The sequence below is a fragment of the Salmo salar genome, chromosome ssa10 (assembly GCF_905237065.1).
Source record: "Salmo salar chromosome ssa10, Ssal_v3.1, whole genome shotgun sequence".
Taxonomy (NCBI): domain Eukaryota; kingdom Metazoa; phylum Chordata; class Actinopteri; order Salmoniformes; family Salmonidae; genus Salmo; species Salmo salar.
Genome location: NC_059451.1, coordinates 106,201,616 through 106,480,452, shown reverse-complemented (window position 1 = coordinate 106,480,452; position 278,837 = coordinate 106,201,616). Strand labels below are relative to the sequence as shown.

At 42.6% G+C, this 278,837-nt stretch overlaps 1 protein-coding gene across 1 annotated transcript; it reads right to left on the bottom strand.

The window, feature by feature from the left end:
* Positions 1–80,124: 80,124 nt before the first annotated feature.
* Positions 80,125–272,868, bottom strand: LOC106561381 (protein O-mannosyl-transferase TMTC2). Its single transcript, XM_014125269.2, has 12 exons — positions 272,430–272,868; positions 184,638–185,217; positions 129,037–129,883; positions 126,642–126,756; positions 125,901–125,986; positions 124,538–124,722; positions 123,785–123,863; positions 121,038–121,159; positions 111,995–112,076; positions 110,256–110,370; positions 106,022–106,085; positions 80,125–83,401 (listed from the first exon to the last, which is right to left on the bottom strand). Exons 1-12 carry the CDS (start codon positions 272,510–272,512, stop codon positions 83,222–83,224), a joined length of 2,538 nt encoding a protein of 845 aa, XP_013980744.2. The 5' UTR covers positions 272,513–272,868; the 3' UTR covers positions 80,125–83,221.
* Between the last annotated feature and the right edge of the window lie 5,969 nt (positions 272,869–278,837).

Below are 278,837 nucleotides of genomic sequence, written 5' to 3'. Positions count from 1 at the left end.
AGTGAGAGTGACCTTGAAGCACTATTATGGGCTGTGAAGCCTCAGTCTAAGACTATTACTTTGTATATGATCACATCTCCTGCTGGGATCTGGGACTTGGGCCTGTGGCCTGAATAGCTTGCCAAGGAGGAAATCCCCTTTGAAATGGCCACACGGAGCATTATCACGTCGAAGCTGGATGATATGGTCAGTTCAGCCGTTATGCACGCACACGTCAGCACACACAAAGACATGCACACTATAACGAAATGGCAATTATGCACACAGTGATTTGCATTGATGCAATATTGTCAGTAATCAATATTCTAAAAGGCTGTCACTGAAATTATATTAAAATGGTTACATCTTTCAGTCATTTACTTCACATGACTTTTCCCAGCTAGCACATAACGTTCTGAGAACCATATGTTTCTTAGAGCTTGGTGAGAGTGTGGCTGTCCTATGGTTATTTTGCATACAACCTTCCCACAACTTTTTATATTCTCTTTCTCTTTTGTCCCACCCCACACACATGCGGAGACCTCACCTGGCTTAACTGGTGCCTCCAGAGATGAAACCTCTCTCATCGTTACTCAACGCCTAGGTTTACCTCCACTGTACTCACATCCTACCATACCATTGTCTGTACATTGTGCCCTGAATATATTCTACCACGCCCAGAAATCTGCTCCTTTTATTCTCTGTCCCCAACGCACTAGATGACCAGTTCTTCTAGCTTTAGCTGTACCCTTACCCTACTCCTCCTCTGTTCCTTTGGTGATGTGGAGGTTAACCCAGGCCCTGTAGCCCCCAGTTCCACTCCTATTACCCAGGTGCTGTCATTAATTGACTTCTGTAACTGTAAAAGCCTTGGTTTCATGCATGTTAACATCAGAAGCCTCCTCCCTGAGATTGCTGATTGCTGCTCACTGCTTTAGCACACTCCGCCAACCCTGATGTCCTAGCCGTGTCTGAATCCTGGCTTAGGAAGGCCACCAAAAAATTTGAAATTTCCATCCCCAACTACAACATTTTCTGGCAAGATAGAACTGCCAAAGGGGGTGGAGTTAGCCTGCAGAGAGTTATAGACCCTCCTCAGCCCCCAGCTGTGCCCTGGACACCATATGTGAATTAATTGCCCCCCATCTATCTTCTGAGTTTGTACTGTTAGGTGACCTAAACTGGGATATGCTTAACACCCCGGCTGTCCTACAATCTAAGCTAGATGCCCTCAATCTCACACAAATTATCAAGGAACCTACCAGGTACGACCCTAAAACTGTAAACACGGGCACCCTCATAGATATCATCCTGACCAACCTGCCCTCTAAATTCACCTCTGCTGTCTTCAACCAGGATCTCAGCAATCACTGCTTCATTGCCTGCATCCGCAATGGGTCCGCGGTCAAACGACCATCCCTCATCACTGTCAAACCCTCCCTAAAACACTTCAGCGAGCAGGCCTTTCTAATCGACCTGGCCCGGGTATCCTGGAAGGATGTTGACCTCATTCCGTCAGCAGAGGATGCCTGGTTATTCTTTAAAAGTGCTTTCCTCACCATCTTAAATAAGCATGCCCCATTAAAAAAATGTAGAATTAAGAACAGATATAGCCCTTGGTTCACTCCAGACTTGACTACCCTTGACCAGCACAAAAACATCCTGTGGCGTACTGCATTAGTATCGAATAGCCCCCGCGATATGCAACTTTTCAGGGAAGTCAGGAACCAATGTACACAGTCAGTTAGGAAAGCAAAGGCTAGCTTTTTCAAACAGAAACTTGCATCCTGTAGCACAAACTCCAAAAGGTTCTGGGACGCTGTAAAGTCCATGGAGAATAAGAGCACCTCCTCCCAGCTGCCCACTGCACTGAGGCTAGGAAACACAGTAACCACCGATAAATCTACGATAATCGAATTTCAATAAGCATTTTTCTACGGCTGGCCATTTTTTCCACCTGGCTACCCCAACCCCGGTCAACAGCTCTGCACCCCCCACAGGAACTTGCCAAAGCCTCCCCCATTTCTCTTTCACCCAAATCCAGATAGCTGATGTTCTGAAAGAGCTGCAAAATCTGGACCCGTACAAAGCAGCTGGGCAAGACAATCTGGACCCTCTCTTCCTAAAATAATCCACGGCAATTGTTGCAACCCCTATTACTAACCTGTTCAGCCTCTCGTATCATCTGAGATCCCCAAAGATTGGAAAGCTGCAGCGGTCATCCCCCTCTTCAAAGGGGGAGACACTAAATCTATCCTACCCTGCCTTTCTAAAGTCTTCGAAAGCCAAGTTAACGAACAGATCACCGACCACTTCGAATCCCACTGTACCTTCTCCGCTATGCAATTCGGTTTCCGAGCTGGTCACGGGTGCACCTCAGCCACGCTCAAGGTCCTAAAGAATATCATAACCGCCATTGATAAATGACAGTACTGTGCAGCCGTCTTCATTGACCTGGCTAAGGCTTTCGACTCTGTCAATCACCGTATTCTTATCGGCAAACTCAACAGCCTTGGTTTCTCTAATGACAGCCTCGCCTGGTTCACTAACTACTTCTCAGATAGAGTTCAGTGTGTCAAATCGGAGGGCCTGTTGTCTGGACCACTAGGAGTCTCTATGGGGTGCCACAGGGTTCAATTCTCGGGCCGACTCTTTTCTCTGTATAAATCAATGATGTCGCTCTTGCTGTGGGTGATTCTTTGATCCACATCTACGCAGATGACACCATTCTGTATGCATCTGGCCCTTCTTTGGACACTGTGTTAACAAACCTCCAGACGAGCTTCAATGCCATACAACACTCCTTCCGTGGCCTCCAACTGCACTTAAATGCTAGTAAAACTAAATGCATGCTCTTCAACCGATCGCTGCCCGCACCTGCCCACCTGACTAGCATCACTACTCTGGACAGTTCTTACTTAGAATATGTGGTCAACTATAAATACCTAGGTGTCTGGCTAGACTGTAAACTCTCCTTCCAGACTCCTATTAAGCATCTCCAATCCAAAATTAAATCTAGAACCGGCTTCCTATCTCGCAACAAAGCGTCCTTCACTCATGCTGCCAAACATACCCTCGTAAAACTGACTATCCTACCGATCCTTGACTTCGGCGATGTCATTTACAAAATAGCCTCCAACACTCTACTCAGACTGCATCCAATTTGCTATCACAGTGCCACCAAACCCCCATACACTACCCACCACTGTGACCCGTATGCTCTCGTTGGCTGGCCCTCGCTTCATATTCGTCACCAAACCCACTGGCTCCAGGTCATCTATAAGCCTTTGCTAGGTAAAGCCCCGCCTTATCTCAGCTCACTGGTCCCCATAGCAGCACCCATCCATAGCATGGGCTCCAGCAGGTATATTTCACTGGTCATCCTCAAAGCCAACTCGTCCTTTGGCCGCCTTTCCTTCCAGTTCTCCGCTGCCAATGACTGGAGCGGATTGCAAAAATCACTGAAGCTGGAGACTCATATCTCCCTCTCTAATTTTAAGCATCAGCTGTGAGAGCAGCTTACCGATCATTGCACCTGTACACAGCCCATCTGTAAATAGCCCACCCAACTACCTCATCCCCATATTGTTATTTATATTTTTGCTTACTTGCACCCCAGTATCTCTACTTGTACATTCATCTTCTGCACATCTATCACTCCAGTGTTAAATTGCTGAATTGTAATAATTTCGCCACAATGGCCTATTTATTGCCTTACCTCCCTATTCTTACTACATTTGCACACACTGTATATAGATTTTTCTATTGTGTTATTGACTGTACGTTTGTTTATCCCATGTGTAACTCTGTGTTTGTGTCGCACTGCTTTGCTTTATCTTGGTCAGGTCGCAGTTGTAAATGAGAACTTGTTCTCAACTGGCCTACTTGGTGAAATATATATTTATTTTAAAGTGTGTTTAGGTGTTTTGGCTGTGCCCACTCATTGGCCACATCTGATCTTAACGAGTGTTTGTTTCCTTTGATGGAGTCTGTTTGAATAGACTAAAGGTAACAGCTTTGTAAGAGTTAAAAAACATGGCATGTTAGCTCCATCCTGGTGGCGTAGTGGACTAATTCCATGGATAGAGAACAGAAGATTATAAGTTAGAATCTCACTGATGCTGTGTCACAATAAAAAGAGATATGTGTTTGCATGATTAATGCCTAAATAAATGATTTCCCATGTGTTTTATCTGTGCTTGTAGATTGAAAAATGTGATCTCAAAACAAGTTAGCAGTGTTACTTAAAGTTTTATTGAAACATTCAGTGAAAGTTTTAAGGAATTTATTTAAAAACCTGAAATTACCTATAATTTCCATTCTCAGAGCGTTAATAAAACTTCCCAAGAAAACGTAAGGAACTAGAGTAACATGCCCTCAGAACCTCCCTGCAACCTAAAAATAAACTTTCCCAGAACAGCTGAAATGTTTACTTATGTTCTCAGAATGTAAAAAAAAAGTTACATTTTACCGGTTAGGAAACGTATGGCTTCGTTCGTAGAACCAATGTGAAGCTGAAAACATATGTTCCCACAACTTCCAAGGAACCAAATGTGCTAGCTGAGAAGACCCCAAATGTAAAATGATTTCAAGCTCTAAAATTGGGAAATGCATGTGAAAGGATTGTTTTCACAGCTGTGCACTTGGCGCCAAAGCTTTAGGCTGGAGTATGTGTCAGGCAAACACAGTTCAAGAGAGGGATAGACTTTATAAGGATGCTGTAAGCAGCGATGGATGAATGGTGTGTGGAGCAGGTTGACCTGTTGATTTGCCAACATGAGAGGGGAGGTTGGGAGGAGATGGATAGGGTTGCTTGTCGCACTGTCATCGATTCGTAGCCTCGTAGTCATCTTAGTTTATATAAATAAATAAAGCATCTGTAATGAAATCATAGTCCAGTGCTAAATACAAGGATTGCTCTTTGGCTGTAATGCAGTTTGAGTAAGTCTAATGTCCCCATAAGAGGAGAGGAATTCCCTATGGTGGAACCCAGAGGTTGAGGGAAGTATTTCAAGCAAAACTTCAAAGCACATATTATTTGAGACACTGCATTGATGAAGAAATGAAATGAAATATGCTTGTTTCTCTTATGTCCTCTGATCTCCACCATCACTTTAGTGTTGTAATCTCACCTGATCTTCAACTTTCAGCCTTAAAAGAAACAGAGACATCTCCTAGGTTCACACAGTCCAGCCACTAGTTCAGGCTGAGGGCTTTATGTTTAAATTATGCTAAATAAGTCTAGACAAATGATGTAACATACTATAAGTCCAGACATTCATATATTATGGAATTCCCCATTACAATAGCCACTTGTAAGAATAGCAGTAAACATAACCTCTAATACTGTGTCCTGTATAAATATATATTGATAATACTGTAGCCTGATTAATGAAATAACACATGACATTTGTTGTTATTCCCAGCAAGCCTTGGAAACAAAAACACTCAAGTTTGAGTGAGAGCACAGTAAGTCTAGTAGATGTGCTACCCTTTCAAACAAGAAGGTGAATGAAAACATCTTCCACTGAGTCCACTGAGTCTTTTATTATAGGCTCAGCCGATGGCTGCTCGTGCCAGCACTGGCTGATTAAATGCTGACAAACTGATTTGGTAACAGGCAACTCACACCAAGGCTCAAGAGTTTCGGGAAAGAGACTTGTATCATACCAGGGATTATTCTGAAGTCACATGCAATAGTGGGTAAATCAAAACAACTTTTCTTTGTTTGGAAATATTGAGCTACTCACTGCCCTGTGGTCTGATCTCACCACTGGCACCACTGCCTGCCTGACCGACTCACTGCTTCACAGACTTTAGGAGATGATTGTTAGAGTAACTAAGCAGGCAGGTCCCTCCCTTTGCCGTGCACTTCAACAGACCCCTTCAAAACGAGCATCCATACTGTTCCATGGTAACAGAGCTTCTGGGAACAGAGGGTCAATTAATTGTCCTAATTTAGCTTTTGCAGGTCATTAGATCTCTTTAATAATGAACTAGCAAGTCAAAGTACCCAGTCTTTTATCAGCAGACTATTATTAAATGACTTTAGGAAAATTGAGAACTTTTAAATGTAAAATCAATTGTATTTAGTGATTACTCTGACATTACAAGGACACACAACATGTTGTGTTGCCTGGCCCTGGTGAAAAACAAGGACATGAGCAATAGCATATGCTTAAATATAGGGTCTTGACTGTTCTTGTATTTCAGTTACAATGAATTGACTGTCTAAGGTTTACTGGAAGACGTGGGTCAAGGTGCATTCTTCCCTGCTGACTCAATGGGAAAGGCATCCAACACAGTAAATCACACCAGCTCCAATGTGTAGCTAGCCCAACGAACAGTGGTTCAGACAAATGATGTACAGGCATTAACACACATTCTGTATTTCATCTCTCTGCTGCCACTAAACCAAATCAAGATATCTATACTTTTACAGTGAAATGCAATGTAATCCAAATTATTCTATAAAGAAAAATGGGTCACACTATTTGGATAATCCATCTGTAGATGTTTTACAGATGGTCATACTCTCAACAAACTATTTGTTGATAAGCAACTGCTTGCTAAGGTTACGGTTAGGGTTAGGGTAAGGTTTAGAATAAGGGCTAGGGTAAGGGTTAAGGTTAGGGTTAGGATAAGGGTTATGGGCTAGGGATAGGGTTAGGGTTAGTAGATAGTTCGTTGAAATGTTACTGATAGTCTATAGAGCATCTACAAAATGCTAGACTCTCATATACTGTTGGCTGGCTATGTAGTGATTTAAGACATTGTTTGGGTAAATCGATTAACATTCTGTGGGGAACATTTCCTTTTCAAGTTATTTACATAAACATCAGCAGCTCAGAGAGCGGGGCTTTCAGTGTGGTATTGAAAGGTGATCTGGGAGTCCAGCTGTATGGTCTCCAGGGCTGCCATCCCTCTCTCTCAGCCTTCATATGATGAGTACTGTGGATACACATTACAGAAAACACTCTGGCCAATCATTTATCTCATAAATCTACACACGCTGGAACACCAGCCACATTGCTCAAGTTCACCGGCTCAGCCTTTCTGAGGCAAACTTTCACTTTTATTTGTGTTTTGACTCTTTATGGTTCAAAGGGCCAGGGGAAGTTTCTTCCCGGTTTGATTAATGAAGAAGACCAAATGAGCCAAAGAAAACACTCAAATCAGTACATTAGTCACAGAGGGATATGTGTCTGTCTGTGGTGCACTGTGTGTGTGTGTGTGTGTGTGTGTGTGTGTGTGTGTGTGTGTGTGTGTGTGTGTGTGTGTGTGTGTGTGTGTGTGTGTGTGTGTGTGTGTGTGTGTACAGTATGAACACGTGCGAGTTAAGTCGATTAAGTATGTGTGTCAGTTTGTAAGTGTGTGAGCATGCACCCTACAGTACATGTACAACATACACCGAAAGACGTACAGAAGTACGTGCACAACCCTTCAAATTAGTAGATTTGATTATTTCAGCCACATGTATACATTTGAACACACAGCCATGCAATCTCCATAGACAAACATTGGCCTTACTGAAGAGCTCAGTGACTTTCAACGTGGCACAAGCATAGGATGCCACCTTCCAACAAGTCAGTTTGTCAAATTTCTGCAATGCTAGAGCTGGCCGGTCAACTGTAAATGCTGTTATTGTGAAGTAGAAACGTCGAGGAGCAACAACGGCTCAGACAGGAAGTGGTAGGCCACATAAGCTCACAGAATGGGACCGGCGAGTGCTGAAGCGCGTAGCGTGTAAAAATCATCTGTTCTCGGTTGCAACACTCATTACCAAGTTCCAAACTGCCTCTGGAAGCAACGTTAGCACAATAACTATTCGTCGGGAGCTTCATGAAATGGGTTTCCATGGCCAAGGAGCCTCACACAAGCCTAAGATCATCATGTGCAATGCCAAGTCTCGGCTGGAGGGGTGTAAAGCTCACCGCCATTGGACTCTGGTGCAGTGGAAACGCGTTCTCTGGAGTGATGAATCACAATTCTGGGTTTGGCGGATGCCAGGAGAACGCTACCTGCCCCAATGCATGGTGGCAACTGTAAAGTTTTTTGGAGGAGGAATAATGGTCTGGGGCTTTTACAGTGACATTCTAGACGATTCTGTGCTTCCAACTTTGTGGCAACAGTTTGGGGAAGGCCCTTTCCTGTTTCAGCATGACTGTCACGACTTCCGCCGAAGTCGGTTCCTCTCCTTGTTCGGGCGGCGTCGGCGGTCGACGTCACCGGTCTTCTAGCCATCGCCGATCCACTTTTCATTTTCCATTGGTTTTGTCTTTGTTTCCCACACACCTGGTTTTCATTTCCCAATTACTGGTCATGTATTTAACCCTCTGTTTCCCCCATGTCTTTGTGTGTGATTGTTTATTGTTCAGGTCGGTACGTTTCCGTCTGGTTTTTTCCAGGTGCTGTTTTCACCTGTGTTTTGTGGCAACCATTATTGTTCGCACATTGGTATGTTTACTGTGTGCTATATCTTAAGTAAAGTGCATTGTTCACTCATCTCTGCTCTCCTGCGCCTTACTTCATGCACCAGCTACACCCACCGTCTGACAGAATCACACAATCAAGAAACGTCATGGAGTCAGCAGGAGCAGGTACCCCTGTTATTGGGGTCGAGGAGCGCGTCCAGGAGCAAGCGGTGATGCTCCATCATCTCGGCGCCGCCATGGACCGCGTCCTACAGACTATGGATTGCTGGGAGAGAAAGGGAGGTCCTCCAGCGCCTCCGCCAGCTCAACCAAGGTCTCCACTACTCGCCCCTCTTTCACCCAGTCCCAGTGGGATTCGTCTTGCCCTCCCTAGGGAGTATGATGGGACGGCTGCACAATGTCAGGGTTTCCTATTACAGCTGGAGCTCTACCTAGCAACCGTCCACCCGGCGCCTTTGGACCGAGAGAGGGTGTCCGCCCTCGTCTCATGCCTCTCAGGGAGAGCCCTGGAGTGGGCCAACGTCGTGTGGGGGAGGGAGATGTGGCACTTGCCCACTTCGAAGATTTCACTCGCTGCTTCCGGGCAGTCTTCGACCACCTGCCTAAGGGTAGAGTGGCGGGTGAACGTCTCGTACATCTGAGGCAGGGGACGAGGAGCCCCCAGGAGTTTGCTCTGGACTTCCGGACCCTGGCCGCTGGCGTGGGATGGAACGACAGGGCCCTGATCGACCATTATCATTGCAGTTTGCGCGAGGATGTCCGTCGGGAGTTGGCCTGCTGGGACACCACCCTCACTTTCAACCAGCTGGCTACCCGCGGACGTCCAGATCGGGGTCTGGCGGTTCCATCCCCCAGCACCACAGCTCCGATGCCCATGGAGCTGGGAGGTGCTGTGCTTAGGGAGACTGGGGAGGTTCCTCTGGGAGTCGTGGCAGCAGGCAGGGCACTCTCGCGTCACCCCAGGTGAGCCAGCACCATGCTCACCCAGAGCTCTCTGTTGCCCACATGTTTTTGAACATTACTTTTCCTGAGTTTTCCCCGCATTCCCAGCATAAGGCGTTCGTCGATTCAGGCGCAGCTGGGAATTTCATTGACCGATCATTTGCCCATAAATTAGGGATCCCCATTGTTCCTGTGGATATGCCCTTCCCAGTTCACGCCCTAGACAGTCGACCATTAGGCTCCGGGTTGATTAGGGAGGTCACCGCACCCCTGGGCATGGTGACGCAGGAGGGTCATAAGGAGAGAATCAGTCTCTTCCTTATTGATTCTCCTGTGTTTCCCGTGGTGCTAGGCCTACGCTGGGTAGTCTGTCATGATCCCACTGTTTCGTGGCAACGGAGAGCTCTCACGGGGTGGTCACGAGAGTGCTCGGGGAGGTGTTTAGGGGTTTCCGTTGGTGCTACTACGGTGGAAAGTCCAGACCAGGTCTCCACCGTGCGCATTCCCCCTGAATATGCCGATTTGGCAATTACCACCCCATCGACAGGGGGATTGTGCGATAAATCTCCTGGTAGACGCCACACTTTCCAGGAGTCACATGTATCCCCTGTCACAAGCGGAGATGAGCTATGGAGACACATGTCTCTGAATCCCTGCATCAGGGGTACATTCAGTCTTCCACTTCACCCGCCTCCTCGGGTTTCTTTTTTGTGAAGAAGAAGGAGGGAGGTCTGCGCCGGTGTATTGACTATCGAGGTCTAAATCAAATCATGGTGAGGTACAGTTACCCGCTACCTCTCATTGCCACGGCGATTGAGTCAATGCACGGGGCGTGCTTCTTCACGAAACTAGATATCAGGAGCGCGCACAACCTGGTGTGTATCCGGGAGGGAGACGAGTGGAAGACGGCGTTCAGTACCACCTCAGGGCATTATGAGTACCTCGTCATGCCGTACGGGTTGATGAATGCTGCATCAGTTTTCCAAGCCTTTGTAGACGAGATTTTCAGGGACCTGCACGGGCAGGGTGTAGTGGTGTATATTGATGACATTCTGATATACTCCGCTACACGCGCTGAGCAGGTGTCCCTGGTGTGCAGGGTGCTTGGACGATTGTTGGAGCATGACCTGTACGTCAAGGCTGAGAAATGCCTGTTCTTCCAGCAGACCGTCTCCTTCCTAGGGTACCGCATTTCCACCTCAGGGGTGGAGATGGAGAGTGACCGCATTTCAGCCGTGAGTAATTGGCTCTCTCCCACCACAGTAAAGGAGGTTCAGTGGTTTTTAGGGTTTGCCAATTACTACCGGAGGTTTATTCGGGGTTTTGGCCAGGTAGCGGCTCCAATTACCTCACTGCTGAAGGGGGGGTCCTGTACGTTTGCAGTGGTCGGCTGAGGCGGACAGGGCTTTTGGTCACCTAAGGGCTCTGTTTACCTCGGCTCCCGTGCTGGCCCATCCGGATCCTTCTTTGGCGTTCATAGTGGAGGTGGATGCGTCCGAGGCTGGGATAGGAGCCGTGCGCTCTAAGCGCTCGGGCACGCCACCGAAGCTCCGCCCCTGTGCTTTCTTCTCAAAGAAACTCAGCCCGGCAGAGTGGAACTGTGATGTGGGGGACTGGGAGTTGTTGGCTGTGGTGAAAGCCTTGACGGCGTGGAGACATTGGCTTGAGGGGGCTAAACACCCTTTTCTCATCTGGACTGACCACCGCAACCTGGAGTACATCCGGGCAGCGAGGAGACTGAATCCTCCTCCAGTGTCCAGCTGGGTATATGTACGTTCCGTCTGCTGTCCGTGACCGGCTGATCTATTGGGTCCACACGTAAGCCTCCTCTGGTCATCCTGGTATCGGTTGGACGGTGCGCTGTCTTAGTGGGAAGTACTGGTGGCCCACTTTGGCTAAGGACGTGAGGGTTTATGTTTCCTCCTGCTCGGTGTGCGCCCAGTGCAAGGCTCCTAGGCACCTGCCCAGAGGTAAGTTACAACCCTTACCCATTCCACAACGGCCGTGGTCGCACCTGTTGGTGGATTTCCTGACCGATCTTCCTCCCTCACAGGGTAACACCACAATCCTGGTCGTTGTGGATCGTTTTTCTAAGTCCTGACGTCTCCTCCCTTTGCCCGGTCTCCCTACGGCCCTACAGACTGCAGAGGCCTTGTTAACCTGTTAGGGCTAGGGGGCAATATTTACACGGCCGGATAAAAACCGTACCCGATTTAATCTGGTTATTACTACTGCCCAGAAACTAGAATATGCATATAATTGGCTTTGGATAGAAAACACCCTAAAGTTTCTAAAACTGTTTGAATGGTGTCTGTGAGTATAACAGAACTCATATGGCAGGCAAAAACCTGAGAAGATTCTGTACAGGAAGTGCCCTCTCTGACCATTCCTTGGGCTTCTTGACTCTTTTTATTGAAAACTTAGGATCTTTGCTGTAACGTGACACTTCCTACGGCTCCCATAGGCTCTCAGAACCCGGGAAAAAGCTGAATGATGTCGAGGCAGCCCCTGGCTAAAAAACATTAGCGCCTTTGGTAAGTGGTCTATCAGAGGACAATGAGACTGAGGCGTGTGCACGAGGCGACCCCATGTTTTTATTTTCTCTCTCTTTGTACTAAAACACAGATTCCCGGTCTGAATATTATCGCTTTTTTACGAGAAAAATGGCATAAAAATTGATTTTAAACAGCGGTTGACATGCTTCGAAGTACGGTAATGGAATATTTAGAATTTTTTTGTGACGAAACGCGTCGGGCGCGTCACCCTTCTTTACACTTCGGATAGTGTCTTGAACGCACGAACAAAACAGAGGATATTTGAACATAACTATGGATTATTTTGAACCAAACCAACATTTGTTATTGAAGTAGAAGTCCTGGGAGTGCATTCTGACGAAGAACAGCAAAGGTAATAACATTTTTCTTATAGTAAATCTGACTTTGGTGAGTGCCAAACTTGGTGGGTGTCTAAATAGCTAGCCCTGTGATGCCGGGCTATCTACTTAGAATATTGCAAAATGTGCTTTCACCGAAAAGCTATTTTAAAATCGGACATAGCGAGTGCATAGAGGAGTTCTGTATCTATAATTCTTAAAATAATTGTTATGTTTTTTGTGAATGTTTATCGTGAGTAATTTAATAAATTCACCGGAAGTTTGCGGGGGGTATGCTAGTTCTGAACGTCACATGCTAATGTAAAAAGCTGGTTTTTGATATAAATATGAACTTGATTGAACAAAACATGCATGTATTGTATAACATAATGTCCTAGGTGTGTCATCTGATGAAGATCATCAAAGGTTAGTGCTGCATTTAGCTGTGGTTTGGGTTTATGTGACATTATATGCTAGCTTGAAAAATGGGTGTCTGATTATTTCTGGCTGGGTACTCTGCTGACATAATCTAATGTTTTTCTTTCGTTGTAAAGCCTTTTTGAAATCGGACAGTGTGGTTAGATTAACGAGAGTCTTGTCTTTAAAATGGTGTAAAATAGTCATATGTTTGAGAAATTGAAGTAATAGCATTTCTAAGGTATTTGAATAACGCGCCACAGGATTCCACTGGCTGTTGCGTAGGTGGGACGATTTCGTCCCACTGACCCTAGAGAGGTTAAAGGTTGAGACCGAGTCTGCATCTCTCACATGGGTAGGCAGACTATTCCATAAAAATTGAGCTCTATAGGAGAAAGCCCTGCCTCCAGCTGTTTGCTTAGAAATTCTAGGGACAATTATGTGACCGTAGCGTACGTGTAGGTATGTACGGCAGGACCAAATCGGAAAGATAGGTAGGAGCAAGCCCATCTAATGCTTTGTAGGTTAGCAGTAAAACCTTGAAATCAGCCCTTGCCTTAACAGGAAGCCAGTGTAGGGAGGCTAACACTGGAGTAATATGATCACATTTTTTGGTTCTAGTCAGGATTCCAGCAGCCGTATTTAGCACTAACTGAAGTTTATTTAGTGCTTTATCCGGGTAGCCGGAAAGTAGAGCATTGCAGTAGTCCAACCTAGAAGTAACAAAAGCATGGATTAATTTTTCTGCATCATTTGTAGACAGAAAGTTTCTGATTTTTGCAATGTTACGTAGATGGAAAAAAGCTGCCCTTGAAACAGTCTTGATATGTTCTTCAAAAGAGAGATCAGGGTCCAGAGTAACGCCGAGGTCCTTCACAGTCTTATTTGAGACGACTGTAGAACCATCAAGATTAATTGTCAGATTTAACAGAAGATCTCTTTGTTTCTTGGGACCTAGAACAAGCATCTCTGTTTTGTCCGAGTTTAAAAGTAGAAAGTTTGCAGCCATCCACTTCCTTATGTCTGAAACACAGGCTTCTAGCGAGGGAAATTTTTGGGCTTCACCATGTTTCATTGAAATGTACAGCTGTGTGTCATCCGCATAGCAGTGAAATTTAACATTATGTTTTCGAATGACATCCCCGAAGAGGTAAAATATATAGTGAAAACAATAGTAGTCCTAAAACGGAACCTTGAGGAACACCGAAATTTACAGTTGATTTGTCAGAGGACAAACCATTCACAGAGACACTGATATCTTTCCGATAGATAAGATCTAAACCAGGCCAGAACTTGTCCATGTAGACCAATTTGGGTTTCCAACCTCTTCAAAAGAATGTGGTGATCGATGGTATCAAAAGCAGCACTAAGATCTAGGAGCACGAGGACAGATGCAGAGCCTCAGTCTGACATCATTAAAAGGTCATTTACCACCTTCACAAGTGCAGTCTCAGTGCTATGATGGGGTCTAAAACCAGACTGAAGCGTTTCGTATACATTGTTTGTCTTCAGGAAGGCCGTAAGTTGCTGCGCAACAGCTTTTTCAAAACATTTTGAGAGGAATGGAAGATTAGATATAGGCCGATAGTTTTTATATTTTCTGGGTCAAGGTTTGGCTTTTTCAAGAGAGACTTTATTACTGCCACTTTTAGTGAGTTTGGTACACATCCGGTGGATAGAGAGCCATTTATTGTGTTCAACATAGGAGGGCCAAGCACAGGAAGCAGCTCTTTCAGTAGTTTAGTTGGAATAGGGTCCAGTATGCAGCTTGAAGGTTTAGAGGCCATGATTATTTTCATCATGTCAAGAGATATAGTACTAAAACACTTTAGTGTCTCCCTTGATCCTAGGTCCTGGCAGAGTTGTGCAGACTCAGGACAACGGAGCTTTGGAGGAATACGCAGATCTCACTCTGGAGATGATTTTGGTCTATGTCACAGACCCTATGACATCAAGGAAGTCTTCCATGCAGCAGAAACAAGAATATCCACCACATGACAGAGATCCCCAGATTACAGTTCTGTGCTGCGAAGAAGATGCTTTATAGAAAAATAAATTCCTTCTAATTCATGGTTTGTCAATGAGAATTATGTGTTGGGAGTGGGTGTATGAAATTATCATAAAGGCTTTCTGAAAATAGCTTATGCAATACAAAAAAGTACCATTTAGAGCTGTGTGGATTTTCATTGCACCCATTGGGCCTGAGCAGGGTAGCATTTATAACTCTGTCTTCCAGATCACAGCGATAGTAGAGGACATTTTGCCAAACACCTCTGAAAATCCACAGCAGTCCAAACAGACCCCAGTTGGATTGGTTTATACAGTATGCCCCTGCCCTGGTTGAGTTGGCAGGCAATAAGCAGTATACATCATTCAGGGAAAGATATTCTTCATAAAACATTATTACAATACCTTGGAAATCTAATTCCAAGTAGCAAGTCAATAATAATAAAAAAACACCTTCAGATTAATTGCTTGTCAGGGATGAGATGCGTATTGTTTAAAATGGAAATATTCATGGGTTCCAAAATGTGCTAAGATTTGCGCCTTGTTCCAAGTTAAACAAACAGGACACATATTTCACTCTCTCCCTCCTCCCAGTGTGCTAATGTATCATCTATACATTTCTAGAGTACACAGGCTATGTCACCAACTGTATATCATTGGCCAGTGTCTTGGAAGCTGACAATCCAAATGCAAGGTTACAAATCAGGCAAAATCAATGTCATTCAGTCTGAAAATACATGTTTGTTTTCTTTGGGGGGAGTGGACTAAATTATGAAATTCCAGTTGATTTGCCATCGCAGAACTTTAGTATCAGGAAGATGGTCCTGTTTGACGTTTTGCTTGCAAGTGATTTATTTTACAACCACTACACCAAGAAGATAAAACAGCCATTGTGAAATATTTGATTTTGGTTTGTATTGGCTGCATGGAGCTCCGAATGTTGATCATAAGATGTTTTGCAAATCCAGTGTAATTTTAGACCTTTCCACATAACCATAGCCACATGTTTAATAACAATTGCAAGTTGTTCTTCTTTTCTCTACATAAGGGAATTTTGAAGATCCAACAAAGCCAATAGAGGTTTTAGCTGCAAAGCAAAATGTAACACTCTTATTATTGTGTGGCTCTTAAAATATTTGGGGTTAGAGGTCAGGCTTGTCTTGACATTGATATTGTTGCAGAAACTATTACAACTGTTGAATATCTAAAATATGTATGTTGTAACCACCAAACAATATGGGCTAGGATAATATCACTGTTCAATTTGATATAGGTTGAGACCAACTAGAATAATAGTTGAAGTAAATCAGTTTGATTGTAATCCCGTCACCCAGAACCAAATTAGCTACTCTGCTAAAGTCTGAGTAGTTTGAGTGGATCTTTTGACTTATATGCTAAAATGTACCCCTTACCAAAGTTTTTTTTTTTATTGCCCTTTTTATAGATCTTTAGTTTACAGATATTATACTTCATAGTTAAAGTGAAACCTTGAAAGTCATCCTCTAAAAAATATGCAGTTCTGTGTCCTCTGGCTGACATTCAACAGCATGCAGTCTTTCCTCTCAATCTGTTGAAATGTTATCAACCCGGCAGGTATAAACAATGTTATTAAATTATAAGCTCCTTCCATCTGTTGTGAACCTCTCTGTATTGTGTCTCTCATGCTGGGCTCAGCTCAGTGCACCTCCATGCTGTCTCCACTATCGTCCTCCCTGAGCAGGAGAGAGAAGTGTCGCTGAGAGCGCATTATTCTTATTATACAAAGTGTTCTCTCTCCAGACTGTGCCATTCACACACACGCACACACACACACCAAATTTTATCCAACTTTTGAATGGCTTTAATGGATCTTTTAACTAGAGGCGAAAAGCATTTAAATTCACAAACCAATTAAATGTTTCCAAGAAATGTGCATTTATAATGACTCTGTACCACAGGCTGCATCTTTTAGTGTTATGGTTAGTAGTACGCTGCAGGCTTTGTACATATAGTACTGTAGTGTCTTAAATTAGTAGAACATTGCTACAATGTTGTTCCTCCCCTTACAGAAAAACCACGATTTCACCAGTGGAAAATCACATGATTTCACATGAAAGTTCCCATGTGTAGTTTCATGTTATAACATGTTGCTTTACTTCACATAAGATCATGTGATCACATGAAAACATGTGTTTTTGGAACACTTCAGATGTGTTCACATGAAATTCCTGTGTCTTTTCCATAAGGGTCAACTTGGGTGCCTATACAAAACATTAAAGTCTTAATAAATGATGCATATGTATGTCGAATGGTAATCTGTTGGACACACTGTGCGGTAATAATTGATGTTGCAATATGGCAGCTAAGAAGCATGGACTGTGCTCAGCATTCATGGTGTAGTGTGATACATATCTTGCCAGTAATATGCACAACTCTGTGTGTTGAACCATGTGTACTGTACAAATGACATTCATCTTGGATGAGGCACATCAATGCAGTATTAAGGACAGATACATACAATGACGTGAGCAATTTACAGCGTTAGTTCCAGAGACACAGAATGTAAATCATACATGATGAAACCCCCCAACATTCCTCAGACTATGAGCCCAGGTGTCCAGTGGCAATCCAATGAAGATGAGCACCACACGTCACAGTCTTATTGAATGTTATGGCTAGCCTACTACAGCACTGGGCATCAAACAGACCTGACAAATCTTAGCTCTGGGGCAGTCCAGGAATGCATGGCTTCTCTCCATTGCATTTCATTCTAATGCTTTGTTATGAATTAAAGGAACAGTTTTTAACTCTCAGATTCTCATTTTGACTTTTAGATTAATAAACATACATTAATAAACAAAATTCTAAAAAGAAGTTGTGTAACCAGAAAGGATGATAAGAATATAATGGAAATTCACACTGACAAATGTGTATTTTTTTTCTCCCCCAATGTGTAGTCAGCTACTGCTGTGCATTGTCTACAGACCTGAAATTCATGCCAGTTTATAGTGCAAAAACTCTATTTGTTTTCCAAGTGTTTATGTGGAATGGAAAAAGTGCACTCAGAGTTGTCAGATAGTGAACTTCTGGTTGAAGAGAGCTCCCATATGGGATGTTTCATTCTGCTTTAAGTGGAGGTGGTTGATCTCTGAAAATTACAGAGGACAGAGAAAATACCAGCTAATTTCAATCCAAGCCATATGCAGACAAGAGAAAGCCGGCATAAATGGTACATTTATAGCTTTTAAATGACTGTGTAGTATGGTTCCATAGATGAGGTGGGTTTGGCAGATGATGCTGAGAGATGATGCTGAGGAGAGGGGCATTCAAGTCAGTGCTGTGCCTCATGAACAAATTACAGTACACCGCACAGTTGTATACTGCACAAATCTACATTACATGTACACAGTAATGCACAATCAGGGATGATATACATTACCCTAAGCCAAATGTTGAGAAAGTCTTGACATGCCAACAACATGAGATACATGTACAATAGGATTTTCTAATCATTTTAAAAGCAGTCAGCACATCCTTATTGAATCAATCGGTTAGGGGACTAAAGAATGATACATTTGTAATTCCAATGTGCTGACTTCTATATGAATATTCCAAACTCAATGTGAAAGTGGCCTCTCCGAAGAGATTTGACTTTAAGAGTCATATGACAGCATGGGACTGCTATTTGGGTAAGATGCTAGCCTTAGGCCCTAGAGCATTTGGATTTGCCAGACCACATGTGTTTACTAGCCCTATAATGTATGCAGTGAATACTGTATAAAAAAGGGAGTGCCAAGTCTTTGGCATACTGCAAACTGCTTTATTTGGTAGATTATAACTGCAGGGTGGATGACATTTCAAAAGTACCTAGCCACAATGATTTTGAACATTTTTATGTAAAAACAAAGAGAAACTCTGCTGAAGACGTACCATTATTGCAGTTATTTTGCTTTCATTTATTTGTACAATGGAGTCCATAATAATCCCTAATCAACCAATCAACTAGCTTGCATTCTAAAAATGCATTTTTCCCATTAATTAATGACTGGTAAAAGGTTAAACTGGACTCAGATACCCAGACTTTCTCCTTTGTTGGAACCAGAGAATGTTTTCTAAATAAGATACAGCAACTTTATAGCCATTAGTATTTAGACTGAGAGCGCTGTTTGTATTGGCTAGGGGCATTTGTTCCCAAACACCAATGAGCAACAGAATAATTCAAAGGAAAAGGGGTGAAGGTAATGATATATTCCAGAGATACCACTTCCTTCTAATTCCAGCAGTTGAAAACAGTGAATCTTGTTGTCTGAGGCTGGTTTTAAAGCAAGTGTCTCGGCTCCATTTTGGCACTGTATCCAGCTTCCTTCCTCTCTTTGACCCTAGAGGTCAAGACAGAATAATGAGTGTGTATTCTAGAATTTCTCACTGTTGCCCACCGCTCGGCTTGCGCCCCTCGTGTGCTATATACAGAATACCAGCTTCTCAAAGTAACTCTGCTGCTGTTGATTCATTGTGACCTCAGTGAGATTTTCTCTCACTCTATTCAGTTTCCCAATAGCAGAAAGCTGATGTGCTGATGTTGAAAATCTGTTTCTGACAGTGACTTATAGCAAGGGGAAACAGGAACGGCTCCTACACACAGACATCCCCATGATTAGGATCAAAACAAACAGGCAAACTTGCATTCAGCAGCCATATATCAATGTCTCTGCATTAACACATATCAAAATAATATTTGATATCTTGCGGTGGATGGCCTATACCCCAAGCCTGTTAGCAGATCTACCATCTGCCTCATAAGATTTTAATTATACTTTTTTTGTGGTCTCCCAGCGCAATGGGAAACCACAATACCTTTAGGTAACAAAGACTGGTAAACCGCATTAGCGTCTCCCAGAAAATAAAATCCCTTTGAAAGCCTTAATGTGGACAGTAATGGGATGAAATCGTCTTAGTGTTTACTGTTGTATACATTAGCTGTCTCCAGGTCTTGGTTATTGTTTTCCAGCGAGCCATTTTTGATTTACTAGAGGATTCACTTTTAATTTAGAAGAGGACCACCAGGCTATAACTGCGAAAACTATCCACTAAGGGTATGTGGGTAATAATTACAATTTACAACTTCTCTGTCCACAAGAATGTCCATGAAAGTATTTTTCTTTTTTTATATCCCTTTTGTTTTTAACGAAACTATACACACCAATTTGTGTGGAAGATATAGAGGAGACATAGTGGTACAGTACTAGTGGTCTAGTACTGCAAAAAGTGGCGTTGAAAGTATGTATGGTTAAGAAGTCTCCATACCTAAAAACAGTATTAAAACATTCAGAACACAATCATACACTCTTAGAAAAAAAGGGCTATCTAGAACCAAAAAGGGTTCTTCGGCTGTCCCTATTAGAGAACCCTTTGAAGAACCCTTTTTGGTTCCAGGGAGAACCCTATTGGGTTGCATGTAGAACCCTTTCCCCAGAGGGTAATCCATGGAACCCAAAATAGTTCTACCTGTAACCAAAAAGGGTTCTCCTACGGGGATAGCCAAAGAACCCTTTTGGAAGCCCTTTCTCTAAGAGTGTAGAGGGATGGAAACTGGAAGACTGTTGTCTTCCATAACGCTTCGTGCATAGCTCTGGAATGTATCCATCCTACCGTGCTGAGGATCCTTATGGCAAAAAATACTCCATCAATGGGCAACCCTTCTTCAGCAGACCCACGCTCCTAGAGTCTTTATTGGCAGTATATAAAAGTGCTGGCTAAAAGCTTGACAAATATCAGGCAGCAAACTCAGGTTTGGGCAGGCTGCAGAGTGGAGCTATGGCCTGCTGTTTGGCTGAACGGCTGCAGCGGGCACTGTAAATTATAGATCAGAGAGAGCTTTATCTTGCTGTTGATGATGTGGAAGTGGAGTAGGGGCCTGAGAGTGTCTCTCAGTGAGCAGAGGAGGGGTTGCCGAACAAAAGATCAAAGGGCAAGTAGGTACATGTTGAGATGTGAAATGGGATAAGCCACTGCTGGAGTAGACATTTTGGGATTATAATGTAAGAGAGCCTACAGGAAAATAATTAGAGCTTGTGTATTCTTTTTCATATGGAGTGTGATCAATTGATGCTCAGAGCATTGTATTTCACAATTAGACACATCTGAGGTTGAACGACAGAAAAGTTGAATAAATGATACTGTAATTGACTAAATATTAGCTGCTTTTATCCTTAGTGTAATGCCCTGGCCATAGAGAGGGTTTTTTTGTTCTTTATTTTGGTTAGGCCAGGGTGTTACATTGGGTGGGCGTTCTATGTTCGTTTTCTAGGTTTTTTGTATTTCTTTGTTTTGGGCCGTGTGTGGCTCCCAATCAGGCACAGCTGAAGTTCGTTGTTGCTGATTGGGAGTCACACATAAGGAGCATGTTTTTCCTTTGGGTTTTGTGGGTAATTGTTTCTGTTTAGAGTTTTGCACCTGACAGGACTGTTTGGCTGTCGGTTTTCTTGTTTTGTTTTGTATAGTGTTCTTTCTGTTATTAAATTCAATGATGAACACTAACTCCGCTGCGCCTTGGTCTACTCTCTCTCCCGACAGCCGTTACACTTAGTTATGACTTCAAGTGGTCAACAAATCTAATAAGAGGTCTGTCTGCGCTTTGCATGTCATCAAACAGCCTGACTGGCCAGCAACACCAAGCATCCTGGTAATGTGACTGGCCAGCAACACCAAGCATCCTGGTAATGTGACTGTCCAGCAACACTAAGCATCCTGGTAACGTGACTGGCCAGCAACACCAAGCATCCTGGTAATGTGACTGGCCAGCAATACCAAGCATCCTGATAACGTGACTGGCCAGCAACACCAAGCATCCTGGTAATGTGACTGGCCAGCAACACCAAGCATCCTGATAATGTGACTGGCCAGCAACACCAAGCATCCTGGTAATGTGACTGGCCAGCAATACCAAGCATCCTGGTAATGTGACTGGCCAGCCATACCAAGCATCCTGGTAATGTGACTGGCCAGCAACACCAAGCATCCTGGTAATGTGACTGTCCAGCAACACCAAGCATCCTGGTAATGTGACTGGCCAGCAACACCAAGCATCCTGGTAATGTGACTGTCCAGCAACACCAAGCATCCTGGTAATGTGACTGGCCAGCAACACCAAGCATCCTGGTAATGTGACTGGCCAGCCATACCAAGCATCCTGGTAATGTGACTGGCCAGCAACACCAAGCATCCTGATAATGGGAAGAAAATGAGGAAGTCGTGAAAGGAAATATCCTCTCCCGATGTCCTGTCCCCTATTCCAACCTCAACACCAGGCCACTGAGGCTCTACACTGAGAAGCAGGAAGTTGGAGAGAGAAAACCAGAGAACCACATCTCCACGCCAAGGCAGTGGGTAAGAGTTATCTGCCCAGGTGGTGTCCATGTTCCCAGGCCCAGAGACCAGAGACTGACAGCCTTGTTTAAGACATCTAGGGAAAATTAAAGGGTCTGAAGAACCTGAGGGCACAATGTATAACTCGAAAACAAGCGGGACAAACAAGTGGGACAAACACATTGTGCTCCACATATGGAAAGTCATTAGGCAAATCTTCCTTTGGGAGAGAAAGGCTGGGAAACATTTAAAGGGGTGACATGTCCTTTCTGGAGTGGGTAGGCCACAATTCACAGCACTTTAAGGACTCATTGTTTCATATAACTCCCTGTTTTATCCCCTTGAATACCTTGTCATCACTTCATTCTATTTAGAATTCCTACTCCTTTTTCTCAAATACGTTTGGCTGTCTAAAATACATGCTTGGGTAGTGAGGCTCTCTCAAATACATGTTTTGATAAACATGAAACTTGAAATATATATGCGGGGTAAACAGACAGTCTGAGGCTTTTCTTCTCATCTCTCACAGTTCAATTCTTAAAAAAAAAAAGTATTTCACCTTTATTTAACCAGGTAGGCCAGTTGAGAACAAGTTCTCATTTACAACTGCGACCTGGCCAAGATAAAGCAAAGCAGTGCGATGAGGTATGGGATGAGGTAGTTGGGTGGGCTATTTACAGATGGGCTGTGTACAGATGCAGTGATATGTTCATTCTATTTAGAATTCTACTGCTTTTTTCTCAAATACGTTTGGCTGTCTAAAATATATGCTTGGGTAGTGAGGCTCAATCAGTAGCAATGTGTTGCATTTTATACTGTAAGAATGAATGAGGTTGTAGAGACACTTCAGAACTATGGCAACTTGACTAAAGTCAAGTAAAACAATTTACACAAATGTAATTTGCTTGACATTAGAAAAACAATACTGCTGAATCAGTCACTTAGATATTTTCCAACAATACAAACATATCTGCTATTTCACACCGAATAGACCCTAATTCTAGAACATCATTCTATATTTGCCTTCTCCCTGGCTAACTTTGACAGTGTTCCCCTCTTTTCCACCACAGTATGCAAGAACATGGCAGAGGAGGTTTTCTTTTTAGCATACCGCTCACTTTCTTCAGTTGAAAACCACAGATATTTCCATTTTGCCAGGAGGCCACCTATTTTAGTTTGAATTTACATATTTGTTTTGGAGAACCTAGGATTTGTCACGTTTTATTTCCTAATTTAAATCGTTTGAGATTGTGTGTGCATTAACATGACAGTGTACTGATTTACTGTGAAGAAGTGTAATTTAGACTTCTTCATGGCAGCCAAATGAAGGAGACTATGGTTGAGTGGGTTTTATATAATTGAAAACACACATTTCAGTTGCGTTCTTGTGGCTGAGACAGGGCTTGTTTTCAAGAGTTTTGTCTCTGTATTTTTGTCCAGCTGCATGACAGACCTGAACTACTATCCAAAATAAGATTTAGCGTCTTCTGTTCTCACCCCATGAGCTCCTTTAAGATAGTCCTTACCACATCAGCACAGGGGAATATCTAAAACATTAGCTAGATTCTGAGAAATTGTTTTTAAGGGCTGTTGAGAGTCCCTTTTTGTGTTTGGTCCAAGCATTTTCACTGAAACATATTTTGATTTGAGTTACAACTGTACTTGAGGGCCCAGTGGGACTGTGGTTGATTGAGAAACACCCATCAAAGGCCATTTAAAAAGTGAACAAAGCATTAGCAAACACAAGTGAACTAAAGTGTCCATCTTACACAGGTAGCTATTATGGATATTTGTGCAAATATAATGACATTTAAAACAACTGAATGCCAATTACTCACGGTTGGGAGTTTTTGTCCAGTGTTTGTTTATTTTCTTATCAACATTTGTCTTTACTTGTCACTAGTCTATCAGTAACCTTATTTTTGATGATAGATTATTTTAATGTTCTTAGATAAATTATTACACGCTAACCCAAGGGGCCCTGTTAACCAGAGGGTAATAATCCCTTTTGACTGGACACTATTTATGACAGGGGAAACCAAAGAGTGAGGCAGGGAGTTCATGTGCCTCACTTGTGTTATAAAAGAGATATGAAAGGCATTTATCTTCATCTATTGAATTTATGTTCCAAATCCAATCAAATAATAGTATGTCTAGGCTACTTCTTTATCTTGGTACTGTGTTGACTGTCTGGGTTGTGGGTGGCATTTTGGAATGCATGTTCGTCTTCTGAAAGACATTTGCACTGCACAAAGTAGCCTACAGTGTACACTCTACCTTTCATACTGCACGAAGTAGCCTACAGTGTACACTACCTTTCATACTGCACGAAGTAGCCTACAGTGTACACTCTACCTTTCACACTGCACGAAGTAGCCTACAGTGTACACTCTACCTTTCACACTGCACAAAGTAGCCTACAGTGTACACTCTACCTTTCACACTGCACAAAGTAGCCTACTGTGTACACTCTACCTTTCACACTGCACGAAGTAGCCTACAGTGTACACTCTACCTTTCACACTGCACAAAGTAGCCTACAGTGTACACTCTACCTTTCACACTGCACAAAGTAGCCTACTGTGTACACTCTACCTTTCACACTGCACGAAGTAGCCTACAGTGTACACTCTACCTTTCACACTGCACAAAGTAGCCTACTGTGTACACTCTACCTTTCACACTGCACAAAGTAGCCTACAGTGTACACTCTACCTTTCACACTGCACAAAGTAGCCTACAGTGTACACTCTACCTTTCACACTGCACAAAGTAGCCATCAGTGTACACTCTACCTTTCACACTGCACAAAGTAGCCTACAGTGTACACTCTACCTTTCACACTGCACAAAGTAGCCTACTGTGTACACTCTAACTTTCACACTGCACGAAGTAGCCTACAGTGTACACTCTACCTTTCACACTGCACGAAGTAGCCAAGACATACTATTATTTGATTGGATTTGGAACATGAATTCAATAGATGAAGATAAATGCCTTTCATATCTCTTTTATAACACAAGTGAGGCACATGAACTCCCTGCCTCACTCTTTGGTTTCCCCTGTCATAAATAGTGTCCAGTCAAAAGGGATTATTACCCTCTGGTTAACGGGGACCCTTGCAGAATTATTCCGGCCCACTTTCATGTTGCCGAATAGGTTTGAAAGGTAGAGTGTACACTGTAGGCTACTTTGTGCAGTGTGAAAGGTAGAGTGTACACTGTAGGCTACTTTGTGCAGTGTGAAAGGTAGAGTGTACACTGTAGGCTACTTCGTGCAGTGTGAAAGGTAGAGTGCAATGACAGAGAGACTCATGAAGGGTTATAGAAAGCAAATTTCTTTCAGAAGACGAACATGCATTCCAAAATGCCACCCACAACCCAGACAGTCAACACAGAACCAAGATAAAGCTTTGTTATTACATTGTACTCTGCTATCCGTTATAATTTTCTGAACAAGTCACTTTATGAAAATGAATATAGAGCATGTCTAACCCATATATTATCTGGGAGGACAAGCTTGTGATCAGGACCAGGTGCTAGGAGCTTAGGGTCAGCCTCACTGAATCATGAGTCAATAAAGTAGAGGTGGAGGTGGAAGAAGAGGAGGAGGCCTTAGATGGTGAAACCTCTCTACTCTAATTGTGGCTACAACTATACTAGGCATCTGATGGTATGTGAAATGGACTCATGTTACTTTTTCTTCAGAATCAGATTTAGATTTATTAGTGGCAGTCCATACTTATTGTGTGCATGACAAGGTAGCCAACACTGAGGGTAACGGTATGATGCATCTGTTCAGCAGAACCTAGGATTAGGCCTTTGGATCCGGCCCATAGTGTTTTCCCAAACAACGCATTGACTGGCTGTTCTTAATGTGATACAATCCCTGTCTCAATGAGCATGACGTTGTATGACGAGGCAAGGCCATGTGGAGAATTCAGATAAACCCACAGGATCATATGAACCATGCATTATAACTGCCTTGAGTTTAGGCCTAGACATTTTAGGCCTAGACTTTTTTTTCAAGAATGAGGTCGGAAAGAAACTCACAAACAATATGTGAGTGTTACCAAATAAAAAAACAATATTTCTTCCTATATTGATTGATTGGAAAACATTACTTCACTTATGCACTGAGTTAAACATCACTTCAGTTATATGTGAGAAGCGGCTCCTAAATTCAATATAGGTTTCCGACTCAGATAAAATTACTATTCGCCCATGAACTGTAAACACAGCGTGACCCATGCCAGTGTTTAAGATATTTTGCCCTTTAGTTTCACTGTAAGAGACATATACCGCTTGTTTTCACTCCTGCTACATGCTTTATTGTTAGTGACCTCCTAGCACATAAATATACAGGCAGAAACTCTCTTTCAGAGTAAGAGCAGTGTTTTAGTGAGAGGAGAGAGCTACCGTTAACCTTCAGAAAAAAAATAGGACGTTTTTTTCTTCCTTCATTTGACTTTTATAGAGTCATAAAGTCTTAAAGCCCCCATGCAGTCTTTTTAAATCATCACTGTATGTCTAATACAGTATATCACTGTGTGTTTATTTCATGAAAATAAATCCAAATATATTTTGTAACCTTTCTTTCCCCCTGAGCCTCCTTTTGCCATTGAAATGCTCAGTCTGATTGTGTGGGCATTGATACAAATGTAAATATATTTATATAGACAGCCCTGATTGCCGATCATAGTTTGTTGATAGTATGACCATAGTTTGTTGATAGTATGACCATAGTTTGTTGATAGTATGACCATCTGTAGAGCATCTAGTAGGAGGATACATATGCAAATAAAATATGACTGGTCATTGGTCAGTATAATCAGATCAAATGTTGAATCATGATCTGAGCCAAATACTCCATCCCACCTGAACAGGCTGAAATTCCAGGCTTATTATTTTGTATTTACATAAAAAGGGCATTATCATAATTTTCACAATTTCAGTTTTATTTCAACCTCATAGTTTGGAAATATCATAAACAATAAAACAGGAAAATCACTGTCTTTTTAAGTTATGAGTTCAAATCTATTCGGCAACATGAATGTGGGCCGGAATAATTCTGCAATGAAAAGTGGGGCAAGCAAAGTAATGAAAGAAAGATGTCATGACCTTACAGATGTCAACACTGTCCCAGGTTATTTACTGACTCGGGCCCCTTTGAACTGCACAACTGTTTTTTTTTGTGCTGTCTCTGCTGTAAGTCAGATGTATGCCTATAGTCTATTTTGCATGATTAATTCTTTGTACTGCACCAACAGCAGTAGAATAGTACTGTACAGTAGAAAGATAAGTGTTCCTAATTAATGAGATTATAATTGAGTTTGCTGATATAACTTCTCATTATAGGCTAGGTTTTCTTCCGTCTTTGTACCTACCTCTTCAAATAGCCTATTTAATTGTGTGATTCCAAGGGAACAAGTAAAAAAAAGGAAGAACATTTGAATAACACAGTTTGATTAAAGGATACTCCCAAGGTATGAAAACGTTTGACAAAAGTTTACGAGGTGAAATCCTGAGGTGTGTGTGTGTTTGAGTGTATGTGAACACTTTCTCAATTTAACCCTTTTGTATCAATCATTATTAGAGATGGTGGTGACTGACACTGCATTTCTACGAAGTACCAACAGAGGGGCCTATTTTTTAGATTATAATCTGCACCATTCCCCCCCAAATAGTCCATTTATTTTTAAATCTCTGCTTCATGACTGTACATTTGCCTATACGGTCTGCAATCTGCTTTGAGACACGGCAGAGGCCGGATCATTCTGGTGATTGTGATAGGGAGTTCGATGGTGAGGCATATATCTGTACCCGGCATATATCTGTACCCAGGATATCACCAGGTTGCTTCCCGAGGCTGTGAGTCAGTCACCGGGGGCTGATACTGTCATGGTTCATGAGGGGTCAAAGTTCAGGATATCACCATGTTGCTTCCCGAGGCTGTGAGTCAGTCACCGGGGGCTGATACTGTCATGGTTCATGAGGGGTCAAAGTTCAGGATATCACCATGTTGATTCCCGAGGCTGTGAGTCAGTCACCGGGGGCTGATACTGTCATGGTTCATGTGGGGTCAAAGTTCAGGATATCACCATGTTGCTTCCCGAGGATGTGAGTCAGTCACCGGGGGCTGATACTGTCATGGTTCATGTGGGGTCAAAGTTCAGGATATCACCATGTTGCTTCCCGAGGCTGTGAGTCAGTCACTGAGGGCTGATACTGTCATGGTTCATGAGGGGTCAAATTACATTATGAAGGGCAGCTCAGAACAGCTGAAGATGGATTTTAAAGAACTGATTGGGGCTCTACTTGACACCAACAAATGCCCCATAATAGCTGCCCCTCTGCTCTCCCTAAATCGTGGCATTGAACGGTTCAGCAGACTTTTAGCCCTCCATAACTGGCTACGAGACTATTGCAGCTCTGTGGGTATAACATTTATTTACAATTTTGATACATTCTGGAAACAAAGCTTGTATTATAAGGAGGATGGGATCCACCCAAATCATTTGGGTTCCTGGATCCTTTCACAGCATTATAAGGCAGTGTTGAGACAATGACTTATCAATGACTCAAGTCCAGCTCAGTTAATCTCTACCATTGTGTCGCTGAGTTGTCATAATGCTTCAGCACATGTACATTATACCAGGGGCGTTGGTAGACGCAATGTAAGTAACCAATTTATGTCCCTCTTACTTAAGAATTTGTTCTTAACTGACTTGCCTAGTTAAATAAAGGTTAAATAAATCAAATTAAATAAATACTGCCCTGAATGCCCCTGCTGATCCTACAGCTATTGTATGCAGTAATCATATGACTATGAACCAGAGTAATACTGTTAGTACTGACGTGGTGTGCCCTGGTAGGACGTCCACTGTGTGCAGCTCAACCTGCACTAATAAAAATAACCTGAGCATGTCTAACTCTGATAAGCTTCCCAGTAAAGCAAGAAAAACAATCAAGCATCCCAAAAGTGTTTAAAATAGCCCACGTTAACATATGTAGCTTAAGAAACAATATTCATGAAATCAATAATTTGCTAGTAACAGACGACATTCCTATTCTGACAATCTCTGAAACTCACTTAGATAATACATTTGATGATACAGTGGTAACAATACATGGTTATAAGATCTACAGAAAGACAGAAATGCCAAAGGTGGAGGTGTGGCTGTTTATATTTAGAACAACATTCCTGTAAAACTTAGCGAGGATCTTATGTTAAATACTGTTGAAGTAATATGGCTACAGGTTCATCTGCCTCACCTAATGCCCATTCTGGTGGGAAGCTGCTATAAGACCACCATGTGCTAACAGTATCTGGATAACGTGTGAAATGCTTGATAACGTACACTACTGTTCAAAAGTTTGGGGTCACTTAGAAATATCCTTGTTTTTGAAAGAAAAACACATTTTTTGTCCATTAAAATAACATCAAAATTATCAGAAATACAGTGTAGACATTGTTAATGCTGTAAATGCCTATTGTAGCTGGGAATGGTAGATTTTTTATGGAATATATACATAGGCTAAAAATGGCCAGAAACAAAGACCTTTCTTCTGAAACTCATCAGTCTATTCTTGTTCTGAGAAATGAAGGCTATTCCATGCGAGAAATTGCCAAGAAACTGAAGATCTCGTACAACGCTGTGTACTACTCCTTTCACAGAACAGTACAAACTGTCTCTAACCAGAATAGAAAGAGGAGTGGGAGGCCCCGGTGCACAACTGAGCAAGAGGACAAGGACATTAGAGTGTCTAGTTGAGGAACAGACGCCTCAAAAGTCCTCAACTGGCAGCTTCATTAAATAGTACCCGCAAAACACCAGTCTCAACATCAACAGTGAAGAGGCAACTCCAGGATGCTGGCCTTCTAGGCCATATTCTTATTCCATCCCTTTAGATTTGTGTTTATTAGATTACTTGTTAGATATTACTGCACTGTCGGAACTAGAAGCACAAGCATTTCGCTACACTCGCATTAACATCTGCTAACCATGTGTATGTGACCAATAACATTTGATACGATTTGATTTGATTTGGTATGGAAGCTGTATAATGGTTTTCATGTACAGTATCTGCTGCATTGGCTGTGTAATGAATGTGTAACGTCAAGACTAAATGAAAGTGATTTGATGGAGTCTGGAAGGTCCAGCAGCTTTATAATCAGTGCGCCCGTATGAGATCTATAGTGTAGAGAGCATGTTCTGTGGTTGTACTGGGAAGATAAATGTTGGGGGGGACTTCCTGTGGTCCTTACCTTTTTAATTGAGACAGCTGGTTTAGATCATTCATGAGAAAGACAGACTTCTCCAGTTATTCGTATATTAGAATAGAGACCACCACCACCACCAAATACAGTTCCATTTCCATTATGAGAGAGAGGCCTGTGCTGTACTGTAAGTACGGTACTGGTTTACTTGAACTACATGGCAGCCACAGCATTTCTCCATTAGTTCCAAATGTATTCATGAGAGTGATTCAGGGAGCATCCAGTTCAGATGTTTGTGGCATGGACTACGTTAGCTCTGGGAGAGTGTTGTTCACTATTTATAGAATGAAAAAGCAAATGATCTTTAAAGTCCATGATCAAACCAATATAATGTACTGTAGTCTCTACTCAGTCAGCATTAGACAATGGCCGGGTCATGTCGTTCCCCTGTCCCCCCAGGTTTGGTCTGTTTTTATCCCTGCCATGTTAATGTGGCAATAAGGGGCCAGATTCATGTGAGTTGGCATGGTGGGCCCACAGCTGCAGAGAGGAGTGGCCACCGAGGAGCAATTACTGGGCAGAGAGCCTCAGAAGCAGTTTCCCATCAGGCCATGCAGCGCAGACATAAAACAGTTCCATTAGGGGGCTTGTGGAAGTGAAGATTCATGTGACGTTCAACTCAATGAGTAATTGGTCTGCTTCTTCCACTTTTTCCTTGTCATGTTTCTTTTTCTTCTCTATTTCCCAGGGAGAAACTCCAGAGAATATCCCTTGGACCTGTGCTCCAGAAAGAGCTGGTGATAGCCCTCTTTGAAAAATAAGCAGAGCACAGCAAAGTAAGTTCGAATGACTAATGAGCCAGACATGATGACAATGCAGGTGGTTTGGTTCACCTATTTCCAACCAACCATTTATTCCTTTCATTCAATTCACTCACTGTGCTCTCCATCCACCACCCCCGACATCTCTGTCCAGCATCTTTCCGACCAACATCCTTCCTTCTCCGATGCAGAGCTGACCGCACTGACCGTGCCAGTCATGCAAGAATGCCCTGTGCTTTGGTTATTGTCCCAGCTGGTATTTATTTCCTCAGTCTGGACTCTGCCAGCCTCACATCCCAAAAACCCATTGGCTCTTGGATGAGTGTCATATGGTCTTCAGTCTTTGGCAGTCTAATCCACTTATGCCACCTACCGGTGTGAGGGCAAAGGTCAAGGACAACCAGTTTATTTTAATGTTCTTTTTAATTCCGCCACAGGTTCAGATGAGTTGCCTCAGGTTGGAATTGCAATAAATGAATTAAAGACACATTTAGAGATATTTAAACATGGCCACACAGCCAGGGGATTATATCAAAATATGGTACAACGTCTAGGCTTTATTTGACTGTCTAATGTTACTCCTCACGGGACAGGTTGTCTTTGCTCGTTGTTGTCTTAGCTCTCCTAATCAACACCTGTGATTGCTTTATGCCTCTCTCTAATGTCAATATGCCTTGTATACTGTTGTTTAGGGTAGCTCTCATTGTTTTATATTACTGCGGAGCTCCTAGTGCCTCAGATAGCTCCTTTGTCCCACCCCCCATACATGCGGAGACCGCACCTAGTTTAACAGGTGCCTCCAGAGGTAACCTCTCTCATCGTCACTCAGTGCCTGGGTTTCCTCCACTGTACTCACACCCTACCATACTCTTGTCTGTACATTATGCCCTGAATCTATCCTACCACACCCAGAAATCTGCTCCTTTTATTCTCTGTTCCCAATGCACCAGATGACCAGATCTTATAGCCTTTAGACGTACCCTCATCCTACTCCTCTGTTCCTCTGGTGATGTAGAGGTTAACCCAGGCCCTGTGTGTCCCCAGGCGCTCTCATTTGTTGACTTCCATAACCATAAAAGCCTTGGGTTCATGCATGTTAACATCAGAAGCCTCCTCCATAAGTTTGCTTTATTCACTGCTTTAGCACACTCCGCCAACTCTGATGCCCTAGCCGTGTCTGAATCCTGGCTAAGGAAGGCCACCAAAACGTCTGAAATTTCCATCCCCAATTACAACATTTTCCGTCAAGATAGAACTGCTAAATGGGGTGGAGTTGCAATCGACTGTAGAGATAGCCTGCAGAGTTCTGTCATGCTATCCAGGTCTATGCCCAAACAGTTTGAGCTTCTACTTTTAAAAATCCATCTCACCAGAAACAAGTCCCTCACTGTTGCCGCTTGTTATAGACCCCCCTCAGCTCCCTGATGTGCCCTGGACACCATATGTGAATTGATTGCCCCCCATCTATCATCAGAGTTCGTACTGTTAGGTGACCTAAACTGGGATATGCTTAACACCCCAGCCGTCCTACAATCTAAGCTAGGTGCCCTCAGTCTCACACAAATGATCAAGGAACCTACCAGGTACAACCCCAAATCCGTAATCATGGGCACCCTCATAGATATCATCCTGACCAACCTGCCCTCTAAATACACCTCTGCTGTTTTCAACCAAGATCTCAGCAATCACTGCCTCATTGCCTGCATCCATTATGGGTCCGAGGTCAAACGACCACCCCTCATCACTGTCAAACGCTGCCTAAAACACTTCTGCGAGCAGGCCTTTCTAATCGACCTGGCCCGGGTATCCTGGAAGGATATTGACCTCATCCCATCAGTAGAGGATGCCTGGTTATTCTTTAAAGGTGGTTCCTCACCATCTTAAATAAGCATGCCCCTTTCAAAAAATGTAGAACTAAGAACAGATATAGCCCTTGGTTAACTCCAGACCTGACTACCCTTGACGAGCACAAAAACATCCTGTGGCGTACTGCACTAGCGTCGAATAGTCCCCGCGATATGCAACTTTTCAGGGAAGTCAGGAACCAATATACACAGTCAGTTAGGAAAGCAAAGGCTAGCTTTTTCAAACAGAAATTTGCGTCCAGCGGCACTAATTCCAAAAAGTTTTGGGACACTGTAAAGTCCATGGAGAATAAGAGCACCTGCTCCCAGCTGCCCACTGCACCGAGGCTAGGAAACACTGTCACCATAATCGATAATCGAGAATTACACGATAATCGAGAATTTCAATAAGCATTTCTCTACGGCTGGCCATGCTTTCCACCTGGCTACCCCAACCCCGGCCAACAGCTCTGCACCCCCCACAGCAACTGGCCCAAGCCCCCCCCTGTTTCTCCTTCACCCAAATCCCAACAGCTGATGTTCTGAAAGAGCTGCAAAATCTGGATCCCTACAAATCAGCTGGGCTAGACAAACTGGACCCTCTCTTCCTAAAATGATCCGCCCCATTGTTGCAACCCCTATTACTAGTCTGTTCAACCTCTCTTTCGTATTGTCTGAGATTTCTAAAGATTGGGAAAGCGGCCGCGGTCATCCCCTCTTCAAAGGGGGAGACACTCTAGACCCAAACTGTAACGGACCTATATCCATCCTGCCCTGCCTTTCTAAAGTCTTCAAAGCCAAGTGAATAAACAGATCACCGACCATTTCGAATCCCACCGTACCTTCTCCGCTATGCAATCCGGTTTCCAAGCTGGTCACGGGTGCACTTCAGCCACGCTCAAGGTCCTAAACGATATCATATCATAACCGCCATCGATAAAAGACAGTACTGTGCAGCCATCTTCATCGACCTGGAAAAGGCTTTCCACTCTGTCAATCACCGTATTCTTATCGGCAGACTCAACAGCCTTGGTTTCTCTAATGACAGCCTAGCCTGGTTCACTAACTACTTCTCAGATAGAGTTCAGTGTGTCAAATCGGAGGGCCTGTTGTCCGGGCCTCTAGCAGTCTCTATGGGGGTGCCACAGGGTTCTATTCTCGGACCGACTGTTTTCTCTGTTTATATCAATGATGTCGCGCTTGCCGCGGGGGATTCTTTGATCCACATCTACGCAGATGACACCATTCTGTATACATCTGGCCCTTCTTTGGACACTGTGTTAACAAACCTCCAAACGAGCTTCAATGCCATACAACACTCCTTCCGTGGCCTCCAACTGCCCTTAAATGCAAGTAAAACGAAATGCATGCTCTTCAACCGGTTCTGACTTAGAATATGTGGACAACTACAAATACTTAGGTGTCTGGCTAGACTGTAAACTCTCCTTCCAGACTCATATTAAGCATCTCCAATCCAAAATTAAATCTAGAATCGGCTTCCTATTTCGCAACAAAGCCTCCTTTACTCATGCTGCCAAACATACCCTCGTAAACTGACTATCCTACCGATCCTCGACTTCGGTGATGTCATTTACAAAATAGCCGCCAACACTCTACTCAGCAAATTGGATGTAGTCTATCACAGTGCCATCCATTTTGTCACCAAAGCCCCATATACTACCCACCACTGTGACCTGTATGCTCTCGTTGGCTGGTCCTCACAACATATTCATCGCCAAACCCACTGGCTCCAGGTCATCTTTAAGTATTTGCTAGGTAAAGCTCCGCCTTATCTCAGCTCACAGCTCACTGGTCACCCACCCGTAGCACGCGCTCCAGCAGGTATATTTCACTGGTCATCCCCAAAGCCAACACCTCTTTGGCCGCCTTTCCTTCCAGTTCTCTGCTGCCAATGACTAGAACGAATTGCAAAAATCACTGAAGTTGGAGACTTATATCTCCCTCACTAACTTTCAGCATCAGCTGTCAGAGCACTTTTCCGATCGCTGCAGCTGTACGCAGCCCATCTGTAAATAGCCCATCCAACCAACTACCTACCTCATCCCACATTTGATTTAGTTTTTTTCTGCTCTTTTGCACACCAGTATTTCTACTTGCACATCCTCAGCTGCACATATTTCAGTCCAGTGTTAATTGCTAAATTGTAATTACTTCGCCACTATGGCCTATTTATTGCCTTACCTCCTTACTTCATTTGCACACACTCTATACAGATTTTCTATTGTGTTATTGACTGTACGTTTGTTTATCCCATGTGTAACTCTGTGTTGTTGTTTTTGTCGCACTGCTTTGCTTTATCTTGGCCAGGTCGCAGTTGTAAATGAGAACTTGTTCTCAGCTGGCCTACCTGGTTAAATAAAATAAAAAATAAAAATATATGATACACTAACCACAGAACCCTGGGTGTTGTGGGTGTTGAAAATCTCATGAATCATCTAACCGGTGCAGTCATTGTGTGTCGTACGACGGAGCCTGCGGTGAGGATGGCATTTGGGTGACAAGGAGCGGCCAAGAAGTCAACTGGTGACCCCATGAGAAGGAGAAGAGGGAAGACAGGCAGAGACAGGTTTAACCCTTTGTGCCCTTGTGGATGTTTTACAGCCGTCGGCTCAGTGTGTATCTGCTGAAACCCAGAACCCAGGGCATGGCAGTATGGGAGAGTCTGCTGCGGGCGGCCATATTGAGACAGATGGTGATGATTCTGTTAACATCTGTGTCAGGCTACCCCTGCTGTAAAATAGATTTCCCTCCCAGCTCTGAGGGATGGCATTGTCTACAGAATCATTATGATGCAACACAATCACACTGTGCCTGGGAATGCCATTAGAAGCGCCTGAGGGAGACCTTTTATAAGGACATAAAGAGTGGAAAGCTGTACTGTACAGGTGTGTGTGGGGCCTTCAGCACTTTTTAGCCACCTCAGGTTTTTAAACTTATAGCAGTACTTTGTATTATCGGGAGCAACCACAAGGCACCCTCAGAGGGGCGACAGAAACCAGAACTTTGCGGTTTTCAGAGATACCGTATTTTCAACCTAGCTTACTTTTCCCCTGAAAACTAGATGTGGGGAGCCACTCAGGCTTTTCTTTTACGCCTGCTACTTTAGGTTAACCACAAGGTGCAAATTCTAAAAAGAGGACCCTAGCCCTTCCTTATGGATGCAGTCCAAAGAGACGACAATATGTATCTCTTTAAAGTAACCTCCACTGAAGTCTTAATCCAAAACCACATACAGTTGAAGTCTGAAGTTTACATACACCTTAGCCAAATACATTTTAATTCACAATTCCTGACATTTAATCCTTGGAAAAATTCCCTGTCTTAGGTCAGTTAGGATCGCCACTTTATTTTAAGAATGTGAAATGTCAGAATAATAGTAGAGAGAATGATTTATTTCAGCCTTTATTTCTTTCATCACATTCCCAGTGGGTCATAAGTTCACAAACACTCAATTAGTATTTGGTAGCATTGCCTTCAAATTGTTTAACTTGGGTCAAACATTTCAGGTAGGCTTCCACAAGCTTCCCACAATAAGTTGGGTGAATTTTGTCCCATTCCTCCTGACAGAGCTGGTGTAACTGAGTCAGGTTTGTAGGCCTCCTTGCTCGCACACACTTTTTCAGTTCTGCCCACACATTTTCTATAGGATTGAGGTTAGGGCTTTGTGATGGCCACTCCAATACCTTGACTTTGTTGTACTTAAGCCATTTTGCCACAACTTTGGAAGTATGCTTGGGGTCATTGTCCATTTGGAAGACCCATTTGCGACCAAGCTTTAACTTCCTGACTGATGTCATGAGATGTTGCTTCAATATATCCACATAATTTTCCTCCCTCATGATGCCATCTGTTTTGTGAATTGCACCAGTCCCTCCTGCAGCAAAGCACCCCCACAACATGATGCTGCCACCCCCGTGCTTCACGGTTGGGATGGTGTTCTTCGGCTTGCAAGCCTCCCCCTTTCTCCTCCAAACATAACGATGGTCATTATGGCCAAACAGTTATATTTTTGTTTCATCAGACCAGAGGACATTTCTCTAAAAAGTATGATCTTTGTCCCCATGTGCAGTTGCAAACCGTAGTCTGGATTTTTATGGCGGTTTTGGAGCAGTGGCTTCTTACTTGCTGAGTGGCCTTTCAGGTTATGTCGATATAGGACTCATTTTTACTGTGTATATTGATTATTTTGCATCCACAGGTATACCTCCAATTTACACAAATTATGTCAATTAGCCCATCAGAAGCCTCTAAAGCCATGACATCATTTTCTGAAATTTTCCAAGCTGTTTAAAGGCACAGTCAACTTAGTGTATGTAAACTTCTGACCCACTGGAATTGTGATACAGTGTTTGATAAGTGAAATAATCTGTCTGTAAACAATTGTTGAAAAATTACTTGTGTCATGCACAAAGTAGATGTCCTAACCGACTTGCCAAAACTATAGTTTGATAACAAGAAATTGGTGGAGTGGTTGAAAAATGTGTTTAATGACTCCAACATAAGTGTATGTAAACCTCCGACTTCAATTGTAATTAGTAGCTGGACTGGGCGTGGTCTGACACAAGCTGTAATGTTACACAAATGGGGCTTTAAAAGCTGAGGACCCATATTCCACAAAGGTTTGCCTTTCATTTTTCAAATGAATGCTGCGTTCAGCAGGACCTACATGGGCAGAGTCGAACCCCCTGTTCCCACACTCCCTTTATCCCTCTCTTCACCTCTCTCTGCTCGGGAAACTAAGGCTCTTTTGTGCGTGTGCAGGAAAAGCATGCAACACGTCAGCCTCAGTTCAGACTTGTTCCACAAACAACCTCAAACCTTCTCTCCTCATTTACTTGACCTTTACTTCCCTTCTTGCCTGAAATTAACAACAGAGAGGTGAGATGGTGTTTGCGCCCTGTCCTAATCGGATGGTGGAAAGGTATTTTTGCCAGCTGTCCTCTGACACGCCGCACACCACCCACACAGTCCTACTGTAAGCAGAGTGTTATGGGTAACCCAAAACAATATAGCTGCAAGTACATTACTCCTCAGACACTTTACTGCCCTTTCTCATCCTTAACGTCCCATGAACATTTGTTGTGGGAGAGGATCTGAGGAATGGTGAGACCTGATTCTTGATTAAGAACCATTTCAGGTACTGCAGTGTATGATAAACAAATGACAGCTGACTCACATACCCAGATTAAGCTCTAAAGATGAACAGACAGACATTCTGTCTTCACAGACCAGTTATAACACACTTTTTGTGTCTACTGGTTTTATCTGATACAATACGTGACTTTGAAAAATTTACTTCTGAATTCAGTAGAGGAAGTGAAACCAGGATCTAACCTGAAACACTATCTTGTTGCCCATTTCCTTTATGAATATAGTTGATTTTTGTCATTGTAAATTTTTTTTTTTTAAATGAACAATTACATGTACTTTATTTCCTATGCAGTGTTCTATATTTAGTTTGCACTTCACATGGAAACAAATGTTGTTTGCATTAGGGTGTTTCCCCCTGACCACTTAGTTTATGGTTAATCCTCTGGTTAGTTCCTGAGCCTGATGACATGATGGCTGAAACCTCTGTTCTCCCTGGGACCCTGAGGAAAACCTCATCACAGGATCATAACACAGTAATCATCCTTTCTTTTTGGTTCAGTGTGGTTTAATGTGAAGCCAAAACAGACCCACCAGATTTCCCTACAATAGCCTGAGAATTTAATTGGAGTTGACCTCTGTCTCATCTGTCAATCAAAGAACCACAACTGGAAAAATAAGCCTTGTGTCACGGCTATCGTCGGTAGAAATGGACCAAAACGCAGCAGGCATGCGGTTGTTCATTTTGAACATTTAATTAAATCAAAACGACCACAAAAACAACAAACAAGAAAACGAACGATCTACTGACAGTCTGCAAGGCACAAGGCTAACACAGAACAATCTCCCACACCTAACAAACACACCCTAATATATGGGACTCTCAATCAAAGGCAGATAGACAACACCTGCCTTCAACTGAGAGTCCCAACCCCAATTAACCAAACATAGAAACAGACATACTAGACTAAACATAGAATACATGAAAACCAAACAGTGCCCAAAAACCCCGGAATACTTAAATCAAATGCCCCTTCAACAAACACACCACCCCGAACCACATAAAACGAATACCCTCTGCCACATCCTGACCAAACTACAATACCAATTAACCTTATACTGGCCAGGACGTGACACCTTGTGTCAAAGGAATATTTTCTCCAAAAAGGACTCTGATCTGAAAGACTGTTAGTCTCTACCCCTGAAATACAAATGAAGTGGTCAATTTTAAGTTAAAAGATGTACCTGGAAAAAAATATTATTACAGTATATTACCAAGGAAATAGAAACAAGTGTGACTATATTGTTATATGTCTAAAAAGAGATATGGATTACAGTACATAGTGTATTCCACCAGTTAAAGTCTTGAACATGCAGTGAAGACAGGTTTTAATTATTACGGTCTATTACGGACTACAAAGGGAAACCCAGATGCGAGCTGCCCAGTGACGCGAGACTACCAGACGAGCTAAATGCCTTTTATGCTTGCTTCGAGGCAAGCAACACTGACGCATGCATGAGAGCACCAGCTGTTCTGGATGACTGTGTGATAATGCTCTTGGTAACCGATGTGAGCAAGAACTTTAAACAGGTCAACATTCACAAAGCCGCGGGGCCAGACGGATTACCAGGACGTGTACTCAAAGCATGCGCAGACCAACTGGCAAGTGTCTTCACTGACATTTTCAACCTCTCCCTGACCGAGTCTGTAATACCTACATGTTTCAAGCAGACCACCATAGTCCATGTGCCCAAGGAAGCGAAGGTAACCTGCCTAAATGATTACAGCCCCGTAGCACTCACGTCGGTAGCTATGAAGTGCTTTGAAAGGCTGGTCATGGCTCACATCAACAGCATCATTCCAGATACCCTAGAGCCACTCCAATTCCCATACCGCCCCAAAAGATCCACAGATGATGAAATCGCAATCGCACTCCACACTGCCCTTTCCCACCTGGACAAAAGGAACACCTAAGTGAGAATGCTGTTCATTGACTACAGCTCAGAGTTCAACACCATAGTGCCCACAAAGCTCATCACTAAGCTAAGGGGACTAAACACCTCCCTCTGCAACTGGATCTAGGACTTCCTGATGGGTCGCTCCAAGGTGGTAAGGGTAGGCAACAACACGTCTGCCATGCTGATCCTCAACACTGGGGCTCCTCAGGGGTGTGTACTTAGTCCCCTCCTGGCCTCCCAAACACGAATACAACACCATCCTTAAGTTTGCTGACGACACAACAGTGGTAGGCCTGATCACTGACAACGATGAGACAGCCTATAGTGAGGATGTCAGAGAACTTGCAGTGTGTTGCCAGGGCAGCAACCTCTCCCTCAATGTGAGCAAGACAAACGAGCTGATTGTGGACTACAGGAAAAGGCGTGCCGAACAGGCCCCCATTAACATCGACGGGGCTGTAGTGGAGTGGGTCGAGAGTTTCAAGTTCTTTGGTTGCCACATCAGCAATGAACTATCATGGTCCAAACACACCAAGACAGTCGTGAAGAGGGCACAACAAAACCTTTTCCCCCTCAGGAGACTGAAAAGATTTGGCATGGGTCCCCGATCCTCAAAAAGTTCTACAGCTGCACCATCAAGAGCATCCTGACTGGTTTCATCACTGCCTGGTATGGCAACTGCTCAGCATCTGACCGTAAGGCGCTACAGTAGGTAGTGCGTAAGGCCCAGTACATCACTGGTGCCAAGCTCCTGCCATCCATGACCTACAGTTGAAGTCGGAAGTTTACATACACATAGATTGGAGTCATTAAAACTCGTTTTTCAACCACTCCACAAATTTCTTGTTAACTATAGTTTTGGCAAGTCGGTTAGAACTTAATTTTTCCAACAATTGTTTACAGACAGATTATTTCATTTACATTTACATCATTTTCACTTATAATTCACTGTATCACAATTCCAGTGGGTCAGAAGTTTGCATACACTTAGTTGACTGTGCCTTTAAACAGCTTGAAAAATTCCAGAAGATGAAGTCATTGCTTTAGAAGCTTCTGATAGGCTTATTGTAATCATTTGAGTCAATTGGAGGTGTACCTGTGGATGTATTTCAAGCCCTACCTTCATACTCAGTGCCTCTTTGCTTGACATCATGGGAAAATCAAAAGAAATCAGCCAAGACCTCAGAAAAAAATTGTAGATCTCCACAAGTCTGGTTCATCCGTGGGAGCAATTTCCAAACGGCTGAAGGTACCACGTTCATCTGTACAAACAATAGTACTGTCACGACTTCCGCCGAAGTCGGCTCCTCTCCTTGTTCGGGCAGTGTTCGGCGATCGACTTCACCGGCTTTCTAGCCATCGCCGCTCCATTTCTCATATGTCCATTTGTTTTGTCTTGTTCCATACACACCTGGTTTTCATTCCATAATCACACTGCATGTATTTAGTCCTCTGTTCCTCTACATGTCTTTGTGTGTAATTGTTTCGTGTTACGTGGTTATCGTTACGCGCCTGACTGGGTTTTCATGTTTCCGTGTTTTTTGCACACGGTGTGTTTATTATGTATTACAGTGTCTTGTATTGAACATTTATCGCGCCTTACACTTTTGCCTTGTGGGCTGGAGGTTTTCAAGAAGCTGCATTCTTCTGTTATTTTCTCTACTGCCATAATAAAATGTGCGCTTGTTCAATACTCCCTGCTCTCCTGCACCTGACTTCTCCACCCTGACAAATACGGAAGTATAAACGCCATGGGACCACCGAGCCGCTCAAGAAGGAGACGCGTTCTGTCTCCTAGAGATGAACGTACTTTGGTGCGAAAAGTGCAAATCAGTCCCAGAACAACAGCAAAGGACCTTGTGAAGATGCTGGAGGAAACAGGTGCAAGAGAATCCATATCCACAGTAAAACGAGTCCTATATCGACATAACCTTAAAGGCCGCTCAGCAAGGAAGAAGCCACTGCTCCAAAACCGCCATAAAATATCCAGACTACGGTTTGCAACTGCACATGGGGACAAAGATCATACTTTTTGGAGAAATGTCCTCTGGTCTGATGAAACAAAAATAGAACTGTTTGGCCATAATGACCATTGCTATGTTTGGAGGAGAAAGGGCGAGGCTTGCAAGCCGAAGAACACCATCCCAACCGTGAAGCACAGGGGTGGCAGCATCATGTTGTGGGGGTGTTTTGCTGCAGGAGGGACTGGTGCACTTCACAAAACAGATGGCATCATGAGGGAGGAAAATGATCTGGATATATTGAAGGAAAATCTCATGACATCAGTCAGGAAGTTAAAGCTTGGTCGCAAATGGGTCTTCCAAACGGACAATGACCCCAAGCATATTTCCAAAGTTGTGGCAAAATGGCTTAAGGACAACAAAGTCAAGGTATTGGAGTGGCCATCACAAAGCCCTAACCTCAATCCTATAGAAAATGTGTGGGCAGAACTGAAAAAGCTTGTGCGAGCAAGGAGGCCTACAAACCTGACTCAGTTACACCAGCTCTGTCAGGAGGAATGGGCCAAAATTCACCCAACTTATTGTGGGAAGCTTGTGGAAGGCTACCCGAAACGTTTGACCCAAGTTAAACAATTTAAAGGAAATGCTACCTAATACTAATTGAGTGTATGTAAACTTCTGACCCACTGGGAATGTGATGAAAGAAATAAAGGCTGAAATAAATAATTCTCTCTACTATTATTCTGACATTTCACATTCTTAAAATAAAGTGTTGATCCTAACTGACCTAAGACAGGGAATCTTTACAAGGATTAAATGTCAGGAATTGTGAAAAACTGAGTTAAAATGTAGTTGGCTAAGGTGTATGTAAACCTCCGACTTCAACTGTATACAATAGGCGGTGTCAGAGGAAAGCCCATAAAATTGTCAGAGACTCCAGTCACACAAATCATAGATGGTTTTCTCTGCTACCGCATGGGAAGCGATACCGGAGCGCCAAGTCTAGGACCAAAAGGCTCCTTAACAGATTCTACCACCAAGCCATAAGACTGCAGAACAATTACTCAAATGGCTGCCGGCCTATTTACATTAACACCTGTACCCCCGCACACTGACTCGGTACTGGTACCCCCTGTATATAGCTTCGTTATTGTCATTTTGCTACTATTTATTATTTTTAACTTTAGATTTTTTGGTAACTATTTTCTTAACTCTTCTTGAACTGCGTTGTTGGTTAAGAGCTTGTAAGTAAGCATTTCACGGTAAGGTCTACACTTATTCTATTTGGTGCATGTGACAAATACAGTTTGATTTGATTTGGTTTAATGACAAGGTAATGATTTCATGAGAAGAAGAATTCTAGTAGGAGAGTGTCCAGAGCCCTGTCTCTTCCCTCAACTGTAATTGCCATTTAATCAGAGGAACCTATGATTAGTAAACAAAGTGAAATCCTTCTTGACTACAGTTAAAATACAAATACTTGGTTGGAGCATTGTATACATTGCATAATTTCAGTAGCAGGGAAATGTTGATGATTGTGCACCAGCTCGCGAATAAGGAATTGGACTGATTTGGACCACGCAGCCAGCGTTTCCAGCAAGCCCCAGGAGGGCAACATCTGTACACAGGAGACAATGTTGTTTTTGCTTCCAAATATACTGCATATGTGTCACGCCCTGACCATAGAGAGCCCTCAGGGTTCTCTATGGTGTAATAGGTCAGAGCGTGACTAGGGGGGTTTTCTAGTTATTATAGTTCTATGTTGGTGTATGAGTATGGTTCCCAATTGGAGGCAGCTGAATATCGTTGCCTCTAATTGGGGATCATACTTAGTGTGTCCCTTTTCCACCTGCATTGTGGGATATTGTTTGTGTGAGTGCTTATGTGTGCTACGTATTGCACGTTCGTTAATTCTTTGTTGGTTTGAAGTTTCACTGTAATAAATATGTGGAACTCTACTCACGCTGCGCCTTGGTCAAATTATTTAAACGGCGATCGTGACAATATGTTGAGGAGGGCATAACAATAACAACTTGTAGTGTTATCAAACAACTGGTTAACCCTGCCTCAGTAAAAGGGCAATAACCAACTGAGAAAAGGGCATTCCAGCGTTTATTGCATTCTAACTTCCTTTTTTGTAACATTAAAGCTTAAAGAGTTCTGGAGGTCTTAGCTGTAACATTTTTGAATGAAAGTCGGTACGCACTAAATGTTCCTATTTTGTTTGTAGCTGAGAATCAACATGCTTTTTTGTGGTGTTTCTTATGATGCACTTCATGCTGTTGGGTAGATGTGCCGTAAAAACAATCTCCATTGAGTTTAGTTGGAGGTGACCCGTTTGGTGTCCTGTCTAGAGGAGGTACCATAGGACCATGCTGAGAGGAAATCCCTGCGTGAGGGAAATTAGCTCATGTTATGTCCAGGTTTTCCGACTCTAATGGATACAACAGGCAGGCTGTTCTTCACACACCAAGTGTAGGAATGACTGTTAGCTTCTTGATTTAGTCACTAGATAGGCCTACCTCATATTGGGCACATCCAAGGAACAAAAATGAAGAAACAACCACCATCAATGTCTAAGAGGAAAAATGTAATAAATTGAGAGCATTGAGAGAATTCAATTAATCAGAATTTGAGCACATAATATCCCTATCTACATGTTTAATGGCGTATTGTCAGGTCATTACATGCAACTAGTCTAATCATTGTATTATAATGGATTTAACTGTAACCTGTCTAATCGTACCAGTTCATTGCTTAATTTTACAATGTCCTCATCGGACTTTCTCATGAGCTGTTTCCTCTCCATGGTCTTAGATGTAAAGTCCATGATGGCCATAATCCATGCAGGATACAGATGGACATGTGTGTGTGAAGGTCTAGAGGCTTTTGTTGCTTTATTGCAAAATCAAACTAGTATAAAGAGTTTTTCCTGATGACTGACCACATGTACAGACCAGAACAACTCTGGGTCTGTAGTCTTAACCCAAGTAGAGCTCAGAGTTTTTCCTGATCAGGTCACATGATCTGGAAAATCTACTAGCACTAGGCCTACACATTTCTCCTAAAATCTTCTTTGAAGAAACAGCCAATTCATTTTTAGGAGCTCACTGGGGTGTTATTCTCACATGTGGTAATGAGTGTGCGATCAACCAATGTCAGAGATATTAATTGAAAAATAATGAACCATGGTGAGGCTAACATAAATCAAGAGAGTATCCCTATAAAAGTATTCCATGTGTGGAAACTGAATCTAAGACATATAATATAATCTGGTGGAATTTGGATAAATCGTCTGTGTGCTGTTACATTTTCCACTCTGATGGATAATGCTCTAGAGATCAGTGCTGTACTGTTATTCTTTGAGGGTTCAGGGACACCTTGCAAGAGCTGAAGGCTAATTCAGAATATACAGTATTTGGGCCACTCAGTTAATTTGATAAAAATATAATCTACAGACAAATCATGGAATCTTTTGAAAACCACTGCTATTGCATTATATTCATTTGATCACCCTTTTGAATGTGAGCTTTCCTGCAATGCAAAACATGTAAAACTTGTAGTGTATTTGAGGTTTAAAAAGGCTTCTAAAGTGTGCAATTTCCAATTAGAAATTTCAGACTTGAGTTTCCACTTACAAAAAATGTATCAACCCCAACATAAAATGTCCATAAACTACAGTATAATCCACATAATTCATATTTCCTGTTGGTGCAGGATTATTTTCCTGCTGTACCAAACCAGCTCAATATAAGATCTTACAGTAGGCCTACATCTGTATGTAGTTTCATCATTTTTTTTTAGGCAAATAAGCTTAGAGGAGCAGTATTCTATCTAACGTATCCTACATTGCTAAAGCATTCAATACAAAAGTGAAAAAAAGCATACGATGCTAACACAGGCAATGTGAGTGTTCCATTGGCACAGCGCTTGGTTATTTAGTAAATCCAGAAGAAAATCCTTCTCCAACTCCTGCTTACATCACTGTCTCCATGGCTGAGACTAGTGATGAGAAGAGGAGTCTCAGAGTCTTGGCTGGCTGGGAGTGCTGCTTTCTCTCTGTAGTCATCTGGCCAGTGACTGACAAGACTAAACATTGAGCCAGGCCTTTTATTGTCTCAGACAGAAGTCTCCGGAACCATCGGCAGAATTTCCCCCCAGTTCACAACCCTCACACATACAGGCGGGATTGTCTACTAGTAGTTAGTATTCATTTCTTCCACCGGCAGACTGTCACGCTCTGGGTAGCCATTGTAGGTCCTCTTTAGGGTTGTTCCTAGTACATGCCTTTAGATGCACAGCTCACTGTCATTGATTGTCAGAGAGGTGGACTGGGTTGTGGCAACGTGCCAGCCAGAGATGTATAATGAACGATATATGGCTTGTCAGTATCCAATGGTAATCTTTTACAGCAATGACATTTCCAGCTATATGTTTGTTCTCACAAAAATAATCAATTCCATGAGAGACATGTACAGTAGGTTGCACAGCACAGTACAGGATGTACAGTAAGTATATTTGATCATGCTTTTCAAGATTCAAGTTTAAAATGTGTGATTATCGTTAGCTGTACCTGAGGACATTAAAGCAATATCATTACTCAAATATTTTTTCCCCTGGAACCCCTGTCTAAGATATAAAGTAAAGTTTTAAACATTGGGAATAATGTAATTACAGAGGCACACAGGTGTAACGCTGCCAGTAACTGCTGCTCCTATTTGAATTAAAACCAAACCACCCCAGAGTATTATACAGCTTTTACGTTTCAGACTTGAAATAGCAAAGCTGTATAGCGGGATGGGACTATTCCAACTGACCTGTCTGAAGTCTGGATCTCAGTTTCATCACATCAGTGTTGAATAAATATAAAAAGTCTTTGTTCTGCTGGATCCAAGCAATATTCATTGACAAACAGCATCTTTCGAAGAACAGGCTTGGAGAGGCCAGACATGATTCATTATTCATGTGTTGATACGTGTTAGACTGCATTTCATTTCTTAACTGGGCGCATTAAAACATTGTACTGGATATGTGTAGGGTCAAATCTGGTCTGCTGATATTCATTTTTAACCTTTCAACAAAGGGCATTGACATTGGATCCTTCACATGAATAGGGGATGAAGAATATCCTTGTAATCTATTACTGAACATCTCAAAACACATGCCAAAACACACTGATAATAGTCGGTATGCTACTACAGAACAGAACAGGTTTAGATTTTCCTGATTTCACAAGCGTAACCATAGATAAATACAGACCTGCTGAGTCAATAGATTCTGTAGCTGGTGGTTTCAGGTGGTATTAAAAAATAGCCTGTTAGAATTGGCATGGAGCATGGTGAATTAAGAACAGAGCGTGACAGAGTGAATGAAGAAATACAAGCACTGCACGGTTCTGAATGGAAACCATGCATTGTGTTAGAGAAATAGTCAAGCCTCTATTAAAAGATAGTGGCAAAGCCAACAAAAATACATCCGTCTTCCTTGGTTTTACAGTGCGGCCACTGTTGTGGCAACTGTAGGAGTGAGTATGCAAGCGCAATTAGGTCCTCCATTCATTAAATAGTTATTTGTCACCATGGATTAAAATTATGTTTATATTATGCCATTTTAGCAGTACACCAGATTTATTGTAGCCTACTGTATAGTCAAGAAAATACAGTTTTGGTCTGCTCAATTTGAATACAAATGAATACCCAACTGAGTGTGTCCAAACTGGTCCAAACCACTGTAACATGACTGACAAGATAATGAAACTGCACAAATTGCCCAACGTCCTGCAAAGCAGCCAGTACAATGTAGTGTGTGAATACAAGGTCTTACGTGGCTCCGTTGTTACGACTGTGGTGTTGACTACACAAAGGTTGTGGGTTCAAGTCCTGTAAGGATCACATGCTAAACATGAATGCACTCACTGAGCTGTAAGTTGCTTTGGATAGCAGTGTATGCTGTTTGACAGACTTATGGGACCTGAATGACATACATCAGCATGTACAGGTTTGTGTCAGCTCCACATGTGACATTCTGCAGATCTACAGCATAGTGTACTCAAGATATCTTAGTAGTGGCCCATATGGAGTCTATTCTTTCAGCATTAGACTTACTGTAAGTAATTAAACATACAGGTTAGGGAAAGTTGACTGATGAAAATGTTAATTGTGTCGGTTCCCAGACAACTTGTTTTCAAATAACTTTTGCTGCCCTGAGATTCTCCTCTGCTCCTCCAGCTTTGTATTATCCCCCTCAGGCCCAGATGTATGGATGAATGCTCGATCCGAGGTCAAATTGGCCATTCTTTCACTTGTACACATTCCTCAATGGGACTGATACTTTGGAGGAGTGGATGCAAGCAAGCAGCCCAACAATATGATTAGCATAATTCCGTCATTAATTGGGAATTCCTTTCACTTTGAAAAATAGCTGCTGGTATGGGATGCGGCCTCTCTTCATGAGAACGGCAGCCACCCATAGCACTTCAGAGCTGGCCAAAGACGTGCACCGTCTCATTAAGGGACTCCTACAGGCCTGCTGCTCTGAATGAGGAGATTGCTGACCGCTGTGTGAATGACTGGCTCTGCTTTTTACCAGAGTGGGGCCATTCAGGTGAAGATTCCCAAGACTCAGAGCTGCATAATACTGGTCAGGTGTTTTAACCACTTTGACACTTGGGTCGATTATATCTTCATGAGTAGCAACCAAACTTCAGTTCAAGAGCTGTCCACAACAACTGTAGTGTGTTCCCATATCAAAAGTGTTCTGACAAATTAACACGTGTATCAGATTTACACTTGTACCCAAAATATCATTTTTGTAAAAGTACAGAAAAAGAGAAACTGAGTGCTGATGCTCTCTTGTTTTGGACACTGTATGTGCATGTCTTATTCCCATAAAGTGGAATCCTGGTAAGATCATTGAGCATTCCAATTAATGGAGAATTCTGAAAATAAAATGACAGCGAGATGAATGAGTGTGTAATCAGCGGAGTAGGACTGGTTCTGATTTAGCCCAGGAATAAGGGAGACCAGAGCGTCTCTGAGGATTTATATTTTGGACCAAAGAGTCCTATTGAGGATGAATGAGTCATCAAGGCCTGGGTTGACTGCTTCCACAAAAAACATAGGGTATCCTCATTTCATGAATGCCTGCTTAAGAAACTTCAGTTTTTACTTTAATTAAACTTAACATTTTACTGCTAAATAGTACTGTGCTCTCGATTCTTGTGGTCTTTTCATTTAATCTTTCAAGGTTTTCGTGAAGAGAATGATGCTCTTCTCTCTTGACATGTATTTGTGAAATTCTTTGTTATCTACATCAGTACAGGCACATCTATATAGTTTAGAGAGAATATCTGTGAACAGTAATAATGGTTATGTGTATTGAGATAACGGTTATGTGTATTGAGCTGAAGGCAACAGCATTGTCAAATATATGAGTCATTCTCACCATGGCAAGTTCAAGTTTCTACTGTTGTGACATGGGGCGGTAGAAAAGCACTGAGACGAGGGGAAATCAAAGAGTGAGTGGCTAATTATCATCATCGTTTGGCTAGTCAACAGTCCAAAGCTAAAATGGATGATCACTCCCAGATGAAAACATGCCACCAGTATTCATTTGGCTGCATGTTAAATAGTAGTCTTTAATGGAGTTGTAACTAGTCATTTGTTTTTTCACAGCTTGGCTTAAATCATGATTTTATGGAAATATAATATCGTAACATACGGTATAATTTTGTCGATGGAGCAACTCCCCCTCAAAGTGCATTCACCCAAATCAAGAAGGATACAATTCAAGACATTCAGCTCAGGAGCAGAATTGTATGAGCGCCTGAGGTGAAAAAAGTACAGTGATTCAAGGAAAATAAATAGCATTCTCAAGTGAATTTATTTTTATATTTCACCTTTATTTAACCAGGTAGGCCAGTTGAGAACAAGTTCTCATTTACAACTGTGACCTGGCCAAGATAAAGCAAAGCAGTGCGACAAAAAGAACAACACAGAGTTACACATAAACAAATGTACAGTGAAGTTGAAAACATTTGAGAATACTTTCAATAACCATGTTGCTTTTACATTCAGCTAGTGTTATTTGAGAGAAGGATGACAGCAAATAAAGTATGTCAAACAGTAACAACACATGTGCTCCAAGTTTGAGTGGCAAACATTGGAATCAACCACAAACCATACTATTAGAAGCCAAAGAAAATATTATCTTGTATTCCAACACTCATTTGTTAAATGACTCCGATTCAGAATGATTGAGGTTTATCTATTTATTTCTGGCATTCTGATTTATTATGTGGATTATATTTCCTGTGCAGATTCTGCTATACAATTTAGATTTTTTCAAAGACAAATATGTGACAACCATATTTTTTATTTTTTATTAACATTTCATGATTTATTATGAGAAAGCTAACATTTTGAGCCTCTTGTATTATATGGGATTGATATCAGTTACAGAAATATCCAAAATATTTAACAGAACCACATTCACTGACCAAAAATGACCCACTGACAAAAATGTTAGAATGCACTATAGGCCTACTGATAGTGCTGAAAGCTTAGTGTTCATAAGGTGGGGAACAGTTTCATAACAGGACATGCCCTCATACATGGTTTGCAAGTATTGAATAACACAACTTAACCTCTATGGGCTAGCGTCCCACCTACTCAACAGCCAGTGTAATCCCGTGGCACGATATTCAAATACCTCAAAAATGCAAAAACTTCAATTTTTCAAACATATGACTATTTTACACCATTTTAAAGACAAGACTCTCGTTAATCTAACCACACTGTCCGATTTCAAAAAGGCTTTACAACGAAAGCAAAACATTAGATTATGTCAGCAGAGTACCCAGCCAGAAATAATCAGACACCCATTTTTCAAGCTAGCATATAATGTCACATAAACCCAAACCACAGCTAAATGCAGCACTAACCTTTGATGATCTTCATCAGATGACAACCCTAGGACATTATGTTATACAATACATGCATGTTTTGTTCAATCAAGTTCATATTTATATAAAAACCAGCTTTTTACATTAGCATGTGACTAGCATGTGACTAGCATTCCGACCGAACACTGCCGGTGAATTTACTAAATTACTCACGATAAACGTTCACAAAAAACATAACAATTATTTTAAGAATTATAGATACAGAACTCCTCTATGCACTCGATATGTCCGATTTTAAAATAGCTTTTCGGTGAAAGCACATTTTGCAATATTCTAAGTAGATAGCCCGGCATCACAGGGCTAGCTATTTAGACACCCAGCAAGTTTAGCACTCACCAAAGTCAGATTTACTATAAGAAAAATGTTATTACCTTTGGTGTTCTTCGTCAGAATGCACTCCCAGGACTTCTACTTCAATAACAAATGTTGGTTTGGTCCCAAATAATCCATTGTTATATCCAAATAGCGGCGTTTTGTTCGTGCGTTCAAGACACTATCCGAAAGGGTAAAGAAGGGTGACGAGCATGGCGCATTTCGTGACAAAAAAATTGTAAATATTCCATTACCGTACATCGAAGCATGTCAACCGCTGTTTAAAATCAATTTTTATGCCATTTTTCTCGTAAAAAAGCGATAATATTCCGACCGGGAAAGCGTGTATACGTACAAAGAGAGAGAAAATAAAAACATCTCGTGCCCTCGCGCACGAGCCTGAGTCTCAGAGTACTCTGACCATCCACTATCCAAACGCGATAATGTGTTTCAGCCTGGGGCTGCCTCGATATCATTCAGCTTTTTCCCGGGCTCTGAGAGCCTATGGGAGCCGTAGGAAGTGTCACGTTACAGCAAAGATCCTCGGTCTTCAATAAAAAGAGCCAGGATGAACAACAACTTGTCAGACAGGCCACTTCCTGTTCAGAATCTTCTCGGGTTTTTGCCTGCCATATGAGTTCTGTTATACTCACAGACACCATTCAAACAGTTTTAGAAACTTTAGGGTGTTTTCTATCCAAAGTCAATAATTATATGCATATTCTAGTTACTGGGCAGGAGTAGTAACCAGATTAAATCGGGTAAGTTTTTTATCCGGCCGTGTCAATACTGCCCCCTAGCCCTAACAGGTTAACTTGGTGGCACTCAATGGGTCAAATTTGAAAGCAGTTTAGCAGAGAAAAGCATAATTTAAAGTATTTCTATTGGAATACGACATGCCATCTTCATAAAGCTTATATTTAAACAGTTTGGGGCCGAGAGATAAATTCGATTCTCTTGCTAAAACATTTCACCCTGACTGCACAGCAACATTGACTTCTGAACAATCTCACACAACAGAACCAGAAAAGTATCTGCTTTAAGTGCACAACACTATTTATAATGAACTAAGTCACCAGGGAATATTCTTTTAAAAGTTACGGAAAACCAAAAACTAAAAGCTCTTGGTTGTGCTTATGTTGGACTGCAGACTCTCTGATGAATGACATGTGAATTATGATATGTAAACCACCCAGGTGTAGACTAACAAACGTGTCTCTAAATTCTCCTGTACTAAAATGGTATGTTTTTGACCTTTGCTGAACTTTGAGATCTTATTGAGCAATCATTCATTTTTGTCATCATTGTGAGTGACGTCTTTGTTTTGATCCAAGTAGTCAGGTACAATATAGTGCTCTCAGAGGAAGAACATTGTTCATTGACTGTATTAACTTCCAAAACATCAGCTCCTTAGATGGAGTTATATTATTATAGTTGGATGGTCTTCCTGGTCTTTCTCTCATTTCGCTTGTTATCGCTAAATAAATTGTTGGACGTTGTGACAGTGTGGCTTGTTGTTTTTCTTTTGCGTGTTAAAACTATCTGCCAAGTCCCTTTTCTATAAATGAAAGTGATGATATGTCAGGGCCACTTGGGAAACGTTACTTTGTGCAGCGTCAATTACCTCACCACAGCAAACTGGGATAGCAGGGCCAATGGCCACATCTAGAAACGTTTATATTGGAGAGAATGTGGCCAACAACTTTGATAGTTTCGAGGATTCATTTTTTTATTTTGCAGTAATTTTACAGTGATTTGTCATTTAACAGGGAGGGTAATAATTTTAAAAGACAATAAAATAAGCTACATTCAAAACTTCCGTAATAAGTAGGGTCAAGTACAAGTGTGACCTGAGCAGTACAATGTGTGTGACACTAGTTATGGCACAGTTATAACCTACTTTAACTCTTGTTGGCCTACAGAAAATGACTAGAAGTTAAATAACGGCCATCAGACTAGAACATTCCAGTCTAGTTCAGATGTACCCAACTTAATGTTAATGTCACTTTTTGACCATGGCTAAGGTCCAAGCTATTTACTGCAATGAATAAGTGGCAGACACATCTAAATGTTTGGATTGGCTGTGATTATGTGGGAGCCTGGGGACTGGGGTCTCCATTGTGGACTCTCCAGATTAGTCTGACTACAGCCAGTCATTATTTGCAGTCACAGTCCCCTCTCCAGTCCATTCCATTCTAGCCAGCTCATATCCTCATCAGCTGCTTCTCTTCTAGAGGACAAGAGTTCAATATGGGATTATAAATCTTATCAATAGGGCAAAGAGCTTTTCCTGCATGAGCTTGTGACCTGGCCAGGAAAAAAAGAAAAACTAGGCCTCGGGAGTTTTTGCTTGTCAGGTTGATCCAAGCCCTAATAATGAACACTACTTGTTCACCAATGTGCTTTTAGTTCTACCCTTGTGTGTAGTTCTACCCTTGTGTGTATTAAAGGGATGGTATACATTACCCATCCCAAATACAATTACATGTTGGTGTTTGTGTGGTCTTGATATGAGTTTGACTTGAACTAATGTTTCAGATTCGTTCAACATATATAATAAAACATAACACATGCCTCCGAATGTATTTTTTCTTCAGGTGTACACTTCCAAACCAAAGTCTTGGCAAGTTTTTATTTTATTTATTTATTTCACCTTTATTTAACCAGGTAGGCAAGTTGAGAACAAGTTCTCATTTACAATTGCGACCTGGCCAAGATAAAGCAAGCAGTTTGACACATACAACAACACAGAGTTACACATGGAGTAAAACAAACATACAGTCAATAATATAGTAGAAAAATAAGTCTATATACAAAGTGAGCAAATGAGGTGAGATAAGGGAGGTAAAGGCAAAAAAGGCCATGGTGGTGAAGTAAATACAATATAGCAAGTAAAACACTGGAATGGTAGATTTGCAGTGGAAGAAAGTGCAAAGTAGAAATAGAAATAATGGGGTGCAAAGGAGCAAAAATAAATAAATAAATACAGTAGGGGAAGTGGTAGTTGTTTGGGCTAAATTATAGATGGGCTATGTGCAGTAATCTATAAGCTGCTCTGACAGCTGGTGCTTAAAGCTAGTGAGGGATATAAGTGTTTCCAGTTTTAGAGATTTTTGTAGTTCGTTCCAATCATTGGCAGCAGAGAACTGGAAGGAGAGGCAGCCGAAGGAGGAATTGGCTTTGGGGGTGACCAGTGAAATATACCTGCTGGAGCGTGTGCTACAGGTGTATGCTGCTATGGTGACCAGCGAGCTGAGATAAGGGGGAACTTTACCTAGCAGGGTCTTGTAGATGACCTGGAGCCAGTGGGTTTGGCGACGAGTATGAAGCGAGGGCCAGCCAACGAGAGCGTACAGGTCACAGTGGTGGGTAGTATATGGAGCCTTGGTGACCAAACGGATGGCACTGTGATAGACTGCATCCAATTTATTGAGTAAGGTATTGGAGGCTATTTTGTAAATGACATCGCCGAAGTCGAGGATTGGTGGGATGGTCAGTTTTACGAGGGTATGTTTGGCAGCATGAGTGAAAGATGCTTTGTTGCGAAATAGGAAGCCAATTCTAGATTTAACTTTGGATTGGAGATGTTTGATGTGAGTCTGGAAGGAGAGTTTACAGTCTAACCAGACACCTAGGTATTTGTAGTTGTCCACATATTCTAAGTCAGAACCGTCCAGAGTAGTGATGCTGGACGGGCGGGCAGGTGCAGGCAGCGATTGGTTGAAGAGCATGCATTTAGTTTTACTTGTATTTAAGAGCAGTTGGAGCCCACGGAAGGAGAGTTGTATGGCATTGAAGCTCGTCTGGAGGGTAGTTAACACAGTGTCCAAAGACGGGCCAGAAGTATACAGAATGGTGTCGTCTGCGTTGAGGTGGATCAGAGACTCACCAGCAGCAAGAGCGACATCATTGATGTATACAGAGAAAAGAGTCGGCCCAAGAACTGAACCCTGTGGCACCCCCATAGAGACTGCCAGAGGCCCGGACAACAGGCCTTCCGATTTGACACGCTGAACTCTATCGGAGAAGTAGTTGGTAAACCAGGCGAGGCAATCATTTGAGAAACCAAGGCTATTGAGACTGCCGATGAGGATGTGGTGATTGACAGAGTCAAAAGCCTTGGCCAGGTCAATGAATACGGCAGCACAGTATTGTTTCTTATTGATGGCGGTTAAGATATCGTTTAGGACCTTGAGCGTGGCTGAGGTGCACCCATGACCAGCTCTGAAACCAGATTGCATAGCGGAGAAGGTGCGGTGGGATTCGAAATGGTCGGTAATCTGTTTGTTGACTTGGCTTTCGAAGACTTTAGAAATCATGGAATAAAAAGATCCATCACATCCACTCAGATGGCCAGTGCTGTCTCACAGCAATACCATGGCTTGATGGATGTCTGTTCCTATGCCAGGAGACTCCTTTCAGCTATTTCTTGTTTATAAGAACTGGAGCTTCCATACCACTCAGGGCCTTTAAAGTGATAAGCTGCATTTATTTCCTGAACTCTGGGCTTGTTCTGGACATCTGTTAAACCTGATGGTTAAACCAGAACCTTTGTCTGTGTCTCCACTTCCCCCCCGCCTCCAGATTTTTTTCCGAAAAAATGATGACTTGTGAAAGGAGTTATCTGGGGGGAGAAGATGGGAGAAGATGATGATAAAAACACAGATGCATCGTGTTCTCACTTGTTTTGAGATGATGTCAGTCAGTCCGATGAGGAACTAAAAGACACCGCTTGGCCTCTGGCTGTGAGAACACGCATTATGTTTGATTAATGTATTATATAGCAAGCCAGGAAATAGATCCCACATTGGATATGTGACTGACTCTTAAGGCTATAATATTCTACTTATTTGTCAGAAAATGGATCACAAAATTTCCCAAGGTGAAGTAACAGTTCATCTCACAAACATCCCAAACTAACACAAAACATTTGGTTCTTGGGAAAAGTGAGAAAAAACTGTCAAGATTTCATTGTGATGTGGAGTGATGTTTTTGAAAGCTCTGTTCCCTGTCTTTTAATATATGATTAGGCATTTGTCGAGGTAGGTAATGGCTGAACAAGATTTTTGAATTTGCTCTTATTTCTGTTTACTCTTATTTTTGTTTAATTTGCTCTTATTTCTGTTTGCTTGCCTTCGTGTTTGTGCTTGTATGGATTCAAAGGAAAGGCTTTTCAGAGGCCCTCTTCATATTTATAACATGGAACACATATAAACCCAACAGGGTGTACCTATTACATGAGGAGGAGAGGAGCAATCACATATAAACAGGGCTCTAGCCTTTTGGGGGAGCGAGATTTGGTTGGGGGGCCCCCACCTTGTGGAAAAATCTTTTAGAGGCTCCCCTCTTGACGGTGGAGTGAAACATTTAAGTTTAAGTTCATTTCCTACAATTCTACACATTTTCCATGGGGTGTAGAGAACATTTTGCAGTTTTAAAGGCCCAGTGCAGTCAATGTGATTTTCCTGTGTTTTATATAGGTGCAGAGCGTTCAATTTGCCTGCTGGGAAGCAAAACCATTGATAACTGCATGCAGTTTTCAAGGGATTGTTAAATAAATGTTTTAACTATTTGGTTTCAATATCATCACCTCTTGAAGAGCATAGTCAGAACTACAAAATGTCATATTATTTCACATTTAGCTCTATCATAGGAGTTATACAGCTAGTAACTGCATGATTTTCATGATCACTAAACATCAACTACTATGCTTATTTTTCTTTCTCTCAATAGTAAGTTAAGACCCCGACTGAGTTCCTGAGAGACTGCTTATGTCGCTTATGCCTAGAACCATCCCTGCATATAAACCCAACAGAGTGTACCCATCATATGAGGATGAGAAGAGCAGTCTTTAAACCACCCAGGCAATATTGACCTCCCTGATCTGGGCTCAGATCACTCCTCCATCTGGGTCAATGTTTAAAGTGCCTCTGCAACCCATAAACAAAACCCACGCTTGTGTTTCATTCTTATAAACATGCATTTCAGAATTCAACCCATGACCAAAATAATCTATGTAATTGACTGTAAGTATGATGTATATTTCAGTGTGATTAGATGAAATGATTACATTTTGAAAATCTATTATCACGTGCGCACACACACAAACACACACACACAAAATCAATCTGCCCAGGCTTAGAGTCTGACATGAAACAAACCCGTGCTTGATCAGCCATCCAAAACAAAGCCTTCAGATGTTCCCGAGCAAAGTTTCCAAAACGTCCTTGTTAGATCATCTCATTTTGATTGGTTTATTTGTCGTCCAGACCTCAGCCACATCTGGTGGTGAGGCTGTGGTTGGTTGGTTGGGGCAGATGGATGCGATTCACATGCTCAGTGTATGTCCTTCGCCTCTCCTTTCCTTTCCTCTCCTCTCCCTGCCCCTCCTCTCCTCTAATCTCCTCCAGGACCCATATTTCACATATGCCAAGCAAGAAGGCAGCTATATCTCTGATTGTTAATGTTTACCCTGGTGATTTACAGTATCATTTATTCAGGATCATTTACAGTATCATTTATTCAGGATAATGTTTAGTATAAAGGAAGGCATTGGAATTGGATAGGGATCAGTTCATACATGTACAAGGGCCAAATTAGCGGAGGTCACTGTTCATTCCAATGATTTTGAAAGTCAACACATATCCGAACCAGATTTAGGGATCCTACCTCAGCTCTTTCTATCTGCTATTCACATGGCTCCTTTCTTGTCAGTCATAAATAACATAGGTGCCTCCACATGTGTTCTCCAGCTCATGGGCCTAATAGGAAGTATATCCGCTATGGTACATAGATGTTCATTCTAAGGGTAATTTGCTGTTGATGTTGTATTAGCTAACTCAAGTGTTTTAGCTAACTGACCCAACAATGATTTACGATCTTTGGGGACATGCAGGAAGTGCGGGGCGTACATAATTAGGAGGAGCATTTTTCCTCACTGATACTCACTGGACATTCTTTCTTAGGTCAGAGGTCAAGCAACTGGTATAGCGCTTAAATCCTCACAAATTACTACAAGTTTGATCTACAATACCGGTGTGGACAAACACACCCTGCGAGTCAATTGAAATATGGGAATTATGGTGGAATGGCTAAAACTGTAGGGGATGTTCATGTTTAGAGTATGTGAGCATGTGGGGCATGACTGTGACTGGTGAATCGGTCTCTCACATGCATTGTTTAGGTAGAACCTGAGTAATTGGCTGTGGTTATGCACATGTGCACAGACAAAGGGGGAGAATGAAAGCCTTTGATCCAAACAGACCAGGCCAGTCTTGCTTCTGCTGCACCTCCATACTTTTCTCTGTGTTTCTTTCATCCAGGTGTGGATGTAAAGGTCAAAGCCATGGTCTGTGTAAATGGCACGTTCTACCTGGGTTCATTAAAAAACACTCTTTAATACGCTCAGTGCAATGACTAAGAACATGCTTTTTCACCTGCATAAATATCTAAATGTATCACCTTGTAAAATTCTCAGCAAATGTTTACAATGCCATTAGCTAAATTGCAATTTGATGGTTGTTGTTATTTGAAGGTTACTAAGAATGGTCAAATGAAAGACGACTATGTATCCTTGACTTTCTCAATTCGCTGTCTAAGTTAAATAATACAGTCTACAAAGGACATGACATACAAAAAAATATGAAACAGAGCCACATGCCCAGCACACCATCCCTGTGGCTGATATACTGATATACTATCCAGAAATCCTGTGGTAGTACTGTATGTTGACAGAAAACATGAAAAGAACCACCTCAGGAGCAGGCAGCCAATATTAAAACAGTGTGCCTCCTTTGTGATGTCCGGCGATTGCAGTGGGCAGAGTCAAGTGGATCCTGCTGAGATGGCTAAACAAGAGTTATGTTTATCACCAACAGAGCTCACGGCTCGGGATGAATTTATTTGTGTTCTGATTCAATTTTCAACATAAAAGACTGTTTTTGTATGTATTCTCTAGAAGCAGCTGCTTGATGAGAATAGAACTGCTAGCCTATATCTGAAGGCGAAATGCAGCTGTTTCAAAAGGAGATGAAATGTAACTAATGAAATGATCGCTGTTATACCTTCTCAGAAGAGGATCTTAAATCAACTATTTTAGGTTTAAAAATGTACAATTCATATAAAGACTCTGCAGAAGAGAGAGGCTCTCCTAACAATATTATACTGTATTTCAGTCACAACTTACTATGACTCCTTATATTATCATTGATCAATTCAAAGATAACATTGCTATCGTGATGTGATCAGTTAAGTCAAGATGTGTTTGGCCTCTTGTGTGCTCTGTTCCCCTATGGAACATGCACTTTTTCTGTTTATTTTGCATATCTACAGGAAATCCCCTTCCATGTCTAACCGGTAATGATTTGGTGCACTACTCCCATGGGATCCCTGACACTGAACGCCTCAATCCCTTTATTTTAGATTGAATCACCTGACCGTTCATTTAACCTTACCAATTACCTGTTGTTTCACATTAAGTTAAGAATGTCCACATAATCTGTACTGTTTAGGATTTTATACTTATTCCAGAGTAGACATTTTATCATACATTGTGTTATAACAAATATTTTCAGTAGGCATTAACAAGGGAAACATTTTCTTTAAAGTAACTTTGCTGTGCTTTATACTGGATTGTATCATTACCTATTTGAGTCCTAACCAAATATTTGGACCAGTTTTATCTCAGGCGGCTCTAGTGTCATTTCATTGCAAAACTCTGGCTCTACCGCCTTCCCCTACATGTCAATCATCATTATGTTCCTGAAAAGCATTTATAAGTAGTCCCACAGTATCACTCTGTTTAAGGTAGGTTGCCCTGGATATTAAAGGGCAACCACAATACTGAATTAAACATTTTGTTCAAGCTTATCCAAAAGTTAATGTGACCAATAGGACTGCATGGAATGCTTAGATTTTTTGATCTGGAGAAATAATGTTTATCTGCTGTAATACATTCAGCACCTCAAGTATGAAAATAGCACCAGTGTAGCCTATTCCAGAGGCAGGGGAGAAGTGGAGGGATACTGTGCATTTCAATTTCAATCTCAATACTATTGGTAAAATGTCAAGCCTCGGGAAGTCGGAGTAAGCGTTTAGACAGAAGACCTGGAGCATCAGGTAAGCACATTTCTTAGAGTTACAGACAACCACATATCCACCCCAATTTGTTATATTTTTTATAGGTGCTTGATGTGTGGGGTGTGCCCAGAAGTCTCTGGGGTGTGGAAAGAGTCAAAGGTTATTCCACTACCTATGGATAAAACAATCTGCCCTCACTGGTCCTAATAGTCGTCCTATAAGCTGTGTTAAGTAAATTATTGGAAAAAATTGTATCTGTACAAATCCAATATTATTTATTATGTAATGGTTTGATAACGGGTTTCCAGCATGCATACAGAGAAGGGCATTCCACAAGTAATGCAAATGACAGATGATTAGCTAAAGAGTATGAATGACAGGAAGTTAGTGGGTGCAGTGTTGTTAGACTTTAGTGCTGGTTTTGATGTAGTTTATCATGAACTGTTGCTAGGTAAACTCAAATGTTATGGTTTTATGTCTGCTATGGCTGTTATGGTTTTATGTCTATCCTGGATGGAAATCTATCTTACCAGTAGAAGGCAAAAAGTTTTCTATAATGGTAGTTTTTCGGACAGTAAAGATCTACGCTGTGGTGTTCCTCAAGGCAGTTGCCTAGGTCCACTTCTCTACCTTTATTTAATGCTTTACCCTCAGTAATGAACAAAGCAAGAGTGGTTATGTATGCTGATGACTCTGCAATGTATAGCGCTGCATCAGCATGTAATGATCTGTCACATTCGTCGTAGGAAGGAGACCAAAGCGCAGCGTGGGTATCGTTCCACATCTTTTATTTTAATGTGAAACTTTGCAAAACAAACAATAAACTACAAACAAAACACAAACCGTGACGAAAGAGGCGCAACATGCACTTACTCAAAATAATCTCCCACAAACACAGGTGGGAAAAACAACTACTTAAATATGATCCCCAATTAGAGACAACGATGACCAGCTGCATCTAATTGGGAATCATACAAAAAACCCAACATAGAAAAACTAGAAACTAGAGCACAACATAGAAAAAATAAACTAGATAAACCCCCCCAGTCACGCCCTGACCTACTCTACCATAAAAAATAAGCGCACTCAATGGTCAGGATGTGACATGATCTAACAGGTGTACTGAGCAGATAACTACGAATGGTGTCAGTGGTTAATATGAACACATTTGTGTTGAATATTTCTAAAACAAAATGGTCCAAGATACAGTATATGCTTGCCGGAGACCCCCAATTAAATTTGTTGATGAATGGGATGCCTGTAGAACAAGTTTAAAATACCAAACTACTTGGCATCACGTTGGACGCAGCTCTATCCTGGTCTGAACATATTGATAATAAAATGGGTAAGGGCATTGCTGTAACAAGAAAATGTCCTGAGTATTTAACATTCAGCACTCTGAATCAGGTGATTCAATCTCTGTTTTTTTCCCAGCTAGGGTATTGTCCAGTCATATGGTCATCTGCAGCAAAAAAATACCAACTCACTTAAAGCAGAGCTGCCAGATTAGCTCTTCATTGCTTTATCTGAATGAATGTCAACCAAATGCATGAGAATCTCTCATGAATTCCCTTTAAACACAAATTGCTATCCAGTCTTTACATTTTCCTAGCGGTTAAAGTGTTGGGCCAGTCACCGAAAAGTTTCTGGTTTGAATACCCGAGCGGTCAAGGGGAAAAATCTGTCGATGTGTCCTTGAGCAAGGCACTTAATCCTAATTTGCTCCAGGGGCGCTGTACTACTATGGCTGTAGTGGCGATTCCCTATAAAAAGCCACTAGCACAGGAGAGAGACGTCCGTAACTTGTCCACAAGAATCAGCTTTCCAAATGTTACTCTTTTGGAGTGAAGTTTCCATTTATTGCCCATATAAAATATAAATAGCTCCAATACACATAGTCCTATACAAAAGGTGTAGAGAGATGCATTCTATAAGCTGTATCTGTGATACGCTAAGAACTGTATACCCTCTCCTCTCACCTGTGCTAACCTTTCCTGGTCACCTACATACCTATATACAATACATGTGACCATTGACCCATGACCCCAAAATATAGAGACCTCTAGTGTACAGAAAAAATTTAAATAACCCTTGACAGACAACAAATACACAACATAGAAACAAGCCAAAACGACTCCTAAAATAGCTGACCCTGTAAAACAACACATTTCAGAACACCTATCCAGTGTTTTTTTTTCTTCATATATTTTTTATATATTTTTCAAGAAACCATAGTATTTCTCAGACCAATAAAATAACATCTAATGCAGTCATATTATGACGTTATGGCGTCAGCTAATGGGGATCCTAGTAAAATGTCATTGAATTAAACAATTCAGATACAAACTGCATCATTAAGGCATTATACTTACGATGCAATTCAAACCTCAATGAACTCCATGTGTCCAGTTATTAAAAGGATAAAAAGTCTGGAACGAGTGCAGAGAAGGGGTCCTTAAACTAATTAAGAGTGTCACCCTTATGACACGGTAGCAGAGGAATGATTCACATCATACAAAAAGCATTAAAAAGTCCATTAAGCATTCGCAACAAGAAGCTGGTGATGTTCACTTTTAGAAAAAATGGTTCCAAAAGGGTTCTTTGTGTGTCCCCATAGGAGAACCCTTTTTGGTTCCAGGTAGAACCGTTTTGGGATCCATGTAGAACCCTCTCTGGAAAGGGTTTTACAAAACAGGTTCTTCAATGGGTACTCCTATGTGGACAGCCGAAGAACCCTTTTAGTTTCTAGATCGCACCTTTTTTCTAAGTGTATATAGAACACATTAAGGGAGGGCCTCCTGAGTGGCGCAGTGGTATAAGGCTGTGTCACTAGAGATTCTGGGTTCAAGTCCAGGCTCTGTTGCAGCCGGCCGCAAAAGGGAGACCCGTGGGGTGGTGCACAATTGGCCCAGCATCGTCCGGGTTAGAGAGGGTTTGGCCGGCAGGGATATCCTTGTCCCATCACGCACTAGCGACTCCTGTGGCGGGCCGGGCGCAGTACACGGTGTCACGTCCTGACCATAGAAAGATGTTATTTTCTATGGTAGAGTAGGTCAGGGCGTGACAGGTTTTTTTCTAGTTTAGATTTTCTATGTTATGTTCTAGTTTTTGTATTTCTATGTTGGTTTTTGTTTGGGATGATCTCCAATTAGAGGCAGCTGGTCATCGTTGTCTCTAATTGGAGATCATACTCAAGTAGGTGTTTTTCTCACCTGGGTTTGTGGGAGATAGATTTTGAGTTAGTGTATGTTTCACCTCTGCGTCACGGTTTGTTGTTTTTGTTCTTTAGTTTATGTGTATGTATTGCATAGTTTCACAGTGAAAATAAAATATGGAACGACACACACGCTGCACTTTGGTCTGCTCCTTCTTACAACAACCGTGACAGAATCTCCCATCACCAAAGGACCAAGCAGCGTGGTCAGGAGAGATGGACCTGGGAAGACATCTTGGACGGAAAGGGATCCTGGACGTGGGAGGAGATCCAGGCTGGATGGCATTGCCTCCCATGGGAACAGGTGGAGGCAGCGATAGCGGAGCGGCAACGAGACGAGGAACTAGCACGGCAACGACGGAAGCACGAGAGGCAGTCCCCAAACATTTTTGGGGCGGGGCACATGGGGAGATTGGCAGAGTCAGGTTGGAGACCTGAGCCAACTCTTCGTGCTTACCGTGGGGAGCGAGTAACGAAGCAAGCACCGTGTTATGCGGTGATGCGCACTGTGTCACCAGTGCGCATTCACAGCCCGGTGCGATCTGAACCCGCGGCCCGCATTTGTCGAGCTAGGTTGAGCATCCAGCCAGGACGGGTTGCGCCAGCTCTACGTTCGAGACCTCCAGTGCGCCTCCACGGCCCAGTATATCCTGTGCCTGCCCCACGTACCCGGCCTCCAGTGAGTCTATCCAGCCTGGTACGGCCTGTGCCTGCTCCTCGCACTTGCCCTGAGGTGCGTATCACAAGTCTGGCACCACCTGTGCCAAGCCCCACGCATCAGGCCTCCAGTGTGCCTGCCCAGTTCGGGGTTTCCTGTTCCTGCTCCCCGCACTCGCCCTGAGGTGCGTGTTACCAGTCTGGCGCCACCTGTGCCAGCCCCACGCATCAGGCCTCCAGTGCACCTACCCAGTCCGGGGTGTTCTGTTCCTGCTCCCCGCACTCACCCTGAGGTGCGTGTTACCAGTCTGGCGACACCTGTGCCAGCCCCACGCATCAGGCCTCCAGTGAGCATTCCCAGTCCAGAGCTTCCGGCGACAGTTCCCAGTGCAGAGCTTCCGGCGACAGTTCCCAGTCCAGAGCTTCCGGCGACAGTTCCCAGTCCGGAGCTTCCGGCGACAGTTCCCAGTCCAGAGCTTCCGGCAACAGTTCCCAGTCCAGAGCTTCAGGCGACAGTTCCCAGTCCGGAGCTTCCGGCGACAGCTCCCAGTCCGGAGCTTCCGGCAACAGTTCCCAGTCCAGAGCTTCCGGTGACGATCTACAGCCCGGAACCTCCAGAGACGGCCCGCAGCCCGGAGCCTCCAGCGGCGGCCCGCAGCCCGGAGCCTCCAGCGGCGGCCCGCAGTACAGAACCTCCGGCGACGATCCAGGGTCAGGTGACACAAAAGCAGAGGGATCAATGGGCTGAGCAGGGGTTACGCCCCAAACCGGAGCTGCCTCCTCTGCTGGAGGATCCGCGGGATGAGAAGGTTATGCGTACTGCACCAGAGCCACCATAGACATTAGTTACCCACCCTAGCCTCCCTTTTTTGGGTTGAGGGGGGTTGTTTAGGTGCGGTCGGAGTCTGCACCTTTGTGGGGATACTGTCATGTCCTGACCATAGAAAGATGTTATTTTCTATGGTAGAGTAGGTCAGTGCATGACAGGTTTTTTTTTCTAGTTTAGATTTTCTATGTTATGTTCTAGTTTTTGTATTTCTGTTGGTTTTTGTTTGGGATGATCTCCAATTAGAGGCAGCTGGCCATCGTTGCCTCTAATTGGATATCATACTCAAGTAGGTGTTTTCCCACCTGGGTTTGTGGGAGATAGATTTTGAGTTAGTGTATGTTTCACCTCTGCGTCACGGTTTGGGGCATAGATGGGCGACACCTGGAGGGGGGTCACAAAGACAGGTGAAACAGATCAGGGTGTGACAGTGTGGCAGGCTTCTGGGTTTAGTGGGCATTGTGTCAAGAAGCAGTGCAGCTTGGTTGGGTTGTGTTTCGGAGGTCCGTACGGGAGTTGCAGCGATGAGACAAGACTGTAACTACCAATTGGATACCATGAAAAAGGGGTAAAAATAAAATTGTAATTAAAATAACAAATAAGAACACATTAAGGGCTGGTCACTCATGTTGGTTAAAATGTATTTAAACCCTGTAAAGCACTCTGGGTTTCTCAAGCTAATCAAGAAATATGGCCGGTTTTACACTGACAGCTTAATGGCTGGGTTAGTAAGGAGTTAACCCACTGCCAGTCCACATTCAGCACCACAATGTCATTTTATACAGCGAGTACACTGAATATTATATTGGAAAATATATAAACATAATATGATTGCTTCCAGATCTGCTCTTTGTTCTTTCTCTAGAAAATGGAATGATACACTAAACCCGTTTAAATGACTACTGATAAATGGAAAACACTTAGGCTACCTCTGGGTTTACATAGAGTAGTACGTTACCTAGTGGCATGGCTGAGATATATGGCCATGCATTTTATTTATGGGACAAAATGCACTTAATGGGTGTCCATTAAAAGGCTGGTTACTTCCAATAATAAATTAAATCAACACCTAGTTTTGAGAGCTGAATATTAACATATTGTATAACATGACTGTTGATACCAGCTGTATCTTGTGTGTATTTCAGGAAAAACATTTGAATAAACCAATGATATGGTTCAGCCCTCTACATAAATTGAACATGACAAACCATGGCATGTTTTTGGTGGAAAGGTGGAAAGGCGTTTAAAGCCATGTCCACCTCGGTATACAATGTTGTCAATAAAACAGTTATTTTCCTTTTCAGTCTGCAGCGCTTTTCCCTCTAACTAGTAGCTTTTCAATCACACCAGTCTCGTTTTGCAGTAGTAGAGTTGTTACCGTACAGGCTTCTTGATAGAGAGCAGTATTAGTAGGCTATACGGTATGCATCCAAAATGGCACCCTTTTCCCACAGGGCTCTGGTCAAAAGTAGTGCACTGTATAATGTTTGGTACATTTAGCCATATTATGAGGAAGCTTCTCAACTCCTTTTTGTAGGAATGTGCTGCTGATATCAAAGCTTGAGACAACCATCTGCTCCAAAGGGATTGATTACAATCAGGAGTGTGTGGAAACTTTCAGGATTGTTTAAAATAGAAATTACTTGGAAACACCGCCTCAGTCCTTTAGCTGAAGAAAATGTTTTGAGGAAAGACACATTTGCATGATTTGTGCAAGGACTGCACAAGTTTGTTAATATTGCTGTTTGACTTTTATGTTTTTTCAACATTTAGAAAAAATTGCAATACTTGCCAGAAAATTAAACACAGCTCAATAATTAGCTTTAACAGTTCAGAATCTATTAATGCTACATCACTGTCACATAACAAACCCGTTTCAAGTTTTATTAGTGGTATGTACAAGATACACATGGTATACACCGCCCAACGAGGTGCTTACATGCAGATTCCTTCCCGACAATGCAACAACATCAAGAAATAATAAAAGATAAGAATATGAACATAAAGTAAATGGCTCAGTAGGAACCGGCAAGACCCTCAGCCTCCTCAGCAATCTTAATGTCTTGGCTTTAGTTTTGAAGACCAAATGGTTTGCATATGCTCCTATATCAATAGAAATGCAACCCCAAGCCTTTCAAATATGAGCTGTTGCTAACTGAAGCAAAGTTGAGATGATTATAGTAGTAGATAAAAGAGCATAGTTGATTCCACTTTCAATGGGTCATTTCCCACAGGGTGAGTCACAGTAAAGGTTATGAAGCGTATCATTTCTTGGAAAGTAAGTTAAGTCACGTCACACACACTCTTCATCACAATTATTTATATATATCAGCAGAAGCGGATTCTCTGACATCCTAAATATGAGAAAAAACACACTGTTTATATCAATCCAGAACAGACACTGGTCCATTTCCAAACCACAACTCTAAGAGTTTTCCATTGGAATTCATATCAGAAGTGTCAAGGGCCTCCGAAACCCTGGCGCTCGACATTCTGAAGCCTATTTGCAAATTACCTCCTTCACCAGAGAGGAGGATAGAATAACAGTCTGCTCTCCATTCAAGGAGTACCTGGGACAGCTACTGCACAGGGCAGACGTGGGGAGAGGTGGGGAGCCAAGGAGTTTCAAAGCTGGGTAACAGAATCCTCACTGATATAAGGCCTGTTGCACCTCTTCCCACCCACCCAACCGCTGGTGTTCCATTTCTCTATTTGTGTTTTTCTATCCTGGTGTCCAGAGTTATTAGCAAAACTTTGGGCTCTCTCCTGACACACGGGTGTAATAAAGCAGACGTTAGTGGATTTGCGCACGGTGTCCATGTTCCAGATTTATATGATGGATGAGAGCAGTGTCTGGCTGCGTCAGGTCGTCTGTTCTAATAGGTCTCTAAGGAGCACAATCAGCCATTCCCTCTGCGCTCCAGATAAATAACGAGTGGGAGGATTCTGCTCCGGGGGTCCAGCAGGGACCAGGAAGGAAACCAGCGGCACGGCACCCTGAGAAAATGTCAATAATAGCATTTTTCTTTCAGACGGATAATGATCCTAATGTGGAGTGAAGGCAGAAAGCAGGAGTTGCACACTACTAAAATATGTCCATATTTCCCAAATCATGGCCTATCTGTCCATTTGTGTGAATTCACAACGTTTCTAAATCCATGATGAAGGGTAGCATAAGGTGTGCTGGCTCCCGGTCGAACCGCATGCATGAGTCCTAGACAGTTTCTCTTGCTTTGTGAGCCGTGAGTTTAGCTCCACTGTAATGTTTATGTTCACTGGACGCTGTTCCCTTTTTGAAGTGTTAAGCATTACACTGACAAGACCTCTTAATAAAAATCTACTTAGGGCACGGAAATGTACTGTTTTGGAACAGATGGACAGTGCTGGCTGGGTCTGATTGTGATAGATACACAGCCTTATGGTTTGAATAAATACACTATGAACATTTGGAACATAGAACTTTTTGGGACTATTAAGTCAAAATGGCTACAGAGGTGTACTCTTAAATCTCTAACCGGTACAGCCAGAACAGGACTGGCCACCCCTTGGAGCCTGGCCTCACTCTAGGTTTCTTCCTAGGTTCCTGCTTTCTAGGGACTTTTTCCTAGCCACTATGTTTCTGCCTCTGCATTGCTTGCTCTTTGGAGGTCTTGAGAACTGCTGATGTAAAAAGAGCTTTATAAAATAAATTAGAGTTGATTTGATACAGCCTTAAATCTCAATTAAATACTAAGGCATTTCCCTTAACCGACGTTTGAAAACTAAAAGGCCAGTGCAGCCGACAATAATGCCAACTTCCACAGGTTATAATTCCTAAGAAGCTGCATTAATGAAATCAATCATTAAAATCAACAATATCTGGGATGAAGAAATGTAGATGGGAACTGAGCTGGTGAAACACAGAGAGCAGATAATTACCATATTAAAAAGTTAGGGCACTAATTCCACTAAGTAAACTGACAGAGAGAAAACAAAAATAGAATAAAATATCTATTCAATTGCGCTATATTAACTTGTCCCTGTATCTCACAGTAGCAACAGGAAATGTAAATTATTATGTGGATCAGAATGAATGGTCAATTTTATAGGGGATGATACATTTCTCATTAGGGCAAATCAAGTTTGACATTTGAAAGGAGAAATTACAAACTTTAGAAGCTTTTTTAAACCTTGAATACACTACAATTTGCATTTCCTACTGTGCAGGGAAATTGTCTGCGACAACAGAGTGATCAAATTAAGATAGCATATCTGTCGGAATTGTAATAGGTACAGAGTGTTGCCAAGCTGCTTTCTAGTTCTGATGTTTGAGCTTGGAGCAAGGGAGAAAAAAACTATTCTAGGTTGCCAGGCAGTATCTAGTGTTACATTGGAATGTGAAAATGTAGCTCTATCCTGAACAAAATATGGTATTGTTTTTCTCTCAACAATCCTGAGGAAAAGAGAGGGCCATTGGATTTACCAACAGAAATGGTGCTGTGAATAACAGTGCTTTGTAGTGCTTTTTGTGAAACTGATGTGATGTATCACACTCAAACTGTATTTAGGAAGTCAGAAGATCAACAGGAGGCACATAGAACTGTGCAATTATATCACATAAACAGTAAATCATTCTCTATTCTAACTTATATTGGGGGATATCGTTTTGATTCTCTTAGCACATTTTGCCATACAATTTAGGCTAATTGCTATCTGTAACGGGTAGTTTTGAATTTGCTATGCACGCTTGGTGCTGATTTTGGCAAGAACAAATGTGGATTATGTATGCGATAAAGATCAACACCCACGTGCATCTCTATGGGTATAAAACATTACTCAGGGTGATGATGCGAACAAGACAAATGTTTTATTAGAATGTTTTATTTTTGACAGTCATGCCGCTATGAAAATGTACATTAATGATCTGGCTATTGGGAAGAATAAATATAGCTTGGACTACATTTTCTCTAATGCAGCTCTCCATATCATTTTCTATGTAGTGTTCATGCTCTATTTCTGTCATCACAGACATGCTCCATAGCCACAGATGTTCTTCCCTAATCAACCTGTAAGTAGGAGTGGATAGAAGCCCACTGACCACAGTCACCCCTGCCCTGAGAGAGGGACTGACACGTGGGAAACCTGCCCAGATTTAGCCCAGATGCTTAATAGCCCATTATTATTGTGTATGGAGCATCTGTCTCCTGCTGGGCAAAAAACTATTGCTGTCCCATGGATAGCTCCCCACCTCCCATATTCCATGCTCCATATTCCCTCATCTTGAATGGAACTCCAGCTGTCTAGGAATCTGGAGGAGTGCCTCTCGTTTTGACATACCCTGCTGGATCCTTCACATCCATCTCCCTCCGTGGAACTAATCAATCCTGACCCCGCACTCTGGCCACACCTGCTGCACTCACAGTATACACTAATGCATAGAATGCATAGACAGACTCAACACAGGCTGGGAACACTATGGGAATGGCTGCCCATGGCGCCAGATTGGTGAGGAGTGAGGACTGGAAGAAGACAAACTGTGTCCTGTCCTCCCCGAGAGAGAAAAAGGGTCATTTCCTGAGCGAAGGACTTGGTCACTCGGACGCTGCCAAATGATAGGGAGTTTACGAGGCCCATGGGTCTTGGCTTGTAACAGTGCTCTGTAAATCCTCGAAAGCTGCTATTTTGACACGACACGGTTCTGGGTTCTATCACTGGCTCCTCATTTCACACGCGCTGTTTGCCATGGCAGGCTGGGCCCGGGGCACTGGGAGAATAAAGCATTAGAGGTGATCTGAGGCCAGGCCAAGCTCCACAGAGGTTACCCTGAGGTTAACTGTAGTGGTAGAGTGTAACGTGTTTGTTGATTTATGTTAAAAACTCTCTCTCAGGGCCCTCCTGTGTGGCGCAGCAGTCTAAGGCACTGCATCGCAATATTGCAGTGTCACTACAGCCTGGGGTTCGATCCCAAGCTGTGTTATTATTGGGTGGCACACAACTAGCCCACTAGCCCAGCGTTGTCCGGATTAGGGGAGGGTTGGGCTCGGGGGGGGGGCTTTACTTTGCTCTATCCACTCCTTGAGGCGGGCCAGGCGCCTGCAGGCTGACTTCGGATGTCAGTTGAACAGTGTTTCCTCTGACACATTGGTGCTTTCAGGTTAAGCGAGTGGGTGTTAAGAAGAGCGGTTTGGTGGGTCATGATTCGGAGGAATCATGACACGACCTTCGCCTCTCCTGAGCCCTTTAGGGAGTTGCAGCGATGAAACAAGATCATATTCATGAAACTGGGGCGAAAAATTACAATAAAAACTCTCTCTCAGTATGATCTCTTTTCTCAATCAGGATATCGACTGTGTAAGTTAAATGGGTTCTGTTGATAATGACCTTCCTTTTTATTTACCAAATATAGAAAATGGAAATAGAACATGTTTGAATAGGTTTCACTGTTTTCAATGTAGCAGTGAGTGTTCCAAGGTAAGAATGGAACACACCAGGGTTGATACAAGAAGACAATGCCATGAGGAAATGCAGAGGAAACTTTTCACCAAGGATAATGGAGGACCACCCAATGTAATTACATTCCCTGGGCAGAATCAGTGACTGACACACACACACACACGCGCACACACACACACCTCATTACTTTTATCACACAGTCACATCAGTGGGGTATTATATTACACCGCCACTTGTCTACATGTTGAAACATAGATGAATTACTGAAAGCATAACCATGTGCCATGTTGATAAATGCATTGTCATTTGAGTGGGCTCTACCTCTCCTACATAAAGGAGTCATGAGTAGGGAGGGGGAGAAATGTGTTTACTCTTTATCGGGGTCTAAAGCAGTGTTTTGTTAAAGGAGTTATGAAGTGATAAAAGGATGCTGGCAGAGGAGATGAGTGAAATATTTTTCCATGATAACAGTGTCAGTTGTGTTTGCTTTATGTATTAGAAATGTAACATATCAGAAATAACATATCAGAAATTGATGGCTTTTATTGGAATTACGAAGCACATTTCCTCTGCAACAATGATTAATAACTAAGATTGCCTTGGTTTAACCGCAGGATCAAAAATCCCCAATCCCTATTTTTCTACAGCTTAGTGTTGACATATCTCTCAACGTTTCAGATGAATATATAGTGCCTTCGAAAAGTATTCAGACCCCTTGACTTTTTCCACATTTTGTTATGTTACAGCCTTATTCTAAAATTGATTAAATGATTTGTGTTCCTCAGAAAAACAGAAAGTTAGGATTGCGTTTTGTAATGAGAAAACAAGTTATGATGAAATAAACATGTGTAGCACAACAATGTGCGCTATAGATGTGGAGTATTCATTTGAGCCAGTTTGCTACATCAGGAAAATGATCCTGCACCAACAGGAGATGTGGATTATAATTCATGGACATTTTTGTAGGGTTTGATGCATTCTATTAACCTATTAACTGCCCAGACTGGTATAACGAAGGTGTTCAATCTGATAATATCCCTGGTTATATCCCTGGTTCCTAAATTAGACAGGAAAAAACAAACATTCAATATTTCCTTAATAATCCTCCTTTATTCAGGAGTTTGGCCTTGTACAGTGACTATTGTTCAAATGTGTGACTAACCGGGATATACTTTCACATTTATTCATAGAAGACTAAGTTCAGAATGAAGGTCAGTCATATAACAAAGTCTGTAAATGCATCTCAGCAGGTGACAAAACAGCAGGAATACAATTATTTTGTTTGATTCACTGTCACTCACACATGTTGGGCCTCCTGTTGTGAACTAATGAGACAATGTTTGTTAACACGGTGCCACAAAGACAAGCAAGCTGTTTATCTATGCAGGATTCAGGTTCAGACCTAGGCCTACTATAGGCTATGTAGGCTAATGCTCTGGCTTTAAAAAGACAAGCAAGCTGTTTATCTATGCAGGATTCAGGTTCAGACCTAGGCCTACTATAGGCTATGTAGGCTAATGCTCTGGCTTTTAAATGCAAGCCAATTTGCCATCTAAACCTCTGGGTTTATAATGAGCGAACAGTAGTGGTCAGGTCAAAAAGCTCCCCAGTAATGCTCAAGTACATAGTTGTGTTCCCCTGCTCAGCAAGAAGTCTAAACCAAGACTTAAACCCAGGCCTCAATAATGCCTGATAAGAAAGAGCCATGTAGCAACATGTCCCCGTGGTTTAAGTCTTGGTTTACATTTCTTTACTTATTATTTTGTTTTCTGTCCAGTTTATGTTCCGTTCTGTTCATCGTACTGTTTATTGTTTTCTATATTTATATTGCAATTAAGTTTGCTACAGCTTACTTCTCTACTTCACTGAGGTTGAAAATATTTTGGCAGAGAAAGGGGCCGAGAAAGGAAGGCCCGGAAAATTGTTAAAGACTATAGCCACCCAAGCCATAGACTGTTCTCTCTGCTTCTACACGGCACAAGGTACCGGAGCAACAAGTCTGACACCAACAGGCTCCTAAACAGCTTCTATCACTAAGCCATAAGACTGCTAAATAGCTAATGAAATGGCTACACAGACTTTGTATTGACCCTTTTATTTTTGCACTGACTCTATGCATACTCACAGGACTCTACACACTAACTCACACGCACACTGACACTCCAACACACACACACACACACACACACACACACACACATACACACACACACACACACACACACACACACACACACACACACACACACACACACACACACACACACACACATACACACACTTAATTTGCTCACACACACATAACTTTTTAGGGTATAGGGGGCAGTATTTTCGATTTCGGATGAAAAGCGTGCCCAGAGTAAACTGCCTAATACTCGGGCCCAGAGTCAAATATTTGCATATTATTAGTAGATTTGGATAGAAAACACTCTGAAGTTTCTAAAACAGTTTGAATGATGTCTGTGAGTATAACAGAACTCATATGGCAGGCAAAAACCTGATAAAAAATCCAACCAGGAAGTGTGGAAATCTGAGAATTGTAGCTCTTCTTTTGAATCCCTATCGAAACTACAGTGTCTGTGGGGTCACGTTGCACTTCCTAAGGCTTCCATTGGCTGTCAACAGCCTTCAGAAAGTTTTTCCATCATTCTCCTGTTACTGGGCAGAGAATAGTAGCTCAGTCAATGAGTGGACTGCCTGAGGACAAAGGGCTTGGTGATGCGTGAGCCCGAAAGCGCACCCCTCCTTCTTTTTCTTCTTGAATGAATACGCTATTGTCCGGTTGGAATATTATCAACATTTTATGTTAAAAATACCCTAAGGATTGATTGTAAACAACGTTTGACATGTTTCTACGATCGGTAATGGAACATTTTGACTTTTCGTCTCTGGTACTGCGCTCGCACGTTATGCCTTTGGATAGTGATCTGAACGCACGAACAAAACGGAGGTATTTGGACATAAATATGGAGTATTTCGAACAAAACAAACATTTCTTGTGGAAGTAGGAGTCCTCGGAGTGCATTCTGACAAAGATCAGCAAAGGTAAGAGAATATTTATAATACTAATTCAGAGTTTTGTTGATGCCAGAACTTGGCGGGTAGCTGTATAGCTTGCTTTGATGGCTGAGCTATGTACTCAGAATATTGAACAATGTGCTTTCTCCGTAAAGTTATTTTGAAATCTTACAAAGCGGTTGCGTCAAGGAGTATTGTATCTATAATTCTTTCAATAACTGTTGTAAATTTTATCAACGTTTATGATGAGTATGTTTGTAAATTGATGTGCACATTCACCGGAGGTTTTGGTGGGAATACATTTTCTGAACATCATGCGCCAATGTAAAATGCTGTTTTTCGATATAAATATGAACTTTATCGAGCAAAACATACATGTATTGTATAACATGAAGTCCTATGACTGTCATCTGATGAAGATCATCAAAGGTTAGTGAATATTTTAGCTGTACTTTTGGTTTTTATGATTTATGTCCTTGCTTGGAAAATGGCTATGTGGATTTTCTTGTGAAGTTTATGTCCTAACATAATCTAATTTTATGCTTTCGCCGTAAAGCCTTTTTGAAATCGGACAATGTGGTTAGATTAATGAGAGTCTTATCTTTAAAATGGTGTAAAATAGCTGATTGTTTGAGAAAATGAAATTATGAGATTTTTGCTGTTTTGTATTTCGCTCCATGGTATTTCACTGGCTGTTGAATAGTGTGGGACGGTCACGTCCCACCTAGCCCAGAGAAGATAACATGCACCCACATTCATAGTGACTCTGCACACACACTCACATACAATCTTCATATACGCTGCTGCTACTCTGTTTATCATATAACCTGATGCCTAGTCACTTTACCCCTATACATATCGACCCCTACTACTCGAGTATCCCTGCACATGGTAAAAATGGTATTGGCACTGACCCTGGAACTGACCCCGTATATAGCTTACTTACTTTCTGGTGTGTTTTTGTTCTACTTTACTTTATTTTATAGTACTACTGATATTGATTACTGCACTGTTGAAAAAGCAAGAAAGCCATTTCACTATACTTGTGCACATGACAATAAAACTTGAAACTTAAATGCCTCAACTTGAGCATTGCACCGTTACCATCTTACTGCCTCATCACGGAAACCTCCACCACTAAGAGTGCTACTTCACAATGGACAAGATATCTCTCTCATCGCTCTCATTGTTTTATCTGTAAAGACAAGATACCTCTCTCATCTCTCTCGTTGTTGTATCTGTAAAGGCAAGATACCTCTCTCATCTCTCTTGTTGTTGTATCTGTAAAGACAAGATACCTTTCATCTTTCTTGTTGTTGTATCTGTAAAGACAAGATACCACTCGCATCTCTCTCGCTGTTGTATCTGTAAAGACAAGATACCTCTCTCATCGCTCTCGTTGTTGTATCTGTAAAGACCTGTGGTGTCACTTTTAGTTTCTGATCGTTTCTATAGCAACGGGCCGCCCAAGTTCACTCCCGAGTAGTCTAAGGCACTACATCTCAGTCCTAGAGGCGTCACTACAGACCCTGGTTCGATTCCAGGCTGTATCACAACCGGTCGTGATTGGGAGTCTCATAGGGCAGAGCACAATTGGCCCAGCGTCGTCTGGGGTAGGCCGTCATTGTAAATAAGAATTTGTTCTTAACTGACTTGCCTAGTTAAATAAAGGTTAAATAAAAAAATAAAAATCATACAATATAGCATGTCAGAGATGATTCTGCAGGCCCTACTACGGAAAGACTTAATCGTCCTCTACTCTCAGCTAAGATGCTTTATTTGACATAAGGGAAGTATTTAGGCAGATGGTGGCCTGTGAAATTCAAAAGTAGACTACATTTAGCTATAGGTACATTTGCCGCAGTGTTTGGTATTGATCCACAGATTCATGTGACTTCAGTAAAGACTATCTTCACAAGCATTTAGGACAATAACTACTATTTATGGAATGGATTAATTGTTCAAAACGCATGGTTTTCTCTGTTGGTTTCCCTGTACTGAGTTAGTTCTGAGTCAGTCTATGGTTGCAAAAACCAGGATTTCAGGAAAACCAGGAAATGTATTAAAAGTTCATGGTATTTTGCAACCCTAGCTCAGACACTGTCTACAAAGCAGAGGAAGAGAGGGCCTACCATCATTCCAGCATCTTTGATCCCCAGGGCCTGAAAATGTTTTATCAACTGATAATGTACCTCTGCTACCTGTGGAACAGAGAGCATTGAGAGGAGTATTTCCACAGAAATGCAAAAAGAAATGCAATTTCCTGAAGCTAAAAAAGACCCTTCAATAATATGAAGCAGTGTCTTGGAGAGGTAGATACCTTATTGTTGAGTCAAGCATTTCGTGCCTAATCCTCGTTCTAATGCTTCTTCTGTTAAGCAATAACAATGGCTATTGGGTCCAGAGGGAAAGACTTCCATGCGTCACGCACAGCGACCCGTTCTAAAGACGCCGCATGTTCGCTCCGAGCGGCTGGCCCATGCCGCTCAGATCAAAGCCCCGATAGGTCACCGGCGCATTCCGCAAAATATTTGCTTGATAACAGCTGGCAGATTTGCCATATAACAACATAATAAGAAAAAGACCCTCATAAGGAAATGGTAAGCCCCTCTCTTCCTCGGACTCCTCTGGATGCAAAAGGCAATATCGTAACGTGATGAAGTAGGTCATGAAAATGGAAGACAGATGTGATGTATTTCCTTGGGTGCTGGACACAGGGAATCCATGACTTAATGCTTAATGCCCTGATGAAAATGTGCATTTATTGATAGAGAAGCAGGATATCAGATCGCATGAGATGTGCTCCTCAGAGATGGAAAGTTTTTTAGTGAGTTCAGACCTTTTTCATTATAACGTTTAAAGCGTCGTCGTGGTCATTTTACATGGCTAGAATACAAGGTTCTCAATATGCTCTGTCATGTAGGTGTGCATACAAAAGCTCCCATATGGCAGCAGCGAACAATACATTTATTATGAAAAATGGCCAAGCGCATCACTGCTCTCCTAGTAAGTGACTATACTTACTATTATTGGCTATTATTGACCATAACATCTTTATGGCATTACTGGATGTAATCTGTTATCATCTGTCCTCAACTTGTAATGCCTTGCTAATAATGCCTGATGGAGTATTAGTGGTATATAAATACCTGTAATACTGATAGGTATATAGCTAGGCAAATGAAGAAATATTATGATGTGGAGATATTGTGCGTGAACACCCTTTACATGTGTGTCTGTTTCTCTCATTTCAGAACTATTACCTCACTTTTTGGCAGCGAGGAGACGGATTAACGTTTTAATTAATTTGCAGACGTGAGTGGAGCAAATGGAGAAAGCATTAGCCACAATAGAAAATAGTGACAAATAAAAATGTGTTTAAACTGGCATTCGCAACATAGGCTTCCACTCTAATGGCAGTCACCACACATGTACAGAACGTATTTTAACTGCTTGTGCATTTATAGAATGGTGTCCAAGTCAACCATATCATATGGTTAGCATCTGAAAGGGATTGGAATGTCCACAGCCTTGCTTTATGACATGTTTGATCACGATTTGTCATGATAAGAGCACACCTGCATTTGGAGAATAGAGTTCCAAAATGGAACAGACAATGACAATGGCCTTTGCACATGACATTTTGAATGAATAAGGAATAAGGAACCCTGGTCACCATGGGGTGTTCACATCATGCAGTGGCCATCAGGCTCACACACGAGAAACATCACAAGACTGATCCCATGTCTGGAGGGTTACTGGGTAGGACTTCTGCTTGTCAGCGGGGTCTGAGGTATGGGGTGGGGAAGGAGGGGGCGAGACAGGCAGGCCACATGTAGACACTGTGTTACCCACCCTTCCCTTCCATATGGGAATGTTTACTTCCCCTTTGTGTTGTACAAAGATGAAAGCAGGAGATCAGTTTGAGCTGATTATATGACACATTTTAGCAAATTTGCGGGGAAACTTCAAATGCCTTGTAAAACCTTTTTCCATAGCCTGTAAGACCACCCCATTATGTCTGATACCCTTTGTAAATAGGAGGTAAATATGCCTTATGCCTACGGACTGTATACGGTGCCTTCGGAAAGTATTCAGACCCCTTGACTTTTTCCACATTTTGTTACATTACAGCCTTATTCTAAAATGGATTAAATAAATAAAAATGCTCAGCAATCTACACACAATACCCCATAATGACAAAGTGAAAACAGTTTTTTAGAAATGTTTGCAAATTTATTACAAATAAAAACAGATACCTTATTTACATAAGTATTCAGACCCTTTGCTATGAGACTCGGAATTGAGGTGCATCCTGTTACCATTGATCATCCTTGAGATGTTTCGACAACTTGATTGAGATGTTTCTAAAACTTGATTTACTAACCTGTGGTAAATTAAATTGATTGGACATGATTTGGTAAGGCACCCACCTGTCTATATAAGGTCCCACAGTTGACAGTGCAAAAACCAAGCCATGAGGTTGAAGGAATTGTCCGTAGAGCTCAGAGACAGGATTGTGTCAAGGCACAGATCTGGGGAAGGGTATCAAAAAATAGCTGCAGCATTGAAGGTCCCCAAGAACACAGTGGGCACCATCATTCTTAAATGGAAGAAGTTTGGAACCACCAAGACTCTTCCTAGAGCTGGCCGCCCGGCCAAACTGAGCAATCCGGGGAGAAGGGCCTTGTTCAGGGAGGTGACCAAGAACCAGGCCTTTATGGTAGAGTGGCCAGATGAAAGACACTCTTCAGTAAAAGGCACATGACAGCCCGCTTGGAGTTTGCCAAAAGGCACTTAAAGACTCCCAGACCATGAGAAACAAGATTCTCTGGTCTGATGAAACCAAGATTCAACTCTTTGGCCTGAATGCTAAGTGCCACATCCGGAGGAAACCTGGGACCATCTCCACGGTGAAGCATGGTGGTGGCAGCATCATGCTGTGGGGATGTTTTTCAGCGGCAGGGACTGGGACACTTGTCAGGATCAAGGCAAAGATGAACGAAGCAAAGTACAAAGAGATCCTTGATGAAAACCTGCTCCAGAGCGCTCAGAACCTCAGAATGGGGTGAAGGTTCACCTTCCAACAGGACAACGACCCTGTTGCACACAGCCAAGACAACGCAGGAGTGCCTTCGGGACAAGTCTCAATGTGCTTGAGTGGCCCAGCCAGAGCCTGGACTTCAACCCGATCGAACATCTCTGGAGAGATCTGAAAATAGCTGTGCAGCGACGCTCCCCATCCAACCCGGCAGAGCTTGAGAGGATCAGCAGAGAATAATGGGAGAAACTCCCCAAATACAGGTCTGCCAAGCTTGTAGCGTCATCCCCAAGAAGACTCGAGGCTGTAATCACTGCCAAAGGTGCTTCAACAAAGTAGTGAGTAAAGGGTCTGAATACTTATGTAAATGTGATATTTTCAGGTTTTTATAATTAATACATTTGCAAACATTTGTAAAAACTTATTTTTGCTTTGTCATTATGGGGTATTGTGTCCAGATTGATGTGGGGAAAAAACAATTTAATCAATTTTATAATAAGGTTGTAACGTAACAAAACGTGGATTTTGTTTTTTCCGAATACACTGTATATCAGTATATAGAAGGACGTCATGGGAATATTGTTTTTGAGGCTAAGTGTGACATGCTAAAGTACTGTAAATGTAAAATGAACTCTCCAAAACTGTCCCCCTAAAATACTCAGACAGACAATGAAAGCAGAACACCATTACTTTATTGTGGAAAAAAGCAACATTGGGAAAGTTTATTCTGGCGCATCGTTTAAGGAAAGGCTACAAATCTTGATCATTTATACAAATACAACAACTTTCAAAAAATAAAACTTTCATTTAGTAAACTCTCCGAGTGCTCCGTGAGTATGATTCAGCAATACAACCCACCGCTTGAAATCCCTGAGCAGAGAGACAGAATGGAACACTTATTTCCATCTTCATCCATACTATACTTTGTTCATAAACAATTTATACACAAGAGAAATTAGCACAACTTGTGATGGGGGGTTGTGGGAGTGGGGTGGAAGGTGTGAAGGTAGAATAGTTAATTGTGATAACCTAGTTCAACATTTCACTATACCAGACAGATAGACATGGTGACCATAGCTATATACAACACAGTGTTGTACAGTGTTGTGCTGTATGGTCAAGACCATCACAATCGTCAGCACTGTAACAACCAGTAAGACCATCCAGCTCCAGCCAGACACATTGCCATGCTGTGATTCCAATACTGACAGACAGACATGAGAATAGAGGTTACGTACAGAGTGGAACAGGGCTCATACATTTTTTTTGTTCAAGAAAGAACAAGGCAACTATCAGACTACTAACTTCATAAAGCACTGGATATGACATCGGATGGATGGGGTGACTGCAGAGAAGTGGACAGCAAAAGAAATGGCAATATTTTAATATTTTTGACTTTTTGGTAGCCATTGAATTTATTGTCTATGATGAACTTATTTTTTTTTAAATCAACAGCAATATCTTAGCATAATCAAGATACACCTGTCAGAAAATGGGGTTAGGAATCAAATAGCTGTATAATACTTTTTTTCAGTCATAATGCAAGGTAAAGTCTTCCAGACAAACGTGTACAGGTATATCACATTTCTTGAAGGGAAATGGATCAATATTTATCTTATGAACTTCCTTCAACATACATTTAAAAAGATAACACAGTACCAGCTGGTTTATATGCCAAGATAACACAAAGAAATAACTTACAAATATTAAACCGCCCGGTGGCTGTGGGCTTCTTTACAATAAACATAAATGTCATAGCGGGATCATCTCCAAAATACTTTTTCTTCCTTCCAAATGTAAGATACAGTTGATAAACGGTGGTAAATGTTTTAATGACAAGCACCAAGTAGATGTTAATTACACATAATTTATACAAAATGGACGTTTAAGACCGAGAAGAGTGAGAGAACATTATGTTTTGATACTATGGAAAATACTTCATATCTTACAGATACTGAACCTGCTGGGCACTGACCTTCCCTCGCAAGTCAGACTATTGTCTCCATTATAATGTATGTGGCTTTTTACTGTATATATTAAACTTCATGTATACATACAAATAAAATAACATTTACGTTTTCAAAGCAATATTACATAAAAAGATTCCCTCAGACAGACTATGGCTGTGCATTGTTATGTAAAGGAGTGCATCGATTAGACAGCTATTTTGGTTAGGAGATTTCAGTCATCAGTAATGGCATCCAACTGTCCTCTAATCATGTCTGAACACAGGTCATCAGCACACATCAGTAAGAATCACCAAGGAACGGGAAGTCCTCAGTTCTCTGGTAATGTCCAAACCTCCAACTAGCATGCTAACTTATAGGGGCTAATGTTAGTACCATGGGAAGTTAGTTGGCCATTTCCTTTCATAACACATTACTTTTCTCTAAGACAAATATCCAAGGACACATGAGTTTCCTACACAGGAGCCATGTGATGTCTCTCTATGAAACAACAAGCTTAGTGAAGGAATGTGAAATTCTCTGCTACATTTACATGGAATAGTTTCACACCTTCAATTAGAAAGGTATAATAGAGTTTCCAAATAATGACAGACATTTCCTTCAATTCAAAGTCATTTCACCTTTCCCTCTGACAAATGTATTGGCATTTTATTTCACAACTACCACTGTCTTTTTTGGCAACAATATTCTATGGATCCATATCTTTAAGGGTGGGAAATACTCTGAGCTCTCCATGACTGTAACATGAGGGCAGGTGTCCCATTTATAAGGTATCACATTGTTTTATCTTGTGGAAGTGTTTTTTATATCAGTGGGTTCCCTTTTTATCATTCAATGATGCTCAACAATCTGCTACATATCGTTTGCAGGCATGGTGCTCTAGGTCTCAATATCCAACAACATGTCAAATCAGTGAAATCTCATAGGCAATCAGAATCAATAATGAATCAACCCTGACCTCCACTAGTTGCCTATTGGGCAAAAACTGGTTGAGTCAAGGTTGTTTTCATGTCATTTCCACCCCCAAATTCTATGTGATGACGTTGAATCAACGTGGAAAACAGATTGGATTTGAAAATAGTTAACGTAAGGCAATTGTCTTATTTTCACTCAACTTTTTACCTAAATCCAATAACATGGTGATTTTGTTGTTGTTGATTTCACGTTGAATTCATCTTAGTTGACAACTCAACCAAATGTAAATAAAATCTAAACTAGACTAGTTAAACTGATGTCTGTACCCAGTGGGTGTGTTGAATTTGAGAACAAACCATAACTGATAAAGCTGTAAACTCCAATACCATGCCACGAGTTTCACTGATATGCACAGAAGCCAATGAACTGACTTCAGACGAAAAACGTAATTAGACGGTGAGTAAAAGTAACTTCTACTCCACTGCTCCTGATTCAGAGGGCAGCGCCTTGGGAAGTTTTTTTTCCTGTCACTCACACACACTTTTAATCTTGCACTGTCCCAGGACAAACGTCCTAAAATACTTTTTAAGCATCTATAACTAATTCAAAACCTAATTAACCACAAAATATCAAGTTTGTACCTATGGCCCACTTCAAGTTAAGTGCTCTGGTCAAGAATCACAGATCCTGGGAGAGCACCCATTTTGGACAAAGTTCCAGAAAGTCATCATCCAAATGTAGCGCTCCTCACAACAGACAGTCACTAGGAGCGTTTTGCTGTCCTCCCCCTTCCTCACCTTCCCAGTCTCTCCTCCCCCTCTCCTCTGAGGGTGCAGCAGGCCACTTCTTCCCCAGGCCTGCTGCACAGATGGCTGGCTGGAGAGCTAACTCACAGCCCCATGGTCCTGAGGCCCTGTTTCTCCATGATGTTCCACAGCTTGCGCAGGTTGGACTGGGTGATGGTGTCGTCTGGCTTCAGCTGCAGAGCTCGCAGGTAGTTGGACTCCGCCTCCTGCAGCTTCCCGTTGAGATGGAGAATGGCCCCTAGGTTCATCAGGGCTGCTGGGTACTGGAACACAAGAGCAGGACAGTTCAGTGCAGTCATTCTCAGAATCACATCTCACAGAAGGCAACACTGCTTATCTTTGGTTCTTTGTAGCACCATTTCTTCTAGCAGTATAGAAATGTTCAAATGTCACTCTGAATGGTCTCTTCAGTAATAGCAGACACTGTAACAGTCAGAGATGGATATGAAGGGGAGTGAGTATGTGGTTGGGAGTGGAGTAGAGTGCTGAGAGCACAGTCAGGCCTATTGAGGCAGTAACAGAATTGGCAGGAGAGTAACATTCTCCTACAGTACAGAACCCCCAGAGCTGTTAGCTTATTAAAACACTTTATTAACCTCCTACTAACAGCCTCTGTTTTGACTGTGGAATTAATTGCATAGATCATATTGAATGTTATAACATCCCAAGGCTGACAGCCATAAAAAGATGTTTGGATATAAATAATGCAAGTTATGTCATATCTACTTAGTTTATGAATCTAGACTTTGTCGGAGCCATTTTTTAATAAGGATAAGCACTTCTCGAAAGAGACGGCATGACAGTCCACTAACAAGTCATGAGAAAATATTGATAGGACAACGATTAAAGTTGTCACGCCCTAACCATAGAGAGCCCTCTGGGTTCTCTATGGTGTATAGGTCAGAGCGTGACTAGGGGGGTTTATAGCGTTTGTATTTCTATGTTGGTGGTTTGTATGGTTCCCAATTAGAGGCAGCTGGTAATCGTTGCCTCTAATTGGGGATCATATTTAGGTAGCCCTTTTTCCCACCTGTGTTTGTGGGATATTGTTTTGTGTGAGTGCATTCAGCACCACGTAGTTCAAGTTCGTTGTATGTTTATTGTTTAAGTTTTCACTGCAAATAAAGATGTGGAACTCAACACATGCGTCCATTATCACGACCGTGACAAAAGTTTAAATAAAGTAGCAGAACAGTTTTAATCAAATAGAAATTGGTGGGGTTGTTTGACTAGAATGGAGCCATTTTATTGCCTGAAACCAAGCTCTACCTCAATACAGAATACTCAAACCTCTATCGTACAGGCCTACTCAACATGCTTTCAGTTGACCTATTACAATAATGTCTGATTGCCAAAACAGAGGACAAATGTCATGATACTGTAGGTTAATTCAGTCAGCCAATAGGATTAAGTAGTCATTTTTCAGACCTTAAACTAAATCTGTCTCAGTTAACAGGACCAATCTCCAAAGTTCCACAGCATACTGTGACAGTAGTGATATGCTGTTGGACCAGCCATCTAGACCGCCCAGGCCATAGTGCCCTCCTCAGGGGCTTGGTGTCAGGACTTCTCCATGTCCCTCTGTTTGGGGCTCCACATCTGAACCCAGCTCTTTGAAGTGGGACACATGGATTAATGTCTTTTAATGCATTTTCCTGCTGATGCCATGAGGTAAAATACCAGAGTCAGTTCAAGGGATGTGTCACCAGGGATCGTAGGAGAGTAGTGTTCAGATCCCAATCTAAATCAAAACAATCCAGAGAGACGTGAGACCAAGGAAGTGTCTCACGTCTCATATTCATTTGGAACATAATTATTTGTACTTGTGTAGTTACGCTACTGTTACAGAGTAATAACATATGGCTTTATATTATGGTTGATTAATTACTGTTTTGAATGTAAAGTTCACTTGAGAGCATGTCATGAGAGAGATCAAACTAATTCTAACTAAATAATGACACATACTGGGTGAGTTGCTGAACTGCACATGCATTGATTATTTTCTGATAGTTTTTTCTGATATGCTATTTGTCAAATGTAATCTGTCTCAATAAAAATACCAATAACCGTTTGTAAAGTCATAGAATATAATTCTGCTGTTTTTGTGATTTATAAGTAATTATCACACATAGGTATTTGCCTCATGAAACACCATGTGTTTATGTCATCATGGTTTGACATTTTCACAAATTTCACCAAAAATGTATAAAAGCCTTAATTTCTTCCCCTCGGACCATAAACCACTGTGGAGTAATGCTGCTGCCAGTACTGTAGCATGGCAGGGGAAAAGTGTCTATGAACAGACCCCACTGTGCACATTAGTATAAACAACAGCGTCTTGGTGATATATTAAAAGTTGACATGAAGAACTTAAATCTCTGGACTCAATTCATGTCCTTAAAACAAAAATATTTTTCACCTTGCATGTTGTAATTGATGAAACAACATCAACTGTGTGGAACTAATAGAAACTGGACTAGTAATTCCAAATCATGTTGTGTGCTAGCTAATAATAGATACAGGTACTGTAACCGCCAAAATAAAGGAAACACCCAACAGAAAATGTCCTAATAGGGTGTTGGGCCACAACGAGACACCAGAACAGCTTCAATGTGCCTTGGTATAGATTCTACACGTGTCTGGAATGTGTCACCATTCTTCCACGAGAAATTCCATCATTTGGTGTTTTGTTGATGCTGTCTCAGTTGCTGCTCCAAAATTTCCCAATTGGGTTGAGATCTGGTGACTGAGTCACACACACACACACACGCACACGCGCACGCGCACACACACACACACACACACACACACACACACACACACACACACACACACACACACACACACACACACACACACACACACTTTATTTTCATGACGTCGTCGCTGCTCACGTTGCTCCCTTTGTGCACTGAGTGCTAGTGTGCATGTGATGTTGGTCTGTATAAACCGGATTGCAACCTGGATATAGACCGTCCATGAATCAACGTATGCGAATGAGAGTTGATGTAAAGAATATTTACTGGTCTGTGGTGTGTAATGAGGAGCAACCAGACACTGCAGTTGACATATTTATGAAACTGACTGTAAAATAAATTTACTGTAAAAACTATTAAATCTATTAAAGCACCTTAAATGACATATTGGGAAAAAAGGCAAACTCAACTCCCTCATTCATTGAATCAGATGGCTCATTCATCACAACACTGACTGATATTGACAACTACTTTAATAATTTTTTCATTGGCAAGATTAGCAAACTTAGGCATGACATGCCAGCAACAACCGCTGACATTACACATCCAAGCATTGTAATTTTGAATACCATAATCTCGAATTCACAGTGTGGAAGAGGTGAATAAATTACTCTTGTCTATCAACAATGACAAGTCACCTGGGTCTGACAACTTAGATGGAAAATAACTGAGGACGATAGCAGATGATATTGCCACTCCTATTTGCCATCTCTTCAATCTAAGCTTGCAAAAAAGTGTGTGCCCTCAGGCCTGGAAGGAAGCAAAAGTCATTCCGCTACTCAAGAATAGTAAAGCACCTTTTACTGGCTTAAATAGCCAACCAATCAGCCTGTTACCAACCCTTAGTAAACTTTTGGAGAAAAAAATTGTTTGACCGGATACAATGTTATTTTACAGTAAATAAAAGCACATTTTATAGGGAAGGGGATTCAACATGCATGGCACTCAGACAAATGACCGATGATTGGCTGAGAGAAATTGATAATAAAAAGATTGTGGGAGCTGTTTTGTTAGACTCCAGTGCAGCTTTGACATTATCAACCATAGTATGCTGCTGGAAAAATGTATATGTTATGGCTTTACTGCTATATTGTGGATTGAGAGTTACCTTTCTAACAGAACACAGAGGGTTTCTTTAATGGTAGCCTCTCCAACATAATCCAGGCAGAATCAGGCATTCCACAGGGCAGGATGGTGGCAAAATTACTGTTATAACGTTTATCCAGTGTATCTATGCATTTAACTAAAGTCACAATGTACTAATGTGACTTGCTCCCTCTGCTAGAACACTCCCCTTTGTCTAAGTGACTGACTCATGGTTCTGGACTTAAGGCCAAATTTAGCAGTAGACTGGAGTAAGCTGTGAGAGACGTGCAAGACAAATGGTTTCTGTTCCTTTTAGAAACAGTGTCGAGACAATGAGCATTTAGAAATGGCGTGACATTTATCAACATGACCTCACCACAGGCCAACCGTAGCTTCTCATAGTCCTTTGGCTGTACATTGGGGTCACCAACCAGTGCTTCCTCACGGCTGTTGTTCTGTCTGGTATTCACACCACCCAAAGGGGGTTGTACTTTTATAATAAAAGCTGAGACCCAACTCTATTTCGTTGGGCTCTTAACTCTGCACCTTTTGAGAGATTGTCAACCGCTCCAGAATTGCAATTCTTTAAAAAAGGTTGTTGTTTGAAAAATCTACAGTCTCTCTTCTTTTCTGGTTAGAATTTCCACGACAGTAGCTGTCTAGGCCCCTTACTTTTTTCAATCTTTACTAATGACCTGCGTCACTCAACATATACATATGTTGTGTATATACACATATACACATTATACACATCAGCTACTACAGCGAGTGAAATCACTGCAACACTTAACAAAGAGCTGTAGTCAGCTTCAAAACGAGTGGCAATAAATAAGTTAGTCTGAAATATTTAAAAAACTAAAAGAATTGTATTTGGGACAAATCATCCACTAAACCCTAAACCTCAACTAAATCTTGTAATAAAAAAAATAGTGAGAAGTCTGTCCATAATAAAGTGCTGCTCTACCTTCTTAACAGCACTATCAACTAGGCAGGTCCTACAAGCTCTAGGTTGGTCGCACCAGGGCTACTGTTCAGTCGTGTGGTCAGGTGCCACAAAAAGGGACTTAGGAAATTGAAATTGGCTTAGAACAGGGCAGCACGGCTGGCCCTTGGATATACACAGAGAGGTAATATTAATAATATGCATGTCAATCTCTCCTGGCTCAAAGTGGAGGAGTGATTGACTTCATCACTACTTGTGTTTATGAGAGGTATTGACATGTTGAGCTGTCTGTCTAAACTACTGGCACACAGCTCGGACACTCATGCATACCCCACAAGAGATGGCACAAGAGGTCTCTTCACAGTCCCCATGTCCAGAACAGACTATGGGAGGCGCACAGTACTACATAGAGCCATGACTACATGGAACTCTATTCCACATCAAGTAACTGATGCAAGAAGTAAAATTAGATTGAAAAAAATAAACCCAGATAAAAAAAAACACCTTATGGAAGAGCGGGGACTGTGAAGCAACACAAACAGGCACAGAGACATGCATACACACGATAACATACGTACTATACACATACATACACATTGACTTTGAACTGTACCTTTGTGGTAGTGGTGGAGTAAGGGCCTGATGGCACACAGTGTGCTGTGAAATCTGTTATGAATGTATTGTAATGTTTTTTAAATGAATAATAAATACAGAACACAAATAGAAAAACAGATAACCTTGAAAACAACGGTCAGACATCTTGGACACAGTCTCCAGTTCTTATTTAACCTCAGTGTTTAAACCCCCTATGCTCCTTTGAGAGCCCTCTTTCAAAGTCACCGAGTGCACATCTTCTAACCATGGTAGCCAAAATAATAGGCAACTGGGCATTTGTTTTTATACATGGCCCTAAGCATGAGAAGAAGGCAGACGATTTACATGATATTTGCGTTGTTTGAAACTTTTTTGGAAACTTATTTTGTACATAATGTTGCCGCTACTGTCTCTTATGACCGAAAATAACTTCTGGACATCAGGACTGCGATTACTCACCACGGACTAGCACAATCCTTTTTTTTCTTTAGCGAGTCTGACGATATACTGCTTTCTTGGGAAAAGGCCCAGATCCCCGTGATTTGCATGAAGAGGAGGAGGAGAAATAGGGGCCGGAGGGTGGGCTGCATCTGAGAATTCGTAGGCGATCGAATAAACCCCCACTTCCTTCCATTCTGCTAGCTGTCGTGTCTTTGGGGGTACCATTAAACTGAAGATATGTTTATCAATTAGCTCCCTGTAATTATTATCACGCGATTAAACTGATTAATCGTTTAATAGTAATTAACTAGGAGATCGGGGGACCAAGGAGAATATTCAGATTACAAAGCTATAATTTTCCTAATATAACTTTCCTGTACTATAATATTATATTCTATTTTAGTATAGGCCGATTATCTTCTGGTTTAAATGGTGTATTTTACCTTTAGTCCAGTCTCATTCCAAACGTCGTAAATTGTTGTGTCTGCACGAACCCAGTCTTTACTAAAATCATCCATACATCAATTGTCTTAAAATCATTTATTTACTACACTAAGTAATTAACAGAAAACATATAAACAGTAATTATCGTCACAAAGGATTGGTATAGTAATGTGCGCTAATGGCTAACAGGCATGGCTGGTCTGTTAGACAATGGGTCATAAACGGCCAGCTGAGAAGTTACACAGAGTTCATTAATATTAACAATTGACAATTGAAGGCTCACTCATTCGGGAACAATTGCAATCAATATATATTTACGCTCAGTGTGTCGTTCTGATTCTTGCTGGAGAGTTCGGTTTTGTTGGGGAGTTTTCTCTGCGTTCTCTCTCTCTCTCTCTCTCTCTCTCTCTCTCTCGGTTAGAATGGATGTTTCGTTGGTCTTCGCGTTCGATGATATAATTTACTTAGCTGCAGACTAATAATTAATATCAAAGACTTGTTCTTATTCTGTCGGTATCAATAGTCTAAAAGTTAACCACATGGTATGGTTCACTTTCAGTAGAGGAATTGGATGTTAAAACCTATTGGCCATGGAGTGGGGGCCTGGTCTGGGGAAATGTAAATCAGGGGGTGTTTTATAGCGCCCATAGAACAGGCTTGTCAAATGACGCCTGGTCCTGTATGTGTCCCTGGGGGGCGGGCCGATGACTGAGCTAGACTTGGTTACAGAAATACAATTCTATCACATTAACATCAGTACAATAGCATCTCAATGTATTATAAAAGCTTCATCCTTATTTATACATTCTATACACCCATTATGATGCAAGTCTCAAGCTGAGTCTATTATATAAACTGTTTTATGGTAATATGGCTATATTGTCTCTTCTGAGTATCACAAAATTGTACCAAGCGGATCAGTTCGTAGCTGGATTCTTCACCAATCTTCCATACCTTCTCCAGAACACACATGTCGCTATGTGTCGAATTTCCTTTGTCTCTCTATGGGCCATGTGGCCAGAGACTCTACTGGAATTTTAGAGTTTTTACAACCCTTTACACACAGGGCCTGGGTTGGGGGGGAAGGTAGGTTGGGTGGTGGTGCAAAAGGGAGGGGGTCAACTGTCCTCCCTGTACCAAAAGAGGCCAACGTCATGACATAGCAAACATGCAATCTTTGGACAATAAAATAGATGACCTACGCGGAAGATTAAACAAACCCCCACTTCCTTCCATTCTGCTAGCAAACTTGCAATCTTTGGACAATAAAATAGATGACCTACGCAGAAGATTAAACTACCAACGGGACATTCAAAACTGTAATATCTTATGCTTCAAGGAGTCATGGCTGAACAACGACACTATCAACATACAGCTGGCTGGTTATACGCTGTACCGGCAGGATAACAGCCTTCCCCGTAGCTCAGTTGGTAGAGCATGGTGTTTGCAACGCCAGGGTTGTGGGTTCGATTCCCACGGGGGGCCAAGTACGAAAAAAATGTATGAAATGAAAAAAATGAAATGTATGCATTCACTACTGTAAGTCGCTCTGGATAAGAGCGTCTGCTAAATGACTAAAATGTAAAAATGTAAATGTAAATAGAACAGCGGCGTCTGGTAAGACAAGGGCCGGCCGACTATGTAGTTTTGTAAATAACAGCTGTTGCACGATATCTAAGGAAGTCTCAAGCTATTGCTCTCGCCTGAGGTAGAGTATCTCATGATAAACTGTAGACCACACTACCTACCTAGAGAGTTTTCATCTGTATTTTTCGTAGCTGTTTACATACCACCACACTAAGCACTAAAACAGCATTGAATGAGCTGTATTCCGCCATAAGCAAACAAGAAAACGCTCACTCAGAGGAGGCGCTCCTAGTAGCCGGGGACTTTAATGCAGGGAAAATTTTTATCCGTTTTACCAAATTTCTATCAGCATGTTAAATGAGTAAACTGGACCACCTTTACACCACACACAGAGATGCATAAAAAGCTCTCCCTCGCCCTTATTTTGGTAAATCTGACCATAATTATATCCTCCTGATTCCTGCTTACAAGCAAACATTAAAGCAGGAAGCACCAGTGGCTAGATCAATAAAAAAGTGGTCAGATGAAGCAGATGTTAAGCTACAGGACTGTTTTGCGAGCACAGACTGGAATATGTACCGGGATTCCTTCGATGGCATTGAGGAGTACACCACATTAGTCACTGGCTTCATCAATAAGTGCATCGCTGATGTCGTCACCACAGTGACCGTACGAACATACCCCAACCAGAAGCCATGGATTACAGGCAACATCCACACTGAGCTAAAGGCTAGAGCTGCCGCTTTCAAGGAGCGGGACACTGACCCGGAAGCTTATAAGAAATCCTGCTATGCCCTCCGGTGAACCATCAAACAGGCAAAGCATCAATACAAGACAAAGATCGAATCGTACAACACCGGCTCTGACGCTCTTCGGATGTGGCAAGGCTTGCAAACTATTACAGACTACAAAGGGAAGCACAGCCGAGAGCTGCCCAGTGACACAAGCCTACCAGACGAGCTAAACTACTTCTATGCTCGCTTCGAGGCAAATAACACCGAAACATGCATGAGAACACCAGCTGTCCTGGAAGACTGTGTGATCACGCTCTCCTCAGGCGATGTGAGTAAGTCCTTTAAACAGGTCAACATTCAGAAGGCCGCAGGGCCAGATGGATTACCAGGACGTGTACTGCGAGCATACGCTGAACAACTGGCAAGTGTCTTCATTGACATTTCCAACCTCTCCCTGTCTGAGTCTGTAATACCAACATTTTAAGCAGACCACCATAGTGCCTGTGCCCAAGAACACTAAGGTAACCTGCCTAAACGACTCCCGACAAGTAGCACTCATGTCTGTAGCCATGAAGTGTTTCGAAAGGCTGGTCATGGCTCACATCAATACCATTATCCCAGAAACCCTAGACCTACTCCAATTTGCATATCGCCCCAAAAGATCCACAGATGATGCAATCTCGATTGCACCTCCCTCTGCAACTGGATCCTGGACATCCTGACGGGCTGCCCCCAGGTGGTAAGGGTAGGTAACAACACATCTGCCATGCTGATCCTCAACACAGGGGCCCCTTAGGGGTGCGTGCTCAGTCCCCTCCTGTACTCCCTGTTCACTCATGGCTCCACGGCCAGGCACGACTCCGACACTATCATTAAGTTCACCGATGACACAACAGTAGGCCTGATCACCGACAACGACGAGAGCCTATAGGGAGGAGGTCAGAGACCTGGTCATGTGGTGCCAGGTCAACAACCTCTCCCTCAACATGATCAAGACAAAGGAGATGATTGTGGACTACAGGAAAAAGAGGACCAAGCATGCCCCCATTCTCATCGACGAGGCTGCAGTGGAGCAGGTTGAGAGCTTCAAGTTTCTTGGTGTCCACATCACCAATAAACTAACATGGACCAAGCACCCCAAGACAGTCGTGAAGAGGGCACGACAAAACCTATTTCCCATCAGGAGACTGAAAAGATTTGGCATGTGTCCTCAGATCCTCAAAAGGTTCTAAAGCTGCACCATCGAGAGCATCCTGACTGGTTGCATCACTGCCTGGTATGGCAACTGCTCAGCCTCCGTCCGCAAGGCACTACAGAGGGTAGTGCGAACCGTCCAGTACATCACTGGGGCCAAGCTTCCTGCCATCCAGGACCTCTATTCAAGGCGGTGTCAGAGGAAGGCCCTAAAAATTGTCAAAGACTCCGGCCACCCTAGTCATAGACTGTTCTCTCTGCTACCGCACGGCAAGCGCCTAGTCTAGGTCCAAGAGTCTTCTAAACAGCTTCTACCCCCAAGCTATAAGACTCCTGAACACCTAATCAAATGGCCACCCAGACTATTTGCAATGCCCCCCAGTACATCACATTTACACCGCTGCTACTCTCTGCTGTTATCATCAATGCATAGTCACTTTAATAACTCTACCTACAGTGGTTCCTCCTTTAAAAGTTGTGTCATACTGCAGCACACCTTGCGGGCTGCTGCAGCATTCTATGGCACATTATTTAATTGTCAGACATTTTTACGTTAATGGAAGTTAGTGCTAGTTTGACCACCAGAGGGCATCTTTGAGAAGCATTTGATAGTCTCCCATATTGGCATTACTAGAGAATTTAAAACCTTTTTTTGTAATAACATAGCACATGGGATTGATGAAGAAATTTGGCTTAATTATTTTGATTAATATTATGGTGTTTCTATTCTGAGAAAAACAAAAAACAAAACCCTCAGGGTTTCTGTTAGGATGGAATGGAAAATATTGCGCTGTACAACGTGACGGTCGGGGGTAGGCTACAGCATAAGACGATTGGAGGATTGTAAATTAATATCTAAGGGGCATAACATTTTCCCATCCTAATTGTAGTGTAACCAATACTCATTTCGCCTATGGTAGGCCTACAGTATATATAAATGTAAAAAAATTAAATGACGTGGCAATAATTACATTTAGAGGATTGGAGGACTCTAAATTAATATGTAAGTGGCATTTTCCGTTAGTGTCTGTGAAAATATCTAAGGGGCTTCTATATAATTCTAAATTAATTTATAATAATAATAATCGCTTTGTTTAAAAAGTAACGATATTTTGGAGATTTCGTTTTCCATTAACCTAGCGTGAGCGAGAAAAAGGCAATTCTTGAACATGGGGTGAGACATTCTCACTAATTTCTAAATAAAGCCAGTTTGTTATTTAGAATGATTTATTTGTGGAGAAATCTAATTTGCTTATATTGCTTATATTCCGTCAACAAATATATTTTAAGAATATCATGGAATATAACCGAACATTTTCATTTCTCCATGCTTGTCTCAGAGCAGCGTGAAACGGTTCTGAAATAGACGCCCACAGCGGGAAGGCATAAAAAAAAACGACAGTGAGCGAAATATAGCCCTGCTAATAGCCATAATGACGCTGTACAACGTGACCATGTGTGTTTGAAAGTGTCACGACTTCCACCAGGGGAGTCGGCGAGGTATGTTCCATGGGCAGAGATGGCCCAGAACTCGCTCCGCCACTCCTCAACGAACATTTCGCCTTTTCAGTGCGTGTTGGGGTACCAGCCGGTCCTGGTACCATGGCATCAGAGCCAGACCGAGGCTCCTGTGTTGGAGGATTGGGTACAGCGCTCGTGGGAGACCTGGGAGGCCATCCAGGAGCACCTCAACCGGGCCGAGGCCCGGCAGAAGACGAGCGCTGACCGCCACCGCATTGAGGCCCCAGTATTCACGCCTGGGGATCGGGTCTGGCTCTCGACCCGAAACCTGCCCGTCCGCCTGCCCTGCCGAAAGCTGGGTCCACGGTTTGTGGGGCCATTTAAAGTCCTGAGGAGGATAAACGAGGTGTGTTTAAGGTTACAGCTCCCCCGTTATTACCGTATTAACCCCTCGTTTCATGTGTCTCTCCTCAGGCCGGTGGTGGCTGGTCCGCTTCAAGAAGCTGAGGTACGGGAGGTCCCTCCGCCCCCCCCCTGGACATCAAGGGGGCCCCGGCGTACACGGTACGATCCATTCTGGATTCCAGGTGTCGGGTGAGGGGCCTGCAGTACCTCATGGATTGGGAGGGGTACGGTCCGGAGAAGAGATGCTGGGTGCCGGTGGGGGACGTCTTGGATCCTTCTCTGCTGAGTGAGTTTCACCGCCTCCATCCGGATCGCCCTGCACCTCGTCCTGCGGGTCATCCTCGAGGCCGGCGTCGGCACGCTGCGGGAGCCGCACGTCGGGGGGGGGTACTGTCATGACTTCCACCGAAGGTGACTCCTCTCCCTGTTTGGGCGGTGCTCAACGGTCGTCGTCACCGGCCTACTAGCTGCCACCGATCCCATTTTCCTTTTTCGTTTAGTACTGTCTGGTTTTACACACCTGTGTCTTGTTGTTGTACTGATTTCGGTTGGTTTATATTTCCCCGCTGCAGGTTAGGCTGTGTGCGGGATTGCTACTGATTTGTACTGTAAAGGGGTGCGTGCCTGCACCACGGGTTTTGTTTACCGTGAGACATTTTTGCTCGATTAGTTAACGGAGTCCAGGTTTCTCCTCTGTGTGTACTCAATCCATTCCCTGTGGGTGGATACTACATTTTGTGCAGTTTCCCTTTGTGGTTGTGCTGTTCCTTTGGGACCGCCTGTAATAAACATTTGTTTTCCTGGAACCGGTCTGCTCTCCTGCTCCTGATTCCACACACCCCCCCTCCGGCTAGAGGCACTGTTACAGAAAGAGTATTTTCCAGTAAGCAACAATTTGTTTGCCTTCATTAGACAACTTTGTTCCAATATTATTTTAGTTTGAACGTGCAGACTGGCACTAAGAACAGAACATCGGGAACGTTTCCCTAGTCAGCTCCATTATTAGTTACATTATTTTAGTTTGAACGTGCAGACTGGCACTAAGAACAGAACATCGGTGTCACGTCCTGACCAGCAGAGGGTGTTGTTGTGTAGTTTTGGTCAGGACGTGGCAGAGTATGTCTGTGTATGTGTGTTCTGGGTGTTGTATTTCTATGTGGGTCTGTGTGGCTCCCGATCAGGGACAGCTGGTTATCGTTGTTCCTGATTGGGAGTCATATAATTAGGAGTATGTTTGTCACTTGGGGTTGTGGGTGGTTGTGCTAACACTGCTAGTTTTTGGTATGTACGTAGCCTGTTAGCATGTTGTTGTTTTTTTGTTTATTGTTTTTCCCCGTAGATACTTTGCTCTTATATATTAAAAAGATGAGTATCTACATTTCACCTGCTGCAGTTTGGTCTCTTCAACACGGCTGTAATTATGACAATCGGGAACGTTTCCCTAGTCAGCTCCATTATTAGTTACATTATTTTAGTTTGAACGTGCAGACTGGCACTAAGAACAGAACATCGGGACCGTTTCCCTTGTCAGCTCCATTATTAGTGCAATGTTCCTTAAATATTTTGGAGATTTTCAAATAATGTAAAATAAGCGAGAAAAAGGCCATTCTTGAACATGGGGTGAGATATTGTTACAAATTTGTAAATAAAGCCAGTTTGTTATTTATAATTATTTATTTCTGTTTTTAGAGGGAGAAAACCCCAAAACGTAGTCATCTCATGGGTTTCCCCGTGAAGGCCAGCACAGGTATTGAACCAGCATCTGTAGCAACACAGCTTACACAGCTATGCAGTGCTTTAGAGCGTAGTGCCACTCAGGCGCTGTACAATGTGACCAGTCGGGATTGGCCTACAGTACTACAGTAAGAGCAAAATAATCCTAACAAAATCAAATAATAAAAACCTTAGTGTAACAACAGTTTTAGTAAGTAATTGTAATAAGGGTCATCTAAAGGAGACCAAAATGTGGCGTGTGAAGTGTTCATATTACTTTTAATGAAAACATTTAGCAAAATAACAAAACGACCAACAACAGTCCCGTCAGGTACAAACAACGAAACGGAAAACAACCACCGACAAAACCCCATGAAAAACAGGCTGCCTAAGTATGAATTCCAATCAGAGACAACGAAAAACACCTGCCTCTGATTGGAAACCATACCCGGCACCAACATAGAAAATACAACATAGACAACCCACATAGAAAACAGAAAACCCCAAATACATAGACAAAAACACCCCCCTGTCACGCCCTGACCAATCTACTATGGAAAATTGACCTCATACTAAGGTCAGAACGTGACAGTAATACTGAAGTCGTGCACAATTATCAGTTTCTATTTAGGTTTATGTCGCCCATTCTTTGTCAGTTAGAGACACAGTAGGACCCAAAAGCATAATCAGTGCTCTAACTCCCCCTTGCACTGGCCTGGAGCAATGAAGAGGTGACACAGGCTACCGTACAAAACCAAAAATGACCTCTAAGGCCCGTGGCGTAAGCTCGCAACTATTAAAAAGGAGGCTCCACTGTACATGTACATATTACCTCAACTAACCGGTGCACCCGCACATTGACACTGCACCGGTACCCCCCTGTATATAGTCTCGATATTGTTATTTTACTGCTGCTCTTTAATTACTTGTTACTTTTATTTCTTATTCTTATCCATATTTTTTAAAACTGCATTGTTGGTTAGGGGCTTGTAAGTAAGCATTTCACTGTAAGGTCTACACCTGTTGAATTCGGCCCATGTGACTAATACAATTTGATTTGATGGGATAATTAATGCTTAATTAACTCAGGAACCACACCTGTGTGGAAGCACCTGCTTTGAATACTTAGTATCCCTCATTTACTCAAGTGTTTCCTTTATTTTGGCAGTTACCTGTATGTCTGACCACTTAACCCTTGGCCCTAGAAGCGTTACTCTGAAGGTATACAACCTAAAATACTGCTTATGTCATGGTGACAGTGAACTACACTTAAGGCATTTTTGGTCATCTAGTCATGAATGAGGTCCTGGAGTTCTGGACATAAAACCACAGACCCTCTCCCATTGTCTGGCCATTTGTCTTGCTTTGTCCACAGTAATCTGAGCTGTGTTACCTGCAGTAGAAGTCATGTTCAGCTGTGCTTTGCTCTGCTCTGGGCTGTTCTGCTCCGGTCACAGACACTCATCATCTCTGTTTTTCCAGTGTCAAGGTTAGATGAGTGATGCTCCATGCATGAGCATTTCGATGGGAACAATATGTCCAATATCGCCTCTTCTCTCATAGGGGGAATTAAATTGATAAATAAATCAAACTTGCCTGTGGAATAATCTCATTGTCCCTTAGAGAGCCCCGCGTATCCCTTAACAGATGTAAGAAAACACATTGGCTACAGTGACCGGGGCCAAAGTAAAGGCTGGCCTGACCAGGAATTCCCACTCACGCTTTCTCCAATGTGTTAAAGCATTTAATTGCCAGAAAAAAGAATCATTTGTGATTTCATCTTAGAAGTGCTTCGGTAACCACAGACTGCGGGACTGGTACTTTTCTAGCTAAAGCAATATCCTCTAGCAGAAGAAGTAAAAACATTTCTATACGTTTAAATCACATGAGAAGCCAGATTTCATGGTTAAACGGTCATGGTACTTTTTTTACTGGCTTAAGTAATAAATTACCCTGTATTTGACCCTGCAATTGATGGGTCAAAGCGCAGGATAAGATTTTAGGAACCAATTAGCAGGATGGAGCTTTTTAAACTAGAACCCAGAAAATGATAACCATAACTGACCACAGTGGAATGTAACTCCTTTAAAAAGAAAGCACATAGATGGGCTCCTGAGTGGCGCAGCGGCCTAAGGCACTGCATCTGTTGCAATCTACTGCAGAGATAGCCTGCAGAGTTCTGTCCTACTATCCAGGTCTGTACCCAAACAATTTTAACTTCTACTTTTAAAAATCCATCTCTCTAAAAACAAGTCTCTCACCGTTGCCGCCTGCTATAGACCACCCTCGGCCCCCAGCTGTGCTCTGGACACCATATGTGAACTGATTGCCCCCCATCTATCTTCAGAGCTCGTGCTACTACGTGACCTAAACTGGGACATGCTTAACACCCCAGCCATCCTACAATCCAAGCTCGACGCCCTCAATCTCACACAAATTATTAATGAACCCACCAGGTACCACCCCAAAGCCGTAAACACTGGCACCCTCATAGATATCATCCTAACCAATTTGCCCTCTAAATACACCTCTGCTGTTTTCAACCAAGATCTCAGCGATCACTGCCTCATTGCCTGCATCCGTAATGGGCCTACGGTCAAACGACCTCCACTCATCACTGTCAAACGCTCCCTGAAACATTTCAGCGAGCAAGCCTTTCTAATCGACCTGGCCCTGGTATCCTGGAAGGATATTGACCTCATCCCGTCAGTAAATGCCTTCCTCACCATCTTAAATAAGCACGCCCAATTCAAGAAATGTAGAACCAGGAACAGATATAGACCTTGGTTCTCCCCAGACCTGACTGCCCTTAACCAACACAAAAACATCCTATGGCGTTCTGCATTAGCATCAAACAGCCCCTGTGATATTCAACTTTTCAGGGAAGTTAGAAACCAATATACACAGGCAGTTAGAAAAGCTAAGGCTAGCTTTTTCAAGCAGAAATTTGCTTCCTGCAACACAAATTCAAAAAAGTTCTGGGACATTGTAAAGTCCATGGAGAATAAGAACACCTCCTCCCAACTGCCCACTGCACTGAGGATAGGAAACTCTGTCACCACCGATAAACCCACTATAATTGAGAATTTCAATAAGCATTTCTCTACTGCAGTCAACAGCACTGCACCCCCCACAGCTACTCGCCCAAGCCTTCCCCATTTCTCCTTCTCCCAAATCCATTCAGCTGATGTTCTGAAAGAGCTGCAAAATCTGGACCCCTACAAATCAGCCGGGCTAGACAATCTGGACCCTTTCTTTCTAAAATTATCTGCCGAAATTATTGCAACCCCTATTACCAGCCTGTTCAACCTCTCTTTCGTGTCGTCTGAGATTCCCATAGATTGGAAAGCAGCTGCTGTCATCCCCCTCTTCAAAGGAGGGGACACTCTTGACCCAAATTGCTATAGACCTATATCCATCCTACCCTGCCTTTCTAAGGTCTTCGAAAGCCAAGTCAACAAACAGATTACCGACCATTTCGAATCCCACCGCACCTTCTCCGCTATGCAATCTGGTTTCAGAGCTGGTCATGGGTGCACCTCAGCCACGCTCAAGGTCCGAAACGATATCGTAACCGCCATCGATAAGAAACAATACTGTGCTGACGTTTTCATTGACCTGGCCAAAGCTTTCGACTCTGTCAATCACCACATCCTCATCGGCAGACTCAATAGCCTTGGTTTCTCAAATGATTGCATCGCCTGGTTCACCAACTACTTCTCTGATAGAGTTCAGTGTGTCAAATCGGAGGGCCTGTTGTCCGGATCTCTGGCAGTCTCTATGGGGGTGCCACAGGGTTCAATTCTTGGGCCAACTCTTTTCTCTGTATACATCAATGATGTCGCTCTTGCTGCTGGTGAGTCTCTGATCCACCTCTACGCAGATGACACCATTCTGTATACTTCTGGCCCTTCTTTGGACACTGTGTTAACAACCCTCCAGACGAGCTTCAATGCCATACAACTCTCCTTCCGTGGCCTCCAACTGCTCCTAAATACAAGTAAAACTAAATGCATGCTCTTCAACCGATCGCTGCCTGCACCTGCCCGCCTGTCCTGCATCACTACTCTGGATGGTTCTGACTTAGAATATGTGGACAACTACAAATACCTAGGTGTCTGGTTAGACTGTAAACTCTCCTTCCAGACTCACATCAAACATCTCCAATCCAAAGTTAAATCTAGAATTGGCTTCCTATTTGCAACAAAGCATCCTTCACTCATGCTGCCAAACATACCCTCATAAAACTGACCATCCTACCGATCCTGGACTTTGGCGATGTCATTTACAAAATAGCCTCCAATACCCTACTCAACAAACGGGATGCAGTCTATTACAGTGCCATCCGTTTTGTCACCAAAGCCCCATATACTACCCACCACTGCGACCTGTACGCTCTAGTTGGCTGGCCTTCGTTTCATACTCGTCGCCAAACCCACTGGCTCCAGGTCATCTACAAGACCCTGCTAGGTAAAATACCTCCTTATCTCCGCTCACTGGTCACCATAGCAGCACCCACCTGTAGCACACGCTCCATCAGGTATATCTCTCTGGTCACCCCCAAAGCCAATTCCTCCTTCGGCCATCTCTCTTTCCAGTTCTCTGCTGCCAATGACTGGAACGAACTAATAAAAATCTCTGAAACTGGAAACACTTATCTCCCTCACTGGCTATAAGCACCAGCTATCAGAGCAGCTCACAGATCACTGCACCTGTACATAGCCCATCTATAATTTAGCCCAAACAACTACCTCTTCCCCTACTGTATTTATTTATTTTATTTTGCTCCTTTGCACCCCATTATCTCTATTTCTACTTTGCACTTTGTTCTACTACAAATCTACCATTCCAGTGTTTTACTTGCTATATTGTATTTACTTTGCCACCATGGACTTTTTTGCCTTTACCTCCCTTATCTCACCTCATTTGCTCACATTGTACATAGACTTATACATAGACTTTTCTACTGTATTATTGACTGTATGTTTGTTTTACTCCATGTGTAACTCTGTGTTGTTGTATGTTGTCGAACTGATTTGCTTTATCTTGGCCAGGTCGCAATTGTAAATTAGAACTTGTTCTCAACTAGCCTACCTGGTTAAATAAAGGTGAAATAAAATAAAAATAAAAAAATAAAAGAAAAAAATCTAGATGCAAGAGGTGTCACTAGAGTCCCTGGTTTGAATCCAGGTTGTATCACATCTGGCTGTGATTGGGAGTCCCATAAGGCAGCGAACATTTGGCCCAGCGTCGTCAATTCCATCAATACTGTCAAAACTATTTATTAAAAAAAATATATACATTTGAATATTTGTAGCTACTTTTTAAGTTAATACCTGCAGTCAACTTGTGCAATACTTTAGGAGATTAAACGTATCATAGCTCCCCAGAACAATTGAGCCAGTCACGTGTTTGTTTGTAAATAGGACAACGGGAGAATGCTGGAGCTGCTGAGTCCATTGCGTTCTATATCTATCGACAAGTCTCATAAGCTGATGAAGTTACACTTGTATGCAATTCACTATTCAATGTTTTCCATCAGATATATTATAATGGCTTTCTGCCAGAAGTCAAAGAGCTCTGGATGAGTTATCTGTACAGTTGCCATTTTTTCCCCTGTGCTTCCGACTAGCATTTTTTTCTCCTCTGTTCTTCTCCCTTCTACTCCATGTACATATGCTGCTCTTCTTTCAGAGAAGCATGCATCACAACTTTGTCCATTTGCACAATTTCTCTCATTCACTTTCGCTTGTAAATGTCTACACTCACTGAAAATGACATTCGGTAGCTACTAGCTATGCTTGTATATGTATAACTTTATGAGCTGGATTTGCCTGGTCTTTGTAATGAGTTTTGTTCTTTTTTGCTCATTAGCATTTAGCTAACAGCGTTTATGTGATTTCGCTATTAGTTTGTTCAAATTTGGTTAGCATTCTGGTAATAGAGGCCTGATGGGCTTTTCTTGTGTTTTTAGCGACCCCTTGTGTGATATGCCGGTAATACCGTGAATCCTGGGATGAGTGACGACCGGTATGACGATATGAAAATCTGGATAACGCCAAAGCCTAGTTGGTTGTCTGATTTGCAACTCTGTACTTCACCATAATATTTGGGTGTGTGGTGCATGTGTGTGTGACAGAGAGAGAGAATGAAAGAGTGAGAGCAAGAACGAGAGAGCGCGAGAGGGAGAGAGAAGGGGGTGCGACAGTGTGTAAACGTGTTTTAGGGATTGATTTAATCAAACTGTCTTGAGGAAGACTAATTGAAACCAGCTGTCTGGGAAGAAAGAATCAGGGGAAGTAAAAGCTGAGACCCCTGGAGGAGAACACCTCTGGCTCCTTGGACTGAACACAACGAAATACCATCACAGGCTAGGCCTTTATATCCTCAGCCACTTGCACATGAAAGATAATGGTGTGCAAGGACTCCTGGGTAGGGATTCTACTGCTCTTCGTTTTCTTCCTGCTTTTCCTTTTAGTCCTTCTCCAGTCGAACTTCAAAAGATCCCCGCCCCAGCGACCCTCCACCCCCCTACACCAAACCTTTCCTCTGGCATGTAGTTGTAATGGAAGCATCACCAGATGTGGAGTATATTAGCCGTACCTCAGAAGAAACAGCTGCTTAAAGCCATGGGAGTATGATGAGGAGGGAGCAATGACTGGCCATAAACCTACTTTATGCCACTGTAAATAGAAAGCATAGGGACCATATCTAATTGGCCTGGCAAACATAAAGACTACAGATGCTGTAATTTTATGGTGACCAAAGCAGGCCTCTGATAGGTTGGTCCCTGGACAGAAGGAGAAGGGGAGGGTTGAGGCACCAAAGCCCTTGAGTTAAGCCAATCGTCCAGTCCTAAGTAAAGTCAACGGACAAGTGGACTTTATATAATATGAAAATGCCAGTGCTTGAAAGTCAAGCTAAGTCAACCAATCACAAATGAAGATAGACAGGAACATTGTCCGAGAGAACAAAGGGTAATACCGGGGAAAATGGATGAACATCCTCAATCATTACCTAGCCTCCACTGTAAGCAAGCCAAATGGCAAGGGAGGCATCCCAACAATGTGACTGCATTGGGCTGAAACAGCCTCTGTTTTTGGACTTGGATGCATCAAATGCATGTTTACATATTTGTGGATGCCAAGAGACTAAAATGTAAATATTATAATGATGATCTGTTGCTGAAATAGACAAGTACATAGGAAAGCCAATCATCTTGCTGCTCCGAGGGCAAATGTATAGCCAGAGCCATGTATAGCTCATTATCAATAAAATGTCACAATACGGGTGCAGATCGTTCAATTTGGCTGCTGGGGGGCAAGGAAACCCCCACCTCGACTAAAACCATTGACAACTACGTACCGTTTTCAAGGGATTGTTAAATAAATGTTATGACTATTTGGTTTTAATATCATAATATCTGGAAGAGCATTCCACATTTAGCTCTATCATCAGAGTTATACAGCAAGTAACTGCATGCTTTTCATGATCACTAAACATCAATTGATCATGTAATTTCAGATACGTGAGGGTAGCCTATCCATGTAGCGAAGCAACATGTGTCATTTAGCTTGCTTCATTAGAGATTAGGCTTTTAGAAAGAGCTTGACATCGGCAAGTCCTCGTCGTGGTAAAGTTGTCAGTCGGACTAATGTCATTACCACTAGATGGCAAGCAAATCAAATAATATTTTAGCCATATAGCCATCTAGTTTATCCCCTGAAAGTTAGCTTGTTAACTAGCCATATTGACATGATCTGTTATTAGCTAGATAGCCCCCCAGCAGGCAAAACACTGTGATGTTTTATTGATAACAACCTATTTAGACAGTTGGGCCAATGTTGTTTCTGCATGATGAACCATTTACATGACACTACAACATTCTATGGCAGCCATGTTAGCTCCCCATTAACATTACATGGGGAATATTTAAACAATGCTATGTAACTGAATGTATAGAATCAGAACAATATTCTAAAATGTGGCCTAACTCTCTAAATATATTGCTCTGATCTCAGCCAATGTTCTGACCTTATTGTGGTTCTCACACTTCAAGCATCACAAAGAAGAAGTATTCTAACTTTAGATAGTATTTTCACCAGTAAGGTTGGATAGCTTGCATCACTTCAACACCAACTACATTATGCTCTTTCCTTTTTCCAGTTTGCTGTGGTAGGACATCATTGTGAAGACGAATTAGTTCTTAATTGACATGCCTGGTTAAATAAAGGTTAAAATAAATGCAAAATAAATAGAATAACTGTGTTACATACAACAATCACAGTGTCTTCACAGCGGGGACTGTCTGGGGGTCTATACTATTAGTAGCACTGAGTTATTGAAATGAGTTTCACACTTTACCTTCCCCTCTTTGGTGTACGGTCTCTATCAATGCATTTAGTTGAACTATGACAATAATGAGGATTGTGCTGCTCTAAGAGGGTGGGAGTTTGAGACTCATAAATACAAGATAGTCCATTGAAGCCAGACAGATATTTGAATGCATTCAAACAAATATTCAAAGTTTTTACTCACTACCATTACATAAACATAGTGGGTAAACCGTGTAAATTGTGTATTTTGTACGTTTGTATCTACAGGAAACATTTCCGTTGGCTGAATCAAACATCAATGTCGGTTGACACTATCCAGACACACTTTGATTGTTCCTTGACAAGTGAATTCTTTCAATCAGGAACTAACATTAAGACCACAGAAGCCAAACATTCTTTCTCCCACTGCAGTTCAAACAAGTCAAATCTGTGTTGTCAAACAATAGCCTACTCAACTATTTGGGTCTATTAATTATCCAGTCACCAAAGCCCTGTGACTAAGTGTTATTATCATTATTCCTTTCAATCTGACCACCCTAAAATGGCCCTGGCCCCTCCTTTGAAGTCCCTGATTGATGCTGCACACACAAACCTTACAGCTCAGGACAACTTAACCCATGTCTTTCTGTCTTTCTCGAAACTCCGATGACTCTTTTGACAATAAAGGCCATTATGAGGAAACAGGCAAGACAGTGATTGGCCAGAGTGCCACCCAGCCAGTAATTGTCCAGAGAGCCACATAGCCAGTGATTGGCCAAAGAGCCACATAGCCAGTGATTGCCCAGAGAGCCACATAGCCAGTGATTGTCCAGAGAGCCACATAGCCAGTGATTGCCCAGAGAGCCACATAGCCAGTGATTGCCCAGAGAGTCATTTAGCCAGTGATTGTCCAGAGAGCCACCCAGCCAGTGATTGGCCAAAGAGCCACCGGCCAGAGAGCCACCCAGCCAGTGATTGGCCAGAGAGCCACCCAGCCAGTGATTGCCCAGAGAGTCATTTAGCCAGTGATTGTCCAGAGAGCCACCCAGCCAGTGATTGGCCAAAGAGCCACCGGCCAGAGAGCCACCCAGCCAGTGATTGGCCAGAGAGCCACCCAGCCAGTGATTGGCCAGAGAGCCACCCAGCCAGTGATTCAGACAGTGTCCATCATGTTGAGTAATAAAGGGTGATTAAAGGTTGATATACTCACGTTGGGTCTTATGCTGGCTGCCCGTCCGTAATACTTCTCAGCTGCATCATTGAGACTGGCTTGTCTGCAAAGGAAAGCAAAAAAAAGACAATCATCACTTATTTCTTCGAACTTCAGAGGGTTCAGAGGAGACCCTGACCTCTGTCTGTTTACTGCTGCTCCGGGGTCAGTGAGGACAGGCTGAGGAGAGAATGTCGTGTCGAAATTAGAGGAGTCAATGAATCAGGCAGTTTGTTTCCAGGCCTTTCAGCAGACAGCCCCCCATGTTGAGTGGTTGTTTTCATTATATACGGGGTTGTGACCTTTGTGTCATGAGCTTTGACCTGTGTGTCATTAAAATAGGCATCTCATCATCCACTGCCTTAGTAAGAACAAACATAACTTCAAAGGCTAGTCCCCTGTCTTCTGTGTAAAAATATCTGTTGTTTTTGGTACTGAAGGTCAGTGGGATTGGGAGGATTTGAAGCCTAGGAAGAAGATCGTCACAAAATTCCATGTCAAATAATTTGCACGTTTAAAGTATTTCTTACAACAAAATTGGCCACATACGATTATCATATCTAATCAAATTGTAAAGGACGCCACAAATACAACAAATCATACAATGAAAGACAGTGAAAAACACATTTTAAGGTAAAGGCACCTCTAGACAGATGGTCCTCCTGCGAATCCCAGAAGACTACAAATATTTAAAGTCTGTAGACGCTCCAATGAAAACTCCAGTCAAAACAAGAATGTCTTCCATATGCTCATCTCCGTGTACAATACACCATGCCAGTACGCTTAGATTACCATCGTACCTGACTGTGTGACTCTTTCCCTTTGGCCAAGAGCTTTTCCGTTTATTCATATTCCTATAAACCAGGAATCATTTTTACAACCTGCAGCTGCATTTCACTGATGGTAGCAATTGTCTCATTGCAAACAGTTTAACTTTGACACAGTCAAGGACGGAGTCAAGGACGGCTGGCTCCGGAGCCCTGAGTCGTAATGATGAAAGCGAGACCATCTGAACTGAACTGGGCTTCCATTAAGCCTGTCTGATCTTATTATGGTACCCTCCTCCATATGGCAGCGATATACAGACATTTTCATATTCCACAACTAGCATGACAACACCATACCTGAGTAATCTCTAAACCCAGAACGAAATCTCATAGGATGTCAATAGAGCTAATACCTGAGCTACATGTCATACCGTAGAGCATAAGTGCTGTCCTATTCCTGTTGAACTGTCATCACAATATGACATGATTGAGGCAAGAGAAGCAGTTTTGGTAAATGTGCTATCTTAATCTTATGTCAGTCTGCATTATTAGCATACAGCATGTGATTCTAATAATAGCAAAAACAGTTTTATCCGACAATGACATTTAAATCACCCCAATTGCAGCTGTAGGGCTTTCCCCTCATGAAATGTTAATTCTGCCAAATCAGTCAATCACATTTCAGATGCTAAAACAGTTTGTACGTCATAAGGTTAGAGAACGGGTCATTGTGTATTCTTAGGACGGTTAAACTAAACTAAATATACATACAAAAACAAATGACTCCAAGAAATGACACTTGATACCCTTGTGGCTCGTTTCAAAACAAACAGACCATTAAGCTCCATATGTGACCAACATTGCCGTTAAGCCACAGTGGTAATGGCTGGTCACAGACATGGGGAGTGGATGCTTTCCCTGTGAGCTAACACCAGTGGTGGGGTGAATGAGTCTCTATGGTGTGAACTGATATGATATATGTTTTGGACAGACACGACATGATCAAACTCAAGAAGAATGACTGATGTATAGGATCACAGTTTTGTCTTCTGCATCTGTCATACTGTATCTGCAGCACTAATGAGGGTGGAGAATCACTGAGACTCATTGAGAATCATTACTCAGTGCAGACAGCACTGCCTCACTCAAATAATTATTGATACACTTTAGTTCAAGGCCTTTGTGTAGGAGGTGTGGGAACTGGTGTGTGTCCTCACAATGAAACCTCAAACACCCTGTCTTTATTCAACTCCAGGAAGCAGAGCCCAAACTAAAACCTCTATTAAGCAGCAAGAATGATCATTTGTAAAGTTGAATAAACAAATGCCTCACACTAAATGACCATCATACAAGCAGTATTACTTCTTTGCTCAACAATAACTATTTGCATAACTTCAATGAACTGTTTAATCAATAGCCTTTAAAAAGTAACTTAAATAGTGCCCCATACCAAAAATCCAGAAAATATTCAGTTACAAAAAATGTACAGTAATGACAAAGATGGGTTTGTTGTCTAACTGTGACCGTAACCATGTGTTGCGATAACGGCAAATCATATTCAGAATTGAATATTGTCTCAAGAATGAATCTAATTCTATTTCATTTTCAGGTCTATAAACACATCATTATCAGACTGGAGAACTGCCACACCATTGTCACCAGACAAACAAGATCTTTAATGTGAGTGGCAAAGGATTGCCTGTGGATAGTGGGTTGTGAAAGCTCAACAAGCACAATGGGAGAAAACAACCTAAACTTCTGCCTTCGGTTAGACCCGTCCTCTGAGATACAGCTGTTGGGAAGAGAGGGGAGAGAGGAGAACTAGAAGAGCCCGGAGAGGATGAGACGGAGGGAATATAAGGATAATGAGTGAACAAAAATAAATAACTCCCTGGATGAAACGATGTTGGACCATATTTTACATCAGCAACACGACCGCTGAGCCTTCTGCCCTTGAGCCTTGATAGTCGGTCCTCTAAATGTGCTTTATTAACCCGGTGCAGACGCACAGACACACAAATCACACGGCTGACACTACACATTACTTCATTTAAAAAATACTGATGACTTAATTAACTAATTGTTTCAGCAACAACCGTCAGTGTACGATCTGTGTACTAACAACATCTAGCCCATCTGTCTCGTGCAACAAGACACACGTTACTCAATTGTTCCTTGTTCCTTCTGTCAAACAGGTCTGGGTTTCCAGAACAGTGATGTGACACCACATAGCCTGGCTTGCAGAGGGATTTGAGCACTTAAAGGGCAGCATTAGCACATTCCCCTGGGAGTTAGCACTCAGCCAACCTTCCTCTCCCTTTCCTTTGCCTCGCCTCGCCTCGTCTGCTGGCTGCTGCCACTGATCTGTAAACCCGGACGAAGGTTTGGAATAACGTGCTGATTGTTTAAAGAAGGCCGGGGGAAATGGATAGCGAGGAAGTAAACTTGTCAAAGACCAAGAGCCCCAGAGAGCAATAAGAGAAGTTTGCACATCTTAAAGTCGACTCCTCCCCACCCTTTCCCTCCCCTATTCAGATTCACTAGTATCCCCCACCAACCGAGGGCCTTCCACATCTTGGTTCCAAGACAAACACATAAAGAACATGAGTTCCAGAGGAGAGAGACCCCATGCCAGCGTGGCAGTGGGGAGCCCTCAATGAGTCCAGCCTGAGACCCTCTTTAACAGCCAGGGGTCCTGACCCTGGAAGAGGCTCTGTAAAGCATGGACGGCTGGGATGCTGCTGGTGCACATCCCCCTGGATCATAGTGCTGTGCAGTGGGACACCTTGTGAAAACCAGCTGGATAAAGACATTATACACAGCTGCATGACATGGCCTCTTTCTGTCTTTGGTCAAGAAAGTGAACCCGAAGCACAATGATTCAAGACATCGCATTAACTGTTTTAGTAGTCGAAATTTCCCACAGCCAGCAGTAGTAATCCTCACACAGAAAACCCCTGATTAACCATGGTAAGTCTTAACAAGGGAAATCTCCAAACTAGGAAATATAATATTGTTGGCTCTAGTAATCCTCTCTCAGTCTGTGTGGCATATTCTTAATTGGCATGTTCCTCTATTTACAAATTTGCACTTGTGCCTTGAAACACAGCACCTTGCAGCTTCCAGGAGAGCTGTGAGACAGACGCCATGCTGCTGAACTTTGCTCTGGTTGAAACTGGCTCCGCATGAATAAGACAGAAACAGCAGAGGGAGCGCAGAGGCAGGCACGTAGCCGCGCGCCGCACTAAGACAAGACGGCAGCTCCCTGGCTACCGCTTGCTGCAGTAGAGAAGGGGATTACAGCAGCTGGCCAAGTAAATCACACTGGCAGAGGAAAGCTGTAAGCCCTGGAATAAAGCATATAGACAGTAGATGCTCTCCCTCCTTCCCCCAGCCCTTGTCCCCTCCCTCCTCCAGCCCTTGTCCCCTCTCTCCCTCTCAGTGTGTCTGTCCCATACAACACTCACCTGAGCATGTGGGCTGCGCTGAAGACCACATCAAACTCCCCGCTGTCCAGACGAGCTGCCTTCTCCGCCATCTCAGCCGCTTCCAGCAGACGAGACTCCTCCAACAAAAACTGACCTGGGAGCAGCCAGAGGGGGAAAGGAAAGGGAAGGAGAGAGAACAGGAACACCATGTTAAAACGCGGTGTGTAGATGTACTCCTAGAGAGGGATGAATAGTGGCTGGGAATATTGCCTTTGGCCAGGGGAGATAGGCAAGCCTCTGTCAGCCCTAAGAGTGATTTGCTGAAACACAAGATACGAGTGGAGCGTACCATCACTCTTTGGCCATCACTCAGGCCCATTTGTCCAATTAGTAGGGTTGTGATAGGAATGTTTCTCTTACATGTGCGTTAGGCCTGGCTGGAGATCTGAGTTCTGTACGTCTGAGGTGCAGCTGAAATGTAGAGCAGGGCGTTTGTAGACCTCCCTAATGACGCTAGAGTGTGGACCCCTGAAGGAGTCACGAACTGGGAGGAATTAATAGTCTGTTGATTTTGGTGGACTCCACTACTGTACCATGCTTCCAAACCACTGGGTGAAACCAAGTATATTTTCCTAAATAGCTGTGAATGTAGACCTTGCTACAGGCCTTATGTGAAGGAAAGACTGATTCGCCCCTGACTGATTACCAATGTATTGCAGAGCACCTACAGCTTAGAAACACTGCAATGGCAGGGGATAGATTTCAATATGTCAACTCTTATTTTATTGGAGTGGTTAAGAATATGTAAGAGCAATTCCTTCAAATATCAAGATATGAAAAAAATGATTTCAATTTACGAATGATCGATCATAATGTATGTAACCACAAATTCTTCTACTGGCACTCCCTCTCAAACGCACATTTCAAAGAGGAAACTTGAAGTGACTTAGTATCAAATAAAATAAAATGTGATTTGTCACATGCTTGATTAAGGTAGAAATGTACATATAGGTAGGGATAAAGTGACTAACCAACGGGATAGATGATAAACAGTAGCAACAGCATATGTGATATTTAAATTTTTAATTTTACCTTTATTTAACTAGGCAAGTCAGTTAAGAACAAATTCTTATTTTCAAAGACGGCCTAGGAACAGTGGGTTAACTGCCTTGTTCAGGGGCAGAACGACATATTTTTACCTTGTCAGCTCGGGGATTCCAACTTGCAACCTTTCGGTTACTAGCCCAACGTCAATGCAGAAATTCCGGTTAGCTATTGGTTAACTATTTATCTAACTATTTAGCAGTCTTAGAAGCTGTTCAGGGTCCTGTTGGTTCCAGACTTGGTGCATCGGTACTGCTTGCTGTGCAGTAGCAGAGAGAACAGTCTATGACTTGGGTGGCTGGAGTCTGACAATTTTTAAGGCCTTCCTCTGACACCGCCTGGTATAGAGGTCCTGGTTGACAGGGGGTTTGGCCCCAGTAACGTACTGAGCCGTGTGCACTACCCTCTGTAGCGCCTTGTGGTCGGATGCCAAGCAGCTGCCATGCCCAGTGGTGATGCAGCCAGTCAAGATGCTCTCAAAGCTGCAGCTGTAGAACTTTTTGAGGATCTGAGGGCCCACGCCAAATCTTTTCAGCCTCCTGAGGGGGAAGAGGCATTGTCGTGCCCTTTTCACGACTGTGTTGATGTGTGTTGACCATGATAATTCCTTAATTTATAACCTTAATATAATGTTGGTGAATCAAAAGAAACTGACCCAGAATGGCAGTACATACCGTAATGCATATAGCAATTTCCTTTAGTGGGGTCTAGTTGGATGGCCTTCAGAAAGAACCTCTCTGCTTCAGTCTTCTGACCCTACGAAGGGAGAGGAATTAAATAAATTGTCAGTATTTGTTGCCATTGAGATGCTTTTCATTTTATTATAATACATAATGATTTTGCTATGCCACAAACTTAATGTAACATTAAATCTTAATATGACACCTTGTGTAAAAAAGATTTACCCTCAAAGTACACAATGTCATGCTTGGCACAGCTGACTGCCTGGTCTGAGCATTTAATAATAACACACTTATATCTGTACAAATATATCTGTACACAGAGGCTGTGACTAATCCACTGCAGCTGAACGAGAGAGAGAGACAAACAGACACACAAAGAGAGAGAGAGAAACAAGAGGAAGAGAGAGAAATGTGTGCACACACAGAGATGGAGAGAGGGTGTGTAGAGTCGTTCTGGGTTACGTCACACAAGGAGTGACAGACAGGGTGACTGTAGCCTGATGAGGGGCAGCAGCAGCAGTGACAGATTGGGGCCCAGTGGAGCCCAGAGGAGCCAGTGCCCCGGGGGCCTCAGAGAGCAGGATCAGATTACAACTAACACACAAAGGCTCCAGCCAACACAGCCAACACTGCCTCTCTCTGTCTCACACACACACACAACGCTGGTCTTATCTGTGTATCAGCTGCACTCTGATGGAGATGAAGATCACAATAGAGGTTCAACTAATCAATTAAAGCCTATAGAAACCTACATATATGAAATGCCACAGCATTTCACATTATGAACAAAAAGAGGCAAGAGCTCCCTTAATATTACATAAGCCAGTAACCAGAATAAATTATGTTTACGAAATACATTATATAGAATGAACACAAATCATTAATTTTAATTGCAAAGGCTTTGAACAAAAAGCCTCTATCCAAACACTGAAATCAGATTTGGAGGATTGGGTGCCTCATACATTTTTCACCGGGTTTACCTTCAATAACTCAAAAAGTACTCAACATTTCCAAGTGTAAATATTTGAGTGTATTCTCCATTGATGAGATGGAAAATTGAATTATATGTTTAATGCAGCTCAAGGCGCTCAAATTCACAAATAGTACAAAGCGCTCAGCTGAGGAGCAGCTGGAATAGTCATAACATCAGCATATTTCTATTTATTGAAGTTCAAACAAAAAGCCTGTCAGGAAACCACATTATGACAATGTAATGCACTGGCTCTCATTGTTTGTGTGGATTTGAATCATGTAGTAGATACAGGTAACTGCCAAAATAAAGGAAATACCAACATAAAGTGTCTTAATAGGGCATTGGGCCACGAGTCAGAACAGCTTCAATGCACCTTGGCATAGATTCTACAAGTGTCTGGAAATCTATTGAAGGGATATGACACCATTCTACCGCAAGAAATTCCATAATTCTGTGTTTTGTTTGGTGGTGAAAAAAAACGCTCTCAGACACTGCTCCAGAATCTCCCATAAGTAGTCAATTGGGTTTAGATCTGGTGACTGAGAGGACTATATAGTTTTCATGCTCATCAAACCATTCAGTGACCTCTTGTGTTCTGTGGATTGGGGCATTGTCATTCTATGGGGACATAGCCATGGTAACCAAAATAATGGCCTGCCCAGAATTTTCGTACATAAGCCTAAGTATAATGGAATGTTAATTGCTTAATTACCTCAGGTACCACACCTGTGTGGAAGCACCTGTTTCAATACACTTTGTTTCCCTCATTTACTCAGGTGTTTCCATTATTTTGGCAGTTACCTGTACTTTGCAGATTTGACTGAGAAGTGAGGGAACTCTCTTTACCGGAGAAAAGTTGTCAAGAAATCTTTGCAGAATGTGAAAATAATATTTCCCATGAGCCCCTGTTGATGTTCTCATCTTTTGAATCCAATTTTGGCATTATCAGGCTTAGAGGAATTCTATTCCTGAGTGGCTTGTTCAATGATATCCAGTTTCATGTCTAGACTGCTAACGAACATCATCATTTCAACATTAGAGCTCATTAGCTTTCCCCCTCACAACTGTCAGGTATCCAGATCAAAACATTATTTAGTGTGTGGGGGAAAAGTGGCGGTTTGTATGCATCCTAGTAGGTTCTTAAACTGGCTGTGCAGCACATCGGCCCACAGCAACAGCAGCAGAGAGAGATTCTTATTAACTATGTGTGATCGATGCTGATAGATGGCCTGACAGCCTGCAGTGTTTGAATGGACTGGAATCGATGGAAAAAACAGCTCTGTCTGTCTGTCTGTCTGTCTGTCTGTCTGTCTGTCTGTCTGTCTGTCTGTCTGTCTGTCTGTCTGTCTGTCTGTCTGTCTGTCTGTCTGTCTGTCTGTCTGTCTGTCTGTCTGTCTGTCTGTCTGTCTGTCTGTCTGTCTGTCTGTCTCCCATCACCCATATCCACTTCCTATTCAATATCAACTCATTATGGAGGTGAAATCTCCGGTTTTCACACATACTGCGCTTATTGTTAGTGTTGACCCCCTAATCTCCCATGACATCAGACGTGGAACAGATGTGTACTTCCACTCTGGCAGCCATCAAGGTGATTATGAATGGAGCCTGCATCTGATTTGGCCCGGAAATGACTTGTGAATGACTGAGTTCAATAACACCCACCACCATGGTACACATCTCCACCCTCAGCTACACCCCTCCCTGCAGGGGGTCCCGGATGTGGTGCACAGGGGTCAGCCCAGCAGGAAAACGACACCAATCTCCACCGCCAAACCCTGTCCCCCAATGCGCGCAACCCCTCCCCCAACCGACAATCCCCTGCCAGGATCTGAACTTAGGACCCTTGACAGGAAGGCTGTTTCCTCACATTGGGGGTAAAGGGTATGGGAGTGGAGGAGGGGGTCACTTCCCTGGTGTGGTATTTGATCAAGACTAAACTCAGTCGTCAGTGAAGAGAGTAGAGGTAGTGGTATGGTGGAAGGCCGGAGGTCACGATGGGGCTGATGGAGGTAGGTGAGGTGAACATCTTCAAGGTAGCTCTTACAAACTTACACACCTGGGCCCTCATAGATACAAATGTGTGCTAGAACTGGTTGAGCCACTGCATTTTACACTACGCTCTGTTCTTTGAAAACCATCTCAAGACTATTGAGTCTGTAAGTCTGACAGCTCTCTCCTCTCCTCATCCCTGAGGTTGCATCATTTACACCCAGAGGAGAAAGAAGGCCCGGGTAAACCATTGTTGATCTCTGCCTGAGATTTGTATTGGTATTTATTATGGATCCCCGTAAGCTGCTGTCAAGGCAGCAGCTCCTCTTCCTGGGGTCCAGCAAAATTAAGGCAGTTTATACAATTTTAAAATCATTACAATACATTCACAGATTTCACAACACACTGTGTGCCCTCAGGCCCCTACTCCACCACTACCACATATCTACAATACAACATCCATGTGTATGTGTGTGTATAGTGCATATGTTATCGTGTGTGTGTATGCATGTGTCTGTGCCTATGTTTGTGTTGCTTCACAGTTCCCGCTGTTCCATAAGGTGTATTTTTATCTATTTTTTTAATCTAATTTTACTGCTTGCATCAGTTTCTAGATGTGGAATAGAGTTCCATGTAGTCATGGCTCTATGTAGTACTGTGCGCCTCCCATAGTCTGTTCTGGACTTGGGGACTGTGAAGAGACCTCTTGTGACATGTCTCGTGGGGTATGCATGGGTGACCGAGCTGTGCGACAGTAGTTCAAACAGACAGCTTGGTGCATTCAACATGTCAATACCTCTCATAAATACAAGTGGTGATGAAGTCAATCTCTCCCCCACTTTGAGCCAGGAAAGATTGACATGCATATTATTAATGTTAGCTCTCTGTGTATATCCAAGGCAGCACTTCTGAGCCAATTGCAATTCTCCTAAGTCCCTTTTTGTGGCACCTGACCACACGACTGAACAGTAGTCCAGGTGCGACAAAACAAGGGCCTGTAAAACCTGCCTTGTTGATAGTGTTGTTAAGAAGGTAGAGCAGCACTTTATTATGGACAGACTTCTCCCCATCTTAGCTACTGTTGTATCAATATGTTTTGACCATGACAGTTTACAATCCAGGGTTACTCTAAGCACTTTAGTCACCTGAACTTTCTCAATTTCCACATTATTTATTACAAGATTTAGTTGAGGTTTAGGGTTTAGTGAATGACTTGTCCCAAATACAATGCTTTTCGTTTTAGAAATATTTAGGACTAACTTATTCCTTGCCACCCACTCTGAAACGAACTCTTTGTTAAGTGTTGCAGTCATTTCAGTCGCTGTAGTAGCTGACATGTAGAATGTTGAGTCATCCGCATACATAGACAGCCTGGCTTTACTCATGTTGTTAGTAAATGTCACGGTTGTCGTAGGGTAGAGTGGACCAAAACGCAGCAGGAATATGTGCACAAAACAAACACGAACACAAAAAAACACAACAACTAATAACAGGCCGGTAAGGCACAAAGCTATACACAGCACAATCTCCCACAAAAACCCCATGAAAAAACAAACTCCTAATTATAGGACCTTCAATCAGAAGCAACGATAACCAGCTGCTTCCAATTGAAGGTCCAACCCCAATAAACTAAACATAGAAATAGACGAGACAGAATATAGAAATACACTAACATAGAACAGTGCCCAAAACCCCCGGAATACATAAATCAAACACCCCTCTACATAGACACACACCCCGAACCACATAAACCAAATACCCCCTGCCATGACAAATAACCCCTATACTGGTCAGGACGTGACAGTAAAGATTGAAAAAAGTAAGGGGCCTCGACAGCTGCCCTGGGGAATTCCTGATTCTACCTGGATTATGTTGGAGAGGCTTCCATTAAAGAACACCCTCTGTGTTCTGTTAGACAGGTAACTCTTTATATATAGCAGGGGGTGTAAAGCCATAACACATACATTTTTCCAGCAGCAGACTATGATCGATAATGTCGAAACCCGCACTGAAGTCTAACAAAACAGCCCCCACAATCATTTTTATCATCAATTCCTCATTTGTGTGCTATGCTTGTTGACTGTGCTTCCCTACAAGTGTGCTGAAAGTCTGTTGTCAAATTGTTTACTATAAAATAGCATTGTTTCTGGTGAAACACAATTTACTAAGGTTTGGTGACAGACTGATTGGTCAGCTATTTGAGCCAGTAAAGGGGGCTTTACTATTCTTAGGTAGCGGAATTACTTTTGCTTCCCTCCTGGCCTGGGGACACACACTTTCAAGTTGGTTTAAATTGAAAATATGGCAAATAGGAGTGGCAATATCGTCCGCTATTATCCTCAGTAATTTTCCATCCAAGTTGTCAGACCCCGGTGGCTTGTCATTGTTGATAGACAAAAAAAAAAATCACCTCCTCCACACTTACTTTACTGAATTAAAAATTACAATGCTTGTCTTTCATAAATTGGTCAGATATACTTGGATGTGTAGTGTTAGCGGTTGTTGCTGGCTTGTCATGCCTAAGTTTGCTAATCTTGCCTATGAAAAAATCATTAAAGTAGTTGTCAATATCAGTCAGTGTTGTGATGAATGAGCCATCTGATTCAATGAATGATGGAGCTGAGTTTGCCTTTTTTTCCCAAATTTAAGGTGTTCCAAAGCTTTTTTACTATCATTCTTTTTGTCATTTACCTTTGTTTCATAGTGTAGTTTCTTCTTTTTATTAAATTTCGTCACATGATTTCTCAATTTGCAATACGTTTGCCAATCGGTTGTGCAGGCAGACTTATTTGCCATTCCTTTACCTCTACCCTCTCAACCATACAACTTTTCAATTCCTCATCAATCCACAGGGATTTAATAGTTTTTACAGTCACTTTCTTAATGGCTGCATGCTTATTAGTAACTGGAATAGGCAATTTCATAAATGTGGCAAGTGCAGCGTCTGTTTGCTCAACATTACACACCACGGACCAACAAATATTCTTTACATCAACATAGGAATCGCTACAAAATGTATTGTATGACCTCATACACTATATTATGCCCAGCCTTTGGAACTTTGGTTTTCCTAGATATGGCTACTATATTGTGATCACTACATCCGATGGATCTGGATACTGCTTTAAAGCACATTTCTGCAGCATTAGTAAAGATGTGATCAATACATGATGATGATTTCACTCATGTGCTGTTTGTAACTACCCTGGTAGGTTGACTGATAACCTGATCTAGGTTTCAAGCACTGGTTACAGTTTGAAGCTTTTTCTTGCAGCTTGACAAAAGCCAGTCAATATTTAAATCACCCAGAAAATACACCTCTCTGTTGATATCACATACATTATCAATCATTTCAGAAATGTTATCCAGATACTGACTGTTAGCACTTGGTGGTCTATAGCAGCTTCCCACAAGAATGGGCTTTAGGTGAGGCAGATGAACCTGTAGCCATATTATTTAACATGAGATCCTCTCTAAGCTTTACAGAAATGTGGTTCTGAATATAAAATAGCAACACCTCCAGCATTGGAATTTTTGTATTTTCTATACATTTTATAACCTTGTATTGCTACCACTGTATCATCAAAGGTATTAGCTAAGTGATTTATAGAGATTGTCAGAATATGAATGTCATCTGTTCTTAGCAAATTATTGATTTCATGAACCTACATATGTTAACGTGGGCTATTTTGAGAACTTTTCTTCTGGGATGCTTACTTGTTTTCATTGCTTTACTGGGAAGCTTAGCAGAAGTAGATATTCACATCTTATTCATGTTTGTGCAGGGTGAGCTGCACACAGTGGACCTCCTACTAGGGCACACCGCCTCAGTGCTAACAGTATAAATCCGGTTCATAGGCACATGATTAATGCATACAATAGCTGTAGGATCAGCAGAGGTTAGTTAGAGGAACATAAATTAGGTTACTTACATTGTGTCTACCAACGCCCCTGGTATAATGTACATTTGCTGAAGCATTATGACAACTCAGCGTCACAATGGTAGGGATTAAATGAGCTGGGCTTGGGTCATTGATAAGTCATTGTCTCAACACTGCCTTATAATGCTGTGAAAGGATCCAGGAACCCAAATGATTTGGATGGATCTCATCCTCCTTATAAAATGTGTTTTATTTCCAAAAGGTGTTGAAATTGTCAATGAAAGTTACTCCCATTGAGCTGCAATAATCACTTAGCCAGTTGTGAAGGGTAAGAATCTTGCTAAAGTGTTCAATGCCACGATTCAGAGAGGGCACAGGGCCAGATATGATGGGTCTTTTATTAGTGTCTAGCAGGGAGTCAATCAGCTCTTTAAAATCCAGTTTCAACTGCCCTTCATAATGTCATTAAAACCACATGGACTATGATAGAATCGATTTCCATGTCCTGGCGTAGTACATTCGGGAGCAGCTTAGTAATGTCATTTACTCCAGCTCCGGGATAGGACATTGTTTTTGCACCAGGAACAGTCATATTTCTAACCATGGAGCTGCCCAAAATCATGGCTGGCGAGAAGGATGAGGAAATCCGTCCACTCCCACGCTTCATTCACAGGATTCGGAGAACCCTTTCTGGACGGGCGAGAGGCAGGATAACTTGAGCCGTTGCTCCCGGGCCTGGTGCAGGCCTCCGACAAATGGAGAAGCCCCGCTCGATCCAGGGCAGGGATGGAAGGTTTGCTGACGTCGACTTTGAAATCGTAGTAGTAGGCACTCCGGCCGCAGACACAGGTACCCCCAGCGACGAAAGCGCAGGAAGATCAGACTCCAGGACGGCAAAACTACTCGTTGTTTGTATCTGTATCTACAGCGCTGAAATTGTTCATTTATTCCCAATTGCAAAACTCATCTGGGACTAACTTCATTAGCTTGATGGCTAGCAGCTTAGCGGCTCTGTTAAGCAGGCTGTCTGTTAAGCGGGATTCCGGGACAAGAAATAGCGGTCCCAGCTGTTAAAAGCTAACTGCGTCATGGAATACATGCAAAAACAAGTTTGGTATTTATATTTAATGAATATTGGTTATGTTTTAGTCAAAAATAACAAAACGAGTGTTTCCTGCATAGTGTTGAGCCGCGCACTCTGATGACGTCACTTGTGTTCCAGGGATGATCGAGAGGAGAGGAATACAGGGATGAGCTCGGAATTCCCTGCTTTCCTCTAAATCAATATCCCTTTCTTTACTAAAACAACTCTACTTCACTTTCCAGTGTGTTTCCCCTTGCCTGCTCACTCAAGGGAAGTTTTTCTTCTTCTATTGTATATTGTTGTTCCCCTGGTGTATGATGAGACAAATCTACGTTTCAGAGATTGTATCTAATGGCTCTTGTTAAGAGGCCAGTTCATGTCAGCTTTTCCCTTAAATGCCTGCTAAGCTGTTTGTTAAACTGACCACCACTCACTGACTACAGACAGGGAAATACATCTGGCAAGGTGGTCAATATGGAGAAAGATCATGTTCATCTACAGCCATTATTCCCTACAAAGGTAAATGAGTGATTGACAAAGAAAAATGTGCTCTTTGTCTTTGTCTGGGACCCTGTGGAGTGAATTACCCCTCGCACACAAACCAGCCTTTCTCCTCTTAGTCCAACCCAGGTCAACTACGTGACCTTGGTGAATAGCATCTGAGTAGTCGGAAGGCCCTGGAGGCCCAGAAGGCAGTAGGGTCCGGAGTTAGAGGAGGATCCACATCAGATCAGTCCCTCAGGGCTAATGTGTTGCAGGGGCTGGTTAGTTAGCTGGAGCCATTTGCAACCTGTGTTAGTGAAACTGATTAGGGTTCAATATGGAGTGCCGGTTTAGGCAGTTGTAAAGAATCAGTCCCGGGATTTTGTAACAGACTTTAAAAACACACAGGGCAGCCGTGACATCAGTTTCAATCAGGAAGCTATCCCCACAGGACGATGGGGCACCTTGAGAAACTCAATGTGACCCCCCCCCCCCCACACACACACACACACACACACAGGCCATTGATTATCTGCATGCACACTCTCAGGCTACATGCAGAGCTGAATAAGAAAGCCAGGAAGAGAAGGAGGAGGAGGAAGATGATGATGATGAAGAAGTTACCGTGAGGGCCAGGAGTTTGCCATAGGTCAAGTGTGCTGGGATGTGGTCTGGCTTGGCTCTCAGGGACTCTCTGTACCAGTGCTCGGCCTCGGTCAGCTTGTTCAGTCTCATGTAGGCCTCTCCTGTGAGGGGAAGTGAGGCGTCAGGTCAAGGTTCAGAGATTAAGGAACCACACGTCTTCCCATTGTCTTACTAAGGAATCCAATGACAGCTAGGGTAGTCATGCAGAAAGGCCTGCCATCACTTCAGTGCACTTTGAAACCCGATACCAAACTTGTGTTTTATTAGCTAAAGGACCTTTTACTAGGACTAGGGTCATAACAAAATCGCAAAGTGAAGGACGGCTTTTGAATTTCTCTGCATCAGTTGAATAGTGTCCCACTAAAAGCCTAGATAGGATCATAATATGTTTTATTAATATCCTCTATCCTATAACAAACTCATAATACCTGCTCAGCAACAATCCTATAAAAATAGTCATCGAACTAAGGTGGATTTTCAGATCCCCCATGTGTTAGTTGGATGGAGTTCTATGGGATGTCTAAAGTATTTCAGAGTAGGAGAACAGGCATGGGCCTGACTCAGTCCTTTGCTATGACTGGCCTGAGCTGATTGTCTGATATGTTGCTGATGACATGTGTAGAAACACCCTTCCTGATTCTTCAGACAGTATCTGATACCTCGTCCAGCCTTGAAGACTTTACCCCCACCTGAACAAACAGTCCCTCTTTCTTTCTCTCTCCTGCCCCTGACACATTTTATAACTGCATTTCACGACATAGTCGGGTAATTGGGGAAAACACAAGCAAAAACAATACTTTAAATGTAATGATCAGAGGAATAATACTGGGATAGGGGACGTGAATGCGATAAGTTTCACATGAACTTGTAACAGGGGTCTTATATATTTTTTTCGTTTTTGAGAGGAGTGCTAATTGAAGCTAGATAATAAATTGGGGATTATGGCGAATAATTTCCACTGATAAGAAACAGGAGAGAAACAACAGGTGGCTGGTGATGAATGTTGACCTGCTGACCTCTGAGAAGATCAACAGACGTCCTTCATTAGCAATGGCCTGTAATCGACCTTTTAATATACCTCTAAATACAGGGTACTCAAGCATGTAGTGGTATCAAATATAAGACCCCACTTCCATTTTTGCTCATGATAAGGATCAGAGTTAATGCAGTCTTTTGTAAGCAAGTATATAAAGTATCCAAGGAAAGCCAGCTTTATGTTGGAGTAGATATCTTTCAAATTGTTCTGCATAAGCAGAAACATTTACTGTATGTCCTAGTTGTGTTACAGAATACCTAGACTTCATTTATTTCCTTTCCAGCAGCTAATATAATACTGTACATTGACTGTTATGATAAGGGCAACATGAGTCGCTTTATCTACATATTTGTCAGACATGGTGTAACGCAGAGCTAGAAACAGCAGAAGACTGTGTGTGGTCAAACAGGCTTTGTGCCTCTCTATTCTACCATCAGATTCAGATGGAGGTCTATGAGGAAGCATAGACATGGACATAAAATACTTAGTGACACAATTTCCAAGGAGTTCAAAATCACATCTAGTGGAACATTCCATTGCCCATTTGAGCGGAGGGGGGTTTTGGCAGATAAAGACCCAACTTTGACCCAGACTGCCATGTACACTGACGAAAGTTCCCCCTCTTCAGAATGACAAACAAAATGTCAGCACCCAAGTGAATTGGACTGTAAATAGATAGGAGCAGGTGCGCCAAACATTTAAATGAGCTCCTCAGAGTAATGTAAAAATCAGCTGCAAGAAATATGGGAAAATGCCACAACATCCACCCTGCTAATGCCCTTACAGCTTTCAAACTGTGGGAGGCGATTTGCTAACGATTTCTCAGCACCTCTGTCAAGCTGAATTTGACTCCACTGGTGAATGTACTGTACTAAGGGGGGTTGCTGGAATTCAACAAGATGAAGAGTGAGCGCAAGAGAGGGAGGGAGGCAAAGAGAGACTGAGATGAAGAAAAAAGAGAGAGGGAGAGAGAAGACAGAGAATGACAGAAAGAGAGAAAGAGTGAGTAAAAGAGTGAAAGAGAGACAGAGGAACAACATGGGGGAGCCACAGAGAAGGAAAAAGGCAGAGCGAGACATGTCAGCAGGCCCATTGAGTGACAAGAGTGCTAGTGGAATTGAAAATTATTGCATTTTGAAATCAAAAGTCACAATTTAGTCTGCAGCAATATAGTCTGCAGCTGCTTTCACATGACTGTAACACGAGGAGCGCAGTTATTATCGTTAACGCGCTGTGGAAACCTCAACATCGGGGCCTCAATGGGAGCGTTGAGCTTGAGCCACACACCCGACTTTGATGCTGGTTTACACGTCCAATCCTGTCTTGAGATTTATAAGACATTATGAAAACAGAGCACCTCTAAAACCAACGGCCTTCAGCAGTCTACACTCTGCTACACGAAATCGGGCTAATGTGTAATGCTTACTGTAAGCATAGCTCAGCTGACGAGCTCAAGACCCTGGCCACAATCAATGCAACTCAAACCTGTGACCCCCTTCAGGTGGAATAAAGTTCAACAAACTCAGCCAGAAGTGCATGGACACAAGCTGACAACCAACAGCTGATACAATGATTACAAATGTACCCCCCACACTTCCAATCTACCAATCTTCTATTCCATTCTTTTTTCTCCTCACAAAAAAATCTAAGCTTGTGTGTTTAGTTTGAGAGAAAGATAATCGCCACTTACCCATCATGTTATAGAGGCTCTGAGGTGCAAATTGTCTTGGCATTTTCTGTATTGCTTCTTTATACACGGAGAGGGCCTCCTATGAATGAATAAAACAAAAGGAACCATCCGTTAGGCACGAGGAGCCAACCATGCCAGGGCCACAAGTCCTTTGTCTACTGCAGCCTGGGCCCTCACAAGCTGAATGGAAGCATGGAATCAGAGGTCACTAAGAGGTGGTTAAGACTTGGTGGAGGAGAAAAGATCTATCCTCTCCATGACATGGCCAGTCAGAGAGCTAGTGCAGTGTCACACAGCCTCTCTCTCGCTAAATCCCAAGGCAGTGATTCCCTTTAGGCTCTATGAGTGGGTAGGCTTAGCGGAGTTGCCAACAACCAGATGCATCCGGTTTTCAAGGATACAGCTAATTCAACCTAGCTTCCTCATCTGCTGAAAACCAGATTCGGGAACTCCACTCAGGCGTTTTCCTTTACGCCTGCTACGTTAGGTTAATTAGTAGGTATACTAGTGTAGAAGGTCAGTGGGTAGTGAAGCTTTTCTCCTGACAATTTACACAATCTCAGAACGGGTGCACTGTTACACCTGTTTGTGTATGATTAGTGTGTGTGTTCCTGTGAGTACGTTTGGTGTGTGTCTCCCTGTGTATGTGTGTGTGTGTGTGTGTGTGTGTGTGTGTGTGTGTGTGTGTGTGTGTGTGTGTGTGTGTGTGTGTGTGTGTGTGTGTGTGCACCCCTGTCTGCTCCCCTATCCTACCTCCTGGTGCCCCTGCTCATGGAGCAGCTTTCCCAGGTTGTACAGGCAGCTGGTGACGGAGCTCTTGTGGGTGTGGGGGTCCTTCAGGTTCTCGTCAGGGATGTCGGCGCAGGTTAGGAAGGTCCTCTTGGCTTCGTCCAGTCGCCCCTGGTTCATCAGGACGATCCCCGTGTTCAAGTAGGCGGCTACAGGGGGGAACGAGAGACATATACGTCCTCCATTACGTGATCAACATGCAGCCAGAGAGTAATTAGGCTCTATGGGGCTGAAACTAGTCATTATCAAACTTCTTTCTGAATAAATTGGCCAGCCACTGTGGATCAATTGGCTGCCGCATCCATGGGGTGCCAATACAAACAATCCTTTTGTAGGAATAAATTGCATATATCCCCCTGGCTAGAGTGTTGCTGAAGACAGTTTCAATAAAGGATGTGTGTCTGAAAGAGAATGGACATGAGAACAGTGGGAATGGAACTGGATATCATTAGAGTATCATCATGAAGCTGCCACTTTGGAATTGTTAATGAACAGATTCTACGTTGTACCAGCTGCCAGCTAAACACACTGAATTATGGTACAACCTGGACAAATGACTTTTATTATCTGATTGACTCTCATACCTTCACTTCCATTACCCCCCACCACCGCTTTAGTAATAGATAGGATCATTGCATAATGAACGAGAACTACAAAGTGTGATCATCATCTTGATTACATTCATAATTATTAATTACACTTTGGGAGACAAAGGAAAGGACTCCACCGCTTGTTGGTGATCGGTTATTATAGAAAACTATAGGGGAATAATTTAGCACATGACCAGTGGAGGGTGAGAGTGACTTCTGCTAACCAAGCAGTGTGACAGCTGAACCTTACTGATACAGTAATGAGCTAGCAGGAAGCATGCTTGAAAGAGTTTCCTCAAGGTAAGACTTAAGGAAAACGACCACCATTAGGGGTTAAAGAGAGAGGGAGAGAGGGAGAACGAAGGAGAAAGGGGGAGAGGGAGAAAGGTGAGAGGGAGAGAGGGAGAGAGGGAGAGAGGGTGATAGGGAGAGATGGTGATAGGGGGAGAGGGAGAAAGGGAGAGAGGGAGAAAGGGGGAGAGGGAGAGAGAGAGAGAGAGAGAGAGAGGCTCTGACTTTGAATTGGATTCATAATAAATACAATTGTGTAATAATTTAATCTGTTGACAAGAGTGGTCCTTGAACACCAATCTACAGGCTGTGTTCAATCATTCATCCAGTAATGGAGCAAGCTTGTCTGTGTCCTCCCTCCCTCCCCCATTGGCAGATGCCTGGACACCTGCGCTGTGCAAACACAAGAGTTTGAAATTGTCAATAAAAAGAGGAGCTGTACTTACAAGCCAGAGTTGGCCTGCTCCCAATGGCCAGTTTATAGTAGTGGAGTGCCTCAGAGAACTTGTTGTTTTCTTGTAGCAGCAAACCACTGTAACAGAGAAAGTTAGGGACTCTCATTGCTACAAATCTCAACAGAAGTCTGTTAAGAATGAAAAACATAACATAAGACAACTAAATGTAATACAGTTTCCTAGTAAATATATTACTGTAAAATGAAGTGCTACCAAATCTTTAGTTCAGTTCTAAACAATCTAATTCTGTAAATAATCTAAGGATCTGTTGAGTAACATCTAAAGCCCTTGATGGTAGTGTTGAGTATTGACTGTGTGCTTCCTGTTGTCCTCCCCTCAGGCTGACACAGCATGATTAATAACCTACTGTCACAGACACAGCACCCATGGGAATACAAAGCACCATTACCTCTCTGTGAAGACCACTGATCATTAGACAGTCGTGTGTGCCGGGACAGACTGGCACCAGAAATCGGCCCCGTATTTCTAACACATCGGCCCTTTTTTCCCCCTCAAGGCAAAAATGGACCAGCCCATCTGGCATTTGCCCAAAATGCCAGATGGCCAGTCCGCCCCTGCGTGTGTGTGTGTGTGTGTGTGTGTGTGTGTGTGTGTGTGTGTGTGTGTGTGTGTGTGTGTGTGTGTGTGTGTGTGTGTGTGTGTGTGTGTGTGTGTGTGTGTAAGGAGAGACAGTCCTGCTCATGTATGCATACAGAGTCTATAGACACTCACAGGTTATACAGCATGTCTGCCATGTTCCTGCGGTAGTAGAGGGCATTCCTGTATGCCTGCTCCGCCTCCGCCATCTTGCCCTGGTTCTTCAGGACATTCCCAAGGTTGCCCCATGCTGATAGAGGGAGGAATAAAGTAATTAAGGTTAACAGGGTCAACCAACATGGCTGCCCGCCCCTTTTGGACACACTATCACCTCCTGGGTTTACGGTTTGTTATCTAGCCTGGTCCAAGATCTATTTGTACTGTCTAGCCTCGTCATGTCAAATGTCAAGTCAAATAATGAACATAGGAGTTGGTAAGACAGTACAAACTGATCTGGGACCAGGCTGGTTTTGACCCTCAGAGGACATTGTGCAGGCTAAAACAGAGGGCATATCTGCTGCTACTGAACTACTGGGCTTAGAGACTGAGGACAGAAAGAGTTGATGGAGCACCTGGGAGTTAGTGTATCAAAGAGCCCAATTATTCCCTAACAGAAAAGGAAGAAAACAATGGCTCCCCCTGACACTCTATAGTAGATTCATGACATTACTGGAAAATGGATTGCAGATTAATTGACAGGTAAATTGGGTCTTGAAATGCCATAATAGTGAAAATTATAGGAATGAATCTCGTAGGCAATTTTCAGTTGTCAAGTGGTAATTGTATATTCTATTTTCCTGTGGAAAATACATCTATATCGATTACTGCTTTACCTCACATATAGAGGAAAATGCACATAGCCTGACTACCAAATTGACTGAATAGTGTTTCCCTTCAATATTTTAGCTTGAAAACTAAATCCATACTGCTTAGTATGGGCAGTTGGAATCCATCATGTATATATATGGGCTTATGTTCTTATACACTATTTAACTGTGTCTATATACAGTACAGCTGAAGCCAGGGCACACTGGGGCAACAGTAAGAGCACTGTGAACAGGCCTGACAGAGAAAAATCATCCCCTTAGACACGGTTTCTTCTTGTTCTCCTGATGGCTGTAAAGGAGGGGAAAGTAAAATAGAGCTTATAGTAGTTACCGGGTTACCCGTGTAGCATCTCATTTAAATGTATCGAGCGCTCACTTATGCCAAAGGCTCCTTTGAGCTGTGCATTATTTATTAGTTAAGGCGTCTGAGTGAGATATCCCAAAAGTCTCAAATTCAATATTAGCAAAGCCAAGCAGAGAAAAAAAAAAGACAAGAACTTTATTGTAAACACAATATTAAAATTTTAAAATAAATATGCTAGAACAGAAAATGTTCTAAGTGGTGTTACCATCCACTGTGAATTTGTTAGGTCTCTTTTACTGTGTTTTCTCACAGAACTCAATCTCAATGCTTAACGAGCGTATCACTATTTCAGACTCACAAATGGTATGAGGACAGTGAGCCAGGGAAGGAACGTAGCTGCCGCTCTGCTCTGCGTTGGCAGGATAAACAGCTGTCATGTCTCAGCTCTGCCGCAACATGTCCTGCCGTTAACTCTGTCCCTAGCCCAGGAATGTAGCTGCCGCTCTGCTCTGCATTGGCAGGATAAACAGCTGTCATGTCTCAGCTCTGCCGCAACATGTCCTGCCGTTAACTCTGTCCCTAGCTCAGGATCACTATCTCAAGAATAACACTAGTACACTACTAGTTATTCAGTATTATCTTTGGATCACCCTGAATTTGAATGTCTGAATATTCAAGTATTCTAGTTTCCCCTCATTGCCAGTCAAGCAGGGATGTCAATGAAGATGCCCTCCAAAAGTAAAAAGGAGATAAACTGTAGTCTGCCCATAGTGAGGGATTTAGTAGGTTTACAATGGAGGCCTTGTGTTGAAAGGTCCTTCAGCCATGATTTACTGCCTGGAGAGGATAAACTGTCTGGAAGTAGACATACTGTAAACAATTTAAAAGGTAGCGCTTAACACTCATGATTCCTCATGAGCTCCCGAGTGGTGCAGCGGTCTAAGGCACTGCATCTCAGTGCATGAGGTGTCACTACAGACCCTGGTTTGATTCCAGGCTGTATCACAACTGGCTGTGATTGGGAATCCCATAGGGCGGCGCACAATTGGCCCAGCACTGTCCGGGGTAGGCCGTCATTGTAAATAAGAATTGGTTCTTAACTGACTTACATATATTTTTTTTATTACATCTCAGGGTACATCTTGAAAATAACACTTTCGTTCAATCCCAGGAAGTAGCTATCACTTAACTTGAAGCTACTCTAGGTCATACATTCAACCTGTAAATATATTATGTGAGAATGATGACCTTTTTCAGGCAGCTCTAAGCTACATTATTCAGTGCAGAAGTTATGAAAGCCTGTTGAACACCTTTTAAAAGCACACTCAGGCTATGCAAACGTCACAGTCTGAGATGTTGTGTGAGAGTGTGTCTGTGTGTCGATCTGTCTGTGTATTACCTTTAGCAGGGTTAAAGTATATCCCTGACTTGTAGAGCATCTCCTCGTTCTGCCAGTCTTGGTTCCTCAGCACTGTTTTAACCCCAAACAGTAGGACCAGGGCAACACTACAGTACACCACCACAGTCCTGGAGGAGCTCCACCTCAGCCGTACGTACAGGGCCCTCAGCCCCACCGCCAGCAGCAGACAGAAGCCCATACTGGGGATGTACAGTACCCTCTCTGCTATCACAAAGCCCACGTAGAAAAACAGGTTGGTGGCAGGGAGGAAAGGGACGGCCAATAGACCCAAGGAGAACACCACTACGTTTTCAGTGGTGGGCAGTGGAGTCCTGGTGACATAGTGCTTTTTGGTACCGTTCTGTGCACTAGCAGTGTGAGGCTCTGTTTCAGAGTTTGTGTGGTTGGGAACATCGGGGTGGTGGCAGCTGTGTCCATTGGTATGGGACCTCCCGTTCCCGTTGGTTACATGATGGGCTTTTCCGTTGGTCTCCTTGCCCTTGACCTGGCGGGTGCGAAGCCCAAACCAAGCCAGAAGGAGCAGTCCCACATAGAAGGCCACAGTATGAAGGTTCCTCCAATCGGCGATGCTTCTGATCAGAGGCAGGGCGTCCATGGACCAATCGAAGCTCAGGGTGTTTGGGCACAAGAGAAGCCACATGTTGACGGCGGGCAGATAGAGGAAGGTTAGAGTCCGAGTGAGGAGGGATGGGGAGTCCCCCGCTGGGTTGTCTGAGTTGGAGAAGTTGGGCGGTTTGTTACCCATCCAGTAGAGGCGGTAGGCCAGCAGAACAGCCCCCCAGGCAGCCAACAGCAACACACTCAACAGCAGGTGGACGTTCCTCCTCTAGAAGAGAGAAAACAACAACAGAGCTGAAACTAGGAGGAACGGCAATCGACTGGAAAGCTACCAGCAAAGGCAAGAACAAATATTATGAGACGCTAGGGCCAAAGTAGTTTTCTGGTTGGTTGGTGATTTTTCTGACTCTTGGCATTTGATTTTGATCCAGGCCATGTTGGTAAATCGAGCATAAGATTGAATGTAATTTAGAAGGAAAAAAACACAAGAGTCTGTTATGTAACGTTATCTGGAACAAAAGCTGTGTTCGTGCACTATTTGTCCAGCCAAGTGTTAGACTGCAGATTTAGAATGCATTGCAAGGAAAGTCAACTACAATTGATTTTATTCTTATGTTTTGGCTGTGATGTGGGGTTTTGAATACCCATGAACAGGAAGATATCAGTTAACCGTGAACGTCTTTGTTGCTGGGGCTTATAAACCAAACAAATCAAAAAAGAAAGGGGAAAAATGCCCTGTGACTTTGTCTTTGATTCAAGCCAAAATAATCACGGCTATACTGGATTCATTGACTGTTGCTGAGCAAATGTGGTCTTACATCACAGCATTCCCTTATTCTGTGTGTTATCTTTCTCCTCACACACCTGGCCTTAGACATGACTAAATAAACACCAGAATACAGGCCAATAGACAGTCCTATTCATCATAATGCAGGCTTGATATTAAACACTTTCTGAAACTCCTGCATGGAAATGATTATGAAGTATTGAGTGTTTGAAACTTGTGCACGTTGGTGGGAGTGCAGAAAAAAACCTGGCCTATATTGTTCCCAATAGAACTGTTCCTGCTGTAGGATCAACTAGTCTTTCTTACTGGGTTTATTTTGGAAGTCACACTCCTGCTAAGAAATCTTTATGGCTTCCCTTCCAAAATATGGTCAGCTAATACACGCAGGGCAACATCCATTTGTGCCCTGCAGTGGTGCTCTGTATTCAAGGGAGGATGATCTCATACTGGTACAGTACACAACAATGAGTCTAGCATACACTACATGCATTTCATGTCCCAGCAATGCAGTAATTGACTGATTTCCCTATAGAGATTCAATGTAGAGGATAGGGACATTACAAAGCAAATCAAATCAAATGTTATTGGTCACATGCGCCAAATACAACGGGTGTAGACTTTGCAGTGAAATGCTTACTTATGAGCCCATTCCCAACAGTGCAGAGTTAAAAATATGGACAAATATTTGCACAAAAAAAAAAGGAAATCGTTTTTTTTTAAATAACAGGATACATACAAGGAGTACCAGTACCAAGTCAATGTGCAGGAGTACGAGGTAGTTGAGGTAATTGAGGTAGTACAGTATGTACATGTACATGTAGGTAGCGGTAAAAGTGACTAGGCAATCAGGATTAATAATAAACAGAGTAGCAGCAGTGTTTTTGGTGTGTGACAGTGTTTCTATGTGTGAGTTTGGGTGTGTGTGGCATCAACATGCATGTGTGTGTGTGTGTGTGTTTTGTGTGTGTGAGAGAGTACAGTATGCAGTGTGTGTGTGTTGGAGTGTCAGTGTAGTATGTGTGAGTGTATGGGTAGTCTAGTGAGAGTGCATAGAGTCAGTGCAAAACAATTACGATAAATAAATAATAAAGGGGGTCAATGTACCTTTTCCGCGTAGCCATTTGATTAACTGTCCAGCAAAAAGCCCTGCAGCGTTTTTATTTATTTAACCTTTATTTAGCTAGACAACTCAGTTTAGAACAAATTCTTATTTACAATGACGGCCTACCAAAAGGCAAAAGCGTTGCAATTGTCTTTAATTCTTATCATTCCTTACAGATCTCAAGATTTCAGGTTTACACATAATAGAGTATTTCTTTTTATTCCCCATATGCTGTACAGTATTCCTTTGGTAATATACACACAACCCTTCTTTACCATTACATGGAAAGCCATGGCTAGTGTACAGCTGAAAATCATGTTAAGTCCATTTGATGTCCCCTCTTCCATCTCTCCATGCCAAATAGATCACAGTGGCTAATAAGAGTATCCTCAGTCAGACTGTGAACATGGGGTCCTAGCTCTGCCAGTTGCAATGCAGGGGGCTTCAAGGCTTCTATGAGAAACGGGCAAGGCACAAGGCCAAGTGCATCATAGAGGACCCCATGCACAAGCTTGCTGCCCTCCCGGAAGGAGATTAAGGGTCCCACTGTTCAGTAAGAATAGGAATAAGGTAAGTTTCATTCCATCAGCCATCAGACTGCTGAACAGTGGGACATAGGACAGATGCAGGCCAAACACACGGTCAGACAGTAGGCCGCATAGACTTTGAATATGTGAAAATGTAAATGTGTGACTTGTGTACTAACTTTCCAGTTTTTCGTACTGAATGTAATATGTTGTGTTGTGTTTGTGTATTTGAATGCTGACATTACAAAATGAATTTCCATGTAAATGGACAGTAAAGTATATCGTATCATATCATCTATGATCATATACGGCATGTTTCAGCTGCACTGGGGGTCTATTGATTTTTCCCTCTGTCTTTTGTCATCGCAGAGTGATTCAGTGAGGAGAGGCGTGTATCCTCAGGAGAAATGGGACTAAAGGGGCAGACTCTCCTGTCATCTGCCACTGATCATTAGCAATTATGTACAGTACAGAGTACAATTATGTACAGTACAGAGCTAGGCTTCTATCACAATACAATAGACAGACTTGTACTGTTAATGAATTGTTCACACAAAACCACAAGTTATGCTACTCACCTGAAGAGATACAAAAGAGAGCAATTCACTCATCCCTAAATAACAATCATAAAGATACTACTTGAGGAAACCATAACCTGATTGGTAGCTGTCACGACTTCCGCCGAAGTCAGTCCCTCTCCTTGTTTGGGCGGCGTTCGGCGGTTGACGTCACTGGCCTTCTAGACATTGCCGATCCACTTTTCATTTTCCATTTGTTTTGTCTTTGTCTTACACACCTGGTTTCAATTCCCCAATTACTTGTTCATTATTTAACCCTCTGTTCCCACATGTTTGTTTGTGAGTAATTGTTTGTATGTAAGACGGTCCGTTATGTGGGCTCGCTTTATTGTATTATATTTGTCTATTTTGAGTAAATTACGTTTATTTACTCATATCTGCTGTCCTGCGCCTGACTCCTCTACACAAGCTACACACATACCACATTACAGTAGCTTTATAAAATAACATCACTTCATTCCAAATGTGTAGTTAGTATAGCAACTTTATTTATTAACTGTATCTAGTAAATTACAGAAATAAATGTTACAAATCTACATGTTGAAGACGTCATAATTCTGTTTAAGTTCATTGATCCAAGTTTTTCTTCGAATAAACATTGAGTTGAGAGATTGTGCTATGCTGTTCCATCCATTACAATACCAACTATAAACTGGTGTGGTGTCAGAGTAGCTATGAGATGATCATCGGATCATTAGATGTAGGACTATTGACAGTGATCAAATCTTGATGGATTCCAGCATTTAGTCTCTTTCCTTTTCCCCTGGTATGGTTTTGTGGGCCGGCTAGGCCCCATGGAGTAGGCCTCATGTCAAAAGGGCCTGGTAGTTTAACTGTGTACCCAGCGGCAGGCTACAGAAGCTGAGAGGAAAATAATGACTGAAGAGAAAGACAGAGCCAGCCTGAGACTCTTCCTATCTTAGGCGTTTCAGCATTTCTTCAGTGAAGGCACAAATTGTTCAGCAACAATGCTTTCCTAGTCATTGCCTTGAAATAGGCCTTTGGCATGTTGGAGCTAAATTTATTCACAATGCTTCTTGGAAAATGCTGTTGATTATGCCAAGTCGCATATGCTGGGGGAAAATAGAGACAGTTCCTGAGATTTAAAAGACATGTATTAAACATGTATTCAGCCATGTGGTACTAATTTTGCGAGTAAGGCTGCTGACGTAGGCTATGCTACCATACAGCTCCATAGCAAGATTCCTTTACCTTAGACTCCCTCGCTCAGCGGAGATCACCCCTATTAAAACAATGTGTAAGGGCAACACTATCAAAACCACAACAAAACTTTTGACAAATCAGGACATGGTTTCCAAAGGAAGACAATCCACCACCGTTCTAGAGGTTAATATGTTGCTTGGCAACAGCAAGGTCACCAGTTCAATCCATATCCCACGTTTCTTGCTAATTCGACAACAACTGTCAAGTCTTAGGTGGGGGGCAATCAATATGTGAATTGATTGCCCCCCATCTATTGTCAGAGTTCATACTGCAAGGTGACCTAAACTGGGATATGCTTAACACCCCGGCCGTCCTACAATCTAAGCTAGATGCCCTAAATCTCACACAAATTATCATGGAACCTACCAGATACAACCCCAAATCCGTAAACATGGGCACCCTCATAGATATTATCCTGACCAACTTGCCATTTAAATACACCTCTGCTGTTTTCAACCAGGATCTCAGTGATCACTGCCCCATTGCCTGCGTCCGTTATGGGTCCGCAGTCAAACGACCACCCCTCATCACTGTCAAACGCTGCCTAAAACACTTCTGCGAGCAGGCCTTTCTAATCGACCTGGCCCGGGTATCCTGGAAGGATATTGGCCTCATCTCGTCAGTAGAGGATGCCTGGTTGTTTTTTAAAAGTGCTTTCCTCACCATCGTAAATAAGTATGCCACTTTCAAAAAATTTAGAACTAAGAACAGATATAGCCCTTGGTTCACTCCAGACTTGACTGCCCTTGACCAGCACAAAAAAATCTTGTGGCGTACTACACTAGCATCGATTTGTCCCCGTGATATGCAACACCAAACTCGGCCAACCGCTCTGCACCCCCGCAGCAAGTGGCCAAAGCCCCCCCTCCCGCTTCTCCTTCACCCAAATCCAGACAGCTGATGTTCTGAAAGAGCGGAAAAATCTGGATCCCTACAAATCAGCTGGGCTAGACAATCTGGACCCGCTCTTCCTAAAATTATCCGCAACCCCTATTACTAGTCTGTTCAACCTCTCTTTCGTATTGTCTGAGATTCCTAAAGATTGTAAAGTGGCCGCGGTCATCGCCCTCTTCAAAGGGGGAGACACTCTAGACCCAAACAATTAGAGACCTATATCCATCCTGCCCTGCCTTTCTAAAGTCTTCGAAAGCCAAGTTAACAAACAGATCACCGACCATTTCGAATCCCACCGCACCTTCTCCGCTATGCAATCTGGTTTCTGAGCTGGTCATGGGTGCACCTCAGCCACGCTCAAGGTCCTAAACGATATCATAACCGCCATTGATAAAAGACAGTACTGTGCAGTCGTCTTCATCGACCTGGCCAAGGCTTTCGACTCTGTCAATCACTGTATTCTTATCGGCAGACTCAACAGCCTTGGTTTCTCTAATGAATGCCTTGCCTGGTTCACTACCTACTTCTCAGATAGAGTTCAGTGTGTCAAATCGGAGGGCTTGTTGTCCGGACCTCTGGCAGTCTCTATGGGGGTGCCACAGGGTTCAATTTTCGGGCCAACTTTTTTCTCTGTATATATCAACGATGTCGCTCTTGCTGTGGGTGATTCTCCTCTACGCAGACGACACCATTCTGTATACATCTGGCCCTTCTTTGGAAACTGTGTTTACAAACCTCCAGACGAGCTTCAATGCCATACAATACTCCTTCCGAGGCCTCCAACTGCTCTTAAATGGCAGTAAAACTAAATACATGCTCTTCAACCTATCGCTGCCCGCACCCGCCCGCCCGACTAGCATCACTACCCTGGACGGTTCTGACTTAGAATATGTGGACAACTATAAATACCTAGGTGTCTGGCTAGACTGTAAACTCTCCTTCCAGACTCATATTAAGCATCTCCAATTCAAAATTAACTCTAGAATCGGCTTCCTATTTCGCAACAAAGCCTCCATGCTGCCAAACATACACTCGTAAAACTGACTATACTACCGGTCCTTGACTTCGGCGATGTCATTTACAAAATAGCCTACAACACCCTACTCAGCAATTTGGATGCAGTCTATCACAGTGCCATCCGTTTTGTCACCAAAGCCCCATATACTACCCACCACTGCGACCTGTCTGCTCTCGTTGGCTGGTCCTCGCTACATATTCGTCGCCAAACCCACTGGCTCCAGGTCATCTATAAGTCTTTGCTAGGTAAAGCTCCGCCTAATCTCAGCTCAATGGTCACCATAGCAACACCCACCCATAGCACGCGCTCCAGCAGGTATATTTCACTGGTCATCCCTAAAGCCAACACCCCCTTTGGTTGCCTTTCCTTCCAGTTCTCTGCTACCAATGACTGGAACGAATTGCAAAAATCACTGAAGTTGGAGACTTACATCTCCCTCACTAACTTTAAGCGTCAGCTGTCAGAGCAGCTTACCGATCGCTGCAGCTGTACACAGCCCATCTGTAAATAGCCCATCCAACTACCTCATCCCCATATTTGTTTTTGTTTTTTCTGCTCTTTTGCACACCAGTATTTCTACTTGTACATCCTCATCTGCACATTCTATCACTCCAGTGTTAATTGCTAAATTGTAATTACTTCGCCAATATGGCCTATTTATTGCCTTACCTCTTTACTTCATTTGCACACACTGTATACAGATGTTTCTATTGTTATTGACTGTACATTTGTTTATCCTATGTGTAACTGTTGTTTTTGTCGCACTGCTTTGCTTTATCTTGGCCAGGTCGCAGGTGTAAATGAGAACTTGTTCTCAACTAGCATACCTGGTTAAATAAAGATGAAGAAAAAAAATAAAATGTAAATAAAAAAAGGTCAGGTCCCTGTGGAAACGGTTGAAGACGGACAGTTTCACACGTTAACAGACACCTCAGCATTACTTCAGGTAAACAGCATACAATGGCTATTCTTCCCGAAATAAAGCATTAAGAAATCACTGGTTTTCATGTTATAAAATTCCTACTAAACTTGTTCCATGGAGGTTTAAAGCTATTACAACCACCCGGCCATGATACATCTTTCAGAAAGGTAACCTAACCCACCGTGATCTTAGTGGTTCTGCTCCAAGGAAACAAATGGACAACTACAGCATTGCTGACTACAGTATTACATCTCTTGATAAACACCACACCAATACCACTGTGTTATTTGCTGTGGCGAATTGAAGGCATCTGTGTCAGGAGTCTGTGAAAGGAAAGACTCTAAGACAGAGGGGCTGATGTGTAAGCAGAGGCATAGAGAGATGGAAAGTAGGTTAGCAGCCTTATAGGACAGGAAGAAATAAGGGCCCTCTTCCTCTGGAACCGAGGTTAATAGCACAGCTATGTATCATAGGACTATAAAGGAAGAGTGAGTGACAGATGAATGTGGCATGTACTGTATGTTTTAGCTGACCACAGGATTAGCCATTGGGTCGGTTCAAAGGACTCGCCATGCTTATGACTAAAATAAACAGATGAACAAAGGTGATTATGGTCAATGTCATCACCCCTTTACATTGGGGCTTGTATTCAGCAAATAATATATCTTACTGTACAGCTTTCACTTTAAAGATGATCTGACCTTTGGATAGCCTGGTCCCAGATGACCACAGGAGTTGGCAAGACAGCATAAACAGATCTGGGAGCAGGATAACATTGGGACGCTCTTATGACAGCATATGTATCGGTGTGAGGAGCTGAATTTAGGCAATGGATAGAACAAACAGGGTTATTATAACGAGTCTACTGCACATCTAATGACAATAGTGACGTAGCCGAATTCAATTCTTAATTCATAATCTTTCAAAAGGAAGAATTTCAGAAGTAAACAGCTGTAGGAGTTCCTGCTATGTTTGAGAGAAGTTAAAAGCCTAAAATATGTTAATGTGGTTTAGTTTGGGGACGAAGTAACAGAGATATGAAATATGAGATGCATAAAAGAAGGATAGACATTTAATGCTTTCAACAGATCTAAATCAGCAGTATTGTTGGTGGCAACCCTACATCCCAGATCACCCTGCCGTTAGGTCCCACAGTTTTGTCTTATGAACTTTTCGGGAATCTGTTGGCTGTCCGCTTGAAAAACTTCACAAATCTCACCATGGGCTTTACACACACTAAATCCAACTCGAAAAAAGTTTACAGTGCAAAGTAGCTCCGCCACTTCTCAAATTGAAACAAGCGGGAGAAACTGTAAATAAGATGATGTGGATGTAGACGGAGACCACGGCCTGAAGCTGCTGTAGGATGCTGGCACGGAGCCAGAGTAAGAGGTACTGTAGCCACGTAACGAACGCCACGCAACCACCCCACTCTGCAGGGCTGAGCTCGCTGAGCACGGCTGCCTCTGGTTCTGCCAGGCAGATGTATCCCTGTTGTGATGGGACCACCCTCCAGAAGGGCAGGGAGTCTTTGCTGCTGCCTGTGTGCTGCTGATGGCTCTCTGGCCCAGGGCCAACACATATGAACTACCTGGCTCAGGCACAAAAGTATGTCATGCTAACTCTCTCTAACTCACTCCCCAGCCTTGGTGCACACTGTCAAACACCACCATGCTAACCACATCCATATGTTTGTTGGAGTTTTCTTTATTCACGTATGTATATGTTCTGATGTTTCTCTGTTAAGTATAGGCTAATACCTTAGGGCAGTACAGCAAACATGAAAAAAGCCTTTAATGATATTGCCACAACATTTGTATCCTCTGAAATCTTTTGTATATGGACTAACCACACTGCCTTCAAAACAGGATATCCATTGAACATCCTGGAAATGCATTAGGGCCTGCTAATAAAACTCTCAAGGGTTTACTTTTCGGCGGTGGATAACTAGAGGACCATCACTATTATCTCACAAGTAAACAAACATGTGCGTCTCCCTAATATGCCTCCAGTTAAAATGTCCGCCTTTTCAAAAGCATAAGTTCAAATAGGGGCCCGGCGAGGGGTACCCGATTGCCACAACCCCATTATGATGCGAGCCAAGGAATTCCAGCTTTGTCTCGTTTGTCTATAATCCAGTTTAGCTTGAAATAAGTGGTTTAGCACAACCCAGTAGGAAGCGTGGGGCTTTTCTTTTGTATTTCAGGCTCAATCAGTTCAGAACTGAAACAATTTTGCCTTTATGAGGCAGGCATGTGAAGAAAATATCCTTGGAGATGAAGTGCAAAATAGACCAATTTACAGAAAGTATTTTCTGGTGCTTTGAATGCCTTTCTTCTCAACACTTGGGGTGGAAACTAGCGGTAAGAAAATTAAATCCAGAAAGGATTCTTGAGTGCTGCCACTGAATTGTCGGATAGGTGCTGTGCCATTGAATATGCTTGGTGACCGGAATGGGCAGCGTTTAATCATTTTTGTTGTTGTGGCAATCCGGTTTTCAAAACCCACACACATTTACTTTTGAAAATGTCATTTAGAACTTACCATCGTTCAACATTACTTTGAGTACCATCTACTACATGTTACACCTAACAAATTCATCTAAAGCCAGTCTCCCAGCTGGTTTGTAGTTGGGGGCACTGCCAGATCCAGTCAGCCTGACAGATCAACCCCCCCCCCATAGAACCAATTCTTTGAAATGAGAAGTGGCGTGCCTGACCTCTCTCTCATCTTCATCGTTACCCAGATCGATCATCCAACGGGGGACTTTCATCATGGATTTCCTTCACACAAATAGATTGGAGACAACTCCAACCATATTAACCAACCGCTTTAAACCACAGAATGACCTCCAAAACCTTTAGCATGCAGCACATACAAAAGCCCTTTTTGGCCTGTCATGTACTATTGGATAATCTGTGTTCTCTCTTCTTATCTGACAGATTTGTTCTGGTCTTTGGCTTTCAGTAAGCATGGAACCCTGGTGAGTAAAACACTGATTGTTTGCAGCCATGACAAGGTAAGAGGCTGGCTATTTTACTTCCATAAAATGTGTTGTGGACTACCAACAGCTGGCCAAGGTTTCCTCGATGGTTTCGCATGTTAGGCAGTAGCGTTATCAGGATACTAGTATCGTAATACTAGGAAGTAAGGAAGCAAAGGAAACAAAACATGAAGCGGACTCCATTTCTTTAGGAAAACAGTCCCAATGTTGGCAAAAACAGTCTTATATTATCACCCAGAGGCACATTTGTTTATTTTGCAAGCTGTAGCACACATTCTTTTACATACAGTAGGTTTTAAAAGGACCTTAGAGTTGAGTCTGCTTCGCGTTTTATTTTTTGCCAAGGTAAATCTGGATACAACGCTGGGGACAGTCATGTTGTGACCACAGGCCATAGGGTCCGAGGGGTTACAGGGTCAAACTTTCAAACCTTCAGTGGGTCAGCCACAGCAGTGGCCTGGATCAAAGCATTTATCATGGCTGAACCTCCTTACAGCTCAGACACAACCCACAGAGTCAGCTGTTCCTGGTATGGAAGTTATGGAACCCCTTCGTCACCATTACTTAGGAGCAAATGGAATCTGCCAAGAGACAGCCATGGAGAAACCCACAGGAGACTCTGGGAATGGACCAGAGATGAGGCAGGAATCTGGTTGAGATAAAATCTGACATTTATTGACTGTGAAACATTGAAGATAAAAACATGGGGGCTTCCAGCAGAGCGGCAAAGGCCAGGAAGAGGGGAAGATGAGAGAGGATGGCACGGCATCACTTCACATGACAGGACATTACCTATCAGAGTATAACTCTGCATGAGACTTACAACATTCATCATCCATGGTTATCTGGGTAAAATATTCAATGACATGAAGTACTCACTGCTGAACTTTAAAACCACTTTATTTCCTTTCTATACTAATATTGATTGGATTAGGCATTCTGTTTCAGCCTACAGTGGCTTGCGAAAGTATTCACCCCCTTGGCATTTTTCCTATTTTGTTGCCTTTCAACCTGGAATTTAAATTATTTTTTGGGGGGTTTGTATCATTTGATTTACACAACATGTCTACCACTTTGAAGATGCAAAATATTTTTTATTGTGAAACAAACAAGAAATAAGACAAAAAATACTGAACTTGAGTGTGCATAACTATTCACCCCTCGAAAGTTAATACTTTGTAGAGCCACCTTCTGCAGCAATTACAGCTGCAAGTCTCTTGGGGTATGTCTCTATAAGCTTGACACATCTAGCCACTGGGATTTTTGCCCATTCTTCAAGGCAAAACTGCTCCAGCTCCTTAAAGTTGGATGGGTTCCGCTGGTGTACAGCAATCTTTATGTCATACCACAGATTCTCAATTGGACTGAGGTCTGAGCTTTGACTAGGCCATTCCAAGACATTTCAAAGTTTCCCCTTAAACCACTCGAGTGTTGCTTTAGCAGTATGCTTAGGGTCATTGTCCTGCTGGAAGGTGAACCTATGTCCCAGTCTCAAATGTCTGGAAGACTGAAACAGGTTTCCCTCAAGAATTTCCCTGTATTTAGGTGATGAGAGGGTTCAGGGATATTTTTGGTATCTTTGTTGCCTCTCTGATTAATGCCCTCCTTGCCTTGTCCGTGAGTTTTGGTGGGCTACCCTCTCTTGACAGGTTTGTTGGGGGAGCCATATTCTTTCCATTTTTTAATAATGGATTTAATGGTGCTCCGTGGGATGTTCAAAGTTTCTGATATTTTTTTTATAACCCAACCCTGATCTGTACTTCTCCACAACTTTGTCCCTGACCTGTTTGAAGAGCTCCTTGGTCTTCATGGTGCCGCTTACTTGGCGGTGCCCCTTGCTTAGTGGTGTTGCAGACTCTGGGGCCTTTCAGAACAGGTGTATATATACTGAGATCATGTGACAGATCATGTGACACTTAGATTGCACACAGGTGGACTTTATTTAACTAATTATGTGACTTCTGAAGGTAATTGGTTGCACCATATCTTATTTAGGGGCTTCATAGTAAAGCAGGTGAATACATATGCACACACCCCTTTCCTGTTTTTTTTCCCCGAATTGTTTGAAACAAGTTATTTTTTTAATTTCACTTCAACAATTTGGACTATTTTGTGTATGTCCATTATATGAAATCCGAATATAAATCCATTTAAATTACAGCTTGTAATCCAACAAAATAGGGAAAATGGCAAGGGGGATGAATATTTTTGCAAGGCACTGTATATACAAAACCAAGGAGGAATTTCACCCTAGATGATGAGCGCAAATAGAGCCAGGAAACTGTTCAAACTGAAATGCCTTGAGTTATGCCAGCTCATGTTCTGTTGGTCAGCCTTTATTAACCATAATCACAAAATCAACAGAGGACCCCTTACAGAATGCTACATTCCAGCACCTCTCTTCCTCTCTCTCCATCTTCCCCGCTCTCAAACTCCACCTCTTTAGCACACTCTCATTTGATGTTCCAATAATCCTCTCTGCTCCTTCTGAGGAAACCACAATCACACACACTCCTGTGGAAATGGTTCCTTTTCGTGCCAAAGACAGGTGACCCTGGTTTGAGGGTCAGTGAGGTTCCCCTTTCCCATGTGGTCCCCTTGTGCCTTAATTAGAGCCCATTAATGCCCCTCGTCAGTAGCAATACTTTATGGCAACCTGAAGAGCTTAATTCAAAGTGTAAAAACGACATGTTTCCCTCACCCCAACTGGAGAGAGGCTCTTGAGTGGATGAAATGTGAACTTCTAGTGTTGGGTAAGCGGATCGCTGTGTAGAACAACGCTGGGTAGGGAATGTGCTGCGTTAGCTGGGGCGCTACAGTTTCTCTCCCTGAAGTATGACGGAGGTGGTCTAACACCAACCCGAAAGCCTTAGGAAACATAAACAGTCAATCAATGGGAGATCCTTACATTGTTGAGTTTGAGTGAATATCGTAGCTCGAGTTGATAGTGCGTTTGAAAGTTTGCCATGAAGATGGCAATCATAGGCCAGTACAACTCTTGATTGAGAGGGTCCAACAGGTCAAAGAAAGGGTCATGCTCACTTGAAAATGTGCTGACTTTATAGAGTTGTTACCTCACATTAGCTCCTCATCCATCAACAGTGGAATCAGAATTAAATCAATATCAATTCATTGAAGTGCCTTATTACCAGGCCAACGGAAATACGTTTGAATATGTGTCTTCATTAGTAACCAATATTAGCCAAAACCGTTCGCAGAAGAGGAGAAAGGGTAATGGAGACCAAATGAAAACACTGTAATGACAACAGAAAACACAAGTCAAAACATTTAATTGGAAATATTTATTGAGTGAAACCACAAGTAAGGGCCTGAAATCTAACCCGTGACAGCTCCTATATTCTAGTTCCAGTTTCCCTGTCTATTTATCTTGTTCGCTTGGCTGTGTGAGTCTTCCCTGGCTATGTGAGAAATACATGTCTAATCTGCTGAGACAAGATGCTGATTCAAGTTTGCTTGCAGGGGGGAGGAAAGACAGAGGACAGAGGTCCTGGAGTTTGATGATAATTCCGCACGATCCCCAAAAACTGCATGGATTTGGGATTTCTATAGAGCCACATGCTGTATATTCCCAGTCGCCTGTTGGGTGACAACACTTGTTGAATATTTGAAAGAGCTTTTCCCTCTGCCTGGGATTCCCACTCATTACCATGCCGTTTGGCAGATCAGACCACTGTAAGCCTCTTCACTGAACATGCTTGGAGGCAGACAAGAGCTCTGATTATCTAAGCCAAGAAGATCTGCTGTCATAGGGCTGTCAGAAGCAAATCGCTTTCACTTCTCTCAGAGAGGGGTCATTTCATGGTGGTCTAAGGCACTGTATTGCAGTGCTAGAGGTATCACTATAGACCCTGGATTGATCCCAGGCTGTGTCGCTGCCGGCCGCGGGTCCAGGAGACCCATGAGGCGGCGCACAATTGGTCCAGTTTTGTCCGGGTTAGGGGAGGGTTTGGCCGGCCGGGATGTCTTTGTTCCATTGCGCTCTAGCGACTCCTTGTGATGGGCCGGGCGCATGCACGCTGACTACGGTCGCCAGCTGTACGGTGTTTCCTCTGATGCATTGGTGTGGCTGGTTTCCGGGTTAAGGGAGCGTTGTGCCAAGAAGCAGAGCGGTTTAGCGGGGTGTTGTTTCGGAGGACGCATGGCTCTCGACCTTTGCCTCTCCCCAGTCTGTACGGGAGTTGCAGCGATGGGACAAGACTAACTACCAATTGGATATCACAACATTCGGGACTAAAAAGAACACAAAAATTATTATAAAAAAATTTATATTGGTTTTAAGATCAAATCCCACCCGATAACAAGCAATTTGACATTCACCCCGGATCTAGTCATAATCGCTATTTCAGTTATAAATATGAGTGAATTAAATTGTCTATACACAAAAGGAAAACATGAACAGATAAATATATGACAACCCCTCCCACACACACAATCACACCGCAAGGTAAAGGGAAGGATAAAAACCTTGCAGGTTTCACAAATGAATGACTAAACAGATAATAATTAGCTTGTCAGAGACTGTGTGTGTGTGTGTGTGTGTGTGTGTGTGTGTGTGTGTGTGTGTGTGTGTGTGTGTGTGTGTGTGTGTGTGTGTGTGAGTGAGTGAGTGAGTGAGTGAGTGAGTGAGTGTGTGAGAGTGTGTGTGGTAGAATATCGGAGCCATTTTCTCTGACTCATTACAGAGCACTCAATAGAAACCCCCTTCAAATAAGGTCACAGAAATATTGACAAAAAATATGGAAAAATTGATTATACTGGTGACAAAGACCATTAATAATCAAGAATAAACATTATTTTGCTCCATTATTTTTTACACTTAATCAGAAAATATCCAGAAGACATTTAGGAATAACTATTGTTTTTTATAACTATTTAAAAAGCCCTGAACAAAACAAGAAGTGAATCGAACTGGCTTACGTTTGCTGAACACAAAAACGTCTGAGTGAAGGACGTCAGATGGAACATTGCCCTTTGAGAATGTTCCATCCAGAGCCTCCATCTTTATCTTTATTTTTCTCTCCCTATTTATTTCTCCATCATCTCTCTCTGTATATCTTTCTCTCTCGCTCTCTTTCTGCCTATCACTCTCCCTCTCTCTCTTTACCTCATTCCTCTCTCGCTCCCCACTCTTCCTTCTTCCTTTCTTACCTTTCTCCCTCTCCTCTCTTTCCCTCCTTCTCATCTCCAAAAGCCTTGGCAGCAGGGAGATGTAGGTGGGCAGTGTTCTACTGGCCTTGGCTGCTGTGCTTAGAGAGCGATCACAGCCCTGACACATAACCATAGCAGACAGCTAGCCAATCACCAGACAGCTAGCCAATCAACGCAGGTAAAAATGAGACCACAACTCTGCTCTGGGTGAGCTCAGGATGTTACAGGACAACATGCAGGAGAGCTCTCACAAATATACATTCCTATTTTCTGTGCCTTTCTTGGGTTCAGATGTAAATGCAAAAAAAGCAAGCGATAGGCCTTTATTAGAGTATATTACTGACCACCCCACAAGACACAATGTAATGAAAGTGGATAAAAAATATTTGATTGAAGAGGATAACATATACATTGTGGTTAATATAGCAGTATTTTCAGGCTGTATTGGGCACATCACAGCAACTACAGTACCATCCTCACTTATGCTCCCAAATTAGCTGGTTCTGACTGAATGACTTGACATGTCTCTTTTTTTGGCGAGCCACAAAGGAGGCAGATACAACAGAGATAGTGGTTTAGTAATTGAATCAAGGCTGAAATCGTTTTTCACGAGAAAAAGATGAATTGCTTTTAGTTCCAAAAGAGTGGTTTGTGACAATACAATCACAGAAAAATATAAATTAAACTTAAGGCGTTTTCTGTTTTGACCCTATGATCACTTGACTACACAGCTGATGCCCCCTGGACTGTTTCAATAACACGGAGCCACATTTTGTTTACCTGTCGGCCCCAGACTCGAACTCAGGTCCTGTATGTACCTAACTGACCCGCTTTGCCCATTCATTGCCATTTACCCGTTGTTATCTTAGCTCTCCTGATCAACACCTGTGATTGCTTTATGCCTCTCTCTAATGTCAATATACCTTGTCTACTGCTGTCTTGGCTAGTTTTTACTGTTTTATTTCCCCGTGGTGCCTTCAGTCCTGCTCAAAATGCCTGGAAGGATATTGACCCCTTTCGTCCAACCAAACACACATGGAGACCTCACCTGGCTTAACTTGTCCCTCCAGAGACTAAACCTCTCTCATCGTCACTCAACGCCTATGTTTACCACCACTGTACTCACATCCTACCATACCCTTGTCTGTACATTATGCCCTGAATCTATTCTACCACGCCCAGAAATCTGCTCATTTTATTCTGTCCCCAACACACTAGACGGCCAGTTCATATAGCCTTTAGCCGTACCCTTATCCTACTCCTCCTTTGTTCCTCTGGTGATGTAGAGGTGAACCCAGGCCCTGTAGCCCCCAGTTCCACTCCTATCCAACAGGCACGATCATTTGTTGACTTCTGTAACCATAAAAGCCTTGGATTCATGAATGTCAACATCAGAAGCCTCCAGAAGGCCACCAAAAATTCTGTAATTTCCATCCCCAACTACAACATTTTCCGCCAAGATAGAACTTCCAAAGGGGGTGGAGTTGCAATCTACTGCAGAGATAGCCTGCAGAGTTCTGTCATACTATCCAGGTCTGTGCCCAAACAGTTCAAGCTTATACTTTTAAAAATCCACCTTTCCAGGAATAAGTCCCTCACCGTTGCTGCTTGTTATAGACCACACTCAGCCCCCTGCTGTGCCTTGGACACCATATGTAAATTAATTGCCCCCCATCTATCTTCAGAGTTCGTATTGTTAGGTGACCTAAACTGGGATATGCTTAACACCCCGGCCGTCCTACAATCTAAGCTAGATGCCCTCAATCTCACACAAATGATCATGGAACCTACCAGGTACAACCCTAAATCAGTAAACATGGGCACCCTCATAGCTATCATCCTGACCAACCTGCCCTCTAAATACACCTCTGCTGTCTACAACAAGGATCTCAGTGATCACTGCCTCACTGCCTGCATCCGTAATGGGTCCGCAGTCAAACGACCACCCCTCATCACTGTCAAACGCTCCCTAAAACACTTCAGCGAGGAGGCCTTTCTAATCGACCTGGCCCGGGTATCCTGGAAGGATATTGACCTCATTCCGTCAGTAGAGGATGCCTGGTTATTCTTTAAAAGTGCTTTCCTCACCATCTTAAATAAGCATGCCCCCATTCAAAAAATGTAGAACTAAGAACAGATATAGCCCTTGGTTCACTCCAGACCTGACTGCCCTTGACCAGCACAAAAACATCCTGTGGCGTACTGCATTAGCATCGAATAGCCCCCGCAAAATACAACTTTTCAGGGAAGTTAGGAACCAATATACACAGTCAGTTAGGAAAGCAAAGGCTAGCTTTTTCAAACAGAAATTTGCATCCTGTAGCACAAACTCCAAAAAGTTATGGGACACTGCAAAGTCCATGGAGAATAAGACCACCTCTTCCCAGCTGCCCACTGCACTGAGGCTTGGAAACACTGTCACCACCGATAAATCTACGATAATCGAGAATTTCAATAAGCATTTTTCTACGGCTGGACATGCTTTCCACCTGGCTACACCTACCCCGGTCAACAGCTCTGCACCCCCCACAGCAACTGGGCCAAGCCTCCCCCTTTCTCCTTCACCCAAATCATGATAGCTGATGTTCTGAAAGAGCGGCAAAATCTGGACCCATACAAATCAACTGGGATAGACAATCTGGACCCTCTCTTTCTAAAATTATCCACCGCAATTGTTGCAACCCCTATTTCTAGCCTGTTCAACCTCACTTTCTTATTGTCTGAGATCCCTAAAGATTGGAAAGCTGCCACGGTCAACCACCTCTTGAAACGGGGTGACACTCTAGACACAAACTGTTACAGACCTATATCTATCCTACATTGCCTTTCTAAAGTCTTCAAACGCCAAGTTAACAAACAGATCACCGATCATTTCGAATTTCCGAGCTGGTCATGGGTGCACCGCAGCCACGCTCAAGGTCCTAAACGATATCATAACCGCCATCAATAAAAGATAATACTGTGCAGCCGTCTTCATCGACCTGGCCAAGGCTTTCGACTCTGTCAATCACCGCATTCTTATCGGTAGACTCAACAGCCTTGGTTTCTCTAATGACTGCCTCGCCTCGTTCACCAACTACTTCTCAGATAGAGTTCAGTGTGTCAAATCGGAGGGCCTGTTGTCCGGACCTCTGGCAGTCTCTATGGGGGTGCCACAGGGTTCAATTCTCAGGCCAACTCTTTTCTCTGTAAACATCAATGATGTCGCTCCTGCTGCTGGTGATTCTCTGATCCACCTCTACGCAGACGACACCATTCTGTATACATCTGGCCCTTCTTTGGAAACTGTGTTAACAAACTTCCAGACGAGCTTCAATGCCATACAATACTCCTTCCATGGCCTCCAACTGCAAGCAAAACTAAATGCATGCTCTTCAACCGATCGCTGCCCGCACCCGCCTGCCCGTCTAGCATAACCACTCTGGACGGCTCTGACTTAGAATATGTGGACAACTAAAAATACCTAGGTGTCTGGTTAGACTGTAAACTCTCCTTCCAGACTCACATTAAGCATCTCCAATCCAATATTAAATCTAGAATCGGCTTCCTATTTCGCAACAAAGCCTCCTTCACTCATGCTGACAAACATACCCTCGTAAAACTGACTATCCTACCAATCCTCAACTTCGGCGATGTCATTTACAAAGTAGCCTCCAACACTCTACTCAGCAAATTGGATGTAGTCTATCACAGTGCCATCCATTTTGTCACCAAAGCCCCATATACTACCCACCACTGCAACCTGTATGCTCTCGTTGGCTGGCCCTCGCTTCATATTTGTCGCCAAACCCACTGGCTCCAGGTCATCTATAAGTATTTTCTAGGTAAAGCCCCACCTCATCTCAGCTCACTGGTCACCATAGCAGCACCCACCCTTAGCACGCGTTCCAGCAGCTATATTTCACTGGTCACCCCCAAAGCCAACTCCTCCTTTGGTCGCCTTTCCTTCCAGTTCTCTGCTGCCAATGACTGGAACGAATTGCAAAAATCACTGTAGCTGGAGAGTTATATCTCCCTCACTAACTTTAAGCATTAACTGTCAGAGCAGCTTACCGATCATTGCACCTGTACATAGACCATCTGTAAATAGCCCACCCAACTACCTCATCCCTATATTATTATTTTTTGCTCCTTTGAACCCCAGTATATCTACTTGCACATTCATCTTCTGCACATCTATCACTCCGGTGTTAATTGCTAAATTCTAATTATTTCGCCACTATGGCCTATTTATTGCCTTACCTCCCTAATCTTACTACATTTGCCCACACTGTATATAGACTTGTCCATTGTGTTATTGATTGTAGGTTTGTTTTTCCCATTTCCCACTCTGTGTTGTTTGTGTCGCACTGCTTTGCTCTATCTTGGCCAGGTCACAGTTGTCAATAAGAACTTGTTCTCAACTGGCCTACCTGGTTAAATAAAGGTAAAATAAATACAAATAAATAATAAAATACAAAAATGCATCAGCAGTTAATAAAACAAATCAAGAGTGATTTCATTAAAAACACAAAATAAAATGGGTAAAAAGTTTAAGTAAAAAAAAACATAAAATGTACAACATCCAAATAAATTGAATTAGCTCTGCATGAAAATAGGCATTCCAAGACACTGCACTGACAAAGACATGAGCTTCATATTATTTCTCAACTGTATCTGTGACCAGGGTTATTTCCAGCCCAGCGTATAAATCAAACATGCTCAGTGAATGGCTCAATGATCATGGAACAGACAGACTCACCAACCACAGAATCTATATTTAACCTAAAGCGGGTGCTGCATGACACTTCTCACTCTTTCTGTAGCGTGCAGCTCTGGGGGAAAATGAACAGAGAATCAATGGAAGAAGTTCTGACACTGCTTGCCAATGCTGAAGTGGGGAACATACTGGTGATAAATAAAGAAGAGCGAGAATAAGAGACAGAGAGAGAGAAAGTGGTTGTAAGCTATTTAGAGCAGCTAGCAAACGGATTGGTCTTTGTTATCGAAGAGATGTAATGTTCCTTTCTGCTTAGTGGGTGTAGTCTGTTTCTCTCTCTCTCTCTGTTTCTCTCTCACTCTCACACTCTCTTGGTTTCTCTCTCTCGCCACAGGGAGAACCAGGGTCAGAGCTTTGGCTGTCTCCGACACGATGTGTGTCAGCTCCTCTTATCCCTGATGAGTGGTAGGCCAGAGAGAGAGAGATCAAGAGCTTCCTAATCCAGTCACTTTCTATCAGCACAGGCCCACTACTGTAGCCACATTTTCTGGAGCTGTGGAGGACATTACGGGAGAAACTCTGGAGGCACCGAAAGACCTGTTCCTTCAGCATCAGATGGAATTTCTACACATTATTATATTGTTACTTGATATTAGCATCTGTAGAATGAGAAAAACCACTGAGAACAAAGCCTTATTGTTGACCATGTGACCAACCTAAATAGAATAAACTTTGTCTACTCTTATGTGGAAAATATCTGCTTAATTTTTAAATACCCAGAACAGTAGCTCTCTCCAAAGACAGATGCATTTTACCTGAACTGTCTGCCTATAGGTCTGCTCAGTCATGTGAGGTCCACTAGAGTGTAGCCATCCCCAGGTGGGAGGCAGGTGGGTGAGGGCAGGGGATACCAGCTACCTCCACCATGCTCATTCCATCATACGGTGACAGCAGCCATTAGAGCATGCATAAGCCATCTGTGGAGCCCGAGATATAAGACTCTGAACGGTCTTACAGTAGAAAATGAAATGCCAAGGACATGTCAAGTCTACATGCAGTGACAACAACTCACGTGCCCTCACACACACCTGGCCGCCTCTGGTTCTCACCGCCCCCGGAGAGGCTACACACTAGGGTTGGGTGGTATCCAGAAAATAAACTAATTGCAAAGACAGGCAATCCAGCTCATAAAGCTATACATACAGTACCAGTCAAAAACTTGGACACACCAACTCATTCAAGGATTTTTCTTCATTTTTACGATTTTCTACATTGTAGAATAATAGCGAAGACATCAAAACTATGAAATAACACATATGGAATCATGTAGTAACCAAAAAAGTGTTAACAAATCCAAATACATTTTTATATTTGAGATTCTTCAAAGTAGCCACCCTTTGCCTTGATGACAGCTTTGCACACTTGGCATTCTCTCAACCAGCGTCATGAGGTAGTCACCTAGAATACATTCCAATTAACAGGTGTGCCTTGATTAAAGTACATTTGTGGAATTTATTTTGTTCTTAATACATTTGAAACAATCAGTTGTGTTGTGACAAGGTAGGGGGTATACAGAAGATGGTCTTTTACCAAATAGAGCTAAGTCCATATTATGGCAAGCAGAGCTCAAATAAGAAAAAAAAACAACAGTCCATCATTTCTATAAGAAATGAAGGTCAGTCAATACGGAAAATGTTAAGAACTTTGAAAGTTTCTTCAAGTGCAGTCGCAAAAACCATCAAGCACTAGGATGAAACTGGCTCTCATGAGGACCGCCACAGGAAAGGAAGACCCAGAGTTACCTCTGCTGCAGAGGATAAGTTCATTAGAGTTACCAGACTCACAAATTGCAGGCCAAATAAATGCTTCACAGAGTTCAAGTAACAGACACATCTGAACTTAGACAGCCGGGAGGTGTGTTGGGTCATTGTCCTGTTTAAAAACAAATGATAGTCCCACTAAGCACAAACCAGATGGGATGGTGTATCACTGCAGAATACTGTGGCAGCCATGCTGGTTAAGTGTGCCTTGAATTCTAAATAAATCACTGACAGTGTCACCAGCAAAGCACCCCCAAACCATCACACCTCCTCCTCCATGCTTCATGGTGGGAACCACACATGCGGAGATCATCCGTTCACCTACTCTGCATCTCACAAAGACACGGCGGTTGGAACCAAAAATCGGACTCATCAGACCAAAGGACAGATTTCCACTGGTCTAATGTCCATTGCTAATGTTTCTTGCCCAAGCAAGTCTCTTCTTCTTATTGGTGTCAGCAATTTGACCATGAAGGCCTGACTCATGCAGTCTCCTCTGAACAGTTGATGTTGAGATGTGTCTGTTACTTGAACTCTGTGAAGCATTTATTTGGGCTGCAATTTCTGAGGCTGATGCCATAATATGGACTTTGTCTTTTACCAAATAGGGCTAACTTCTGTATACCACACCTACCTTGTCACAACACAAATGATTGGCACAAGTGCATTAAGAAAGAAAGAAATTCCACAAATTAACTTTTAACAAGGCACACCTGCTAATTGGAATGTATTCCAGGTGACTACCTCATGAAGCTGGTTGAGAGAATGCCAAGAGTGTGCAAAGCTGTCATCAAGGCAGCTTTGCACACTTGGAAGAATCTTAAATCTCAAATATATTTTGATTTGTTTAACACTTTTCTGTTTACTACATGAGGAAGGAGCTACCGAATGTAATTTCTGGTGAGTTTCGACAATGACAAGTGAATGTGAACGAGAGACGTGCAAATGAACAAAGTTTTGATGCATGCAGTACTGGCTCTCCAGCAGCATGTCTACAAGCTGTGTCTGTGTGGAGTCTGGAGTCGCTAGGGTAACGGGCCTGCCTGCTCTGCTCAGAGAAGAGGGGGGAGGAGAAGACTTCCGAGAATAGAGGAGAAAAAATGCAAGGAAATCAAGATAGCAGTGACAGCTGTACAGATGACTCATTCAAAGGGCTTTGCCTTCTCAAACAAGGCATAAAGCTAACACCATATGATGCACCATCACCTTATTAATTCAGCTACTTACTTAGATAGCAAGTTAAACTATGGGTTGTGTTAAGGTATAATTCTGCGTTTTCAAGCAAGATAAAATCTATCAGCAGACAGCGCTCTGACTGATGTGAAGCTACTTTTCTCTGGTAGTCTACTTTTCTCAGTGTAGTCAGTCTATTTTTCTCCAGTAAAATGCAAGATTATCTTTAAGCAAAACATTAGCAAATGTAGCTGGCTACATTATTTCTATGATAGGCCTAAACATTAGAAATATGATGGCCATGCATCATTTTTGCTTTTTCATTGTAAGCGCATTTACTTGTGTGGCTACCAGCAAAATAGTGTTGCACTTCTTTTGTCATCTGATGAAAATAAAGATATTTTATGCCAAATGTGTTGCACTAATGTATTTTCTGTGAAGGAAAATTATAGTTGCACGTCCTTGATCATTATATTGAAGCAAAAATACACTGTTGGCTTTCAATATACTGTAGAACTCCAGTCAATACACAGCTGAACTCTGTGCTATTTAAAAAACACAAACGTAACTGGCTCAACTGTGCTGAGGAACTAAGTAACCTTCATAATGTAAAATAATGTGACAGCTGAAATAAGAACGAGACCTGCTTTATCTCCTAACGCGTTGCACAAGTTGACTGCAAGTATTTACTTAAAAAATACCTACAAATATTAAAATGTATTGAAAAACTTCAAATAAATAGTTTCAATTGTATTGAAAAACCATCCCATGGCTTATTTCAAATATCCCGGTAAACGGTATGTACGGTATACTGCCCAAGCCTAACACACACCCAGATAGTGCCCTCTTCTCAGACAGAGAGGCCAAGCCCTCGGCAGTTCCACAACACCTGAGCCAGGCTGGTTACACTGGGCATGCTCAGTCCTAAACAAAGAAACAATGTCCTTAATAGCAGCAGTCTGAGGAGAGTACATCCTTCAACAATATATCAGAGTTCTATATCTATGGGTGCATCAAATGTCATGTGAGGTGGGGATAATGTGAGTTGGTGTGAGATGTGAAGAATATGTTAGCTTGACACTCAATCTAATCTTGTTTAGGGAAATAGGTGTGTAATGGCTAATCTATAAATGTTGACGAGGGATAAATGACCTCTGCAGATTGCTCTCAGGTTTCTCTGCAGCCATATGAACTTGAACAGGAGTGAGACTGTTTGGGTAGGGGAGAGGGTAGGACTAGTTTGGGGGTGACGGTGAGGATGACCTAACCTTAATGTTAGTCACATGAGGTGTCATGACATCACACCAGGAGAAGTCCTCTTTATCCAGCTGATAGTTGTAATGTATCGTGTTTCAGCATTGTGTATTCACAGAGTATGGGAGGCATGGTATGGTAAAGAATGACTGACAACCCCTTAGGGACATAAGACCATATGAGTTAAAGCAACATCACTGACCACCACTGTCTTTTTCCCAACATAAAAAGTACACATGACGCAAGAGGTCCTGTGTTTTTCCCCTTGTTTGAGATATTATGGCAGAATGTACTATTATGTGGGCACAACTGTCCACAGTCACAAACAGAGGAACAAATGGGCATTCACTCCCAGTCCCTTTAAACAACATTTTAACCACACATCAAAAGGGAACTATTTTAATTACAGTCATTATAAAATGTTTACCCAAAAGCATGGGGTAAACATTTATATATCCTCTCTTTTCTCATTTTTAATGCTCCCGAGTAGACAAAACTCTTTGTCACACAGTTGTCCAAACATTTACTTTAATAGCCAACCAACAAAGCAATTTGCGTGGTGGAAAAACATTGCAAACGCCAAGTCCTCAGGAAAGACATTTTACTGCATATTGCTAATGAAGAAATATTCTGAGCTCATACTGAAAAGCAATGCTAACGTTGGCCAAGCTAGGTGTACTAATTGTATCTTACTTCAGTATCTGTTATTGAAAATGAGCCTATTAACCAGTTCCACGCACAAAATTAGCTCATAAAAAACATTTTTCCACATAAAGATAAATCGGTTAGACCACAAATGTAAGCGCTGCCAGCCATGTTATATTTGGATGCTAATAAAGTATTTGATAGGCGTAATACAGGCTAGCATGCTATCCTTCCATAAATGCTACAACACTTACAAAGGCTACATTATGAATATCCACATAGAGAAGGGGGACTTGAATAAACAAACTGACAGTGTAGAAAATGACTCCCATCCCTATCGACTACATGTCTTGGCTGTAGTCTAGTATTGAAAAAGAGTCTAATCCTGACCTGTTGGAAATAGTGCAGAATGTGATATCCCTACTGTAAACACTGGGCCCAACTCCCATACAGTGTAGCTATAGCTAGCTAGAAGAAACGTGATAGTAGTAATGTTTGCAGTAGGATATACCATGGTTTGTTTGTTAGTCATAAAGACGTTAATATCACACCATCAGCATACCAGATGTACAAAAAGTCTGCATGGTAATTAAAAACAGCTCTTTGAGCTTAGTGATGGGTGACTGTGATTGGCTGGAGGAGTACAGTGTGTTTTGGATTTTTTTAGAAAGTGAACAGCAACAGAAAGCAACCAAGAGTTCTACCAGGTCTCTCAATAAAACTCACCCCAGAGAAGAAGAGGAGAGGCTGCCAGGAACTCACTAGACTCAGCCTCCAGCCGCTCTCTCTCCCTCTTTCTCTCTGTTAACCCAACATGTGTTCATTCACTTACTCTCATCCTCTCTTTCGTTCTTGGACGCACACACACGCCTAATCACCTCTCACACACGCACACCTCTTCTTTGCTTGACTATGTAAGGAACGGGAAATACTGAACATCAGCATATTTGACGCTGATTATACTTCATGCTGATGAGATTAAATCTACCATTCCAACAAGCACATACAGTGGTACCTCCTTTAAAAGTTGCGTCATACTGCAGCACACCTTGCGGGCTGCTGCAGCATTCTATGGCATGTTATTTAATTGTCAGCCATTTTTTACGCTTGTTTAAACACAAGAGGGCATCTTTGAGAAGCATTTGATAGTCTCCCATATTGGCATTACTAGAGAATTAAAACCTTTTTTGAAATAACATAGTACATGGGATTGATTTTAAGAAATTTGGCTTAATTATTTTGATTAATATTATGGTGTTTCTATTCTGAGAAAAACGAAACCCTCAGGGTTTCTGTTAGGATGGAATGGAAAATATTGCGCTGTACAACGTGACGGTCGGGAGTAGGCTACAGCATAAGAGGATTGGAGGATTCTAAATTAATATCTAAGGGGCATAACATTTCAACACCCTAATTGTAGTGTAACCAAGACTCATTTCGCCTATGGTATGCCTACAGTATATCTACAAATATTTTTTTTAATGACGTGAGTCTCTGTCAATAATTACATTTAGAGGATTGGAGGATTCTACATTAATATCTAAGGGGCATTTTCTGTTAGGATCTGTGAGAATATCTGAGAATATCTAAGGGGATTTTATATAATTCTAAATGAATTAATAAAAAAATAATAATCGCTTTGTTTAAAAAAAGAATGATATTTTGGAGATTTTGTTAATTTAACCTAGAGTGAGTGAGGAAAAAGGCAATTCTTGAACATGGTGTGAGACATTCACACTAATTTGTAAATAAAGCCAGTTTGTTATTTAGAATTATTTATTTCTAGAGAAACCTAACTTGATTATTAAGCACTTGCTTATATTCAGTCAACACATATCTCTTGAACGGTGCTGAAATAGACATCCACAGCGGGAAGGCTATATATAATGATATTTTGGAGATTATTTCATTTTAAAAAATGACAGTGAGCGATTGTAATCTGAATAAAGGCCAAAATAATATTTATAAAGGCCAAAATATAGCCCTGCTAATAGCCATAATGACGCTGTACAACGTGACCATGTGTGTTTGAAAGAGTATTTTAGAGTAAGCAACAAATTTTTTTGCCTTCATTAGACAACTTTGTTACAATATTTCTGTATTTCAGTGATATTTATTCCCATGGTAATTCATTATGGATCCATTACTAAATCAACATCTGCATTTTGAAAGAGTATTTTTATCATTATTTTATTAACGAAAGCATAAAGATGCTGATGAAGAAATACAGTACTGTACAGTATATGCTTTTACATTTGGATAATAAAGCATTTAAAGTATTTTGAAGCTATAAGCCACCTGCATTTGTTTATTAGGCTCCTGTGCAGTCTGACAAGTAAACATAGCCTACAATACATACTGTAGTAAACATGGGAAGGTGCCTAATTTCTTACATAAGGTAGAGCAGGCCATGTCCTGACTTTCTTGGTGACCTCAAGTACCTTCAATAATGGCTGTACTAGAGAATACGGGCACACGGGAGACCGGGGTTCAATTCCCAGTCGGGGAGGAAGGAGTAGGCTGTCCTTGTAAATAAGAATTTGTTCTTAACTGATTCCATATGTGAATCCTACAGACGAAGAACCGTACATGTGACATTTTTCAAAAAAACGAGATATACTTGAAAAATCATTATTGGACACTCTTTTTCTATAGTGAACCGGTTTCACAAGCTTTCCACGCGCTAATTAACAATCATTTTAAATTTAAAGATAGGCTCTCGTGGAATAACCGTTTATGTGCACCACTCAGAATGGACGGACAAGCGCACAACTTTTCTGTTGCTGATGAAAATCGCCGAAATGTGGGAAAGAAACGTAAAACAAAACTAAAAGAATGGAAAGACAGGCAAAGGAAGATCTTACGGGATGCGGGAAAACCCTATACAAATCGTAAGGGTCAAGAAAAAACTGGGAAAAGCTGTCCAAAAGAGGTATGTGGAAGAACCGTATATCAAACAATCAAGCTAGCTAGCTATAGAGTACAGTAACTAACATGTATGTTCTGGGTTGTCTAATTTGTAACTATAGAGAAAATATATTAGCTAAAGTTCGTTGGCTACTAATTTATACATTATCGTTACAAATGTTATTGCTAGATTATAGAAGAAACATAGCTAGCTACTTTTTGTCCATCCACCGGATGATTCGACATGGCTACAGTAGCTAGCTAGTTATATGTAACGTTACACTGTATCCTGCAGGGAAGAGCGTGTTCCACGACGTGCAGAAAGGATTGTGGAAAGTTGACTGATGAGCGCAAGCTGCATCTGTTCAACAGTTTCTACACTGTCCCATACGAGAAACAACAAGCACAACCAGCAAAACCATTCAAGGTGATGAGGATGCAATGTGAAGACTTCAGTTACCTCCCAGATTCTGTTCTCAAGCGACCAGCTGGACTACAGATCACTTCAGTGAGGTGGTTAAAAGTCACATGTATTGCACAGAGAATAGTTTACTAACATCCCATCAACATGCAACATGTTGTTCTAACAATAAAATATCCTAATGATTCCCTTTTTTTATTCATTACAATATACATCTCTGTCACCACATTTAGCATCAACTCTAAGCAGTTAATACTTATTTACTGCTGTCACCTCAGTACAGAAGGACATTTCTTGCCTTTAGCATGGGTTTAACGCAATTCAAAACTTAATTGCAGATCATAGTGTTAAACGCAAAGAGAATGGTTTTCTGAACGTTTTGTAATATTGACCTTAGGGACCTGCATAATGGACATGCATATTGGCACATCACATTGATCCATATTTGATATGTACAAGTTGTACTTCTTTTGATTGAATTAATTTAATTGTATTCTATTTTTGTAGTTATTCTATGGTATGTTCACATTGAGGGCTTCATTTTAAATGAGACTAAGATTTCATGACTCAACTTTTAAGAAAAGTCATCGGTGCTAAAGTTGATAGACCACCTTTAAATGAACCTCCATTAAATGAATTAACTACATATTGCATTTAAGTTATTTACATGAAGGGCATCTGTACTTGAAAGTACTTAAAACATCATATCAGGTATTAAAAAAGGACATCTTACAAGTGTCATGCAAAATGTCACATATACTGTTCTTCCACAAACTGAAATCATCACTGAAGATATACTGTTCTTCCACATTCTAAAAATTAAAACGGCAATAAAAAAAGTATTTTTTGAAATAACAAAAAAATATAAATTGTTGTTGGAAGATATGAGTATGGTGAATTATTTGTCAACCATAAAACACCTAATGTACAATGAATAATATAAAAATAACTGATTATCTTAAAATGGAAAAATTGTCACATATATGGTTCTTCGTCTGTAGGATTCATGTGTTATTTCATAGTTGTGATGTCTTCACTATTATCCTACAATGTAGAAAATAGTAAAAATAAAGAAAAATCCTGGAATGACTAGGTGAGTCCAAACTTTTGTCTGGTACTTGCTTAATTAATTTGATTAAAATTATGGTGCTTCTATTCCAAGAAAAACTAAAAACCCTCTGGGTTTCCGTTAAGCTGGAACGGAAAATATGGCGCTGTACTTGGCGGTCGGCAGTACAATACTGGGCTATTTAGCTAAAAAGGCAGGGCACACGGGAGACCGGGGTTCAATTCCCTGATGGGGAGGAAGGAGCAGGCTATCCTTGTAAGTAAGATTTGTTTCTTAACTGACTTGTCTAGTTAACCTGTTATGGCTAGGAGGCAGTATTTTCAAGGCCGGATAAAAAACATACCCGATTTAATCTGATTATTACTCCTGCCCAGAAACTAGAATATGCATATAATTATTAGCTTTGGATAGAAAACACTCCAAAGTTTCTAAAACTGTTTGAATGGTGTCTGTGAGTATAACAGAACTCATTTGGCAGGCCAAAACCTGAGAAGATTCCATGCAGGAAGTGCCCTGTCTGACAATTTCTTGCCCTTCTTGATTATCTCTATCCATTACAGAGGATCTCTGCTGTTACGTGACACTTCCTACGGCTCCCATGGGCTCTCAGAAGGCGGCTAAAAGCTGAATCGTGGCTTTGCAGGCTCTGGTTGAAAAAAAGTAGTGCGTTTGGATAGTGGCTGGTCACAGTACTGTGAGACTCAGGCGCGTGCCCGCGTCGACCCCATGCTTTGTTTTCTTTCGTCTGTTTACCTAAACGCAGATTCCCGGTCGGAATATTATCGCTTTTTTACGAGAAAAATAGCATAAAAATTGATTTTAAAGAGCGGTTGACATGCTTCGAAGTACGGTAATGGAATATTTAGAAATCTTTTGTCACGAAATGCGCCATGCTCGTGACCCTTATTTATACTTCGGATAGTGTCTTGAACGCACGAACAAAACGCCGCTATTTGGATATAACGATGGATTATTTTGAACCAAACCAACATTTGTTATTGAAGTAGCAGTCCTGGGAGTGCATTCTGACGAAGAACACCAAAGGTAATCAAACTTTTGTAATAGTAAATCGGAGTTTGGTCAGGGCTAAACTTGGTGGGTGTCTAAATAGCTAGCCGTGATGGCTGGGCTATCTACTCAGATTATTGCAAAATGTGCTTTCACCGAAAAGCTATTTTAAAATCGGACACCTCGATTGCACAAAGGAGTTCTGTATCTATAATTCTTAAAATAATTGTTATGTTTTTTGTGAACGTTTATCGTGAGTAATTTAGTAAATTCACCGGAGGTTTGCGGGGGGTATGCTAGTTCTGAACGTCACATGCTAATGTAAAAAGCAGGGTTTTGATATAAATATGAACTTGATTGAACAAAACATGCATGTATTGTATAACATAATGTCCTAGGATTGTCATCTGATGAAGATCATCAAAGGTTAGTGCTGCATTTAGCTGTGGTTTTGTTTTTTGTGACATTATATGCTAGCTTGAAAAATGGGTGTCTGATTATTTCTGGCTGGGTACTCTGCTGACATAATCTAATGTTTTTCTTTCGCTGTAAAGCCTTTTTGAAATCGGACAGTGTGGTTAGATAAAGGAGAGTCTTGTCTTTAAAATGCTGTGAAATAGTCATATGTTTGAAAAATTGAAGTTTTTGTATTTTTGAGGACTTTGTAATTCGTGCCACGCCTATCATTGGATATTGGAGCAGGTGTTCCGCTAGCAGAATGTCTAGATGTAAGAGGTTAAATAAAGGTTACACTAAGAGCATAACAATTCTGCACCCAAATGTTTTTATTCTAGTCTAACCAACCATCTCCAAACGGAGATTAAGTGAAAATAAAAATGTAATTGATTTATCTAGACCAGTCCCCATGCATGTCTCAGAGCAGCGCGAAATGGCGCTAAAATAGTTGTAGGCTTTTTCTTCAAATCCTATTCAATCAATCAGTCAATCAATCAATCAATCAATCAATCAATCAATCAATCAATCAATCAATCAATCAATCAATCAAATCAAATGTATTTATAAAGCCCTTTTTACATCAGCTAATGTCACAAAGTGCTGTACAGAAACCCAGCCTATAACCCCAAACAGCAAGCAATGTAGATGTAGACGCACGGTGGCTAGGAAAAACTCCCTAGAAAGGCCGGAACCTACGAAGAAACCTAGAGAGGAACCAGGCTCTGAGGGGTGGCTGTGCCGGGTGGAGATTATAACAGTATAACACTATTGCTTCTAACTTCAATATGCTCTTTAAATAAATAAGACCTACACCACTTTTAACAACACTTTACTCAACACTAGTGAGACTCATGTCGTCTACGGTAGGCCTATATTATATCGACAAATATGACGCGACACTCCGCCAATAATTACATATAGAGGATTGGAGGATTAAAACCAAAACCACCTCATAGGTCTCCCGGTGGCACGGGTATCGAACCTGCATCAGCCAGTTAAGTTATGAACCTGCATCATCAGCCAGTCAAGTTATTTTATATAGGTCTAGGCTCTGAAGAAATAGACTCCAATTAAACCCTCTTGCTGTTTGTAAAGTCAAATTAAAATGAAGATTATTGTTGAAATGAATTGCTCGACTGGTGTAGGTTTTCTCCATCTGTTGGTGTGCAACACTTGCATAACAAGTTAGCTATATTTTCAGCACCAGCCACTGTTCACCTCCTCCTACCTCCCACTGTTCACCTCCTATTGATTGCGCTGCGGTTGCCGCCAGTTCTTTTTTAAATGTAACCTTTATTTAACTTGGCAAGTCAGGTAAGAACAAATTCTTATTTACAATGACGGCCTACCCCAGACAAACCCGGATGACTCTGGGCCAATTGTGCGCCGCCTTATGGCACTCGGGATCACAGTCGGATGTGATACAGCCTGTATTCGAACCAGGGACTGTAGTAATGCCTCTTGCACTGAGATGCAGTGACTTAGAAAGTTCGAAACAAATTATTTGTTGTGAGTTGGGGAGAGGGGTTTTTCACACCTAGCTCGGCTATTAGACAATTCTTTAGTAAAGGTTGAATAGTCTATTGTTCATGTAATGATGGGCGGTGAGTCGGAAGTAGGTGCAGGTGAAACGTTTTAATAAAACAATAAAACCAAGAACACGACACTAACAAAAGGCAGTACGCCGATACACAAGAACAATACTAACTGGTGAGTGAACCTGGGAGAGTGACATAAAAAGGGGAGGAAATTATGAAGGTAATGGAGTCCAGGTGTGAATCATAATCATAATGATTCACAGGTGCGCGTAATGATGAGTGGCAGGTGTGCGTAATGATGAATCCCAGGACCAGTGGTTAGTCCTCTGGCGACGTCGTACGCCGGAGGGGAGGAGCAGACGCGACAGTTCAGCTAAAAGCCCATCCTAGAAACATTGTTTGCAGAATTCACAGCCTGTTACAGTACGCTTGTGAAAAACAAAATGCACAGAATATCTAAAGGGCTTTTATATAATTAATTTGCGGGGTTAATAATAATAATAATAATTTTCCCCTTTCCACTTGTTAAATAGCCTGGATTGTAACTCCCATCTTGTTCCTCGCCCTCTTCCACATGTCATTCTCCGCCTGAGTGGCTCGCTTGTGGGCGTGCAGGCAGGATATGGCAGCACCTTCGGTTGTGCGTCTAGAATTCAGCATAGCAAGTTTGTATGAAGGTCTGATTATTCACAGGCAAATAGTAATATGCTCTAAACTGCTCTGGTGACAAACAAACTTTGCTACCCTGTTTTCAATTGTCCAGATGGCTGGGAGAACCTAGGTAGCTAGCTAACAGCCAGGGAGGAGGGTGAAAGGATAGCAGGCCCAGCTGTCAAAGTGAGAGAGTAGGCTATTCTGGATAGAGCAGGTACTTTGTGTAGTTCCAGTCCTTAGAAGTGAGGACAGAGAACATCATATTCAGTGCTGTTTAATTTGAGTATAATGAAGTCTATTTCTTGTGAGGTTTTCTGTCCTCAGATACAGAGAGCTGTGAAAGCCTGTCTGCAGATTAAGAGGTCCCAATGAAGAGCTACCTAGTCACAGATACCTAGTCCTCTCCTTAGAGCCCTTCCTTCGCCCACTCTAGCCACTGTAGTGAAGATTCACATTCTCTCCGGTTTCCTGTTTCCGGTCACAAATTGCAGACTTGTTTACGCTGCTGTGCATTTTGTTGCCGATCTTACTTTGCTACCTGACGGTTTTTTACTTTTTCATTACCGTATATTTTTACTTTTTCCCTCACTCAACTTTTTTCATTCAACTTTTTCACCCCGGAGGTTTTATCTGGACATGGTTCGTCAGGACTTCAAACAGCCGTAGCAAAGTAACATTGCAGTCGTTGTACTTATAATATACAGGAGAACGATCGCCTTACGGCAAGGATAGCTGTGCTGCAAGCCCAGCTTCAGATGCAATCGTTAGGCAAGGGCAATTTCAGTGTAGGAAAGGATGAAACAGCGTCTGTGCCACCAGTAAGTACAGATAGTAACGTTAGTATAAACCCCCTCGCACGGTCCCCGCAGCCGGACAACTTTCTCATGGCTTCTGGAGGGAAACGCTGTAGGAATGCTCAACCGGTGTCGCTTATTCAGCCGACAGAAACTTTCAACTGGTTCTCCCCATTAAGCGAGTCGGAGGCCGAGACTTCTCTGGTCTCTACTCCTCCCGTTGAGGGGTCTGAGACGCCGACGGCTCCCACCATTAGCTCTGACAAAACTAATCATCCAGCGATCATACACTGTTTACCAGGGGGCAGGGCTACCGACGTTAAGGCTAATCTAAAGACGGTGCTGGCTAAGGCTAAAACTGGCGAGTGTAGAGAGTATAGAGATATTGTTATCCACGTCGGCACCAACGATGTTAGGATGAAACAGTCAGAGGTCACCAAGCGCAACATAGCTTCAGCGTGTAAATCAGCTAGAAAGATGTGTCGGCATCGATTAATTGTCTCTGGCCCCCTCCCAGTTAGGGGGAGTGATGAGCTCTACAGCAGAGTCTCACAACTCAATCGCTGGTTGAAAACTGTTTTCTGCCCCTCCCAAAAGATAGAATTTGTAGATAATTGGCCCTCTTTCTGGGACTCACCCACAAACAGGACCAAGCCTGGCCTGTTGAGGAGTGACGGACTCCATCCTAGCTGGAGGGGTGCTCTCATCTTATCTACGAACATAGACAGGGCTCTAACTCCTCTAGCTCCACAATGAAATAGGGTGCAGGGCAGACAGGAGGCTGTTAGCCAGCCTGCCAGCTTAGTGGAGTCTACCACTAGCACAGTCAGCGTAGTCAGCTCAGCTTTCCCCATTGAGACCGTGTCTGTGCCTCGATCTAGGTTGGGCAAAATTAAAAATGGCGGTGTTCGCTTTAGCAATCTCACTAGTATAAAGACCTCCTCCATTCCTGCCATTATTGAAAGAGATTGTGATACCTCACATCTCAAAATTGGGTTACTTAATGTTAGATCCCTCACTTCCAAGGCAGTTATAGTCAATGAACTAATCACTGATCATAATCTTGATGTGATTGGCCTGACTGAAACATGGCTTAAGCCTGATGAATTTACTGTGTTAAATGAGGCCTCGCCCCCTGGTTACACTAGTGACCATACCCCCCGTGCATCTGGCAAAGGCGGAGGTGTTGCTAACATTTACGATAGCAAATTTCAATTTACAAAAAAAAACAAGGACGTTTTCGTCTTTTGAGCTTCTAGTCATGAAATCTATGCAGCCTACTCACTCACTTTTTATAGCTACTGTTTACAGGCCTCCTGGGCCATATGCAGTGTTCCTCACTGAGTTCCCTGAATTCCTACCGATCTTGTAGTCATAGCAGATAATATTCTAATTTTTGGTGACTTTAACATTCACATGGAAAAGTCCACAGACCCACTCCAAAAGGCTTTCGGAGCCATCATCGACTCAGTGGGTTTTGTCCAACATGTCTCTGGGCCTACTCACTGCCACAGTCATACTCTGGACCTAGTTTTGTCCCATGGAATAAATGTTGTGGATCTTAACCTCTTGGGGCTAGGTGGGACGCTAGCGTGCCACCCGTGGTGCACTCCATCAACAGCAGGTGCATTTCAAGAGCGGCTAATTTGAATCCAAATAAATGTCAAAATTCAAATTTTTCAAAAATACAACTATGTTACACCATTTGAAAGATAAACATCTCCTTAATCTAACCACGTTTTACGATTTCAAAAAGGTTTTACGGCGAAAGCATAAATTTAGAGTATGTTAGGACAGTACATTTACAAGAGTTGTGTGTAATGTTTTGTCAAGTCAAAGACAGGGTCACCAAAACCATAAAACCAGCTAAAATGATGCACTAACCTTTTACAATCTCCATCAGATGACACTCCTAGGACATTATGTTAGACAATGCATGCATTTTTAGTTCTATCAAGTTCATATTTATATCCAAAAACAGCGTTTTACTATGGCATTGATGTTGAGGAAATCGTTTCCCTCCAATAACCGGCAGTCAAGTCAGCGTCAGAAATTAAATAATTAAAATTAGAAAACATTGGTAAAATATTATATTGTCATTTAAAGAATTATAGATTTACATCTCTTGAACGCAATCAACTTGCCAGATTTAAAAATAACCTTACTGGGAAATCACACTTTGCAATAATCTGAGCACTGCGCCCAGAAAAATACGCGTTGCGATACAGACTAGACGTCATGTTGGGGAGATCTAAAATCGAAAATACTATGTAAATAATCCATTACCTTTGATTCTCTTCATCAGATGTCACTTCCAGGTATCACAGGTCCATAACGAATGTAGTTTTGTTCAAAAAAGCTCATCATTTATGTCCAAAAATCTCCGTCTCGTTAGCACATGATGTAAGCCAGCCGGACTTCTCGTCATGAACGAGGGAAAAAATATATTTCCGTTCGTTCAAACATGTCAAACGTTGTATAGCATAAATCATTAGGGCCTTTTTTAACCAGAACATGAATAATATTCAAGGTGGACGAATGCATACTCTTTTATAACGTATTGGAACGAGGGTACCCAACATGAACTCGCGCGCAAGGTGTCTAATGGGCCATCATCGTTCCATGGCTCTTGTTCGGTCAGATCTCCCTCCAGAAGACTCAAAACACTTTGTAAAGGCTGGTGACATCTAGTGGAAGCAATAGGAAGTGCCAAAATATTCCTAAACCCCTGTGTTTTTCAATGGGATAGGTTTAAAGTCAATACAACACATCAGGTATCCACTTCCTGTCAGAAAATGTCTCAGGGTTTTGCCTGCCAAATGAGTTCTGTTATACTCACAGACACCATTCAAACAGTTTTGGAAACTTTAGAGTGTTTTCTATCCATATATAATAAGTATATGCATATTCTAGTTACTGGGTAGGATTAGTAACCAGATTAAATCGGGTACATTTTTTTTATCCAGACGTGCAAATGCTGCCCCCTAGACCCAACAGGTTAATGTTTTTCCTCATAATCCTGGACTATCGGACCACCATTTTATTACGTTTGCAATCGCAACAAATAATCTGCTCAGACCCCAACCAAGGAGCATTAAAAGTCGTGCTATAAATTCTCAGACAACCCAAAGATTCCTTGATGCCCTTCCAGACTCCCTCTACCTACCCAAGGACGTCAGAGGACAAAAATCAGTTAACCACCTAACCGAGGAACTCAATTTAACCTTGCGCAATACCCTAGATGCAGTTGCACCCCTAAAAACTAAAAACATCTGTCATAAGAAACTAGCTCCCTGGTATACAGAAAATACACGAGCTCTGAAGCAAGCTTCCGGAAAATTGGAACGGAAATGGCGCCACACCAAACTGGAAGTCTTCCGACTAGCTTGGAAAGACAGTACCGTGCAGTATCGAAGAGCCCTCACTGCTGCTCGATCATCCTATTTTTCCAAGTTAATTGAGGAAAATAAGAACAATACAAAATTTATTTTTGATACTGTCGCAAAACTAACTAAAAAGCAGCCTTCGCAAATGGAGGATGGCTTTCACTTCAGCAGTAATACATTTATGAACTTCTTTGAGGAAAAGATCATGATCATTAGAAAGCAAATTACGGACTCCTCTTTAAATCTGGGTATTCCTCCAAAGCTCCATTGTCCTGAGTCTACACAACTCTGCCAGGACCTAGGATCAAGGGAGATACTAAAGTGTTTTAGTACTATATCTCTTGACACAATGATGAAAATAATCATGGCCTCCAAACCCTCAAGCTGCATACTGGACCCTATTCCAACTAAACTACTGAAAGAGCTGCTTCCTGTGCTTGGCCCTCCTATGTTGAACATAATAAACGGCTCTCTATCCACCGGATGTGTACCAAGCTCACTAAAAGTGGCAGTAATAAAGCCTCTCTTGAAAAAGCCAAATCTTGATCCAGAAATTATAAAAAACTATCGGCCTATATCGAATCTTCCATTCCTCTCAAAAATTTTAGAAAAAGCTGTTGCACAGCAACTCACTGCCTTCCTGAAGACAAACAATGTATACGAAACGCTTCAGTCTGGTTTTAGACCCCATCATAGCACTGAGACTGCACTTGTGAAGGTGGTAAATGACCTTTTAATGACGTCAGACCGAGGTTCTGCATCTGTCCTCGTGCTCCTAGATCTTAGTGCCGCTTTTGATACCATCGATCACCACATTCTTTTGGAGAGATTGAAAACCCAAATTGGTCTACATGGACAAGTTCTGGCCTGGTTTAGATCTTATCTGTCGGAAAGATATCAGTTTGTCTCTGTGAATGGTTTGTCCTCTGACAAATCAATTGTAAATTTCGGTGTTCCTCAAGGTTCCGTTTTAGGACCACTATTGTTTTCACTATATATTTTACCTCTTGGGGATGTCATTCGAAAACATAATGTTAAATTTCACTGCTATGCGGACGACACACAGCTGTACATTTCAATGAAACATGGTGAAGCCCCAAAATTGCCCTCGCTAGAAGCCTGTGTTTCAGACATAAAGAAGTGGATGGCTGCAAACTTTCTACTTTTAAACTCGGACAAAACAGAGATGCTTGTTCTAGGTCCCAAGAAACAAAGAGATCTTCTGTTGAATCTGACAATTAATCTGGATGGTTGTACAGTCGTCTCAAATAAAACTGTGAAGGACCTCGGCGTTACTCTGGACCCTGATCTCTCTTTTGAAGAACATATCAAGACTGTTTCAAGGACAGCTTTTTTCCATCTACGTAACATTGCAAAAATCAGAAACTTTCTGTCCAAAAATGACCCAGAAAAATTAATCCATGCTTTCGTTACTTCTAGGCTGGACTACTGCAATGCTCTACTTTCCGGCTACCCGGATAAAGCACTAAACAAACTTCAGTTAGTGCTAAATACGGCTGCTAGAATCCTGACTAGAACCAAAAAATGTGATCATATTACTCCAGTGCTAGCCTCCCTACACTGGCTTCCTGTTAAGGCAAGGGCTGATTTCAAGGTTTTACTGCTAACCTACAAAGCATTACATGGGCTTGATCCTACCTATCTTTCCGATTTGGTCCTGCCGTACATACCTACACGTACGCTACGGTCACAAGACGCAGGCCTCCTAATTGTCCCTAGAATTTCTAAGCAAACGGCTGGAGGTAGGGCTTTCTCCTATAGAGCTCCATTTTTATGGAATGGTCTGCCTACCAATGTGAGAGACGCAGACTCAGTCTCAACCTTTAAGTCTTTACTGAAGACTTATCTCTTCAGTAGGTCCTATGATTAAGTATAGTCTGGCCCAGGAGTGTGAAGGTGAACGGAAAGGCTGGAGCAACGAACCGCCCTTGCTGTCTCTGCCTTGCCGGTTCCCCTCTTTCCACTGGGATTCTCTGCCTCTAACCCTTTTACAGGGGCTGAGTCACTGGCTTACTGGTGTTCTTCCATGCCGTCCATGGGAGGGGTGCGTCACTTGAGTGGGTTGAGTCACTGACGTGGTCTTCCTGTCTGGGTTGGCGCCCCCCTTTGGGTTGTGCCATGGCGGAGATCGTTTTGGGCTATACTCGGCCTTGTCTTAGGACGGTAAGTTGGTGGTTAGAGACATCCCTCTAGTGGTGTGGGGGCTGTGCTTTGGCAAAGTGGGTGGGGTTATATCCTGCCTGTTTGGCCCTGTCCGGGGGTATCATCGGATGGGGCCACAGTGTCTTCTGATCCCTCCTGTCTCAGCCTCCAGTATTTATGCTGCAGTAGTTTATGTGTCGGGGGGCTAGGGTCAGTCTGTTACATCTGGAGTATTTCTCTTGTCTTATCCGGTGTCCTGTGTGAATTTAAATATGCTCTCTCTAATTCTCTCTTTCTCTCTTTCTGTCTTTCTCTCGGAGGACCTGAGCCCTAGGACCATGCCTCAGGACTACCTGGTATGATGACTCCTTGCTGTCCCCAGTCCACCTGGCCGTGCTGCTGCTCCAGTTTCAACTGTTCTGCCTGCGGCTATGGAACCCTGACCTGTTCACCGGACGTGCTTGTTGCACCCTCGACAACTACTATGATTATTATTATTTGACCATGCTGGTCATTTATGAACATTTTAACATCTTGACCATGTTCTGTTATAATATCCACCCTGCACAGCCAGAAGAGGACTGGCCACTCCTTATAGCCTGGTTCCTCTCTAGGTTTCTTCCTAGGTTTTTGGCCTTTCTAGGGAGTTTTTCCTAGCCACCGTGCTTCTTTCACATGCATTGCTTGCTGTTTGGGGTTTTAGGCTGGGTTTCTGTACAGCACTTTGAGATATCAGCTGATGTACGAAGGGCTATATAAATAAATTTGACTTGATTTGATTTGATTTGATTTGAAGAGCAGCGGTTCTCAGTTGTGGTCCTGGGGACTCAAAGGGGTGCACATTTTTGTTTTGCCTTAGCACTACACAGCTGATTCAAATGATCAAGTCATCATCAAGCTTCAAGTGGTATTTATGTATTCCTTTGTGACGGTATCCTTGATATGATCCTGCTATTGTCACATGCAACACATGCACATGTATCTATCTATCCAATGTTATCATGATTTGTTATAAGGGATATTATACTTTAGTAACTCACAATGATCTGGTAATGTAAAAGTCTAATAATGACATTATCTTCTATTGTTTGTCTTCATGTGTCTGTTTTTCAGCATACAGTACTCTGTAGCCACTTAGTGTGGACACCAGGTGAGACTACACACACACAGATTCCTGTTGAACAGTCTCTTTAACTACCTTATTTTCTCAATAACAGTCTCTCTCTTTCACTTCATCCCTCTCCCCCTTCTCCCTAAATCCTCTAGGTTGTATCAGCTGTGTTGGTGAACCCCTCCCGCATCTGAACTGGCTGACACAGAGGGCACAGCATCATCATATGTGAGATGTCACTTGGTTGGATCAACAGGAAGTGTTATTAAAGAGATGCTTTACATTGAAATACACATAGAGATGTAGTAGTCCCAGAGTTAATGATCCATGGTCAGTTTTGCATTTCACCTCCTGATGATTATGATGACTGACCGTGTTAGAATAAAAAAACAAGGCTTAATCATGCTCTCTTTCTATCCATCTGTCTCTCGTCTGCTGGTATGTTTTGATGTGAGAGAGGAAGCCAGTCCCGTCATCGCCACCTCACCCACTCTTAAGACACCTTCGGGCCAACTGGGGGCCCAAGGCTGGTTAGGAGACACCATGTAATTGTGATGAAGTGAGAGAATATTAGGGTAGCACTGTAATTCATTAATTATATGCTGTCTTTCCTTTTCTGTCTTATACACCTCTCTACCCACCTCGTCTTTCTTCCTCTTTTTTTATAATGCACACCATATGTGCATTGCAGTACAGATTGAACTTGTATTTATAATATAATATTACAATTATAATATTTATAATGCATGTATTATGCATTTATAACACCTGGATAATGAACTTTCAATAAAGTGTTTCACATTCTCCACTGGTTGAAATTAAGTATCTCATTGAAATACTACACCTATCCTGTGTCCTCAGATTAATGCAGATGAAGGGAGTTAGACATGAATACGAAGTGTAATGTACTGTTTTTTTGCTGCTATATATGAATTACAAATCAGCCTTCACTTAAATCATGTTTCTATTCTATTGCATAGTTACAATGTGTAATCATTGATGTCCCAGGAGCAGGAGTGGTAAACACTGTTGTTGTGTTTACCACTTATTACTGTTGTTGTGTGTATTACAAGTGTATAATTGTAATACATACATGCAGACACAGCATCATTCAAATAGAACCACACCTTTATTTGCCAAGGAAGAGTACATGATCAGTGAATATATTCAATGTACAGGCTACAATGTGGGAATCTCATGCGTGGTAATAACTACATGTATATAGGACTTGCATCCTTGGCACAATAAAGTTATTATATTCTACTTAATCCGTGACATTTGAAATATAACCAACTGGGCAAACACTTGTTGGATAAATGTTGTTTCAACATAATTTCAACAAAATGATATTGAACCAACCATGGAACAGACGTTGAATCTGTGCCCAGTGGAAAGTAACTTTCTTTCAGCATGCCTAAACACAAAATCCAAAAGGCGGCTGTTTCAGGTTGACAGCAGAGACACACTTGATGTGACCCTCCTCCAATGAGGGTAATATAAATTCTACCCTTCTTTTGAGACAAGGCATAGAAAAATATAATTATATTCATTTATTCTCAGTGCTATCAATAGATTGCATACAAAAATGGTCTGAAAATAATCATGTAATTTCCCAGGAAATTGCACATGCTAAATTGGGGTGATTGACCTCTCTGTCTTTAGTTCAACAACGTGCTTTTCTCCCCTGCATGTGTGTGATAGGACTTCATAACTGACCAATCAGTTGCGAGCCTTCCGATGTATGAAAAGACATGGACAGCAGCCATCCGATGCTGGCAGAGACAAAGCACATTAGCATGTAAATAGAAGCTCTAATAAATTAGGCCCAGATAAAGCAGCGCTTCGAAGGGGCCAAGACTCAAACATATGGAATGGGAGGGGTGAAACAACAACAACACTCCAATAAAACGTGATGAAATATGCAGGGATTTTCACATTGTCGAGTGATTACTGTGTGGACGTGTGTCTGGTACAGTGTACGCCAGTGGTTCGTGTTCTTGGAGAGTGGGCCAGCTAAAACTGGGATACACAGAGAGAGCGAGCCATGCACATTCTCTCTTTATAAGTCTCTTCCCTTCTTTCCTATGCGAGCACTGTGCGGGAGTGTGAACAGGGCGGGACCAAAGTTGGGGAAAATGTGAACTTATGCAAAAACTCTGCTGTATCACAATGCTATTGACCAATCAAAGCTTACATTACATCCAGCCCCTACTGGATTGGCTGTTGATACCTAGCACTAACTAGCCTGCTTGCTAGCTTGCTAACACCCACATGAGGGCAAAGGTAGAGTGGCTATCCAAATTAACATGTTGTGTGGAAATCCACTGAAGAACTTGGACTGAATAATATACTATTGCACTGACTTCACAGAATGACTCTGCTTTCACAGAATGACTCTCTGCTTTCACAGAATAACTCTCAAACCCCTAGCTCTTAACTGTCAAGATTTTTGAAACCGCAAAACGAACCCATAATGACACAATGGGAGATTTGCAGTGGATATAAAATGATAAAGTAATAGACTGAACGCCACAATCACACAAGGAACCCAATTCACTATCCTAGAACACAGTTCTGGAAATGTCAACCTACTTCCGCTGAGAGTATACAGAAAGACGTACGGGTCCGCGGTCAAACTACCACCCCTCATCACTGTCAAACGCTCCCTAAAACACTTCTGCGAGCAGGCCTTTCTAATCGACCTGGCCCGGGTATCCTGGAAGGATATTGACCTCATCCCGTCAGTAGAGGATGCCTGGTTGTTCTTTAAAAGTGCTTTCCTCACCATCTTAAATAAGCATGCCCCTTTCAAAAAATGTAGAGCTAAGAACATATATAGCCCTTGGTTCACTCCAGACTTGACTGCACTAGCATCAAATAGTCCCCGCAATATGCAACTTTTCAGGGAAGTCAGGAACCAATACACACAGTCAGTTAAGAAAGCAAAGGCTAGCTTATTCAAACAGAAATTTGCCTCCTGCAGCACTAATTCCAAAAAGTTTTTGGACACTGTAAAGTCCATGGAGAATAAGAATACCTCCCAGCTGCCCACTGCACTGAGACTAGGAAACACTGTCACTACCGATAAATCCACAATAATCGAGAATTTCAAAAAGCATTTCTCTACGGCTGGCCATGCTTTCCACCTGGTTACCCCAACAGCTCTGCACCCCCCACATCAACTGGCCCAAGCCCCCCCCCCCCGCTTCTCCTTCACCGAAATCCAGACAGCTGATGTTCTGAAAGCAAAATCTGGACCCTAAAAATCAGCTTGGCTAGACAATCTGGACCCTCTCTTCCTAAAATTATCCGCCGCCATTGTTGCAACCCCTATTACTAGTCTGTTCAACCTCTCTTTCGTATCGTCTGAGATTCCCAAAGATTGGGAAAGCGGCCGCGGTCATCCCCCTCTTCAAAGGGGGAGACACTCTAGACCCAAACTGTTACAGACCTATATCTATCCTACCCAGCCTTTCTAAAGTCTTCAAAAGCCAAGTGAACAAACAGACCACTGACCATTTCGAATCCCACCGTACCTTCTCCGCTATGCAATCTGGTTTCCGAGCTGGTCACGTGTGCACCTCAGCCACGCTCAAGGTCCTAAACGACATCATAACCGCCATCGATAAAAGACAGTACCGTGCAGCCTGGTTCACCAACTACTTCTCAGATAGAGTTCAGTGTGTCAAATCGGAGGGCCTGTTGTCCGGACCTCTGGAAGTCTCTATGGGGGTGCCACAGGGTTCAATTCTTGGGCCAACTCTTTTCTCTGTATGATGTCGCTCTTGCTGTGGGTGATTCTTTGATCCACCTCTATGCAGACGACACCATTCTGTATACATCTGGCCCTTCTTTGGACACTGTGTTAACAAACCTCCAAATGAGCTTCAACACCATACAACACTCCTTCCGTGGCCTCTAACTGCTCTTAAATGCTAGTAAAACGAAATGCATGCTGTTCAACCGATCACTGCCCGCACCCGCCCGCCCGACTGGCATCACTACTCTGGACGATTCTGACTTAGAATATGTGGACAACTATAAATACCTCGGTGTCTGGCTAGACTGTAAACTCTCCTTCCAGACTCATATTAAGCATTTCCAATCCAAAGGTAAATCTAGAATCGGCTTCCTATTTTGCAACAAAGCCTCCTTCACACATGCTGCCAAACTTACCCTCGTAAAACTGACTATCCTACCGATCCTCGACTTCGGTGATGCCATTTACAAATTAGCCTCCAACACTCTACTCAGCAAATTGGATGCAGTATATCACAGTGCCATCCGTTTTGTAACCAAAGCTCCATATACTACCCACCACTGCGACCTGTCTGCTCTCGTTGGCTGGTCCTCGCTACATATTCGTCGCCAAACTCATTGGCTCCAGGTCATCTATAAGTCTTTGCTAGGTATAGCTCCGCCTTATCTCAGCTCACTGGTCACCATAGCAACACCCACCCGTAACACGCGCTCCAGCAGGTATATTTCACTGGTTATCCCCAAAGCCAGCACGTCTTTGGCCTCCTTTCCTTCCAGTTCTCTGCTGCCAATGACCGAAATGAATTGCAAAAATCACTGAAGTTGGAGACTTATATCTCCCTCACTAACTTTAAGCGTCAGCTGTCAGAGCAGCTTACCGATCGCTGCAGATGTACACAGCCCATCTGTAAATAGCCCATCCAACCAACTACCTACCTCATCCCCATATTTGTTTTTGTTTTTCTGCTCTTTTGCACACCAGTATTTCTACTTGCACATCCTCATCTGCACATATATCACTCCAGTGTAAATTGCTACATTTTTATTACTTTGCCACTATTGGCCTATTTATTGCCTTACCTCCTTATTTCATTTGCACACACTGTATACAGATTTTTCTATTGTGTTATTGTATGTTTGTTTATCCCATGTGTAATTCTGTGTTATTGTTTTTGTCGCACCTCTTTGCTTTATCTTGGCCAGGTCGCAGTTGTAAATGAGAACTTGTTCTCAACTGGCCTACCTGGTTAAATAAAGGTGAAATAAAAACGTTTTAAAAAGTACACTACTACCACGAAGTGTGCTGGGCCGACTTACAGAGGACATGTTAATATGGTAGTAGTCTACAGGTTAACATGGTAGTAGTCTACAGGTCTGTAGGTCTGATATCTGATTGGAGGTTAACTTTACAGTAATACTATTTGTCCACAACTCAGATTTTGAATTCAAGCAACTCAGATGTTATAAAAGGTCTTTATTGTCGCTCTCTCTTTCTTTGTTCCTGACCTGTGCCGGTGAGATACCTACTGTATACACTTTCTTTCTCTACGGGCCATGGCTAAAGCCATGGTTTCTTTGTCTCTTTCCCTCTCTGATCAGGCTTAGAATAATGCCTTGTAATGCTTGTTAATGCTTTGCAACTTAAGCTTTATGCCTTGTATGTGAATCCAGTCATTTTACAAAGTAATTAAATACAATTGTATTTAGAATTCCATTCTCAGACATTTCTTGATAGCCTATTACTGTAACTCAACTATAGTGTCTTGCATAATGCTATTTATGTTATGGAGTTAGATGAGTAATTTCATGGGATAATTGCTTAGTCTTAGTCCCATGTGAGGTGTATATCAAATATTACCACACTACAATCTAGAAGAAAGCTTCTTTGAGTAGTTTGATGTATTTCACTGTGAAACAACACTGACATGGTAACACATCCTCTCATCTATAGGAGCTTGGCTCTTTAGTCTGTCTCAGAGAGAATGACTGCTTAACAGTGTCCATATTAGGACAGCCTCAGTCTCATACTTCTGAGGCAGAGGCTTTCCTAATATGGACACCGTAATGGTTAGACGTTAAACAGTGAAACGCGGTGACAGACTGATTTTTAACACCTTAAAGGTAGACTCAGCGATATGACATAGATGCAGAACGCAAACAGCATAGTGGGTCAATTTCTGCAACAACAAAGAGCATTGAAGTGCAAGGCTCAACTTCTCCACTGTTTTGGTCCCCATGGAACCACGCTGAAACAGCGTGAAACGAACCCGTGCACATGCGCAGACACTGTGACTGAGAGTCTTGCATCTCGCTCATCTCAATATCTGCGGTGCTGCTCGTGGCAATGTCATTTCGATGAGTCTACCTTTAATGCCTTGTTTCTCTCCAATCACACAACACGAAGCCTCCCTTCCTAAACGTTGTATCCCTCCACCGACGGCCTGTTCACAAACTTAACAATGGGAAGTTCTACACGACAAAAGCTTAACGGCGCCACTTACGTCACCTGATATATCTCAGGGCCAGACTGTGGAATAGTGTATTTATTTCTGTATATCTTTACATATACACAGGCTGATAGGTTCGTACGGCAGTGCTAACCTCTCTCATACTTGCCCTTAGGACACCCTTTGATCATCATCAGTCAAAGTGACTGCCTCAGTCCTCGCAGGGACAGAGAAAGAGAGAGTGATTCTGTCAGACCTGGGCCCTGACAGTAAATCTCAGTAAGACAAAAATAATGGTGTTCCTAAAAAGGTCCAGTTGCCAGGACCACAAATACAATTCCATCTAGAAACTGTTGCCCTAGAGCAGTGGTTCCCAAACTTTTTATAGGCCCGTACCCCTTCAAACATTCAACTTCCAGGTGTGTACTCCCTCTAGCACCAGGGTCAGCACACTCTCATCTGTTTTTTGCCATCATTGTAAGCCTACCACACACACACTATACAATACATTTATTAAACATAAGAATGAGTGTGAGTTTTTGTCACAACCTGGCTCGTGGGAAGTGACAAAGAGCTCTTATAGGACCAGGGCACAAATAATAATATAATAGTAATCAATAAGTTAGCTCTTTATTTAACCATTGCAAATGGCATCAGTGTCTTAACAGCGCAAATTGCCAAGGCAGGATACTCTGAGGGCAGCCCAATCAAGAAATCTGGCTGTGGCTTCTCATTAAAGTCAATTTTCACAGAACCGCTTGTTGCAATTTCGATGAGGCTCTCTTGTTCAGATATCGGTAAGTGGACTGAAGGCAGGGCATGAAAAGGATAACAAATCCAGTTGTTTGTGCCATCCGTTTCGGGAAAGTACCTGCGTAATTGCGCACCCAACTCGCTCAGGTGCTTCGCTATATCACATTTGACATTGTCCGTAAGCTTGAGTTCATTGGCACACAAAAAATCATACAATGATGGAAATACCTGTGTGTTGTCCTTGTTAATGCAGACAGAGAAGAGCTCCAACTTCTTAATCATAGCCTCAATTTTGTCCCGCATATTGAATAGAGTTGCGGAGAGTCCCTGTAATCCTAGATTCAGATCCTTCAGGTGAGAAAAAACGTCACCCAGATAGGCCAGTCGTGTTAGAAACTCGTCATCATGCAAGTGGTCAGACAAGTGAAAATGATGGTCAGCAAAGAAAACTCTAAACTCGTCTCTCAATTCAAAAAAATTTGTCAATACTTTGCCCCTTGATAACCAGCGCACTTCTGTATGTTGCAAAAGCATTACATGGTCGCTGCCCATATCATTGCATAGTGCAGAAAATACACAAGAGTTCAGAGACCTTGCTTTAACAAAGTGAACCATTTTCACTGTAATGTCCAAAACGTCTTTCACGCTGTCAGGCATTCCCTTGGCAGCAAGAGCGTCTCGGTGGATGCTGCAGTGTACCCAAGTGGTGTCAGGAGCAACTGCTTTCATGTGCGTTACTACTCCACTATGTCTCCCTGTCATGACTTTTGAGCCATCAATACAGATACCAACATGAGCAGCAGCTACCTTTGGCTACATACGGACCGTTAGTGGAATTCCCGTGAGAGAGTAACGGTTAAAGTGATTTGATGTTAATTATTTGACTAGGCTACTTGTATTTGACATTGTTATTTCGCTGAACACTAGATGGTTTAATTTTATTTTTGGCAGTGAAACAAGGCTACTCAGGCGAGAAAAAACCTCACCCAAATGTATAGCCGCGTTGGAAAATAGAAATGGACTGTTAGAAAATGTGAAAAAAAAATATATATATTGAATACTTGAATACCCCAGTTTGGGAATACCTGCCCTGGAGCACACAAAAAAAGATACATACCCTCGGACTAAACATCAGCGCCACAGGTAAGTTCCACAAAGCTGTGAATGATCTAAGAGACAAGGCAAGAAGGGCCAACTATGCCATCAAAAGGAACATAAAATTTGACATACCAATTAGAATCTGGCCAAAAATACTTGAATCAGTTATAGAACCCCTTTCCCTTTATAGTTGTGAGGTATGGGATCCGCTAACCAACCAAGAATTCACAAAAGGTGACAAACACCAAATTGAGACTCTGCATGCAGAATTCTGCAAAAATATCCTCCTTGTACAACGTAAAACACCAAATAATGCATGCAGAGTAGAATTAGGCAAATACCAGATAAATTATCAAAATCCAGAAAAGAGGCGTTAACCTGTTATGGATAGGGGGCAGTATTTTCACGGCCGGATAAAAAACGTACCCGATTTAATCTGTTTATTAGTCCTGCCCAGAAACTAGAATATGCATATAATTGTTTGATTTGGATAGAAAACACCCTAAAGTTTCTAAAACTGTTTGAATGGTGTCTGTGAGTATAACAGAACTCATATGGCAGGCCAAAACCTGAGAAGATTCCAAACAGGAAGTGCCCTCTCTGACCATTTCTTGGCCTTCTTTAGCCTCTTTATTGAAAACAGAGGATCTCTGCTGTAACGTGACACTTTCTAAGGCTCCCATAGGCTCTCAGAAGGCGCCAGAACGTCCATGGCTGAAAAACAGTAGCGCATTTGGATAGTGGTCGATCAAACAGCGTTTGACATGCTTCGAAGTACGGTAATGGAATATTTGGAAATTATTTGTCACGATACGCGCCGGCGCGTCACCCTTCGTTACCCTTCGGATAGTGTCTTGAACGCACGAACAAAACGCCGCTATTTGGATATAACTATGGATTATTTGGAACCAAACCAACATTTGTTGTTGAAGTAGAAGTCTTGGGAGTGCATTCTGACGAAGAACAGCAAAGGTAATCCAATTTTTCTTATAGTAAATCTGAGTTTGGTGAGTACCAAACTTGGTGGGTGTCAAAATAGCTAGCCAGCGAGGGCCGGGCTATCTACTCAGAATATTGCAAAATGTGCTTTCACCGAAAAGCTATTTTAAAATCGGACACCGCGATTGCATAAAGGAGTTCTGTATATATAATTCTTAAAATAATTGTTATGTTTTCTGTGAACGTTTATCATGAGTAATTTAGTAAATTCACCTGAAGTTTCGGTGGGTATGCTAGTTCTGAACGTCACATGCTAATGTAAAAATCTGTTTTTTGATATAAATATGAACTTGATTGAACAAAACATGCATGTATTGTATAACATAATGTCCTAGGAGTGTCATCTGATGAAGATCATCAAAGGTTAGTGCTGCATTTAGCTGTGGTTTTGGTTTTTGTGACATTATATGCTAGCTTGAAAAATGGGTGTCTGATTATTTCTGGCTGGATACTCTCCTGACATAATCTAATGTTTTGCTTTCGTTGTAAAGCCTTTTTGAAATCGGACACTGTGGTTAGATAAAGGAGAGTCTTGTCTTTAAAATGGTGTAAAATAGTCATATGTTTGAAAAATGGAAGTTTTCGGATTTTCGAGGAATTTGGAATTCGCGCCACGCCCTATCATTGGATATTGGAGCGGTGTTCCGCTAGCGGAACATTTAGATGTAAGAGTTAAAGGAAGCGATTTCCAAACCTTCCATAACAAAGCCATCACCTACAGAGAGATGAACCTGGAGAAGAGTCCCTTAAGCAAGCTGGTCCTGGGACTCTGTTCACAAACACAAACAGACCCCACAGAGCCCCAGGACAGCAACACAATTAGACCCAACCAAATCATGAGAAAACAAAAAGATAATTACTTGACACATTGGAAAGAATTTATAAAAATACAGAGCAAACTAGAATAATATTTGGCCCTAAACAGAGAGTACACAGTGGCAGAATACCTGACCACTGTGACTGACCCAAAATTAAGGAAAGCTTTGACTATGTACAGACTCAGTGAGCATAGCATTGCAATTGAGAAAGGCCACCGTAGGCAGACCTGGCTCTCAAGAGAAGACAGGCTATGTGCACACTGCCCACAAAATGAGGTGGAAACAGCTGCACTTCCTAACTTCCTGCCAAATGTATGACAATATTAGAGACACATTTCCCTGAGATTACACAGACCCACAAAGAATTCGAAAACAAATCCAATCTTGATAAACTTCCATATCTGCTGGGTGCAATCACAGCAGCAAGATATGTGACCTGTTGGCAACCAGTGAAGAACAAACACAATTGTAAATACAACCCATATTTATGTTTATTTATTTTCCCTTTTGTACTTTAACTATTTGCACATTGTTGCAACACTGTATATAGACATTTGAAATGTATTCTTTCTTTTGGAACTTTTGTGGGTGTAATGTTAATGTTTATTTCACTAAGTGTTTATTATCTATTTCACTTGCTTTGGCAATGTAAACATATGTTTCTCATGCCAATACTGCCCTTACATTTAAATTGAATTGAGAGAGAGACAGAGAGAGAGAGATCATTACAACACTGTATATAGACATAATATGACATTTGAAATGTCTTTAATCCTTCGGAACTTTCGTAAGTGTAATGTTTACTGTTCATTTTTTATTGTTTATTTCACTAAGTGTTTTTTATCTATTTCACTTGCTTTGGCAATGTAAACATATGTTTCTCATGCTAATAAAGCCATTACATTTAAATTGAAATTGACTTGAGACAGAGAGAGAGAGAGAGAGAGAGGGAGAGAGATTGAGAGAGAGAGAGAGAGAACGCTGGTCCCAATCATAATAACAAAGTAGAATTAATTCAGGTGATTTGGCATCGTGATCACAGAAAGAGACATACTGTAAACTTATAATTAACAAGGAATGCATGAGACCTGCCAGCCTTAACAACACTCAACATTCCCTGCTTGTTTCTTCTGTGCTGTGGTTCAAAGATATGCAGTGAGTCTGTGAAACTGACAACTGCCACCTCAAAGCTGCACACTAGAAATGAGTATGCATAGCATATGGCCCAAGGGTGTCTGCCAAAAACATTCATCAACACCATGGCAAAGCATGACAGAAATCCATAGGCTCGGGTCCATCCATGCAAACATTGTGTAAGTAGATCTGCGACTCTCGTCTCAGGGAAGGGTTGGCGGGGAGATGTGTTGGTACGGTGGATTTCCAATCAAATGTTGAGAAGCTGTCAGATATGAGATATCCTTTCCTTCAGTCCTCCTAGCACTGCATTCTCCAAGCCAGCCCTGACACACTATTAGCAGGCCTGTATGCCTCTGTCAATGAATGGGCAGTACTTAACCTGTTGGGTCTAGGGGGCAGCATTTGCACGTCTGGATAAAAAAAATGTACCCGATTTAATCTGGTTACTAATCCTACCCAGTAACTAGAATATGCATATACTTATTATATATGGATAGAAAACACTCTAAAGTTTCTAAAACTGTTTGAATGGTGTCTGTGAGTATAACAGAACTCATTTGGCAGGCAAAACCCTGAGACATTTTCTGACAGGAAGTGGATACCTGATGTGTTGTATTGATTTTAAACCTATCCCATTGAAAAACACAGGGGCTTAGGAATATTTTGGCACTTCCTATTGCTTCCACTAGATGTCACCAGCCTTTACAAAGTGTTTTGAGTCTTCTGGAGGGAGATCTGACCGAACAAGAGCCATGGAACGATGATGTCCCATTAGACACCTGGCGCGAGTTCATGTTGGGTACCCTCGTTCCAATACGTTATAAAAGAGTATGCATTCGTCCACCTTGAATATTATTCATGTTCTGGTTAAAAAGGCCCTAATGATTTATGCTATACAACGTTTGACATGTTTGAACGAACGGAAATATATTTTTTCCCCTCGTTCATGACGAGAAGTCCGGCTGGCTTACATCATGTGCTAACGAGACGGAGATTTTTGGACATAAATGATGAGCTTTTTTGAACAAAACTACATTCGTTATGGACCTGTGATACCTGGAAGTGACATCTGATGAAGAGAATCAAAGGTAATGGATTATTTACATAGTATTTTCGATTTTAGATCTCCCCAACATGACGTCTAGTCTGTATCGCAACGCGTATTTTTCTGGGCGCAGTGCTCAGATTATTGCAAAGTGTGATTTCCCAGTAAGGTTATTTTTAATTCTGGCAAGTTGATTGCGTTCAAGAGATGTAAATCTATAATTCTTTAAATGACAATATAATATTTTACCAATGTTTTCTAATTTTAATTATTTAATTTGTGACGCTGACTTGACTGCCGGTTATTGGAGGGAAACGATTTCCTCAACATCAATGCCATAGTAAAACGCTGTTTTTGGATATAAATATGAACTTGATAGAACTAAAAATGCATGCATTGTCTAACATAATGTCCTAGGAGTGTCATCTGATGGAGATTGTAAAAGGTTAGTGCATCATTTTAGCTGGTTTTATGGTTTTGGTGACCCTGTCTTTGACTTGACAAAACATTACACACAACTCTTGTAAATGTACTGTCCTAACATACTCTAAATTTATGCTTTCGCCGTAAAACCTTTTTGAAATCGTAAAACGTGGTTAGATTAAGGAGATGTTTATCTTTCAAATGGTGTAAAATAGTTGTATTTTTGAAAAATTTGAATTTTGACATTTATTTGGATTCAAATTTGCCGCTCTTGAAATGCACCTGCTGTTGATGGAGTGCACCACGGGTGGCACGCTAGCGTCCCACCTAGCCCCAAGAGGTTAAGAGGACACCAAACCTCAGATAAGGCTTAAATCAAGAAAAAGAGGCTAGTATGGAGACAAAGACAGCAAAGGTCCTCACTCACTTTTTCACACTGTGATGAGCACTAAAACGGAGAAGCTAGATTTTCTTCCCGTCTCTCGCTCTTTTCTCTCTGTTCATTCACTCTCCCCCGACCCCCGCCCACCCCCCTCCACCAACTGTCCTGCTCCCAGAAACACCCTTCGTCCTTCGCATGTATGCGTCGGCATCCTAGAGTGCCATCGACTCTTCTTGGATCCCTTTTGTCACATTTGTGCACGTCTTTTTCAACTTGGCCTGATGCACAAAGACTGGTGGAAGTCACATTGACTAGACAGCAGATAGTAAGCACTTGACAAGGCACAGTTAACACAAACACGCACACACACACACACACACACACACACACACACACACACACACACACACACACACACACACACACACACACACACACACACACACACACACACACACACACATACTGAAGGTTAATGTCAATGTTATGCATTGTAAACAAAATAGCTCCTCATCATCATTATGTTACATTACAGTATCATTCATCTCAATAACATGCACTAGATTATGGTGACGGACGAGTAATTAGCAAATCATTAACAAACTGAGTTTGGTTCGATGGTTTACTTGTTACTAAAGCGTTTTCAAATTGGGGTTTGGTAACAAATCATGTTGCAAGGGAAGGCAACGATGCATAATGACAATGACACTGTTTAAGGAAAATGTAATGATGTAGGCACGATGGGAATTCAAATTCAACTGACAAAACTCCCTAGCAGCCTCCCATGACCCCATTTCCATAATAATATGGTTCCCTAACTCATGTCACTGCATAACCCATTCATAGACGCCAACTGCTTTAGTGTCTATTGACGATAGTATCTTCTGGCTGGGGGCGTTTTGTTAAGATCCCCAAAGCTCATTCTGAACGTAAAAACGCATCGCTTACATTATGGTTTTGGAAACATAAGGAACGTATTTTTCATTTCAGCAAGAAATTATTTTCCAAAAAACAAAAGGTTCAATTACTACACACCTTTATAGGGTAAAGTTTAGTGTCCCACACGGCCATGTTACATCGCTTGTTATGGAAGACACACGGAAGATAGGTAGCCACCTGTGCTAATTAGCTATCTAGCGTGCTCCGAACACCTGTGTGTAAGCGTAACATGGGAGGAAGTGTAGTTCGTCAGCTGGAGGCACACAGCTTGTGGATCTGTGCCAAACTGCTACAGTAAGTGTATCTTTTTTATTTGAGCGATTCTATCAGACTGATATGAAAGATAAGTGGAATATCAGCATATGTTTCAAAAACCGTTTCGCAAGCGATGATTATTGACGTTTCTAAACGTTTGAACACAGCATCGGAATTGTAGTTCACGCACAGCTAACCGTGGGCGAAGCTAACCACTGAAAACCCTAGGGATAATAAGAAGGGTTTGGAGTGCTAGTCACTGCTCTGACATTCATGTATGGATGTGTCTTTCTGTGTGTTTGTAGGGTATATACAAACAGTCTACGCTCAATTTCCATGAAGAAACAGGATAAATAGTTTCCCCTTTGTTTTCTTTCCCCACGTGTATATTTTCCTTGCATTCAGAGGACAAAACAACAGCTCATTCCAGATCACACAGCTGTACATACATGGATTTTTCAAATTTAAATTACATCCTAATGAAAACAAACAACACACAGGAATACTTCCACATAGCAAGACCCATGTGAACAGATCAGCTTTCCACTTTGCGGTTTGCCAGGCTTTTGCCAAGGGGGGAGAGAGAGGAGGAAATGAGATACATGGGAAAAAACAACATCGCAGGGCAAGGACAAACTGTTTACCTTGTAGACCAGCGTGATGACCTGACGCAGTTTGAGCCGGTGGAAAACACAGACGTCGTAGAGGGCCGACACGGCCAGCACCGTCACCCCCTGCTCCTTCCACAGCATGCTGCAGGCGGCGCAGCCCAGGCTGCCCAGAAGCCAGGCCCCCAGCCTGCAGGGCCCCGCAGAGCCCCCTCGCAGGGTGCAGTGACGTACGTAGCACAGCAGTGACAGCAGGAAGAACAGAGCAGCGCCCACGTCTGCTCGGCCAACCACGCCCGCCACTGCCTCTGTGTGAATGGGGTGCGAGGCAAACAATAACCCAGCTAGGAGGCTCCACAGGCCCCCTCCAAGCAGCAGGCGGGCCAACCAGGTGAAGAGGGCTGTGACTGCCCCATGGAGGCCCACATTGACTAGGTGGTAGCCCCAGGGCTCCAAGCCACCCAGGGCATGGTTGAGGCGGAAGGAGAGGGTACACAGGGGCCGGTATGACTTGTGGCTGCCGCTGTGGGTAAGCAGGGTGCCCCAGAAGTCATCGTAGAAGATGTTGATCCACGGGGTCTCTGGGAGCAGGTCCTGGTTGGTTTTGATCGCACGGCTGTGGGGAGAAGGACAACACAGCGGTTAGAAGGTGTATGTGTAATGATCCTCATGCTTGTGGATAACCTGATCAAGAGCAACGCCACCATAGTACTTGGGTATTTTCAGTCAATTCAATCAATTCAGTCGTCACTGTACTATGACATTCAGTAGAACTGCAAGGACTGAAAGACATGTCTAGATTTCTATTAAACTCAGAAGTGGTCATTTATCATGCCCCAAAGAAAAGAGCTTTAGAAAGAAATCAATTCACCTTGAAACCTGCTCATGCTCGACAGAGACACAACCAATCACAGTGAGAGATGAGGTACATGTAGGGATGTGTGATCAAACCTCTGAGTGACCATCTCAGCTTCTTCAATTTGACCACCTGGGGCCTCAATCCATTTATACCAACAGGAGTGCTCTTACTGTGTGGACTCAGGGGCCAGGGAGGAGCATGCACCACACCCTTGACCAAAAACAAATAAAGTAAATGAGAGATAGAGGGGGAATGCCATGTTGGCGTAATGGAGCGTGGGGAGCCAGGGACCTGTCAATCACAGCTAGCCTTGTGTTTACCAACCGCTGACTACCGGGTATCTCACACACAGACACACCACACTGGGTGAGGGGGAGAGAGAACAAAGCAGGAGGGACTAGAGAGCAAACTAGAAAGCAGTGTTAAGGCCATGGATAATCAGTGTTGAGGGGCAATGGAACGCCCATGGAGAGACCATGCTGTCTGTGCATTTCTGTACATGTAGTTACCCCACCACAGGGCAGCCCTGGCCTGGGTACTGTACTGTCCCCTCTCCCCATGGCTGGGGTTGAGCCTGAGTGTTTGACCCTGGTGGTCATACATCAGCCCCAAGCTGTGTGAGGGGTGGAAGGGTGTGCTATTTGCCCCCTAGCGGAGAAGAGAGTGTCTGGGTATTTGTCACCCAGCTCTGAGGCCTTGACCCTGTGTGTATGGAAGGCAGGGGGAGCAGGAAGGGAGGTGATGGCAATGTAATGAGTCTCTTTAGAGAGGAGGAGATGCATTATAACATAGAATGCATAATTTAAAAAAGTGATGGATGGGATATGACATGTGTGATAACACACAGAGGGCTCCAGGTTGTAATCAGTCCCCGTGGCAGGCCCAATTAGCACATGCAATTAGGTGTGGAGCGAGGAGAGGGAGAAAACAGGCACGCACTGCACAACACACTAACAGACTGAGAGAAACAAGAAATTCAAAGAAAGAGGCCAAGGCGGCAGATGAATCAAGCTGAAATTGATCTATGGGTCCATTGTTTTTGTTGAAAACATAAAAATGATTTATTTGTCTTATATTATAGCATTTGTGTTGCTCTGAAACCTAGAACTTTTACCTGACATTGTTCTATTAAATAGTGTAGCTGCCAGTAGCAACCATCTTGCACTGACCCTTAATATGGCTTTACCAGAAAGCAGATGGGTTTGTTGGAAAGGGAAAGGGTGTGGAGATAGCAACCCACAACAAATGACCAAATAAACGACTTCTGACAGGGCGAGGAGAAATAGACCGCCTTATGATAGATCTGGGGGGAAATTAATACAACTAACCTGGCCTATGTGGAAGTGGAGAGGCAAAGATAATCAGCCGGGGATATTTCTATATAATAGAAATGCCTGACATGTCAGTGAGCAGATCATTAGGTTTCAGACCTGGGTTCAAAACTATTTTAAATCATTTCATATACTTAAGCTGGGCTTGATTGAGCTTGCCTGGTGCAATGGAACCAATAGAATGGTTGCAAAAGTGCCAACCCTGCCCATCTGGACCTCCAAACAGGCTAAAGCAAACGCTGAAAGTATTTGATAGATTTCGAATAATATTTAAACGTAGATCTGATGGGTTTTTCTGGGGCTCCAGGCAGCTCATCACTGGCAGGGTTAGGCTTCTTTCTTTGGTTCATGACTATATGCCAGTTTATATGCCAGTTCATCACTGGCAGGGTTAGGCTTCTCTCTTTGGTTCATGACTATATGCCAGTTTATTTTCTCTGGCCCACTTGTCAAGTGAGATCTTCACTCCACCACAAAAGGCTCACATCAGCGGTATTATGGTTCAATTACATCTTTAAACCATTTGGATGACAAGTGTGCCTTTTTTCCATTGCACATTGCCGTGGAGACAGAAAGGACAGATACAATATATATTGCTTCAAAACCCACTCCAGCTCTGGCACCAAAATAGAAGGCCAGAAACCAATGCCAGTCCATCAAGTCTCTCTGAAGCAGTCATGGATGCCTGAATCACAACGCAAATGTTCAGCTCTCAGATTGCCTTCTTCTTGAATGTTAGAGAGGCAGGCGAGCACCTACACCACTGGGGTTGACAGGCACTCTAGGGGGAGAGGATATGTGGAAAGAGAGAGAGGGGGAAAAGAGAAGGGGTCGTCTAACCCATGTCTCCTTACCCACCACTGTTCCAAGTGGATGTCAACAAATTTGCATGATGATGTGTCCAATGCAATCCAAGGCCATTCATTCATTAATCCTGCATGGCTGCGTGGGTCCTGATCACCACAGCGCATCCAGCCCCATTCATCTCTGGCTAAAGGGCCTGCTGGGCCTGCCTGCCTGGCAGAGTGGAAGATTGGGTTTCTGTGGCTGGGCCCCATCTTTCTGGGAAGCTGGCGGTAGCAGGACCTCTCTGTGCACTGCAAACCTTTTCCAGCCGGGAGCGTATTCCTTCCGCCAACACCATGCTTTATCTGCCTGCCTGCGTGGCGACTCCCAGAGGGCCGGCGGTATCATGTGACCTCTAACAAGCTAAACCCGAAAAGTACTACCTCCCACTCCCTCACCCATCACCATCGAAGACTTCAGCTCGGTCCTAGCCAAGTCATGTCTGCACCCAATCTCTAGGAAGAGTATCATTTGACTCAATCGGTCAGATATTTGTTTCCTTATCACTCTGCCTGTCAAAGTGTTTGCACAGAGTCTGGTGCATTTTTTATGTACTAAATATTTGTAGTGAAACTTCCGTTTCAAAAGGAGGGTTAGTCTAAAGCTCAAGAGATACAGACAGGGCAGGCAAGTCAGATAAACATAAAGGATGTAAGCTAAAAGAGGAAACATTCTAAACTTTATGTAGGCCTAGTATGTAGATAACTTAATCCTCCAGACAAGATGGTACTCATAGTGATTACTATGGTGGATCTAGACAAAACCCAAATGCAGCAGTGTTGATAGCAGCTCGCCACCCCAGTGTTTTGACCAGAGTAGTGCATTGAAATAAAGGCAAGTGATTCACCCAGAAAGAAAAACAAACCCAGTAAAGTGTATGGTGCTTCTATCAAAGCCTTGACTAACCCTCCTCACAACCTCCAAATTCTCTCAATGAGGAGGATCCCTTTCCCTTCAAACAGGCTCAACATTAAAGAGACAGCAACAGAAAACATGGCTACCACAGCTTTATACACTGACTATACTAAACATTAGGAAAACCTTCCTAATATTTAGTTACACCCTCTGAATGGCACACATACATAATCCATGTCTCAATTGTCTCAAGGCTTAAAAATCCTTCTTTAACCTGTCTCCTCCCCTTCATCTACACTGATTCAAGTGGATTTAACAAGTGACACCAATCAGGGATCAAAGCTTTCACTTGGTCAGTCTATGTCATGGAAAGAGCAGGTGTTCTTTATGTTTTGTACACTCAATGTATTTTGTAACTGTATTTTTGCAAAGAAGTCTACAAAATGGTTGCTTTTACTCTGTCAGTAATCAAATATTGTGATATTAAATATTATCTCTAGTTGTTGACAGATACTGATGCAGCTAAGCTTTGCTGTAGGAAGTTGTCTACAGTACCTTCAGTGTCCTCATCCAGAGGAAATGGTCACTGTGGTAACTAGCATTCAGTATCATTCAGTATCCCTAGAAGAGCTTGACATGTGAATAAATCAGTCGGGGTTAAATAAATAGGGCTTACACCATTCCCATGACAACAGAAACCCACATTAAAAGACCATCTGAAACTGAGAATTGATTGACTTTTCCATCTCCTCTCTGGGAGGAAGAGGGGCAGAAAAGGCCCAGGAGCGGTCAGAGACAGAGATGAGATGAGATAATAGAGATGTGATTGAAAGCCAGAGGAATATAAATCCACATCTTCCTTTAACAGTACCATTAGCCATTTGGGATGGTATGGTGAATCAGATAATTCTGAGAGCAGAAGCCAGACATGAGGACGGATAGTCTTCCAAAGACTGAAGAAACTTGCAGATGAATGACTATGCTAATTTTTCCAGTGTGTTTCCTTCCATCCTCTAGTAAATGACAGTTGAGAAGCATGAATGGAGGGTTTCACATCAAAACAACTACACATCGTCTTTGACAGGAAATGTTAAGATTAAAAGAATGGAAAGATGACTAACTACTAGGTAAAACACTTAAATAGCCTACATAAATGTAACTTTAACCATGCAGCATGCTATCAGAGAGACAATTGTAGAGAGGGAGAGCAAGGACCGAAGAAAGTGACATTTCTCAGAACAATACAACATATTTTTCTATTTATGTCAGCATGTGAAATGAAGGAAAACAGCTCTGGCAGTTGGGAAAAGTGATGTCGTCTATGCCAAGTACGTGTCATCACCCTGCTTCAATATCTGAAAGGAGCACAGCCATATTTTGCGAATGCCTACTGAGGCTTCAGGGTTGTCCACTCAGCTTTTCTGCCAGCTCCTTTGTCTAATGTTTCTTCCCATGGGCATGCTAGCAGGTCAATAATAGAATAGTAGAATAGCCTCATGGTGCCAATTTGAGTGATTTCTCAAGGTTGGCAATCTTACTCTCTTTTGATAACAACACAAATGTAATTCATTTTGTACTATTGAGTGCTTTTGAAAACTGTTTCTGTTTGTAAAATCCTGACAATACATACAATACCTGTTAAGGAAGTGTAACATGAAAATTATGTTATCATATAAGAACATCAGAGAACATAGGTGCTACTGTGAAAGTCATCTATCTGATTGAAGATGTTAAAATTTTGAAGTCTCTTTCACTCAGGGAAAAATAAAAAGCTCAAAGTCAGTCACAGGGGTAATTTGCCTAGAGAAAGATTTGCCTAGAGAGAGAAAAACCTACTCCTTTGTGTCATTGTTACAAATCACTTCTTATAGAAACACACTATTAATGGGACATGTCTGGATAACAATATGCCAAATGTTCAAAATCATGTCTCTGCGCTATTAAATACTCATACAGAGGTATAACTTCTCTGAGAAACATATTCAGACAACAATCATATCAGATCTCTTTGTCAACAGACACCTTGATCAACAAGAATATATCCTGGGTTATCACTACCATTCATTTCTGCCCCACCCAGCTAAACCCCAATTATTATTACAAAAAAATGTATATGGCCCGCTGGCAGCCGACTAGAATAAATGTCAACCATTTTTATAATTGAGTTTAGTAGGCCTATAAGTAGCCTGGTCTCAGATACGTGCCATCATGTACAGTTTAACTGGTTAAGATGGCCTCGCCTTGAGCTCTGTTAAAACATTGCAGGTTTTCTAGTGTTTTTCTCAAATGTTCTTAATCCGTTTGTTTCGTGCATTACTACGTACACCCAGGTAGAACTATTGGAATACGAATCGCTGGTTACTCACTGTCCATCCGACCTCCACAAATTCTCTGAGAAGGCGGAACAATGGACTAGCATCTTCGGTAAGGCGCCCAGCTGCTTGGGAGTCCTGCTGGATAGTAGGAAGCGAAGACGCCAAAGGATAGGTAGACGTGGCGGGGTCTTAGTGAGTTTAAGACACCGGGCGACCCGTCCTCAATTACCGAGCATACTACTCGCCAATGTTCAATCATTAATGAACAAACTTGACAAACTCAGAACAAGGATCTCCTTCCAGAAGGACATCAGATCCTGCAACATACTGTTTTTCTGAGATTTGGCTTTCCTCCAACATCCAATTGGATTACACACAACCAGCGGGTTTTACAGTTTTTGGAGCAGATAGGAGGTGGTCTCTCTGGCAAGAGCAAAGGTGGTAAGCTCTGCTTTATGACCAACAACACATGGTGGGACGGAGGAAACGTACAGGAACTTGTGAGGTTCTGCTCCCCCGACTTGGAATACTTGGTCATCAAATGTCACGTTTTTTACCTTCTGAGAGGGTTCTCAAGGATTATCGCCATGGCTGTGTACATTCATCTCCAAGCAGACACCAAAAAGCCTTTCAAAGATCTTCATTGGACACTGAACAAACTATTGGACACTGTATTCCCTGTATACCCACGACTGCGTGGTCTACCACAGTAGTTCCAACTCCATCATCAAGTTCACTGACGACACGACAGTAGTAGGCCTGATTACCAACAACGATGAGACTGCCTAGAGGGAGAAGGTAGGCACTCTGACGGTGTGGTGTCAGGTAAACAACTTCTCCCTCAACGTCAGCAAAACAAAGGAGCTGATTGTGGACTTCAGGAGGAACAAGGCTGAACACGCTCCCATCTTCATCAATGGGGCCACTGTGGAGGCGGTCAATAACTACAAATTCCTCGACATACACATCTCAGGGAAGCTGAAACGGCAAAACCACATGGACACTGTGGTGAAGAAGGCGCGACAGCGAAGAAATTTGGGCCTGTCCCAGAGGGCCCTCAGAGTGTTCTACAGGAACACCATCGAGAGCATACTGTCAGGCTGCATCACAGCTTGGTATGGCAACACCACTGTTGCGGACCGCAAGGCACTTCAGAGGGTGATACGTACAGCCGAACGCAACATTGGGTGACTGCCCAATAGTTTCCCCCATGGATATTTTCCCCCCACACCACCTCAACAGTCACTTACCTTATCTGCTGCTCCCCCTAGGGACATCCCCACCCCCTCAACGGTCACATACTTTACCAGCTGCTCCTCCTATGGACATTTCCACCCCCACAACTGACTTTTACTCTGCCCCCACCCAAACAACATTCATCACTGTTGCACCCCCCCCACCCCCCCCCAATATGTATATTATAGATTGTTTTATTATCATTTGTACTGTTTTTATTTCACTCACTGCTGCTCTCCCTATGGCCATTCCACCCCACCCCCTCAACACACTGCCTCCACCACAATTGGCATGTATTTACTTATCCCTGCTACAGTTGTTATGATGTATATAGTACTATTTCTATTTCTATTTCAACCACCAGGCTATACAGTCAGTGGAGTAGAGTAGAGTCACCCCGCCAGTCAGCCAGGACCACCAGGCTATACAGTCAGTGGAGTAGAGTAGAGTCACCCCGCCAGTCAGCCAGGACCACCAGGCTATACAGTCAGTGGAGTAGAGTAGAGTCACCCCGCCAGTCAGCCAGGACCACCAGGCTATACAGTCAGTGGAGTAGAGTAGAGTCACCCCGCCAGTCAGCCAGGACCACCAGGCTATACAGTCAGTGGAGTAGAGTAGAGTCACCCCGCCAGTCAGCCAGGACCACCAGGCTATACAGTCAGTGGAGTAGAGTAGAGTCACCCCGCCAGTCAGCCAGGACCACCAGGCTATACAGTCAGTGGAGTAGAGTAGAGTCACCCCGCCAGTCAGCCAGTCAGCCAGGACCACCAGGCTATACAGTCAGTGGAGTAGAGTAGAGTCACCCCGCCAGTCAGCCAGGACCACCAGGCTATACAGTCAGTGGAGTAGAGTAGAGTCACCCCGCCAGTCAGCCAGGACCACCAGGCTATACAGTCAGTGGAGTAGAGTAGAGTCACCCCGCCAGTCAGCCAGGACCACCAGGCTATACAGTCAGTGGAGTAGAGTAGAGTCACCCCGCCAGTCAGCCAGGACCACCAGGCTATACAGTCAGTGGAGTAGAGTAGAGTCACCCCGCCAGTCAGCCAGGACCACCAGGCTATACAGTCAGTGGAGTAGAGTAGAGTCACCCCGCCAGTCAGCCAGGACCACCAGGCTATACAGTCAGTGGAGTAGAGTAGAGTCACCCCGCCAGTCAGCCAGGACCACCAGGCTATACAGTCAGTGGAGTAGAGTAGAGTCACCCCGCCAGTCAGCCAGGACCACCAGGCTATACAGTCAGTGGAGTAGAGTAGAGTCACCCCGCCAGTCAGCCAGGACCACCAGGCTATACAGTCAGTGGAGTAGAGTAGAGTCACCCCGCCAGTCAGCCAGGACCACCAGGCTATACAGTCAGTGGAGTAGAGTAGAGTCACCCCGCCAGTCAGCCAGGACCACCAGGCTATACAGTCAGTGGAGTAGAGTAGAGTCACCACGTCAGTCAGCCAGGACCACCAGGCTATACAGTCAGTGGAGTAGAGTAGAGTCACCCCGCCAGTCAGCCAGGACCACCAGGCTATACAGTCAGTGGAGTAGAGTAGAGTCACCCCGCCAGTCAGCCAGGACCACCAGGCTATACAGTCAGTGGAGTAGAGTAGAGTCACCCCGCCAGTCAGCCAGGACCACCAGGCTATACAGTCAGTGGAGTAGAGTAGAGTCACCCCGCCAGTCAGCCAGGACCACCAGGCTATACAGTCAGTGGAGTAGAGTAGTCACCCCGCCAGTCAGCCAGTCAGCCAGGACCACCAGGCTATACAGTCAGTGGAGTAGAGTAGAGTCACCCCGCCAGTCAGCCAGGACCACCAGGCTATACAGTCAGTGGAGTAGAGTAGAGTCACCACGCCAGTCAGCCAGGACCACCAGGCTATACAGTCAGTGGAGTAGAGTAGAGTCACCCCGCCAGTCAGCCAGGACCACCAGGCTATACAGTCAGTGGAGTAGAGTAGAGTCACCACGCCAGTCAGCCAGTCAGCCAGGACCACCAGGCTATACAGTCAGTGTAGTAGAGTAGAGTCACCCCGCCAGTCAGCCAGGACCACCAGGCTATACAGTCAGTGGAGTAGAGTAGAGTCACCCCGCCAGTCAGCCAGGACCACCAGGCTATACAGTCAGTGTAGTAGAGAAGTCACCCCGCCAGTCAGCCAGGACAAACAGAGAAGGTTATTGTGGTGTAGCTCATTGTAGCCAGCACACAACCACTGTGGCCACCGTTAAATCCCCATTGTCAAGGATGAATAGTTCCTCCACTCTTTGACACGTATGATTAGTGAGATTATAATAGAAGCCTCAGACAAAACCAGCCTTGAGAAGCGTGAGTGTTATACAAATCAGGATCCCTTTCAATGCATCCATTGTTTGATAAGTCAGAGGGAAAAAACATATTTACATGAATTACACACAGCTAAATTCCTAAAATACAGGTTAAAGAAGACCCACAATTTTATGTGATATCTTCTACATACCACGATGTAGCGAGAACCACCAGCTACACAAATGAAGTGCTGGGTGTTACACGTCTCTCCTCGGACAAGGGTAAATGACTCATGTGCAATCCTACATCAAAGTCATTAATGGAGGAGAGGAGACCGGAGGGTCAAGATACAGGACATGGACACCTATAGACCACAGGGCCAAAGTCAACAAGAGCAATGGTCAACCTCTACGAATTTCCTTCTTCTCCCATTTAGGCTATACACTCATATTCACCTCATTCCATATCCTTAGGTCAGAAACTCAATGCTGTGGCATAAACCTCCAAGAAAACTGAAAAATATACTGTAGGTTGATTATTTTTTTTATAAGCATCCTCTCTTTTCTAGAAACCCCAAATACTATTTTGACTGTGTACCTAATAACTGTAGCATGCTCTAACACAGTAGAAGGTGTCTATCCCTGCGAGGGGTTATTTGCAACGCTCCGTCAGTACAAACACAGACTCACTCCATTTAATGCAACAGTAGATAAGCAAACAGGGGGACACCGGAACAGACTCAAGCAGGCAGCATTGCCATGCTGTTTTAGTTCAATGGACAACACCGCCTGCTCCTTAGCATCCCGATCAATCCTTTGTATTAGACTGGGATGGTCCCATTGGGGTGTGCTCTGCATCCTAATCGGTCCTTTGTACTAGACTGGGATGGTCCCATTGGGGTGTGCTCTGCATCCTGATCAGTCCTTTGTAATAGACTGGGATGGTCCCATTGGGGTGCTCTGCATCCTGATCAGTCCTTTGTATTAGACTGGGATGGTCCCATTGGGGTGCTCTGCATCCTAATCGGTCCTTTGTAATAGACTGGGATGGTCCCATTGGGGTGCTCTGCATCCTGATCAGTCCTTTGTATTAGACTGGGATGGTCCCATTGGGGTGTGCTCTGCATCCTAATCGGTCCTTTGTACTAGACTGGGATGGTCCCATTAGGGTGTGCTCTGCATCCTGATCAGTCCTTTGTATTAGACTGGGATGGTCCCATTGGGGTGCTCTGCATCCTGATCAGTCCTTTGTACTAGACTGGGATGGTCCCATTAGGGTGCTCTGCATCCTAATCGGTCCTTTGTACTAGACTGGGATGGTCCCATTAGGGTGCTCTGCATCCTGATCAGTCCATTGTACTAGACTGGGATGGTCCCATTAGGGTGTGCTCTGCATCCTGACCAGTCCTTTGTACTAGACTGGGATGGTCCCATAGGGACGTGCTCTGCATCCTGATCAGTCCTTTGTACTAGACTGGGATGGTCCCATTGGGGTGCTCTGCATCCTGATCAGTCCATTGTACTAGACTGGGATGGTCCCATTGGGGTGCTCTGCATCCTGATCAGTCCATTGTACTAGACTGGGATGGTCCCATTGGGGCGTGCTCTGCATTCTGATCACCATGGAGAAACCAGGGCAGCCCTGGTTAGGCAGCTATGCATGGCGGAATGGTGGTTGCTGGGGGTGAGGTGTTTGTTGCATCATTGGCGGTACTGTAACAGACTCATCGAGAGCAGAGTCACAGCAGGGCTGTAATTGATAGGGCTGTTGGAGTGCCCCTAGCCCTATGACAGAACACTGTCTGGCTTCACTGTCCAGGGTTGGACGGAGTAATGAAGGAAATGTTCAGCACTCAGCTCAGCTCTGTTTAGTCAAACAGGAGCTACGGATGGCGATACAGGTTCTGCAAGCAGTTTAACTTTTCACACATGGAAATCTTGCATTTTGTAACTGCATCACGTAGTTGAGCTTCTACTGAAAGCTATAAAGACCCTTTTAGTGTACTGTAGCAGTTCCTCTGTAAAGTGATAGCTATAGCTAAAACACTTTTGCTTCCATTGAGCCAAGTTAGGGTGTTCTTCAGTACAACAATCCTTTTTTTGTAGTGCCTCTTCCAAGGTTAACTTTCAAGTTGTATGTAGGTTATAGCCTTGCCTAGCCAATCCCAGCCGGGTGTGGGAGCCAATTACAAACCTGCCAGTGCAGAGCAGGCTGGGTGATATACACCCAGATTATTAAATCCCATAAATCTGTCAACGAGCTCTTGACTCCGGCATAGAAAACAGGAGGCTGTTGGGACAACACAGCGTCATGCACTCTCTATCCGTCCCTCTCTCTCTATCTTTCTTTCCCCTCTACATATAGCCCCCATCCCCATCCCGCCTCTCTCCTCTGTCTTTGGTGAAGTATTGTGGGTAGACAAAAGTCAGTGGTTTCCACTGTTGTGTTTCAGGTGGTTTCCTTCAGGGGTTAATCCACTTCCTGAGGGTTTAATTCAACATGCAGGCCCTCCTGTGAGGACTTCCGCTCACAGACCCAAACACCTGTCTGCTAAACAGCTCCCTGTTGACATATGATGAGATAGGCTTCAAAACGGTGGTGTAGGGAGACATGTCATGTACACAGGTCTAAAGTATGGTCATACAAGACAGGGAAACTCGGCCTGTCTTGGGGTCATACATGTGCTGCTGGCTTGAACATCTGTACGGATCGTGAAGTCAGAGGAATACACATTTAAAAACAGTTTTGAGGAATACACATTTAAAAACAGTTTTAAGCCTATTAAGCCAACCAATCTTTCAATTGGATCATTTTAAGTGTTTACTGACCTGCCTAGTTAAATAAATAAAAAATGCATTTAACTTTTTAGTTCTTAAGAATCTTACTGACAGGCAGCTCTGACAGACAAATAAGCGTTTATCCAATGCTCCGGAGGAAGCTTGGGGGGCTCCTCCACAGCCCTCCTCACAACAGGAGAGATGTTGTCAAACATTGACCTTTTCGGACAGGGTTTAATCAATTTCTTCAACTTTGTTCCCCTTGTGTTTTGGAGAGCCCTCATCTCTCATGGACAGGAACATCAATATGGGGGCCCATTCACTCATCTGCTCATGCTATTTTTGCATGTGAGTCCCATCCTGCTAACCATGGGTTTGTTTAATCATTTTGGCTGGGGGTTGTTGACCTGGAGGAGGGCAAAGGGAGGGGATGGGGATATAAAGGGAGGGCTGACACCAGATGAATGAGAGCGCGCCTGTGGAATGCCGAGCTCTAGACTCCCATGCAGGCTGCACATGTAGCAGGGAAGAGGGGTGGGTGGTGGGCCTGTGCCCCCCAGCACTGAAGGATTTTATGAGGCACGCCGACACTCAGGATGGGCTAGGTCGTGGCACGCCACCACTGACCCTCCCTCTTCCTCTGTCCACTGAAGTTTACAGAAGGAGCGTAAGTAGCAGGAAGAGCCACTGACAAAGAATGCCAGTGGACCAAGAAAGAGTGGACGGTTTTAGTGATCTGACCTCTGCAAGCACGAGTCTTATTTCAGTCTGTGACATTCGAAACAGCTGTAGGAGTAACATTAAATTCTATTCATCTTACTACTACTACCGCCGATTGTCCTTCTGCTGGTGCGTTAGTACATAATGAGGCCATGGCTTATCACTCTACTGATCACTCCGGCAGCAATTGTGATTACCTAGCATTTTCTGAGAGCTCAGTGCAATCTATCAACATAAGAGCCATGATAGCAAATCAATTAGAATAGGCCAAGGAGCCACGAGAGAGAGAGAGAGAGAACTAGGGTTTTACATGATTGTATTCCCAATTTCCTCTTTATGTAGATGAGTAAGAGGTGAAAAACCCAGCTATCCTTTTAAACTTCAGGGCTGGCACATTGTGATGATCAGTGTAATGTGGATGCCATAACCAAACTAAAATCAAAACTCTGTTTAAATTATGTGAAGAAAAACAAAATCCTATGACACACTAAGTAACACATTTGCTAATTTGAAACAAGTGTACTCTCTGAAACAGGATACTGCATGTATCCACCCTTGTTTTTCACGAGGCATCAACACCACAAACTGGTTGCATATGTGGCGTATCCACATGTGCACACATTCATTATGCAAATGAGGGCGGTCTCGAGCAGGATGCGGCCCTGTGTGATCTCATTAGATAGTATCACAACAGGCCTATGTTCACATATGCCTCCCACCCAACTGTACAGCTTATTACTTCCCCATTAGGGTTCCGGGCTTAAATGAAGGCACATGTGCATGGAGCCCCCATTGGAGGAGACCATATTGAGCGAAGGCTCCCAGTGCTACAGTGGAGGGCCCGACTAGCTTAACATTGAGTAGTTCCCCATTGTGTAGTTGGTAGCTCTCCAATGGTCTTCGATGTGGCCTAACTGCTCCATCTGATAATGCAGCCTTTAACTCAGTGTTTGTTCTTAGATAGCCAAGGCCAATGACAGGCTGTGATCTGGAAAACAAACACGATATGCTAGGAGAAATGTAATCTGGTCAAGGTCTAGTAATCGGGTTTCAAACATAATGGGGCATTTACTGGTGAGCCAGAGTAGACTATGTAGTAGTTCAGGTTTATAAACACAAATATCGGAATATAGAATTTAAAAAAATCTGAAATGTGTGGTTGAAATGAAAAGTTAGATCAAAATAAATAAATCTATCTAGCCTTCATTAATGCAAAGCAAACGAGGACACCGATCTCACGTGAGACTGCAGTCTAGTAATCCTATAAACATGGCTAAGAGGAACCCAAATAGCCACTTACGTGTTTTTAAATGCTTTTGTCTTCCACATGGTGTCAATTTGCATTTTTGTGAAGGAGCTCATTTACGTATTTCAACTTTTATGGCCACCAAATAATGAAAACCACAGACTTCCTGGTAAGCAGTTGTACTTTTACTGCCTTTAGATTTTACCATTTACTTTTTCATTTATATAACGCTGAATTCATCAATGTAGAAATTAACACAAATAAACAACATGTTCAGACAGTTGATGGCATGGCGGGTTATTTAAGTCTGCCATAGGCTTAGTTAAAAAGACTGCTGGCCAATAAAAACAAGCTGTTTAAAGAGAATAGTGGAAAACTTTTGGTGAGAACCTACAACAAAGCACGCTTAATCGTCACACAGTCTAACAGTGTCAGATTATGGGTCACATACCATGCAAAACCACTGATCAAACAGACCAATCGATATCTGGGGAAAACAACACTTTTAGCAGGATTGCCACTTGCAAACAGGCTAAAGAAGTCATATGGTTTCAATGCAACCACACAGACAGTGATGTTAACCAAGCCAACCTCTCGGGCCAGTTTCCTGGTCCCTTCACATAGTCTGCATTATTATATCACTGTGGTATTAAGATATACTTTCTTTAATCCACTTCCATGAGTTAATACAAAAAATAACATTTTTCCTCAGTCCCTTCAGCTGGCTCAATCGAATCACAGACCTAGATGTACTACAACAGTCAGCACATTCCATTCAGTAAACCAATTCCACAGTACAGAGGCAATCATCGGCTCATTTCTCTCTGTGTGGTTCTTGTGCCATAAAAAGACATTCCATAAGCAGTTGTTTGCCTTGTGAGAGCCAACATCCCATTTGAGGGGTTTTATATGGGAAGAGCTACATGCCAATTAGCATTGAAATAGCTTGGGAAAAACTAAGCAGAATCGATAGTCTATGATCAATATGCTTTGCCTGATGTATTCTCCATGCTGTGATGAAAGATAATTTAATTATCGGGAAAACAACACTGTTCTGAGTGTAGACCTGTCAGCTGCTTTTTTTGTTTTTCTCTTTATTTAACTAGGCAAGTCAGTTAAGAACAAAATCTTATTTTCTATGACAGCCTAGGTTAACTGCCTTGTTCAGGGGCAGAAGGGCAGATTTGTACCTTGTCAGCTCAGGGATTTGATCTTGCAACCTTTCGGTTACAAGTCCAACACTCTAACCACTAGGCTACCGGCTTCTCTTGATTAGGTAGCCAAAACAGTGTTGTGGGATTTAAGCTGGGAGCTTTTCTGCATCTCAATCTTTCCCAGAATGTACACGTTTGATCTAAATAACATTTCGAAGATTTTAGTTTGGGTCTAGTGTGTCTCCCCCTTTGAAGAGGGGGATGACCGCGGCAGCTTTCCAATCTTTGGGGATCTCAGACAATACGAAAGAAAGGTTGAACAGGCTAGTAATAGGGGTTACAACAATTGCGGCGGATAATTTTAGAAAGAGAGGGTCCAGATTGTCTAGCCCAGCTGCTTTGAAGGGATCCAGATTTTGCAGCTCTTTCAAAACATCAGCTGTCTGGATTTGGGTGAAGGAGAAGCGGGGGGTTCAGAGCTGTTGGCCGGGGTAGGGGTAGCCAGGTGGAAAGCATTGCCAGCCATAGAAAAATGCTTATTGAAACGATCGATTATCATAGATTTATCGGTGGTGACAGTGTTTCCTAGCCTCAGTGCAGTGGGCAGCTGGGAGGAGGTACTCTTATTCTCTATGGACTTTACAGTGTCCCAAAACTTTTTGGAATTAGTGCTACAGGATGCAAATTTCTGTTTGAAAAAGCTAGCCTTTGCTTTCCTAACTGATTGTGTATATTGGTTCCTGACTTCCCTGAAAAGTTGCATATCGCAGGGGCTATTCGATGCTAATGCAGTACGCCACAGGATGTTTTTGTGATGTCAAGGGCAGTCAGGTCTGGAGTGAATCAAGGGTTCTACATTTTTTGAATGGGGCATGCTTATTTAAGATGGTGAGGAAAGCACTTTTAAAGAGCAACCACACATCCTCTACTGACGGGATGAGGTTAATATCCTTCCAGGATACCCGGGCCAGGTCGATTAGAAAAGCCTGCTCGCAGAAGTGTTTTAGGGAGGGTTTGTCAGTGATGAGGGGTGGTCGTTTGACTGCGGACCCATTACGGATGCAGGCAATGAGGCAGTGATCGCTGAGATCCTGGTTGAAGACAGCAGAGGTGTATTTAGAGGGCAAGTTGGTTAGGATGATATTAATGAGGGTGCCCATGGTTACGGATTTAGGGTTGTACCTGGTAGGTTCCTTGATAATTTGTGTGAGATTGAGGGTGTCTAGCTTATATTGTAGGACGGTCGCGGTGTTAAGCCTATCCCAGTTTAGGTCACCTAACAGTACAAACTCTGAAAATAGATGCGGGGCTATCAATTCACATATGGTGTCCAGGGCACAGCTGGGAGCTGAGGGGGGTCTATAACAAGCAGCAATGGTGAGAGACGTATTTCTGTAAGTATGGGTTTTTAAAAGTAGAAGCTCGAATTGTTTGGGCACAGACCTGAATAGTATGACAGAACTCTGCAGGCTAACTTCGCCCCCTTTGGCAGTTCTATCTTGTCGGAAGATGTTGTAGCTGGGGATGGAAATTTCAGAATTTTTGGTGGCCTTCCTTAACCAGGATTCATACACGGCTAGGACATCATGGTTGGCGTAGTGTGCTAAAGCAGTGAAACAAACTTAGGGAGGAGGCTTCTGATGTTAACATGCATGAAACCAAGGCTTTTACGGTTACAGAAGTCAACAAATGAGAGTGCCTGGGGCCTGGGAATAGGTGTGGTGCTGGGGGCTACAGGGCTTGGGTTAACCTCTACATCACCAGAGGAACAGAAAAGGAGTAGGATAAGGCTAAAGGCTACAACAACTGGTCGTCTAGTGCGTTGGGAACAGAGAATAAAAGGAGCAGATTTCTGAGCGTGGTGGAATAGATTCTGGGCATAATGTACAGACAAGGGTATATCGGTGCATCACTATTGTAGAATAATAGTGAAGACATCAGAACTATTAAATAACACATATGGAATCATGATATTTTATATTTGAGATTCTTCAAAGTAGCCACCCTTTACCTTGATGACAGCTTTGCACACTGTTACGGATACAGATATCCTGTGTGTGTATTTGTTTTCTTTCCTTCTGCCCTAGTCACAGGTGTCACTCATCAGTCGCCAATCAGTCGCCAATCAGAAGACACACCTGTTCCTTTTCCCTTAACCAATAACATCCCCTTTCCCTTGGTTTAAAAGAATCCCAAACAGTTGTCTCTGCAGTTATCTCTCTTTTGTTTTTGCACCTACATGTCACATTTGTCCGTTATTATGTGAGTATGTATTGTTATGGTGTATGACAGTTTTTTTTTTTTTATGGGGGGGGGCATTCATTACCTGCAGGAAAACATTGACTAAGAACCCTAGTCAGAACTGGGCGGACCACCCAATGTATTTTATTGGTTAGTTAGCTAGCGGTTATTGAAGCAAGTAAGACCAGCTTAGGGTTTTTTGGATATTTATTATTTCTTTCCTTTAGTCCAGCTCAGGCTGTAACACATCAAAATGTGATATAAGACAAGGAGTGTGAATACTTTCTGAAGGTGCTGTAACTATGCACGATTGGTCTGGAGGAATTTCCTGGTTTACCTACTCATATTTTCTTGATGATGGGTTATAAAAGTTTACCAGAAGTAAGATCTGATGCAGCAGAGAAGAAAAAACATTGGAATAAAGTAGCAGCAATTTCACATGGGTCAGGTTACCTAGTCAAGAATCAAATCCATTCCTTTCATAATAATAGGACGTTTTCTGCCCAATGATAGCTCAAAGAATCCACTCTGAATGTATTAAACTATGCCATTGCCAGCACAGATCCCTGAGCTAGCCTAGCAACTAACATTTAAGTGTTTCTTTCAAGGAAAGAAGCCCTGCAAAGCTATCCCCAGGTTCTCACAAAGTATTTTTCCTGATTAGCACCAGAACAACAGGGGACAGTAGATACTGTTAGCATGGATAAACCCAAGCCACAGAGGGAATACGTCAGTCTGTTTATTTCTATAGCTGGTTTCAGCCGGCAAGGCAGTCTTGATAAATCATGGGATTTGCTGAAAAATCCATCGCCACATCGAACTGACTCTTCCCTGTCTTTCTGGCCATGACAGTTATATCGACGCGAGTGAACAAGATATAAAACATTTCACAAGGGATTTGGAAGTGCCTCCTCCTTTTCATCACTACAGCGTGTTTACTATGAATTGTAGTTAATCAAGTCTGGGGTTATCATTAAGGTGACATCATATTTCTACTAAATGTGGCTCGTGAATTTATCAGAGTGGGTAGGGCACCAACGGGGGGCTCGAAATAAGTTTTTGAAATGAACAAGCTCTCCCGCGTCATGAAAAAGGAGAAAGAAAATCCTCCAACATATGGGTGACACATCAAACAGCACCCCTTCTGAAAGAAAGGCCCCATAATCAACCTTTCACATGTAGGGGGATTTATGGGTCCAATGTCAGCCATGTTAGGAGACGGAGGGGCATATGTTATCCTGCAGACGTTTTTGTTTACGATATCGAGATTTTGAGGATAATTTTTGGCTCTTTCTTTCAGCAGAGCCACAGTATAATGTCTCCGGATCTGAGCTTGATCAAAACCCAAGCACCCATTTCTTGCCACACTCAATAAAATGTTTAGTGGTCAGTAATGTAGGGGATTCAACAACACAATAGCAGTGGCGTGGGTGTGATGTCTGTTCAGTATTGCTGAAGTGTTTACCATATATGGGGTTTCAATCCAAAGCATTCGGAATATTTTGCAACACGTTGCCTTTAACTCAAATAGACTTAACAAAATTACACAATTACATGTGAAGTCCTTTATGCAGCAAAATACCCTGCAGAAATACCAATTTAGAAGAGCAAGACCCCCTGTAAAGGACCCTCTTTAGCTTTTATAAGATAGGAAAGGAATTCTGGAATTTAGTTTATCCTTATACCCGAATACATTCACGGACCGACCTACTCAACACTTCTTTTAAGCATATTCAAATTCACAAAGGGACTGGCAATCATTGCATTTCTGGAATACTTTCTGGTGGCATATTGTAGATGGAGTGAATAAAGCAGAGGGAGGGGACAGGGGACACAGTGGTACAAGCCCCCAGCGAGGAGGACAAAGAGACAGGCAGAGCTCTGCCTAGAAGCTGGCTCTGTGAATGAGCCAGACAAAGAGCTGAGTGGATCTGTCCATCGATCGGGGATGGAGATGGAGAGCCGGTCCTTTGCCCACGCACTGAGGCCCTGCCTTAGAGAGCCACTGGAGCAGGACCATGTGTGGTCCATTAGCACACCCAGCCATTGAATGCGAGAGAGAACCAGGGCCATTGATTAGGGGCCGCTGTAAGAGCATGACTGCGTGGGCTTCCTCTCCTTCAGGGGGGAGACAATGGCACTGACAGGCACTGGAGGAGGACAGAGAGAGAAGGCACAGTGTGGAGGTGGCTGGTTAGCAAACAGAACAAGCAAACTCCTACGAAACAACTGTCTCTCTGATGATAGCAACGCAGGAATTGATGTCTCGCATTTTGTGTAACTTGTTAAGAAAGGACAAACAATGGAACACTACCAGGTAAACACAACCACATTAAAACGTTTTTATTGTCTACGGATACATCTGAGAACGAAGGGTGTTTATTCAGTCATGTTCCATCTGGAATCATGAAACACCACCTTTATCTCTACTCAGCATAATCTGAACCAATGTTCAACGATCACACTAAAGCGCTCAAGTGTCACCATGAATATTAGACCTCATCCCTTCCACATTCATCTGTCCTCATCCTGTCTTCTCCAAATGCTGAGAACATAACAGCACAGCAGGAAACAGATGGAACCATGTCCTTCTCACATCAAAGGATGGAAGCGGCCATAACAGACCAGGTCCATGCCTCTGCAAACATATAGATGTATCTGCATTAGCTCTCTTCTCACTGTTTCCAGATCAGCCTGCCAAGACATATAACAGCCTAACAGTGCTCTTTTCAGGAAACCTTTCTTTAAGAAAATAGGGTCTGCCGTGTTCTTCCAGTGCACAGGATAAGAAGTCAAGGGAACACAGGAAAGAACAGGAGGACACTGACGTCACTCCCCTGCCCTGACCAGTCAGCCAGGTCTTACACAACAGGCTATGTGCCATCTTATCTGCTGCTTAGAGAGTATGAGGGTGGGTCAGCGAAGTGGACCCCCTCTGACACACGACCCAGGCATGATACACAACCCCGGCCTGCGGTATGTTGCTGCATGCTGTATCTTAAAGGGTCAGAGAGGATCCTGCAACGCTGACCACATAAACACATATACTTTGAACAGCCGCTTGTTGCAGCCGGTGATGGATGCCTGAGTGACGACATGACGTTTGAATTCACATGGAGTACGTGTGGAGGGCTTAGTGAGGAAGTGTAAAGGGCATACAGTATTTCCTGGTCCATGGAACATGGGATTGTTCAGGAAAGTTTCAGATAAGGTTAAGGAAGCAACTCAACACTGTACCAGAAGAGAAAAATATCACATGTCCCAAGATGAAGCAGTAAATGCAAGATCATTGGGAACAAAATCAAATAAAATAAAATCATACACATATTTAGCAGATGTTATTGCAGGTGTAGCAAAATGCTTCTGTCCTAGCTCCAACAGTATAGTAATATCTAACAATTTACACAGTAAAATGTTTTAATACTGAATCAAAATCAAGACCCTGCTCTCACTGGACCCTTTAACCAGATATAAAATCAACAAGTCTAAGAATAGGGGTGGTGAGTTGACCATGAGAACATCTGGAAATATCCCCATTAGGATCCGTCCCCCACGACGTAAAGTGTGCGGCATGTGTACAGAGCTGGTGAGGTAAACCAGTAAAAGTGCCTGTAGTAAAACGGTCCTACTGTGTATACACTTTGATCCCTTGTAAGAGGATAAGTTAAAAAAAGGGCCGTAAAACAGCATAGTTCAACATTATGGGTGGATGACCACCCAGGTATAAAGCATCTAGGGGCGATGTGGAAAAAATGACGACAAACAATACGTCACAGAGTAACACGACCCACATGTTCTCCCACCGTGCAAAGTCAAACACATCCCATGTGAGACAGAGAAGCATCAGGCATCAAAGCAACACAATCTGACCAATTAGGATATATGTGTGATAGCCTGTGTGATAAACTGATAAAGGATTGTGTGATGAATTAATCCGATATTAATGAGGACCATTAAATGCTCATGGTCAATTAAAACAGTAATGTAATTATCACTATCATGAATTATGAACATGCTATGAAACTACCCTCTGTGAAACATAGCTACATCTCTTGTCTCGTTCTTCCTCTCATAAAACGTATGTGCCTGGGATATGCCTTATCAAAACGTAAAAGACAAAAGACTTTCAACAAGACAACTAGAGCCTGCCACGATGGAACACAGCCCTATTCCATATGTGTGACCTAAGAAAACACAGGATGATTACTACAGCCTTATTAAACCTCTCCCCCTCATGATCATTTACAGAATAGCTAGTAAAGTTTTTCAATGGAATCTATCCATGGGCAACTGAAATGTCAGACTTTTTTCAACAGTCTGACTGTGAACATCTGAACAAAAACCGAATTAAGGGAGTCATAGATATGATTAAAAAACAACTGTTGTTGCAATATGAAACAAAATGGGTGGAGGAGATTAATCATAAACCCAAATTGAGAACCTTCTGTTTGATTAAGGATGAATTTGTGTGTGAGAGATATATTGTGGTGAAATGGAAGACAAAAGCCTATGTAACTATTGTGACCTCAAAGAAATAGAGAATGAAACTCATTTTATCCTCTATTGCCCTTTCTACCATGATATACGCTTGCTATAATTCCAGAAAGCCCACCAGATATACCCTGGCATTATGTGGCTGAGTGATGAGGAGAAATTGAAATGTTTTTTTGTCCATTGTGTATTTCCATTTGCAGAATATTTAGATAAAGCTTGGAATAAAAGAAAAAGGGCTACCTATAATTATTGTGTACAAAAATATTTAGTTTACATGTGATTAACGGCATGTGTGTATATAGATTGTGTATAGGCTTGTCTCCCATATGAATCTTCTCTTTGCACTCCAATACTTTGACTTTGTTGTCCTTAAGTCATTTTGCCACAACTTTGGAAGTATGCTTGGGGTCATTGTCCATCTGGAAGACCCATTTGCGACCAAGCTTTAACTTCCTGACTGATGTCTTGAGATGTTGCTTCAATATATCCACATCATTTTCCTGCCTCATGGTGCCATTTATTTTGTGAAGTGCACCAGTCCCTCCTGCAGCAAAGCACCCCCACAACATGATGCTGCCACCCCCATGCTTCACGGTTGGGATGGTGGTGTTCTTCGGCTTGCAAGCCTCCCCCTTTTTCCTCCAAACATAACGATGGTGATTATGGCCAAACAGTTATATTTTTGTTTCATCAGACCAGAGGACATTTTTCCAAAAAGTACAATCTTTGTCCCCATATGCAGTTGCAAACTGTAGTCTGGCTTTTTATGGCAGTTTTGGAGCAGTGGCATCTTCCTTGCTGAGCAGCCTTTCAGGTTATGTCGATATAGGACTCGTTTTACTGTGGGTATAGATACTTCTGTAGCTGTTTCCTCCAGCATCTTCACAAGGTCCTTTGCTGTTGTTCTGGGATTGATTTGCACTTTTCGCACCAAAGTACGTTCATCTCTAGGCGTCTCCTTCCTGAGCGGTATGATGGCTGCGTGGTCCTATGGTGTTTATGCTTGCGTACTACTGTTTGTACAGATGAACGTGGTACGTTCAGGCGTTTGGAAATTGCTCCCAAGGATGAACCACCCTTGTGGAGTTCTTGGCTGATTTCTTTTGATTTTCCCATGATGTCAAGCAAAGAGGCACTGAGTTTGAAGGTAGGTCTTGAAATACATCCACAGGTACATGGTCCCGTGTGGCTCAGTTGGTAGAGCATGGTGTTTGCAACCCCATGGTTGTGGGTTCGATTCCCACGGGGGACCAGTACGGAGAAAAAATGTATGAAATATATGTGTTCTCTACTGTAAGTCGCTCTGGATAAGAGTGTCTGCTAAATGACTAAAACGTACACCTCAAATTATGTCAATTAGCCTGCCAGAAACTTCTAAAGCCATGACATCATTTCCTGGAATTTTCCAAGCTGTTTAAAGGCACAGTCAACATAGTGTATGTAAACTTCTGACCCACTGGAATTGTGATAGAGTGAATTTTAAGTGAAATAATCTGCCTGGAAACAATTGTTGGAAAAATAACTTGTCTCATGCACACAGTAGATGTCCTATTTTTTTATATATGTTTTTAAATGTATTTTATTTCACCTTAATTTAACCAGGTAGGCTAGTTGAGAACAAGTTGTCATTTGCAACTGTGACCTGGCCAAGATAAAGCAAAGCAGTTCGACACATACAACAACAATCCTAACCGACTTGCCAAAACTATAGTTTGTTAACAAGAAATTTGTGGAGTGGTTGAAAAACGAGTTTTAATGACTCCAACCTAAGTGTATGTAAACTTCCGACCTTAATTGTATGTATGTATAACAGTATAGCTTCCGTCCCTCGCCCCTACCTTGGCTCGAATCAGGGACCTTCTGCACACATCTACAACTGCCTCCCACGAATGATCGTTACCCATCACTCCCCTTGCAGAGCAAGGGGAACAACTACTTCAAGGTCTCAGAGCGAGTGACATCACCGATTGAAACGCTATTAGCGCGCACCCCGCTAACTATTTCACATCGGTTACACTCACCCCCCTTTTGACCTCCTCCTTTTCCGCAGCAACCAGTGATCCGGGTCAACTGCAACAATGTAACAGTATTGCTTCCGTCCCTCTCCTCGCCCCTACCTGGGCTCAAACCAGGGACCCTCTGCACACATCAACAACAGCCACCCTCGAAGCATCGTTACCCATCGCTCCACAAAAGCCACGGCCCTTGCAGAGCAAGGGGAACAACTACTTCAACGTCTCAGAGCGAGTGACGTGACCGATTGAAACGCTATTAGTGCACACCACCGCTAACTAGCTAGCCATTTCACATCGGTTACATATGTATGTATGTATATTATTTTACTGCTCTAGGGATGAAATTGACTTTTATGTATTGATTTTTACCTTACTTCTTTTTCACTCTTTATGCAATGCGCAATGCAGAGAACACCGGAAGAAGAATTATCATTTAATTACCATAGTGAATTATTATAATGTTTGTTTATGTGTCAATTAACCTGTTGGGGCTAGGGGGCAGTATTTTCACGGCTGGATAAAAAAAACGTACCCGATTTAATCTGGTTACTAATCCTACCCAGTAACTAGAATATGCATATACTTATTATATATGGATAGAAAACACCCTAAAGTTTCTAAAACTGTTTGAATGGTGTCTGTGAGTATAACAGAACTCATTTGGCAGGCAAAACCCTGAGACATTTTCTGACAGGAAGTGGATACCTGATGTGTTGAATTACCTTTAAGCCTATGCCATTGAAACACACAGGGGCTGATTAATGTTTTGGCACTTGCTATTGCTTCCACTAGATGTCACCAGCCTTTACAAAGTGTTTTGAGTCTTCTACTATGAGATCTGACCGAACAAGAGCCTTGGAACGGTGATGGCCGATTAGACTCTGGCGCGAGGTCATGTTGGGTACCCTCGTTCCAATACGTTTTAAAAGAGAATGCATTCGTCCACCTTGAATATTATTAATGTTCTGGTTAAAAAAGGCACTAATGATTTATGCTATACAACGTTTGACATGTTTGAACGAACGTAAATATATTTTTTCCCCTCGTTCATGAAGTGAAGTCCGGCGGGCTTAGATCATGTGCTAACAACACGGAGCTTTTTGGACATAAATGATGAGCTTTTTTGAACAAAACTACATTCGTTATGGACCTGGGATTCCTGGAAGTGACATCTGATGAAGAGAATCAAAGGTAATGGATTATTTACATAGTATTTTCGATTTTAGATCTCTCCAACATGGCCGTTTGTCTGTATCGCAAAGCGTATTTTTCTGGGCGCAGTGCTCAGATTATTGCAAAGTGTGATTTCCCAGTAAGGTTATTTTTAAATCTGGCAAGTCGATTGCGTTCAAGAGATGTAAATCTATAATTCTTTAAATGACAATATAATATTTTACCAATGTTTTCTAATTTTAATTATTTAATTTGTGGTGCTGACTTGACTGCCGGTTATTGAAGGGAAACGATTTCCTGAACATCAACGCCATAGTAAAACGCTGTTTTTGGATATAAATATGAACTTGATAGAACTAAAAATGCATGCATTGTCTAACATAATGTCCTAGGAGTGTCATCTGATGGAGATTGTCAAAGGTTAGTGCATCATTTTAGCTGGTTTTATGGTTTTGGTGACGCCTGTCTTTGAATTGACAAAACATTACACACAGCTATTGTCAATGTACTCTCCTAACATAATCTAACTTTATGCTTTCGCCGTAAAACCTTTTTGAAATCGGACAACGTGGTTAGATTAAGGAGATGTTTATCTTTCAAAGGGTGTAAGATAGTTGTATGTTTGAAAAATTTGAATTTTGACATTTATTTGGTTTCAAATTTGCCGCTCTTGAAATGCACCTGCTGTTGATAGGGTGCACCACGGGTGGCACGCTAGTGTCCCACATAGCCCCAAGAGGTTAATCCCATAAGGGATGGGTTGCAAATTGACTATTTGACACGAAAATACAGTTTAATTTATTAATTAATTAATTAATTAATTCATTAATTCATTCAGAGATAGATAAGAATGACACCAATAATGTAAACAAAGTGGAGATCAGAGTTGTTTTAGTTTGGCTGGCTCCATTTTATGATAGAGACATGAGAACATCTGTCTAGGAATTTGTCCAATTAGTGAACTGCAATATCAGGTATGTGAAAAGATATTTGTCTGTGCACCCTATTCATAAAAAAGAAGTGCATTGATAGAGAGCAATACTGCATGCAACACCATGAGTAATATTTCAAGTGCAACCTATATACTACTAAATGATCTAAATTAAATAAAATGCATGCACGTTGCAACTCTTGTTTTGCTCTCTAATCACTTATGGGAAAATAATTTGTTATTGCAGATGACTCTATTGAACATCACTCCTCCTTTAAAGTACCTCTACTAAAGAATACAAAACATTTAGTATCTAAACAATATAATGTTTTTTCTTTGTTCTACTAAAGTTACCACAGAGGCAGCTTTTCATGGTGCATGCATTTTCAGATTAGGAATTCATCAGTTGCATGTGTTAAAAATGCTTTGAATAAGTATATTCATGGAAGTAGATGAATTATATCTGGATTTGAATCCCTTTGTTGCTGTGAAGAGGGGAATTCTGGGTCAAGCAGGCTGGGGGATATTTTCCAGTCCACCTACAGCAGTGCAGCGCAAGACGTGCTGAAATTCTTTGACAACACAAACGAACAAACCATCAGCGGCTTCTCCTTCTCCCCCGCAGCCGTTACCCCTCCCCCACGCCATTCCTCCTCAGACAGACCAGGGACAAACGATGGCACAGTGACCTAAAAACCACACCCCCATGAAGGAATTATTCACCAACCTTCAAATCCGATTTCTATTCAAAGTCAGCTGCAGCCAGAAGAGATCCTGTGGAGTAACATTGTAGTGCAGAGGAATGCCCTGAGCAGCCATCATCAACTAATGAGCTATACTTCTGAGACAAAGTCATGGGCTCGCCAGACAGGCCTGCTTTGTTTCATCACTCTGGTTAGCCGGCCCAGCACTGACCAAGAATCCCCAACCCAGACGTGTAAGAGAAAATGGAAGCCATGGGGGCCAGAATGAAAAAGAAACACAGCTTGATCTAATTCATCATAATCTTTTCTGAACTATGTCCATGACAGCTCTATTTTCAAAAAAAATCCCCGGATATTGTTGAAGATTGGTGCTTTTATGTGGAATCACCACTTGGCAGTCGGCATAGGCCTAAGCAACCAGCTTTCCAAAAGTCTAGGCTGCCAAGGAAACAACTGCCCAGGCACATGGCCGGCACTGGTTCTCTGATTATTAATCTTCTGAAAAGTTTACAATGGATTAGTGCACCATTTATAAGTCATTTGTTCCAAAATACTACAAAACCATTCATTTCTTCTGACAATGAGACTGCATAAGTATGAATTATCAATATAAAAAAAGAGTTATCGCACTGGGCACACGCTGGTTGAATCCATGTTGATTCCATATAATTTCAATGAATTTTGAATTGACGTCTGTGCCCAGTGGGATGTTTCAGATGAAGCATGTATCAATCCACATGTGTTCCTTTGAAACTGACATTAAAGTGTATATCAAATAAGACTTCAGTAATGTTTTGTCTTGTGTGACTCGTTTGGTTTCTGTAGAGGACAGCTGGGGAGCACAGTGCACGTTGTTAGTCTGTGAGAAAGTTTGTTTGTTGCAAGTGTCAAACTTTTTTTCTGTAATCAAATGAAAACCAAGTTACTGCCAGTAACTAAAGATGAAAGTTGGTTTATTTTATTCTCTAGGACTGCACCCCCACAGTTTGTACATTAAATAATAGACGTTGGATGGGGCTGCAGACTAGATGTGACTCATTTGAACATTTTCCAATGTTCTAATGTCAGTGATAACTACAAGTAACACAGCACTCCTTTTCATATGGACAGCGTTCAGATTCGGATTGAGATTCAGAATGTTTAATAGTCACATATACCGAGTTGCAGGTGTGATTGCAGGGTGCAGTGAAAATCTTAGGCTTCGAGCTCCAACATGCATTACTAGCGAAATAAAATAATTAAATTGGTAATAAAAAACAATAGAAATAGCACTTTATACACCATAACAACTGAGGCAGTGATGAATAAATAAATGTCCATTGGGGTGGAGGCAGAGTAAAGACTGTTGAGAGGGTGGGGTGGAGGATGTCCATGGGGGGAGTAGCATGGGAGAGGGGGGAGTAGGTGGCTAAACCACAGTGACAAGTGGGGCAGAGATGAAAGTGAAAAGAACACAGGAGTGTTCCTGTTACGCATTGTGTTATGTTCCCCAGCAAGAAAACCAAAAATGTTGCTCAAACAGAAGGGGGAACTAACGAAGAGTCACTGACAACAACCAAAACGAAACAGGTGGGGTTTTAGGAGGGGTTCTAAAAGACACTCATGGGTGTCCACTGAAAGTTGCATAGCAACAACAACTGGGACCTAAAACACACCCACAATGACTGCCCACTAAATTTACCCACTAAGAGGCAAACTAAAGAAAAACCCACAACAAACTTAAAGACAGGAAGCAAACCAAAAAGGTGGCGCAAAACTCAACCAGGGAAATCGGATAAAGGATTGCTTGTCTAGAAATCAAAATAGGGCGAGCCAGGTGAAACACCTGCCCACTAACGAGATGTCAACCAGCAACGGTGTAACACATACTGACTAACGAGGTGACACCAATCGGTGCACCCTACATATTAACGAGCAAACTTTAAGTTTAAAATATAAATGGAAAAACCATAGCCTGTAACAATTGGCATAGCTAAAGTAACAGTACTTTCCTCATTTGAAAAAATGGCAAAGTATTACAGAGAATTCGGATCTTGTAAAAAATGTGAATGGAAGAGTATGTATTTAAATTCCAAGTCAAATATGAAGTTGTATTTAATTTAAACAAATAAACTTGACTCAGCCCTCAGCATATATAAAACACAAACATAGTTATGGGGGCAACGTTTTCAGATGAAAGGCCCAGTGCATAAAAAAATATGTTCCTGTGTTTTATATATACAGTTTGACACTATGAGGTTGGAAAAATATTGTGAAATTGTGAAAATTATGATAATGCCCTTTTAGTGTATGAGCTGTTTGAAAAGAATGCCTGAAATGTTACTTTGTTTTGGTGGTGGGATGGATTTTTGGCCTTGCTCTTTGCTAAGAAGCTATTTTTGTTAATTTTTGATCATTTTAATTGAAAATGGTAAGGTACTTAATTGTTACCCAGAAATGATTTGATACTGAGATAAAATCCAATGTATTGGACCTTTAAGAAAAAAGTCTGCTTGTGGCTCACCATACAAGCCATATAGAACGTTTGGGGGGGAAACGCATGTAGGCCTATGTATGAGCTATATTTATGTTGGGTTTTCAAGAGTGAAAATAACAGAAGGGGAATTAATATATGAAGCATGAAAACTGTTGCTAAATTGTCTGGGCAGAAGGAGTGTCTGGATAAAGGCCTTTATACATACAGTTTCACAAAAGATGTAAGACTCCTTGCTGTGAACCAGCAAAATGCTGGACAGGCAACTACTGGAAACAATAACCTGTTTTATGGCTGTTTTCATTCCAGCTGTGCTGTAACATGGAGCCGCCTTTATATTGGGATTCCAATACAGCTCACTCACTGTGGAATGCAGCATGTGTAGGAAACGTCAGCAGCCTCATGTTAAGAGGTATTACAGTATTACTACATGTCATAGTAAACCAATGTACTTCAATTCAGGATGATTACTTATTCACTTTAAGATCTTGTATTCTCTTTAGGCATTGGACATACAGTATATTGTGATTCCAACATTATGGATCACCATTTGCTGCATAGAAGACGACTGTGGAATATGAGAGTATAGCCTATAATATTCAGTAAGGCAAATAAATACTACACATGCAAACATCCTTCCTCACATGCCTTTCCAGAGCAGAGGGACCACCGGTTAGGAGCAATGCTCATTAAGAAGCCAGAGACTGGGAGGTCTGGTGGTCAGTAGGGAAGTGAAACAGTCGGACTCATCCTAGAGGAATCTAGTAGTGAAACTCTCTATGGGATATTACTGATACGAGCTCGTAAAAACTGGGCTCAGTGAGTAACTAAGCGTAAACTGCTTTTGGAGGAACATGGAGGCAATCATCATCAATTCACCGGAATGTATCACTCTTGGTCGCTGGACTGGGATTTGGTTTTTGTTTGGTTGGCTGGCTGGTGGTGGCTTCGGCATATCAGTCAAGGCTTCCAGGGTCGATAGATAATCTTTCTGTTTGAGGTGTACAACGATAACTTTCTCATCATGTGGACAGGGCCGATTTGTAAACATTCCTTGAAGCCAAGACCTTTGGAAACACTCAGACATCAGGGTTTATTGGTTAACAGTGATGAAATTACAGCTGCTTAGACTTGAACTCACTCCTGGTTTCATCTGTAAGCACACACCAAGCCCATCCTCTGAAGGGGGAGAGGAGCTGAGTTCAGGGCCCGTATTGACAAAAGAGTTCTGATATTAGATAATTTTTTCTTTGATATCATAATGAATAAGGTTATTTGGAAAGGGAGGACCTGATCCTAGACTCTGAGATGCTTTTTGAACAAAAGCCCAGAGTATCAGTAAATCAAAAGGTCGGTAAGCGTCTCTCTCACAGATCATACAGACTGGTTCAGATTACTGGGGAGAAAGCCTCGAGAGCTGATCACATCATCGTCTAAATCCCCTTGTCTCCCTCAATGACCCACAATGCTTCTCATTAGCCCGAAGAGAGGTGATGTTTTCAGACACTGAGCTTCTGCTGTTGTGCTATGCTTTCCTGATCTCCTTTGGAGCCAAAAACTACATATATTCCAGCTCATGCAGGGTATGACACCTACTGCTTCCCTTGACACATGTTGAAAGGTGTTTAGAATCCTTAGAGAATGGGCTGCAGTATTTCTCTAACATGGAAGGTTTTCCAAGGGTGATGATCATCTACTATGGACTAGAACAGTACAGCACTGAAGGGAGACAAAACAACAATAGCTATTAAAGTTGATTAAATTAGTTGATATTCACTGTGTCAACTAAACTTTCATCAGGAAACTATAAATGATATAGCCTCAAACACAACATATTGATAGACTGTACCGTAACGAGTTGAGATTTTAGTCTAACAGGTTTATGCCAAGAAATGATATGCTATCTTCTATTTTCATGCATAGAGCTCTTTTATTTCACAGGACCCAACCTGCAGATTCAATTGAACTAAAACCGATATTCATAATGTGGTTTAAATCCAAAATCTCTGACATCAGAAAAGCAGACACAGCATAGCGCCAAACAAATAAACAAACTCAAAGCCTGATTGAATTGACTACAAGTCTTATCTGAAATGGTATAAAGGATTTGAAATGCACAGAGCATATACTGTCTACAGGTCTCCTGGGGCATATACAGCGTTCCTCACTGAGTACCCTGAATTCCTATCGGATCTTGTAGTCATGCAGATAATATTCAATTAATTGGGGACTTCAATATTCACATGGAGAAGTCCATAGACCCACTACAAAAGGCTTTCGAAGTCATCATCGACTCAGTGGGTTTTGTCCAACATGTCTTGGGACCTACGCATTGCCACAATCATACCCTGGATCTAGTTTTGTCCAGTAGAATAGATATTGTGGATCTAAAAAAAAAAAAAAAAAAAAAAATGTAAAATGTAAATGCTTTTGCTCATAATCATGGACTAATCAGACCACCATCTTATTATGTTTGCAATAGCAAAAAAATGATTTGCTTAGACCCCAACCAAGGATTATCAAAAGCCGTGCTATAAATTCTTGGACAACCCAAAGATGCCCTTCCAGACTCCCTCCACCTACCCAAGGACGTTGGAGTACGAAATCAGTTAACCACCTAACCGAGGATCTAAACTTAATCTTGCGTAACAACCTAGATGCTAAAAACAAAAACTATTTGTCACAAGAAAGTAGCTCCTTGGTATACAGAAACCTTCCAGTAAGCGTCCAGAAAATTGGAACGGAAATGGCGCTCCACCAAATTGGAAGGTTTCCGACTAGCTTGGCAAGACAGTACAGTGCAATATCGAAAATCCCACATTGCTGCTCGGTCAGCCTACTCTTTCAACCTGATTGAGGAGAATAAAAACAATCCAAAATGTATTTATGATACTGTCGCAAAGCTAACTAAAAAGCAGCATTTCCCACTGAGGATGGCCTTCACTTCTTCAACGATCACTAATATACAAATTACGGACTCTGCGCATTTCTCCAAAACTCAGTTGTCCTGCATGTACAGAACTGCCAGGACTTCGGATCGATGGCGACAGTCAAGTTTTTTTTAAATCCTGTATCTCTTGACACATTCACAAGAATAGTAATGGCCTCTAAACCTTCCAGCTGTCTACTGGACCCTATTCCAACTAAACTACTGAAAGAGCTACTTCCTGTGCTCACTAAAAGTGGCAGTAATAAAGCCTATCCGGAAAAAGCCAAACCTTGACCCAGATTTGTTTTTTAACTAATCGGTCTATATCGAATCTCCCATACCTCTTGATTTATTTTTAAAAAGCTGTTGCTTAGCAACTCACTGCCTTCCTGAAGACAAATAATGTATACAAAACACTCCAGTCTGGTTTTAGACCCCATAATAGTACTGAGACTGCACTCAGTGGTAAATTACCTTTTAATGGCGACAGACCAAGGCTGTCCTCGTGCTCCTAGACGTTAGTACCGCTTTTGATCACCACATTCTTTTGGCCAGATTGGAAACCGTACTTGATGTACACAGAAAAGTTATTGTGTAGTTTAGATCTTATTTGTCGTAAAGATATCAGTTTGTCTCTATGGATGGTTTATCCTCTGACAAATCTAAGTTTCGGTGTTCTAGCACCACTATTGTTTTCACTATATACAGTGCCTTCACACCCCTTGACTTTTTATTGTGTTACAGCCTGAATTTAACATTGATTCAATTTAGTTTTTTTGTCACTGGCCTACACAGAATACCACATAATGTCAAAGTGGAATGATGTTTTTAGAAATGTTCACAAATTTATAAAAAATGAAAAGCTGAAATGTCTTGAGTCAATAAGAATTCAACCCCTTTGTTATGGCAAGCCTAAATAAGTTCAGGAGTAAAGATTTGCTCAACAAGTCATATAATAGGTTGTGTGGACTCACTGCATGCAATAATAGTGTTTAACATGATTTTTGAATGACTGCCTCATCTCTATACCCCACACATACAATTATCTGTAAAGTCCCTCAGTCGAGCAGTGAATTTGCTTCCTGCAACACAAACTCAAAAAAGTTCTGGGACACTGTCAAGTCCATGGAGAATAAGAACACCTCCTCCCAGCTGCCCACTGCACTGAGGATAGGAAACTCTGTCACCACTAATAAATCCACTATAATTGAGAATTTCAATAAACATTTCTCTACGGCTGGCCATGCTTTCCACCTGGCTACCCCTACTGCAGTCAACAGCACTGCACCCCCCACAGCTACTCGCCCAAGCCTCCCCCATTTCTCCTTCTCCCAAATCCAGTCAGCTGATGTTCTGAAAGAGCTGCAAAATCTGGACCCCTACAAATCAGCCGGGCAAGACAATCTGGGCCCTTTCTTCCTAAAATTATCTGCCGAAATTGTTGCAACCCCTATTACTAGCCTGTTCAACCTCTCTTTCGTGTCGTCTGAGATTCCCAAAGATTGGAAAGCAGCTGCGGTCATCCCCCTCTTCAAAGGGAAGGACACTCTTGACCCAAACTGCTACAGACCTATATCCATCCTACCCTGTCTTTCTAAGGTCTTCGAAAAGCGAAGTCAACAAACAGATTACCGACCATTTCGAATCCCACCGCACCTTCTCCGCTATGCAATCTGGTTTCAGAGCTGGTCATGGGTGCACCTCAGCCACGCTCAAGGTCCTAAACAATATTGTAACCGCCATCGATAAGAAACAATACTGTGCTGCCGTTTTCATTGACCTGGCCAAGGCGTTCAACTCTGTCAATCGCCACATCCTCATCGCCAGACTCAATAGCCTTGGTTTCTCAAATGATTGCCTCGCCTGGATCACCAACTACTTCTCTGATAGAGTTCAATGTGTCAAATCGGATGGCCTGTTGTCCGGGCCTCTGGCAGTCTGTATGGGGGTGCCACAGGGTTTAATTCTTGGGCCAACTCTTTTCTCTGTATACATCAATGATGTCACTCTTGCTGCTGGTGAGTCTCTGATCCACCTCTACGCAGACGATACCATTCTGTATACTTCTGGCCCTTCTTTGGACACTGTGTTAACCTGTTTAGGATAGGGGGCAGTATTTTCACGGCTGGATAAAAAACGTACCCGATTTAATCTGATTATTACTCCTGCCCAGAAACTAGAATATGCATATAATTATTTTATTTGGATAGAAAACACCCTAAAGTTTCTAAAACTGTTTGAATGGTGTCTGTGAGTATAACAGAACTCATATGGCAGGCCAAAACCTGAGAAGATTCCATACAGGAAGTGCCCTCTCTGACCATTTCTTGGCCTTCTATAGCCTCTTTATGGAAAATAGAGGATCTCTGCTGTAACGTGACATTTTCTAAGGCTCCCATAGGCTTTCAGAAGGCGGCAGAACGGGGAATGATGACTCTGCAGTCCCTGGGCGAAAAACAGTAGGGCTTTTGGAAAGTGGCCGTTCTGAGAACAATGACACAGGTGCGCGCGTGCATGTGAAGACTCCATTTTCTATTTTCAGTGTTTGAACGAAAACAAGGTCTCCCGGTCAGAATATTATCTCTATTTTACGAGAAAAATTGCATAAAAATTGATTATAAATAGCGTTTGACATGCTTCGAAATACGGTAATGGAATATTTTGAATTTCTTTGTCACGATACGCGCCGGCGCGTCACCCTTCGGATAGTGTCTTGAACGCAAGAAAAAAACACAGCTATTTGGATATAACTATGGATTATTTGGAACCAAAACAACATTGGGTGTTGAAGTAGAAGTCCTGGGAGTGCATTCTGACGAAGAACAGCAAAGGTAATCAAATTTTTCTTATAGTAAATCTGAGTTTGGTGAGTGCCAAACTTGGTGGGTGTCAAAATAGCTAGCCATGATGGCTGGGCTATCTACTCAGAATATTGCAAAATGTGCTTTCACCAAAAAGCTATTTTAAAATCGGACACCGCGATTGCATAAAGGAGTTCTGTATCTATAATTCTTAAAATAATTGTTATGTTTTTTGTGAACGTTTATCATGAGTAATTTAGTAAATTCACCTGAAGTTTTCGGTGGGTATGCTAGTTCTGAACGTCACATGCTAATGTAAAAAGCTGTTTTTTGATATAAATATGAACTTGATTGAACAAAACATGCATGTATTGTATAACATAATGTCCTAGGAGTGTCATCTGATGAAGATCATCAAAGGTTAGTGCTGCATTTAGCTGTGGTTTTGGTTTTTGTGACATTATATGCTAGCTTGAAAAACGGGTGTCTGATTATTTCTGGCTGGGTACTCTCCTGACATAATCTAATGTTTTGCTTTCGTTGTAAAGCGTTTTTGAAATTGAACAATGTGGTTAGATAAAGGAGAGTCTTGTCTTTAAAATGGTGTAAAATAGTCATATGTTTAAAAAATGGACGTTTTTGGATTTCTGAGTAGTTTGTAATTCGCGCCACGCTCTATCATTGGATATTGGCGAGGCGTTCCGCTAGCGGCACATCTAGATGTAAGAGGTTTTAACAACCCTCCAGATGAGCTTCAATGCCATACAACTCTCCTTCCGTGGCTTCAACTGCTCTTAAATACAAGTAAAACTAAATGCATGCTCTTCAACCGATCGCTGCCCGCACCTGCCCGCCCGTCCAGCATCACTACTCTGGACGGTTCTGACTTAGAATATGTGGACCTACGTCCTGGTCCAAATACCTACGTGTCTGGTTAGACTGTAAACTCTCCTTCCAGACTCACATCAAACATCTCCAATCCAAAGTTAAATCTAGAATTGGCTTCCTATTTTGCAACAAAGCATCAATCACTCATGCTGCCAAACATACCCTCGTAAAACTGACCATCCTATCGATCTTCGACTTCGGCAATGTAATTTACAAAATAGCCTCCAATACCCTACTCAATACACTGGATGCAGTCTATCACAGTGCCATCCGTTTTGTCACCAAAGCCCCATATACTACCCACCACTGCGACTTGTACGCTCTCGTTGGCTGGCCCTCGCTTCATACTCGTCGCCAAACCCACTGGCTCCAGGTTCATCTACAAGACCCTGCTAGGTAAAGTCCCCCCCTATCTCAGCTCACTGGTCACCATAGCAGCACCCACCTGTAGCACGCGCTCCAGCAGGTATATCTCTCTGGTCACCCCCAAAGCCAATTCCTCCTTTGGCCGTCTCTCCTTCCAGTTCTCTGCTGCCAATGACTGGAACGCACTACAAAAATCTCTGAAACTGGAAAAAACTTATCTCCCTCACTAGCTTGAAGCACCAGCCGTCAGAGCAGCTCACAGATCACTGCACCTGTATATAGCCCATCTATAATTTAGCATAAACAACTACCTCTTCCCCTACTGTATTTATTTAGTTATTTTGCACCCCATTATTTCTATTTCTACTTTGCACCTTCTTCCACTACAACTCTACCATTCCAGTGTTTTACTTGCTATATTGTATTTACTTTGCCACCATGGCCTTTTTTGCCTTTACCTCCCTTATCTCACCTCATTTGCTCACATTGTACATAGACTTATTTTTCCTACTGTATTATTGACTGTATGTTTGTTTTACTCCATGTGTAACTCTGTGTTGCTGTATGTGTCGAACTGCTTTGCTTTATCTTGGCCAGGTCGCAATTGTAAATGAGAACTTGTTCTCAACTTGCCTACCTGGTTAAATAAAGGTGAAATAAAATAAATACAAATACATAAATAACATTTCAAACACAGACTCACAAAGACCAGGGAGGATTTCCATTGCCTTGCGAAGAAGGGCACCTATAGGTAGATGGTTAAAAAACAACTCACATTTAATATTCCTTTTGGCATGGTGAAGTCATTAATTACTTTTTGGATGGTGTATCAATACACCCAGTCACTACAAAGAAACAATCATCTGTCCTAACTCAGTTGCCTTGAGAGGAAGGAAACTGCTCAGGGATTTCACCATGAGGCCAATGGTGACTTTAAAACAGACACACGTCTAATGGCTGCGATTGATGAAAACTGAGGATGGAACACACATCCTTGACTTTTTCCACATTTTGTTGTGCTACAGTCTGAATGGATCAACAACATTGTACTTACTCCACAATACTAACCCAATTGACAGAGTGAAAAGAAGGATGCCTGTAAAGAATACAAATATTACAAAACATGCATCCTGTTAGCACAAGGCACTAAAGTAATACTGCAAAAAATGTATAAATGTATAAAAGCAATAAAAAAAATCCTGAATACAAAGTGTTATGTCTGGGGCAAATCCAACACATCACTGAGTACCACTCTCCATATTTTCAAGCATAGTGGTGGCTGGATTATGTCATGGGTATGCTTGTAATCATTAAGGACTGGGGAGTTTTTCAGGATAAAAAAGAAACAGAATGGAGCTAAGCACAGGAAAAATCCTAAAGGAAAACCTGGTTCAGTCTGCTTTCCACCACACAATGGGAGATGAATTCACCGTTCAGCAGGACAATAACCTAAAACCATGCCAAATGTACACTGGAGTTGCTTACCAAGAACACAGTGAATGTTCCTGAGTGTGTCACGCCCTGATCCGTTTCACCTGTCCTTGTGCTTGTCTCCACCCCCCTCCAGGTGTCACCCATCTTCCCCATTATCCCCTGGGTACTTATACTTGCGTTCTCTGTTTTTCTGTTGCCAGTTCGTCTTGTTTGTTCAAGTCAACCAGAGTTTTGTCTCAGCTCCTGCTTTTCCCCAGTCTCTCTTTTTCTCGTCTTCCTGGTTTTGGCCCTTGCCTGTCCTGACTCTGAGCCTGCCTGCCGTCCTGTACCTTGTCCCCACTACTCTGGATTATCGACCTCTACCTGCTTTGACCTGTCGTTTGCCTGCCCCTGTTGTTGCAATAAAAATTGTTACTTCAACACCATCTGCACTTGGGTCATACCTGAAACCTGATAGTACGAACTGGCCCTGACTGACCCAGCAGACTTGGACCAGCTCCGCAACGCCATCTCCTCCCAAGGAGCCCTCATTGGTAGATACGAGGAGTTGCTTCATGGTCTGATGGAAGGGTTCCAGGACGTGGCTGAACGTCACGACCTAGCATTGTACGCATTGTGGGATGTAATTCAGTGGGTTGCCTACTAGGCAGTCTACAATGACCGTACCTCCCAGCCCCTCAGTATCTAGGCTGGTAGCAGCGCTGTCACGCCGGTTTCCCGGGAACCCCGCTTACCTCCCCCGGAGAGCTACGATGGAGATTCCAGAACCTGCCGTGTCTTTCTCTCCCAGTGCTATCTCGTTTTCTCGCTGCAGCCTTTTTCATTCCCATCGGACCGCTCTAAGATAGCATACATTATTACGCTGATGTCCGGGAGGGCACTCGCCTGGGCCACGGTGGTGTGGGAGCAACAGTCCACCATCTGCCTCAGTCTGGAGGTATTCGTGGCGGAGGTGAGAAAAGTTTGAGGCTCCGGTGTCCAGGAGAGAGGCTGCCCGGAAGTTTCTCCAGCTTCGGCAGGACTCCCTCAGTGTGGCAGACTATGCGGTCGATTTCAGCATGCTAGCAGCAGAGGGTGCCTGGAACCTGGAAGCGCTGTTCAACAAGTTCCTGCACGGATTATCGGAGGAAGTAAAGGACGAGCTTGCAGCCCGGAAACTATCGACGGATCTCGACTCACTTATCGCTTTGACCAGCCGGATCGATGGTCAGCTATGGGAATGTAGGAGGGAGAAGAGGTCTGATTGCAGTCCCAATTGCTCACTCAAGGATCCCACCTTGTATCTGATGAATTCCACAAGTCCCCGGCGTCCCGGAAGTCCCGAGAGGATCGGTGCTTACCCGAGTTCCTCCAAGAGCCTCCGAAAACTGCCGATTTGCCCCTTCCCGAGCCGATGCAGCTCAGCAGGGCTAGGCTGTCTCCAGTCGAACGCGTACACAGACTTAACACCCCGAGTTGTCTGTACTGCGGTACTGCCTGTCATTATATTTCTACCTGTCCCTTCAAGAGACCAAGCTCATTGGTAGGAATGAGTACTTCGGTGGGACTTAAGAATAATGTTGCTTCTCCCCCTACTTGCCCCCCTCTCCATGCCACCCTGCTGTGGGGTGACCAGTCCAAGTCTCTCCAGATACTCATCGACTCGGGGGCCGTTACCCTGGCGCCCGAGCTGGGCATCCCCACTCAACCCCTCTCCATTCCCATGGATGTTAGAGCGCTGGACGGGCGCTCTATACGCCGGGTCAACCATCATACCACCCCCATCAACCTACGAGTGTCCGGGAACAACAGCGAGACGATCCAATTCCTGCCAATTGACTCTCCACAGGTTCCTGTGGTATTGGAATTCTCTTGGCTCCAGCGACACAATTCCTCGATTGACTGGTCTACTGGTGGCATCGAGGGCTGGAGCCCATTCTGCAACGCCCATTGCCTGAAATCAGCTCTGCCTGCCCTGGGACGTCTTCTTGGGTGCTTGGAAATTGCCTCGAACCTCTCCTCCACTCCCGCGGAGTATCAAATCAAATGTATTTGTCACATACACATGGTAGGCAGGTGTTAATGCAGGTGTAGCAAAATGCTTGTGTTTCTAGTTCCGACCATGCAGTAATATCTAACAAGTAATCTACCAATTCCACAACAACTACCTTCTACACAAAAGCGTAAAGGAATGAATACGAATATGTACATAAAAATATATAAATGAGTGATGGCCGAACGGCATAGGCAAGATGTAATAGATGGTATGGAGTACAGTATATACATATGAGATGAGTATTGTAGGGTATGAAAACATAAAGCAGCATTGTTTAAGGTGGCTAGTGATACATTACATCAGGATGGCAAGATGCAGTAGATGGTATAGAGTAGAGTATATACATATGAGATGAATAATGTAGGTTATGAAAACATTATATAAAGTGGCATTGTTTAAAGTGGCAAGTGATAAATTGATTACATCAATTTTCCCATTATTAACCTGTTAGGGCTAGGGGGCAGTATTGACACGGCTGAATAAAAAACGTACCCGATTTAATCTGGTTACTACTCCTGCCCAGTAACTAGAATATGCATATAATTATTGGCTTTGGATAGAAAACACCCTAAAGTTTCTAAAACTGTTTGAATGGTGTCTGTGAGTATAACAGAACTCATATGGCAGGCCAAAACCTGAGAAGATTCCATGCAGGAAGTGGCCTGTCTGACAAGTTGTGTTTCATCTTGGCTCTTTTTATTGAAGACTGAGGATCTTTGCTATAACGTGACACTTCCTACAGCTCCCATAGGCTCTCAGAGCCCGGGAAAAAGCTGAAGGATATCGAGGCAGCCTCTGGCTGAAACACTTTATCGCGTTTGGCAAGTGGCCGATCAGAGTACTATGGGCTTTATTTTCTTTCGTCTGTTTACCTAAATGGAGATTCCCGGTCGGAATATTATCGCTTTTTTATGAGAAAAATGGCATAAAAATTTATTTTAAACAGCGGTTGACATGCTTCGAAGTACGGTAATGGAATATTTAGACATTCTTTGTCACGAATTGCGCCATGCTCGTCACCCTTATTTACCCTTTCGGATAGTGTCTTGAACACACGAACAAAACGCCGCTATTTGGATATAACTATGGATTATTTTGAACCCAACCAACATTTGTTATTGAAGTAGAAGTCCTGGGAGTGCATTCTGACGAAGACAGCAAAGGTAATAACATTTTTCTTATAGTAAATCTGACTTTGGTGAGTGCTAAACTTGCTGGGTGTCTAAATAGCTAGCCTTGTGATGCCGGGCTATCTACTGAGAATATTGCAAAATGTGCTTTCACCGAAAAGCTATTTTAAAATCGGACATATCGAGTGCATAGAGGAGTTCTGTATCTATAATTCTTAAAATAATTGTTATGCTTTTTGTGAACGTTTATCGTGAGTCATTTAGTAAATTCACCGGCAGTGTTCGGTGGGAATGCTAGTCACATGCTAGTCACATGCTAATGTAAAAAGCTGGTTTTTGATATAAATATGAACTTAATTGAACAAAACATGCATGTATTGTATAACATAATGTCCTAGGGTTGTCATCTGATGAAGATCATCAAAGGTTAGTGCTACATTTAGCTGTGGTTTGGGTTTATGTGACATTATATGCTAGCTTGAAAAATGGGTGTCTGATTATTTCTGGCTGGGTACTCTGCTGACATAATCTAATGTTTTGCTTTCGTTGTAAAGCCTTTTTGAAATCGGACAGTGTGGTTAGATTAACGAGAGTCTTGTCTTTAAAATGGTGTAAAATAGTCATATGTTTGAAAAATTGAAGTTTTAGCATTTTTGAGGAATTTGAATAACGCGCCACGGGATTACACTGGCTGTTGAGTAGGTGGCCCATAGAGGTTAAAGTGGCTTGAGTTGAGTCAGTATGTTGGCAGCAGCCACTCAATGTTAGTGATGGCTGTTTAACAGTCTGATGGCCTTGAGATAGAATCTGTTTTTCAGTCTCTCGGTTCCAGCTTTGATGCACCTGTACTGACCTCGCCTTCTGGATGTTAGCGGGGTGAAGAGGCAGTGGATTGGGTGGTTGCTGTCCTTGATAATCTTTTTGGCCTTTCTGTGACATCGGGTGGTGTAGGTGTCCTGGAGGGCAGGTAGTTTGCACCCGGTGATGCGTGGTGTAGACCTCACTACCCTCTGGAGAGCCTTCCGGTTATGGGCGGAGCAGTTGCCGTACCAGGCGGTGATACAGCCCGACAGGATGCTCTCGATTGTGCATCTGTAAAAGTTTGTGAGTGTTTTTTGTGACAAGCCAAATTTCTTCAGCGGTTGAAGAGGCACTGCTGCGACTTCTTCACCACGCTGTCTGTGTGGGTGGACCATTTCAGTTTGTCCGTGATGTGTACGCCGAGGAACTTAAAACTCTCCACTACTGTCCCGTCAATGTAGATAGGGGGCTGCTCCCTCTGCTGTTTCCTGAAGTCCATGATCATCTCTTTTGTTTTGTTGACATTGAGTGAGAGGTTATTTTCCTGACACGACACTCCGAGGGCCCTCACCTCCTCCCTGTAGGCCGTCTCGTCGTTGTTGGTAATCAAGCCTACCTTTGTAGTGTCGTCTGCAAACTTGATGATTGAGTTGGATGCGTGCATGGCCACGCAGTCGTGGGTGAACAGGGAGTACAGGAGAGGGCTGAGAATGCACCCTTGTGGGGACCCAGTGTTGAGGATCAGCAGGGTGGAGATGTTGTTACCTACCCTCACCACCTGGGGGCGGCCCGTCAGGAAGTCCATGACATAGTTGCACAGGGCGGGGTCGAGACCCAGGGTCTCGAGCTTAATGGCGATTTTGGAGGGTACTATGGTGTTAAATGCTGAGCTATAATCGATGAACAGCATTCTTACATAGGTATTCCTCTTGTCCAGATGGGTTAGGGCAGTGTGCAGTGTGATGGCGATTGTGTAGTCTGTGGACCTATTGGGTCAGTAAGCAAATTGGAGTGGGTCCAGGGTGTCAGGTAGGGTGGAGGTGATATGGTCCTTGACTAGGCTCTCAAAGCACTTCATGATGACGGAAGTGAGTGCTATAGGGCGGTAGTCATTTAGCTCAGTTACCTTAGCTTTCTTGGGAACAGGAACAATGGTGGCCCTCTTGAAGCATGTGGGGACAGCAGACTGGGATAAGGATTGATTGAATATGTCTGTAAACACACCAGCCAGCTGGTCTGCGCATGCTCTGATGACGTGGCCGGGGATGCCGTCTGGGCCGGCAGCCTTGCGAGGGTTAACACGTTTAAATGTTTTACTCACTTTGGCTGCAGTGAAGGAGAGCCCGCAGGTTTTGGTAGCGGGCCGTGTCAGTGGCACTGTATTGTCCTCAAAGCGAACAAAAAACTTGTTTAGTCTGTCTGGGAGCATGGCATCGTGATCCGCGACGGGGCTGATTTTTCTTTTGTAGTCCATGATTGACTGTAGACCCTGCCACATTCCTCTCGTGTCTGAGCCGTTGAATTGCGACTCCACTTTGTCTCTGTACTGACGCTTAGCTTGTTTGGTCGCCTTGCGGAGGGAATAGCTACAATGTTTATATTCGGTCACGTTTCCGGTCACTTTGCCCTGATTAAAAGCAGTGGTTTGCGCGTTCAGTTTTGCGCGAATGCTGCCATCAATCCACGGTTTCTGGTTGGGGAATGTTTTAATAGACGCTGTTGGTACGACATCACCGATGCACTTGTTAATGAACTCGCACACCGAGTCAGCGTATTCATCAATGTTGTTGTTTGATGCAATGCGGAACATATCCCAGTCCACGTGATCGAAGCAATCTTGAAGCGTGGAATCCGATTGGTCGGACCAGCGTTGAACAGACCTGAGGGCGGGAGCTTCCTGTTTTGGCTTCTGTCTATAGGCTGGGAGCAACAAAATGGAGTCGTGGTCAGCTTTTCCAAAGGGAGGGCGGGGGAGGGCCTTATATGCGTCACGGAAGTTAGAATAACAGTGATCTAGGGTTTTGCCCGCCCTGGTAGCACAACCGATATGCTGATAGAATTTGGGGAGCCTTGTTTTCAGATTAGCCTTGTTAAAATCCCCTGCTACAATAAATGCAGCCTCAGGATATGTGGTTTCCAGTTTACATAGAGTCCAATGAAGTTCTTTCAGCGCCGTCGATGTGTCTGCTTGGGGGAGGGGGGGTATACACGGCTGTGATTATAATTGAAGAGAATTCTCTTGGTAGATAATGCGGTCGGCATTTGATAGTGAGGAATTCTAAATCAGGTGAACAAAATGACTTGAGTTCCTGTATGTTGTTATGATCACACCACGTCTCGTTAATCATAAGGCATACACCCCCAACCTTCTTCTTCCCAGAGAGATGCTTGTTTCTGTCGGCGCAATGTGTGAAGAAACCAGGTGGCTGTACCGACTCAGATAGCGTGTCTCGAGTGAGCCATGTTTCCGTGAAACAAAGAACGTTACAGTCTCGGATGTCTCTCTGGAATGCTACCCTTGCTCGGATTTCGTCTACCTTGTTGTCAAGAGACTGAACATTGGCGAGTAGTATGCTCGGGAGCGGTGCGCGATGTGCCCATCTACGGAGCCTGACCAGAAGACCGCTCCGTCTGCCCCTTCTTCTGCGGCGCCATTGTTTTGGCTCGCCGGCTGGGATCCGATCCATTGTCCTGAGTGGTGGGCCAAACAGAGGATCCGCTTCAGGAAAGTCGTATTTCTGGTCGTAATGTTGGTGAGTTGACGTTGCTCTTATATCCAATAGTTCCTCCCGACTGTATGTAGTAAAACCTAAGATTACCTGGGGTAACAATGTATGAAATAACACATAAAAAGCAAAATACTGCATAGTTTCCTAGGAACGCGAAGCGAGGCGGCCATCTTTGTCGGCGCCGGAAGTAGACCAGGACCTCCGGGAGGGCTTCAGTAAGGCCCAGGCCACTTTGCTTTCAAAACACCGACCGGTACTCAAGGAGGTTAAGCCGGATGTGCTGGCACACCGGTATAGCCCCGCGGCTACACCCCCGGAAGCCGAGACCTTTCCCCCCTGCTCCAAAATAAATAGCCCTCTGCTGTTCGTCGTCTGCCCCGTACCCTCCGTATACCTTCTACTTTTCATGTGTCTAGATCTAAACCCATGTCTCACAGCCCTTTGTCTTCTGTCTCCTGTTGCACCTACTCTAGATTACCGACCTCTGCCTGACCTGACCCTGAGCCTGCCTGCCGTCTTGTACCTTGGCCACCACTACTCTGGATTATTGACCCCTGCCTGCTTTGACCTGTCGTTTGCCTGCCCCTGTTGTTGCAATAAACATTGTTACTTCAACACAGTCCTCACTTGGGTCTTACCTGAAACCTGATAGAGTGGCCGAGTTTTGACTTCCGATAGGAATTCAGGGAACTCAGTGAGCAACGCTTTTCCAAGAGTGTGCAAAGCTGTCATCAAGGCAAAGGGTGGCTACTTTGAAGAATCTCAAATATAACATATATTTTGATTTGTTTAACACTTTTTTAGTTGCTACATGATTCCATATGTTTTATTTCAAAGCTTGGATGTCTTCACTATTATTCTACAATGTAGAAAATAGTACAAATAAAGAAAAACCCTGGAATGAGTCGGCGTGTCCAAAATTTTGACTGGTACTGTATGCTATGGTCACAAGACGCAGGCCTTAGTTTCAACCTTTAAGTCTTTACTGAAGATTCATCTCTTTAGTGGGTCCTATGATTGAGTGTAGCCCAGGGCTGTGAAGGTGAACGGCTAGACATTGGAGTGATGAACCACTCTTGCTGTCTCTGCCTGGCCGGCTCCACTCTCTTCAATAGGATTCTCTGCTTCTGACCCTATTACAGGGGCTGGCTTGCACACGCTCTCCTATGCCATCCCTAGGAGGGGTGCATCACGTCGTACCAGGCTTTTTTAACTATTCTCGATCTGAGTGGGTTGAGGCACTCACGTGATCTTCCTTCCTGTCCTCGGGCTTGTGCGTTGGGGGAGATCTTCGTGGGCTATACACGGCCTTGTCTCAGAGTAGTAAGTTAGTGGTCTGTTGATATACCTTTGGTGGTGTGGGGGTTGTGCTTGGCAAAGTGGGTGGGGTTATATCCTGCCTGGTTGACAATCCTCCCCCGTCTCAGTCTCCAGTATCTATGCTGCAATAGTCTATGTGCTGATCCAGTTTCTGCTGTTCTGTCTGCGGCTATGGACCCTGACCTGTTCACCGGTCGTGCTACCTTGTCCCGGACCTGCTGTTTCGACTCTCCCCCTCCCTCCCTCTCTCTCTCTACTGCACCTGCTGTCTCGACTTCTGAATCCTCGGCTATGAAAAGCCAACTGACATTTACTGCTGAGGTGCTGACGTGGCTGACGTTTTACATTATCCCAACCAATTGTGCTATTTTGTTAGTTTTTTTGCTTTTTGTGTAACTTCTTTTTTTACTTATTGTGTACATAATGTTGCTGCTACCGTCTCTTATGACCGAAAATAACTTCTGGACATCAGAACAGCAATTACTCACAGAGGACTGGAAGATACTTTTTCCTTTCACTGGAACAGGCCCAGATCGCCTTTTGCGTGAAGAAAAGACCCAGGAAAAATGGCCGCAGATCGGGCAGCCTTCTGAGCATCCGTAGGCGAGTGAGTAAACTCCCACTGCCATCCGTTCTTCTTGCTAACGTTCAATCATTGGAAAATAAAATTGATGACCTACGATTAAGATTATCCTACCAACGGGACATTAAAAACTGTTACATCTTATGTTTCACAGAGACGTGGCTGAACGACGACACGTACAATATAGAGCTAGCGGGATTTTCCATGCTCCGGCAGAACAGAGACGCTACCTCTGGTAAGACGAGGGATGGGGGTGTGTGTCTTTTTGTCAATAACAGCTGGTGCACCATGTCTAATATTAAAGAATTCTCGAGGTATTGCTTACCTGAGGTAGAGTACATTATGATAAGCTGTTGACCACACTATCTACCAAGAGAGTTCTCATCTATATTATTCGTAGCTGTCCATTTACCACCACAGAACGAAGCTGGCACTAAGACCGCTCTCAACCAACTCTATAAGGCCATAAGCAAAGAAGAAAATGCTCACCCAGAAGCGGCGCTCCTCGTGGCCGGGGACTTTAATGCAGGCAAACTTAAATCAGTTTTACCAACTTTTTACAAGCATGTCACATGTGCAACCAGAGAAAAAAAATCCGAGACCACCTTTACTACACACACAGAGATGCATACAAAGCTCTCCCCCACCCTCCATTTGGCAAATGACCATAATTCTATCCTCCTGATTCCTGCTTACAAGCAAAAACTAAAGCAGGAAGTACCAGTGACTCGCTCAATACGGAAGTGGTCAGATGACGTGGATGCTACACTACAGGACTGTTTTGCTAACACAGACTGGAATACGTTCCGGGATTCATCCAGGAGTACACCACCTCAGTCATCGGCTTCATCAATAAGTGCATCTACGACGTTATCCCCACAGTGACTGTACGTACATACCCGAACCAGAAGTTATGGATTACAGGCAACATCCGCATCGAGCTAAAGGCAGGAGCTGCCGCTTTCAAGGAGCAGGAGACTAATCCAGATGCTTATAAGAATGCCCTCAGACGAACCATCAATCAAGCAAAGTGTCAATACAGGATTAAGATTGAATCGTACTACGCCGGTTCTGACGCTCGTCGGATGTGGCAGGGCTTGAAAACTATTATGGACTACAAAGAGAAACCCAGACGCGAGCTGCCCAGTGACATGAGCCTACCAGACGAGCTGAAGGCCTTTTATGCTCACTTCGAGGCAAGCAACACTGAAGCATGCATGAGAGCACCAGCTGTTCTGGATTACTGTGTGATAATGCTCTCAGTAGCCGATGTGAACAAAACCTTTAAACAGGTCAACATTCACAAAGCCGCTGGGCCAGACAGATTACCAGGACGTGTACTCAAAGCATGCACGGACCAGCTGTTAACCTGTTATGGCTAGGGGGCAGTATTTTCACGGCCGGATAAAAAACGTACCCGATTTAATCTGATTATTACTCCTGCCCAGAAACTAGAATATGCATATAATTATTAGCTTTGGATAGAAAACACTCCAAAGTTTCTAAAACTGTTTGAATGGTGTCTGTGAGTATAACAGAACTCATTTGGCAGGCCAAAACCTGAGAAGATTCCATGCAGGAAGTGCCCTGTCTGACAATTTTTTGGCCTTCTTGATTATCTCTATCCATTACAGGGGATCTCTGCTGTTACGTGACACTTCCTACGGCTCCCATGGGCTCTCAGAAGGCGGCAAAAAGCTGAATCGTGGCTTTGCAGGCTCTGGCTGAAAAAAAGTAGCGCGTTTGGATAGTGGCTGGTCACAGTACTGTGAGACTCAGGCTCGTGCCCGAGTCGACCCCATGCTTTATTTTCTTTCGTCTGTTTACCTAAACGCAGATTCCCGGTCTGAATATTATCGCTTTTTTACGAGAAAAATGGCATAAAAATTGATTTTAAACAGCGGTTGACATGCTTCGAAGTACGGTAATGGTATATTTAGAAATATTTTGTCACGAAATGCGCCATGCTCGTGACCCTTATTTACACTTCGGATAGTGTCTTGAACGCACGAACAAAACGCCGCTATTTGGATATAACAATGGATTATTTTGAACCAAACCAACATTTGTTATTGAAGTAGCAGTCCTGGGAGTGCATTCTGACGAAGAACACCAAAGGTAATCAAACTTTTCTAATAGTAAATCTGACTTTGGTCAGGGCTAAACTTGGTGGGTGTCTAAATATCTAGCCGTGATGGCTGGGCTATCTACTCAGAATATTGCAAAATGTGCTTTCACCGAAAAGCTATTTTAAAATCGGACACCTCGATTGCACAAAGGAGTTCTGTATCTATAATTCTTAAAATAATTGTTATGTTTTTTGTGAACGTTTATCGTGAGTAATTTAGTAAATTCACCGGAGGTTTGCGGGGGGTATGCTAGTTCTGAACGTCACATGCTAATGTAAAAAGCTGGTTTTTGATATAAATATGAACTTGATTGAACAAAACATGCATGTATTGTATAACATAATGTCCTAGGTGTGTCATCTGATGAAAATCATCAAAGGTTAGTGCTGCATTTAGCTGTGGTTTTGTTTTTTGTGACATTATATGCTAGCTTGAAAAATGGGTGTCTGATTATTTCTGGCTGGGTACTCTGCTGACATAATCTAATGTTTTGCTTTCGCTGTAAAGCCTTTTTGAAATCGGACAGTGTGGTTAGGTAACCTCTCTGGGCTAGGCGGGACGAATTCGTCCCACCTACGTAACAGCCAGTTGAATCCTGTGGCGCGATTTTCAAAACCTTTGAAATGCTATTACTTCAAATTCTCAAACATATGACTATTTTACAGCTATTAAAGACAAGACTCTCGTTAATCTAACCACACTGTCCGATTTCAAAAAGGCTTTACAACGAAAGCAAAACATTAGATTATGTCAGCAGAGTACCAAGCCAGAAATAATCAGACACCCATTTTTCAAGCTAGCATATAATGTCACAAAAACCCAGAAGACAGCTAAATGCAGCACTAACCTTTGATGATCTTCATCAGATGACAACCCTAGGACATTATGTTATACAATACATGCATGTTTTGTTCAATCAAGTTCATATTTATATCAAAAACCAGCTTTTTTACATTAGCATGTGACGTTCAGAACTAGCATACCCCCCACAAACTTCCGGGGAATTCGCTAACAATTTACTAAATTACTCACGATAAACGTTCACAAAAAGCATAACAATTATTTAAAGAATTATAGATACAGAACTCCTCTATGCACTCGATATGTCCGATTTTAAAATAGCTTTTTGGTGAAAGCACATTTTGCAATATTCTAAGTACATAGCCCAGGCATCACGGGCTAGCTATTTAGACACCCGGCAAGTTTAGCACTCACCAATATCAGATTTACTATTAGAAAAGTTTGATTACCTTTTCTTGTCTTCGTCAGAATGCACTCCCAGGACTGCTACTTCAATAACAAATGTTGGTTTGGTCCAAAATAATCCATCGTTATATCCGAATAGCGGCGTTTTGTTCGTGCGTCCCAGACACTATCTGAAATGGTAAATCAGGGTCGTGCGCATGGCGCAATTCGTGACAAAAAAAATCTAAATATTCCATTACCGTACTTCGAAGCATGTCAACCGCTGTTTAAAATCCATTTTTATGCCATTTTTCTCGTAAAAAAAGCGATAATATTCCGACCGGGAATGTCCATTTAGCTAAACAGAGGAAAGTAAACAAAGCTTTCGGTCGACGCGGGCACGAGCCTGAGTCTCACAGTACTGTAACCAGCCACTACCCAAACGCGCTACTTTTTTTCAGCCAGAGCCTGCAAAGCCACGATTCAGCTTTTTACCGCCTTCTGAGACCCTATGGCAGCCGTAGGAAGTGTCACGGGACAGCTAAGATCCTCACTCTTCAATAAACAGAGACAAGAAGAACGACACCTTGTCAGACAGGCCACTTCCTGCATGAAACCTTCTCAGTTTTTTGCCTGCCAAATGAGTTCTGTTATACTCACAGACACCATTCAAACAGTTTTAGAAACTTTAGGGTGTTTTCTATCCATATGTAATAAGTATATGCATATTCTAGTTACTGGGTAGGAGTGGTAACCAGATTAAATCGGGTACGTTTTTTATCCGGCGGTGTAAATACTGCCCCCTAGCCCTAACAGGATAAAGGAGAGTCTTGTCTTTAAAATGCTGTGAAATAGTCATATGTTTGAAAAATTGAAGTTTTTGTATTTTTGAGGAATTTGTAATTCGCGCCACGCCTATCATTGGATATTGGAGCAGGTGTTCCGCTAGTGGAACGTCTAGATGTAAGAGGTTAAGTGTCTTCACTGACATTTTCAACCTCTCCCTGACCGAGTCTGTAATAACTACATGTTTCAAGCAGACCAACATGAAGTGCTTTGAAAGACTGGTCATGACTCACATCAACAGCATCCTCCTCGACACCCTAGACCCAATCCAATTCGCATACTACCCCAACAGATCCACATAGGACTCAATCTCAATCGCACTCCACATTGCCCTTTCTCACCTGGACAAAAGGAACACCTATGTGAGAATGCTGTTCATCGACTTCAGCTCAGCGTTCAACACCATAGTACCCACGAAGCTCATCACTAAGCTAAGGACTCTGGGACTAAACACCTCCCTCTGCAACTGGATCCTGGACTATCTGATGGGACGCCCCCAGGTGGTAAGAGTAGGCAACAACACATCTGCCACGCTGATCCTTAACTGGGGCCCCTCAGGGGTGTGTACTTAGTCCCCTCCTGTATTCCCTGATCACCCACGACTGAGTGGCCAAACACCATCATTAAGTTTGCTGATGACACAACAGTGGTAGGCCTGATCACCGACAACGATGAGATGGCCTATAGGGAGGAGGTCAGAGAACTGGCAGTGTGGTGCCAGGACAACAACCTCTCCCTCAATGTGAGCAAGATTAAGGAGCTGATCGTGGACTACAGGAAAAGGCGGGCCGAACAGCCCACCATTAACATCAATGGGGCTGTAGTGGAGCGGGTCGAGAGTGTCAAGGTCCTTGATGTCCACATCACCAACGAACTAACATGGTCCAAACACACCAAGACAGTTGTGAAGAGGGCACGACAAAACATTTTCTCCCTCAGGAGACTGAAAAGATTTGGGATGGGTCCCCAGATCCTCAAAAGGTTCTACAGCTGCACCATCGAGAGCTTCCTGACCGGTTGCATCACCGCCTGGTATGGCAACTGCTCGGCATCTGACAGTAAGACGCTACAGAGGGTAGTGTGTACGGCCCAGTACATCACTGGGGCCAAGCTTCCTGCCATCCAGGACTTATATAATAGGCGATGTCAGAGGAAAGCCCATCAAATTGTCAGAGACTCCAGTCACTATAGACTGTTTTCTCTGCTACCGGAGCGCCAAGTCTAGGACCAAAAGGCTCCTCAACAGCTTCTACCCCCAAGCCATAAGACTGCTGAACAATTAATAAAATCGGCACCGGACAATTTACTGCTGTTTACTATCTATGCATAGTCACTTCACTCCCACCTACATGTACAAATTACCTCAACTAACCTGCACACTGACTTGGTACCGGTGCCCCCTGTATATAGCCTCGTTATTGTTATTATTATTGTTTTACTTTTTATTATTACTTTTTATTTTTAGTCTACTTGGTAAATGTTTTCTTAACTCTTCTTGAACTGCACTGTTGGTTAAGGGCTTGTAAGTAAACATTTCACGGTAAAGTCTACACTTGTTGTATTCGGGGCATGTGACAAATAAAGTTGGATTTGATTTGATAACCACAGATTATTATTTGATCCTGCTGGTGAACATTTTAACATCTTGAAGAACGATCTGGCCTTAATGGCCATGAACTCTTATAATCTCCACCCGGCACAGACAGGAGAGGACTGGCCACCCTTCAGAGCCTGGTTCCTCTCTGGGTTTGTTCTTAGGTTCCAGCTTTTCTAAGGAGTTGTTCCTAGCCACCGTGCTTCTACATCTGCATTGCTTGCTCTCTGGGGTTTTAGGCTGGGTTTCTGTATAACCATTTTGTGCTTTAGAAATAAATTTGATAGAAATTTGATCACATTGCCTATATTTAAACATATTTTCTAAAGCATAATGGTATTCAGGTAACATCCTTTTTATGCGGTATGTAATGGCACTTTCTAAAAATACATATCTAATATGTCTATGAATAATCTCTTCCACTATGCTGAGCAAAGGTGCTCTGCAAATCCTACTACACCATCAATTCCATCAGGCTTAGAGTGCTCTGTGTGTGTGTGTGTGTGTGTGTGTGTGTGTGTGTGTGTGTGTGTGTGTGTGTGTGTGTGTGTGTGTGTGTGTGTGTGTGTGTGTGTGTGTGTGTGTGTGTGTGTGTGTGTGTGTGTGGCCTTTAATGCACTATGTACTTAATTAGGAGCAAACAGTATGCTTAATAAATGAGGAATGCTGAGACTGAGAAAGAGAGAGAGAGAGCGGGAGAGAGAGCAAAAGCGACAGAGATAGTAGATAGAAAGCCCCCATTAAAGCCTTGAGTTGAATTATACTCATGGTTGGGTTTAACCTGCCAGTAAGAGATCTTCTCCCTGATAACAGAGTTCAGAAGAGGTCACTAATTTTCATTGTGAGGCTTAGGCCTCATTGTCTGGGATAAGTCAGTGAAGGAACAGATTAATTCAAACTTTCTAGCAAGTCACATACTGTACAGTCTTAGTTGTAGTTCAAATGATATTCCAACCTAGTCTGATAATTAGACACATTTCAAATTAACTCTTTGTGCAGAAAGAAATATGGAAAAATGACCACAGAAATGCCCCAGTATTTCTTAATGGTGTTTAGCTATTTAGAGTTAGTGGAACATCATCCACTGACATGAGAGCCACATTCATCTGGACCAGAGTGGCATACTATAATGAACGACTTCAGAGAAGAGCTGGGGAAGCCATTTACTTGCTTAGTTTTGCCACCCCCAGACAATCAATTAGACTATAATTGTCCTTTTATCTTGATCTTTCTGGTCTAATAAATGATAGCAGCTCCAAAATACCTCCTGTCCTGGACGTCTGATATAGGCTACACATCACAATCATTGTGTAGTAATGAGCAGAGCAGTGGTTTGATAAGCTCTGGTGATACCTCTGTAATGATATTATCAATCATTCCTCAATCACAGTGGAAGGTCTATAACCACATTCCATGGATAATGACCCAGTGTGTTATTACAAGCATAACATCCCATTCTTCCCCTCTCTTAGCTTTAAATGAACTACATGGGAATCAGAATTGTATGCTACATCTTCCAGACATGGAAATGTTACTACTTTCAAACCAACAACACATTTTTTTTTTTTACCTTTATTTAACTAGGCAAGTCAGTTAAGATCAAATTCTTATTTTCAATGACGGCCTAGGAACAGTGGGTTAACTGCCTTGTTCAGGGGCAGAATGACAGATTTTTACCTTGTCAGCTCAGGGATTCAATCTTGCAACCTTTCGGTTACTAGTCCAATGCTCTAACCACTAGGCTACCTGCCATCCCACTCATTCACATTCAAGATGGCTTGCTACTTAAAGGATACTGCCTTTTTCATCGACATTTGTGGCAAAACTCCATTTTGAGCTTGGGAGAGCACTAATTGGTGGGTGTATGTGAACTGTTGCAGAATAATTGAATCACTTGGGGAGAGGGTAGTTCTCCCCCATCCAACAACTTCAGTGCAACAGAATGCATTCCTGGATCTTAACAGATATAAAAAATGTACATCATGTAAACGGGATTAAAACACCACACAGTATACACATTCGATTCAGCTCAGTGGCCAAAAGCTCTGCCCAGACGCTTGTATTTGCGACAAAAAGGGGGATAATCATTTTACTTCTCGGCTGTGTCAACCGGCAGCCGCGGTGGGCTAGAGGGGCCAGCAGGGTCAAAGTGGAATCCAGTCACAGGCTCCTCCTGCATCCTATCAACTTCCACTCTAAACTGTCAAACATAGGGAGAGAAGCAGAGACAGAGAAGCACTCTCAACTGTCAGACATTTCCAGGACTTTAAATATGAGGACAGTTAGTGCCCTCACACACCCTCCCTCACCACTTCAAATTACTCTTCTCTGGGACACCCCCATGGAGGGGTGCAACTGAGGCCCCTCCAGAGGGGGAGAGAAAGCACTCTGCTGCAACAATAGGGGTGCACTCAGGTTTTTATGAGGTGCAAAGTGGGGTATTATTCTCTTCCCCTCTCCTCCTCACAGTATGGAATTGAGAACCTAAAGAAAAATATGTACAATATATGGAATTTTACAATTTGAGAAGTGTCAGTGCAATTGACCAAGCCAGTCTGTTGGCTAGAAAGGCTGTGCTGGAAGGCAAAGCTGGCAGGTACTGTACTGTGAGGTAAGGTTCAGTTGCATGAAAACATATGAATTAAACTATGGGTACAGCTGGTTTTGGAGTTTAGGAGTACTAAAATGAATAATTTGTCATTAAATGTTTTCCTATGAAATGCATAATGTACTCACAAACTTCCAAACCCCAACGACAGCTTTTGTTAAGTTATTAGGCAGAGAACTATTCCCTTCAATGCGTTGAAGCAATTCCACTGGAATCTACTGCAATCTCAACGTTGCACATCGGTTGTTGTACTATTTATCACCACATTTGTAATAGAAAGGAATTGTGGTTATTGCCCTTACTTATGGCTTGTAGGGGATATTAAACCACACTTGAGTTCAGTAGAAGGGTGAATAAGGTGTACATCCCTTCATAGCAGGACGTCTATGTCATGCCGTATTAACAGCCCTTGGTTGAGATTCATATTGCATTTTATAACCTTGATATCTCTTAAAATGAAAAAAGAAATATTTTTGGCCTGTGGTACGATGGAAAACCACAGGGTCCAATATACGGCCATAAAAACAAATGGGCTGTGCAGAAATATGGTCCTTTGTAATCTCACAACTGAGAGGGGCAGTTGGTAACAAAGGCCTTGCAGCATGCACAGCCCACAATCTGCAGCATTGAACGCCCTCAGGCTCTCCCATCTCCCATTGTCCCCTCTGGACTTGTCACCTCAGCAGGTAGTTCCATCAAATAAATTACCGTTAACACTGCTGTGGGAAGCAGTGGCATAGGCAGAAATCCGTTGTTGGCAGGGCCAGCAAAAATGTAGGTTGGACAACATTTCGGCACTCAAATCATCATTAAATGATCATAAAAGAATAACCTACCCTATGCCCTACTGTAATGAATCACACACAACAAACCATCTAACATTACAGACCAAATAGTCTTCTCGGCCTACGTAAAGCCATGACTCTAGAATTTAACATACCGCTTACATAACCTACACATAATAAACCATAGGCATATAATTAATAGGCTATGAGATTAGAACATAATGCCTTGATATAACAGTAATAATCACAATAGTCACCAGCCTTTTCTTAGTCGAGATCACTTTATGAGTCAAAATGCAAGCAGAGTGCAATTCTCTGCTGGGCGCGGGAGATGAAGTACGCCGACAATGTATTGTTTGATATCAATTAAAATTATCAATTGTGATAGGCTATTTACATTGACTGGAAATAAATATTATTTCATGCATTCGCCGGAGGCTCCGGGCTGCAGGCCGTCACCTTATTATAAATAACGTAGAGTCCCTTATATTTCAAAAGTCGAGTCTCAAGCTAGACTATATGATAACATTGGTAATAGGTCAGTTGTTATAGCTAGACTATATGATAACATTGGTAATAGGTCAGTTGTTATAGCTAGACTATATGATAAAATTGGTAATAGGTCAGTTGTTGTAGCTAGACTATATGATAACACTGGTAATAGGTCAGTTGTTGTAGCTAGACTATATGATAACATTGGTAATAGGTCAGTTGTTGTAGCTAGACTATATGATAACATTGGTAATAGGTCAGTTGTTATAGCTAGGCTATATGATAACACTGGTAATAGGTCAGTTGTTGTAGCTAGACTATATGATAACATTGGTAATAGGTCAGTTGTTATAGCTAGGCTATATGATAACACTGGTAATAGGTCAGTTGTTGTAGCTAGACTATATGATAACATTGGTAATAGGTCAGTTGTTATAGCTAGGCTATATGATAACACTGGTAATAGGTCAGTTGTTGTAGCTAGACTATATGATAACATTGGTAATAGGTCAGTTGTTATAGCTAGGCTATATGATAACACTGGTAATAGGTCAGTTGTTGTAGCTACACTATATGATAACATTGGTAATAGGTCAGTTGTTATAGCTAGGCTATATGATAACACTGGTAATAGGTCAGTTGTTATAGCTAGACTATATGATAACACTGGTAATAGGTCAGTTGTAGCCTATTACCTGTGAGGCACATCAGAGCGTAAATTTAAATAACCAGTTTTTTTATTTCACTGGACTGAAGGTCAGGTCTCAGCGGAGGGAGAGAGTGTGAGTCGAAGTGGAGAAGTGTGTTTCATGATTTCTAAAAGTGTTGAATAAAAACACTGTTGTAGTACTGATCATTGTCTCTGAATGTACTGAAACTGTCTTTAAGGCCTTCCATTAGATCAACACAATCAGTGATTGGTATAACGGGGGACTGGAGGCCGCCATGGCAAAATCACTGATATCAAATAACTTGGCAAATGCTCCAACATCCTCTTCTATACACGGTCTCCTGATTTTTTTTACAGTGAGCTTTGTTTGGCCATTTTACTTGTTTTTGTTAGCCAAGTTGGCTAGTGAGTCTTAGCTAGCCAGCTAACGGTGAGCAGCCTACACAGCAATACCTACTGTTTACTGCACATGATATCAGTGTGAAGTGACACGTGCCAGAAACCACCCATTATTTTGAAATTGATAAGCTGACCTTTCATTTAAAAAAATTATTGATCAAGCATAATTCAAATTCATTACATAAGCCTAATGAAATTGATTTTATGTACAGCACTAGATTTTCTGTAAGATGTCCTGAAAGGCATCTGCCAAATGAAATATATTATTATTATTATTGTCAATATTCCGTTTCATTTTATTCCCTTTCATTTTCCAACCCCTTGCCCAATGAATTCTATCTGACGGTGTACAGTGCCCTAGGAAAGTATTCAGACCCCATTACTTTTCCACAGCCTTATTCTAAAATGGATTAAAAAAGTAAAAATTCTTAGCAATCTACACACAATACCCCATAATGGCAAAGCGAAAACAGGTTAAAAAACGTATTTACATAAGTATTCAGACCCTTTGCTATGAGACTCGAAATTGAGCTCAAGTGTATCCTGTTTCCATTGATCAACCATGAGATGTCACTACAACTTGATTGAATTTCATCTGTGGTAATTCAATTGATTGGAAAAGCACACACTTTTTTTGAAAAAGCACACTATTTGAAGAATTTGGAAAATGCACACACCTGTCTATATAAGGTCCCACAATTGACAGTGCATGTCAGGGCAAAGACCATGCCATGAGGTCGAAGGAATTGTCCATAGAGCTCCAAGATAGGATTGTGTCAGGGCATCGATCTCGGGAAGGGTACTAAAAAATGTCTGCAGCATTGAAGGTCCCCAAGAACACAGTGGCCTCCATCATTCTTAAATCAATGAAGTTTGAAACCACCAAGACTTCCTAGAGCTGGCCGCCCGGCCAAACTGAGCAATCGGGGGAGAAAGGCCTTGCTCAGGAAGGTGACCAAGAACCCGATGGTCACTCTGACAGAGCTCTAGAGTTCATCTGTGGAGATGGGAGAACCTTCCAGAAGGACAAACATCTCTGTAGCACTCTACCAATCTGGCCTTTATGGTAGAGTGGACAGACAGAAGGAACTCCGGAAAACACTCCTCAGTAAAAGGTGCATGACAACCAGCTTATAGTTTGCCAAAAGGCACCTAAAGACTCTCAGACCATGAGAAACAAGATTCTCTGGTCTGATGAAACCAAGACTCTTTGGCCTGAATGCCAAGAGTCACATCTGGAGGAAACCTGGCACCATCCAGAATCATGCTGTGGGGATGCTTTTCAGTGGCAGGGACTGGGAAACTAGTCAGGATTGAGGCAAAGATGAACAGAGCAAAGTACAGAGAGATCCTTAACTTCTCTAGGGTAGGGGGCAGTATTTTGACGTCCGGATGAAAGGCGTGCTCATAGTAAACTGCCTGCTACTCAGGCTCAGAAGGTAGGATATGCATATTATTAGTAGATTTGGATAGAAAACACTCTGAAGTTTCTAAAACTGTTAGAATGATGTCTGTGAGTATAACAGAACTCATATGGCAGGCAAAAACCTGAGAAAATCCAACCAGGAAGTGTGGAAATCTGAGATTTGTAGTTTTTCAAGTGATTGCCTATACAGTATACAGTGACTTAGGGTTCATTTTGCACTTCCTAAGGCTTCCACTAGATGTCAACAGTCTTTAGAACGTTGTTTCATGCTTCTATTGTGACTGGGGAGAGAATAAGAGGTCCTGGAGTCAGATGACTGAGAGAATGACATGAGTTCAGTGGCGCACACTCCCGTGAGAGTTAGCTGTGTTCCTTTTCATTTTTGAAGACATTGGAATTGTCCGGTTGGAATATTACTGAAGATTTATGATAAAAAACATCCTAAAGATTGATGCTATACATCATTTGACATGTTTCTACGAACATAAATATAACGTTTTTTGACTTTTCTTCGTGACATTTCGTGCGCGCTTCCTGCATTTGGAGTAGTGGACTAAACGCGCAAACAAAAAGGAGGTATTTGGACATAAATTATGGACTTTATCGAACAAAACAAACATTTATTGTGGAACTGGGATTCCTGGAAGTGCATTCTGATGAAGATCATCAAAGGTAAGTGACTATTTATAATGTAATTTTTGTCATTTCTGCTGACTCCAAAATGGCGGGTATCTGTATGGCTTGTTTTGATATCTGAGCGCTGTACTCAGATTATTGCAAAATTTGCTTTCGCTGTAAAGCTTTTTTGAAATATGACACAGCGGTTGCATTAAGGAGAAGTGTATCTATAATTCTTTGAATTACTGTTGAATATTTTATGAACGTTTATGATGAGTATTTCTGTAAATTGATGTGCTCATTCACCGGAAAATTTGGGAGGCAAAACATTTCTGAACATTACACGCCAATGTAAAATGGGGTTTTTGGTTATAAATATGAACTTTATCGAGCAAAACATACATGTATTGTGTAACATGAAGTCCTATGAGTGCCATCTGATGAAGCTCATCAAAGGTTAGTGATTAATTTTAGCTGTATTTCTGGTTTTTGTGACGCCTCTCCTTGTTTGGAAAATGGCTGTGTGGATTTTCTTGTCTCGGCGCTGTCCTAACATAATCTAATGTTATGCTTTCGCCGTAAAGCCTTTTTGAAATCGGACAATGTGGTTGGATTAATGAGAAGTGTATCTTTAAAATGGGATATAATAGTTGTATGTTTGAGAAATCTGAATTATGAGATTTTTGTTGTTTTGAATTTGCCGCCCTGCTATTTCACTGGCTGTTGAATAGTGTGTCCTAGCGTCCCACATACCCCAGAGAGGTTAAAGAAAACCTGCTCGGGAGCGCATAGGACCTCAGACTGGGGCGAAGGTTCACCTTCCAACAGGACAATGACCCTAAGCACACAGCCAAGACAACGCAGGAGTGGCTTCGGGACAAGTCTCTGAATGTCCTTGAGTGACCAAGCCAGAACCCGGACTTGAACCCGATCAAACATCTCTGGAGAGACCTGAAAATAGCTGTGCAGCAACGCTCCCCATCCAACCTGACAGAGATTAAGAGGATCTGCAGAGAATTGGAGAAACTCCCCAAATACAGGTGTGCCAAGCTTGTAGCATCATACCCAAGAAGACTCGAGGCTGTAGTTGCTGCCAAAGGTGCTTCAACAAAGCACTGAGTAAAGGGTCTGAATACTGATGTAAATGTGATATTTCAGTTTTTTATTTGTAATAAATGAGCAAACATTTCTAAAAACCTGTTATTGCTTTGTCATTATTGGGTATTGTGTGTAGATTGATGAGGGGGGGACAATTTAATCAATGTTCGAGTATAGCTGTAACCTAACAAAATGTGGAAAAAGTCAAGGGGTCTGTCACGTCCTAACCCTTGTAAGATGTCATTTTCTATAGTAAAGTAGGTCAGGGCGTGACAGGGGGTGTTTTGGGTGGTTTTCTATGTTTTCTATTTCTATGTTTGAGTTCTATTTTTTCTATTTCTATGTCGTTTTTTGGGGGTTGATCACCAATTGGAGGCAGCTGGTCCTCGTTGCGTCTAATTGGAGATCATATTTAAGTTGGGTTTTTTTCTATTGTGTTTGTGGGTAGTTGTTTTCCGTTTTGTTGTCTGCTGCCTGACGGAACCGTTTGCTGCTGTTTTGTTTCTTTGTAAAAGTGTTTAGTTTTCATTAAAAGAATAATCATGAGCACTCAACACGCCGTGCCTTGGTCCCCTTTATACGACGCACGTTACAGGGTCTGAATACTTCCGGAAGGCACTGTATGCATGTTTAGGCCAGTGCTTGACTTGGACTGAAATAGGTGCATGTACTCATGTTGGGTGCCGGTACCATTTATATTTAGGTGGAGGAACTCCTTAATTCTTTTGAGCTAATAATCTATAGGAGGTGCAGGAACTCAAGCAGAAGAACATGTGAGGTGCCGGTACTCAGTTTCGGTGAGCTCCTGCCCAAGTCAAGTACTGTCTTACGTAAAAAGACAAATAATGTCCTGTTTGGAACACTGACAAGTAAAGCAAATAACATAATCTTATTGGGTGCCTATGCCTCTGATGGGGAGCCCTCCTGGCTTTAGTCTGTCTAGTTAGTTCAGATGCTGCTCTCTCCACTTGATAGGGATGAACTGGACTGATCTATTGCTGCCTACTTCGAGATACTCTGAATGCCTATTTTCCTTCAAATCACTGAGAAAAACTGGAATCCTTTTGTTTGAAATGTGAAAGTATTGAGAAGAGAGAGCAGTTTGGATCTGATCTAGAATAGGTGGAATTTCCACTTAAAGACACCATTGATGTTAACAACAAAGCAGAGCACAGCATTGCATACAGAAATCAACATGATTGCATTACCTTTGATAAGGAGCCAGCAGCACAGAGTTAGGGAGAGGTTGAGGACCATAGAGGAGAAAGAAAATAAGGACACAATTCATACATGATTAAATGACAAAAAAATACCTAAAATACCTAGGCTTGAATACTGTATGTTTGAATGCACACATTATCACAAGCATTTCTGTTGGGTTCTGTCATGCTTCAACATGAGACTAATTTGATCTTCCACAGCAGTAATCCTTGAGTTATCACCATTTTGTCATGTTACTGTGTTGCCAAGGCACACAAAGAAGGTTATACAGTAGTATCCCTCGTCTGAATGCGCTGTTGTCTTTTTTGGACCATTTGTGGTGAACATTTTCCAAGCCATGGGCAGCCTTAGGCAGCCCACTCAATTCTCAAAGTGTGTTAGAACACAGACAGTGTTTAAATGATTTAGTCCTAGTGGACTGCCTGTGGTACTCCTTATGTCTCTTACAATCAGAGGGAAACACAGTGGATCGAAAAGGGCTCATTCTGCCAATTCTACGCCAGGTGCTATTGATTCAATGCTGCCAAATAGAAAACGGTAGACGACGGGAAAAAACTCAGTGTGTTGAGGTCAGGGGCAGAGACAACCTGCTTTCATCAATGTAAATGCTACAGCAGACCTTCCAAAACTACACATAAGGGGTTCCAAAAAGGGCTCTTCGGCTGTCCCCATAGGAGAACCCTTTGAAGAACCCTTTTTGGTTCAATGGCGAACTCTTTTTGGTTCCAGGTAGAACTCTTTTGGGTTCCATGTAGAACCCTTTCCTCACCTGTTGGGCTTTTACTCAACTCATGAATATCTGCATTATCTAACTACTACTACTACTAATACACACTGAGCTTAGGCTCTGATCCTAATCAAATATGCCTTAAATCCCGCAAAAATTAACACAGGCATATAAACACATCCACCACTGATCTAATAACTCAGCTGATGTTGAAATGGAAATACACACTGAAGTAAACTCAAAGCAAATACACACCGTCAAACTTCCTTGACATGTTTGAGAAAACAACTATTTAAACTTGGCAATTTTCACTTTAAAGCCGCAATATGTCACTTTTTGGGCGACCTGACCAAATTCATATAGAAATGTATATTATAGATCTATCATTCTCATTGAAAGCAAGTCTAAGAAGCGGTAGATCTTTACTATGTGGGCTACTTCTATGCTTCCCGTTCTTAAGTTTCATTTTTACGTCGTTTACTTTCCAGTTTTGTACACCAGCTTCAAACAGCTGAAAATACAATATTTGTGGTGATGGAAAATATATTTCACAGCGGTTTAGATGGCATAATGACTCTCTACACTATACTTCATTATTTTGTCACATAAACTGAAATTAAGCGAACTATTACAATTTTAGCAACCAGGAAATGGCAGAGATTTCTGCATAGTGCATCTTTAAATAAAGATATCTCAGGACATAACCAACAACACTGTTATGTACAGTCGTCCAGTGTATCCTGCTTCGAAGTGATCAATGTTTGAGTCGAGTGGCTGAATAAAGCATGTTTTATCGATTCTAGTATCTCGTTCTTTAAAGGTATTATTCATAGTGCAGGAACAATTCCTGGCTGCTGCTGCCTCAGTCCTGCATGTCACAAAAGAAAGGAACAATGGAACACAGGGACATGACTGGGACGTAAAAGGGCATTTAATATTCAAAGGGCTCTCCTTCAGAAGTAAATAATGACTTTACCGTCCAGTCAGTAGCCTTGTATAGGTTGCTGAAAAGTAGCACTCAAAGTGAATCAGTAAAACAGTGAAATATGCATTGGAATAACATTTTAAATCTCAGCTTTGTCTTTTTTCAGTTTCTGCTCTAATACATTTGTGTGTACAGTCGTGGCCAAAAGTTTAGAGAATGACACAAATATGAATTTCCACAAAGTTTGCTGCTTCAGTGTTTTTAGAAATGTTTGTCAGATGTTACTATGGAATACTGAAGTATAATTACAAGCATTTCATAAGTGTCAAAGGATTTTATTGACAATTACATGAAGTTGAGTCAATATTTGCAGTGTTGACCCTTCTTTTTCAAGACATTTGCAATCCACCCTGGCATGCTGTCAATTAACTTCTGGGCCACATCCTGACTGATGGCAGGCCATTCTTGCATAATCAATGCTTGGACTTTGTCAGAATTTGTGGGTTTTTGTTTGTCCACCCGCCTCTTGAGGATTGACCACAAGTTCTCAATGGGATTAAGGTCTGGGGAGTTTCCTTGCCATGGACCCAAAATATCGCTGTTTTGTTCCCCGAGCCACTTAGTTATCACTTGTGCCTTATGGCAAGGTGCTCCATCATGCTGGAAAAGGCATTGTTCATCACTAAACTGTTCCTGGATGGTTGGGAGAAGTTGCTCTCGGAGGATGTGTTGGTACCATTCTTTATTCATGGCTGTGTTCTTAGGTAAAATTGTGAGTCCACTCCCTTGGCTGAGAAGCAACCCCACACATGAATGGTCTCAGGATGCTTTACTGTTGGCATGACACAGGACTGATGGTAGCGCTCACCTTGTCCTCTCCAGACAAGCTTTTTTCCGGATGCCCCAAACAATCGGAAAGGGGATTCATCAGAGAAAATGACTTTACCCCAGTCCTCAGCAGTCCAATCCCTGTACCTTTTGCAGAATATCAGTCTGTCCCTGATGTTTTTCCTGGAGAGAAGTGGCTTCTTTGCTGCCCTTCTTGACACCAGGCCATCATCCAAAAGTCTTCACCTCATTGTGCATGCAGATGCACTCACACCTGCCTACTGCCATTCCTGAGCAAGCTCTGTACTGGTGGTGCCCTGATCCCGCAGCTGATTCAACTTTAGGAGACGGTCCTGGCGCTTGATGGACTTTCTTGGGCGCCCTGAAGCCTTCTTCACAACAATTGAACCGCTCTCCTTGAAGTTCTTGATAATCCGATAAATTGTTGATTTAGGTGCAATCTCACTGGCAGCAATATCCTTGCCTGTGAAGCCCTTTTTGTGCAAAGCAATGATGACGGCACATGTTTCCTTGCAGGTAACCATGGTTGGCAGAGGAAGAACAATGATTCCAAGCACCACCCTCCTTTTGAAGCTTCCAGTCTGTTATTCGAACTCAATCAGCATGACAGAGTGATCTCCAGCCTTGTCCTCGTCAACACTCACACCTGTGTTAACGAGAGAATCACTGACATGATGTCAGCTGGTCCTTTTGTGGCAGGGCTGAAATGCAGTGGAAATGTTTTTTGGGGGATTCAGTTCATTTGCATGGCAAAGAGGGACTTTGCAATTAATTGCAATTCATCTGATCACTCTTCATAACATTCTGGAGTATATGCAAATTGCCATCATACAAATTGAGGCAGCAGACTTTGTGAAAATTAATATTTGTGTCATTCTCAATACATTTGGCCACGACTGTACATGCTTGTGCTAATAAAGATTGGTTAGACCTCAGAAACACCCTTAAAGAGGCCGTTTGTCCGATTTGTTTTGTGTAGAAAAAAATACTGAGGAGACTGGCTGAATGTATCAAGGTTTATAAAGCCGCATCTAGCTGTGTAAGCCCATGCCTGTTACTGTTGCCAGCAGTTACTTCCGTAATAGTAGATGTGGAAGCTGACCGCATAGCTAAGGGCAGAGAGGAAGCTGGCTGCTACACAGGGCTGGCTGGGCCTGCGACAACCAGCGAGACAGCCAAGGGCTACCCCTCACCCCACAACACGCACACCATCATCACTGGTTCATTAGATCGACAGCACAGGAGCTCTAGGAGGTGCCTATATTTCTTATTTTTGCAGTGAGTATGACAATCTTGGCATCTAGGCCTACCATTTATAGAGCTGTACACTTATTTGCAGCCTGACAGCAGCTGCAATCTCCTGAAAATTATTATTTATTGGACACTTGCCCTGATATATGGTCCTGCTTGCAATTCCTTTGCAAAGATGTGTACAGCCAGACTTGCTTTCGTGTGATCTCAATAAATCCAATGACCATTTTTCAAACAGCCATGGATGAACCTGTCAAGGCTGCCCTTTCCTGCCGCTGTCAGAGCTTTGTACATCTCCCTGTGCTAGAGATATGTTCAAAGGGCTTATTAAATGCACCTGGGTGTCCAAACAGAACGCTGTTAGAAAGTGTAGCAACATTTTGCCTCTGGTTCCAGTGATCTGAGGATTGATTCTTTGACCCATTTAGGCTCATCCTCAGTTTTGAGCCATGGCAGCAGAACAGGCTTCTGTCATTCATATGGGCATGTTCCTGCAGATAGAATTGGATTCTAACCCTGAGTTGAATGATAATGAGGATTTGTGATGTTCCTGTTTCATAGAAATGCAATTACTGTACCTTGTTCTCCAATGTATTGTAGAGGCCTTTGTAGAGAATAGATGCACACCACAGGAGAGTTATAAAGAGCTTCTCAACCCCTGCCTCTAGAATGTTTTAACCCCTTATCTGGTTTAGTGGGGGTCTAGTCCTGTAACAGCTGCCTCATCCCCTGTGAATCTCCTAACAGTTACCCACAAAGCCTCCTAAGTCAGACAAATCTGCAAATAATTAAAGCTTCGGTGGGTTTTATTGTTTAATATCTCCAGAACTTGCACACAATAAATGCCTTAATGAGAAAAACATTTCAGAATGCCAAATCGTCTGTGTGTCATGCTCTTCACTTTGAGAGAAGAAAAGCTCAACACAAAAAGGAACATGAAAACTTTTCATGTGAGGTGACATCCACCACAAGTCATCAGCCTTATCAGCAGGGTTTTGGAGAGGACTTGCATAACACACAAAATCTGCTTTTGATTATGGGCGGCTGCATCATTGCTGAGACACACACTGTAGTGAGTGCAGTGGACCTACGGCTAATCTCAAACCAAGCTCAGATTTTCCAGTGCAGATGCAGCCTGCCTTGCCCTTACTGCCTTGTCCCACACAAGAGATGATCCTGCCCAAGATGATGATTAAAGGGAATGTAATGGGGCTGAACTAGTTGATATTAAACATTGACAACCATTCCACATGGGGGGAAATGTTATACTGTGAAAAACCATGAGCTCTGATGGCTTCCGAGGATATATATTCCAAGAGAAATTGTTATTTTAAACAGCTCTTTCCACTATTAATCAAAGCCGGACATAGGAAAAGCAGCACAGTACTCCTGAAGCAAGGCAGAATCCCTCTTCACTGACACGAGAACCTTCACAATGATTATAGCAGAGCTGTAGATGCTCTCCATCAGTACATGAGCTCTGACACAACAGTGGTATCATCCACAGTGGAACCATAAGGTCAAGAACTACAGCAGCACTGAGGTATTTGCACAGAAGGTTTTTCATCAAGTGAATTGTTTTAGGCTAATGGAACAGCTGGCCTTGACTAGTGTTGAGTGTGTCATGGAGAGCAAGAACAGCTAATCACGGCACACAACTGAGGGATTGTAATTGTGCAGGGTGAGGGCCAAGATCTTAAGTTGTGTAAATGCAAACGTGCATGGAACCGCCAACTGTCCTAGAATAAACCTAAGGTACAACAACTATGGCCAAAAAGAAAGAGGTGGATAATTAATGTAAACTAATGTTTAATGTCTAACAGCTCTTTCCCAGATGTGGCTAAATCAAGCAACCATTGGCAGCTTCCAACCGTAATGTTCGTCTTCCGTGCATTATTGAGCCTCGTTGTATTTCACATCAGGACAGATTCTGCATACAGAGACCAAAACAGTAATTAGTCACATTTTTCACTCAAACACAGGCTGCCAAAGACAGACCCAGTTGCTGCAGGACTCCTGGTCAAACACCAAGAAAAATCTTGGGCTCGACAATAGTTGACATAAGTGTATCGCAATCAAGCTGCAGATGTGACATTTGCATGAATAGCATCACACAAAGTGGTGGGCTAAAATATAACCCAGCCTTGTTTGAAAGATTTTGATCAATCAGAAATGTTGTGCAGAGTAACAGAAATTCATTGTAATCATGGTTTCTTTTGTTAGATTTTGAAGGGGATGTGCCCAATGTTCCAGCAAGCAAGGATGACTGTTATTTCGCCTTGTGTAATTCCAGTATTTTCAGACGAGATGTCTCCTAGTGTTCACTTTCTGTTCGCTTTTGAAAAGAGCAAGCACTTCGGAGGCACAGCTTGCTATCACTTCTGGAAGCAAGACATCAAAATGAAAATGGTGGGGCACTGCTGCGATAAAAAGAAATACAACCTGAAACAAACAAACAAATGTCACCGGATTGTCTTTTTGAAAGCTTTCATTTCATTGGGTCTCACCCATGTCCAACAAACACATCTTTCAACTCTTTTCTCCCCACAAGATTATTCTATCAGACACAACGGACACGTGTTACAACAGCGCACCCTGAGAAATGGAAACAGAACCTGGTAGCATTCTTTCCTACGGCTTCTGATTACCAGAGACCCCCATCTTTGTTCATTGAGTCATTACCGCACAATTAAAAGCTCGTTGAGCAGACAAACACAGAGCATGGGTCCTGCCAGTTCATCTGTTCTTCATGACACCCAGGATCAATCACTCCCATGGTTTACTCCCAGACGCCTCTCCCAATACAGCACCCAGAGGGTGAGATATACCACATCTCCAAACACACCTCAGATCTCTGTGTGTCAGCAGGCCCCACATGCTATGTATCACACGTTAAGAAGATATAGGAGAGTCCTTTTATTGCACTTTCATTTCCTTGTGCTAGTCAAAAAAGTGGCTTCTCGGCTCCATTCATCAATAAATAAGTGCACACGCCATTTTGAGACAGTATCCAGACCCAGGGTGTATATATAATACATAAAGTATGGCTCTGTGACATTGCAGGCAAGAGATGCTAAAACCCTTTATTTTCCATTATGGATACCCTTTATTGTCAAACTGGGGATGAATTAATAAAATGTCAAAAATCTCCCAAAGAGGACTAGCCATCGGTGTCTCACTGCCAAACTGTGACCCACAATTTTACTCATCAACAGAAATCAATAACCCCACAATGTCAGCCTGTAGTGCCTCTATGATTGTCAGGCAATTGACAATAGCTGAGCTGCATGGGAGCATTCCTGAGGGAGCTGACAGATAATGGTGTCAATCTATTCTGTTCGAACAAAGAGCCTGGGTCCTGGGAGCACACATGGCACCACCCTGAGAAGGCCGGGCTGCGCTAGTTAGCTGCCATCCAGTACTCAGTCACATCAATCAGAGAGAGTGACAGGCGCCCTACATTACCAATCCTGGAATGTTGGTCCAAATGAGCCCTGATGAGGTAGAGAGAGGGGGCCCTTGAAGTTTTTGAGCGACAATTTGTTTCAAGAGTTCTCGCTCAGATGTGAACGACTTGAAGAGGAGCCCCGGCTTTTACACCAGTCACTCACACTAAAGAAAAGCAGAACTTAAAACACCAATCAGTACTAGGATGAATTGACTTAAACTTCTCATAATTAGACAGGCTGATGATTTTAACTTGTGGCTGAGCTGACTGTGCTAAATATGGAGGTGGTGCCGACACCATCAGGTAAAAGTCCTTTAAGTCAAGTCCTTATAGGCTGCAGGAGTTCATGTTCAGAACACATAGCCCAAGGCCTTCTTAGCAGCATGAACCAACAGACAGAGATCATCCTTTTTCATAATGTCTCACCCCCTCCAGATTGAATCCTTTATTTTTCTTGAGATTACATTTAGGAAGTCTCATTAGTCTGTCAGATGAGCTGACAGCACTCCACTTCAGCTACTCAAACCTCAGGGCCCATGAAGTAAAAACAGTTTGCACACTCTGTCAGAACCCCAAACTTCCTCACTGACCAAAAATAACCTCTGTCACTCACCACGTGCTCCCTCCTTGAGTCGGAGAGGAAGACCTCACTTGGCTTGATCGGCAGAGGGGGGAAATCATATATGCCAAGTTCAAGGATTATAATAAATGCTACGGTTTGTGATCCTGAGGGTCAATGCGCAGCCAAAATAAACAACGGGAAGCAAATGTGTTAATGTTTTAAACAGTGGGTGGACTGACACTGTCTATCGCTGACTCACTGTTGAAGTCTTAATGAAATACTTTCTGTTTAAACAGAAAGAAGTTTGATGGTGAGAGACAGAGAGCGAGAGAGAGAGTTGGATGAAAATGTGAAATACAATACAACATGAGTCTTTTTCCATCTGGAGAAATGTCAGACTTGTCTTCCTCTCAGAGCCAGGAAAACTGGAATTAGAATAAAATCCATTACACACTAAATTTCATTACCATAGTTGTTACTTGTTGTGCAAATAATGCCATATGCAATCGTCCAACATAGACAAAAAAAAACACAGTTATTGCCAAAACAGAAGTAGGGTTGACGAAACCCTCACTGCTCAGCAGAAGTTAAAATAACAGCCAGCTTGAGTCAGACAGAGCAAAAAATGAAAAGTAGGAGGATGTTAGTTAACTCCAGCTTCAATAGCCATGACTTAACCCTGCAACATCTCAGGTTTCATTCACAACCACTTGGTGAAAAGCCCCAGAGGGCTGAGATTACAGTGCTGGAGTGGATTCAACTTCCCCTTTCTCAATGTAGCAATTTGATGAAAGGTTGGGGGTCACACTTCCAAGCTGTTCTTTCACCCACTTGAGACAAACGATATACTGTACAGTAAAGACTGTACCGTCTGGATGTTAATATGTGCCACTGTCCTAAAGGGTCCCAAAGGTTGCCAGACGATGCAGAGTGACATGAATTCAAAGCACTACGTTGGGAGGTCTCTGCCTTTACAGTAACAATTAGAGATGAACTGTGACAACCTGAGATGGGTACTCCATCACACAAACCTGGATGACATAAAGTACGGTACAGTGCAGGCCCACTACTGGGACTAGTCTTCTGGTTCTCAGGCTGTGTGGGAGGTGCCTGCACTATCTACCCACAAATCACCATCAAATTACTTTAGTATTCACAACACACCTTGGCCTGATCTTTCTCATCTGCTGTAACAATCCATGCATGTCTGTAGCCTAGTGGTTAGAGTGTTGGGCCAGTAACTGAAAGGTTGCTGGGTCTAATCCCTGAGCTGACAAGGTAAAAATCTGTCATTCTTCCCCTGAACAAGGTAGTTAACCCACTGTTCCCTGGTAGGCTGTCATTGTAAATAAGAATTTGTTGTTAACTGACTTGACTAGTTAAATAAAGGTAAAATGAAACAAGCCCGATGTGACCTCAGCAGTGAGACAGTAAGGATCTGAGCAGAGAGCCTGGTTGCCAACACTACAGCAACTAAATAGAAGTAACCACAGTTTCTCCTGACTCACTCTCCACATTTAGGAAAAATCCAGATACAGTAATCATATTTTAAAACGACCAAAATAATAACAGAACCTCAAAGAAATCCAACACCTGTATTTTGCAGCACTGGCTAAAGCTGAGTGCTTCTCCAACAGAGAGCATTCACTGACTGAGAAAAGTTGATTTGTAAAATAGATACAATATTACAATTTTATCACAGGTGACTTTATTTCTCAACTCTTCAGACACCCATCCATCCCACAGCCATGCCACCCACTGTTGAGCAGACACAGCAGAACAACTTCAGTTGGCCATCGCAACACTGAACTCTCCCTCCCATTAAGTAGGCTACATTAACCTAGGCACGTACACCCCACCCACCCACCCACCCACCCACAAAGAGCTGACCCGATTGGTTGTGACAAGTTGTTCTGCCCCAACAGTGAGGTCTTATTTCACTGTCCGTCCAAAACAACGGCCGACACAACCATCTGTGACAAATGAGGACCTTCATTCAGTCCAGGGAGAATAGTGAGACCCACACAGTCCCTTTTCAATGCACAAAGGCACAGGTCTGGGCCAGGATGTGTCACAGTCTTATCACAATGTGCCAATGTCCCGTGTTACGGGGAAACAAGGCCACCGAGATGGCGGAACTGAAAAAAGTGGCTCCTTTATTGAAACGCCAAACTACAGCATCCTTGTTCGATATAGGCAACAAGGGAGGTTTTTGTTTCTAATGGATTGGGTTCTTTACTCGCCCCCTCATCGACAGCCAGTTAATCCCATTAATATGAAGAGAGCTCGGCAACCCGGGCTGAAACACGGCATTAGACCCATTAGCCAACACTGGACCTCTGAATCCAAGGCCTTGTCTAGACCCATTACTGACACACCCACATGAAATCAAATGATGTGAGACCCATGTCTATTGATGGGGGGGACATTACACCAGGGTTCCCCAACTGGCGGCCCGCGGTTGATTTTATTTGTCCCCCGAAGTTGTCTAAGCTATACACACATATATATATATATATATATATACACACACACACACATTCAGTGGCAAGAAAAAGTATGTGAACCCTTTGGAATTACCTGGATTTCTGCATGAATTGGTTCTCAAATTTGATCTGATCTTCATCTGTCACAATAATAGACAAACATAGTGTGCTTAAATGACTAACACAGAAATTATTGTATTTTTCTTGTCTATATTGAATACATAATTTAAACATTCACAGTGTAGGTTGGAAAAAGTATGTGAACCCCTAGGCTAATGACTTCTCCAAAAGATAATTGCAGTCAGGAGTCAGCTAACCTGGAGTCCAATCAATGAGACGAGATTGGATGTTGGTTAGAGCTGCCCTGCCCTATAAAAAACACTCACAACATTTGAGTTTGCTATTCACCTCGAACAAAAGAGATCTCACAAGACCTAAGATTTAGAATTGTTGACTTGCATAAAGCTGGAAAGGGTTACAAAAGTATCTCTAAAAGCCTTGCTGTTCATCAAATTGTCTATAAATTGAGAAAGTTCAGCACTGTTGCTACTCTCCCTAGGAGTGGCCGTCCTGCAAAGATGACTGCAAGAGCACAGTGCAGAATTCTCAATGAGGTTAAGAAGAATCCTAGAGTGTCAGCTAAAGACTTACAGAAATCTCTGGAACACGCTAACATCTCTGTTGACGAGTCTACGACGAGTTGACGAGTCTACGTAAAACACTAAACAAGAATGGTGTTCATGGGAGGACACCATGGAAGAAGCCACTGCTGTCTGAAAAAAACATTGCTGCACTTCTGAAGTTTGTAAAAGTGCACCTGGATGTTCCTACTGGCAAAATATTCTGTGGACAGATGAAACTACAGTTGAGTTATTTGGAAGGAACACACAACACTATGTGTGGAGAAAAAACGGCACAGCACACCAACATCAAAACCTCATCCCAACTGTAAAGTATGGTGGAGGGAGTATCATGGTTTGGGGCTGCTTTGCTGCCTCAGGGCCTGGACAGCTTGCTATTATCGACAGAAAAATGAATTCCATGTTTATCAAGACATTTTGCAGGAGAATGTTAGGCTGTCTGTCTGCCAAATGATGCTCAACAGAAGTTGGGTGATGCAACAGGACAACGGCCCAAAACACAGAAGTAAATCAACAACAGAATGGCTTCAACAGAAGAAAACACACCTTCTGGAGTGACCCAGTCAGAGTCCTAACCTCAAATCGAATGAGATGCTGTGGCATGACCTTAAGAGAGCAGTTCACACCACACATCCCAAGAATATTGCTGAACTGAAACAGTTTTGTAAAGAGGACTGGTCCAAAATTCCTCCTGACCGTTGTGCAGGTCTGATCAACAACTACAGAACATTTTTGGTTGAGGTTATTGCTGCCAAAGGAGGGTCAACCAGTTATTGAATTCAAGGGTTCACATACTTTTTACACACTGCACTGTGAATGTTTACATGGCGTGTTCAATAAAGACATGAAAACGTATAATTGTTTGTGTGTTATTATTTTAAGCAGACTGTGTTTGTCCATTGTTGTGACCTAGATGAAGATCAGATCAGATTTTATGACCAACTGATGCATAAGTCCAGGTATTTCCAAAGGGTTCACATACTTTTCTTGCCACTGTATAGTACCAGTACAAACTCAAGGGTTTCTTTATTTTGACTATTTTCTACATTATAGAATAACAGTGAATACATCAAAACTATGAAATAACATATGGAATCATGTAGTAACCAAAGAAGTGTTAATCCAATCAAAACATATTTAAGATTCTTCAAAGTAGCCACCCTTTGCCTTGATGACAGCTTTACACACTCTTGGAATTCTCTCAACCAGCTTCACCTGAAATGCTTTTCCAACAGTCTTCAAGGAGTTCCCACATATGCTGAGCACTTGTTGGCTGCTTTTCCTTCACTCTGCTGTCCAAACCATCTCAACTGGGTTGAGGTAAAGGAAAGGGAAAGGGGATACCTAGTCAGTTGCACAACTGAATTCATTCAACTGAAATGTGTATTCCGCATTTAACCCAACCCCTCTGAATCAGAGAGGTGCGGGGGGCTGCCTTAATCAGTCGAGTGATTGTGGAGGCCATGTCATTAGATGCAGCACTCCATCACTCTCCTTCTTGGATAAATAGCCCTTACACAGCCTGGAGGTGTGTTGGGTCATTGTTCTGTTGACACTATGAGAAAACCAGATGGGATGGTGTATCGCTGCATAATGTTGTGGTAGCCATGCTGGTTAAGTGTGCCTTGAATTCTAAATAAATCACTGACAGTGTCACCAGCAAAGCAGCCCCACAACGTCACACTTCCTCCTCCATGCTTCATGGTTGGAACCACACATGCAGAGATCATCCATTCACCTACTCTGTGTCTCACAAAGACAGGGCAGTTGGAACCAAAACTCTCAAATTTGGACTCATCAGACCAAAGGAAAGAGTTCCACCGGTCTAATGTCCATTGTTCGTGTTTCTTGGCCCAAACAAGTTTCTTCTTTTTATTGGTGTCCTTTAGTAGTGGTTTCTTTGCAGCAATTTGACCACAAAGGCCTGATTCACATAGTCTCCTCTGAACAGTTGATGTTGAGATGTGTCTGTTACTTGAACTCTGTGAAGTGTTTATTTGGGCTGCAATCTGAGGTGCAGTTAACTCTAATGAGCTTATCCAATGCAGCAGAGGTAACTCTGGGTCTTCATTTCCTGTGGCGGGCCTCATGAGAGCCAGTTTCATCAAAGCGCTTGATGGTTTTTGCGACTGCAAAAATGTTCCGTATTGACTGACCTTCATGTCATAAAGTAATGATGGACTGTTGTTTCTCTTTGCTTATTTCAACTGTTCCTTCCATAATATGGACTTGGTCTTTTACCAATTAGGGATATCTTGTCACAACACAACTGATTGGCTAAAGAAAGAAAGAAATTAAACAAATACATTTTTATCAAGGCACACCTGTTCATTGAAATGCATTCCAGGTGACTACCTCATGGAGCTGGTTGAGAGAATGCCAAGATTGTGCAAAGCTGACATCAATGCAATGGGTGGCTACTTTGAAGAACCTCAAATATTTGTTTAACACTTTTTTGGTTACTACATGATTCCATATGTGTTATTTCATAGTTTTGATGACTTCACTATTATTCTACAATGTAGAAAATAGTAACAATAAAGAAAAACCCTGGAATGAGTAGGTGTATCCAAACTTTTGACTGGTACTGTATATGTATATGAGAGAGAGATTTTTTTTGGGGGGGGGGGGACATAAAAGACTGTAAAAACACCTGCAACTCCAAGTGATTTTAATTATGGAAATCTGCTCCAAAGTATTCCTATGCGTAATAGAGAGATAAAGTTGAAGTCGGAAGTTTACATACACCTTAGATAAAAACACGTTTAAACTCAGCTTTTCACAATTCCTGACATTTAATCCTAGTAAAAATTCCATGTCTTAGGTCAGTTAGGATCAACACTTTATTTTAAGAATGTGAAATGTCAGAATAATAGTAGAGTCACGTCCTGACCAGTAAAAGGGGTTATTTGTTATTGTAAGTTTGGTCAGGACGTGGCAGGGGGTGTTTGTGTTTCGTTTTTTTATTAGTCTATTTCTATGTCTGTGTCTAGTTATGCTATTTCTATGTTTAGTTTATTGGGTTGACCTTCAATTGGAGGCAGCTGTTCCTCGTTGCCTCTAATTGAAGGTCCTATTTAGTAGGGGTGTTTTTTCATGGGTTTTTGTGGGTAGTTGTTCCATGTGTAGCTGTATGTCTCACAGGACTGTTTTTTCGTTGTTGTTGTTTTGATTAAGTGTTTTGTTTCGTTTTCTTCTCAATAATAAAGAAGATGAGCATACACATTCCCGCTGCGCCTTGGTCCCATCTTTACGACGGACGTGACAGAGAGAATGATTTATTTCAGCTTTTATTTCTTTCATCACATTCCCAGTGGGTCAGAAGTTTACAAACACTCAATTAGTATTTGGTAGCATTGCTTTTAAATTGTTTTACTTGGGTCAAACGTTTCGGGTAGCCTTCCACAAGCTTCCCACAATACGTTGGGTGAATTTTGGCCCATTCCTCCTGACAGAGCTGGTGTAATTGAGTCAGGTTTGTAGGCCTCCTTGCTCCCACACGCTTTCTCAGTTCTGCCCACACATTTTCTATAGGATTGAGGTCAGGGCTTTGTCATGGCCACTCCAATACCTTGACTTTGTTGTCCTTAAGCCATGTGGCCACAACTTTGGAAGTATGCTTGGGGTCATTGTCCATTTGGAAGACCCATTTGCGACCAAGCTTTAACTTCCTGACTGATGTCTTGAGATGTTGCTTCAATATATCCACATAATTTTCCTGCTTCATGATGCCATCTATTTTGTGAAGTGCACCAGTCCCTGCTGCAGCAAAGCACCCCCACACATGATGCTGCCACCCCCGTACTTCACAGTTGGGATGGTGTTCTTCGGCTTGCAAGCCTCCACCTATTTCCTCCAAACATAACGATGGTCATTATGCTCAAACAGTTCTATTTTTGTTTCATCAGACCAGAGGACATTTCTCCAAAAAGTACGATCTCTGTCCCCATGTGCAGATAGAAACCGTAGCAGTGGCTTCTTCCTTGCTGAGCGGCCTTTCAGGTTATGTCGATATAGGACTTGTTTTACTGTGGATATAGATACATTTGTACCTGTATCCTCCAGCATCTTCACAAGGTCCTTTGCTGTTGTTCTGGGATTGATTTGCACTTTTCGCACCAAAGTCCATTCATCTCTAGGAGACAGAACGCGTCTCCTTCCTGAGCGGTATGATGGCTGCGTGGTCCCATGGTGTTTATACTTGCGTACTATTGTTTGTACAGATGAACGTGGTATTTTCAGGCGTTTGGAAATTGCTCCCAAGGATGAACCAGACTTGTGGAGGTCTACAATTATTTTTCTGAGGTCTTGGCTGATTTATTTTGATTTTCCCATGATGTCAAGCAAAGAGGCACTGAGTTTGAAGATAGGCCTTGAAATACATCCACAGGTACACCTCCAATTGACTCAAATGATGTCAATTAGCCTATCAGAAGCTTCTAAAGCCATGACATCATTTTCTGGAATTTTCCAAGCTGTTTAAAGGCACAGTCAACTTAGTGTATGTAAACTTCTGACCCACTGGAATAGTAATACAGTGAATTATAAGTGAAATAATCTGTCTGTAAACAATTGTTGGAAAACATTACTTTTGTCATGCACAAAGTAGATATCCTAACCGACCAAAACTATAGTTTGTTATCAAGAAATTTGTGGAGTGTTTGAAAAACGAGTTTTAATGACTCCAACCTAAGTGTATGTAAACTTCCCACTACAACTGTATATGTGATTCTGTACAAATGTAAGCAAGTGTCATGTCCTGACCAGTAAAAGGGGTTATTTGTTATTGTAGTTTGGTCAGGACGTGGCAGGGTGTATATGTTTTATGTGGTTCGGGCTGGTTGTGTTAGTAGTTAGGTGTTTGATTTATTATTCCGGGTTTTGGGCACTGTTCTATGTTAATGTATTTCTATGTTTAGTCTAGTCATTTGTATTTCTATGTTTAGGTAATTGGTGGTTGGACTCTCAATTGGAGGCAGGTGTTTTCTAGTTGCCTCTGATTGAGGGTCCTATAAATAGGTATGTGTTTGTGTTAGTATTTTGTGGGAGATTGTTCTTGTTTAGCTATGTGTGCCTGACAAGACTGTCAAGTTCGTTGTTGTGTTTTTTGTATACGTTTTTGGTGTTTTTTCCTTCTTCACTTTAATAAAAGAAGATGAGTGTACATTTTCCCGCTGCTTCTTGGTCTCAACCCTACGACAACCGCGAGAGCAAGGTTTAAAATGATTATGTTTTAGTCAAATGTTATATCTGTTTGGGGTTCTTGTGGTCAATTTGCAGTCTACAAGTAATTTCAAATTATGTTCCGGCCCCCTTACCATCCGCTCAAGAAAGAAATCAGCCCGCGACTGAATCTAGTTGATGATCCCTACACTACACCAAACCTTCACTGAGGGGGGCCTCCCTTCAGACATTGGTGAGAGTGTGCTGCAAGGGTTCTACTCTTTGACCAAGCAGCTTTTCCAAAAACATGATTTTTAATTATTATGTCCCATTACTGTGTCGCACTCTTGCATTTTTTGCAATGCACTGCTGCCCATGTGCAGGATTTTCGTGCTGGTTGATCAAATCTTCTGTTCAATCTTAAGTGTCTAAGATGATTGTGTGTGTGTGTGTGTGTGTGTGTGTGTGTGTGTGTGTGTGTGTGTGTGTGTGTGTGTGTGTGTGTGTGTGTGTGTGTGTGTGTGTCAAGGGGCTGTTGAGGGCACCACATGATACATTTGGAGAGATAATCTGTTGGCTATAATTAAATAGCCAGCAAAGAAATTGGAAAAAAGCAAAGAGGGCGCCGATTAAACTCTTGTGTAGCATGGTTCAAGTTCATCTTTAATACTGTCCACCACAGAGCAGTAAACCCGACAACTACATACGGCCCATTTCTCATCTCTGTGGGTGCCTGTAGGACGATTACAAAGCATCCTGCTTAATTTAGGAGCACTGAGTGTGAGGCTGTCGGTCTGTGCACAGGGTCTTTCATGAACCGGTGGGCAGTGACTGATCAGGCTCCCAGACTGACCCTGGAACCACACTCACCCTATTCCTACTGCAACTCACACATGACAATCATCTGCCAAGGCAATCACAGAGGCAGCAGAATGGGCCAAGTCTATCCAATTTCTCCCATGGCCGATACCAGTCAGCTCCAGCAATCAAAGCCGTGGGGAGTTTGATCCTGCTCCATGCTGATGCAGCTCATCTCAAATAGCTGGAGAGAGAGGGAGGGTAAGACCTCTATCTTAAGACCTAAGTCTAGACACCATCTGGACCATGGTGGTTATGGCTATCTGCTGGCATCGCTGGAACACCTTTAATATGTTAAATGCCTTCAATAATTAATTAAAAGTCCAAAGATAATTTACTTGCAATTGATAAGCACTTGACATTTTGCACTACTGTTTTTAATTAAAAAATTTAATTTTTCGATTTTATTTCACCTTTATTTAACCAGGTAGGCCAGTTGAGAACAAGTTCTCATTTACAACTGCGACCTGGCCAAGATAAAGCAAAGCAGTGCGACACAAACAACAACACAGAGTTACACATGGAATAAACAAATGTACAGTCAATAACACAATAGAAAAAATCTATATACAGTGTGTGCAAATGTAGTAAGATTAGGGAGGTAAAACAATAAATAGGCCGTAGTGGCGAAGTAATTACAAATTAGCAATTAAACACTGGAGTGATGTGCAGAAGATGAATGTGCAAGTAGAGATACTGGGATATGTAAGGTTACAGAGGATATGTAAGGATATGTAACTTTGGAATTATGTAAAAATATATAATTTGTTATTACACAGCAGATACCTACCCAAAAGGTAATTACTCTCCACAACGCCCTTGATTTTTCTAACCAAATCCCGTTTTGATCACCTGAAGCAGTGCTTAGAGAGTGAGAGCTCAGAGGGATTATGACTGAGAAAGTTCAGCTCAGCGCGGCAGGGTCACACCAGATCACCCAGTGGGAGCTGCCATCACATGTAATAATGTTGACAGTCACTGAGAGAGGCAGTGACCCAGAAAAGAAGGGCAGTAAAAAATACCCCTGAGTTAGTTAACAGTGTTGCTGTGTGACGTGCAACCCCAATCCCTCCCTCCTTTCCTGTTATTCCACGTTGAGCCTGATTATGTGCTGTAAAGTGCATCGACACAACACATTCTCATGTTCAAACTTGGAATATTGAGCAAATGTTTCCACATTTTATGCTATTCGAATGTTCATTTCAATGGAAACTCATTGCAGGTATTTGAGCTATTCTTGCTACCGCAGCTCAGGAAATGTGGACTGAGGGCCAGTGCTTTTAAATTAAGTCAGTTTGTGAAATACCAAGGTCTCCTCAAATCGCATTCAGAGGTTATTGGCCGTTAGAAAAATGTGCATCGCATCTAGTCAACTGTTTCCCATGACCTAAAAGTGAACTGATCGTCTCCAAGGCTAAAATGTTTCAAGTAATTATGTGGTTTTGTGGGAAACTGAAGCAATGCACACCATACTGAAACCTCTTATTAATAGTATTTTTAGCAACAAATACTGAAAGCTTTTTAGACTCGCATTTGTGGCGAGAGTGAAAATAACATCTTCATGTCTGCTGGAAAATACAGTTCTGAAGTGAAGTCAACCCATGTATCTTTGATCAGAACTGTGCTGATCTTTTTAGACTGTAGATGAGAAATCGTATGTCTGATCACAATTGAAACCAACTTCTAAGCATTTGCATTAAGGGAACAATAACTGCATAACTCAATAACTGAAAGTCGCAAGAGATAGGCCTAATAATAGAATGGAAGGACATTGTATTGTATGGTAAACCATTGAAATAAGAGAACCTGTCAAAACTCTTCAGAGTCTCAATGGCGTTCAAAGAAATCTCAAAGCACATGGAAAAATAACAGGTGTCAATGTGTGAACAATACAAAGGACCCCTCTCACATGGACCTCTTAGATGGCTTCATCGCTCAGACTATCTGTCATCTGGCAAACACTGACATCTCCATCCTGGTTGCACTGAACATGTTCCTCTTGACTCCACCTCAAACCCAAGGGCGCAGGGGAGAAAAACCCTCAACGCTTCGCAAATGTGACCATCTGGCGGCAGCCGACGGAAGATTAGAGCGGGAGGTCTTGCACGCCTTGTCTGCTGTCCGTGTATCCACCCCACTCTGGAGGCTTCCACTAATTACAGGGCACTGGGAGAGACTGAGGGAGATATGCTCAGACTGTTAGGTTGACGCCCTTGGGTTCTTGGGCTCGTTACATTACCACAGCGCTGGGGCTGGGGCGGGCTGGGGTGGGGTTGGGCTGGGGCGGGCTGAGCCGGGGCGGGGTTGGGCTGGGGCGGACTGGTCCATTCTATCCCACTGGATGGACACTACAGACAGGGCTGGAGCAAAGCAGAGCAGAGCCCAGACAGCAGTACCACAGAAACCCAACCAGGGCCAGCCAAAGCTATTTACAGGGCTCAGGCAGCCTTACACGGACAGACAACCCAGGAGGGGGAGAGTAGATAGGTCATACTCACACACACACACAGACTAACAATATTTCTACAAAAACTATCTGCATTGACACTTCTATTTTAGTTTTTTTCTACACTGACTTTATGCACACTACACACACTCACATTCCAACACACACACACCCTTCATTTTCACACACACACACATAACACGCACACATATTCATACTGAGTCTACTCTGTTTATCATATATCCTGATGCGTAGTCACTTTACCCCCATACATATCTACCCCTACCACTCCAGTATCCCTGCACATTGTAAATATTGTATTGGCACTGATCCTCGAACTGACCCTGTATATAGCTTGCTGACCCTGGAACTGCCCCTGTATGTAGCTTACTGACCCTGGAACTTCCCCTGTATGTAGCTTACTGACCCTAGAACTGACCCTGTATATAGTTTACTGACCCTAGAACTGACCCTGTATATAGCTTACTGACCCTAGAACTGACCCTGTATATAGCTTACTGACCCTGGAACTGCCCCTGTATATAGCTTACTGACCCTGGAACTGCCCCTGTATATAGCTTACTGACCCTGGAACTTCCCCTGTATATAGCTTACTGACCCTAGAACTGACCCTGTATATAGTTTACTGACCCTGGAACTGGCCCTGTATATAGTTTACTGACCCTAGAACTGACCCTGTATATAGTTTACTGACCCTGGAACTGACCCTGTATATAGCTTACTGACCCTAGAACTGACCCTGTATATAGTTTACTGACCCTAGAACTGACCCTGTATATAGCTTACTGACCCTAGAACTGACCCTGTATATATCTTACTGACCTTGGAACTGGCCCTGTATATAGCTTACTGACCCTGGAACTGCCCCTGTATGTAGCTTACTGACCCTGGAACTGCCCCTGTATGTAGCTTACTGACCCTGGAACTTCCCCTGTATATAGTTTACTGACCCTGGAACTGCCCCTGTATGTAGCTTACTGACCCTGGAACTTCCCCTGTATGTAGTTTACTGACCCTAGAACTGACCCTGTATATAGTTTATTGACCCTGGAACTGGCCCTGTATATAGCTTACTGACCCTAGAACTGACCCTGTATATAGTTTACTGACCCTGGAACTGACCCTGTATATAGCTACTGACCCTGGAACTGACCCTGTATATAGCTTACTTACTTTCTCATGTTCTTATTTCTGGTGTGTTCTTGTTCTACTTTACCTTTTTTATAGTACTACTGATATTGATTAATGCATTGCTGGGAAAGAGCAAGCAGGGAAGGCATTTCACTGTACTTGTGCACGTGACAATAAAACTTTAAACACACACACACACACACAGCACTCTGACTACACTGTAAGTGGCAGAGGTTGTTAATTGACAGAAAGCTACTTAAAGACGTGTCATCAAACAAAGTGATTCATTATAGTTTGAGCCACTCAACCACTCCTTAATGCGATACGTGGAAGACTGGGAACATGCAGTACATGTCAAGGTTTATTTATAACAGATTACTGGGCAGGCAGGCAGGAACTATGGACCATGAATCCATTCTGAACATTAAGTAACAACATGTTGGGGGAAAAAATGATTCATCCTACCTCTAAGCACTGCATTATATCTGTAAAAATATTATTGTAATTATAGTCCACATATCCCTACTTTATCATAAAAAAAAAATCTGAGTCAGACACAAACAGGTAAATTCCCAAATGCGGAGTCTAGGAACTCCGGTATTCCACTGCCTCTCCCCAACCGAAGAAGCCTTGTGTGTCAATGAACTGAAGCATTTGGCCATCAAGTCCCAAACCACATTATCCGACTGCAGTGCGACATGCTTTGACTGCATCCCCTCCCCTCTCTGTCAGGCCACAGCAACGCTCAGGAAGGCTCTGTCCTCAATAACAAACTACGTATGTCATTCACACATTTTTAAATCACAATCCTGACAATATCACATTTTAGCTGAGAAAGAGTTGTGTGCCATGCAGCATTGTTGAAGAAGAGCAAGGCATTTCATACTAGTCATGACAAGAGATACAATGCATTCGGAAAGTATTCAGACCCCTTGACTTTTTCTACATTTTATTACGTTACAGCCTTATTATTAAATTGATTTAAAAAAAAATACCCTCATCAATCTGCACACAATACCCCATAATGACAAAGCAAAAACAGGAAAAGCAGAAATATCACATTTACATAAGTATTCAGACCCTTTACTCAGTACTTTGTTGGGCCAGCATCCCGCCTCTTCAATGTTGATGTTGAGACTGGTGTTTTGTGGGTACTATTTAATGAAGCTGCCAGTTGAGGACTTGTGAGGCGTCTGTTTCTCAAACTAGACACTCTAATGTACTTGTCCTCTTGCTCAGTTGTGCATCGGGGCCTCCCACTCCTCTTTCTGTTCTGGTTAGAGCCAGTGTGCGCTGTTCTGAGATGGGAGTAGTACACAGCTTTGTACAAGATCTTCAGTTTTTTGGCAATTTCTCGCATGGAATAGTCTTAATATCTCAGAACAAGAATAGACTGATGAGTTCCAGAAGAAAATTCTTTGTTTCTGGCCATTTTGAGCCTGTAATCGAACCCACAAATGTTGAGGCTTCAGATACTCTCCTAGTCTAAAGAAGGCCAGTTTTATTGCTTCTTTAATCAGAACAACAGTTTTCAGCTGTGCTAACATAATTGCAAAAGGGTTTTCTAATGATCAATTAGCCTTTTAAAATGATAAACTTGGATTAGCTAACACAATGTGCCATTGGAACACAGGAGTGATGGTTGCTGATAATGGGCCTCTGTACGCCTATGTAGATATTCCATTTAAAAAATCTGCCGTTTCCAGCTACAATAGTCATTTACAACATTAACAATGTCTACACTGTATTTCTGATCAATTTGATGTTATTTTAATGGACAAAACAATTGCTTTTCTTTCAAAACCAAGGACATTCTAAGTGAGCCCAAACTTTTGAACGGTAGTGTATGAAAATAAGGCATTTCTGCAAAAATGTCTAAAAACCTGTTTTATCTTTGTCATTATAGACTATTGTGTGTAGATTGAGGATTTTTTTAAATTTGATCCATTTTAGAATAAGGCTGTAACGTTAAAAAAATTGGAAAAAGTCATGGGGTCAAGTCACGGGGTCTGAATACTTTCCCGAAGGCAATGTAACTCAAACAATATGGTGATACTGTAACTCTTATGTACCATAAGGGTATAGTACTTTCAGATCAACGCTCTCATTTCATCATTAAATTGTCAACAATATTTCAGAAAAGAGCGTGTAGGTGTAGGCCTAGTCCTTCTGAAAAATAGAAATCTCTATATCTGTTTTCTAAGAAGACATTAAGTTGATCAACTCCCTCAGGGCTGACACAGGAGAACAGCTTTATTTTACTACTCCTGTCCTGCACATTTCCATTTGATTCAGTTCAGTACCAACCAAACAAAATCACGGATGTTTTTGCAACATAAATCCAAATCACCAACAATAATGCTGATGATCCAGCTAATGCCTTAGCCATGTTCACAAAACCTGCAGAGTGCAGACCCTTTATTTTTCTGCAGTGCCATACATCAAACGCATCTGGACAGGTTCATAGCAATTCAGAGAATGAAATTGGGCAATATTTTTCTCCTGACACAAACGTATTCACTCCTATCGGTGGTAAAGGTCTCAGGATTATAGCAATAGACAGAGATATGAACAACACGTATGACATATGATTCACTATGTTGTCATCCAGGTGTAAAGGCTCTGTGTGATAATGATGACCGTGCCCAGATGGAGAACTCCCACAAGTCATTCTGACATCACATAAAGGAGTAATTGTCCACCCCTCAAGGCTGGGCTGTTTGTGCAGGGAGTTGGTTGTGGTGGTGGTGGTGAAAGCATTGACAGAAGAAAGCCTTGTGAGGCCCTTCCATTCCTCCATTGAAAAGTTATCTTTGGTGCTAGGCTAGCAAACACATTGCACAAAACGTGTATTTACGGTGTTGTTAACTTAGACCATGACGAGTTACAATTAATAACAACTGGTATGTGGCAGGTGACTTAAATTAACCAGTAAAACCAGTGACCTTTCATCAGGTTTGTCCTATAGAGATCTGACTTAGCAAACCCTACATTCATTAAAGCAGGCAGAGCACTTGTAGGCTCTATTTTCTCAAGAATACAACTGAAAGTAACAAGAGCAGTGTAATGATGTATTCCTTAGCAACAAGACTCTAAGAGCGGATCGATGGGAAATCCTCATGTGGCATACTGTCAGCCACCCTCGGTGCTCCTGGCTATGCTCAATGCACAACTGCCACATTGGATTTCAACTTTTAATCATTAAATGATTTAAGTCAAAGCAGTTTCTCAACTAGTGTACAAAATTGCTTTCTGAATTTCGAGAGGAGGATGTATTACACATTGAGACAAAATATCCATATTTGATTCCTTGCCATTTATCATTTAAGAAATTCCGTTGTTTAGTGCACACCTACATGTAGCCTAAAGGTATAGATAACAGATTGTCATGTTAGAAGGTGCAAACCGATTTGCATTGAAATTACCTCAAATATTATTCTAAAGAGTGGTATCCAATCTGATAAGATCCTTATAAGACAGTTTTTAGGTTTATGTTTTAAATTCAGTTCTCCCCAAAAAGTGAGCTCACGGTTTGATAAGGATGAAGCTTCTTATCCACACATATGATATCAGCCATCATTAAGCCCTTTTCCCTATCATTATACCACATCTGCTTCTTCTCCAGGCAAATCACATGTTAACAAGCCAGGATACCACCTCACTAATGACTACTAATTACATACTGTACAAGTCTGAACAAAACGCCAGCACTAAAAACAGATAGGATAGTTAGTATGTGGTATCTCAGAAACAAATAGCAGTTGATATGGTTTGGGCTTCAGCACAGTAAAAGAGTGGGTTTGTCAGAAGTTAGACTGTTATTACAATGGCCATTAGTTTAAAATTGAGGATATTATATTCACATGGGGGTGCGTGCTACACACACACACATGCAAGCACACACACACTACAACCTGGAGGCTGAAATGTAGAATGTGTACACTGACACATCCCAGTGATCTTGCAGCAGTCAGTGGTAGCCTTAACCTCTCCACATTGTAGCCACTCCCAGGCAGATTTATGAAAACTGAACACAACTGCTGTCACATGAGTGATGGTGTGTCCTGAGCACAAAGTACAAAGGCGTATACTCCTGTATAATTTTATGACTCCATCACAAAAATGTAGGCTATAAGATTACAATGAAACTTTGGCCGCTGGTTGAAATACCCGAGCCGACAAGGTAAAAAATCTGCCGAAGTGTCCTTGAGCAAGGTACTTAACCCTAATTCGCTCCAGTGGCGCCGTACTACTATGGCTGACCCTGTAAAACAACACATTTCAGTGTGCCTATCCGGTGTATGTGGGGAAAAAAACATTTAAAAAAAACCATCAACACACCACTTGGCATGAGTGCAGTAGATTTACGCTCACTGAACAGCATTCCCGGGCTACATTTTAATGGTCTCAATGCATCCATAGAAACAGTAGCACTTATACTAATAACTTAATTTCCTATAGGGCATAGCTGTCCAAATACATAACAATGATGGCTCTAATTCTGCATGTATCAAACCTTTTATAAGCAGTTAGGCTATTGACCAAATGATTGAAGTGTAATACACTACAGTATAAGCCTCCTATGTAGTACACTACATTACTTACTTATCATAGACCACCAGGTTAGTTTAAAAAACCTGGTGTACATTTAGACATCAGGCATTACAAGTTAAAACATTGTATTTAAATTATTAATGAATCAATTAATAAATCAACCAAGCTATTAAACTGAGGCCATAGCGGGTTAAACGCCCAGCAGTAGGTCTACAGCAGTAAGTAGTCGGTAAAAGAAAAGTGCTAAGGTTTTGTGTTAAGATCTTCATTCCTTACAGGTACTTAAATCTGTTTGGCACAATACATTCTCAGGCCAGGGAGAAATATTATTTCCCTGGAGGCAAATAGATTTTCACCGTGCAGCCCAGACGGCAACAGACTGAACGCATCTCCACTTTTAAGACCGTTACTTTTCAATGGAGCATGACCACTTGAGAATTGATCAATGTTTTAATCTGCCTAATAAAGCTCGCTGTTTTTAAGACATTACATATTTCCTATTTAAAACAGGGTTGGCTTATTTCATTTGTTTAGGATCATCAATCATTATTCTCTGTTAGAATAATGATATTCGTAAAATATGATTCACCTGTTTTTTCACGGGACGGAACAGCACCTAACAAATACGACTGGTTCACACGTAATTTGAACAGACTTGGTCATGATAACGGTTTTGTTTTAGTGCTGTGCCATGGACATGGTGATTATGGGATACAATGTATCAAATTACTCCCATAATCATTTTGTAGCGTTAGGTTAATTTCGCCTGCAATAACGTATCATCGTCTCAGGATTCAAACTTTATGCAGTGACACTGTGTACTGGCAAGCTATGCCTGCTGTTTACTAAGACCTTGCCGCCAACACAGAGCTGACAGAAGTCACCCTCCCTCCGCCCGCCATTCCTTACGCTACCGCGAAATGTTGTATAGAAATGTGAACACGTTTCTTACTATGCCAAGCAATAAGCTACCATTATGCAAAACCATTGTGTTGTATGACAATATGGGCAGAACAGCAACACCATCAGACGCGGGCGTCATCTGTCATTTATTCATGTACCTGTCATCGTAGCAGAAATCAGCGCCCAGAGTGTTGACATAGAGGACCAAAGCCACAGCGCTGCACACGAATTCAGCAATCATTTCTCAAAAACGAAAACAAGAAAAGAAAACGAAGAACAGTGGAGAACAGTGGAACTCAAATCCGATCTCTAGTCTCTCTCTCCGTCTTTGTCAAGATGTCTCTACGAAAACAGAAATTCCAATTCCCCATCCTCGCAAAGTGTTGAAAGTGGATAATCCAGGCATCCTCCTTCTAACCCATTTTGAGCTAGAGGAGGGCAGTTTTGATCCGACACGAAATAGAGCAAAACGGCCAGCATTTACGGTTTCTGTGACTGCATTTGCACGCCTTTCCTAGAAGACTGCTCCTATGATGCATAGTGAGTGGTCCGCTAGATAAACGTCGTGATTGAGCCGCGTGTGGTTCAAAGGATCGTCTGCGCATGTGCGATGCCCCTCCTCCCAACAGTGAATAGAAGAAAGGATGCTAATGATTTGAGGATTAGGCTGGACTGCATGGTGATGGCACACCTCTTGATTGCGAACCGCTGGTATCCCCATAGCCTTTCTATGTGTATTCTAGCCGTGATTATATAGTCCATTATGAGTGTGAATATGCCATTCTTGGTTTAAAGGAACAGAGACACACACCGGTCGCGCGTGTTTTTTCCACCCTCTGGGGAGCTCTTTGTATACACAGCATAGTCGCATAATCTGGTTTTAAACCGAGCAGTAGGCTATAAACAGTACTTGGTTAGGGCCACACTGCGCCAGGCATACAAACACTAGGTTTGATCTACCCTCTGCTGAAACCATTTTTTTCTATATAAATATAATTTAAACTAATTGAATAGAACTACTGACCCACAAGGATACAAAATATTAGTTATTCAGGCTTCAAATGTCTGTTGATTATTGGATTATAAAATCTGAAATGGCATAATGGTTTTTGTTCATTACTCTTAAATAACCAATCAACAGACATTTGATTAGAGCCTAAGGATTGTATGTCAGAAATGAGAATGTGACATGACAGGTGTCTTCTCTAAAGTGGTACAACACGTTAACCCTGTAGTAAATATTCCATTGAGGCTTGCCTTCAGAGGCAAAACACTCCACTTAAATTGCAATAAACCTGAGGCAGAAAAGATAGTCCAATAAAAAAAAAGAACAAACAATATTCTAAGCAGACTAAACTCCACTCCATGTTGAACGAAGTTTCTGATTAGAATACTCCACCAACGGAGTGGAGCAGAGACCAGGCTTTGTGGAATCTAGCTCCAACTATATCGATTCGCCCAAGATCAATACTTAAAAAAATGTCAATGATGAAACGCCAACCTTGTACCTGTGTTCGTCCTCAGTATTTGCACGCCTTTCTTTATTTCCATACTTTTTCAATAAACATGAATCAAATACAACCACCGACATCAGAAACTTCCTTCACCATGGAGTGGAGTTTATTCTGCTACCTCAGGTGATCATTTGAAGGTAAATTGTGTTAAAGAAATCTACGGCAGAGAAATAATATGACCGCCTGGGGGGAAAAAAATATTTCCAGGGGAAGTAGGTGTAATATCTGAATGACCTATTACTATCCATAATGTACAACATGGTTATAACACACTTATAACAGATCCATTCCTTTAGTATGAATCAAGGCAGGCGGGGTGTCTTTACAGCAATCATTTACTTTTTTCTTGATGTGTGGCCATTGCAGGCTACTACGACGAGTGCTTCCATTGGTCTTCAAAAACATCCAGTAGAGGGCTCACACAGCAAGAAGAGCAACACTGACTGTTCTCAGCAACAGGGAGTCAAACTTTGAAGCAATGCAGCACAGTCATTCTTCCAACTGTATCAAGTGTTTTACACTAAAGAAAGTGTTTTCAATATTCACTATTGGAATAATATAACCATTTGAGTGTTTGGATATGGAGAGATTGAGATGAAGAAGGGGGAACAGATGAGAAAAAATAAAAACAGAATCAATCTCTGTGCTCCATAGTGTGGTCCATAGACAAAGAGGCCAGTATGGTACATTGCACTTAGGCGCTTGAGCAATGGAGCAAACAGAGCATCTGCATCTCCACTTTCAAAATAGAGGTGCAAATGTATGTTTTTGCACCCCCACTTTCTTACAAAAAAGTATCATGATCCATCGGGTAATTTGCCATTTTCAATGATTAGTAATGTTTTGAGCTAGTCTGCATTAAAATTGATATGTTCATTTTATATACACTGCTCAAAAAAATAAAGGGAACACTTAAACAACACAATGTAACTCCAAGTCAATCACACTTCTGTGAAATCAAACTGTCCACTTAGGAAGCAACACTGATTGACAATAAATTTCACATGCTGTTGTGCAAATGGAATAGACAACAGGTGGAAATTATAGGCAATTAGCAAGACACCCCCAATAAAGGAGTGGTTCTGCAGGTGGGGACCACAAACCACTTCTCAGTTCCTATGCCTCCTGGCTGATGTTTTGGTCACTTTTGAATGCTGGCGGTGCTTTCACTCTAGTGGTAGCATGAGACGGAGGCTACAACCCACACAAGTGGCTTAGGTAGTGCAGCTCATCCAGGATGGCACATCAATGCGAGCTGTGGCAAGAAGGTTTGCTGTGTCTGTCAGCGTAGTGTCCAGAGCATGGAGGCGCTACCAGGAGACAGGCCAGTACATCAGGAGACGTGGAGGAGGCCGTAGGAGGGCAACAACCCAGCAGCAGGACTGCTACCTCCGCCTTTGTGCAAGGAGGAGCAGGAGAAGCACTGCCAGAGCCCTGCAAAATGACCTCCAGCAGGCCACAAATGTGCATGTGTCTGCTCAAACGGTCAGAAAGAGACTCCATGAGGGTGGTATGAGGGCCCGACGTCCACAGGTGGGGGTTGTGCTTACAGCCCAACACCGTGCAGGACGTTTGGTATTTGCCAGAGAACACCAAGATTGGCAAATTCGCCACTGGTGCCCTGTGCTCTTCACAGATGAAGCAGGTTCACACTGAGCACATGTGACAGACGTGACAGAGTCTGGAGACGCCGTGGAGAACGTTCTGCTGCCTGCAACATCCTCCAGCATGACTGGTTTGGCGGTGGGTCAGTCATGGTGTGGGGTGGCATTTCTTTGGGGGGCTGCACAGCCCTCCATGTGCTCGCCAGAGGTAGCCTGACTGCCATTAGGTACCGAGATGAGATCCTCAGACCCCTTGTGAGACCATATGCTGGTGCGGTTGGCCCTGGGTTCCTCCTAATGCAAGACAATGCTAGACCTCATGTGGCTGGAGTGTGTCAGCAGTTCCTGCAAGAGGAAGGCATTGATGCTATGGACTGGCCCGCCCGTTCCCCAGACCTGAATCCAATTGAGCACATCTGGGACATCATGTCTCACTCCATCCACCAACACCACGTTGCACCACAGATTGTCCAGGAGTTGGCGGATGCTTTAGTCCAGGTCTGGGAGGAGATCCCTCAGGAGACCATCCACCACCTCATCAGGAGCATGCCCAGGCATTGCAGGGAGGTCATACAGGCACGTGGAGGCCACACACACTACTGAGCCTCATTTTGATTAGTTTTAAGGACATTACATCAAAGTTGGATCAGCCTGTAGTGTGGTTTTCCACTTTAATTTTGAGTGTGACTCCAAATCCAGACCTCCATGGGTTGATAAATTGGATTTCCATTGATTATTTTTGTGTGATTTTGTTGTCAGCACATTCAGCTATGTAAAGAAAAAAGTATTTAATAAGAATATTTCTTTCATTCAGATCTAGGATGTGTTGTTTAAGTGTTCCCTTTATTTTTTTGAGCAGTATATGATATAATAATTAACAGATTGCATTTTGCATCCCCCATTGCCTCAAGATGAATACTTTTGCCCACAGGAAAGTTTTGCTTCCCTCCCACACACCACTGTTTTGGTTTAGTGCAGTTAGAAAGCACTAGTTGTACCATTGGTGTTGAAAAGGAAAAGAACCCTGGAAAAGAAAATTGTTCATCTATTTTGTTGTACCATTACATTTCTATCGTTGTTTCATGTCCAATGCACTCAAGGTGTTCCTACATATCATTTAAGATTTTGTCATTTCACTTTGCCTGTAAGAACCATGATGAGCACAGGCATGTCTGATTAGGCTTCGCTGTGTCGCAGCCTCTGGGAGAATCTCAATTGCTTGCGTCCTCTCTCCTTGCCTCAGAGGGGAGGGACCTCTGGCTTTCTCATTCAATGGGTTTTGAGAAGGAGAGAGGATGCGAGGAGTATGCATTTGAGATTCTGCCACTGACTTCCATCAGCCTACCAAAGGTTGAACCTTTGGAGAAAACTGAATGTCCGGTAGCTCACGGGCTGTCAGTGAGTAGCTCGCAAGAATATACTAAAGACAGTACAGTATGAAGCACAGAAGGCTGGTGGCACCTTAATTGGGGAGGACGAGCTTGTGGTAATGGCTGGAGCGGAATGGGTGGAATGGTATCAAATACATCAATCATATGGTTTCCATGTGTTTGATGCCATTCCATAGGCTCTGTTCCAGCCATTATTATGAGCCATCCTCCACTCAGGAGCCTCCACTTGTATGAAGATAGGTTAAAACTGCTTCTCCAATAGAAATCTCTGATCACACTTGAAGGCGATGTCATGTTGTCATTAGTTAGCTAAGCGCATGCGTGGAACTAAGCTATATAGAATTGTTTTAAGAAGGTCATACCAAGGAATATTTTGCTATTTGATTTTGGAATTTTAAGATCCCTTGAAGTATCAAAAAATATATATAATAGTTTTTTGATGAAAAATGTTATTTGGCCTTACTGCTATTAGCCCATTCAAATGCATTGAATAACAGATGCACTACATGGAACAACAGATAGTCACCAAAAAATTATCTGAAGGAAGTTTGTTCTGAAGTGTCTGTCCTATATCTTAAGAAAGATAAGGAATTATTATTATTATTATTATTATTATAGGTAATTATATATTTTGTTACATGTATTTAACCCCTTATTTTTGGCACTGAACAGTCTCCTTATATACTTCCATTAACTTTTTCAAATGGTAACGGGGACATTCAGACGGGTCTTGTGAGGCCTGTGGGCATCCTACAGAGTCTCACCTTTGCACAGAAGGGTCATATTAGTGTGAAGTTGGAAGACAGAAGTTGAAAGATGGGCTGTACTGAGTTCAGATGAGTCCCAAGATGCGTGTGAGGGTCGTAGAGCAAAACGGAGAACACCATCGTGTTCGTGAGAGTCAACAATCCATCGAGGGGTCGTAATAGTTTCTAGGCCAAACCGTTTGAACGCTACATATGACTTTGTGTGAAAAACAATTTTAGGGATGTCTCATGGTCTGACAAACACTGCTCTAGCTCTGACACCTTTCACTGTAGATGCGAAAGTGTGACATAGGTGAATGTGGTTGATTGAGACGCATCCAATGCAAAAAACCCAGATATCTCCAGCTTAAACTGATGGATTTTGATGGGTTATTTTTTATTATGATAATTTGATTTCCGCGGGGACATGGACATCGACTGTAGGGGGTGTTTTATTTTTTGAAAGTATAATTTATATATATATATATATATATATATATATATATATATATATATATATATATATATATATATATCTGCTCAAAAAAATAAAGGGAACACTTAAACAACACATCCTAGATCTGAATGAAAGAAATAATCTTATTAAATACTTTTTTCTTTACATAGTTGAATGTGCTGACAACAAAATCACACAAAAATAATCAATGGAAATCCAATATATCAACCCATGGAGGTCTGGATTTGGAGTCACACTCAAAATTAAAGTGGAAAACTACACTACAGGCTGATCCAACTTTGATGTAATGTCCTTAAAACTAATCAAAATGAGGCTCAGTAGTGTGTGTGGCCTCCACGTACCTGTATGACCTCCCTACAACGCCTGGGCATGCTCCTGATTAGGTGGTGCATGGTCTCCTGAGGGATCTCCTCCCAGACCTGGACTAAAGCATCCACCAACTCCTGGACAGTCTGTGGTGCAACGTGGCGTTGGTGGATGGAGCGAGACATGATGTCCCAGATGTGCTCAATTGGATTCAGGTCTGGGGAACGGGTGGGCCAGTCCATAGCATCAATGCCTTCCTCTTGCAGGAACTGCTGACACACTCCAGCCACATGAGGTCTAGCATTGTCTTGCATTAGGAGGAACCCAGGGCCAACCGCACCAGCATATGGTCTCACAAGGGGTCTGAGGATCTCATCTCGGTACCTAATGGCAGTCAGGCTACCTCTGGCAAGCACATGGAGGGCTGTGCGGCCCCCCAAAGAAATGCCACCCCACACCATGACTGACCCACCACAAAACCGGTCATGCTGGAGGATGTTGCAGGCAGCAGAACGTTCTCCACGGCG

Bases quoted from the DNA above. Each gene is read 5' to 3' on its own strand.
- LOC106561381 (XM_014125269.2), bottom strand. From the start codon at position 272,512: ATGATTGCTGAATTCGTGTGCAGCGCTGTGGCTTTGGTCCTCTATGTC. The intron at 112,077-121,037 runs GTAACTTCTTCA...CTCCCTTCGTAG, and splicing joins GCAAACTCCTGGCCCTCACG to GGTCAGAAGACTGAAGCAGA. The intron at 83,402-106,021 runs GTGAGTATATCA...CTTGTGTTCCAG, and splicing joins CAGCCAGCATAAGACCCAAC to TACCCAGCAGCCCTGATGAA.